The sequence below is a fragment of the Watersipora subatra genome, chromosome 3 (assembly GCF_963576615.1).
Source record: "Watersipora subatra chromosome 3, tzWatSuba1.1, whole genome shotgun sequence".
NCBI lineage: Eukaryota > Metazoa > Bryozoa > Gymnolaemata > Cheilostomatida > Watersiporidae > Watersipora > Watersipora subatra.
Genome location: NC_088710.1, coordinates 72,830,202 through 73,073,050, shown reverse-complemented (window position 1 = coordinate 73,073,050; position 242,849 = coordinate 72,830,202). Strand labels below are relative to the sequence as shown.

The 242,849-nt window shown below is 36.2% G+C and overlaps 9 protein-coding genes across 15 annotated transcripts in view; 5 read left to right on the top strand and 4 right to left on the bottom strand.

Moving 5' to 3' along the window:
* The first annotated feature begins 10,307 nt into the window (after nt 1-10,307).
* On the top strand, nt 10,308-24,849 carry LOC137390156 (uncharacterized). Of its 2 annotated transcripts, none has more exons than XM_068076433.1 (7): nt 10,308-10,447; nt 14,983-15,078; nt 15,446-15,605; nt 17,180-17,693; nt 21,401-21,636; nt 23,853-23,950; nt 24,176-24,849. In XM_068076433.1, the coding sequence occupies exons 2-7, from the start codon at nt 15,030-15,032 to the stop codon at nt 24,520-24,522; spliced, it is 1,404 nt and encodes a 467-aa protein (XP_067932534.1). In that variant the 5' UTR covers nt 10,308-10,447; nt 14,983-15,029; the 3' UTR covers nt 24,523-24,849. The 2 variants fall into 2 exon arrangements, with proteins under 2 accessions (XP_067932534.1, XP_067932535.1); XM_068076434.1 differs by lacking the exon at nt 10,308-10,447 and adding an exon at nt 12,817-13,093.
* A 16-nt stretch (nt 24,850-24,865) lies between these two features.
* On the bottom strand, nt 24,866-72,825 carry LOC137390154 (micronuclear linker histone polyprotein-like). Its single transcript, XM_068076432.1, has 7 exons — nt 72,817-72,825; nt 63,956-64,003; nt 62,932-63,006; nt 62,710-62,776; nt 60,976-61,833; nt 55,180-55,785; nt 24,866-25,008 (listed from the first exon to the last, which is right to left on the bottom strand). Exons 1-7 carry the CDS (start codon nt 72,823-72,825, stop codon nt 24,881-24,883), a joined length of 1,791 nt encoding a protein of 596 aa, XP_067932533.1. The 3' UTR covers nt 24,866-24,880.
* Nucleotides 72,826-77,755: 4,930 nt separating this feature from the next.
* On the top strand, nt 77,756-89,572 carry LOC137392271 (maternal embryonic leucine zipper kinase-like). Of its 2 annotated transcripts, none has more exons than XM_068078939.1 (13): nt 77,756-78,606; nt 78,819-78,935; nt 79,020-79,232; nt 82,367-82,558; nt 82,970-83,137; nt 83,305-83,391; nt 83,606-83,746; nt 83,898-83,994; nt 87,241-87,396; nt 87,724-87,910; nt 88,218-88,383; nt 88,582-88,685; nt 88,974-89,572. In XM_068078939.1, exons 1-13 carry the CDS (start codon nt 78,397-78,399, stop codon nt 89,149-89,151), a joined length of 2,016 nt encoding a protein of 671 aa, XP_067935040.1. In that variant the 5' UTR covers nt 77,756-78,396; the 3' UTR covers nt 89,152-89,572. The 2 variants fall into 2 exon arrangements, with proteins under 2 accessions (XP_067935040.1, XP_067935041.1); XM_068078940.1 differs by having other exon boundaries at nt 77,757-78,606; nt 83,910-83,994.
* On the bottom strand, nt 89,563-147,091 carry LOC137392270 (disco-interacting protein 2 homolog C-like). Of its 2 annotated transcripts, XM_068078937.1 has the most exons (36): nt 146,995-147,091; nt 144,038-144,277; nt 137,094-137,174; nt 135,092-135,238; nt 124,187-124,342; nt 122,969-123,115; nt 117,590-117,798; nt 115,500-115,557; nt 113,890-113,963; nt 113,574-113,792; nt 112,532-112,642; nt 109,904-110,137; nt 108,992-109,094; nt 108,039-108,103; nt 107,582-107,675; nt 106,768-106,887; nt 106,257-106,371; nt 105,762-105,773; nt 102,472-102,611; nt 102,206-102,342; nt 101,995-102,075; nt 98,843-98,970; nt 98,641-98,725; nt 97,484-97,696; nt 97,027-97,074; nt 95,906-96,118; nt 94,693-94,995; nt 94,215-94,376; nt 92,408-92,538; nt 92,109-92,277; nt 91,749-91,919; nt 91,323-91,442; nt 90,966-91,215; nt 90,728-90,851; nt 90,341-90,589; nt 89,563-89,947 (listed from the first exon to the last, which is right to left on the bottom strand). In XM_068078937.1, the coding sequence occupies exons 2-36, from the start codon at nt 144,111-144,113 to the stop codon at nt 89,944-89,946; spliced, it is 4,749 nt and encodes a 1,582-aa protein (XP_067935038.1). In that variant the 5' UTR covers nt 144,114-144,277; nt 146,995-147,091; the 3' UTR covers nt 89,563-89,943. The 2 variants fall into 2 exon arrangements, with proteins under 2 accessions (XP_067935038.1, XP_067935039.1); XM_068078938.1 differs by lacking the exons at nt 89,563-89,947; nt 97,027-97,074; nt 105,762-105,773 and having other exon boundaries at nt 90,337-90,589.
* A 158-nt stretch (nt 147,092-147,249) lies between these two features.
* On the top strand, nt 147,250-154,957 carry LOC137392274 (solute carrier family 41 member 1-like). 2 transcript variants are annotated; one of them, XM_068078945.1, is made up of 11 exons: nt 147,250-147,264; nt 148,187-148,289; nt 148,442-148,583; nt 148,911-148,979; nt 149,192-149,299; nt 149,905-150,121; nt 150,442-150,739; nt 151,245-151,324; nt 151,867-152,001; nt 154,160-154,308; nt 154,545-154,957. In XM_068078945.1, exons 2-11 carry the CDS (start codon nt 148,234-148,236, stop codon nt 154,728-154,730), a joined length of 1,440 nt encoding a protein of 479 aa, XP_067935046.1. In that variant the 5' UTR covers nt 147,250-147,264; nt 148,187-148,233; the 3' UTR covers nt 154,731-154,957. The 2 variants fall into 2 exon arrangements, with proteins under 2 accessions (XP_067935046.1, XP_067935045.1); XM_068078944.1 differs by lacking the exon at nt 147,250-147,264 and having other exon boundaries at nt 147,624-148,289.
* A 6,075-nt stretch (nt 154,958-161,032) lies between these two features.
* On the top strand, nt 161,033-190,870 carry LOC137392272 (tyrosine-protein kinase ZAP-70-like). 2 transcript variants are annotated; one of them, XM_068078942.1, is made up of 15 exons: nt 161,033-161,203; nt 166,905-167,027; nt 169,631-169,860; nt 172,841-173,081; nt 173,291-173,451; nt 178,112-178,247; nt 179,731-179,809; nt 180,063-180,200; nt 185,847-185,906; nt 186,780-187,003; nt 187,365-187,513; nt 187,643-187,832; nt 188,184-188,324; nt 188,608-188,720; nt 190,567-190,870. In XM_068078942.1, the coding sequence occupies exons 3-15, from the start codon at nt 169,682-169,684 to the stop codon at nt 190,625-190,627; spliced, it is 1,872 nt and encodes a 623-aa protein (XP_067935043.1). In that variant the 5' UTR covers nt 161,033-161,203; nt 166,905-167,027; nt 169,631-169,681; the 3' UTR covers nt 190,628-190,870. The 2 variants fall into 2 exon arrangements, with proteins under 2 accessions (XP_067935043.1, XP_067935042.1); XM_068078941.1 differs by having other exon boundaries at nt 185,847-185,972.
* Nucleotides 190,871-191,023: 153 nt separating this feature from the next.
* LOC137392273 (trichoplein keratin filament-binding protein-like) lies at nt 191,024-199,176 on the bottom strand. Its single transcript, XM_068078943.1, has 12 exons — nt 198,972-199,176; nt 198,411-198,519; nt 197,952-198,110; nt 197,547-197,615; nt 197,279-197,452; nt 197,061-197,173; nt 196,778-196,955; nt 196,237-196,298; nt 194,673-194,754; nt 194,345-194,530; nt 194,067-194,210; nt 191,024-191,477 (listed from the first exon to the last, which is right to left on the bottom strand). The coding sequence occupies exons 1-12, from the start codon at nt 199,160-199,162 to the stop codon at nt 191,442-191,444; spliced, it is 1,503 nt and encodes a 500-aa protein (XP_067935044.1). The 5' UTR covers nt 199,163-199,176; the 3' UTR covers nt 191,024-191,441.
* A 12,360-nt stretch (nt 199,177-211,536) lies between these two features.
* LOC137390975 (protein FAM200A-like) lies at nt 211,537-212,555 on the bottom strand. Its single transcript, XM_068077289.1, has 2 exons — nt 212,458-212,555; nt 211,537-211,759 (listed from the first exon to the last, which is right to left on the bottom strand). Exons 1-2 carry the CDS (start codon nt 212,553-212,555, stop codon nt 211,537-211,539), a joined length of 321 nt encoding a protein of 106 aa, XP_067933390.1.
* Nucleotides 212,556-228,871: 16,316 nt separating this feature from the next.
* The window catches only part of LOC137391280 (protein Aster-B-like), a 22,597-nt gene continuing 8,619 nt past the window's right edge, over nt 228,872-242,849 (top strand). Inside the window, exons 1-6 of one of the 2 annotated variants that reach the window (XM_068077702.1) lie at nt 228,872-229,022; nt 230,651-230,743; nt 231,421-231,507; nt 236,358-236,454; nt 240,720-240,813; nt 241,531-241,634. In XM_068077702.1, coding sequence (XP_067933803.1) covers nt 229,012-229,022; nt 230,651-230,743; nt 231,421-231,507; nt 236,358-236,454; nt 240,720-240,813; nt 241,531-241,634 — 486 coding nt within the window. In that variant the 5' untranslated portion in view covers nt 228,872-229,011. Of the gene's footprint in view, nt 229,023-230,130; nt 230,513-230,650; nt 230,744-231,420; nt 231,508-236,357; nt 236,455-240,719; nt 240,814-241,530; nt 241,635-242,849 lie in introns of those variants that run through there. The other variant, XM_068077701.1, reaches the window with a different exon arrangement.

The following is a 242,849-nucleotide window of genomic DNA, read 5'->3' as shown; positions in this document are numbered from 1 at the left end:
CATGTGTCATAAATTATGCTGACCCAATAAATATTTAGCCAATGGCAGACTTGATATTGTGAACTTGTCCGGTGGAGGTTGACCTCAAGAGCTTGCCGTAAGCAGTTGTAACACTCAAATGGTTAATGACACTGACCTTTCTGTCAGAAATACAAGAGACCGATGTCGGCAGCGAGCACCAAGGCTAAAATCTGGGTGTACAGTGATGAAGATGAATATCCCAGAAAGAGGACTCCTGCTAATCTTAGATAGTTACCATGAGTTCTGCTGCATGGACATACTCATTAGTCATACTAATAGTACATCATTGTTATTCATGGCTAACGTTTCCATAGCAATTTATTATTTGAATATTTTTGAGTCTGTAGTTGTCTGTACCTTTGAAAACCAACTTGCAGTGCATGGTTTCTGAAGGTCGTGCGAGTGTCACTATCACGGTTATACCAAATAGCGATTGTTAATAAAGCCTGGCCTCTATAAATATATATGAATAGCGCTGTTCTTCGTAATAGGGGAGTAGGATACGTGGGCCTCTAAAAGTGCTAATAATTTGTTATCTGAATATATTCTGCCGAAAATGTCAAAAAAAACTTCCTATTTCATGTCGCCATGGGTTTAAGCAATTGCTATAATACTATAATGGCATTAAACTCCTGCACAAAAACATTTGATAAAAAGTGAGTTTTAAAAGTGTCTCTCATGTATCCTTTCAAAGAGGATACATGAGCCGGTATGGAGGATACATAGTTCGCTGCCCTAGGATGAGTTTATAGTTTGCTTATCCTCTACTACTTCTTTGACAGCTTTTCTCACCACAATCTCGGGTACCGCTTTTCTGTTTGTTCTCTTTTTGTAAAATTGGGACATGATCATCGGACATAATCAAAAATGGGATAGATGGACCACCTCACAATCTTCCAGGTATATATCTGCATTCATGCAGGATACTTGGACCACCCGGTCCACCTATCCTACCATGGCATGGCCCATGTATCCTCAGTCAAAGCATTCGTAATTTGATAATTTTTGGGATTAAACAGTTTAATTGTTTGTCAAAATGTATTGATTGGTTCATTTAATGTTCAACTTTGATATAAAATTAAAATCCATAACATCTTTTTAATAATTACAAAGACCCAACCAGCATTGACTTACTAAAAATAGTCAAAGTTTGCAAGCATAAGGCACCTCACCTGCAGCTCTTTGTATGAATGTTGAAAAATGTTAAAAGTGGCAACTGTTGCCTCTTTGTTGATTAAATAAAAAGATTATGGCAGTGGAAAACATGCACAGATAACACAGCTCCTACAATAAGGAGTGGCCTATATATCCTCTGTGACCATCTATCCTACACCTCCGCTATGTTTAATTGAATATTTGGATGATGGAATTGCCATACTAGGCTTTATTTGTCAACAACTTGGTCTCTCGAGTTCCAGCGCTTTAAATTAAAAATCATATAGTCTACTCTACAGGATGAAAACATTTGATGGATTTAATGATTCGAGATTTCGCGAACAGTCTAATCTGTGAATTATCAAATTCCATGAATAATTAGTTCATAATTAGAATTAGAATCATAATTAGAATTAGAATCATAATTAGAATTAGAATCATAATTAGAATAATTAAAAACTAGCTGCCTGGCAAAAGTAGTAAACGAAGTTGAATTCCAAGTTTTTTAAAAATCATTGCTGGGGCTTTGAGTTAACCCTATTGTCAATGCATCACAGTTCTTTACAAAATTATTCAAGGTTGTCACAAGTTATTCGGCATGGCGTCGTTATCGCAAAAAAATCTTTTTTACCTTTTTTTACATTAAAATCGATTCTGTCAACCTCTAATACCGAAATTGATGACGATAATGATTCCGATCTGAACATTATGGTATGTATTTGATTTGCAGTGCAGACACGCTTTTCTATAATTAACTGCGTTAGTTCATTCTCTTGTTTAAAAACTGATCGCTTTCATTGAATACTTCAGCTATTGATACTTAGCATGATCGATCGACTCATAGTTGTCAGCTAAATAGAAACCTAAAAACGCGGTGTACGCACGTGAAAGGTTAACTCTATTGCTAGCTGCAATAGAATTAATCCTTAATAGAGAGTGATTGTGTTCATCCGCGAATAAATTAGTCCGCGAATATGCATGAAAAAGGCAATTTTCGCGAAACTTAACTCCACGAATATTTTCATTCTATAGGATATTTGAATACCTATTTATCAAATAAAACCTGGGGTTTCCTTGATTGCTCTTAACAGCATTGTAAAAAATTGATATTCTGGTTGTAGCGTCACAAGGTTATAAAGTTGTGAGTCATTTTGGCCCTTCACCGGTGTTTTCTGTCAAACTTCTTTCGCTGTTCAATGTCTATATATTGTTGTGATTAGCTTTGGTTTGATGGGCTGAATGAGAGTAATGACATAGAGACTTTCAATGGTAGGACAACTGATAAAATTTTGTTCATCTCACACCGTGTCGCTACACTTGGCAATTCTCAAAAAGGGAATTGCTAAGGCAATATGTACATGTATACAGAGATTAGGAGTTATCTATACATATATAAAACTGTTGATCCACGCAGAATTCAGAAGTCTTATATACCTATTTAGTTTGGGTTGTCATTTGCTCCATTGACAGTCATCCTCTATTTTACTGAAATAGATGTCTAACCATAAACTAGGTCAACTCTTTACTTCAGTTGAAGTGTCTGTGTTGTAACCCTTTTTGTGTTTCAATCAAAATATTTTATAAGCTTTTTTAAAGCCCTTATAAATCTATAAATAAGAATATTTATATTCTAAAGCGGTACCTGAAGAGTTAAATTTATAAATATCAAACATCAATAAATCATTACTAGTCATTGCTGGTAAAGACCCGCATTAGAAAAGCTCTGCCTAAGTCATCTATTGCTAAACTAGGTCACATTTGTACTTGAAGTTGTCTCATCATTGTTAGTAGAATGCAAAATATGTGCTTGTATACCCTTCCTATACTTTTACCAGGACATTTAATACGTCCAGAACTGCTCTATGGTTAGTATCATATGTAAATATGAATAGCGAATATAACAGTAGCTCTCCTTGAGGCTATGTTATTCTACCAAGACATCAAGTTAATTATTCTGCATTTCAAGTTTTTTTAGAACAAATTTTGGGTTCTGACTTTTGATATTTCATGATCTCTTTTTTTCTGTGTAGAGTCCTATATTTAAAGTACATCAGCTGTTTGAGAAATGGTACAAAGCCAGGTAAACAACCTTACGGCATGTAAGAGTTTCAAATTGGAACCACAAACACTGACATGGCATGACAGGCTAACCCTATGTTTTTATTAAAGTATAACGTCATACAACAAACTCGTAATAATGGTGATGTGAAAAGGCGTCATTTGATATAGACCAGTTATAAGGTATTCCCAAATCATTGATGTATGTAGTAAACACATGAACTGCGCTAGCTAACAAATATCGGAGAGGGAGAGGGTACAAGCAATGATATACAGCCCAAATACATATGGGGGCTGTATATCATTGGTACAAGATATTAATTTTAACAAAATAGTTCGCTCATGTCAGGTTCAAGTTTAAAGGTGATTTGTAGTTTATGAGAATATTGTAGGCAGGCGAACAGGTCTCTGCTTAACACTAGTGATAATCAAACACAACCGTTTGATCAATTTCTCTGCAGTCAGACATCTTCAGTACATACCCCATTGCCATTAACCATTAACCATTAACCCCAAGCCTTCCCTGATATTCTAATGGTTCCATTATTAAAGTCTGTAAACGTTGAATGAGATGTCGCTTCATTTGATGTATTTCTCTTTCTTATTGCTATAAACAGAACACCAAGGCAATTGGGTAAAAAAGGTGGTGCCTCTGGTAGAATATTTGTGAGTTGCCATTTGGAGTTGTCTTTTGTCAGTTGTTATTTTGGAGTTGTCTTTTGTCAGTTATTATTTTGGAATTGTCTTTTCACTTATTTTTTGCAAATTATACATTCCATCATGTTTCCGACAACAGACAAAAGTGATTTTGTATTGCCATGGCTGCTCTCGCTGCCCTTGTGAAAGACTCACACAGTGTTAGCATCTTTCCAGTCCTGTGGCACCTGGTCATATTTTTAAAGCCAGCATTCAAGGCATATAGTCTCTCATTTATCTGTTTGCCATCACATTGTTAGACTTCATCAGAGCTGTCACACTCTTGAGCAACTATACAATTCGGCAACCATACATTTTGCAGTTTTCCAAACCTTGTTGTTTATTTGATGTAAAGTTAGTTGACAAACAAAATAGCTAATGTCTCCTCTTCTCTCTCCATAATCAACATGTCACTATGTTGATAGTCTATTCTGATGTTCTGGTAATTAGCTCTTATTGTTTGGTTTTATGCTGATCAAGGTGATAACTCTTTTGAACTATTGTCTTTAGTTCTCTATTCATACGTCTGTTACTTCAATTGTCTATCTGTGATTTCTTGAGATGATATCCATATTCAATTGACTTGTTTTCACTGCTATTTCCACTAACCCTCCTACCATAACTTATCCCTAGGACATCTGTCTTAGTCCTTCCATCTGAACATTAACAAAAAAAAGATTGCACCTCACGAGAACTGAACCGATACATTCAGCAGATACACAGATGTAAAGCTAAGAGCACTATCACTAAACCATGCAAAGACCTTGCAATGGCTTCAAATAATTGTGCTTACAATCATTACACGTCATGATCTCTCACGCAATCATGATCTTCAATAATGCTAGTAGTAACTAGTAGTATTAGCTAGTAGTGACCAACAATAAAAGATTGGCATGTGTAATAAGTACGTCCACAATTATTCCATAGTATGGCAAGGTGGCTGCCTGGCTTAGTGGTTAGCACGTCTGTATGCAAAGCTGGTGTTTTCAAGTTCAATTCTAGTGCAAAGTGGTGTTTTGCTCTTAACTTTATCGTTATAACTGAACATATGATAAACAGATCAGCAAACACATTTATATATATTGATAGTGATATCGTAAAACTTCACCAATTTGATCTTGCTTTAGATTGGGGAAGATGATGAAGAACAGCTTTACCTATATACTATTAAAGGTAAAAATAAATCTTAATGGAATTTTACAATCTTGTAAATGTACAAATGTCTCGACTAACTTACGCTAAATCACAATTTAGACTTGGCTCCCTTGGCTTGCTGTTCTCACCATCACATGCTCAAGCACAACTGACAGAGCAGGAGTTCAGGTTAAGTATTAGATGAAGTAATGAAAAATAGAAACATTTTTCTGGTTTCATATGGTTCACTTAGATGGAAGCCGGGGTTCCCGGGTTTAGTACATCTGGTAATGATCAGTAGGTCAGGGGTTTGAATCACACAAAGAGCATGGTGGTGTTAGGAAAGGCATCCAGCCACAATTGCTCCTAGCTAACGAACCATCATCCCAATATGATGGTTAGTACCAAATGATGGAAAAATCCTAGTAGAAGTAAAAATATCAATCAAAATGCATACTCGGGTATCTGCACTCATGTAAATATTGTTCAATATAGAATGTGAATATCCCAAGCGCTGTACCCTTTGTTAATTTTGAAATAGATCAATCTTGCCATAACACGCTTGTCAACAATAGTTGCAACAGGTATGTGGTTTATTAGAGCATGCAAACCACAAGGTACAATGGTTCTTTACCGCACAGCTCTGATCATTGACGTCTAAACATAAAAGCACAGGGTGCTTTTATGTTTAGACGTCTATTTACTCTATTATGTTTCAGCTCTGATCTGATAAGATTTTATATGATGTATTTGCTTTGGGTGGAATGTGATAGTCAAGTGACTCACTGTTACACGTAATTTGTTTTTAAGTATTTGAGTGTACACTACAACATCTTTAAAAGAACCAAAAGCCTGCTTCAGTTCAAGTATTTACTAATTCCTATGACATGTTATGCAGGTTGTGTTGTGTTATGACATGTTATGTAGGTCGTGTTGTGTCATGGCATGTTATACAGGTCGTGTTGCGTTATGACATGTTATGCAGGTCGTGTTGTGTTATGACATGTTATGCAGGCCGTGTTGTGTTATGACATGTTATGCAGGTTGTGTTGTGTTATGACATATGATGCAGGTTGTGTTATGACATGTTAGGTAGGTTATTTTGCGCTAAAGAAGTATTTTATGCAGGTCTCCACATCAGATGAAACTGATTAATGCTGCAAGGGATCCTGGGATGCACAAGTCACAGAGAACACTCAGCTTGTTTAATCAATCCCAGCATCTCTTGAACAATCTAGTTGAAAGGATGCTTTGCATCTGATCTGTCTCACATCCCTTTCTTTTTGTTCACATAAGTTGTAATGAGCTGAGAGTTGTCTTCTCCAACGAGAGTTTTTACTAGCGCCGCTACTACGTAATTTATTTTTCCTTTCAAGTTTAATTCACAAGTTTCAGATTTTAAGGTTCTCATGTATTTTAATTTTGAGCTACAGCTTTAACCTTTTCACTGTAGAAAAAGTAGCCAACCACAAATTGAGTTAGTGACAAGTTTTTGGCCAGACATAGACTCTCTAATATAGCTATCACTGACATTGTGTGTCACCGCTTATGTTACTGAAGGGCTGTATTATACAAGTGAATGTTTGCTGATAAGGATGGTTATTGTTCTTCAACACAATGTAATAGTGATAGTGACAGCATGAATATCTGTAGGAGTTATCATATAAATATTTATGTCAATAATAAATATAGATATCTCTACATGCAAATTAGCACCAATTAAATAGGTCAAACACGTATTTATACTAGAGAAGTTAAATATCGCAAACATCTATGTATATACACTGGGGTAGTTCAAGGTCTGCTTTCCAAATGTCTAGGGAATGTCCTGGCTAACAAATTTAGGTAACAGGCAGTGAATATAAAATGAGCAATTGCCCACGACAAGATTAAACATGAAATTACAAGTTGTCTACTTATTTTTGTCATGAACACTAGTATAAGAAGAGCAGACAATTCTTTCTCTTTACGTGTTTAATTTATTAACTCCCATAAACACATTTCTAAACTAATGTCCTAAAGATCATTTGGTTGGGACACTTGATGGACAGGCCATGAATTTTTCTACTGTCTACACACATACAAAGGAGTCTGATGTTTTTAGAGTAGAGCAGGCTAAAGTGAAAACAGAAGTGAAATTGCAAGCTTCAGTATGATTTATAGCCTCCGAATGCAAGCAAGACTAGACTAGTCCCTACTGCTAAAGGTGTATTTGACAATACTAGGTCTATCTAGAGGACTCTGTGATGCTGCTTACTTCTTATTGGTTTGTTTACATTAGCACGTACACCATGCCAATATGGAGGTTTATAGCCAATATGGAGGTTTATAGCCAATATGGAGGTTTATAGCCAATATGGAGGTTTATAGCCAATATGGAGGTTTATAGCCTAAATGGAGGTTTATAGCCAATATGGAGGTTTATAGCCAATATGGAGGTTTATAGCCAATATGGAGGTTTATAGCCAATATGGAGGTTTATAGCCAATATTGAGGTTTATAGCCAATATGGAGGTTTCGATTAATATCTTAGCTAATTTCAATTTACCAAGTGCGGGACCAGGTTTACTAAAAATAAATTACTGTTTAGTCTTTATTCATTTGACTGATTACTTTAATTTTTAAGCTGAATCACAATCATTGAGTTGTCTACTCGCTCTCAAGAGTGTCTGTGTCAAAGTTCTGCTCACTTCCCTGTATAACTCTTTTAGTTTCTTTCCTTAATCTGGATGTATTGCCATCATTATAGATTTGGTTTCTGTGAACTCATCTGGTTCAAAACCTTGTTTTTGTCTTGCCCTTTTTAATATATTGATTCTCACTCCCTGTTTGCATTAAGTTCGGTCCTCAATGCTTCCATTCTGTGTTCCTTTGCGGAAAGAGATACTCTTCAAAATACCGGCTGCCAGGTACTATCTTTGTACAGTTATTACAGCTGGCAGCACCAGAGAGCACCTGACAGCACTTGACAGCACCTGACAGCACCTGACAGCACCTGACAGCACCTGACAGCACCTGACAGCACCTGACAGTACCTGACAACACCAGACTCATAAACACTTCTGAGAACAGAAGAGATAAATCTATTTAAGATTTTGCAGCTGAGAATAAAAACGAGGCATCCATCTGACAATCAGGTTTTTTTCATAAACAGAGGAAAATCTAGCTGCCAGCTCAGTGACTGTCTCACATTAGCCTTATTAGGCCAGGAATTTACTAGAGTTGTGTGTTCTTACTAACCTACTCAACCAGAGTTGAAAATCGTCTGTCAAAATAATGACATTGTGCTTACATACTGTTAATAGAAAACAATGAAGTTCAAATGTTCAAGAGATGTACATCTATATGTATGTGTTTGCATAGGAAAGCATTGCTGCTGAGGTGTACTGTAACATGCAGGTGTTTGTACAGGTAGCAATGCAGTAGCTTTTTGTAGGTTTACAGAAGATCTAAGAAGTGAGCATATAAATATTGATGGAGTAATTGAATCTCTATGTGATGCTCATCAGCTACGCTGCAGGAAACTAGACACATACGAGTACTAGCTGAAAAGTGAATACCTGCATTTTAGTATTTTAGACTATCTTAACACAATAAGTTCAAATCTCCTTACTATCTGAGTTTACCGTGTTCACCTCTTTCTCATTGTCATGTGTCACTTCATCTCTTTGTTTTATATATATATAAAGATACATAGCCAGTGAGGCAATACATAGCCAGTGAGGCAATACATAGCCAGTGAGGCAATACATAGCCAGTGAGGCAATACATAGCCAGTGAGACAATACATAGCCAGTGAGACAATACATAGCCAGCGAGACAATACATAGCCAGCGAGACAATACATAGCCAGTGAGACAATACATAGCCAGTGAGACAATACATAGCCAGTGAGGCAATACATAACCAGTGAGGCAATACATAACCAGTGAGGCAATACACAACCAGTGAGGCAATACATAGCCAGTGAGGCAATACATAACCAGTGAGGCAATGGAGTGTATTGAAAAAATTGTTGTTCTTTTCTGGTTACAGCAAGCAACTTTCTGTCTGCATGTAACAAACTTAGTCAACTTCCTACCTGCCTGCATGTAACAAACTTGGTCAACTTCCTACCTGCCTGCATGTAACAAACTTAGAAGGGTATAGAAAGAGATAGAATAACTATTTAACTTGTTTAACTGTATATATTGAGTATCTTTGCCCCTCAATGAACCGTTTTCTGTATGTTATAAAATGGTGTTAGATAGAAATTGAATGACTACAAAACCATGAATAGATAACTCCAATGTAGGAATTCTGTTTTTGAAATAAATTTTTGTAAGTACTATAAGTACTTTTTGAAGTTTATAATAAGTCTGCTTGCATCTTAACATTGATTCTGTAAACTTGTCAAAAAGCCTTCAGGAGAACATTCTGGAAGGCGTCTGCTCACCGTTATGCTTATACAGTGATGTGAAGCTTTGTGTAAATAATTTAAATGTGTGTGCAAATGCATGCAGGTGTGTGCTGGTGTATGCAGGTGTGTGCTGGTGCATGCAGGTGTGTGCTGGTGTATGCTGGTGTGTGCTGGTGTATGCAGGTGTGTGCTGGTGTATGCAGGTGTGTGCTGGTGTATGCTGGTGTGTGCTGGTGTATGCATATATGACTGAATATGCTTAGGCATGTACATGTATACATGGTATGTAAATGTATGTATGTGTATGCGAATGTATGTACATGTACATTTTTATAAGCGTAGGTACATACATGTATATCTCTATATGCATAAGCGTGGGCATTTGTGTATGTGTAAATTTGTACATGTATGTTCGGGCGCGCATAGGTTTTTACATGCATGTTCCTATATGCATAGGTAGGTAGACGTATTAATGTGTTTGTGCTAGTATGTAAATACATGTACATGTATATTAAAATATAGCAATGTTACGCGTGCGCATGCACTCGACTGTTCTGGTACACACGTGTACACTGGTGTACCTACAGTATATGTTTACACAAATCTGTGTGACTGCATCTAGTGTCAGCAAGTGTATTGACTTATTCAACATGTTCTAGTTTACATACACAAGTTTGCATGGCTCTGAGCGAGCAAAGATAATCGAAGTAGTGTTATACTTCTTTTGTTAGAGCCAATAAGGTGCACATTCATCAGCACGCAGCCTTTGTCCTCGCACTTGATTGGAATTCGCAATGCAAACAATATTCTTCGTAGCCAGGCTTATCGAGCACAAGTGGAATTACTGCACAGCGAGTGGGACATACCGAAGTACTGAGTTACTGTTACGGGTAACTGATGCCTTCTCGAGTACGTCAAGTTGTCCACCTTTCTCTACACTCTGTTAATAATTGGTCACAGACCTTGTGACTATAGCTAGGCGAGGTGAGCATATTATTGACTCTTTAATTGTATTTTTCATCTGTTTAGTTGTTGTACGGTATGAGCAAAAGGATTTCTTACAAGCTATTGGTTACGATCAGTGATGTCATAAATGACTTTTTGTGATGGAACATTGAATAACGGACAGCGTTTGCGTTTGAAGTGTTTGTTATTCAGTTGAACAACTCAGAAGCAATTCAGGCAACTGTTTAACCTGGTCATGCTCTTTGGTTAACTATTCATAGCATGAGTTACAAAGAGTTTCCCCTGTAACATTAGACTCCTGTTGATATTAATAACAACAACAGAGTTGACTTATGGAGAATCAGATGAAGGTGAATGTGTATATACAGCTAGAGCTGATTCATTGGACTGACCAGAGTATGATAGAAGTTTATACTGTTGACAACAAAGTATATATGTATATATGTATGGCTGTTTATAAGATAGAATAAGTGTGAATAGGGAATGATAGGATCAGTGCAAATAGCAAAAGTACAAATAAATTTGTTAAATCTTAAAAAGATATAAGTAGTTGGTTTTCCTAAAATTATTATGTTCAAAAATAATTTTACGACAAAACAAAATAATTAAGTAAAATTCAAAGCTATAAGAGAACTCCACACTAAGAATTGGAACTGTTTAAATTTTTTTAAATAGGAACTTATCTGAGATTAAATTTTTTACTGAAAATCTGTAAAATCTGAAAATGCCATTCATCAAGTGTTTATGTTGGATATACATTGTATACGGTATATATATATATATATATATATCCGATATATAGCATCTACTGTAAATTGCACTACCGAAAACATCAACTAGTACAAACCTACTGCTGATATGAGGGACACAGGCTATGATGGGTTCTTGTTAGAGACATCAGACCATCCCTAGACATAATACCCCCCTCAGCTATGATGCGTTAGATAAGCTGGCAATTCATGTTTGTAACCATTTGTTAATCACTTTACTTTCTTGACTTTGTGAATTTTATTAGTCTAAATTATTATGGCTCGCTTATTAATTTTGTTGACCATTAACCCGTTCTATAGACAAATGTCTACCCATAGTTTTTAGAAAAAACTGTCCACCAATAGCTTCTGAAGGCCAAGCGAACCTCCTCGCTATACATGGTGACTGGTTATCCAAAATATTATGTGGCTAGTGCCGAGTATCATGTTTATGTGGAGCTTTTCAAGTTTTCTAGCAGCTCACCGCGTTCAGTTATCACTAAAAGTAAATTTGTTAGAAAGAGCTAGAGTGGCGGAGTAGGTTTGCTCAATTGCTAAGTACACGGGATATTGCCTGTTTAACTCATATACCGTCTCGTGTTGATGCCTTTGTAATTGTCCCATGTTTCCCTCGCTAGTCTGATGAACAGAGCTCCTTGAGCTCTAAACAGAAAAAGAAAAACGAACCAGGTAATCAAGAAAGTAGTCATTCGAAACAAAGAGTTTAGAGAACTCTCGTAACAAAGAGTGTTACGTATGAAATAATCCCTGCTTTTTGTTATGGGAAAGGGTGAGGTATTAGAGATTAGAGCCATACAATGGCTAACATCAGGTTGCAGTGGGAGAAGTCTGTTCAACAGCTGCAGCCACATCCAGTGAGGGTGCCCCTCGCTTCAACTTCACCTAAAACGACCTAGTCAGGTACACTAGTGACTAGCTAGGGGTTGGAAAGAAGTAACTACATGCAGCACACGGCCATAGCGGCTTATCAAACTGGTCTTATTCTACAAGCAGAATGTCTAACAAAGCGCATTACTAAATATACAAGAGCTGAGGGCTGAGCCTTCTCACATATCCTTTGTGATTAGCAGATCTGAGCACCTGCTGAAACCAAACGGATAACTGAAATTCTGGGTGGCAAGTTGAAACTAATTTGTCAAGAAATGACTAATTTGAGTCATATAACCTTATCGTAGCAAAGCTGCTCAGTTTGAACAATTGATCAGCAATGCAAATATTTTTACACTTCTAAAGGATTTGTTTTGGCTATGACTAAGGGGGAAGTATTAGACATCTAAAATGATGTCATTATGTGTCAGGCTGAGACAACTATTTATACCTGCTCGCTAAGTGAACACCTGAATCATTGATGCCTAATCACTCAATTGATTATCAAACGTTGCCAGTCACCCGAATAACCTTGCCTGAAATTTCATCTTTACTCTAAAATAAATCTAGACGCCAACAATCAAGCTCTAGGACCGCAGGAGACAATCGGCCTATTGGCTCTGCAGTAATTAGTAATTGTTAGAGGGAGAAGCCCTCTAGGCCCATTCGCTTCGACGAGCTAAGAGGGAGCCAGAGGGGCTTCACCCAGACGCAGTGTATTGTCCTCCTATCCGAGAGAGGCACTTCAAGGCTGCTGTCGAGTAGGAATCTGTTCGTGGGAACGCATTTGCTTGCGACTGTTTAGTTTGATAAGAGGACATACGGAGTAGCACCGGCTCTGCCATCGGATTAGAAACATTTTTATTGCTGATTTAGTGTTTCCTGTCCGAAGTTGCTGTAGATCGATGCGAGCTCAAGATTGATTAGTTTCATCCATGCAGTACTCTCAAAATCGGTATTCTACACAACAAATCAATCTGCATGCTTAGTCTGGCCTTTGGAATCAACAAGGACTAGAGGTCTATGGGTAAGAGAATATGTTTACTGCAACTGATCTTGTCATCACTAACTACCACTGCTATGAATCCATAGATTCATGTCAATCAGATTGTATTAGAGTTCTCACTTCTCGGCGCAGCAGGAAAAACCTTTACATCACTAGTATTTAGAATTTGTCACAGAGCTGCACAAAAATGTTGACAGCATACAGTTGCCATGACAGACATGGAACTATCTTGCTACACACCAAGTTAGCTAGACATGGAACTATCTTGCTACACACCAAGTTAGCTGGACATGGAACTATCTTGCTACACACCAAGTTAGCTAGACATGAATGAATAAATCCTAACAGGCATAGAGCTGTTATAACAGACATGTGGTTCTTGTGAAATTCAGGGATAGTACGACAGCCACTTAACTGAGAAAATAAACAATCGGTTTATTTTCTCAGACAGACATAGAGTTATCATAATATACATAGAGTTATGACAAAGCTTATTACTTTCCACCAAAGAGTTTCAATGAGAAACTCTGCTATTGGAGAACTATCAATTGTGCTATAAATCCCACGAAGACTGTTACACTTTATATTATGGTGCCTAAAGCAATCTATATACATATTTTAGCAATAAAAACAATGTTTCATCAGCCATGGTTCAATGCCATTTTGTAATAGTCTCATGAATGAACTATATAAGCAGTGTTTGAAGGTTCACTGCTGACATTTAATCTATTGAGTCTCCGGCTCTGATAGACAATAAAGGTATAAAACACTTTTAGGTTGGCTATCTAATCTTTTTATTATTTCTAAGTTATCTCTATACATTTATATCATTTTCTGCTGAAAACAAAAGCTATCATCAACTAAGTTTGGCATTTTTCTAAAAATTGACTAAATAAATACTAAATAATCAACAAATTTGAAGTTGTCTGTGGTCATTAAGACATCATTTACTGAAGATGAGCCCTGACTGATATAGACTATGCTACCATAACAAGAACATAGTAAATACATTTTATTTGTCTATAGCTAATCTGGTAAGTGAGCGTGTCCACGTCTGATAGGTGAGCATGCTCATATCTGGCAGGTGAGCATGTCCATATCTGGTATGTGAGCATGTCCACATTTAGTATGTGAACATGTCCACACCTGTTAGGTGAGCATGTCCACATTTAGTATGTGAACATGTTCACATATATGATGGTTACACACACCCAGATGTTATTATCCCCCCCTACTATCCTATTGTGACTACCACAACGAACATGCCATACTAAAACTTGATCACTAAATGACATTTCTGACAAATTATGTGAAAAGCTTCATGATCTTTACATATAGTCCTCTACTACTAGACAAGACAAAGGTCTATTAAAATACTAGAACACCCTTGTAACCTAAGTATAAGGATTCTCAGGTAAACTGTCCATTTATCACATACACTCCTTGTGTCTTATTACAAACTAAATTTAGAGAACAGCATCAACCTTTTTGTGCTATTTCATGAGCATCATAACTCCTGCAGCAGTAGAGAGGATGCTCTTTGATGTGACCCTTATCGGTAGAACTGGTAAACACCAAGGACAGAACAATACATAATGGTGTTTAGTTATGCCTGGCACATGTAAGCACTTGGCTACATTCATTGATTGCGCAATACATCGGCATTCCTGTTTGTATGAAAGGTAACATTCAAAATTTTAAGTTTCGGGTCACAACAATCTATAAGTCTGTGTTACTATTCATGTAAATAGGTGAGACTGTATCATATTCGGAACCCCAGCCTCAAATTGCGAACATCATGGTAATAGCTTAGGCTAAGTAATGAAAGGGTTGATGAAGCGTGAAGACTTGTGATGCAACGCAATGCGGAGGCCAGGCTGGTGACATGCTAGTCATTTTACTCTCTTCAGGTAGCGAGACGTGAGCTGACAACAGGCAACAGGTGCTCAAGAATAATATGAGATCACCACTTCTGCTGACAACACGAACTTCTAAAAAAATTAAAGGTACGTGACCATAAACTGTGAACTATATAAGATTTAAAAAAATGTTTTGCAATAATATAAATGTTCGCACGCTTGCTGCCGATTGAAGCGAAATGATTACTGTTATTAGTGTATTGAGTTACTCAGATGCAGCGAACTATAAATGTGGGTGTGTAATTTGAAATGCTATGGAACTGGGCACTCATCTGTGCACCAAGTCATTTCAAGCGCAGTCAAATGTTATTATACAATAACGACGAGTCGTGTGTTGCTTGACAGAACAAACTGCCTGCGTGGCCAGAGATTAGTTGCGAATGTTTAACTAAAATAACTGTAGGGTGATTTGCTTGCTCACAGCCTGACAGCGCTGACTTGCTTCTGCCTCTAGACAAGTTGAACATGGCAGCAGCTGGGAGTGGCTCTCAAAAGCTAACTTTCTATGAGGACCGATATCTCAAACCTCACAAGAAGTCAGCATCAATGCCAGGCAGGCAAAGTGCACCGCCGACACCGATGTTGCGGAAGACCGAACGACGACAAGCATCAATGTAAGTGTGTAGTAATAGCAGCATGCTGACTCGTGTCTTGGCAGCGCGGAGCCAAGATAGTGTCTCGCATAACGAATAGAGGGGTATGTAAGCATTTAATCAGGGCCAAGTAAAATATTATGGAAAACACTGTATATGTTATGCATAGAAGAAGAGAGCTCAGAGGAAATGTAGAATATTACCAAGTCAAATTTATGCCTGAGATGATTAGAAGACAACAAAGCTTGGATAACAGTTTTATCTAGACAGCTCTAAACAGTGATATATTATATCTGTGACACACACCGATCTTATCTAGGTCTGATGTAGGTAAATTATTTATACTCATTTACAGTCAAGGCTGAAGTCATTCAATTACAGAATCGGTATAATATTATTAGATGTATTACTCAGCAACAACTCTGTCTTAGTAAAGATGACTAAATGCTGCCCGCTGTCTAAATCTGCAGGATTACTTAGTCACCCAGTATTCTACAGTTTCAACAACATTCCACGGATCTGTGCCGCGCCAACACGGGATACAGCAATGATTCATTTGTCTGTAGAATTGTTCATCATGTAAAATCAAAGAAGTTTGGGTGGAATCTAATTAGCAGATTACCAAATGGCACCACAGCCTTAAATATAATACTTGAAATAATAAACAAATATTAGTTCAAACTAATATTATCTACATTTAGCATTGCTGTACATTAGTATTACCATTTCGTATACCGATTTTATCTGTAGATTAAACACTTACGGCATTCATGAAGATTTCAATGAAAAGCACTCCAGTTTTGATAAAGCATCCCTGCAGAAGATAATAAATAGGCTACACAATTGATCAATGCAAATCTAGAATACTGTTTAATTATGTTTCGATTTTTGAAATGACGAATTGAAAATGTTTTTAAACTGGAAATTTTGTAAAGGCTGTCATGGACTATTCCACATTAGCTGATGTCGGATATGTGGAATGTATTGTTGGGTACATCGAAGGCTCATTTGTTGTTAAGCGCCTTTCTGGATTCGCAAGCAAGTTACGTAATGAAATTTCTAATCCCTTGTTCACTGTCACTGTAGGAGCATCGTTTTGAACCAGGTGTTTAATAAAAATAGCATAGCTCAGATCATTGAGAAGTACCTTTGGATCATCATGAACTGTGGCTTCAAGCGCGCTGATATAGAGGTCTAGTAAAAATGTTCTATAGCTAACCTGAGCTATAGAAAGAGAGCCTATAAGAGGGCGAAGTAGAACTTTTGAGCACCTGTAATCCATGAGTCAGCACATCTGGCTGATGTACATAGCTGCTGATAGATATTTATCAAGCAGTAATCGGTGATGACACAAATTGCTTGAACGTATTGAGGCTGAACGTATTGCTTACTTTTCAGATGACGTTTTCCATCAACTTTAACCTATTGTTTTCATTTACATAATAAAAGATAATTAGAAGCCAATTAGAGCTAAATGATCGTTTGACATGTGTCAACAGGTGTTTCCCGAGATAACCTCCAATAAACACATCATGCATTTTACATGGCTTGCACCGCAGTCAACAATAGTAACCACTGTATTTCCTATTTTCTAGGAGCGAGTTTTGTCCTGATAGTTCTTCCAAGTCACCAGTTAATAATCCACTGCTCGACTCGCCTCCATTGTCACGACCTTTAACCCTAGCAGCGAATACCACAGTAGAAGGTCAAGCACGCTCTGGAGACAACAACAATAATAACAATGACTATCAGAAGCTATCAGCAGTCACACGGAGACCGAAACCCGACTCTAATAATATTTATGAGAACCACAGACACATTCGCCCAACAAGGGCGCATAAATCCTCAGACGCCACTGCCGAGCATGTATATGAAACCATACCAGCCAACTTTCCTTTTTTCTATCAAGGAACTTTAGCTGATGAAGATAATTATATAGTGTCGAGGGGGGCTGCTAAGAGCCACGAAACTTCTAAGCAGAGCGCAAACACCCTGAATAACAAGAGCAAGGAAGCAACGACTACCAACCTACGAGCTATGCGAAATATAGGCTGGAGTGTAGATAGCATGAGACTGGTGCCAGAAAATAAACTAAGAAGCCAATCAACGGTACGTATGATTATAGTTCGCAAAACTTTCTTTTTGATAGTTTTGATCCTCTGGCTGCTGGCTAGAAGTGTACCAGATTTCTCCAAATGCAGCTGCATCTAAATACCCTATAGGGTCCTCTAATAGATTGGATTATTACCTGATAGGACTCACCTGGTCATGTCATTCTAACTTATTCATGAAAAACAAATTAATGTAGGTTACCTATGCGCAATGCGATTAATAAAAAACTTTTGGGTATCAAAAACACTTTCACACAACTACATGTACACCATCGACAGCGCCTTAAAAATTCAAAATAATAAAAGCAAATTTTTTTCAAATTTTCATTTAAAAAATAAAACAACCTAAACGGTACATTCTAGTTTTAAGATTACATGATCCTAATAAAGGTACGTTATAACCAAAATCAGAGTAAACTAGTATATGAAAAGACTTCTTTTTATTTACCACCCCTGCTAGGCTTTGGTCTCTCTGCTAGGCTTTGGTCTCTCCGCTAGGCTCTGGTCTCTCCGCTAGGCTCTGGTCTCTCCGCTAGGCTTTGGTCTCCCTGCTAGGCTTTGGTCTCTCTGCTAGGCTCTGGTCTCTCCGCTAGGCTCTGGTCTCTCCGCTAGGCTCTGGTCTCTCCGCTAGGCTCTGGTCTCTCCGCTAGGCTCTAGTCTCTCCGCTAAGCTCTGGTTTCTCCGCTAGGCTCTGGTCTCTCCGCTAGGCTCTGGTTTTTCCGCTAGGCTTTGGTCTCTCTGCTAGGCTCTGGTCTCTCCGCTAGGCTCTGGTCTCTCCGCTAGGCTCTGGTTTCTCCGCTAGGCTCTGGTCTCTCCGCTAAGCTCTGGTTTTTCCGCTAGGCTCTGGTCTCTCTGCTAGGCTCTGGTCTCTCTGCTAGACGCTGGTCTCTTTGCTAGACTTTGGTCTCTTTGCTAGACTCTGGTCTCTCTGCTAGACTCTGGTCTTTCTGTTAGGCTCTGGTCTCTCTGCTAGGCTCTGGTCTCTCTGCTAGACGCTGGTCTCTTTGCTAGACTTTGGTCTCTTTGCTAGACTCTGGTCTCTCTGCTAGACTCTGGTCTTTCTGCTAGGCTCTGGTCTCTCTGCTAGGCTCTGGTCTACAACAAGAAAACATGGAAAGAAGTGAGCAACTCCAAGTGTTCCCATATTGTGGTAAACTCCTTGCAAGCTTGCAATAGATTTACAGGCGCTTGGAAAGTTGTTGAGCCAATAATAGAGATTGTGCTGACAATTGGTTTTTCCACTTAAAAATACTAATTTCCTGCAATTGTTGGCAGTAATTTTAGCGACAATCTAATAATGTAGTTGTAGCAACAGTGCTGTACTGTGGTTGTAGCAACAGTGCTGTACTGTGGTTGTAGTAACAGTACTGTAGTATGATTGTAGCAACGGTGCTGTAGTATGATTGTAGCAACAGTGCTGTAGTGTGGTTGTAGCAACAGTGCTGTACTGCAGTTGTAGCAACAGTGCTGTGCTGCGGTTGTAGCAACAGTACTGTAGTATGATTGTAGCAACGGTGCTGTAGTATGATTGTAGCAACAGTGCTGTAGTGTGGTTGTAGCAACAGTACTGTAGTATGATTGTAGCAACGGTGCTGTACTGTGGTTGTAGCAACAGTGCTGTAGTGTGGTTGTAACAACAGTGCTGTAGTGTGATTGTACCAACAGTGCTGTAGTATGGTTGTAGCGACGGTGCTGTAGTATGGTTGTAGCAGCAGTACTACAGTGTGGTTGTAGCATTGAGCATATGTTATAAAATTGATATCTACAAGGTTTGTAATTGGTTATTTCAAGTTACTAGCTAGTTTCATACCTAATATATTAGTACATCAATAATAGACTTTGGCATAGTTTCTAAGTGGTAGCTGGAGTGGTAGGTAGGACTCCCAATAACGTGATACGCTTAATTAATTCGAATAGAATTTTGTGTGCTTCTGAACTATTAAAATGGTTTCTGTTGTTAAAGATTATTGCTAATAGCTGCCACATAGTACTGTTTAGCTCAGTTATAAGTGTAATGCATCCAGGTCAGATATAAACACACCTACAACACCTTTACAAAAACTTATACCAATAGTGAAGGCATTTTAAAAATAACTTACAATGTGAGCGGGAACAACTTAAATAAACAGTTTACTACAGTCAAAGCCTGAGATAGCAACTTACTACAGTCAAAGCCTGAGATAGCAACTTACTACAGTCAGAACTAGAAACAGCCAATGACAAATAATATTAAAATTTTATATTGAACTAGTTGAATGCCCGAGAATAAACATCTTTGCAAAGAAACTTTTTATTATTTAACATAATTTATAACAACAGTTACCATTCTAACCTTCAAACTTCGTATCATGAGAAAAGTGTTTTGGGCAGGCTAAATAAATTAAGAGAAAAATAAAACAACTATAAGGGTGTTCAAAATTTTTCAAACAACTGTAACTTTCAAACTTCATTTCATGCAGAAAATCTTTTGTGCAGGTCAAATAAATTGAAAAAAAAATAAAACAACTAGAAAAGTGTTGAAATGTAAATGTGAAATAACTAGCAAGTAATGGCTAAATTAAGTCTGTTTTGCTACACTTACAATAGAAGATGATTAGGTAATGATACAGTTAATACAAACCGAGAAAAAAAATCCTGAATATGCTGAATAATTAATTGAATAATAACAATTGCAATAATTGCAATAATAACAATTCATGCATTGAAGTGTGTGTATAAAAAAGGTTACTGTTCCAGCAGAAGCTAGCCATCAAAACTTTGAATAGGACGATACTGGTACCTCCCGTTACTAGTACAAATGTAAAAATGAGATATCGGACGTCTTTGTCTGGTACCTTGTCTGACCGAACGGAGAGAGAATGTAGAGGCTATTCCTACTCGAGATAATACAATTGTCTGCGTGAAAAGTATTAGCCTTTACCGATTTAGCAATCGAACCTTATGGAAAACTGGAAATAGAAGTGTAACGCACATTTGAGATTGAAACGACACATTTAAAACTTACAAGTTAAAAAAATAGGTAATAGTAGCAAAAAATTAGTTTTAAACGATTTCAAAAAATAACAAATGTAAAAGGTAATATCAGTTAATAATCAAATGTGACCATTTGACGTGCACTTTTGCACCGTATGCGTGTACATACGTTATACGGTATATGATTAGAGCGATGGAAAGCTAAGGACTGTATAGCTCAGTGACTAATTATGTGGTTTGAAATTTGCAGTTGCAATCTCCATGAGTTCAAATCTAGTGCACAGCAAGCTTTTTATTCCAAAATTTTAATAATTATTCAACTATTTACTGGACAAGCAGACGACAAACTAAGATTTATATATATAGATACATCTAGACAATGACAGCTGATGGTGTAACTGAGTAACCAATGACAGCTGATGGTGTAACTGAGTAACCAATGACAGCTGATGGTGTATCTGAGTAACCAATGACAGCTGATGGTGTAACTGAGTAACCAATGACAGCTGATGGTGTAACTGAGTAACCAATGACAGCTGATGGTGTAACTGAGTAACCAATGACAGCTGATGGTGTAACTGAGTAACCAATGACAGCTGATGGTGTAACTGAGTAACCAATGACAGCTGATGGTGTAACTGAGTAACCAATGAAAGCTTCTGAAAAATCTAACAAAACAATTAAAGTGTCTAAAGTATGGTATTTGAATAGATTAATCTACTTTATTTTTAGATACTGGCCCCAAAACTTTGGGTCAAGGCCACGCCAACAGGCTTAGCTAACTCAACAAGCTGTGACAATCTTTCTAACAAGAATTTAGAACAGATAAAGCTTTTGGCCATGGCCAACCCGGAGAAGGAGAACCGCTACCCATACACTTGCTTGACCAAGCGTGCAGGAGAAGGAAGGAACTCTGAACACAGACAACACACTTCCCCAAAGGACAAGCGATTGACAGACACCGCAAGGTAGTATTATCATTCATTTCAACTTATACTCCGATCAGTTAGGGTGTATTTAGACTTCTACTGTACCGCATATCGACTCACCTTTAGTATTTACGGAGAAGGCATCTGAATTAGACCTGTATAAATAATGAAAGGTTAACTGACAGCACAAATATTCATTACACTAACAGTAGCAAATAACATTACACTAACAGTAGCAGATAACATTACACTAACAGTAGCAGATAACATTACACTAACAGTAGCAGATAACATTACACTAACAGTAGCAGATAACATTACACTAACAGTAGCAGATAACATTACACTAACAGTAGCAGATAACATTACACTAACAGTAGCAGATAACATTACACTAACAGTAGCAGATAACATTACACTAACAGTAGCAGATAACATTACACTAACAGTAGCAGATAACATTACACTAACAGTAGCAGATAACATTACACTAACAGTAGCAGATAACATTACACTAACAGTAGCAGATAACATTACACTAACAGTAGCAGATAACATTACACTAACAGTAGCAGATAACATTACACTAACAGTAGCAGATAACATTACACTAACAGTAGCAGATAACATTACACTAACAGTAGCAGATAACATTACACTAACAGTAGCAGATAACATTACACTAACAGTAGCAGATAACATTACACTAACAGTAGCAGATAACATTACACTAACAGTAGCAGATAACATTACACTAACAGTAGCAGATAACATTACACTAACAGTAGCAGATAACATTACACTAACAGTAGCAGATAACATTACACTAACAGTAGCAGATAACATTACACTAACAGTAGCAGATAACATTACACTAACAGTAGCAGATAACATTACACTAACAGTAGCAGATAACATTACACTAACAGTAGCAGATAACATTACACTAACAGTAGCAGATAACATTACACTAACAGTAGCAGATAACATTACACTAACAGTAGCAGATAACATTACACTAACAGTAGCAGATAACATTACACTAACAGTAGCAGATAACATTACACTAACAGTAGCAGATAACATTACACTAACAGTAGCAGATAACATTACACTAACAGTAGCAGATAACATTACACTAACAGTAGCAGATAACATTACACTAACAGTAGCAGATAACATTACACTAACAGTAGCAGATAACATTACACTAACAGTAGCAGATAACATTACACTAACAGTAGCAGATAACATTACACTAACAGTAGCAGATAACATTACACTAACAGTAGCAGATAACATTACAGATTGAGGTCTCAATTGTGTTTTTGTATCATTTTGACGATTTACCAAGTTTTTATCAACATTTCAAGTTGTAAAATTGGACAGAAAGATTTGTGGTTTTTGAAAAATATTGATTGGCACCAGCTGCGCTGTCATATAATTATATTAAAATTGCCTGTTTTTTTTAACTAGATTGTCTAAAAACTGTCTATTCAAAATGCTTATTCATGAAAGAAAAGCATGTGCTAATAGGTCTTAAATTAAAGATTTCTGGGAATAGCCAACATTTATGGACGATTATTTAAGTTTTCTAATTTGTGTGCAAAAATAATTCCTTGCTTGTGTACTTCACAAGCTGAAAGCACAAATCGATTGGTGCAGCTCTATAACGCCACTGAAAGTAAATGTGGGACGTATAAATACTGCAGATTTTCTGTATTTGTGGGATCTACTTTGATTTTACGTTGTTTTGGTTACCCAACATGGCAACTTATCTGCCATATTGGGTAACCAAAACATTACTAGATAGGCAAAATGTATTTGAATGGCAGCCAACAGATGCAACTTTGTCTCCTGTTAACCTATTGGCTAATCGTCGTCATTAACATTGTATGTCATATGCATGTGCTTTACTGCAAAAATCACCTCTTTTATGTCAGTTTGGAGCTTGCCTCGTGAACGCTTTTGTCTCCAAAACTGTTTTTTGCTATTCCAATGTTAAAAGCATAGCTGAAAAACGAAATATGATTATATGTTATAATTAGATGTATTTTTAAAATGCTGTCAAACAACCATCAAGACCAAAGTCACCAAACCCAGTTCAATCTCTCCTTTTATCTATACACGGTCCAACATGTTAGTGACATCACACATGACGATTTACCAGCGTGTTTTTAGTAGCAGTTCTTTCTTCACCCGCTAGATGTAGCATATCTCTAAATACACTCCTATAATATCGGCTCATATTGTAGTCACAGAGACAGTAGCAGTTCTTCAAGCAGTGCGACACTCAAGTCTGCTTCCAGTCAAAAGATTCAGCCTAACCACAGACACAGTGCTTCCTATTCAGGTTCGATATAAGTCTGTATTATACAGTACAATGTGTAGGGACAGCCAGAGACGTATAGAATTGTGCCAGTGCTGTAATCAAGTAATATTATAAGAATGTCATAAGAGCTGCGGTACTAGCACTCGATGTACTAGTCGTGCATGCAAAAGTTGGTGCTTTGATAAAGTGTAGGCCAACTGACTCGTGGTCATAATGATTTATAGCGATGTTTGCTGAATATTTCAGGTTACCCTAGCACATATGAGAATATCGCAAACGTCCACAAGAATTTAAAACCTGCTTACTCAGAATATGTTAACATAGAAGAATATCTAAATCAATCTTCAGACCTAAACTATGCTGACCTTGACCTGACGTTACAAAAGCCTAAGCGATTTGTTTCAACTAGTAATAGACATTGCCGCTCCGCTAGCGCTAGTCCAACTAAGCAAACGAACATTCTGGGAGAAAGCAATGACGATTCTGTTGAGTACACATTCATCAACATAGCGGCTACCGAAGCTGCGAGACTCGCCTGCAAAGAGCATCAACAAGACCGGCAACGAAGAACACCGACAACATCTTATACGTGATTATCAACTTGCATGCATTTATATACCAGAAGAGCGATCTACTATGAACAAGCATGCCACATTTTCACTGATGGCACCGGTGCTATACTGATGGTACTGTCACCAGCGGACTACCGCCTCACATCTTTTAGCTTGATTTAGAGCAGCAGGTGACTGAACCCAATACAAATATGGGCATCTGAATTTTTAAAATGTGAATATTTGTTACAAACAATAACGCTAATGCTTCCTGGCTTGTGCACATCATTATAATTTAGTAAAGGTACTTGATACTTTACATGTATTTCATTTTATCTCTAAAAAATAAGTACATATACCAATATAAACAAAAAGTTCTACTGTACAATTCAAACAACTGCTATGCAAACAATAATTTCTCTCGTTCGATTTCCCGCAGTCTCTCTTCTCGCTTTGCGTTCTGTTCCTTAATCTTTTTGATCCGCTCATCCAACTGCTGTTCTTTCTGAGTCTTGTTTCTAAGGTCATCTAGAATAAAAGCATTCATGACATGTTACAGACAGACAATAGCATGATGGGATCATAACAAGCACTCGCTCACTCCCTTGGAAATGGGAATTTTTAGGAGCTGCTGTAGTAATTCTAGTAGACAAGTTTAAGGAAACAGTTCCAGTAAGCTTCAGTACTATTACTGGTGTACCTAGCATGAACGCGGCAGTTAAATTGCTTACTTTAGATAAAGAAAGGGTTGAGTGAAAATGAGTGCTAGTATGCTATATCAGAAGATGGTAAGGGTTAGTTAAAAAATTAAATTGTTAAGGTTTTGGGTTGAGCGACTCCGGTTTTAAAACTTGAGGTGTTACAGAAGCTTTACCTGATCTTACTGCCAGCTATAATTCTGCTAATCCTCTCAACTCATTCCTTTTACTCATATAATCTGACAAATCTCAAATGAGCATGACAGGGAGGTCAAATGAGCATGACAGGGAGGTCAAATGAGCATGACAGGGAGGTCAAATGAGCATGACAGGGAGGTCAAATGAGCATGACAGGGAGGTCAAATGAGCATGACAGGGAGGTCAAATGAGCATGACAGGGAGGTCAAATGAGCATGACAGGGAGGTCAAATGAGCATGACAGGGAGGTCAAATGAGCATGACAGGGAGGTCAAATGAGCATGACAGGGAGGTCAAATGAGCATGACAGGGAGGTCAAATGAGCATGACAGGGAGGTCAAATGAGCATGACAGGGAGGTCAAATGAGCATGACAGGGAGGTCAAATGAGCATGACAGGGAGGTCAAAAAATAGAACAGTTGAAGATTTTCGCTGTAGCATAAATGAGTCTGTTGCCAGCATCTTGATAAAACCAGCTAAAAATATAGTAATCGGTCTGCCATATTTGTCTGCTCACTGTGGTTTACTACTACTAAGAGCTGGGCTACTACATCCATCGGCAGAGGTTATGACACCTCTCTATGGAGAAGTGAATGTAAAAGTGCTATAATTGAAATCATTACCAAAGGCAGGGTAAACACTTGAGCTGCCTGAAGGATTGTATTTAGTCTGCTCTTGTCATTATTAACTCTTTGGCTGGCTAAATCGCTGACTATTGCTGCGAGGCCAATAACTACTTTTCCTGTCACTATCCAACGAGTGTGCAAAAATTACGCAAACCCCATTTTATGAGTTTCGCCACGATGTAGTGAAAATAAGAAAAAACTTGTGATAAATGTTTATAAACGACTTACAAGTCCATTTTAGAAGCTGTCCACACAGTTATCACTCAACTTTACAACTTATACACCCTATTATCACACCAGTCTATTAATATATAATCAAATAAAAACCCTGATTCTTTTTCATGAGTGTTTTACCATAAGTAGTTGAAGTTAAATTCAAGAAGCAATCTTCTTTAATCAATCCTGCAACTTTATCAAACAACTGTTAAGAAATGTAACATGTAGTCATTATTCATAAAAAAGATTTTTGGGGCACATATTCTTTGTAGCAGTCTTTAATAACGCTAGTTTTTTAGGTTTAGCATCAACAGGTAAAACTTCTATGAAAAAAGTCACTCATTTTTATTTGATGAAATATTGATCGAAAGATGTGCTAAAGATGTGTTTACACTTTAAAATGAACTTTAAGGATGTACAGTGTGTCCTCGGGTTACGATGAGTCTCTTACACAATTTTTTGCCATACAGTGTAGAACATGATGATTTTTCTCCTGCTCCATTCGCAAGTATTTTTCGCCACATGATATCAACAAAAATTTCATCTGAAATTCAAATTTGCCCATCGGCGTGCTGAAAACGATGAAATAACAAATATGCTGATATATTAATCACCGAAATCTCTCACACAACGCATGAAAGAGATACGATGCTCAATCTCTCTCAGTTTGGCGTTATTCATTATTAGTTATTGTAAAAACGAAACTGGAATCAGATAGGTGATGAAACTTTAGCCGATGAAAAAGTTTGTTCAGTAAAATAGTTAAAAGTACATACTAAAACTTAGCTTTAAGCATGTGTTTAGTAAGCTAAATTCACTCAAGTTGAATTCAACATTTATGTTACATGTCGGACTCGAAGGTAAGAACTCCCTATGGTATGTACTGCACATAGTACATTGTAACGTTACATTTTATTGCAGATCATAACCACTAAACACAATAAAGTTATTGTATGTAACTATAGTTACTAAGGTAAACATTATTTTATTACTAATTTTTAATGTGTACAGTACATATGTAAAATTTTGATGATTTTTACCAGGGGTGTTTGCATTAGATATTTACTATGGGGTTTTATACCCCTCTTTATGAAATTTCCGCCTTACAATGTCTATACTAAAACGAATTAAAATTGTATGACGAGAGTCCACTGAACATGAACACTTATCGCAGTTTTGTGCTGAACTTCAATGTACTATGGCTACAACCAAAAGTTGGGAAGTTCATGTGATAGCACAATGTTGCTGAATTAGCCAATGATAAAAAAGTCCTTAACCTGGTTATTCTGGTGACCGAAGGTAGCCAAGGGTTCTATTACTAGAGTTATATAATCAACTCTATAAACTACCGTTAAGCCTCTACATATTAATTAATTATTTTTAAGATCTGCCTATTATAACCATTGGATGTTGGTGCAAGTATTCCAAGAAGAATACACTATCATTTCATTTGTTCTACTCTTTAACATTTCAGGTAATTATATATAGTATCAAAAGTGCATTACATGAAACCGTGTAAAAAATAAATGGAACAACTGAATTGATAAAGTAAAAATAAATAAAATGGTTTATTATTTTTACTCTAAGTCCATTTGCATTCGTGGATGGATGTATAGGCTTAGCCAATCATAGGTTCACAGATAAAGTAACTTGACAGAAACATGCTGCCGAGTCTGCTCCATGTTAGACATGCTGCCGAGTCTGCTCCATGTTAGACATGCTGAAGTTTAAAATAAAATTAGCTTCTATGCCTTTTGTTATCAGACTATCAAGTTATATTTTTAATTTTCAACAGAATTTTTACTTACGGAATGTTTGGAGAACCTTTGCCAAATGCATGATGGAAAATTTGTCTGCTGAAGTAATCCTAAGCAAAGATTTTATGTAATTGCCAATTATTAAGTATCAAATATCTGATCTGTGAGTGTGTTACAACTAAACCAGTTACCTCATATGCAAATCACATAAAAATAGCTGTTCAAATCACTTTGTTATTGTGAACTTTATAATGGGATTAGACAGTAATAATTATAAGTTTATTACTGGCCTGAAATAACCTCTTGGCCAAGGAAAATCAGAGAATCACATGAAACGGTTAGAAGCTCATTATGTGAGTTTCCACTAATGTGGTTCATATATGGAGGATGACGCACCTCACACACCTTCCTACACACCTTACTCAGCTCACACACACACACCCGACACAGCTTTCTACACACCCTACACAGCATCCTACACACCTTACACAGCTCTCTACACACCCTACACAACGTCCTACACACCTTACACACACACACACGCACGCACACAACACACACACAACATACACACACAACATACACACACACACAACATACACACACACACACACAACATACACACACCCGACACAGCTTCCTACACACCCGACACAGCTGGCACAGCTTACACACCTTCCTACACGGCTTCCTACACACCTTCCTACACACCTTGCGCACACTCTACACAGCTTCCTACACACCCTACAAAACTTCCTACACACTCTACATAACTTCCTACACACCCTACACAACTTCCTATCAGGGATTACGTGTATGTCACAATTTCCATAACATTTCCATATTATTTCCATTTCCATAACATTTCCATAATTCACTTCCATATTATTTCCATTTCCATAATTCATTTCCATATTATTTCCATTTCCATAACATTTCCATAATTCACTTCCATATTATTTCCATTTCCATAACATTTCCATAATTCATTTCCATTACCATAACATTTCCATAATTCATTTCCATATTATTTCCATTTTCATAACATTTACATACTTCTAAAAAAAAATTTCCATATCCATTTCCATAAAATTATGGAAATATTTATGTTTATGGAAATGGATATGGAAAAGTAAACATTTCTATAACATGTTTAGCGATTCCTGGTATGTATACACTTAGCACTTTAAATATTCTTTAATTTAAATACACCTATATAGACGTATTAGCCAGTATAACTTGCCTCTGTTTATATCTTGGATTACGTGTATGTTACATTTTCCTTTTCTATAATTCATTTCCATTTCCATAACATTTCCATAATTCATTTCCATATTATTTCCATAACATTTCAATAATTCATTTCCATATTATTTCCATTTCCATAATTCAGTTCCATATTATTTCCATTTCCATAACATTTCCATAATTCACTTCCATATTATTTCCATTTCTATAACATTTCCATAATTCATTTCCATTTCCATAATTCATTTCCAAAACATTTCCATAATTCATTTCCATTACCATAACATTTCCATAATTCATTTCCATATTATTTCCATTTCCATAACATTTACATACTTCTAAAAACAATTTCCATATCCATTTCCATAAAATTATGGAAATATTTATGTTTATGGAAATGGATATGGAAAAGTAAACATTTCTATAACATGTTTAGCGATTCCTGGTATGTATACACTTAGCACTTTAAATATTCTTTAATTTAAATACACCTATATAGACGTATTAGCCAGTATAACTTGCCTCTGTTTATATCTTGGATTACGTGTATGTTACATTTTCCTTTTCTATAATTCATTTCCATTTCCATAACATTTCCATAATTCATTTCCATATTATTTCCATAACATTTCAATAATTCATTTCCATATTATTTCCATTTCCATAATTCAGTTCCATATTATTTCCATTTCCATAACATTTCCATAATTCACTTCCATATTATTTCCATTTCTATAACATTTCCATAATTCATTTCCATTTCCATAATTCATTTCCAAAACATTTCCATAATTCATTTCCATTACCATAACATTTCCATAATTCATTTCCATATTATTTCCATTTCCATAACATTTACATACTTCTAAAAAAAAATTTCCATATCCATTTCCATAAAATTATGGAAATATTTATGTTTATGGAAATGGATATGGAAAAGTAAACATTTCTATAACATGTTTAGCGATTCCTGGTATGTATACACTTAGCACTTTAAATATTCTTTAATTTAAATACACCTATATAGACGTATTAGCCAGTATAACTTGCCTCTGTTTATATCTTGGATTACGTGTATGTTACATTTTCCTTTTCTATAATTCATTTCCATTTCCATAACATTTCCATAATTCATTTCCATATTATTTCCATAACATTTCAATAATTCATTTCCATATTATTTCCATTTCCATAATTCAGTTCCATATTATTTCCATTTCCATAACATTTCCATAATTTACTTCCATATTATTTCCATTTCCATAACATTTCCATAATTCACTTCCATATTATTTCCATTTCTATAACATTTCCATAATTCATTTCCATTTCCATAATTCATTTCCAAAACATTTCCATAATTCATTTCCATTTCCTTAACATTTCCATATTTCTAAAATAAAATTTCCATATCCATTTCCATAAAATTATGGAAATATTTATGTTTATGGATATGGAAAAGTAAACATTTACATAATATGTTTAGCGATCCCTGCTTCCTATACACCCGACACAGCTTCCTTTCCATTTTAAAGCTGTAGCTTTTGGGAACATCTCAAACTAATATAACAATAAGAAGGCCTTCAGCATCGATACACAAAATAACAGAGAATATGTAATAAAATATCATACACCATATCATTTGTTTAGAGATGTTAAACCACCATTTGAAGCGTGCAGCAGTATGAAACTAACTGTTGTTGAACTGCAGGTAATTTTTCCTTATTTGTACCCTTACGGTGTTATATAAAGCCCATCTCAGGGTTACGAGGTCAATTACTTTACAATATACAGTATATGACTGTTTACATTTCCGAAGACTGCGGATACCTACATTTATAACGATATCTTGTTTTTTATTAAATTGCTGAATAACTTTTCCTTTAAATATGACACATTTTAGGGGCTATTTTATACAATTGAGACTTTGTCTCTACCAGTAATCTATAGCAGTTCACAGCTACCAAAATTATAAAATAAGTTAATGTTTCATTTGTCAAGTTGAACTATGAAAACTGTGTAACAAAAAGTTGTTCGAAGATTGTAATGAGGAGCTCTTGGATTTATCAATAGATGAGGAAGTGTCTGGTGAGCAGAGTTAGAAAAAATCACGGTTTTTTTGAAAAAAAAATGAATAAACCACGTTTTATTTTGGGTTAAACCGGTTTTTATAATTTGACCAAGGTTTTTGCAATTTGCAATTAACATCACTTAGTATAGCGGCATGATAGAGTATTGAATGTGCATATGTGGAATCATCTGTTAAATATGGTACTGTGGGAGTTGTTATGGGAACGAAGAGAGAAAACATGGATACTTCGGAATGTGTCTTTAATCAAACATGATTGAAGAAATACAGAGCAGAGATCTTATCACATAAAGTGAATATTTCACATACGCTGCTCTATGTATAAGTGGGAATTTTAATCTCAGTGATTAGTCGTGTGGTAGTGAAGAGCAGAGTATAATGCAGATGCATTGCTAGTGTTTGGAGCAGTGGCCGATGATTCAACTTCTATCACCTGAATACTAGCATCACTGTCTGAATTGGTGTTGTCAGCTTGACATTTTACTACGTGAGCTTTAAGCCTATCTGTGTGACTTCGCCTTACGACAGCCCCCTACTACATTTTGCCTTTGACAGTTCGTCGGAAAAACTGCCAAACATGATCCTGTTTGCGAGACACAACTTTTCAAAACACAAAAAACTTGATAAACTGAATTCTAACAATCCAACTACTTTGGCTTGTGCCCAATAAATGAAATATTAGTTTGCAAACCTAAAGCTTTTGCACAAAAGGATTTTATTGTTTTAGTTTCTGGTTATAAGCAATTCTTTCTCACTGGCCAGACTTGAGAAAGTTTTCATTCATTATTAGAGACAATGATGGGATTATTATATTTCACATGGTTTTTATATTTCATCAGTAAAGGGATCATCATATCATTCGATAATTGAAAATGAAATTCACTAATTCATTGTTGTACTAGGATTTCAGGTAGTTTCAACTTCAGCTCTGCCATCACTTTACTACTGTGTGTCCTAAATGAACTTCCACAGCTAATAATTACATAGAATTGCATTTCTACCACACAGGAACAACTAGGACATAAAAAAATTATTTTTTTCACAAAAAATAATGAAAAAACCATAAAACCGGGTTTAAATTGCTCGGTTTAAACCGAGCCAACCCTGCTGGTGAGAGAGTTCATTTGTTAGTAAAAACTACTGCGATAGCGATAGATATTCAATAGGACAATGATATAAGATGTTTTTTATTTTACATTAGCCAATTAAGATAGAGATGTTTTTAGATTTGTGGAAGAACAAATACTATTATACAAGTTGTTTCATCATTCCTTTTGCCATTTGATCTGGTACACATTTCTGTATCTTTATCGCAAATACAGGTCATAAGTGGCATAAGTGCTAACAATATATATCTACAGGGATGTAAGTTTAAAGAAAAATAGATAATTTAGTGGAAGTTTTAAAACAGCAACAAGCTTCGTTGAGTGAAAAAAATAAAATATAATAAATAGAAGACTACAATTTAGCAGACAGCAAAGATATTTAACCCCTACAAATACTTTTGAATTAACCATAACCTATTTTTAACAAGTCCAGCCATTGGATAGATTTGTAAAAATACAACTGTTGTTTTTTGACAACAAATACCAAAGACTACGTATAATGGAAACAATTTGTCTAAACTTAGTTATCTTCTTAGTTGAACATTCATGTGATTACTAAATGTGCTTCTAATGTTTTCTCATTTTCCACTCCAGTTTTTCTTAAAGGGCGACCAAAGATAAACAATAACTAATTATTTATCGACACTCAGCTAGTCTTTATTAATATTTCTGTATAATTCCAACAAACACTGAGCTTTACCAACATCTTCAAATCACACAAAATGACAGAAAATAATAAGACTGAATGATGAGCTGGAAACAAATGCGATCATATAGAATGCTAGTAACGTCGCTCAGTCTCTGCATACCATCTTGCTAGGAACTGTCTGTCTAAAGATGTTACAACGCCAACGTCTATGTATTTGGTGAAACTTACTATAAGACAGACAGCGACATTTTAAACATGAGAAAAATTCATAACCGTTTGACATACTTGCACACGAGCTGTTGCGTAGACTCACGACTAACCTGAGTATTGTTGTAGTCGTGTAAGCTGAACTACATATTATGGACAAAGTATTATTACCTGGTCGTTTTTTGGCTGAAGATTTTGTAGTATTTGGTGTAACAGAGCCAAATATTCGCTACAAATACAAATCTTATCACAAATATTATTATGGGTATGTTGTCATGCCATCCAATCTTCAAACATACATCGCTAAAGAATTTAAGGCCGTTGCCTGAAGCTGTCTATCAACCTAAGCATTAATATATTGCTATAGCTCCACAGTCAGCAAACCTTAATATTATAGTAGACACGCATACAACATATACTTTCTATAGCGTAAAATCCATAAACGTAAAAAAATTACGCAAAGTTGTCACTTAGTAATACATAAAAGTACATAACATAGCGTTAGTCGTGGCAAGTTCTCAAATTCGATTTGAATGGTAGCATATCTCGCCGCACTGTGAGAGAAAAAACGACGTATGTATAGCGTTGTATCTATTATACATACATGTATAACTTTCATGACATTTTAGTTCGTTGTGATAGATCGTCAGATGTGTTGAAAAAACAGAGAATAGGTAGCTGCGTAATTGTTCATAAATACTTAAAGGCGATCGATTGGTGCAGGTATTAAAATGTCGGTCTACCAATCTGAATGTCACGAGTTGGAGTATTGTCGAAAGTATTTTTTATTCTAACCTTGACTCCTGGATACAGATAGATGACGAACAGGTAGACACCGCTCTTTTTATAATAAAAATATATTTTTGTTTTGTTTTATTGTAGACGTATAAAATAACTGGCAATAGTTTTTCTTTGCAGAATAGACTTCCCTGTCTAGAAAAAGTAAACAAACCGTTGTAAATGGATATCAAAGATGTGTGCTTCCCATCAACGTGTTGTAAGATCGCTGCAATCGTAATGTAAAATTCCTACAACGTAAATGTTCCTGGAACGGAGTATTTGCGGGGTAAGAGCGCTTACTGCACTTGAATTATAGTTTCTGACAAACTATTTAAATATAAAGAAAGCCGAATATGAAAAATCTCCCATTTTAATTGCATGTAAGATATGAAAAAACCAAGTTTTCGCTAGACACAATGTGAAGTATTACATACACAACAACTAATGTTTGTAATTGTCAGCATTTTAACATCTAATTAACCCTACATAGCGGGTTTTAACATAGCGTTAACCCTTCAAAGCCTGACAGCCAGTATTCCAGCATTGCGTAGGGTGTCAGAAACCTTGACAGCTGAAATACCGGCATCCATATGGCTCTGTTTACAAATGCTTTTTCTAAGTAACAGCGTGAACAAATCAAATTAATTCTTGCATAGGGCGTTAGACTGGAAACTTTACTCTCATTATCAATTGTTTTCCAATATCTTTATTTACTTCATTATAATAACAGTTTTCCTAGGGCGATGTAACGAAAAAAATTAATAAAACTCATTTGTTGGTATGTCACAGAAGATTGTGAGCGGATGAAGAATTTATATGATAATGAAGTAGAACGACCGAATGGAAGTGAAGGCGATTGCTGTGGAGACCGTAGCAACATACACTCGACTAAATGGAAGTGAAAGCGATTGCTGTGGAGACCGTAGCAACAAACACTCGACTAAAATATTATGTACGCAACGCACAAAAAGTTTACAAATTAAAAACACATGAGCAAAAGCCCAAGTAACTTTCACTATACACATCGCACGCTATTTACCAATATTAACAGACTTACCAGTATTATCGACGTTTATGTTGTTTTTACCTAGAGAAATATTCCTAGACTGATGCAGACGAGAGTCGTTGCAGTGTTTTTTATTCATAATAACGTATGTTATTATATATTCGATTCGTTATATCAATATCAATATGTTATTCAAATATCGATATTACTTGTCGCTGTTCAATATCGCTGTTCGAGTTTATCATCTATTATGACAAATTATTACCATTTTTTGCTATTTACGAGTGACGACTCATTCTGCTGTTGAAATAATATAATTCTCTCGTTAAATCTGCCAATCACTGACAAAGCTTGATAGCTAATTTTTGTGCCAGTTGCTATTAACATTTGTAACCTATATTCCTTTTAATATTAACCATAGTTTTGCATATTACTTGGTCATAAGAATGTCATAAAACGATGAGAGTCATGAAACTATGATGAACGTATGCTCGGTGGATATGATGCTACTGTAAAGATTTTAAAAGTTTTTAAGATTGTATGAATTTTTATGGCTTTAGTGTGAAGAACTGTGAAACACTTATTTTACATTTGGTGACATTTGCAGTGTGTTGCTGGATTTTCTTACCAGTGTTTTACCAATTATCATTGGATTATGAGCATATTTAGATATATCTAATAACAGTTTTACAACTTCCTACCATTGGACAAATTGCCCAGGGATACTGACACGCGTTGACACCGACAGGCAGGGTTCAAAGGGTTAGGAGTAGACCAAGGGAAGCAAATCTATAATTGATGTTGACAGAATTTCAAGCACTAAAATTATTATGGTATGAAGGTGCCGAGGTTCCCATGTCACGCATACTTGACCTCTTAATAACACAAATAACAAGTACATTTATGGGTTACAAAGAGATGGCTTTCGAGATTAGTGATGATTTACGAACCGTCTTAAATTTATGTAAAGAATGGTATTACTGAATATGTATTTTCATATAGCAACACATAAACAAGGAGTGAATCAGTTGTTCATCTATGACATGAAGCTAATCCTGAACATTCATGAATGCTCATTTTTGCTTGAACCGACAATACATTACTACATTGTGTTATTCTGCTAATAGAAGGGTCAGTAAGCATCCAAGCTTTTAAAGCAAATTGTAACTGTATTGATCAATTATTAAAAACCTTGAATAATAACTGTTTATTTTTAAATTGAAGCTGGCTACTAAAATTTGAAAGTAACCACCTCCACCAGAGAGATTCTACCTGTACCAAACGTATGACTGTTTTATAATGTTATGGATCTTGAACTAATAAACAGGACACGAGTTAATGCCATCTGTTGAATAAACCAACATTACTGCACTATAATATATAGACCCGCCCACCTGTTCAGACTCTCAACTCTAGAATATATGAATGAATTATATGCCCAAGTTATACTATACCGTATATTATTACTGTATGTATAACTGGAGCAACTGTTCAATGCTTGCAACCCTGAAAACTATTTCATGTGTACCTGATGATAACCAGCCCCTGCCCCACTCTACCGAAAAAATTAGTTGCTGAAAGTCGCTGTCATTAATATGAGTTGCTGACAATCGCTGTCATTAGTATGAGTTGCTGACAGTCGCTGTCATTAGTATGAGTTGCTGACAGTCGCTGTCATTAGTATGAGTTGCTGACAGTCGCTGCTTTGCTTTGAGTCTTCCACGCATTACTAAGAAGATTTGATCATTGGAAAGTTGCATTGTTGAATATACATGATAATCTTCAAAAGCTTCAACAAGGACGAGTCATATGAACTTCATAGTCAGGACTGCAGGTTGTATGTTTTACCAAGCTAATTCACATCAGTTAGCTACCCTACAGGATGAAAATATTCGTTGGTTATAAAAATTCGCGATTTCGCCAACAGGCAATTCCGCGAATTATTAAATTCCGTGAATAGTTAGTTCTATTTTTAATCACAAGGGAGAATAACTACTGCATCAAATTAAAAACTACCTGCTAGGCTAGTTTCTAATATAAATACTAAACGTAGTTGAGTTCCAAAACATTTTTAAAATAATTGCCTGGGCTTTGAGCTAACACCATTGCCAATGCGCTACATTTCTTTACAAAATTATCACAAGATATGCAGAATGGCGTAATCGCAAAAATAGCCGCTAGGCAGAAGTACTAAAAGTAGCCGAGTTCCAAAACTCCTTTAAAATCATCGCCGGGCTTCGAGTTTTATTGCCATTACATCAAACTTTACAAAATTATTCAAGGTTTTCACAAGTTATTCGGCATGGCTTCGTCATAGCAAGAAAATCTCTCCTAGTCTTTTTACATTGAAATCAACTCCATCAATCTCTAATACCGAAGTTGAAGACGATCATGATTCTGATCTGGACATTATGGTATGTATTTGATTTGCAGTGCAGATACGTTTTTTCCATAATTAACTGCATTAGTTAATTCTTTTGTTTTAAAAACTGATCGCTTCCATTAAATATTTCAGCTATTGTTTTTGTACTTCCTTAACACTTATTAATATTTTTTCTTTTTTGTGTTTACTGCTGATTGAGAATGAAACAACCTACTCCGATTACAAAAACTAGAGACAAGTAGTAATATTCATCAAGGCAGGAATATTAGCAGAGAAGCAACCAGTCAACCTAGACCCCTTCATCGACAACAACTCCTTGATATTGCTGCAGCAAACATGATTAAATTATACATTTTATTTCATGTATAGATATATTATAATTTATTACAAACTTGAGTGTACAAATAAATTATTTCAAATACAAATAAAATTTTACAAACGATGAATGGAGTAAATATAAACAGTTTAGTCTATATGGCGGTTGTCTAAAGCAATAAAATTGAACTGATACTCTTAATAAGTGAATACTAGCGTGTAATGGTGCTCTCTGACCAGTTATTTTGGTAATAGCAGCTCTATATCGCTGCTACGGTCTTGGGTAGATGTTAAAGGCGATTCTCTCGCTACTACATGGCTGGTAAGGAAGTTATCACCAGAACTCTCCTCGCGGCTTACTATTGCAAAGTTCTGCCAGTTGGCCAAAGATTTGTGCTTGTAAAGGCATTTTTGTTCCTTTTTTAAAAACATATATTCTCCTCGTAAGTAGCTGCGGTTACTTCTACCTCAATTTCCAGCCCTCCCTGAATGATTGGTGATTTTCTAAGAATGACATATACCACCCTTGCAATCATTGTTCTTCGGTGTATGATGGAAAATCTCTCTCTCTCTCACTAAAACAAATAATGAAGCAGTAGGGATGAAAAAAATTAGTATTGCGTTTTACCGAAGAACCAAAGTAAAATTCAACTAATTTAGTGAATGGTTTTGAAAAACTCATTACTTACCACAAATTGCTGGTTCATCAAAGGCCTCCAAATCTATGAACATTCGTAAAAACCTCTGAACGCAGCAAAAAATTTATAGCTTAGCACGATCCACCCATAATTGTAAGCTAAATAGAAAACGAAACACGCAATGCGCGCATGCGGAGGGTTAACTCTATTGGTAGACGTAATAGAGTTAACTCTTCATAGAGAGTGACAGTTTTCAGCCGCGAATAAATTAATCGGCGAATATGCATGAAATGGCAATTTTCGCGAAATTTAATTCCGCGAATAAATTCATCCTGTAGGGTATATTATAATGTTGCTTTAATCTGATATTTATTCAAAATCAACGCTTACAAACCTTCCCACTACTTATTGTTACCCACTACTAACTGTTAAATACAATTAGCCTCAGTGAGATGTTGCCATTGTAAGTTCGAAACAACTGGAACAGGTCAATAACTGTGTAACCTGAACTAATCAGTTTATTAGCCTGTGAACCTAGTCTGGTTTCACTACGACTCACAACCAAACACCACGCGCAATGAGGTGTTCAAAGTAATGAAAATTCTATAAAAGATATCTTTGAAGCCTGGAACTGCAGTAATTGAGAGAAACGACCAAATACATTTCGCGCTACAATTTAAACCAATTCCATAAGCTTGTTTAAATTATTTATTTAAACTTTGAAATGATTTTGTCTATCAAAATAAATACAAATAATTTTAATTTTCTCCAAAACAAGAAAATGACTAAGCATTTTTACATTACCTTACACCACTTACTACGAGAGTAGGTAATATACATGTATAAAGTAGACATAATCTCTCACAGATACACTGCTACCGGTAATATGAAGTTGGCTAGGAATGTATCATGTATCGCTATATCTGTACCAACATGTACACAGTCTCATTGGCTCATAGCCAACATGTACACAGTCTCATTGGCTCATAGCCAACATGTACACAGTCTCATTGGCTCATAGCCAACATGTACACAGTCTCATTGGCTCATAGCTTTTGTGTAAAATAATCAAGTGTAGAAATAGCTCGTGAGTTCTATTTGAATAAAAGATGAAAAACCCCTAAAACCCCTTTGAATGAAAGCTGGAAAACCCGATGATACCCTAAGTGGTATCACCGGGGTTTTCCAGCTTATCTGTTGGGGTTGTTCACATGCCCAACTTTTATTTGGCAGCTGAAGCAAAACGTCTCAAACTTTCTGGTTGAGATCTGAGACGCTTGAAAACTGAAGTTGAGCAGCACAGTTCACTTCACACCAATGACTGTATACCTTACTAGCTATAGCGTAAATAAGTATCTAGTAATATCATGTACTAGAGTTTGAACTTAGTGAAAAGATTACGAGTTAAGCCGAGTTACACTATACTCCTATTCAAGTGAGCGGCTAATCGCGCTAGAGGGAAGTCAATGCAAAATAGCCGGATTATGTTTGGACCTTTTCTACTATTTCCAGACAAGTTATGATTGGATAAGTTAGTAGGAGGACTGCGCTATAACTAGGTACTGTACTTCCTTAATGTGTCAACTACAACTGCTTGATCAGAATTGTAAATCATTGTTATTGAATATTATTTATTCAGAGCATACACCTAATCAATATTGCAATGCTACAGAATTTGTGCAAATTCCAATACTAGCTAACATGATTTGTATCCAATACCAGCTAAAATGATTTGTAGGCAATCACCAGGCTAATAAAATTTCTTTTAAATAGTTTTAAAAAGAACAGCCTTCAGATGATGGAAACTGGTGCATATTTAGAAGCTGTTTGTCTATATGGAAAATAGAATGTAACCTTCAGTAATAAACATCACCTTGGAGAAAAGAGATACGCACAAAGATGTAGGGTACATCCAACAGTTTCCTAATACTAGCAGCAGATCAACTATAATACAGTACGTACTATTATACGCTGCATGTCATGGTTGGCACCGAGAGCACAACCGCCTATTTTACACTTTCTTCTGTTCAATCCCAAAATATTTCTCGCTTTATGTAAATATTCTAATCAAACAGTTTTTAAACCACTTTATATATGTTGAAATCAGTAGTAAGAGTAGGACCGCCTCATTTAACAGCTATAACAAGACACAGTTGTAAAGGCTACTAGATATACCAAGGGTGTGATATTCCGCAGGCAACATACCTACAGTAAAACCGCTATTTGAACGCCACCTTTATTTGGTGGCTACTATAGGAGAAAGGGTGAAAAACGCCACCTCTATTTGACGGCTACTATAGGAGAAAGGGTGAAAAACGCCACCTCTATTTGACTGCCATTTTGACATTCTTTGATTTTTATCAACCAATTATAAAAAGTGATCAGTAGACATGTCCACAAAATAGTACCAACAATGACTCGGTTACATCAATTGCCATTATTTTTTCGTGGTTGCTGCTCATATCGAAGTCCGTTTTCTAACTCTAAAGCTTACAGTATTTTCTTTAAAACTTTGAAACCAACGCCATAGAAATAATTAATAACTGTATCATACTAATAGTAGTTCTTTGTTTAATGCGGTCTCGATACTTTAACGTATGTGAAAAATGGTTTACAATTACGACGGAATCTGCACTACTATTTTCAGACTATAACTTGTGCCAAGCGCGCATGCCTCTAAATGTTTTTCATTATTTTTTGTGAAGTTTTTCAAATAGCAACGTGTGAATGTTTTGCTCTGCTAAGAAAACTGTTTAGATGCTGATATCGACTAGTTCAGCAGTGCAGAAGGGTTGAGACCAGTAGGTTAGGTATACCATCAAGTAAGGTAAAGGCTATTACGTATACCAGGGTGTGATATTACCCAGACAACATAATCGTGGTGACCCAATGAATAGCTGGTGCCTTGCATTATTGTTGCTAGGTAACATGACAGCTTAATTCAGAAAAAAACAATAAAATTGAAGCTTACAGATGTATTGCTTTTAAATTATACCAAGTAGTGATACCATACAACATTATACCAAGTAGTGATACCATACAATATTATATCAAGTAGTGATAGCATACAACATTATATCAAGTAGTGATAGCATACAACATTATATCAAGTAGTGATACCATACAACATTATATGAAGTAGTGATACCATACAGCATTATATCAAGTAGTGATACCATACAGCATTATATCAAGTAGTGATACCATACAACATTATATCAAGTAGTGATACCATACAACATTATATCAAGTAGTGATACCATACAACATTATATCAAGTAGTGATACCATACAACATTATATCAAGTAGTGATACCATACAATATTATACCAAGTAGTGATAGCATACAATATTATATCAAGTAGTGATACCATACAACATTATATCAAGTAGTGATACCATACAACATTATATCAAGTAGTGATACCATACAATATTATACCAAGTAGTGATAGCATACAATATTATATCAAGTAGTGATACCATACAATATTATATCAAGTAGTGATACCATACAATATTATATCAAGTAGTGATAGCATACAATATTATATCAAGTAGTGATACTATACAACATTATATGAAGTAGTGATACCATACAATATTATATCAAGTAGTGATAGCATACAATATTATACCAAGTAGTGATAGCATACAATATTATATCAAGTAGTGATAGCATACAACATTATATCAAGTAGTGATACCATACAATATTATATCAAGTAGTGATACCATACAATATTATATCAAGTAGTGATAGCATACAATATTATATCAAGTAGTGATACTATACAACATTATATGAAGTAGTGATACCATACAATATTATATCAAGTAGTGATACCATACAATATTATATCAAGTAGTGATAGCATACAATATTATATCAAGTAGTGATACCATACAACATTATATCAAGTAGTGATACCATACAATATTATACCAAGTAGTGATAGCATACAATATTATATCAAGTAGTGATAGCATACAACATTATATCAAGTAGTGATACTATACAACATTATATCAAGTAGTGATACCATACAACATTATATCAAGTAGTGATAGCATACAATATTATATCAAGTAGTGATACTATACAACATTATATCAAGTAGTGATACCATACAATATTATATCAAGTAGTGATACTATACAACATTATATCAAGTAGTGATACCATACAACATTATATCAAGTAGTGATACCATACAACATTATATCAAGTAGTGATACCATACAATATTATATCAAGTAGTGATACCATACAATATTATATCAAGTAGTGATAGCATACAATATTATATCAAGTAGTGATAGCATACAACATGATATCAAGTAGTGATAGCATACAATATTATATCAAGTAGTGATACCATACAACATTATATCAAGTAGTGATACCATACAACATTATATCAAGTAGTGATGGCATACAATATTATATCAAGTAGTTATACCATACAATATTATATCAAGTAGTGATACCATACAACATTATATCAAGTAGTGATACCATACAACATTATATCAAGTAGTGATACCATACAACATTATATCAAGTAGTGATACCATACAACATTATATCAAGTAGTGATACCATACAATATTATATCAAGTAGTGATAGCATACAATATTATATCAAGTAGTGATACCATACAATATTATATCAAGTAGTGATAGCATACAATATTATATCAAGTAGTGATAGCATACAACATGATATCAAGTAGTTATACCATACATATTATATCGAGTAGTGATACCATACAACATTATATCAAGTAGTGATACTATACAACATTATATCAAGTAGTGATACTATACAACATTATATCAAGTAGTGATACCATACAATATTATATCAAGTAGTGATACCATACAATATTATATCAAGTAGTGATACTATACAACATTATATCAAGTAGTGATACTATACAACATTATATCAAGTAGTGATACTATACAACATTATATCAAGTAGTGATACTATACAACATTATATCAAGTAGTGATACTATACAACATTATATCAAGTAGTGATACCATACAATATTATATCAAGTAGTGATACTATACAACATTATATCAAGTAGTGATACTATACAACATTATATCAAGTAGTGATACTATACAACATGATATCAAGTAGTGATACTATACAACATTATATCAAGTAGTGATACCATACAATATTATATCAAGTAGTGATACCATACAACATTATATCAAGTAGTGATACCATACAACATTATATCAAGTAGTGATACTATACAACATTATATCAAGTAGTGATACTATACAACATTATATCAAGTAGTGATACCATACAACATTATATCAAGTAGTGATACCATACAACATTATATCAAGTAGTGATACCATACAACATTATATCAAGTAGTGATAGCATACAACATTATATCAAGTAGTGATACCATACAATATTATATCAAGTAGTGATACTATACAACATTATATCAAGTAGTGATACTATACAACATTATATCAAGTAGTGATACTATACAACATGATATCAAGTAGTGATACTATACAACATTATATCAAGTAGTGATACCATACAATATTATATCAAGTAGTGATAGCATACAATATTATACCAAGTAGTGATAGCATACAATATTATATCAAGTAGTGATAGCATACAACATTATATCAAGTAGTGATACCATACAGCATTATATCAAGTAGTGATACCATACAGCATTATATCAAGTAGTGATACCATACAACATTATATCAAGTAGTGATACCATACAACATTATATCAAGTAGTGATAGCATACAACATTATATCAAGTAGTGATAGCATACAACATGATATCAAGTAGTGATACCATACAACATTATATCAAGTAGTGATACTATACAACATTATATCAAGTAGTGATACTATACAACATTATATCAAGTAGTGATACTATACAACATTATATCAAGTAGTGATAGCATACAACATTATATCAAGTAGTGATACCATACAACATTATATCAAGTAGTGATACCATACAACATTATATCAAGTAGTGATAGCATACAACATGATATCAAGTAGTGATACCATACAACATTATATCAAGTAGTGATACTATACAACATTATATCAAGTAGTGATACTATACAACATTATATCAAGTAGTGATACTATACAACATTATATCAAGTAGTGATAGCATACAACATTATATCAAGTAGTGATACCATACAATATTATATCAAGTAGTGATACTATACAACATTATATCAAGTAGTGATACTATACAACATTATATCAAGTAGTGATACTATACAACATGATATCAAGTAGTGATACTATACAACATTATATCAAGTAGTGATACCATACAATATTATATCAAGTAGTGATAGCATACAATATTATACCAAGTAGTGATAGCATACAACATGATATCAAGTAGTGATACCATACAACATTATATCAAGTAGTGATACTATACAACATTATATCAAGTAGTGATACTATACAACATTATATCAAGTAGTGATAGCATACAACATTATATCAAGTAGTGATACCATACAATATTATATCAAGTAGTGATACTATACAACATTATATCAAGTAGTGATACTATACAACATTATATCAAGTAGTGATACTATACAACATGATATCAAGTAGTGATACTATACAACATTATATCAAGTAGTGATACTATACAACATTATATCAAGTAGTGATACTATACAACATTATATCAAGTAGTGATACCATACAATATTATATCAAGTAGTGATACCATACAACATTATATCAAGTAGTGATACTATACAACATTATATCAAGTAGTGATACTATACAACATTATATCAAGTAGTGATAGCATACAACATTATATCAAGTAGTGATACCATACAATATTATATCAAGTAGTGATAGCATACAATATTATATCAAGTAGTGATAGCATACAACATTATATCAAGTAGTGATAGCATACAACATTATATCAAGTAGTGATACCATACAATATTATATCAAGTAGTGATACCATACAACATTATATCAAGTAGTGATACCATACAACATTATATCAAGTAGTGATACCATACAACATTATATCAAGTAGTGATACCATACAATATTATATCAAGTAGTGATACCATACAATATTATATCAAGTAGTGATACCATACAACATTATATCAAGTAGTGATACTATACAACATTATATCAAGTAGTGATACCATACAATATTATATCAAGTAGTGATAGCATACAATATTATACCAAGTAGTGATAGCATACAACATGATATCAAGTAGTGATACCATACAACATTATATCAAGTAGTGATACTATACAACATTATATCAAGTAGTGATACCATACAATATTATATCGAGTAGTGATAGCATACAATATTATATCAAGTAGTGATACCATACAATATTATATCAAGTAGTGATACCATACAACATTATATCAAGTAGTGATACCATACAATATTATATCAAGTAGTGATACCATACAATATTATATCAAGTAGTGATACCATACAACATTATATCAAGTAGTGATACTATACAACATTATATCAAGTAGTGATACCATACAATATTATATCAAGTAGTGATAGCATACAATATTATACCAAGTAGTGATAGCATACAACATGATATCAAGTAGTGATACCATACAACATTATATCAAGTAGTGATACCATACAATATTATATCAAGTAGTGATACCATACAATATTATATCAAGTAGTGATAGCATACAATATTATACCAAGTAGTGATAGCATACAACATGATATCAAGTAGTGATAGCATACAACATTATATCAAGTAGTGATACCATACAATATTATATCAAGTAGTGATACCATACAACATTATATCAAGTAGTGATACCATACAACATTATATCAAGTAGTGATAGCATACAACATTATATCAAGTAGTGATACCATACAATATTATATCAAGTAGTGATACCATACAATATTATATCAAGTAGTGATAGCATACAATATTATACCAAGTAGTGATACCATACAATATTATAGCAAGTAGTGATAGCATACAATATTATATCAAGTAGTGATACCATACAACATTATATCAAGTAGTGATACTATACAACATTATATCAAGTAGTGATACTATACAACATTATATCAAGTAGTGATAGCATACAACATTATATCAAGTAGTGATACCATACAATATTATATCAAGTAGTGATACTATACAACATTATATCAAGTAGTGATACCATACAATATTATATCAAGTAGTGATACCATACAACATTATATCAAGTAGTGATACCATACAACATTATATCAAGTAGTGATACCATACAACATTATATCAAGTAGTGATACCATACAATATTATATCAAGTAGTGATACCATACAATATTATATCAAGTAGTGATACCATACAACATTATATCAAGTAGTGATACTATACAACATTATATCAAGTAGTGATACCATACAATATTATATCAAGTAGTGATAGCATACAATATTATACCAAGTAGTGATAGCATACAACATGATATCAAGTAGTGATACCATACAACATTATATCAAGTAGTGATACTATACAACATTATATCAAGTAGTGATACCATACAATATTATATCAAGTAGTGATAGCATACAATATTATACCAAGTAGTGATAGCATACAACATGATATCAAGTAGTGATACCATACAACATTATATCAAGTAGTGATACCATACAATATTATATCAAGTAGTGATACCATACAACATTATATCAAGTAGTGATACCATACAACATTATATCAAGTAGTGATACCATACAGTATTATATCAAGTAGTGATAGCATACAATATTATATCAAGTAGTGATACCATACAACATTATATCAAGTAGTGATACCATACAACATTATATCAAGTAGTGATACCATACAATATTATATCAAGTAGTGATAGCATACAATATTATACCAAGTAGTGATAGCATACAATATTATATCAAGTAGTGATACCATACAACATTATATCAAGTAGTGATACCATACAACATTATATCAAGTAGTGATACCATACAGCATTATACCAAGTAGTGATACCATACAATATTATATCAAGTAGTGATACCATACAACATTATATCAAGTAGTGATACCATACAACATTATATCAAGTAGTGATACCATACAACATTATATCAAGTAGTGATACCATACAACATTATATCAAGTAGTGATACCATACAACATTATATCAAGTAGTGATACCATACAATATTATATCAAGTAGTGATACCATACAACATTATATCAAGTAGTGATACCATACAACATTATATCAAGTAGTGATACTATACAACATTATATCAAGTAGTGATACCATACAATATTATATCAAGTAGTGATAGCATACAATATTATACCAAGTAGTGATACCATACAATATTATATCAAGTAGTGATACCATACAACATTATATCAAGTAGTGATACCATACAACATTATATCAAGTAGTGATACTATACAACATTATATCAAGTAGTGATACCATACAATATTATATCAAGTAGTGATAGCATACAATATTATACCAAGTAGTGATAGCATACAACATGATATCAAGTAGTGATACCATACAACATTATATCAAGTAGTGATACCATACAATATTATATCAAGTAGTGATACCATACAACATTATATCAAGTAGTGATACCATACAGCATTATATCAAGTAGTGATACCATACAATATTATATCAAGTAGTGATAGCATACAACATTATATCAAGTAGTGATACTATACAACATTATATCAAGTAGTGATACCATACAATATTATATCAAGTAGTGATAGCATACAATATTATACCAAGTAGTGATACCATACAATATTATATCAAGTAGTGATACCATACAACATTATATCAAGTAGTGATACCATACAACATGATATCAAGTAGTGATACCATACAACATTATATCAAGTAGTGATACCATACAATATTATATCAAGTAGTGATACCATACAACATTATATCAAGTAGTGATACCATACAGCATTATACCAAGTAGTGATACCATACAATATTATATCAAGTAGTGATACCATACAACATTATATCAAGTAGTGATACCATACAACATGATATCAAGTAGTGATACCATACAACATTATATCAAGTAGTGATACTATACAACATTATATCAAGTAGTGATACCATACAATATTATATCAAGTAGTGATACCATACAATATTATATCAAGTATTGATACCATACAATATTATACCAAGTAGTGATAGCATACAACATGATATCAAGTAGTGATACCATACAACATTATATCAAGTAGTGATACTATACAACATTATATCAAGTAGTGATACCATACAATATTATATCAAGTAGTGATAGCATACAATATTATACCAAGTAGTGATAGCATACAACATGATATCAAGTAGTGATACCATACAACATTATATCAAGTAGTGATACCATACAATATTATATCAAGTAGTGATACCATACAACATTATATCAAGTAGTGATACCATACAGCATTATATCAAGTAGTGATACCATACAATATTATATCAAGTAGTGATAGCATACAACATTATATCAAGTAGTGATAGCATACAACATGATATTAAGTAGTGATAGCATACAACATGATATCAAGTAGTGATACCATACAACATTATATCAAGTAGTGATACCATACAATATTATATCAAGTAGTGATAGCATACAATATTATATCAAGTAGTGATACCATACAACATTATATCAAGTAGTGATACCATACAACATTATATCGAGTAGTGATACCATACAATATTATATCAAGTAGTGATAGCATACAATATTATATCAAGTAGTGATACCATACAACATTATATCAAGTAGTGATACCATACAACATTATATCGAGTAGTGATACCATACAATATTATATCAAGTAGTGATACCATACAACATTATATCAAGTAGTGATACTATACAACATTATATCAAGTAGTGATACCATACAATATTATATCAAGTAGTGATAGCATACAATATTATACCAAGTAGTGATAGCATACAACATGATATCAAGTAGTGATACCATACAACATTATATCAAGTAGTGATACTATACAACATTATATCAAGTATTGATACCATACAATATTATATCAAGTAGTGATAGCATACAACATGATATCAAGTAGTGATACCATACAACATTATATCAAGTAGTGATACCATACAATATTATATCAAGTAGTGATACCATACAACATTATATCAAGTAGTGATACCATACAGCATTATATCAAGTAGTGATACCATACAACATTATATCAAGTAGTGATACCATACAATATTATATCAAGTAGTGATAGCATACAACATGATATCAAGTAGTGATAGCATACAACATGATATCAAGTAGTGATACCATACAACATTATATCAAGTAGTGATACCATACAATATTATATCAAGTAGTGATAGCATACAATATTATATCAAGTAGTGATACCATACAACATTATATCAAGTAGTGATACCATACAACATTATATCGAGTAGTGATACCATACAGCATTATATCAAGTAGTTATACCATACAATATTATATCAAGTAGTGATACCATACAACATTATATCAAGTAGTTATACCATACAGCATTATATCAAGTAGTGATACCATACAGCATTATATCAAGTAGTTATACCATACAATATTATATCAAGTAGTGATAGCATACAATATTATATCAAGTAGTGATACCATACAGCATTATATCAAGTAGTGATACCATACAACATTATATCAAGTAGTGATACCATACAATATTATATCAAGTAGTGATAGCATACAACATGATATCAAGTAGTGATAGCATACAACATGATATCAAGTAGTGATACCATACAACATTATATCAAGTAGTGATACCATACAATATTATATCAAGTAGTGATAGCATACAACATTATATCAAGTAGTGATACCATACAGCATCACACCCAGTACAGTAGACGCTCCTACAATGTAAATAATCCGTTCCAGGAACGTTTACGTAATAGGGATTTACAATATATGAACAGTAAACTGTGTGTAAATTGCCTAACCCGTACCAAGATCATCTCAAACTCAACATTTTGGCCCTTCAAAGTAAACCTAACAGTAATTGTGGTATTATCGCATTGTCTCGCCAAGCTTCTCTCTTATTTCTCATCACTTTCACTTGGTTTAGGGTTCATGATTACGGTAATTTTATGTTAAGGGGAATACACATCTTTAATGTCAATTTAAATCAATTTTTCCACTTTTTTCTAGCCAGCAAGGTTTCTGATGGAAAAAAAAAAACAAATATTGTTATGTACCTGAGATAGAGTAAAACAAAAAATATATTTAATATCGTAAAACGGTCAGCCTCTGTCTGTCTGTTTTTTGAAGCCTAGGTTAAAGGTTACGAAAAAACATCACTTTTTAACGAGATTCCAAACTCATGACATTCAGCTTGGTAGACTGACGCTGTAACAACTGCACCAATTGACCTCCTTTGGGTTTTTCTGAATAATTGTGCAGCTACTTTTTCTCTGCGCTTTATCATAACACCTGACACCTGAGGATCTCTCGCAGCAGACCTGACGATCTCTCACAGCACACTACTCAGCGAGGGTAGTAGTATATATATAATAGAGATACCCCTAATCGCCATTTTCTCTCCCGAACGCCACACAAGAGAAAACAAAGTCTTTAAAGCAAACTATGCTTTCAATAACGCTTGTTATTCAAATTGACTTTGAGAACTTGCACAGACTTGACGCTGTACGGTATATTACTCTTTGCGACGTTTTACGGTATATTACTCATTGCGACGCTTTACGGTATATTACTCTTTGCGACGCTTTACGGTATATTACTCTTTGCGACGCTGTACGGTATATTACTCTTTGCGACGCTTTACGGTATATTACTTTTTGCGACGCTTTACGGTATATTACTCTTTGCGACGCTTTACGGTATATTACTCTTTGCGACGCTTTACCGTATATTACTCATTGCGACGCTTTACGGTATATTACTCTTTGCGACGCTTTACGGTATATTACTCTTTGCGACGCTTTACGGTATAATACTCTTTGCGATGCTTTACGGTATATTACTCTTTGCGACACTTCACGGTATATTACTCTTTGCGATGCTTTATGTTAAATTTCTTACATAATATGAAGCAAAATCTTTACATAAATTATTTAAGTTATGTTGAATTTACGTTATAGGAAGTTGAAGTTATAGGAACAGCTACTGCAAAAATACATCAGAGTATCATAGCAAGTATATATACCATACAGTACCATACCATGTATATATACCAGAAAGTATGATACCAAGTAGCCATATCAGACTATTCTAAGAATGAATGCACTGCACCATAAACTGGCTGTAATGACGCTGTTCCACAACAACCACAAGGATGGGTGTAATCTGATTCCCTCCTATTTTCATGTCTGAATGCTAATCTACGCTTCATTGTTTCTTTTACTTAGTTTATATGATAAATTAGGCAATTTATGCTGAACTTAAAATGAAAGCCCAGCCTAAAAATACAAAAATTTCCCAGCAGCTGTCTGAACATGTTAGCATACATAATATAACAGTAATGCACACATGCAGTGAGCACACCCAATTGGTATAAACTAATTTGACATATGCTTACACAGTAAAAACTTAAGTCATCTTCCCTCATATACTAACTTTCTCTTACTGGGTTGAGATGTCTTCAATAATTTTAAGCCAAAGTTTCAACTCTTTAGTAAAAGGAGAGACAAAATAAATAGCCAGTAACGATAAGAAGTGCCCTCGGTCTAACTACTGATGTACGGGCATCGTTGAAATAAGAAGTTGTAAAGATCACTTATTGTAAATCAGTCTTGATTTCACTTGTCACCAGCGGTCACGGTACAATCAATTGACCAGTAGCAGATTGTCGTGTTTCAAAATGATTACAGTGTTGTCAGTTATTAGTTTTTCCATATGAAATTTTTTTTATTCTGGCACATTAATAGTTTACTGTTAAAAAGAAACGGTATGTATTGAATTATTTTTTTTATCGGCTCTTACTTGATGAATCCTATTGGCTAACATCAAAAATAAGCACAACAAATCACCGTTAAGGCTGAAGCAGACTGCAGGTGAAACAAAAGGCATTGCGAATGTTAGTACTTGCGACAGCCTTGCAAAGAAAGCTCCGCAATTCACACTGAAAGTGTCAGACATGACCAAAATCATTTGCCCTGGTATTTAAAGAAAGAAATTTTGACTATGATGATTGTAATATAATTTGTTTATTTTTAGTATTAACATTTAAGAACTTTATTCATAAAATAACTTTTTATTCAGAATGGCATCACATTATTGTAAAGCCGAGTGAGTTTTTACTATAAGTTGAACAGTACTGTATTGTCCTATTAGGAGACTCCGGAACCATCCGGAGCACTTTTCTTCTTTCAAAATCTCGGAAATTGCGAAATCGATATAGCGTACATCGTGGAAGTCATTACGTGCCACTAAAATTCACAGGCCCGTATTCTCTGAAGCGGCTGGGCAGCTGAGTAGCCCCAACCTTTTAGTGATCGTCGGCGGCTAATTAGTAAAAATTTCAGTCTAAGCTCATTTACTTGGAATTTCCAACAACTAATTGCCTAGCGCTCTAGCGCAACGTTGCGCTCTAGCAACTGGTGATGAAGTGGAGAGGCTCACTAATCTAGTACGTATTGGTTTTGCCTGCCACCAATGCAGTAGGCGAGAGATACTTTTCTGCATTGAAGCGAATCCAAAGATGGATGAGGATCACCATGGGGCAGGCTGTCTAAATAATCATCTAATGTTACACATATATAAAGATGATGAAATAGATACAGAATCAGTTGTAAAATATTTCTGCCATGGGCACATTGACAGAGGAATAGCTTTTTAAAAGACAGGTGTCAAGCTACAACAATCAATCTTCTATGTACACGTGTACATGCATGTTTGTGTTTGCAGGCCAAGCTTGTTGCTCATTGTATTCCTAGGTGGCCATAATGTAAACATAGTAAGTTTTAAGCAGGCCAAGTAATTTATTTGTTGTCTTTCTCTGGTGTATGTAATACATTATTTAAACTTATTTATGTAACTGAAACAGGTGCTCTTAAATTTAAATTTTAAAAGACAAGTGTCAAGCTATAACAATTAATCTTCTATATACACATGTACATGTATGTATATTTAGGAATATAAATGTAAATATACATATATATGGTTACAACTCAAAACCATGTAATTCTGTAGCTAGCTCTCTTTGCAAGACTTGAAATGACTCAACTTCGGAGGACCTGGATATCCACCTTAAAGGTTGACTTGCAACAAAATTCACATTACAGTTATTTGATATGAAAAGATTCACCATGTCTTACTCTGTTGTGTTGTAGGTGCAAAATATGTGGAAATGTGATTGCAAGCTCTTAACATCTAAAAAACGAACAGTTAATCCCAGCCACACGAGACTGCCGTAGTTTGGATTCTCTTTCCAAAACGGCTCAAATGTGACGTAGTTGTGGTAGATGGTTTCTGTTTACACTTTCATGCAACCTTATTCGTCAAAATATTTTCATAAATATACTTCACGCATTCAATAAAACTATGTCTATTGTTCTTATACGTCTGTTTTATCGTCATTGTATTGTTGTCACTTTTAGCACTGATATCTTATAACTTACCGTAAAAATTCGTTTAATGTTTTAGCCTTAGCTTGAAGGAGTACATATCATTGTCTGATAATCATGACGAACCTGTTGGTCACTTGTGATAATCGAAAAGTGCTGCAGAAATTATTTGCGAAGTATTGGGTCACATGATCAGATTACGACTTACCGATTAGACTAAACCGAAACAAAACTGTAAAGTAGCGAGCATCTATATTTGATACGGGGTCTTCGGTAAAACTCTAAGTGTTTGTCATAAACTAGTGCTACGATAAGTTTTATATTGAGAATTTTATTGGCCTTTCAATTCACGTGAGAACATCATGTGACAAGACAATAACCAAATTTCATGACTACGTCAGAGAAATAAAGAGATTCCAATCTACGCCTGCTTTTCGTTTTTGAGCTTTTAAGAGCTTGTAATCACTTTCCCACATATTTTGAACCTACAACACAACAGAGTAAGACATGGTGAATCTTTTGATACCAAATAACTGTAATGTGAATTTTGTCGCAAGTCAACCTTTAAATAATACAAGATACACTTTCAAATGCTCTAATTTTGCTCTTAATTCTCAAAATTTTCTCGGGGGAGGGCCCCCGAACCCCCCTTCTCTGGGAGGGTGCTTCTGCTCCCCTCCCAGCACGACCGAGTCGGTCTTCGGCAACTAATAACTGACAGTCTCCTGACCACTTTTTCTTTGGACAATACAGCCCTGAAGTTGAACCATTTTTTTATGTGTTTCAGATTTTGTGTCACATATTTTTCAGCCAATTGTAGCGAAGAAGAATAGCAAAAATAAATAGTACTAGTTATACTCTCGAATACTGCTCGTGTTTTCGACTAGCATTTGCTGCAACATTGACATCCATGAATTTCTTCGCACATTTGCTCGATAATTCTCCATTATGCTTCAACCTTCACAAGTGTGTCACGTGCCAATCAAGCAATTGGCTACGGACATCACCCAACCGACTCTTCGCCCCCAATGCCTAGTACCCATGCTATGGCAACTTACCCCGCCTACTTAGTCTAGTCTTGTCCTGGTTCACCTCTGGAAGTTGAAGCCGATGAGCATCCTTGAAAGGCAAATGCCTGTCCCCATTGCCCCTTTCACTACCTTTACAAAGAGATTCCTTACTCCGTGACGTCCTGCTATCTCCTCCATTCTCAGGAGAATCTTTCCTATGATATTTCGGTGACGAGGAACTGCGGTGGCGTGATGTATGGGTAGCCCTATCTGGGGAGTCATCTATAGAAGAGCGTGAACTGCCAAGTCGCCAACTCAAAGAGCTCTCTTTCGTACTTCTACCGGAGCAGCTAGAGTCTCTGTTGCGAGCTCTCACTACTGCTGATTTTCCTGATGAGCGCGATGTCCAAATATTGCGTTTGTTTGTTGAGATTTTTCTCAATTCAACAGGAACTTCGGAAACAGGAGATTTTGTAGTCAATGATTTAGTGTTAGTCGAGAGATCCTCGACATCATTAAAGCTTTCGCTTGAATTTTGTGAGTCGCGTCTACACTTTTTAGGATCACTAGCCTCAGCCATTGGTTCTACTGACACACGCCGTTTCTTTACAGGAACAAAGGCTCCAAGTCTATCTTTGAGTCTTTTCTTAGCAACTAAAATCAGGCATATTTAACATGACCATTATGAGAGATGACAAAGTTTGATGGCACAGTGATACTAGCCTAATGAAAAAGTATAATTTTCTGCTGCAATTAATGATCGCTTGAATTTCTTGACATGAGTGAAGAGGGTATAAGGCCAGCCAAGATGTACCTACATATACCTAGGTACCTACATATATACCTACATACGCTTATATATACCCACAAATACTTACATGCGTCTATATCTACCTTCATATGCCTATATATACCCACATGTACTTACATATATCTACATGTGTCTATATAACCCTATATATATCTACACTTGCCTACATATATACCGACATATATCTACACACGCCTATATATTAGAGTTGCCCCGATTTTGGTATCGGTGCCGATATGGGTGTTAAGTATCTGAATTAGTATCGGCCAATCTTTTCTTAAAAAATCTGAAACCTCAGATACCTTTTACAAATCAACTACATGTATTTAGCAGAAAACAGTATTTTAGCCTGCTACACTAATAAAGATCATCAGCTGCAAGTTCCTTACACTTAATGAAAACCGGGCCTGCTACACTATTTATTTCGTGTCTATAGCCTGATCAACATCAACACAGCTGAGGAACATTTTTGCTTTAGTCAGGACGTAATCACAAATTGTGGTATTTCCGCAATTACAGCGATAGGATTTATTGCAGCCAATCACGAACAAGATAACAAAGATGGGAAACAAGAATGCAGTGTAATATTTCTATTTACTAGCATTACGAAAGTAATTTGAGCAGACGATGCATAAAGTTGTCTATCACTTTTTTGATCCTGACGATACAATATATATCGTTTGTATCGTACAAAATACGGTAACCCCAGTGGCTTATCGGTATTTAGCCTGTCCTCCATCATCTGTGGCAAGTGAGTACCTTTTTAGTATGACTGGCTACATTGATAGTGATAGAAGAAAGAGACTTCTTACTGAGAGAATTGAATCACTAACGGTAATTAAAAGAAACATTGATTTGCTCAAAACTTGTACAGGCGCAGCAGTTCATCCAGCAATAGAAGAGAGACTTCGTTATCACAGAGAGAACTGTCCCACAAACAGTAATTACCTTTATTAATTGCAAATTACAAGAAACATGGACTGTTTTGTTACTACATGCATGGTATGTCAGCATGTGAATATATAAATGCATATTTTGTTTTCTTCTCCGTAAATACAAACAAATAATTACATTAATATTTATATTTTCTTTGCATTATATTTATATTTGCATAATTAAATGAACAATTATCTATGCAACACAAAAGATCTGAATCAATATCGGATTATTTTTCAATAAGAATCGGTATATCGATCGATATCTGAGTTGGCAGGTGAATTTAGAATTGGGGCATCTACTATATATACCTACATATATCAACATGAGCCTATATATACATACATATATCTACACGTGCCTATATATACCTACATATATCTAAATGTGCCTGTATATACCTACATGTGCCTACAGATATCTACATGTGCCTACAGATATCTACATATGCCTATATGTACCTATATGTGCCTATATTTACCCTCATGTAGGTACATATATCTACATGTATTTATACCTACTTACTTGTGCCTATATGTACCTACATTTATCTAAATGTGCCTGTATATACCTACATGTGCCTACAGATATCTACATATGCCTATATGTACCTACATGTGCCTATATTTACCCTCACGTAGGTACATATATCTACATGCATCTATACGTACTTACTTGTGCCTATATATACCTACATATACTTACATGTGTCTATATATACCCACATGCGCCTATATATACCCATATATACTTACATGTGTCTATATATAACTACATATACAATTGTACTTACATGTGTCTATATATACCCACATGCACCTATATATACCTACATATACAATTGTACTTACATGTGTCTTGTCTTTATGTACTTACATATAGACTCTCACACCTACCATATTTATAACTCAGCAAACTCAATGCATGACCTACTTCATGACATGAGAGGGCAATCAACTGATGAAATACTTATGATACGGACAGACTTGTGGTTACAGATATCATTTTTAAATTGACCCCACACCTCATCGATATGTATTTTTAGGAGCAACATTCTGACATTTAAAAAATTATGGATTTAACAGGTTCTCCAGCTAAAATGCATTGGAGACGAAAAAGCGGACATTGTATGAAAAGGATTCTTTGCTATAGTACAGAAATCTACCAGGAGAACAATCGCAGATAACAAGATGTCTTTTCGTAATACCATCGATTGGACACTTTTTCCTTTCACCAGGAGACATGCTAAGGACAATGATCACATACAATAAAAAACCGCGTTGTTTGATTCTAACTACACATAGTTTGTTTTTCATGTGTTTGAATTTACTGTGTGTTTGGATCACACATATATGGTAAATGTATGGCCCTCAGATTCCAACCAAAAATCACTAGGGAGTTTTGCAATGATTTGGTATACAACGGTACAAAAGCATGAAATCATAGAAATGTCGAAAATGGTGTGTGCAGGATTCTACAGCACGTTGTTATCATAGTCTGAAATATTCATCATCGTTTAGTGCTAGTAAGCTAACCTAAATGATTACTAGTTGTATAGCAAATGCGTGTGATAAATGCTAGAATGTTGTTACTAAATTAGCCTGCTAGTCTTTCGTTACTAGTCCATAGAGGGATGACTGTTGATCACTCAACCCTGAAAATGGTGTGTGGAGAAAACTCCCAGTTAATGTGGACCACAAAACACGCCCTTCGAATACTTAGTAAGTGAGAGATTCTTCATGCGCACCCAAAATGACATGTACAAATATGTGTGTATCTTATGTATCTTGTATATATGCCCATGGTGTGTATCTACTAACATATGCCTATGGTGTGTACCTACTAACATATGCCTATGGTGTGTATCTACTAACGTATGCCTATGGTGTGTACCTACTAACATATGCCTATGGTGTGTATCTACTAACATATGCCTATGGTGTGTATCTACTAACATATGCCAATGGTGTGTACCTACTAACATATGCCTATGGTGTGTATATGCTAACATATGACTATGGTGTGTATCTACTAACATATGCCTATGGTGTGTATCTACTAACATATGCCAATGGTGTGTACCTACTAACATATGCCTAAGGTGTGTATATGCTAACATATGACTATGGTGTGTATCTACTAACATATGCCTATGGTGTGTACCTACTAACATATGCCAATGGAGTGTAACTACTAACATATGCCTATGGTGTGTACCTACTAACATATGCCTATGGTGTGTATATGCTAACATATTCCTATGGTGTGTATATGCTAACATATGCCTGTGTGAGCTCTCAACTGTTAAAGCCAAACATCAAACTAAAGGTCTTATCTTGCAAACAGAGATGCAGATCTAGGCCAACAACAACTTTAACATGTCAGCAATTCATCCAATCATCACAGGGCAGACATTTTGGTCTTGCAAACAATAACTATTAATAATAGCTTTCATCAGGACAGCAAAGAAATAATTCATCAATTTCGTGTAAATATGTTCCACATATGACAATATTTTGATAAAAGATTTGGGTGTCATAAAACTACAAACACACAACAGTAGCAGGCGTTTCTTCTCAGAATCCAGCACAGCCATATTTTTATTTGTTAGGCTATCATGTTATGAAAAAATCCACCTTCAAATAATTCACAATCCCAGTGTTTCCATGCTTCGAATTAGTTCAGAGTTGCTTCTACTCCAAATTATAGAACTAGTAAAATTCAAATGCATTGGACACCATTTCACTAAACCTCACGCTTCACTAAACTTGTGCAAAGGCATTGCTGTGAGAATACTATTTGACATCATAGAAACGCTCCCTGCTGATGAATCCGAATTAATACTACTTGGCTAAGCTCTCCCGAGTGGAGGTAAAAAATGTCTGCCTAGACTTAACTCTTCTAGCTTTAAACAGTTCTTTACTACAAGTGACTGTCATTTATGTGAATTCTGAAGTAAAACTAAGTAGTAAATCCTGTTAATATCTTGTAATATAGACCACAAAAATAGGGAACACAAAAATAAAATTACAATCAGACATCTTGGCTTAGTTAGCACAACTAGTTGACTCCACATGAATTGAAAAGTGACTGTGCCCAGAGAGCGAGTCTACTTCAACGGGTTTTGTTTGGAAGGATACATCACAAATCTTGGAAAAATCTATATAGGGCAACTCTGAATCGTTGAAACAGTAGGGTACAAATTCATCATCAACAGGCTACTCTGAAATCATTCTATGCATAGAAACACAGTGTACCACTGAGTTTCGATTTACGATTATTTCAACAATTTACTTGTCGAGCAACAGTCCAGTAATCTATAAACATGTGGATATTACGCCATATGCCTATAGTAACAGTAATATGAGCATGACTTGCAGGGGTAGGGTATCAAATAAGCTATACGTATTCTAAGAAACTGAATTAAGTTTTAAATCGATATGCCATTAACAAAACTTTTTATATGTCAAGGTGGCCTGTAAAACCTTTTGGATGCACTGTTGTATAGCATAAAACTGAAGTGAGTTAAATGTTTTCTTTCTGCTGACAATGTTAAGGCCATCAGTGTGTTGGCATAGATAACATCTTAGAAATAAAAAATGGCCTCAAACAACTCATGAAACCAAACAACCCAAACAACTAAACAAATCGCGGGCACTAGAGATACAGCAACGATGTAAAGTCATCACTTTGGATTATTATAAAAGAGAGCATAGATACAATTCCATAAAAAATCTATGACCGGCAGAGAATGACTATACTGCCACTATATATTGACAATGAACGTCGATGCATGATCATTTTATGAATAAAAATATTTTTTATCTGTTTACAAAAAACTATAGGGAAAAGATTACTGAAGGAATGTTTGCACAGCAGCAAAACACTTCTGCAGTCAATTAATTTTTACCAGCAATGACTACTGCTTAGAGAATAATGTCTTATGGAATTAATGGAATTATAATCTTTGAGATAATCCTTTGTTAGTAAATTTTATTATGTCAACTAGTGAAATCCAAAAGCAAGTGCAAAAGCCAAATGACTGGCATACCTTGGTTTTATGGAATTACAAAGCAGCATAAGAATAGAATACATACCGACCATTGTTGAGGGGCCAGCCATAGAAGGGACTTCTCCTTCATACAAGGCTGCTTCTACAGTATCAGGAGAAGTGACTTCCGCTTTTTCACTTTCCTTAGTCGTAATACCGAGCCGCTTTTTAGCGCTCATCTTTGCTTTGTTCTTTTTCAAGCTTATTATCTTTCCTGAAGGACTTACTTTCTTTCCTTTTTTGAATTTCTCCTTTCTGTTTAGCAGAGTCCTTTGTTCCTCCCCTGTGAGAACAGACTTGTTCAGAGATTCTGTGAATGCTCGGCTCTGAACCTCATCCTCATTGAATTCTTTGGTGTCGGCATCTCTCACACGAGCTCCACTCATTCTAGAGTCATCTTCTAAATCATAAGACTTCTTCCTATCGCTACTCACCGAACGAATGGACTGTTTAGAGCGACGATGATCTGGAGAGGAATTGGCTGCACAATCATTTGGAGAAAAACTGTGTTTATGTTTAGGTGGAGAGGAACTAAATTCTTGTTTGTGTTTTGTAGTTCGTACTCTCCTCGGAGACCGTGACTTATGGCGCTTTGGCGGTGATGAATGTCTAACACGCTGTTTCCTATACTGTAATAGCTTTCTGCTTTGAGTTTCTTGTTGCTTCAGTATTTCAGATTGTCCAGAATTAGAGCTCTTTGAATGGATGTCTGTAACATCCTCTTCCATAAGGAAATCCTCATCATCAAACTCAGTGAGATCAGCGAGCAGCTCAGGAATAGCCCTCTCCGCTGACTCATCTGGTAAGGCAGCCGAGTCTTCCCCTTCCTCTATTATATTACCTTGCTCTATCTCCTCGAGTATAGAGAACCCACTGCCGTCATCACTTGTTTGAGAGCTAGAAGCTACCAAACATTCAACACTTTAGCAAGCGTAACATTGAAGGTCACATTCAAGACAGTAATTAAAGCAAAATGTGCGAGCTGTTATGTGTATCGTAAAGGTGATTTAACAGCAACAAATTCTAGCAGTTTGCAAAATTTAACTAGAGACAGACAACTTTATGTTAATACAGAATAATCTTCTGTCGAAACAACTTATACAACTGTTCATCAGGGCACTAGATATACGACAAACACAAATGTTGTTATAGTCGTGTAGCTGACCTTCTATTCAGATAGCTAAAGGAACTTAATCTAATGGTCAATATATCATTAGAGCGATTACACAGCTAGTTTATTATGTCTGAAGATGCTGTAGAAGACATTCAAGATAGCCCAATATTTGTTCACACCAAGATTTTTGCAAGGATATTGCTAATTAATTTAAGCCCATTGCGTATTGCAACCGTTCAAATGTCAGAAATTTGAAACTTTGCTTTTAGCAAACTAGTTTACGTATTACAAAAACTGCCCACTGTTTCAATTTTTCAGTTTCACTCACTCTACAAAAATGGAACAAATCCACAGCCTAAATTTTTTGCTATATATGCTGTTTAAAGTATTGCGAATGTAGCAATAAAAATTCAAGGTCAGCAGCAACTGAAAATACCAAAGGACAAAGTGCAAACAAAGGGAGGCAAATCTAAAATTACTTTCAATTGTAAATTAAAACAAAAAACTATTAGTCTAAAGTTTGCCAAATTTTCATGTCAGACCATACAACACCAGAAAGCCCGACTCATATCATATATCATATGTCACTCAGGCTACCCAAAGGCCTGAGACAAATCTATTTAATCTACATCCTTGAGACAGCATTCTTTCTTAATCATTACTCACCTTCTTTTGGAGAATTGTCCTCTCTCCCAATCTGTCTAGAACTATCAGATATGCTAACTACATCACTCTGCAAACACATAATCAACTTCATGCAGTTCACAACAGTAGCTTGTTGCTATATGAAGTAAAATTATGTTCCTTAAAGGTGTAAGAATCACAGTTTGTGTTTGCGAGTCACAAAAGGTGTGACTGAACTGCTGGAGGCAAATGTGTTACATTCACCTTAGAAAGCAGGGCTGCCTTTCTTAGAGCTGCCAACTCATTCTGGGCACCATTTGACTCGGTTTCAGGCTTTTTCTATAATGAATGCATGAGAAAATTATTCCACATTATATCATGCAGAAAACATAAGAGGATAATAGCACTCTGAGAATTCTGACTAAATAGATAGGCAAACTGGTGTAACAAACATGCTCAATCGTGACAGATCAAACCTTTGTATAATAGTCCATAAAGTTTGTTCCTCTTCGTCTTAAAAGCGTGTAAAGTTATACAAATTCTGTATAATAGTCCACAGAGTTATTACATAGATAGTATAATAGTCCACAGAGTTATTACATAGATAGTATAATAGTCCACAGAGTTATTACATAGATAATATAATAGTCCACAGAGTTATTACATAGATAGTATAATAGTCCACAGAGTTATTACATAGATAGTATAATAGTCTACAGAGTTATTACATAGATAGTATAATAGGCCACAGAGTTATTACATAGATAGTATAATAGTCCACAGAGTTATTACATAGATAGTATAATAGTCCACAGAGTTATATGGATAGTATAATAGTCAAGAGAGTTATTACATAGATAGTATAATAGTCCACAGAGTTATTACATAGATAGTATAATAGTTCACAGAGTTATTACATAGATAGTATAATAGTCCACAGAGTTATTACATAGATAGTATAATAGTTCATAGAGTTATTACATAGATAGTATAATAATCCACAGAGTTATATGGATAGTATAATAGTTCACAGAGTTATTACATAGATAGTATAATAGTCCACAGAGTTATTACATAGATAGTATAATAGTTCATAGAGTTATTACATAGATAGTATAATAATCCACAGAGTTATATGGATAGTATAATAGTTCATAGAGAATAAAATTAATGACACAGATAATGGGAATTCAAGTGTCACTAGTGTTAACCATTTTCAAAGGCCATTTTTAAACGAATAAAAGTTGTCAGAATTCTAGAAGACCTGGGTATTGAATGGGTAACAGACCTTTATGGAGGCGAGAGCTAGTGCTTTGAGAGCTTGAAGATCGGTATCCTAAAATACAGATACACCGGTGAAGCAGTACATTCACACATGCGGTGTAAATTGTTTACTGATATGCGACTAGCACACATAGTCCATAAAGTAACACTATCTAACCATTCCTTTTCATCATTTACTAGTTTTCAACTAAATTTTACTGTTATGACTGTTAGGCAAAGACATAAATTCAACCAGCCAGACCGAGAAAGCCTCACAAACATTTTATCATAAGTCATTCTAGCATAAATACATATAGACCATTGTTATTGTTACGACTCTCTTTTACCAACTTGAGGGTTTAGTACATGCTAATAAAAAACACAGCATATAACATCAAATATGATATGTCTTTGTCAGCCAATGTAAAGTTTGATTTTTTTTATTTGTTATAAAAGTGATATGTTGCGCTGTAGTGACATCAAACACATCAAGGTAATCTATTGTGGCTAAACTTGAGCTGATTCTGAATGCTGATATCAAAATAAGAACGATACAAACAGAGCTATGAACTGTAGCAAGTATTTTATTGCAAAGTGACTAGCGGAGAAATTGCGACCATAACAGTTTTATATTGCAAGCAGCAAAAAACAATAAAATTAGTGCTGACTTCTTTCGCTTACAATAAATCTTGACTCTACTCATGTAAAGCCAACAATGCTTCAGGAGTTCAAAGGTCAGTTAATAAAATATTTGTTAGTCTTGATTAGTCAATAGGAAATTGGATAAATAAGAAAAGCATGAAGCGAGAAAGTGCATGAGATAATGAACAGCCAGAGGTTCTGCTTATAAAGGTTATATATCTTTATAGGTTATATAAAGATATATAGAGTTTCAAGCAGACATTTAAATAGTTATTCCAATGTGCCTAAGAACATTTGAATATCTTCTAATTACTTCAATGTGACTAATTTTAGATTACAGCGACAACTGCTGTCAACTGTAAATAACTTCAATAGTATACAGATAAATTTGAATATAACCTACTTCATCTTCTTTTGGGTACATTAAAATAACCAGCTTGAGTATTTAGACTCACAGCAAAATGTCTTCGTTTAGCCTTAGATTAACTAAAATACGGATCCAGTTCCATCAGATGCTAGATCGAAATGTTTAATGGCTGAGGAGCCTGCACGAGCAAAAGTAATGACAGAACCAACTCTATAAAAGCCCATGTGTCTTTCACACATCTGGATACAGTGGCACCGGAGGAGATAATTTATGAGGTAATGTTTAAGGATAACTAAAGCTTATTAGCTGAATGAGTGAAAGTTAATACATTTGTTGGATGCTCATACACAAGCCCAAAAGGTTTAATACTTTGAGAAAAAGAGTTTGCTTGAGAAATATATTGGGTAGTAAAGCACATGACTGGTGTGCAAGACTGGCAATTGCATAACATAACATGCTTTAGCACAGTCAATAGAATATATCAGTTTTTCCTATGCATCGCAACTGTTCAACTACAGAAGTATATGCTTGGTTTGATCTCAGTAGGTGAAGGGAATATCACTGATCAAACTCTACTGAAACTGACAAAAAATGTTGAAGTAGGTTTTAGTTGCTTTGCAAAAGATTATAAGCAAAATAAAGCTTTAAATGAAAAGCGATTGTTGAGGTACCCTAAAGTTGTAAAGGAGAATGTGGGTAATGGAAAAATGAGGGCAAAGTTGAGCAACTAAAAGATGGTTGCCCAGAGAAACTTGACTACACTACCCTGATAGAAAATGAAGAACATTAAAATTATAAGCAAAGCTAGCCTTGAAAAAACAAAAATTTTCCCAAAGAATACAAGACTAACTGTAGTTGTAAAACAGCGCATTTAAAACATCCACAGCCTAAAACAACACGACAATAAAAGCGAGCTTTATTATTACTATAAAGTTGCCCGTGCTTTTAAGACTTTGTCTGAAAAAGCATTTAGGAAATGGTGCATGCTGAAGGTCTAGGAGCAAATGTGTCCAAAATAATTAGAGATTTTAAAATATCAAAAAACTCCATTGCAAACCAAGTCGAGCAAAACATCTTGAAACACAACTGGCTGAGGAGACACACAGCTGTAGGTGAAAGATCAGATGAGGCGAATACAGATCAGTTATCAATTTTTATTTGAGGAGTAGAGTCAGACTTGTCTGTCAATGAGGAACTGTTGGATGTCACTACAATGCATAGTACCGCAGTGGGACGGGAACTGTTGGATGTCACTACAATGCATAGTATCGCAGTGGGACGGGAACTGTTGGATGTCACTACAATGTATAGTACCGCAGTAGGACGGGAACTGTTGGATGTCACTACAATGTATATTACCGCAATGGGACGGGAATTGTTGGATGTCACTACAATGTATGGTACCGCAATGGGACGGGCCATGTTTGAAATGATAGAAAGTCTGCAAGTAAATTACATAGCCTGAGAAAAGTTGGTGAAGTGTTCAAAAGACTATGCTATGGTAACGCGTAGAGAAAAAGTGAGTTGGTTGAACCAATAGTGCTAGGAGTGGATAACATGGTGACCAAAGTTATTAAAGTAGTGAACTTTATTTAGACATGAGTCCTGAATCACCATTAATTCTAGGTATTTTTCAAGGAGATGGGTTCAGAGCACACGTGTATGTGCACTTTCCTGTTTGTCAGAGCATGTCAGTCTCACCAAGACTTGTGTATGTACTCAGTTGGCAATTAATCTGAGCCAGTTACAAACTAAGTATGATCGAGGCTTCTCTGACTTCAGAGCACAACCTTGACATCTCTACAAATCCTTCCACCACTGATATACTCGCTGCACCATAACATCTTCAGATAGTTTAGTGTCATCCTAACAATCAGGGTTAGCATTTTGGACAGGTAAAACACTTTTGCCCAGAGGAGCGGGAAAATCCAGTAATAAATGGGAAAAGGCGGGAAAAAATGGAGAAAAGTAGTAATAAGTGAGATGAAGTAAAAAATTGGAATTATATTGATAATTAGTTAACTATTTTTAATGATTGCCAACAATTCGGCTCATGCATAGTTTATTGCTACTGGGAATGAGATGTTGTTGGAATATACTTGCCTGGACACAATTTTGAATGAAACTCTGAACGGATTATTAAGCTAGATAGATTGAACCATAGTCTGCGAGTAGTGCCCCTGAGACTGAGACTTTATTAATGAGTGAACATACCTACATTCAGCTCAGCACATGTAGCTGTTTCAAAGACAATGTAATAATTGTCTTGGATCAGTTAGAAATGCTGATATATTTCACTCAATAGGCCAGCTTAATTTGTGAGAAGATGAAATGGGCTGCCGATAGAATTAAAAATCGTTAAGTTTAGCTTAAGATAGAAATACTAGCCTGCTTATCACAATTATAGATCAAAGTAATTTTAGATATAATGAAATTGCCTTTACAAGTAATTTTAGATTTTTTAATTTGAGTGAAATTGTATTTACTACACATACTTACTGTTCCTGAGCACATATAACACTGGCAAAACTTTCTCATTTGTAATTCAACTTTCACCGTGTTAAGCATAGCTGAGTATTGAGAGTCCCATAGCTACATATATGTCAGCTGGCCAGTGGATAAAATTTGGGCACAATTTGAAAAGATCTATAATTAGAGTATATTACTATCTAGATTATATATTAAAATAAATGCATATTATTAAAAATAGTAATAAACATGTTTTATAAATCAACAAATTCTTAATACAGCAATACTTCAACTTACGAGTGCTCCAACGTACGAGAAACTTGAGATACGAGCCAGCTTTTAAGCAAGTTTTAGCACCAACATACGAGCCATGTTTGAGATACGAGCACGTGAGTCAGTTGCCAAGTATGCCGGAGGTGTTTTATGAGAACAGCATCACTCTGTATTTTTTCAACTGCTCAAGTTATACTTTTGTACCGTGTTTTTTGTGCGCGATTTTCAGTGCAGAATTATGTGAATTAAAAGTACTGTGCGTAGACCGAAAGTTTGCCAGTAAAATGAAATGCAAAGAAAATGATACAATTAATATTAAACGGAAAATTATTGAAAAATATGCGAAATGTGTATGCGTGATTGAGCTAGCTCAGCAATATGACAGAAATACATCCACAATTATCAAACAGAAGGATTATATTCAAGGCATTTATTTAGTTCGCAAAAGGACTAACCATAGTTTCTAAACGGCGCAGCGATCTTCACGACTGCTGATGGAGAGAAAAAACAATAAACATTCGGACAAGCTGGCTAGTGGTCGTACATTAACCGTTTGTGACGACACCTGTGTTCGTCCTAATCGCAACATGTTGAAAGGGCGGCAAAGACAAACGTCCTCAGATAGGTTTATCTTAAAACGGCCGGCTAGTCGTGAAAGCGAAACAAAGGAAAATTAGCTAACCAGCGAGAAACTTAACTATGAACGCCGAAGAAATTTTAATTACGTTAAGTTGAAAATGAAAGTTTGCTTTTAGGTTTGCTTCTAAGTTTGTCTTTTAAGACTGATAAAATCCAACTTTATCAAAGTCAACTGTTGTAATGAAGGATAACTCGCTATAACTCCCTAGGATATCTCCCTCTCTGGCAAATGCTAGCGTTAGCTGCTATTGTATGTATTTAGTTTTACATTTTAATTAATCACATCTCCTTGCATTATTTTTTATTTGTTGCTTTTTAAAAGCTTGTGGTAAGTTAGGACAATAACCAACATGTTCTTTCTGTTACAATATCTTGTTTTGCGTGTTTTATTTGCATTTTTTTAGAGTATGGACACTAATCAATATATATTTAATTGTTCTATATAAAAATAAATTGCACCAAAATGCGAGTAAATTGACATACGAGCTCAGTCTCGGAACGCATTAAGCGCGTAAGTCGAAGTATGACTGTACATTTAATTAAGCAAACGATAGCTCGTGTTTCTTTTTTGCAAACTGTAAATATATACATTTTTCCCGCTTTATCCCCACTAAACACCTTTTTCCCACAACGACAAATACCACTGGCATTTACCGCACCAGGAATAATGTGTCAGCCTTTTGTGTATGCAAACAAATTGTTGTAACCAATCATCAGGTAAATGAGAAGCTGAGTGCGGCTTTTTTTAATATTACAATTGTCATACAGGTTTTTAACAGCTAACCATTGTTGATTTTACAGCAAGCTCGGTTGGATAGAATTTTATTATGCTATTTATTGTTTCTTTTTTTCAAATTAAAATGTTATTTTTCTTGATTTACATGGATATTTTGCTATGCATGCGGTATAATTATTTTGATAATACTCGCAACTTGAATAAGTACTAAAACCAAAGTTATTTACCGTTAGGAAGCAGTTACAATCATTTTAAATTACATTAGATCACATTTAGTTACAATTGTAAATCCCTTCCAACCCTTTGAGGACAGCCATTATGATGATGTGGCCCTCAATGAAATTGTGTTTACCAGTCATGACCTAGATGAAACAGATTGAAACCTGATTGCACAATGGCCAGCTGTTCCACAAAAGGGGAAGGTCATTTGAAGTCTAAAAGTATGGTGACCAGACTTTGACAGACTGTTTTTACAAAATGATACAAATTTGAGATGCTCAGACAGTATCTGCAAACTAGAAGGATGCACAAATTGTCACCTTGTTAACAACAAATGACAGTGACTGACAGTGACACGCCATGAATATCAGTCTACAATGCTGACAGTTTTGTTGTATGATGCTAAGACGGTAACTGGACTTTTGGGCGACAGTCAATAGGGCGACAGACACTTAAGCGACACTTTTAGTTCGAAAGACAACTTCAGATGGAAAGGCGACACAGCAGACAAACCGGCGACAATTCCAGACTAAAAGGCGACAAATTGGTTTCCTATTTGGCTGAAGGCTAGGTAATGTACTGATAAACTACAAGATTCTGTCGTCGTGCGCAATGCTTACATATATTTTTGAAACGTAGCCTTGACAGTGTTATTGTTTTATTTTTACATACTTTTTTATAAATCGAAATAGTAACATGTATCTTTAAACGCCATTGGTGGGAATTCTCTGATTATGCTAGCCCAGACATTTAACAAAATATCAAGGCTATTTTTATAAAAATGCATCTAGCTTATTCAATTAAAACACCAAAACTTGTTTTTGTATCAGCATGTTTGTTCAAAATGGTTCGAAAAGTCACGTTCTCAGCTGAATTGTCGACAATCTTGTCTCTGATTGTTGCAACTTTAGAGTTATCTTACCTCAAGAAGAAATACGGTAGTCTTATGGTTTCGATCGTCGAAATTCACAGTAGCCTGGGAGAAGAGTTTGCTCTTTGTGTGAGATGAAAAGACAATTCCCTATTATTGTGATTTCTCATTTACTTGTGGAAAGAATGATTTCCTTATCCCTGTTTCTTTACAATTATGATAATAATCCAATATCATTATAATGCAGACTCAATAGGCTAAATTCCGGTTCACATTGATCTATGTTTGTTGAGATTCTATTTGAGTATGAAGAATGGAGGCTTTTTCTGACATAAGTGTCTAAGATATATCTATATTTTACTAACTTCTGCAGCTTGTCGCAAGAAGACTAAACAGCATCACAGAAAGCTTATGGAAAAATTATCTATTCCAAAGCATAGAAATCAACCGGTCCTGATGCCATGTTACCCTTAGAGTCACTTGAGATATTTGACCGAATCCTCCTTGTCACAGATAACAATGGCACACACAACTTGTAGTTTGAGACAATGAGAAGTGATCAACACCTCAAAGACCTTTGTGATATATACTCAGCTGCAGGTTAATGCTGCCATGTGCCACATCATACACTATATTTTGCATTTTAACACGCACTATGAATCTTTTTTATACACGACTATGTTAACAAAGGACAGACTTAAGAAAAGATTGGAAGATATTACATGGACAGCCAACGGCTTGTACTTTAATGACAACTTTATTAAATAGTGGTGTAGGGAATTTCCTGCTATTATTTTTGTGTCTGATTGGAAATGCAAGTGCATTCGAGTAGGCTACCTGCGAGTCACTGTGTATAATTATACTCCTGTGATTCAAATTATCTTTTTCTGTAAGTTTTAGAATTAGCAAAAAAGTAATACTCAGTTGCCAATTTATAACCGTGAACCTGATCTCGTCATTCTAGATAGGAAAGAGATGGGTTTGTCTACATAGTATCAATCAGAACAAAGTTATTATAAAAAAAATAATGCTGCAAACTATTGATATGCGTATTTTTAAAAGTTATATATGATAAAAATCAGCTTTACTATTTGTATAAATATACCAAAAAGCAAATTTATTAAAATGTATCAAGCTAAACTCATATGTATGTGTTTATTTTCATACTGCAATTAGAACAAGAATATACTTAGAGAGTTACTACTGAGGGTTCTAATACATGAGCCAGAAATAGTTAATGACTCATCAACAGCGGTATGCTAGTGACTCAAGAATGCATCGCTTCAAAGGGGTTAAAAAAGGTGATACATCTATGATGCCATATATGAGGCGGTAAGGAATCTCAGACTTTTGCCACACTGATAAATAACTTGCCAGTTTTCCCAAGCATTCAAAGAAAGAAGTGAAAAAGAAAATAGTGACTGTCTAAATGACTTCTGAGCGTGTCGAGTTGACAAACTCTAGAGTTAAATTTGTGGAAAAGGATGAACAGAAGAATAGTTGGGCGATTGAAGACAGATTAATATCAGCAGTTTTTTTAATAATAACCATCTCAATTAAATGAATATTTGGTACATTCATTAATACAATATGAAATTCCACTGTGTGTAAAAGAATAATGTAATCAGATTAATGAGGATATAAGCAGGTAATAGATGCAAAAGAAATAAGGTGGAGCAATGCGTGAAAAATGTACTAATGCAAGATTTCTGATCTGGGCATCAATAAAGTTGGTGTCTTGTTAGTGTTCACTACTAATTCACAACAACATAACAGGACTTGATATTTTGAATCAATGCTGCCCTCAGAATTGTCGCCTCAAAGTCCAGAATTGTCGTCTGTTTGTCTGCTGTGTCGCCCTTTCGTCTGAAGTGGTCGCCTTGCGAACCCAAAGTGTCACCTAAGTGTCTGTCGCCCTATTGACTGTGGCCTAACCATTCATAATTCGCTAAGACATGAACTGTTCACACAGAGAGGCCCGCTGTTCCATGCTTGTAGGAACTATCTGACATGAAGTTTATGTTGGCTAGTGGTTTAACACAAAAGCGCAGTAGCAAAAAGTTAACTGACTGTTTGTAAAATATGATAAAGCATGCTTGGAATGCTCAAACAATACCTAAAGAATAGAAGGAATGGTCACCTTATTATTGGATTTTTCGTAAATAGAATAATTTGTTATCAACATATATTGCATAAGACGTTAAAGAGTGTGTTTATATTATGGTAGTATACAAAAAAAACTTCGTGCTTCAAAAAAACATTTAACACAATTTTTTCCCTAATGCTAACAAAACAAGGCTAACAAAAACCTTATGCTAACAAAACAAAGCTATTAATGTAAGGGCTTTAAAGCAATATTTACAGTAACACATCTAAATTCAAATTTTTTATTATTGTTAGCATTATGTCAGCGCACTTATTTACTGAGTGTCAATGTTAGAACAGCGTACTAGTTAAAAACAAAAATGTGCTGTTATAGAAGCATGTCCAGAACTCTAGTTTCGCAAATTATTCAGACAGCTAATAATATGAAAATCAAAACTAAACTATTTCTAAATATTTAAAAAACGTATCATCCCTTCCGCGACAGCCAAAACCTCGTACTGCATCTCCTCGTTACGAGTTATAGAAACCATTATTGTTTGGCTAATGTCTGAATAAGTTTCTTACGTCTTCCATCTTGCGTAGCCCCGCGGTTATAACCTTCTATCAGGGTCGTATACGTGTGACCCTGCTTCAATTAATTCATAGACGAGCAACTCCACAAAAACCTTTATGCTCAACTATCGTTAGCTTGACGTCCAACCGATTATAAACGTTTTCATACTTCTATGGTTTTTCGCATGGGCCTCCTGTAACAGTCTAACAAAATTTTTATTGGCTGGGCAGCCATTTCCGCCACTTTTGAAGAGTAAATCGTTTCTGCCCATCTGAATTTGCAAATCAATGCACTTTGATTGTTTGTTGAAGTGCACTATTATTTGTGCATTTTGCTTTCTAAAAATATGATTATGGATTTAACATGCAAATTATGTCTCTCAAGTATGCCATCATTCGCGTAGACTTAAGCAATCATCCTTCATCTACCGCCATGACAAGTAACAAACTGCAATATTAGTAATATACTGAACGCAATAGGTTAGGTAACAGCAGCTGTTTTTGTGATGTGAAATTTTGTAGCTGCCTTGGTTTTGTCTCAGAGGACCTTCTTTATTTTCCGTGCAGATTCTACAACTACTCGTGTGATGTTTAAGATCGAAATATGCTGTTATGAGTGGTATTTCAGGAATTTACTCACTTGAACACTGCACTAACATCAGTGATGAGTAACTACTATGTCTTGCTTTATCCAGACTATGCTTTTATGATTAATGTCTCAAAGCAAGCCGCCTTGTTTGTTATGGTTGTCAAAAATTGAGAGTTCAATTTATATGACTTGACCCAGATTTTAGTGCGTCTAACTATGCTAGTTCTCAGGTGTTGATGTAGTAATAGAAATAGAAATTTTTATTCTCATGAACCAAAATCTAATACATAGAATCTAATTGTAGAAAAATTCTAAAATAAAGCAAAGTTAACCGGAAGTAGTCTAATCTAATCTAAAATTTTCCCACTACACCCTTCTAGAAAGAAGGAAAAGCGTGGGAACTCTTTTATTACAAAAATTCTTTACTAAAAACCTCTCAGGTCTCGAGTTGTTCTCGGCCAAAAAGAATTAAAAAACGCATTTGTCCGGATTGTTGGCACAAACAGACCTGCTTTCTGTCGAGTGTTGTGGTGCTTGATAGAATTTTAAAAATCAGGGACCGTAAAGTTCCTTTCCACTGCTTTTAAATAAAATGCACACCTAATATCTTTTCGCCGTTTAGCTAAACTCTCGATCCCTGTATTTGCTCTTATTTCTGTAAAACTGACTTGCCCCTTTAGTTTAAAAATGAACCTTAAAGCGGTGTTCTGTATTTTCTCAAATCTTTTGATATCTTTTTTCATAAACGGGTCCCATACCGTGCAACCGTACTCTAAAAGTGGCCTCACCAAAGAAAAGTAAGCAATCTGCCGAGTTTTTGTGTCAGCATGCTTTAAAACTCTCCTTAGCATAATGTTCTATTAGCTTTGCTTATTATTTTTACATAGTGAATTTCCCATTTCAGGCTATTTTGCAACTCAATGCCAAGATATGGATGTGAATCAACATTGTCTAAACGTTGGTCACATAAAAAATAACTTGCTTTTGAATTCGACTCTCCAACTGAAAGAACAGCTCATTTAGAAACATTAAAAGTCAATTGCCACTCATTAGAATACTTTTGGAGTACCCTAAGGTCTTGTTGCAATACCGCTTTGTTGACGCGGGAATTAAATAAAATAGTATTGTCAGCAAACAGTCGGCATTCTGACACCATAAGGTCTGGCAAGTCATTAACGTACAATAAAAAAAGAAGGGGTCCCATAACTGACCCTTGGGGCACTCCTGAGTTAATTGGACAAAATGGAGAGTTGGCATCTTCCACGGAAACAAATTGCCTTCGGTTCGATAAAAAATCCTCTATCCAAAAAATAAGATTTTCATTTATACCGTAATAGTTGAGTTTGAGTAAAAGTTTACGATGTAGGAAAAACTAAGTGATATAAAATATATCTTACGCCAACGGCCGTATCTGCTCTTAGGCTCAGTCTTGTAGTCTTCAAGGCTTCAATGTCAAAAGATGAACTACTATAATTTTTCTCTTTTATAGGCACTTGATTAGCATGAGGGTAGACATATAAGTGCTCAGGGCTGTGTCTTTATGTTATTGAGGTTGATCATTGAGGGAGCACTGTCTTTGAATACGTCATCGGAAATTCACCAGATTAATGAGATGGTATATTCAAGGGATTTTGTCAATTTTCGGTGTTAGCTGGCAGGGAAATGCATTTAAACTTCTCTTGGTGGTTTCTCTGATATGTGATTAGCTCATCTTCTGTGGTTGATTCTTCTCGGTTTGGAGTTCCAAGTAGCTTGTTGCTGCTTTCTGATTATTGGACTTTGAATGCCTTCTGAGGTCTTGTTGCTGGTGTGGCTCGCTATCTGTACGTCCCATTGCGCGTATTATATGTATATTTTCTGGTCTTACTCCATTCTTAGTTGGTGTCTTGATATCTCTAAGCAACGGCATAATGCATGTATATCCGGGGGTCTGACTCCATTCCCTGTCGGTATCGAGTTTTAGTGAAATGTCAATATAACAATGCTCCATTTATCATTGATAATTCATTAACTGATGCTACACCCCGTAAATAGTTTTTTGGCAATGATTTAAGTATAAATTACTGTTGGGACTGGTACTCTCTTGTTTTGTAATTGACCCATCTTATTATTTGTTATGTTAAAAATAGTATTGAAAGTCAAGTTGTACGCCTACCATTATTCGTAAATGAATAGTTTTTGAACATTAGACTGTTGCTGGCAAAGGTATATTATTCAATTGTACATCGAATAACAAGGTGGTTTGTGATTGATTAACATGATTTTTGACTGTTACAAAACTTTGGAAATTTTATTTGAAGTCTTGTTCTTTGCCTGTGGAGCAACTGTTCAGCAAGTTTGACACACTTTTCTAAATATTTTGTAGAATTATTATCATGAAACAATGAGATGTAGAAGTCTGTGTTAGGAATAAAAACGAAACATTGGCCAAAACAGTTTTCCGATTCTGTCCTATAAAAAGCTCCCTCTGACACCCAGCTAAGTTTTATTATGCATTGACACCATTAATATTCATTAGGTTGAACTTATCAAGTATTTGTAACTCAATAACCTTTCAGTATATTCAATCCACTTGCAAACTCATAGTAGCCAATGTGTCAACTTCTTTTGGTTGATAAAGGCTAATTAAACATTGTTTTATGTCTTTTGCAAGCTTTCGGTTTTGTTCTGCTTGCATTTCATTTTTTATTCTGTGCAGCAGTTTATTAAATTTTGCTAAAAACAGAGTGTAGCGAGTTTGAATATGTAACATGATAATGGAAGCATCTTGTCTGATGTAATGTTCACTAGTTGTTTCCTCAGCCATGGCAAGCTGTTCATATGTCCAGACAGATATCCTGTGTGTAACATGCATGCAGTATATGGCGTATGCAGTATATGGCATCTGCAGTACGTGATGTATGCAGTGTGTGGCGCATGCAGTATATGGCGAATGTGGTACGTGGCGTGTGCGGTACTTGGCGTATATATTGTATGGCAAGTAGCGAAAGGTGCCTGCTTCTGTGATGGTGTCCGTAAGTGTCCAAATGCATTGCTTGCATGGGAAGTAACTAAAGCTGAATGATTGTCTTAACTTTTTCTTTGCTGATTGGTGTAATGTATTTCATGTAGGATTTGGCTAGTGCATTGCCAACTTTGATGTCTACGAAATACCATCAGACGTCCAACTTCGGTACAATCAGTTTTTCACATCATTCACAGAATGGTTTTCTACTACTTGTTTTATTTTAACTTTGCTAATACATAGATTTACCCTTTGTTGTCCTCAGTTGTTTCACACATTTGTGCTTATACATGCTACATAAAATTATTACTTTATTAAATAATTGAGTTACGCTGTTTGCGCTTTAAAGAATAGAGAAAGCATAATATTATTATGCTTTATTAGTTATCTTGAGGTGTTGACTGATGTTCTAAAAAAAAGAATCAATGAGATTGACCCACCAGAAGCTGAAATATAGCCAGCCAAACACAGGTTTACTTAATAACGAATCAGAGGAAAAAACCTACAAAAATCCCGAGAATTGTGACGTATGAAATCGACTTATTGGACATGTGCCGGAGTTGCGCACCCTTACCGCCATTACCTATACTGATTGTTTTAGGCTACGAGATGTAAAACGCTTCTCGCAGTAGTAACAAATTTAAAAACTAGCTCTGGTTTCTCAGGAAAACCAAGCAAACCTTGTGTGGTAAAGGCAGTTGCCCACAACCCCTTGCCATGATTTTTCAAAACATAAGAGCAGATTTTGACTATTGTGCCTCAAATTTTAACTCGATCTTCACGGATATGCTCCGAAGATCCTCTGTTCAACGAACGGCGTGTGTATAGTCTATATTATACGATATCCGTGATTTGCAGTTTGTTTAGAATAAGAAATGGGAATGTGAATTTTAATTCATTCATCATCTTTCTACTGTGTACCTACTGCAGCATTCAGTTGATTTGCATGATTATCGTCACTATTAACAAACTGTAAGTTCACTACAGCCATAATTTTAAAGAGAATAACTTGACCGTGCTGCTCTTGCTGTAAAAAAAGAAAACGATAACTTTTGATTTGATTCTTCTATTTATCTATTATCTTATCTATGATTATTTTTTATGATTAACGTAATAATCATAATGCATATTATACAAAATAATAATATAAGTGTGTATAGAATAAATGATGTAACTAATATAATTTGTAGAAAATTCCAAATGATAACCGAGATTGATGATTGATTTAATTGATTCCATTTTATTAGCTATAGATAAAAAAAATCTGAACAGCGCTAAAGATGAGTCTGAATAGGGAAGATAAGTGGGAGAACAACAAAACTGAGCTGAACTAGCGAGATAGCGAAATATTGTGAAATAATAGATGCGCGTAATTGTTTCATGCTAAAACTAATCTACACGTCAGAGGGACTGGTTCGGAATTCTCAGAGCAATGATTGTTAGGCCCAATTTGATTGTTCTATACATCCAGGGATTAAACCAATTAAAACGCCGTGATTATTATAAGAGTGCGCATTAGTTGGCTTAATTGACCAATGGCACACAAGTCGATTTCATACGTCATATATTGATGCTAATATGAGGATTACCAAAACACTTATGTCTTTTGGTAGACTTGTGTTTGGCTGGCTATATCTCAGCTTCTGGTTGGTCAATCTCCTTGATTCTTTTTCAGAACATCAGTCAACACCTCAAGATAAATAATGAAGCATAATAATATTATGCTTTCTCTATTCTTTAATGATTTTCATCACTTACCCGCCAACGTCGATAAAACATTTTGCTAAATAATTATTAATATCTGCGTAATCTGAATAAAAAATAATCGAGACGTTGGTAAGGTTGATAAGGTATAGCTAAACTTGCAATGCGACATCATCATTCCTACATATGCTATAAGGTTTAGTCACTTGATTGGGTTATGCTGATATTCAAGATCTAATACACCTAATTCTTGGTTTTAAATATATTTGATATATCACTAAGATTTCCTTCTGTCATGAAGTCTCTATTCTTAGCAATGCCGTCTACTGAACACCACCAGTCCATATCTCTCCAACCTTCATCCAATTCTTATGAGGTGCTACATGGAAAGTATCACCTGCGAGAAACTATTGGAACAGGAGGGTTTGCCAAGGTGAAGCTAGCATATCATTCGGTGACGGGAGAGAAATGCGCTATCAAGATTATGGACAAAAAAGGACTCAAGGCAAACTTTCACACTTTTTCTCGTGATTTCGACTGTGGCAGTACAATGTTACTGTAGTTGTACATTGAGTAGGCGTCTGGAGAAAAACTTATAGTTCTGTACATTCGTAGATGTGCTCTACAAGACAATCATTTGCTTTATAGCAGTTGTTGGTATTAGCATTGCTACATACAGTTATGACTATTAATTTTCTTTCCTTGGCTTGACTTCAGGATGATCTGCCGCGAGTAACCACAGAAATTAATGCTATGAAGGAGTTGTGTCATCAACATATCTGCAAACTATATGAGGTTATAGAGACTGCCGATAAGTTCTTCCTTGTTTTGGAGGTGAGTTTCTCTCAACTCTCTCGTGTGCGAGGGAATTAAGTTGCTCTCTAATTCCGTAAGAGTTGTTTGCACACTCTTTTGTAGTACTGCCCGAATGGTGAGTTGTTTGACTACATTGTCTCCAAAGATCGGCTGTACGAGCCAGAGGCTAGACATTTGTTCAGGCAGATAGTGTCTGCTGTCGCATTCATACATGAGAATGGCTATGCTCATCGCGACCTCAAGCCTGAGAACCTGCTGTTAGATGACGATCAGAACATAAAGCTCATCGACTTTGGTCTCTGCGCAAAACCCAAGGTGCATTTTATGTTGTGCTTTTATTGAAGTATTCCATTCTTTACTCTGTTCTTGTATGCTTACTACATACTTTTCTCTTACTCTTTTTAAATCTAAAGGATACTTGCATCTGCAAGCAGATCTTTTAGGTGTCCTTACAGGGTGGTATGGACATCTCTTTATACACATGTCCTTACAGGGTGTTATGGACATCTCTTTATACACATGTCTTGAGAGGGTGTTATGGACATCTCTTTATACACATGTCCTGACAGGGGGGTATGGACATCCCCTTACACACAGTCCTTACAGGGGGGTATGGACATCCCCTTACACACAGTCCTTACAGGGTGGTATGGACATCTCTTTATACACATGTCCTTACAGGCTGGTATGGACATCTCTTTATACACATTTCCTGACAGGGGGGTATGGACATCCCCTTACACACAGTCCTTACAGGGTGGTATGGACATCTCTTTATACACATGTCCTTACAGGGTGTTATGGACATCTCTTTATACACATGTCCTTACAGGGTGTTATGGACATCTCTTTATACACATGTCTGGAGAGGGTGTTATGGACATCTCTTTATACACATGTCCTTACAGGGTGTTATGGACATCTCTTTATACACATGTCCTTACAGGATGGTATGGACATTTCTTTATACACATGTCCTTACAGGGTGGTATGGACATTTCTTTATACACATGTCCTTACAGGGTGTTATGGACATCTCTTTATACACATGTCCTTACAGGATGGTATGGACATCTCTTTATACACATGTCCTTACAGGATGGTATGGACATTTCTTTATACACATGTCCTTACAGGGTGTTATGGACATCTCTTTATACACATGTCCTTACAGGATGGTATAAACATTTCTTTATACACATGTCCTTACAGGGTGTTATGGACATCTCTTTATACACATGTCCTTACAGGATGGTATGGACATTTCTTTATACACATGTCCTTACAGGGTGGTATGGACATTTCTTTATACACATGTCCTTACAGGGTGTTATGGACATCTCTTTATACACATTTCCTGACAGGGGGGTATGGACATCCCCTTACACACAGTCCTTACAGGGTGGTATGGACATCTCTTTATACACATGTCCTTACAGGCTGGTATGGACATCTCTTTATACACATTTCCTGACAGGGGGGTATGGACATCCCCTTACACACAGTCCTTACAGGGTGGTATGGACATCTCTTTATACACATGTCCTTACAGGGTGTTATGGACATCTCTTTATACACATGTCTTGAGAGGGTGTTATGGACATCTCTTTATACACATGTCTGGAGAGGGTGTTATGGACATCTCTTTATACACATGTCCTTACAGGGTGTTATGGACATCTCTTTATACACATGTCTTGAGAGGGTGTTATGGACATCTCTTTATACACATGTCTGGAGAGGGTGTTATGGACATCTCTTTATACACATGTCCTTACAGGGTGTTATGGACATCTCTTTATACACATGTCTGGAGAGGGTGTTATGGACATCTCTTTATACACATGTCCTTACAGGGTGTTATGGACATCTCTTTATACACATGTCCTTACAGGATGGTATGGACATTTCTTTATACACATGTCCTTACAGGGTGGTATGGACATTTCTTTATACACATGTCCTTACAGGGTGTTATGGACATCTCTTTATACACATGTCCTTACAGGATGGTATGGACATCTCTTTATACACATGTCCTTACAGGATGGTATGGACATTTCTTTATACACATGTCCTTACAGGGTGTTATGGACATCTCTTTATACACATGTCCTTACAGGATGGTATAAACATTTCTTTATACACATGTCCTTACAGGGTGTTATGGACATCTCTTTATACACATGTCCTTACAGGATGGTATGGACATCTCTTTATACACATGTCTTGAGAGGGTGTTATGGACATCTCTTTATACACATGTCCTTACAGGGTGTTATGGACATCTCTTTATACACATTTCCTGACAGGGGGGTATGGACATCCCCTTACACACAGTCCTTACAGGGTGGTATGGACATCTCTTTATACACATGTCCTTACAGGCTGGTATGGACATCTCTTTATACACATTTCCTGACAGGGGGGTATGGACATCCCCTTACACACAGTCCTTACAGGGTGGTATGGACATCTCTTTATACACATGTCCTTACAGGGTGTTATGGACATCTCTTTATACACATGTCCTTACAGGGTGTTATGGACATCTCTTTATACACATGTCTGGAGAGGGTGTTATGGACATCTCTTTATACACATGTCCTTACAGGGTGTTATGGACATCTCTTTATACACATGTCCTTACAGGATGGTATGGACATTTCTTTATACACATGTCCTTACAGGGTGGTATGGACATTTCTTTATACACATGTCCTTACAGGGTGTTATGGACATCTCTTTATACACATGTCCTTACAGGATGGTATGGACATCTCTTTATACACATGTCCTTACAGGATGGTATGGACATTTCTTTATACACATGTCCTTACAGGGTGTTATGGACATCTCTTTATACACATGTCCTTACAGGATGGTATAAACATTTCTTTATACACATGTCCTTACAGGGTGTTATGGACATCTCTTTATACACATGTCCTTACAGGATGGTATGGACATTTCTTTATACACATGTCCTTACAGGGTGGTATGGACATTTCTTTATACACATGTCCTTACAGGGTGTTATGGACATCTCTTTATACACATGTCCTTACAGGGTGTTATAGACATCTCTTTATACACATGTCCTTACAGGATGGTATGGACATTTCTTTATACACATGTCCTTACAGGGTGTTATGGACATCTCTTTATACACATGTCCTTACAGGATGGTATAAACATTTCTTTATACACATGTCCTTACAGGGTGTTATGGACATTTCTTTATACACATGTCCTTACAGGGTGGTATGGACATTTCTTTATACACATGTCCTTACAGGGTGGTATGGACATCTCTTTATACACATGTCCTTACAGGCTGGTATGGACATCTCTTTATACACATTTCCTGACAGGGGGGTATGGACATCCCCTTACACACAGTCCTTACAGGGTGGTATGAATATCTCCCTACACACATGTATTTACAGGGTGGTATGGACATCCCTTTACACACATGTTGTGGGAGTCCTGCTTATGCGGCTCCTGAGCTAATTGCGGGAGAGCGGTACCTTGGGGCAGCCGCTGACATCTGGTCTATGGGTGTCATGCTATACGCCCTTCTTTGTGGTTATCTTCCATTTGACGATGAGAACATTAGCAATGTCTACAAGAAAATACAAGTAGGTATTGAGTACTCTAGTGCTGTCAGTTGGTATGGAGTAATTCAGTGCTGTCAGTAGATATTGAGTACTCCAGTACTGTCAGTGGGTATTGAGTACTCCAGTACTGTCAGTAGGTATTGAGTGGTATAGTGCTGTCAGTAGGTATCGAGTACTCTAGTGCTGTCAGGAGGTATTGACTACTTTAGCGCTGTCAGTAGGTATGGAGTACTCTAGTACTATCAGTAGGTATTGAGTACTCCAGTACTGTCAGTAGTTATTGAGAGGTATAGTGCTGTCAGGAGGTATCGAGTACTCTAGTGCTGTCAGTAAGTATTGAGTACTCTAGTGTTGTCACTTGGCATCTCATGGTACATGTTGAATAATTTGTAGATCTGCTCTATACACTGATCACTACTGAAATTCTTACAGATTGGGAAATATGAGAAACCTTCCACACTTTCCAAAGACAGTCTCAAGGTCTTGAATGAGATGCTACAGGTAATTCCAGGGAAGAGAATATCAACAGGGGAGCTCCTCTCTCACCCCTGGATTGTCAAGGACTATGAGGAACCAGTAACTTGGAAAAGCAATTTTAATGTAAGATCTGGGATCTATGTGTCGAGTTGCTTGTTGTCAGTGTACCCTTTTACTTTCTAGCCACTTTCTTATGTTCATGCTCGCTTATTCAACTTTTATGGTAATATGTGGATAGCCTACCCGCGTGTAATGCTGGCGATACAAAGAACATTGCTAAATATTTTCAGAAATCTAGTCTAGATGAAGATTGTATAACAACAATGGCAATTCACCATGGCTTTAGCAAGCAAGAAATGAGGCGGCAGGTGTCACAGGTTTGTTCAGGAAGTCTAATTAATCCTTAGACCTTTTTTAAGATTAGTTATGATTTTTCATTACCATTGGCCATTACTGCTAGCTAGTATGAATACCTCGTACATATGGCATGTTGCAATGATGAGTTTATCAATTCTGTTATATTATCGACCATAACAAGCCAGATTCACTGATGATAAGGCTGTCTCTGAAAAACATGGATGTTTGTTGTAGTGGGCGTACGATTATAACACGGCAACTTATCTTCTACTGCTCCAGAAAAAACTCAGAGGGAAACCAATCAGACTTGTGGCTTCTAAGTCGAAGATATCGCGGCCTCTCTTTCAGCAACCCCAACCACTCACACCCTACAGGGTACCTCGTGATTAAGTTGTTCTTTCCATGCTATCCCAATCAAGTGTCTTTTGAGAATCAATTTTGAGCAATAACTGTAATAGACATGCGTGTTGATTTGTTGTCTCCAAAAGGTAACAACATCCTGAGTCGTAATAAGTCATCCATGCAGACATATTTTCAGGAGAGAAGTAAGAGTGTGGATGAAGAGATAGAGGCTTTTGCCAATTCTCCTGTCTATGTTACAGTCAAACCAAAGATTGGTAGAGGTAAGTAAACCACCAAGTACTCCGTTATAGTTATTATCAAACAGGTCTAGAGGTGCTTTCCTAGGCCTGTTAGGAGCATAGCCACATGTTGTCAAAGTCACTCAGGAATAGAATTGTGTGAAAGATTTTGCGAACCGGTGTAATGCTTGGGCAGGGAAGAGTCATACATGCATCCATAATGCAAATCTTATAAAATCTGTTGACCAACGTGTGCCCTTACATAGAATCGAGTATGTATTTATATGTGTGTTTATAGATGGAAAATAAGGTTTTAAAATTGATGGTAAATTTGTGTCCGCTAAAATTGACTAACAATTTTGCATAATATGCTAATCATTAAAATAATTCACGAGTTCTGTGTGAGGTTATTACACAGCAAAATGTATAAATTGTTTCACAATCTTCTAATTGAAGTTGCGAAGAGGCGCACTGTTCGCACTACAAAGTCAACAAAAGTGTATTCGGAAGCTTTTACCCGTTTGACTATTAGCACTGTCTGCTTTCGATTGAGTCTATACTGAGAATTAAAGGGTGTAGTTATACTGAGTATATATGTGAGTTTATACTGACAATATAAGGGTGTAGTTGAGTCTATACTGACAATATAAGGTGTAGTTGAGTCTATACTGACAATGTAAGGGTCGAGTTGAGTTTATACTGACAATGTAAGGGTGTAGTAGAGTCTATACTGACAATATAAAGGTTTAGTTGAGTCTATACTGACAATATAAGAGTGTACAGATGGTTCCCTACTTACGAACATTCGAGTTACGAACAACGGTACATGCGAACGCATGTACGTTGTTCGTAACTCGATTAACTTTCGAATTATTTGTTTGAACTTTACATACGTATTGTAAAGAGATTTGCCGGCCTTTTCTTGGCAAGATCTCTACTAATAAATAAAGATAAGAGAGTGCCTGTAGCTTCATTCAGCTTTTAATTAGCGAAGGGAATTCACCAGCCGAGGAGCATACGGCTATCTGCTCTGCTCAACTAAATGGGCGCACTCATTTATATACAATAATATCAACCGTTCCGGCTAACAGCAAACGGTAAGAACACCGGCTAACAAGGTGAATGAATGGGACTGCTAGCGCGTTGGTATGACAACAATCTAAGTGACGATAAGTGATAGTGTTATGACGGTATATCAGATATAACAATAGCATAACGAGTGAGACACCGATATAATAAACGGACAACACATACAAAAAATAAAACAACAACGATAAGTGATAGAATAACGATTAAAACAACAATGTAATTAAAAGGACAAGACATACAATAAATAAGAAATGCAGTGTCATGGCCCGGCGTCCACCAAAGTATTATTTCCATTTTATTAAATATTTTTTCTCAGTATAAACCAATACAGGTTAATTATACAAGCCTTAAACATACTTATATAAACCTTCAATATACTTATATAGGCCTTAAGCGTAAATTATAATACAAAAGATAGCACTGAAGCAACTTACGAACAAATTCACCTTACGAACAATCGTCCGGAACGTAACGCGTTCGTAGGTTGGAAACCGTCTGTAGTTGAGTCTATGCTGACAATATAAGGGTGTAGTTAAGTCTATACTGACAATGTAAGGGTGTAGTTGAGTCTATAATGACAATATAAGGGTGTAGTTGAGTCTATACTGACAATATAAGGGTGTAGTTGAGTCTATACTGACAATATAAGGGTGTAGTTGAGTCTATACTGACAATATAAGGGTGTAGTTGAGTCTATACTGACAATATAAGGGTGTAGTTGAGTCTATACTGACAATATAAGGGTGTAGTTGAGTCTATACTGACTATATAAGGGTGTAGTTGAGTCTATACTGACAATATAAGGGTGTAGTTGAGTTTATACTGACAATATAAGGGTGTAGTTAAGTCTATACTGACAATATAAGGGTGTAGTTGAGTCTATACTGACAATATAAGGGTGTAGTTGAGTTTATACTGACTATATAAGGGTGTAGTTGAGTCTATACTGACAATATAAGGGTGTAGTTTAGTCTATACTGACAATATAAGGGTGTAGTTGAGTCTATACTGACAATATAAGGGTGTAGTTGAGTCTATACTGACAGTATAAGGGTGAAGTTGAGTCTATACTGACAATGTAAGGGTGTAGTTGAGTTTATACTGACAATATAAGGGTGTAGTTGAGTCTATACTGACAATATAAGGGTGTAGTTGAGTCTATACTGACAATATAAGGGTGTAGTTGAATCTATACTGACAATATAAGGGTGTAGTTGAGTCTATACTGACAATATAAGGGCGTAGTTGAGTCTATACCGACAATGTAAGGGTGTAGTTGAGTCTTTACTGACAATATAAGAGTGTAGTTGAGTCTATACTGACAATATAAGGGTGTAGTTGAGTCTATACTGACAATATAAGGGTGTAGTTGAGTCTATACTGACAATATAAGGGTGTAGTTGAGTCTATACTGACAGTATAAGGGTGTAGTTGAGTCTTTACTGACAATATAAGAGTGTAGTTGAGTCTATACTGACAATATAAGGGTGTAGTTGAGTCTATACTGACAATATAAGGGTGTAGTTGAGTCTATACTGACAATATAAGGGTGTAGTTGAATCTATACTGACAATATAAGGGTGTAGTTGAGTCTATACTGACAATATAAGGGCGTAGTTGAGTCTATACCGACAATGTAAGGGTGTAGTTGAGTCTTTACTGACAATATAAGAGTGTAGTTGAGTCTATACTGACAATATAAGGGTGTAGTTGAGTCTATACTGACAATATAAGGGTGTAGTTGAGTTTATACTGACTATATAAGGGTGTAGTTGAGTCTATACTGACAATATAAGGGTGTAGTTTAGTCTATACTGACAATATAAGGGTGTAGTTGAGTCTATACTGACAATATAAGGGTGTAGTTGAGTCTATACTGACAGTATAAGGGTGAAGTTGAGTCTATACTGACAATATAAGGGTGTAGTTGAGTCTATACTGACAATATAAGGGTGTAGTTGAGTCTATACTGACAATATAAGGGTGTAGTTGAGTCTATACTGACTATATAAGGGTGTAGTTGAGTGTACAACTGTCTAAGAATTAATGATCTTAAAGCACTGGACTCTTGGAGGAGTCTAAGTATATAAAAGCTTGTTTATAAAAATCAGTTGATTTTCATTATCTTACTGCATTAATTATTAATGTAATCATGGTCATGCGGGGTTATAATTGACAAAAATGGGCTCCATTTTGCAGCCAGGGCAGAGGAGGATAAAGAAAACTCAGGAGGTTGCAGGCAAAGGGCAAATAAAGAGAACAGCAAACATCGACACAAAATCACAAGCAGTGATCCTCCTGTTACGCCTATGGCTAAGCTCCTCAACAATGCGCGACCTCCTCCAGTCTTTGATGGTTGGTTGTTTGCTTGTCAGTTGATCATCATCTAACATGTATTTCAGATCATCATTTCTGCGTATGAGCTTAAACTATTGATGTATTTATGAGCATGCTTAGACTTATGGCCTGACACATGCTCAGCTTCAATAGTTATTTTATGTCTATTCCGTGTTACCTGCCATTCTATGGGACACGAAATTCATATTTCACCATGGCTATTGTTTATGTATTGTTCCTGAGTGCCAGGGTTAGCTATGATCACCTTGATATGCAAGCTTATTCTATAAGGGATTCAAATGCTGATCCATGTTCATGGATAATTCTTTATTACAATTGTTTCAGATTATGTGGATTCTGCAAAGAACAGTTCGCATGACTACATGCTTATTCCAGAATACTCACAAGACTTCACACCAATAAAATCTCAAAGTGAGTATCAAAATAGCACACTGTCTCCATCAAGGTCGTATGACTCAGCCTTGGACAGCATCAAGACAACTGATTTCCTGGACACACCAGTTAAGGAAAAGTGAGTAATGCATCTCAATATTGACAAGCAAATGAGGTGGCTGGTTCACATCAGTTATCTGTAGTTGTCTATAGAAGAGACCTGATTGTACTGCTATTAGCTGCCTAAGGTCATATTGTTAAGATGTATAGAAGTTGTCTGCTCCAAACAAGAATATTGAATTATGTTAAACTTATAGTAGCTGTTCCAAAAGCATGTTAGCTGTATCGGAGTTATTTCCTCGTGATACCTGAAGGCGGATTAGCCATACTCTTGGATACATCGTAATCACTTATGCTTTATACCAAACTTGGTTGATGGCTTATAGAGCAATGTCTCTGGAAAGCTCACTTCACGAAGCACATCATAACAACTCGGCCATGGCTCAGTTCAGCTCAAAGAAAAAGTCAAAGAAGTTGGGAGGTAGCATAGAAAAAATGTTGAATCTACTCACACCAAGAAAGTCATCAAAAGCTGAACCTAAAAAGATTAAGGTAAAGCTTATCTTTGGTACGCTTGCCTAGAGGGTTGCTCTACCAGCCATGCACTTGTTGCTCTTACTCACAATGCTGCTGAGTGAGTAGAGATGTCCTAGTAAAAGTTGAAATATCCATGTCACATGCTCCCGGCTGACGTTTTCGATTGGGAATATGAGGTACTCAGCTATTCAAAACTTATTGCTGTTTCAACAGGCTCAGCACAATGTCACTCTCACTTCCAAGTTTAATCCTGATGAGGTTCTGACTCAAATTAAGAAATCTATTGAGGCGAAGCATATAAAATATGAACAGTATGGGTAAGTTGTCCCTATGTCATTCAATTCAGTCAATGCACTGCTATGCACAAAAGAATTATTAGGTTGCTCTAAGTGGCAAGGAAAGAGTTCTGTGTTAGTATTTGATAAACAGATCAGTGGGAGGCTTGTCACCATCTCTTAAGTTTTGTTAATTCAGTTTTTCAACTCTAAACCGCGTGATATAGGCTAGCTTAACAATATGGTATTTAGAAACCGAGTAGCCATAAAGCCATATGGGTATGCTCTATTACTGTTCTTATTTGTAATGGAATCATGACTATCCTCTAGGTGGGTATTGCGTGTTGTGATGTCGGATGACTGGGGAAAATTGCATCTTGCCTTTGACCTTGAGATTTGCCAGCACTCGAAGAGCAGTGCAGTGGTTGTACGAAGGAAGAGGGTAAAAGGTGATTCGTGGCATTACAAAAAATATTGTGAAGACATTCTGAGACATTGTGGCCTGTAGTCATTTGGTGGGTGTCAACAGTCCACACAACATTGCCTACAGTTTCACACAAAGCAAGTGATGCACCATGCTGTGATGTTATTCTTATGCATTTGTTTACTATTTCTGAAATTGTATTGTTTTTATAACTGCATCAATATTTACTGAATATTATGGTAATATTTGCTCGGAAACTGCTTTTGTCTGGTTTTTGAGTTTGATACAAGTGATATATTGATAACTTCTGACATATCTTTGCTTCAGTGGCAGCAGATGTGACCAACTCATGCCTCTTTGTTAAAGACTGATCAATGTTTAAACTAGGAGTAGTCGGTCAACTGGTGGTATTTTAGATAAGTATTTCAGGCTATGACTTCATTGATATCTACCTGCATATTTCAGACTTATTTTTCTATAAAACTTAATAAATAATGAGACTCGATCAAGACTTTATTTTCAATAGAATAGATTGAAACATGAGCAAATAGTTATCTTTACAAAAGCATTGCATATATAAACTCATATATGCGTAGAATACGTACGTATATGACTAATTTTACCTATGACACACATTCAGTGCACCAAACACCTAAACTCCTTCATTGAATCCATAACATAAATATACAAAAATAATGATAAGTCAAGTGTCAACGAAGCCATATCGTCAGTTCAAACAAAAAATACCCATTATAAATATTGTGAAAACTTCCTGCACTGCTATGATTACAGCTTTAGTTAAATAAATGTTTGCCATGAATGGCAATAATTCTTCAAAAAAGTAGTTTGTTCATTTGACTGGGAGTTCAGAAGACCTCACCTGTAAGGAGAAGAGAAACACTGTAGGCAACATACATGGATATAATGACATGTATATGCCATGTCAGAGTGGCAACTAGCAAACAAAGTGTAGCTTTGTATTGATAAATACATCTGTAGAACATTATCCATTTACTACTTAGCATGGTGATATCGAAAAAAGCAGAAAGCTTGTCCACATAGCAGTAAAAATCTCAAGTCTGACGGCAAGCTTATGAAAAAAGAAACGGAAGAAATCTTATTTTTAATAAGCCCAACAAGTACATATGTGCAAGAATGTATGTGAAACTTTTTTTAACTGGGGTCGTAGAGCTCTTACAACCAGCACTGTACTGTGCCATCAAGAGATATCAAATCTATAAAATTTGAAGGGAGGTCATTCAGTGTTTCTTACATGTTGTAAGCAACATAGATAGGATCTAGGTGATCTCCTATGAAACCATCTCGCAGGTGCATACGCTGTTTCTCCCCTCTCGAATTTATAGGAATGACTCCTGGGTCGACTATGACGACGACGCCAACAATCAAGTGACTTTCCTCAAGGATTGCGTTGGTGACGAGTGGTATGACATCGAGCGCCTCATTCTCATGGCCATCTAGCTCAACAACCACCACCAGCAAGTTGGTCCAAGTGAACACCGCGCTGCAGAATTATAACAGGTTTTAAAAATGACAAGAAAATTTTTGAAAAGCATGAGAAAAATTAGCTCGGCATTTATATAAGGAATGATAGCAATATTCTATTCCATTTTCTAGTTTGGTACAAAGGGGATAGACATACCACTCAGAAATTTTCCGGTGACTTCTCATGACGGAGTTCTCAATATCTATAGGATGATACCGCACTCCTCTCAAAACAATCGCCTCATCTAATGCACCGACAATGAATATGGCATCATGTCTCTCTGCAACAAGTATGCATGTGTCTTACTTTCAGTCTATTTGCACTGTCAACAGAGAAACAAGAGCCTACTGAGTTATGCTGTCATGAATGTATGTTATTTATTGCTAAGTTATACCTCCATCCGCCTGAGTCTTTTCTGTTCTCATTATGAAACCGAGATATCCAGTGCGGGCATACGACGTTAGTGTGTCTCCGGTTGCTAGATGTGAGTCAAAGTGGTCTAGTGTAGGACATTCATCTCCATAGATAGCGAAATAGCCATTGGCATCATGCGGACACGAAACCCATATTTCACCAAGGCTGGAGTCAGCGCATTGTCCCTTAGTGTCAGGGTTAGCTATGACTACCTTGACACCAGGCAGCAACTGCATAGAAGCATAAGACGTGCCACAAATTTTGATGCTTCAACTTGGCAACAATGGGTTCGACTGCTGGATCTGAGAATCGATATATGATTGGATTTAAATTTTACCTTGCCAGACTCCTTCAAACAGAGGCTGTTAGGACTGCCCTTTTCTAGGATAGAGACTCTGTCATAGCGGAGAGACTTTGTATCAACATATACCTCGGAAGGGTCAGGGCAAGAGGGGCCCTAAGAAAGGTGTCAGTGACATGTTATTACATGTGCAAGTAGGAGATTTTATAGTCAAATGTTATTATTTACTGCACCACTCAGTAACCACACAAAGTGTCAAACAGTGATACAATATTCAGACTTGATGTATATGTAAAATGATTTTACATATACACCAGGTAAAATACAATATATGTACAATACACCAGGTACATATACAATATCTAAAATCACAATATGTAAAATGATTTTACATATTGTGATTTTACTAAAATCACAATATGACCTTGACAATGAGACTCCAAAAACAAATAAAAGGAGCACCTGTAAGCACATGGCCGTGTTGACTCGACAACCAAACGTTGTACTGACAGCACGAGGAGATAAACCAAGAGTAGAAAAGACTTTTGTGAAAGAGGACATGAGTTGTATCCTCGGCCTCTCCTCCGCTACAACTATGCACGTACGGACACTGGACAAGTTCACTCCCCGTTGCTACAAAAGAGTGATGACTAAAGACATTAGTGAGATCTTACGAAAAAGGATGAAGACGCATCTGCTTGCATAATCACTTAAAATAATAGCCAATGCGCTCGGCCATATAATATGGAAAAATTTTTATTTAGCAACCTTGATCTAAAAAGGTCATTTTGCAGAAGCGCTTATGGCAAGAAAGTTTGCTACCTTGAGGGTTGCTGTAGTTGTGCCAAGGCCTCTTGTGCACATCTCCATCACTCCATATGAGCAGAAGGTGTCTCTCACTTTGTATTGACTGACTGCAGTCAGCCAGGCTGTCGGGTCCCTCTCAAGCTCTGAGGGAGCAACCAGAATAGAGTTGTGCCCAGAGTAGACCCTGTGAAAAGCAATTAATGTAGTTATTTATGATGGTGAGATAAATTCACCTGCAGTAGCAGAAGCAAAACTATTAAACAAACATAACTGAAACATAAGTTGATACAGAAAACAATTCATTAAAAACTTACCCAACAAGCGTCCAGAGCACTGCAGCTAGCCCAGAGTACGGGTCAAGGCAAAGGACCACATTACGAGACGGATAAAACTCACACTGCAGTTTGATTGATCGACAGAGAGCAAGTACTGATGCATGTGTCATCTGCAACAGTAGGTTACCAATTAGATGGTACACTTCTAGAGCATTCACAACTAAGTTAGGTTACTAATTAGATGGTACACTTCTACAGCATTCACAACTAAGTTAGGTTACTAATTAGATGGTACACTTCTACAGCATTCACAACTAAGTTAGATTACTAATTAGATGGTACACTTCTACAGCATTCACAACTAAGTTAGGTTACCAATTAGATGGTACACTTCTAGAGCATTCACAACTAAGTTATGTTACTAATTAGATGGTACACTTCTACAGCATTCACAACTAAGTAAGGTTACTAATTAGATGGTACACTTCTAGAGCATTCACAACTAAGTGAGGTTACCAATTAGATGGTATACTTCTAGAGCAGTGGTTCCCAACTGGTGGTCCATGGACCCCTAGGGGTCCACAGGAGGTTTTGAGGGGGTCCACAGGCTGGTGCCAGTATTGGTTTTTCTAGCTAGTTATTTACAGCTATTTCTGTCTTATAGTGGTTGGATCAATGATATAAACCCTAAAAGGATAGGCGATGACTATCATATGGGCGGGCTTTAACGATCGAGCTCTGTTGGGATTGTGCTAGCCTGGGTTTTGGGGCTAATGCAATTCCGGCGGGCTGGTCGCGTTATCTTGTAAGGTTTTTGGGTCCAGACTTTTATCACCTATGTGCATCAATCGCTGGATATTACCTGATTTCCGGTTAGTAGTACAAAACAACAAAACCTGTAACCAGCAAACACGTAATTCTCTCTCTCCCTCTTCAATTTCAGCGATATATTAAGATCCATGAAAAATAAAACATTTCAATTTACAATGCATTGTTATAAACACCATATTATGATGTTCATAAAGGGGTCCGTGACTTTTAGATAAGGAGCTCACGGGGTCCATGGCTGCAAGGTAGTTGGGAACCACTGTTCTAGAGCATTCACAACTAAGTTAGGTTACCAATTAGATGGTACACTTCTAGAGCATTCACAACTAAGTTAGGTTACTAATTAGATGGTACACTTCTAGAGCATTCACAACTAAGTTAAGTTACTAATTAGATGGTACACTTCTAGAGCATTCACAACTAAGTTAGGTTACCAATTAGATGGTACACTTCTACAGCATTCACAACTAAGTGAGGTTACTAATTAGATGGTACACTTCTACAGCATTCACAACTAAGTTAGGTTACCAATTAGATGGTACACTTCTAGAGCATTCACAACTAAGTTAGGTTACTAATTAGATGGTACCCTTCTAGAGCATTCACAACTGAGTTAGGTTACTAATTAGATGGTACACTTCTAGAGCATTCACAACTGAGTTAGGTTACTAATTAGATGGTACACTTCTAGAGCATTCACAACTAAGTTAGGTTACCAATTAGATGGTACACTTCTACAGCATTCACAACTAAGTTAGGTTACTAATTAGATGGTACACTTCTAGCGCATTCACAACTAAGTTAGGTTACTAATTAGATGGTACACTTCTAGAGCATTCACAACTAAGTTAGGTTATTAATTAGATGGTACACTTCTAGAGCATTCACAACTAAGTTTGGGTATTTACTATATTAAACCTAAGACTTTCTGCAGCAGATTGATTAGCACTGGGTGTTCAGTGCCACATGCTACAATGACTCAAACAGATAGACAAATGAGAGAGAGTTTAGGAAATACCTTAATACCGGCAAGCATGCCTGTAGTGGAGACACTGAAGTCAAGGTAGCAAAGCATCTCTGAACTAGGTGGCATGTAGATAGCTAGCGACTTCTTCTTGGAGATATCTGTGGTGTCTAGCAGGACTGGCCATGACTTAGACTCCACTATCGAGTTGGCCTCCTACAAGTATGTATAGTGTCAGGATGGGAGCTTACAGCCCTCTAACTTTAGCTAAAGAATACTAACTCTTGCTGAACAAAGGTCAACGCAGACATTAGTGCATGAGAAGTTAATCTAGTGGGGAGCATGTTGGCTAAAAGCGGCATTAGTTTGAACTTTGTGGTTTGACTGGTTAAGAGATGTCAACATGTAGCTTTCAGTGACCGACTCAGTAAGAGCTCAGATTCTGTAATTGTGTGAAGCTTGAACAATATTATGAGAAATAAAAAGTACACTGTATGTAACAAACATGTTCATCCATATTTCATTAACATACCTTAGACCTCAGGCTTTTTATGATAGAGGAATTGGTCAATATGCAAGTGGAATTGCTCGCCTCTACAATCATCTTAAGAGTAGGCAGTGTAGTCGGGAGATTATGAGGATGTGGTGGTCTTATTATAATAGGTACACAACCGACATAGAGACAGCCGTAGAAAGCAGCGACGAGGTCTATGCTCGGCGGATAGACCAAAGCAACATGGTCTCCTACATTCCGCTTTCCTTTCTCAAGAATAAGAGTTGCAACACGTTCAGCGCGTCTGTGAAGTTGTGAGCAGGTGAGTGTAACAGGTGCCCCCTACAACAGGACAGCAGCACAACATGGGTGTGAAGACAGAGAACCAAATTCATGACTGAGTGGTATGATAGGTGCTCCACCTAATAGCCCAGAATGTATAACATTTTAATTTACCTTCCATGTGGCCAGGTTAGACAGGTTCATATTAAAGGACTTAGCGAGCAAAGTTACAGTTTCAACAATCTCATGACAAAAATATCAGGTGTAAACAATTCCCAAGTTAGGCAAATATAGCCAAGAATTCTTCTGTGCTAAAGTTATTTGTAGCAGCAACTAATAACTAAGCTTACAACAAACTACTAACAGATCATGTTTGCTAGTAATATGTGACAATTCCGATCGCACAAACTTGTCTCAAAAAAATGTTTTAAACAGAAATAGATACGCGAAGCATCTTGTCATTATTTTGTGCTCCCTTGTAAAGAATCCTATTGATCAATGCCATAGATGAGCAGAATATAGCGCAATACAGACTATTGGTATATATATATATGATGCTGATACAAACTCCAATTGTAATTTTCTCAAAACATTTGACTGCAAATATTGCATCCCCAAACCATTGTGTGTGCACATCTAGAATTAGCATTTTTAAAGTGCACGTCTTCTACAAGCAAATGATGAAACAAGTTTTGCGAAGAGATCACTTTAAATGTCCACTTGAACTTGCTTTAGCGGTTGAACGAGACAACTGTTGTATCTCTTCCTGCAAGTGTTGTATCTCTTCCTGCAAGTGTTGTTTCTCTTGTTGCAACTGTTGTTTCTCTTGTTGCAATACTACTACTACTTTGTCCTGACTCAATTTCTTCAACCAGAATATAAACTGCCCCAAAGCAATAAAACTAGACTGAGTGCGTGTGAGCCAATGAGATGCGTGAGCTCAAAGGCAGCTAAAGCAAGACACGCATACCTTGGCAGTGACAACTGTGAATATTTCATGCTCTGGCATGGAGTTAGCCCTCCACCTCAGGACCTCGGACAGAAACTGATGCTTCTTTGCCTGATCCTCCTCGTTATAGCTTGTTAACTCATGGCCTTGAGCATGAGCAAGACGGGCTCCCTGCACTATGCTGCCAACAAACATAGCTGAAGGACCGACGTCGGAAGGAGTGTCCTCTCTTGGCTAAGCGGAAAAACGCAAGAAACCTATTAAATTGGTAATCTATGCAATAAAACATAATAAATCAATATAAACCATAAAACTGAAAAAATGAAAATGTAACCAATAATGCTACAGTCAATGACATTCAAATGACTTGCTTGTACGGCTAGCAGAACACCGAGGCCATAATGAGTTGCACATAGAAGGCACACGATGGCAAAGTGTGATGCTAAACAAATGGTTGTGAGGTCTGAGAGACCAGCCCGAGCCATGTCTGGCATCAGTAAACGCAGAATGTTCTAGCAAAGACGTGTTACGGTAATGCTAGAGCTGACAATACGACGATTGTCATATTAGAAATGGCTTAAAGGCCTGATCGGCAGAGGTTTAGTGCATAGTTAGTAACCAGACTTGTTGTGAGGTAACTCAGCTTCAAATGTAAGGTGCTGCTGGCTGATGCAATCCAAAAAAGTACCCAAGCATGTGAAAGGTTAGATTATATTTGTGATCACAGAAAAACAAACGGACCACGCTAAGCAGAAAGAATCAATGACTGTCATTATCGAGTGTGGGATTAGAGCAATTTGCCAATTGGGCACCATCATGGCATACGATTGGGTTTTACATAACGTAGTAAATTTATAGATACGCTATCTTATAGCTTTTCAGCAGCTGGAAGAATAGGTGACAAGCATAATTTAAACAAGAAGAAAGATGAACTGTGGAGAAAATTGTAGTAGTTCTAGACCACATCTTTGTAGCGCATGAGAAGCTAGAAAGTTTACAAATGAAATAGTGTATCATTGCGCCATGACGATCTATTATTCAAACAAGTTTTTAATCGTCTAAATATTAACAAGCCTGGCCAACCTTGTCATACCCAAACATAGTATATATAAAGATAGCGAATAGCTTGGTGTTTGACTTACAGGCTCTGGTCGGAGTACCGACTTGGAGATATTGTAATCGTCGATCACCTAACAGAGCCAAAAAATAGATGACATGGCTGCAGCCAATCGCTATTATGCACACAACAACAAGGCATGCGGTAGTTCCGTATAGCTAAATTTATTTATATTGGAAAAAGCATTAAAAGTCAATGAAAAGCATCAGAAAATTTTACAATAGTTTTAAACATGGTTGTAAAAGCCTACAGCAGATTGCAGGCATATCATTGTTGTTATATAAATGTACACAAAGAAACCTCTTGCTATGAAATCGGTTGCCATAACAAAAAGGAATGGTGTGAACTGAGGATAACTAGACAGTAGCATGGAGCACAGCCCAAACAAGGTCTCCATTTGAAAGGCACAGATCCCGACCCTAACTAGCAATCAATACGGAAGGAAATCATAAGAACACAGACACATCAATTTCAATACTAACCTGAGGAAGATTTAGTACGCAAGTGTGAGGACACATGAGCACATTGGCTGGGTGTAAATTTCCCTCCTGCAGCTTCTTCATGGTCTCATGTATGTGTATGCCACCAAGGGCACTGCGGGGCAGATAGTTCGGAGGAACCAAAGCAAGGCAATATATGCCTACTTGGTGTATTGTGTCTACTGCCTGCAGGACCTTACTCATCCATTGAAAGCTCTGTCGGTCAAAAGAATTTTATCACAGAAATATTTGAAAATCTAAACAAAACTTTTAAACGAAACTAACTTGTTTTATGCGTTTTAAAATTCCTAATTGCGGCATAAAGCTCACGACCTTAAGAGATATTATAATAATATACAAAGGAAGGTGCTAATTGAGTTGATGTTGAAGCTTTCTATTTAATAGTAACTCACTTTATAACCTCGAGATCTGCGTAAAATAACCCTAAAATAAGTCCCAGTTAGCGAATGCAGTCATACATGCAGTTGTTTTTCTTGGTGATATGTGATAACAACTCCAATCATGTAAAGAATATGAACTTCATTGCAGCTCTTAGATGAGTAATCAAAGAGACCAGAATAGCAAACATAAGTTCATTTTGGCTTGTAGATTTCTTAGGTCTAACAAAATATCACTCGTTTCATGATTTTTAGAGCAATAATTACTTTAAGCTGATTTTTCCTGAAACCCAGAAACCTATCTTGGAACTGTTGCATCTTGTAAAGTTATTTTGTGATATGAAGATAATAATGGATCCAAAATAATGACCACATTGATATGGAGAATGAATAGGCAGTAGCAATGCGTGTTCAAATCAAAACTAATGTGTGTACAAACATTGCAGAGGTTAAGGTTAATTTGGTGAGCAACTGTTTGTATACTCAACGCAATTCGCAAAGCCTTTCCTATGATTCCCAGGAGTGATAATCGCTAAAATTCAATCTCCTTGTAGACCTGCATTGGCACAGGCCAATCACTGTACAGGACTCAATCACTCTACACTCACAACTTCGAATGGCAAAGGGCATTACACCTGTGTATTTATGCCCTCCAAAAGCAGAAAACACAAGTTTGCACGATACAAATTGCATGATCAGGTACAAGGGATGACTTAGTTAACAATAAATTATCCTGTTTTATCGAAATGGAGTTATCCTCACCTCCTCCTCAGAGCTGTCAGGCCTCTGCTCTGCCACTATACATATCCTTTCATCACATAGGACTGGTATAGAGAAGACTGCAATCCTGTAAAGCAGCAAGATACTCACATTATTCCTAGGCATATAGCCAGGGTGACTGTCATCGGCTCGGGTGCAATTTCTCATAAGTACAAATCATCATGGTGGAAGAACTAGAGCTTACCGTCCCCGATAGATAAACCTGTTAGGTTCTACAGCTAATACCGTGGCTATGATATCGTCCGTATTATGTCGTCTGTTGCTGACAGCCATTAGACCCTGCCTACTGCCGCAGATGAAGACTAGACCTCCCTGTAGTATATAGTATGTTGTACTGAGCTCAACTAAGATAGAGACAGACAGAGACAACTAGACATCTAAGCAATTTAAAACAACGCCATTTTGTTTTTGCTACTGAATGATTCCGTGTGTTTGCAAATATGTGGTTAGATGCGGTAGGAAAAATTTTGATACATAGTTCTGCTGACTGCTGCCCTAATGAGGAAGATTGATCGGTATATTATGCTCACTATGCATTTATATATGAGTATATAAATGTATATATATATACAACAAGTAACATTGATTATACCAAGGCGGATTCGTGCTACAATTTATTTTTAGCTTATACAGTCACCAAGCGCTAGAAACAGACTGAATTGTAAAGTGCAATTGTTCTATACGCAAATGTAATCAGTTGATGTTATTCTCCATGACTCAGTGCATAGCTTAACTAATGACTAGACTGATATCTTAATTCCCTTTATTTGTTTGGAGATCACAACTTCGACTCGATGAACTATAATTAATTTTTCATGTATGCATAGGTTGTATCTTTTAGAATACTGTACAATTTCTAATTGAATGCCATCTTTATTTGAACGCCACCTCCATGTGACCGCCACTATAGGAGTAGGGTTGAAGAGTAGAGAGTCATCCTTTAATTGAACGCCACCTCCATTTGGCTGCCACTTTGACATTTTTTGATCTTTACGAACCCATAATACCACGTGATCAGTAAAAAAGTGTCCACAAAATTGTACTAATAATGACTCGGTTACATCAAGAACAATAAATTCTTTTGTTGTTTCAGTTCGTATCGAAGTCCATTTTTCCACTCCAAAGCTTTCTGTTTTTTCATTAAAGCTTTGAAGGCAACACCATAAGAATAATTAATAACTGTATTAGGCTAATAATAGTTCCTTGTTTAATGTGGTCTTGATACTTTGAAGTATATATAAACAACCTTTACATTTTTGATGGTATATGAATGTAGCATTATTTGTAGCTATATTTGTAGCATTTGATAGAGTACTATTATAACTTAGAAATTTGCAAATTTAAAGCATATTAAGTGATAACATCCTTGCGACTATCCTTACTCAGCTTACAACGGCTCGACGCTCTTAACTCCTTTTCTATTCTCTTATCTCCTTTTTGGAGATTGCAACCACAAGTTGCAAACCACGCATTTAACCACTGAGCTATACAGCCCTTAGCTTTCTATCGCTCTTATCATTCACTGTATACGGTAAATAAGCACACGCTAAATATGTACTTTTGATTATTAACTAATATTACCTTTTGCATTTATTTTTTGAAATTGTTTAAAAACTAACTTTTTGCTGTCATTACCTAATTTTTTAATTTGTAATTTTTAAATTTGCCGTTTCAATTTCAAATGTGCCATTACACTTATATTTCTGGTTTTTCGTAAGGTTCGATTGCTAAATCGGTAAAGGCTAATACTTTTAACACGAACAATTGTATTATCTCGAGTAGGAATAGCCTCTACATTCTCTCCGTTCGGTCAGACAAAGTAGCAGACAAAGACAGTTCGATATCTCATTTTTGCGTTTGTACCAATATCGAAAGGTATCAGTATCGTCGTATTTAAAATTTTGATAGGTAGCTTCTGCTAGAACAGTAACCTTTTTTATACACATACTTCTATGCAAGAATTGTTATTATTAATTCAACATACTCCGGATTTTTATTTTGTTTTCTCAGTTCGTATTAATTGTATCATTACCGAATCATCATTTATCGTAATCGTAGCAAAACAGACTTGAATTAGCTATTACTTGCTAATTATTTCACATTTACATTTAAACACTTTTATAATTGTTTTATTTTTTTTAAATTTATTTGACCGGCACAAAACATTTTCCTCATGATATGAAGTTTGAAAGTTAGAATGCTAACTGTTAATATAATAAATTTTCTGTGCAAAGACTTTTATCACTCGCGCAACACCAAACATTCAACTAGTTGTTACATGTAGATATAAAATAAAAATTTGCCTTCAAATTTAGAATGAAATAAAAAATTGAAAGCTCCAACAAATTGCAAAGCAGGGCACAGGCTTTTAATATGACCACAGGTTAATTGCAAGCAATAGATATCTACTGGTAGAGATAATTCTTGGCTTCCAATGCATATTTATTTAGAGATCTACGACAAGTTGGAGGTAAGTTAGCAGATTTCTTGCATCTAAAAGGGATAATGTCACTGCCGGAAGGAGAGAGCAAAATATAGGCAACATTTGCTTCGCCCGTAACACGGTTAAATTCATCTTCCCAAAATTCTGATAAGCTATTTGGAAAATACAACGCCAGACTCTATTTGAATGCCACCTTTATTTGACTGTACCTACAGAGGAAGGGTTAAAAAATTGAGCGCCATGCCATTCAAATACAGGTTTTATGATAATTGGAATATAATTTGTATTTCTATAGTATTTTTCATTCTATGTCGAATTTTAAGTGTTTTTCTTTCAAGTGAAATTCTACTACATGTGTTTGATGAGTTTAGTTTGGGTTTTTTGTTAGGCATGTCGTTTTAAATTCTGTTTCACATAAGCACACATGTTTTTTTAGATTGGGTTGTTTTTTCAGTAACTTGCCTGGTACACTATACTGTTGTCTAAACAATTGTTCGGGTTGCTTGAATAGTGATTTTAGGTTGTGCTTTTTAAAAAATGTAGTTATTTATTTCTATTTTTCAAGAGCTGACTTTGCAGGCAGTTAATCAGTCATTTCTATAAAGGCCTGCTTCATGTTTCTGTTCTTTTATAAGTTCATGTAATATGAATGTATCGATTAAAATACATGACAGAGCTCCATCGAAGCTTTCTATCGGTATGTCAAAGATGGTTATGTTGTTTTTCTTGGTCGAGCGCTAGTTGCCATGTATCAGTAGTAATCTTTTAACTTGAGTTAGTAGATGATATTTGCTCTTGTGTTACGCCAGCCTGTACTAATCTAAAAATTGTATGCCAAAAATATGAGTAAATCTTGTTGACCCTTAAATTATGTTCAAATACAAACTACTTACTGGTCCGAGGAAGCCTATAAGGCCAGTCCTCACATAGTATTGAGGGCCCACCTGACTGCCCTGACTGTCTAACGGCTGTACCTACAGAAATAAAACAAGGTGATTTTTAAATCTAGAAGAAATCGCAGGATAGCCTTGTGACTGTTAATACGGACAAGTACCAAGCCAACAAGAATTGTAAAATATGACAAAAGGTTTGGCTCATACATACTCGAAATGCGTGATTAGAAAAGCCTTTAAGGCCCCAATAATAGCTCCCAGTATAGTTGGCGGAGAGGCAGAGCTCACCAACTTCATCAGTCTTACAAAGTTGAGGATCCCCTTCTATTTTCACAACCACCATGTTGGCTAAAAAGTAACCATAGCAATGCAGCACACCTGTCAGCTTTCTACAAGCTCCATTTGAATTTATAGAATGACCATGAACAGCCTAGTATTAATTATGAAAAAAGTGAATAATAGGCTTGTGAGACTCACCTCCTGGTAATACTTGCCCACAATCTTGCAGTGTTAAGGACATGAGGCTATTCTCATCTTCTACTCGCACTACACCATAGCTAAGACCTTGCATGGAAAGAACACCACGGCCTGTCTGGTTGCCACCCTTCCTTCCAGGCCTATAGGGGAACCCAAAAGAAACTGTTAATAACAATGTCTGCATTAGTAGACATACATGTACAGTTGCATACGACAAGTAAAAGGAGACGCTCAAACATGCCAATCATACAAGGAGTTGAATCAATAGTGTACTAGGAATTGGACCAATAATATACTACGAATTGGACCAATAGAATACTATGAGTTGAACCTATAACATACAAAGAGTTGGACCAATAGTATACTAGGATTTGGATTAATAGTACACAAGGAGTTGAACCATTAGTATGCTAGGAATTTGACTAAGAGCATACAAGGAGTTGAACCAATAGTATACTAGGAATTTGATCAATAGTATGCAAGGAATTGTAGCTCCCATTATAAATACAAGGCTATTAGCTCTAAATATAAATTTAAGGTTGCTTAAAAATGTTCAATCAATACTGATTATCGTAATCTAAAATAGATAACTTTATATATTGACATTATATATCTGGATATAAAAATCTACTGCTTGTTCAAATAACCCGAAACACAGTACAGCCAGCTAAGAATTTACTTGGCAATGACCTAAAATACAGTGCAGCCAGAAAATGTTTTATAATATATTTAAGGAATAAGCAGGTGCCATCCAACCTTTGCTTTAGAGAATCCGCAAAGAATTGCACTATAACATCCCATAATGTCCCCCAAGCCTAACAGCTAATCAGGACAACTAAACAATCTTGTTTTTAAGCATGACGTCATATATGAAAGGAAATAATAAAAAGGATCAAGGTATGATTGCAAGCAAGAACAATTTCAAGTATATATAAATAGACAGTAGTAATGCCAAGCATTGTGTCAAGGGTCTCATCTATCTTCTATCTATATATGAATCTCAAAGTTTGTCATCGTCTATCATCATCTGTCTTTATCTGTTCAGATGTCTGCCTGTCCAGTTAAAGCTATTAAAATCTTGGAATGAAAAGCTCGATTCGTGCTGGATTTGGACTCACGGAGATTGCAACCGCAGGTTTCTAATCACACATTTAACCACTGAGCTACACAGTCCTTAAAAAATCTATTGCTCTTATTATATAACGTATACCATTTTCTAAATTGCACACGCTAAATAACGCATTAATTGATACATTGCACCCACGCGTTACGATGGCCCTGTTATAACATATTTGTCGCCTAACTCTATGAAACACGATGCTTTTTTGTCCTCGCCATACTAGAACAATTTTTTTTACGGTCATACGATATCAACAATAATTTCTCTAGAAATTAAAATTTGGAGGTTGTTGTACCGATTACGACGAAATAACAAAAATGTCGATATGCTATTTTGCAACTCAGTTCTCAGTTCAGCTTTATCCGTTATGGTAAAAACGGATTCGCAAACAAGTGATAAAAATTTAGTTCAATGTTTGAAGTTTACTTAAATACATGCTAAAACTTCCTTCAAGCATGTGTTTAGTAAGCTACATTAATTTAAGTTAAATTCTGCGCTTATGTTACACGTATGTCTCGAAGGTAAGAACTCTGCACGTAGTACGTTGTAATGTTACATTTTATTGCAGATCATAACCACAAAATGCACTACAGTTATTGTAGGTAACTATAGTTACGAAGGTTAACATATTGTTTTGTTACTATTTTTTAATGATGATGACTTTGATGACTTTTACCAGGAAGTGATTGCATTAGATGATTACTATGGGTTTCTATACTGCTCTATATGTCTACACAATATTTTCGCCTTATGGTGCCAACGCTGAAACGAACTAAAATCCTATAATTATATACCAAGTACTTTTTCATTGTAATCGTAGCAAAACAGACTATATTTAGCCATTACTTGCTAATGATTTCACATTTACATTGAAACACCTTTATAGTTTTAATTTTCTTCCTCTAATTTTTTTCAACAAAACACTTCCTTCATGATATGAAAGTTAAAAGTTACAGTTGTTTGAAAACTTTCAGTTGTTTTCTGTTTTCTCCTAATTCATTTGAACTGCACAAAAACACTTTTCTCCTGATATGAAGTTTAAAAAGTTAGAATGGTAAAGGTTGTATATTTTAAACAAAAATAAATTTTATGTCCAAAGACTTTTTTATGACCCGGGTAACAGGAGGCATTCACCTAATCGGAACATACAATGGCAAAGCTAAATGCGAACAGAAAAAGAGATATTTAAGGGTGTTGTTAGTGTGGTTAAGGGTGTATTGATTACAGTACTGGATAAAGCCTGGTGAATAGACCAAAGACTGCAAATTTGGTGCCAAAAGACGTAATAGCTTTGGTTTGCAAATAGTTTAAAATTGTATCATGTTTAGTTAGCAGTAGGAGTAAATGTGATGACATAATGACTAGCTTATGATGTCTAGCATGACCTGTTTATATTCTTTATATTGCATCAATAACCTGCTAAGCGATGCAATGAGATGATGCAATGAAGTGCTGCATGGTGCATTATTTCCGGTAGTTTTTCAGAGCGCTTGCGTATTTTATGTGTGCATAGAATGTCCATCAATTATATGTATGATTACTTTAGAATAGATGAGAAACATATTAGGCTTTCATGGTTGCCATTTATCAGCATTTAAAATAGATTTAAAATATTTAATAAATTTAAAATATTGGTAATTGGCAAGAGAAGGATCCAACTCGAGCATTCTCAATTGATTGGACAATTACCGCTGAACAAGCACATACATGTATTTTTTATTGCGCTAAGTACTGATGACAGATATTGACAAGTATATCAGGAGCGCTGAGCATTCATCCTGTAGAGTTTGCATGTATATCAGCTATGTTCATGTCATCACTTTTTCAACTTATTGTGAGGATAAAATGGAGATATAGGTAAAATAAAATGTAGAAATATGTCGGCTACAGTAGAAATATTTTACTAATACTTTGCAAGGAAAAATGCGAAACACTGCACTGAGCAGGTGGGGTGAGAACACCAGCTGGTTGGTGAGAACCAGCTGGTTGGCTAAAGCTGGTCTGTCATGGTGCAGCTAGTCTCCTGTGTAAAATATGAGTAAAGCATACTGGAGTGAAAGACAGGAGAGGAAGGCAAGAGGAGAAGGCAAAGTGTAAAGTGGACAAAACACGAAAAGAAACAAGTCAGTGACTATAGCTATGGCTGGGACTGTTACTACGTGATACTCACTGGCTTCGAGACCTGCAATAGTATTGCATATGACCACCATATGACCACCACATGACCACCACATGACCACCACATGACCACCACATGACCAGTATATGACCGGCATATGACCAGCAGACCACAAGAGAATGCAGAGTTAAAATCAAACGAATGAAATCAAACACTCAATCACCTTCACTCATGAATGTGCCAGCACGGGATACATCAAAGACATTTGCTAACACCAGAATCATGTAGGCCACTTCAAGATTCTTATTTATAGTACTAATGCTACGACTAAAACAAGTGGCTAGATGCCTTTAATTCAAATGAGCAGGCTTCATCCAGCCACATCTGGATAGAATTCTAGGTACTGCTTTTGAATGGTTAAACGTCGCGCCACTCCTCACGTTACCAAACTAGTAAGCATCAAATCAAAACGCAGGATATTTCAAAAGAACAGAAAGTTTCCTATTATTCAAAACTCCCCAGAGCGGACATTGCGATAAAACATACCTTCGCAAGGAGACTGTAAGGGCTTCGGCACTGCTCGCGCAGGGACAGACCGCCTCCGACTCTAGCCCTTTGCTCTGAAATACCGTGACAAAAGAGTCGCACGTCGTTAGTGACCCTGCAAATACACAAAGATGCCAAGTAGATGAGACAACTGAAGGAATGGTTGTCCAATAGTATGACGTCAAAAGTGAGACCCTGAAGTGCTGAGTTAGGAGAAGTAGGGTTACACAGCTAGGAAGAATGGGTTGCTGCTCATCAGGTTAAATTGGCTGACGCTGCAGCTAAGATCAGACTTTATGACAAGCGATAGGAAAAACGTTGAGTGTTTTATTTAGAACTACAATGTTTAGCAAAATTACAACAAATCTCATAAAGTACGAGAAATAGATCCAAACAAACACATGCAAATATTAGACTGAGTTTCAAAGTTGATACAAAGCTATATTAAGCTGGTCGACTGATTGAATGTCAGCCAGAAGTGTAAATGAACAGAGGTAAAGAATTCACGTACAGGGGTTAGCACCGTCAGCAACTAGCAGGAGCCTTAGAGATTTAAGATCTATATCCTTGTGGTCTTTCTTTGCCAGCATCCCCCAATGCATGTCTCTCGATTTGACTATTCCAACAGCAGCTGCAAGCAACAATCATGTGACAGTCAAAGTAGCAAGATCGGAGCGAATGACCAGACAGTTCAGGCAATCTAAATAATCAATGATTCATTGGAGTTATTTATCCCTGACACTCTTAACATTTCATTGGTATTGTCTATCCCTGATACTATTAACAGTCCATTAGGGTTGTCTTTCCCTGATACTGTTAACAGCTTATTAAGGTTGAACATCTTTGTCACTGTTTACCGTATATTGAAGTTGTCTATCCTTAAACTGTTAACATTCTGTTGCAGTTGTCTATTCCTGATACTGTTAACAGGTCATCGGGTTGACTATTCTTAACATTGTTAATATTCTAATGTAGCTGTTTATCCCTATAGCAGTTAGCAGTTTTTGGGGATTGTCCATCCCTGTCACATTGAACAGCCTAATGCATGAACCTTTCAACCATTTTTCTAGTTTACAAGCCTAGAACATAAACCAATACCATGACAGTAGCAAAGCCAATGTTACTATATTGTGTAAGTTACAGTTAGACATGGTCTCCAGCGCTAAGTTATCCGTGAAACATAAGTAGGCTTCCCTGGCGATCGTAGATTACTTCAACCTTCGTTTAAATTATGACAGTGTGCTTTTAGTAATGCTCATCACGTCCTGTGATTACCTGAACGAGCCATAAATACATTAACTGAAATAGCAGTAGGAAGAGCTTACCATTGTTTCTAGTGGCTAGTTTTAGCCAGGAGGCTGGATCAGTTTTCATGAGAGAATAGGGGACAAATATAACATGCATTCCATTGAACACACTCTACAAGCATAAAGATGAACATAAAGGTGATGGCTTGATGATAGCTTGAAGCAGTAGCAAAATAGGCGGCCATTTCCCCTGTAAGCAATAAAGAAACTCTAGGTAACATACATGTAGTACAATAGAATTGATGAATGTTTCATTGACAAATAATACTAATTTATTCGTGCCATTTGGATTAATAAGATAATTTTAAAAAATATATTATGTATCTTTAAATTATGATAACAATAATAATAATAATATTTCCAGAACATCCACTAGTCAAAATACATGTATATTGATTGGCTATAAAAAATATGAAGATCCAATAAGCGTGTTAAGGAGAGTGGAAGTGAACACACATGGACAATTTACTCTTACCGATAGGATGCCGTGCCAAAGACCCATCTCCCTCCGAAAGTCAAGCACACATACCATGACCTCCCCTAAAAGAAAGAATAGATATGTAGGACTAGGAATAAGCTGCTCACTAAAAAAGCTGTGGACTGACAACTCCGACTAAGAAGCAGTGCACTAAAGTAAGATGTGACCATGGCTAGCAAAGAAATGCGTGTGTGTATGTGTCCATGTATTCAATAGCCATGCGTTGAGCGGATAAGGTCTGTGTGTTTTTGTCATATCCTTGACTAGCGCAACAAGTCAGGAAGGCCTTCATACTGAGGATGGAAATTTTGGTGATTTAAAGGTTAGGCAGATCTCAATATGAAAACTGTTGGGAATGTTCAAAAGAACATCAGTCCAAAGGAAGACAAAGGAGGGCCACAGCATCAAACATATGTTTTCAAAGAGCTGTCCTATCTGCTCCCTTCGTCTCTGATGCTAAAGCGATGCCTATATTCGCTGGGATAGGAATTTAATAGTAGATTGTTAATTGTTAGACATTAATGCAACATCATATAAAGTAATTGTGTTAAGCAAGAAACAATAATATTATATATGCAGTACTTGCTAGCGTCTATCAATGCCATGGGAATAGAGAAAATTACTGATGTGATGAGCAAGGCCAGGGTTAGCCAATGAGTTATCAACTTATATACTGCTGAAACATTCTTAATACTTAGCTATTATACAAATGGAACAAGAGAGATCATAGTTAATAGATTTCAATTGAGAGGAAACGAAGCTACAGTTGGTTACAAATGGTGGTCTAAACAGAATGAACGCTGGATTGAAGGAATATTAAGGCCATCACCACTGACCTACATGTACTGACCAAATAGTGCAAGTAATGAGGAAAAGGAGCTAAAGAGGAGTGCATATGAGGCACGACTGGATGAGAAAGGCTATGGCTAAAGCAACAGAGCCTGGCTTACCTTCTGTGTAACAGCAAGCTTGAGTTAGAGTCCGGCAGTGACTGATCATGGCCAGGTTAGATATGGTGACCCCCATGACACTACCATCCTTCGCTGTCGTGTACTGTAAACATATGGAGTGTCGTGAATAGTTGGAGGGACACTGATTAGACACAGCCTGCATTAGCACCTACACTGCTAACATTCTTGCAGGACGAACATTAGCAAGCCTACTCTTTCTCACCAGCTTTAACACCAAGATGAGCTCATGGGAGCACTGCTACATTCTTAATGTGGAGACACTAAATTAGCTCAAGATGTAGCAGCCAGTGAGTACTTGTCAGCTACTGTCCTACCTCCTGATCTACACTAGTCAGTACTTGTCAGCTCCTGTCCAACCTCCTGATCTACACTGGTGAGTACTTGTCAGCTCCTGTCCAACCTCCTGATCTACACTAGTGAGTACTTGTCAGCTACTGTCCTACCTCCTGATCTACACTAGTGAGTACTTGTCAGCTACTGTCCTACCTCCTGATCTACACTAGTGAGTGCTTGTCAGCTACTGTCCTACCTCCTGATCTACACTAGTGAGTACTTGTCAGCTCCTGTCCAACCTCCTGATCTACACTGGTGAGTACTTGTCAGCTCCTGTCCAACCTCCTGATCTACACTAGTGAGTGCTTGTCAGCTCCTGTCCTACCTCCTGATCTACACTAGTGAGTACTTGTCAGCTCCTGTCCTACCTCCTGATCTACACTAGTGAGCACTTGTCAGCTCCTTTCCTACCTCCTGATCTACACTAGTGAGCACTTGTCAGCTCCTGTCCAACCTCCTGATCTACATTAGTGAGCACTTGTCAGCTACTGACAACCTCCTGATCTACACTAGTGAGTACTTGTCAGCTTCTGATCTACCCATGCTGATATAACAAACCTCAACATAAGCAGGATTGTGGTCAGGAATCTCTGTAGCTGGAGGTTTCCACTCCTTGGGAGGCTTGTGGGAGAAGGACTCCGGACAAAACCACATGAGCTTTGACCAGCCCTTGATATTTCCAACCTCTCCTGATGGTTCACGCGGCAGTGTTCGATGACACATTTCAGATGTCAAAGCCACAGAAACTTTTAGAGATCTTAGTAGGAAACCCATGCCCGCAGTTCCTGCATCCTACCAGCAAAATAAATAGCAAAGGCATAACTTACCATCAACTACACTTTAAAACCTGGCCTTCATACATATCTCAAGACCTCACATAGATCATACATGAGCTTTCTTCTCTTTCTCTAGAATCAATAAATTTAACTGTTTTTATTCAATAATTTAAAGTTTTTACATTTCACTTGTTTCCACATTGATGATGATAATCGCTCGCGCTGTAAATGAAAATTCAACTAGAATGTGTGACCTTGACTGACACTTCAAAAATGAAAGACAAACAAGAATGATACTCCACACTCCAGACACTTATACATGTACAGTTGCAAAAACTGTAGCATTTGTGGACACTGTGAAAAGAAATTCATCCATTTGAACTCGCTATAGAATTTCACACGAGCAACATTTAGGATTGCACTCATTCTCATAAATCCTATGTGTCTCGTCTAAGGCCAGACTCGCGTGTAAAGGCCGAGATGTGTGAGTAACAGGCCTTACAAAAACTGAGCTGAAATTAAAATACTAAAATTAGAGAAGATAAACATTTAGAAGGACAAATTATTTTTCATACGGAGAAGACAAGTACCATTGCGGCGCATACCAAGTGACTGAGGTCAGTCGTGGAGGTAGATCACCATGGCAACTTTCAAACAAAAAAAGGACCAGGGATAGGAGATATCTGGAGAGGAACCACATCATTCAATGGAAAACTTCAAGGAACAGCAGGATTTACAATGGATGTATATATCTGTATAGATGGTACTTGCAACAGCACTGTGTACAGGGGTTATCTGCAACAGCACTGTGCACAGGAGTTATCTGCAGCACTGCTGTGTACAGGAGGTACCTGCAGCAGCATTGTGTACAGGGAATATTTGCAGCAGCAATCTGCAAGTGGTATATTTGTACTTATACTCAGGTCCATGGAGAGTATAAGTCTCTAGGTGAGTTGTTACAGCAAGAGTAAAGATAGCAGATGACAACTACTACACTTGTTTGTATATAAACAGAGACCTTGAGTATCAACATATTACGTTTCTCTGTGGCTCTCAGCACACTTTGAACTGCGAGCTGTTATTAAAGCTTTTGATGACACAGTGAGAAATTAGAGACATTGTGATCATCGAAAGAAATAGTCAGGTAACCTATTCCGAAAACTCTCTTTTTCTCGGATGACAGCCCCAACCTAATGCCAAACTGCAGGCTAGCCTCAGTACTCAGACACAAACGATCAATAAAACAAATAAAATAGTAAACTTCTTACCTTCTACCAATACTACATGATCATACCCAAGCATATTTGTAATTCACCAGGGTTCACTAAGGGCTAGGTAAATATGATAAACTTCCGCATATGTAAATAACTCTTCGAGTTACTTTCTTTCGAGTTACAGAAATCAGTGTGAAGTGACTAATTTATAAGTACGGCAACTTTCTGGATGTAGCGAAAAATGTGTGTCAATATTTGTAATCTAGTATTTTCCCTCTGCCAACTCTGAAGCATTATCCACACAGTATTCTATGATGGTACTTACCCTACTTATATTCTATGATGGTACTTACCCTACTTATATTCTATGATGGTACTTACCCTACTTATATTCGATGATAGTACTTACCCTACTTATATTCTATGATAGTACTTACCCTACTTATATTCTATGATGGCACTTACCCTACTTATATTCTATGATGGTACTTACCCTACTTATATTCTACGATGGTACTTCCCCTACTTATATTCTTTTATGGTACTTACCCTACTTATATTCTAGGATGGTACTTACCCTACTTATATTCTATGATGGTACTTACCCTACTTATATTCTATGATGGTACTTACCCTACTTATATTCTATGATAGTACTTACCCTACTTATATTCTATGATGGTACTTACCCTACTTATATTCTATGATGGTACTTACCCTACTTATATTCTATGATAGTACTTACCCTACTTATATTCTATGATGGTACTTACCCTACTTATATTCTATGATGATAGTACTTACCCTACTTATATTCTATGATAGTACTTGACCTACTTATATTCTATGATGGTACTTACTCTACTTATATTCTATGATGGTACTTACCCTACTTATATTCTATGATGGTACTTACCCTACTTATACTCTATAATGGTACTTACCCTACTTATATTCTATGATGGTACTTACTCTACTTATATTCTATGATGGTACTTACCCTACTTATATTCTATGATGGTACTTACCCTACTTATATTCTATGATGGTACTTACCCTACTTATATTCTATGATGGTACTTACCCTACTTATATTCTATGATGGTACTTACCCTACTTATATTCTATGATAGTACTTACCCTACTTATATTCTATGATGGTACTTACCCTACTTATATTCCATGATGGTACTTACCCGTTTGGAAGTTGGTACTTCTACTGAAACAGGCACAAGGCCGGCAGCGATGCAGCCATAAAAGGCACACATGTAGGATACTGGATCACTGTTTGGGTAGACGAGTGCTATCTATAAAACACCATAAAAAATATCATCATTTTCCATGTATACTCATTCATTTACTCGTGGCTTATATGTAAGAGCTCTCCCAGGCAGAAAGACCTAGAAGGAAGTGGGAAGAGGCATTTGAAAAAGAAAATTCTAATATCAATGTAGAGAATAGAAACTATTTACTATACCGGTACTCTGTACTTTGTACTCTTTCTGACTATCACAATCAAAGTAGTTTGTGCTCTCTCTCTGACTATCACAACTAAAGTAATTTGTACTCTCTCTGACTATCACAGCTAAAGTATTTTGTACACTCTCTCCAACTATCACAACTAAAGTAGCTTGTACTTTCTCTGACTATCACAACTAAAGTAGCTTGTACTTTCTCTGACTATCACAACTAAAGTAGTTTGTACTCTTTTGGACTATCACAGCTAAAGTAGTTTGTACTCTCTCTGACTATCACAACTAAAGTAGTTTGTACTCTTTCTGACTATCACAATCAAAGTAGTTTGTACTCTCTCTGACTATCACAACTAAAGTAGTTTGTACTCTCTCCAACTATCACAACTAAAGTAGCTTGTACTTTCTCTGACTATCACAACTAAAGTAGCTTGTACTCTTTCTGACTATCACAACTAAAGTAGTTTGTACTCTTTTGGACTATCACAGCTAAAGTAGTTTGTACTCTCTCTGACTATCACAACTAAAGTAGCTTGTACTTTCTCTGACTATCACAACTAAAGTAGTTTGTACTCTTTTGGACTATCACAGCTAAAGTAGTTTGTACTCTCTCTGACTATCACAACTAAAGTAGTTAGTATTCTCTCTGACTATCGCAGCTAAAGTAGCTATTGCTCTTTTGGGCTCTTGTTGGACTCACTAAAATGATTGGTTGATATTAACACAAACTAAATATTTAAAAAAATTAGGGGCTTTCAGTACGAACCTTATCACCTGGCCGCAGTAATGGGTCTGTTTTTGTGCCAAGTTTGTTGAGAAGGCAGTAGGCAATCTTCATGACCTTGCTGTGCAGCTTACCATAGCTGAGATTGGTTGTAATTTTACCATGTATGTCGAGCATTGTAACAGCTGATGCTTTAGGAAAGGACGATGTACCATATCGTTGTATCGCAGATATGAGATTGCGTGGCAAACCAGAAGGTATCTACAAAAAAATTCAATAAACGATATAACATGACTTATGCTTGAAGAAGCTAGGCAAGGCAAAACTGCTCTAAGTTATTAAAAAATTCAAAGCTCACCACAGCAGCACCGCCATCTGTTGGCTTCATGACATTTCCTTCTGGTTTTGGAGCATCTGGGTCATTCATGCTGACTGCAATAATACGATGTGAGTCGTCTATTCCATATATGATAACAAAACACTATTGAGTAAATTAAGGCCTATGCTGCTTTTCCATCAGTCCAGTTAGATATTGACATGAGGCAAGGTGAGGGGTATGCCCATGAGTCAAAGCGGGATATTCCCATAAATCAGATAATGCATATGATCAGGAGAAATGCCGAGCTAAATGGCCTAATAAACATTCCCCAGCCCGTGCTGTATAATCAATACAATCTATATATACATGTATGTATATATAATTATATATATAAATCTCAGTGTTCGTCTGTCATTCATCTGTGCAGTTATTGCAATAAAGTTTTAGCAACGAAAAATCAACTTCGTGCTGGATTTGAACTCACGAGATTGAAATTGGGAGTCTACTAATAAGCGAGTAACCACAAGTCTAAGCCGGTTTATCACACCCATCACTCTTACCACACACTGTATATCCTTTTGACACACTAAATGAGTAAATGTGCACTTTTTATTATTAATTAATATGGTGTGCCCTCGAGTTATGATACCCTGTTACACCATTTCGTTCGTCTTATTAAGCGTAACGTGATGATTTTTCGTCATCGCCATACGAGGACGAAAACTTTCTCCTGCCATACGATATCAGCAATTATATCAAAATTAAAATTTGGCAGCCGGTGTTCTGATTACATCGAAATAATGAAGAAGCCGATATGGTATTCGGCAAAATACCTTTCACAACGGCTGAAAGAGATGCTTAGCTCGTTCACTCCCTATCTCAGTTCAGTCTTATGAGTTACAGTGAAAACCAACCAAAAACAGATAGGTAATAAAATTTTAGCTGATGACAAAGTTGAAATTTAGTTTTGTAAATACATACGAAAACTTAGCTTCAGGTACATGTATGTGTTTAGTAAGCTAACTTCATTTAAGTTAAATTCAACGTTCATGCTAAACGTCTATCTCGAAGGTGAGAACTTCCTACGGTATGTACTGCACATAGTACATTGTAATGTTACATTTTATTGCAGATCATAACCACTACATACACTAAAGTTACTGTAGGTAATTATAGTTACTAATGTTAACATATTATGTAACTAATTTTTAATATGTACAGTACGTATATAAAATTTTGATGATTTTACTAGAAGGTTTTTGCATTAGATAATTACTATGGGTTTCTATACGACTCTATTCAACATTTTTGCCTTACGAAGCCAACACTGAAATGAATTAGTCATATAATTGTATACCAAATCATTTTTCATTGTAATCATAGCAAAACAGACTTTATTTAGCCATTAATTGCTAATTATTTCAAATGTACACTTAAACACCTCTACAGTCGTTTACTTGATCTTTCAATTTATTTCAACTGCAAATAACACTTTTCTCATGATACGAAGTTTGAAAGTTAGAACGGTAACTGTTGTTATATGTTTAATACAAATAAATTTTCTGTGCAAAGACTTTTTTATTACCCGAGCAACGCTGGACATTCAACTATTATAAGATAAAAGAGGCTTTAAAGATTGCTTTTCCTACCTTCCAGTTCAGAATTCTCTTCTTTAAAATAATCTGGTAATGGTTTTCGTTTTGGTCTCTACAAAAATAAGGGCATGTGGAAGAGCAAAAGTGACGTTAAATCATTCTCAAATGACTTATGGGAGAGCAACATCTCTATGAGACAGAAATGTTCAAACTTACATCTAAGCATCAGTGAATAGCTTTTTTATACTCAGCGACATTAGCATAAGCTTCAGATTACAACAAACTCCACATCACTGTAAATGATATTATCATAGACAATATTATCATACACAATATATTCTCATAGACATTGCATTACCATAAAAGATTCATTGCCGTAAACATTATATTATTGTAAACCATATATTACAATAAATAATAATTACTATAGACTATACTTTGCAATAGACTACATACTGCATCCAATATATATTTCATACTCTATAATACAAAAGACTTGATATCGAGTATAAATTGCATACATAATGTACCAAAATTTACTTTAATCCTAAATGTTTAGATGGTAGCAGGTGTATAATACAGCGCCTACACTTTGAAACGCTACAATGAATATCATGCAGTAGAATTACTTGTATTAGATTCCCTTCAATTGCTGATCAAACTGTTGGTCACTTAGATGCTCATTGCTGAATAAAAACTCTCTAAAGAAAGAAATGTGAGTGAAGGACTGCAAATGAGTAACTGAAGGTATGTAAGACACTTTATTAACTAGCGTGACTACTAGCGAGTAGAAGACTTGGACTACTGTGACAAGCCGACTGCATTCTAGCCTGTCATAGCGTAATATATACAATCAGCAATTGTTTGTTGATGGAGTATGATACGGATGCCGCTAGCGCTGACACATGCCTTCAACTCAATCTCACAATACTACCGCGTTTCACAGGACTAAGCGTTTCACAGGACTAACGCATGGAGCAACTCTGAGGCGCATACCAAAGGACTAACGAATGGAGCAACTCTGAGGCGCTTACCACAGGACTAACGCATGGAGCAACTCTGAGGCGCATACCACAGGACTAACGAATGGAGCAACTCTGAGGCGCTTACCACAGGATTAACGCATGGAGCAACTCTGAGGCGCTTACCACAGGACTAACGCATGGAGCAACTCTGAGGCGCTTACCACAGGACTACCGCATGGAGCAACTCTGAGGCGCATACCGCAGGACTAACTAGTGGAGCAACTCTGAGGCACATACCACTGAATTGACACATGCAGCCAAACCTCTACTAATGAATGCTTTAACATGTAAGTTTTTTAATCCTATGGTTTATGTAATATTCGACATTCAATGTTTTTCAAAGCATTACATTTTAATAAATAAAAGCGCCAATGAAAATCTAAAACAAATAGATAAAAAATAAAAGTAAGAAAAACTATATAGCAAAGAGCCCAAGCATTGGCAAGCTTAGATATCCGTCTGCATGTGTCTGAGCTAAAATAGCAAACATCTTTCTATAGCCAATCGCTTTACTAATTTAATTTGTTTGCCTACATTCTAGCTTTTTCACATTGTTATACGACATTTTTATAGTTTCATAAAATGCGCTTGTTTTATCACCATGCGTAATTAACAACAGTACATTATTTGTTAAGGAGTCATCCTGTTTCACATACGGAGCAGTTCTCAAAACAAATTAACTCTGTAAGAACAGCTTTGAATGTATCATTGTACCTACACATAGCACTGTACCTACACATAGCATTGTACCTACATATAGCACTGTACCTACACATAGCGTTGTACTTACACATAGCACTGTACCTACACATAGCATTGTACTTACGAATATCACTTTACTTACACATACCAATGTACTTACATACTTTACAATGCTAGCGCCTATTCTAGTACTCATACATATTCTAGTTCTAACACATCCCCAGCATTATCATACTATTGGACTAACTTCCATCAAACTGCTAACACATAAAAGGAGTAATGTATAGCAATAGTGCCAAGCATAAAGCAGCTATAATACTGAGCCTATTCCCAGGAGTTACATCTGTGACATCACCGAAACGTAGCTAAGCGAGTCCCGACCTACACCAGAGTTTTTCTGCAACACGCCAGACATACCTTAAGTGTGTTGAGAAGTTGTTGTATCTTTGTGGATACTTTTCCTTTACAATAAAGTGTGCCTACAGGGTCTGGGTTACTTTGGGGAATTCTAACACTACCGGCATGATTATGTCTGTTTAGTTCTGAGGCTATATGATGTGTGATGTCAGGAGGAGCCAAGCCTTTCTGGTTTGATTCCGGAGGAGGCTGAAGTCTAATAAATGAGCCTAAAAACAAGACAATAATCTGGATGCATATGAGAAGCTTCAGAGGCAACCAGCACTCGTGGTCGACTAGCATATTCTAGGAGAGTCGGGTGAACAGACTCGAGAAGATGACTTAGTAGTGATTCAACATTGTATAAATAGCAGCAGGTACTCATGTGAGCAGCAGGTACTCTCGGAATCGTGTGAGTAGCTCTCATAGGCTCTGTAAACAGTAGGCAAGCATTTCAAACACGAGGTTACACGCTGTTTAGCTGCACTCGAGTCAAAATGCCAAAAACTGTTCAACTATCAACTATGATGACTAGGGATGCCATCAGACAGATGAGTTAAACATACTAAGGCCTTATGGTACAGCCATATACATTCAAGAGTTAAACATACTAAGGCCTTATGATCCAGCCATATACATACCGGAGTTAAACATACTAAGGCCTTATGGTCCGGCCATATACATACAGGAGTTAAACATACTAAGGCCTTATGGTCCAGCCATATACATACAGGAGTTAAACATACTAAGGCCTTATGGTCCAGCCATATACATACAGGAGTTAAACGTACTAAGGCCTTATGGTCCAGCCATATACATACAGGAGTTAAACGTACTAAGGCCTTATGGTCCAGCCATATACATACAGGAGTTAACATACTAAGGCCTTATGGTCCAGCCATATACATACAGGAGTTAAACATACTAAGGCCTTATGGTCCAGCCATATACATACAGGAGTTAAACATACTAAGGCCTTATGGTCCAGCCATATACATGCACAAAGCATCAGCATTCGGAGGCTGTTACTAACACCGAATACTACTCCATCTAAAAATTTGTACCTAAATGTGTATCTAAAAATACCTTGGAGAAAGCAATTAGGGAGTTCTTATTTCCTTCTATAGTCTAGCAGACTAATTACACAATACGAGATTGATGGCTGACGGGACAGGAATGCTGCCAAACCGATGTTCGCTGACAGATAAGACTGATATTACTCTCCTAGTAGCAGCTACCTGCTAGTTACAAAACATCAGCGGACAAAAGGGGCCATCTACCTAGTTGCCTCACCATGGGAACCTTAATCTAGCAGAGGATTCTGGGGAGATGAGTGGAATAATAAAGCTTTCGTAAGGTTTGTGTGAAGGAAAATGCAGTTGTGTATTAACACTCATGGCTTGTGATTAATATACAAAACATATTGGAAGTCTCTATCTTTGTCCTCAAACTAATAATTTCTTCGAGCATCATTATGACTGTTACACCATGTTACACCATGTTACACCATGTTACACCATGTTACACCATGTTACACCATGACTGTCATGTGAATGGAGAGAGAAGTGAGATATTGTCTTAGACAATGTTTGCGCACTGCTTATACGAGACTTCATTATACTTATCAAGCATGATTCTCTTATGCTACACAAGCACAATATTCTACATTCAAATATCAACATAATTTTGTTTTGTAAAAATCATTGAGTAGGTATTTAACTTATGTGTGAGGGTAAGTATTAGTACTATAAGGGTGTGTTTAGATGACTTTGGTTATATAACACTATCAGCATAAAGATCTACTATAACTAGCTTGGATTGAAAAATGACCAAACCCATAGGCAAAGAACAACCAACATCTGACGCTGTATTAACAAATCCTAGAACATCAGTATTACAATCACTCAATGCTTACCATATAGTATATTTATATTATTACGATCACTTTATGTTTACCATATAGTATATCATTATTATGATCACTCTATGCTTACCATATAGTATATCATTATTATGATCACTCTATGCTTACCATACAGTATATCATTATTATGATCACTCTATGCTTACCATACAATATATCATTATTATGATCACTTTATGTTTACCATATAGTATATCATTATTATGATCACTCTATGCTTACCATACAGTATACCATTATTATGATCACTCTATACTTACCATACAGTATATTATTATTATGATCACTCTATGCTTACCATACAGTATATCATTATTATGATCACTCTATACTTACCATACAGTATATCATTATTATGATCACTCTATGCTTACCATACAGTATATCATCATTGTGATCACTTTATGCTTACCATATAGTATATCATTATTATGATCACTCTATGCTTACCATACAGTATATCATTATTATGATCACTCTATACTTACCATACAGTATATCATTATTATGATCACTCTATGCTTACCATACAGTATATCATCATTATGATCACTCTATACTTACCATACAGTATATCATTATTATGATCACTCTATGCTTACCATACAGTATATCATTATTATGATCACTCTATGCTTACCATACAGTATATCATTATTATGATCACTCTATGCTTACCATACAGTATATCATTATTATGATTACTCTATGGTTACCATATAGTACAGTCAAACTCGGATAACTCACCTTCGGATAGCTCGAACACTCGATAAAGTGCTTTAGATAACTCGACCTCAACTTCGTTAACTCGAACAGTTTTTCGCCCAAAGGCTACCGAGACGGTTATTATCGCTTAAGAACATGACTTTATTCCAAGCCATAGAGATAAACCTCAACTTTTAGTAGTTCTTAAGCACCATTATTACCATCATCGGCAAAATCTTTTCGTTAACGACTTTTCTAAAGGTTTGCAAAAATCAAATTTTACCAAACATCTGCTTAGCGATGGCCATTTGAAAGCAAGGCAAAGCGAGATAACTTTCGGATAAACTTGAAGAAAAATCGGCAAAATTGATCTTGGTTAAAACGCCCAAAAGAAAAAGATGTCTTTTCCTCTGAGAATTTCAACAGCGATCAAGTTTTGCCAATTTTAATCTGAAAACGTCCTGACAGTCACATCACCTGAAACAACAAACAGATCTCAAGTGATAGATAAATCTCTATACTTTCTAATAAAAGTTATTTAAACTTTACATTAGAAGCCTTTTAATTTGCAACAAGCCATTTATGCTTTTGATTTATATATATAGTTTGTATATGTACATGTATCTACTGATAAATACATGGACTTGTGACAGTGCTCTGATAACTTGAACGCTCTGATAACTTGAACACTTTCGCTTGGTCCCGTGAAGTTTGAGTTATCCGAGTTTCCCTGTATATCATTATTACAATCACTCTATGCTTACCATATAGTATATCATTATTGTGATAACTCTATACTTGACATATAGTATATCATTATTACAATTACTCTATGCTTACTAGAGCTGGAACGAGACAAGGAATGCAGAGTCGGGCCAGACTCAGAGTCAGCCATGAGGGCCAAGATCGAGTCGGGCCCGGTCAGCGCACGGGCGATTTTTTGTTCAATTAAGGTTAAGAGATAGTTCTATTACAGCCTAATGTTGTGACATCGATAACCTAAGATAAAAGAACCCATTATCACACCAATCATTACATTTTGTGGCTTGGTTCATGTGAAAACTCTGTGAAACTAAGAGGCTGCAAGTCTACCATGATCATCATGATGATACTCTTCATAATACCCATGGTAATATTACCCGTGGGCTGCTTACTGACCATTTTGATTTTTCACTCATAAAAGCAGCTAAAGTCGGTTGTTTACCTTCTTCTTTATCATTCTTCTTTTCTTTGCTGGATTGAACATTCTTAGACGCGCTTTTAAGTTCCTCAGGATGCCATCGTTGTAAATGCCTCATTAGTATTGAGGTGGACCCTTCTTTGTAGCTTAAACCATAACTGTCACGTACAACTTTTAGTGTATTTACTAGGTAAATCAGACATGCTGATTCCGATTTTGTACTCAAAATAAAGATTAGTCCACTAACTTTCAGAGTAATGAAGGCTGTTTTACAGCGTTTTAATATCAGTCTCGAAAACAACACGATCGGCACAACAAGCTCGGCCCATAAATACGTGACGTAATCTAGCTTTTTAGGAACAGAAGTTACGTAGGGATGTTTAGACCGATTTAGAATAATAGAGATGGGTGTTTTAAAATCCATTAATATCTAAATTCAGCCTTAAAATAATCTCAGTCGTTTCTGAAAGGTAGATAAGCTATTTAACATTGCATATTTAAAAAAGCGCGATAACAACGCTAGCTTGTGATAAAACCACGCTTTTTGAGCTCACGTTTCTCGGCGTTCAGCCTATTTAAACATCATGTAACAATATACGAACAATTTTACATAGTTTATATACTTTTCATAAAATACTGAGATTATTTTACAGACTGGATTTAGATAATAATGAGTTTTAAGACACCCATCTCTATTATTCTAAATCGGACTAAACATTCCCAACTTTTATTCTTGAAAAAGCTAGGTTTTGTCACATATTTATGGGCGGAGCTTGTAATGCCGATTGCGTTGTTTTCGAAACGGATAGTGAAACGCTTTAAAAAAGCCTAAATGACTTTGAAGGTTAGTGGACCAATCTTTATTTTGAGTACAAAATCGGAATCAGCGTGGCTGATTTACCTAGAATATACGATAAAAGTTGTTCGTGACAGTTATGGTTTAACTTGCTTTTGCATGTTGTGCAGATAACTTGGTCTTTCCCTTTCGTGACTGGCTTCTTCATGAACTCCCAGATCACCGACACGTTGATTATACTTCTTACCGAAAAACATTGTGAAACCTATAGTCGAAAGACTATTGTCGCAGACGTAAAAATATAGTCTTGACTCACCTTGTTTTATTTCGCCTGGTCCTTCCGCACTAGGAATAAGCGTGACTCTATTTCAATCGCACTTAAAAAGTGATATACAATCGCTCTCATTTAGCCATAAACCTACCCGCGTTTTTGTATAGAAAGACCCGAGGGTCGGGTGGCCAAACCCGAGCACCTCTGACCCGGTGGGTCAAAACCGGGCGAGCTACCCGCGCCAGCTCTAATGCTTACTATATAGTATATCATTATTATGATCACTCTGTGCTTACCATAAAGTGCATGGTGTTGAAGGTTAACTGGCAAGGGCTAACCAAAGTTGTTTTTGAACTGGAACTAAAGCAAGACAGAATTAGACATGGTAGGTAAAGCAACTAAGGAGACACGAGGCAATAAGTAGACATGCATGTTTTGGAGAGAACCTGATGACATTCTTTCAGCCAATCCTTGCGCAGGACTACAGGAAATAGGCTTAAAACTCGTCTTATGTCAAAGCTTACCTGGAGAGCGAAGTTCCCGACGCTGAGAAGCAGGAGGAACCTGAGAAGGGACGGATGGTTTGCTTTGACGTGGCTGGTGCAGCTCGAGAGAGCTCGTGTTCTCCTCATCGAACACGCTGCTGTCATCATCTGACGAGCCAGTGGCTTCTGCAAAGAATAAAATGTCCAGTGATCATATAGAATTGTTGAGACGAGCATAGCATATCATCTTTAACTGTACTACCAGTACACAGTGTGTCCCACATGTATATCCACATACTATGGTGCAGTCAATATTATATATATTATATATATTATATATATTATATATATTGCTGCCCTCAGAACTGGTCCTCGAACTGCTCATACTAACATAAGAGCTTCGAACATCCGCCTCACAAAACAAACCATAAGGAAGTCAGCTAACATCACCTCTAGAATTATCGCCTTCTGATTGATGCCTTCTGAATGTCATTTATCAATATTGCGATTGACAGTAATAAGTGAGTCATTACTAAAAATATAGACAGTCCAATGAAAGTAATTTACTTCAGAAAATACGCTTCAACGCTTAAACTCTCGAGATGTCAGGGTTAGTCTGTGACTCACTTGCGCTGGACGTGTGGACCTATTAGTTGATTCTAGCTACACTCTTGGTGAGCAACAGGGTCCAGGCTTAACTAGCTAGGCTTGATTAACAAGTATTACTTAGTCCAGAATGATTCTTACATGACTATTTGTGTCAACTTTTGGCGCACCGCCAGGAACTAACATTAAAAAGTCAGGCAGAGTTATGAACTAGAACCTTTTGATGCACGAAATATTTTTGAACAAAAACATTTGTTTATATTTTCTCAAGTTGTTGTAGTATGTGAAACACATCAATCATGACATGAGTACCAGACTACTTAAACATAAAGAGTTTAACACCAGCAACTTTCTTCACAAATATCTTATGTATCAGTCATGTATTAGTATAATGTATGGTATAACTCTAGATTTTGAACAATATCAATAAATTTGCCTATATTGAATTTATATTGAATGCTTTTCGTTTCATAAGGAAATGTTTGATAAATGAACCTCTATGTAAACATTTCATATGGCTCAAATGTCAGTTTTTATAATTGCGAACTGGGTAGAGCTGTACAATACAATAACAATCCCATAAGAGTTAGTATCTTTGACATCTACAGCAACAACTTTGCCAAGTGTGCCAGTGAATGGTAGGCCTATTACCTTTTAAAGTGGAGACTGTGGGGTGTGCAGCCTGCCCTGGTGTTTGTTCAAGAGGGGGAGTATGCAGTGCAGACATTCTCTTACTCGGCATGGGCACAGGCAGCTTGCCTTGCTGATGGTGTTTCAGCGCTTGCAGAACAGCTTCAGTCCTCACCTCTGCAAGTGATTGCTGAAGAGTTTCGAAAAGTTGTTCATAATTACATTTAGAAATGAGCTAACTCGGGCGCATAGCAACACAGCCTGTCAGCTACCTAACAGCTGCTCTGTCAGCTACCCAATTCTCAATCAAATGTTTACATTCAATTGCTATTTACTGCTGTCGAGTGTCATTACCCAAGACCTTAGTTCCCGAAGTAAGTACAAAAGATTTATCTCTAGCAAAACCTTTCTATTAGATCTGTTGAACACCTCGTCAGCAAGGAAGGGGCATCAAGCTTGGCTTTTTAGATTTATAAATACAGTCAAACATGGATAACTCGCCCACGGATAGCTCGAACACATGGTTAACTTTTTTGGTCCGTTCCCATGCAATGATAAATTGCTATAGATAACTCGAACTCAACACTGTTAACTCGAACTGTTTTTTTCCCAACGTTACCGAAACGGTTGTTATCGCATCGCTTTAGAAAATCCCTTTATTCCAAGCCATAGAGGTAAACCTCAACTTTTCGTAATTCATAAGCGTCGTTATTACCTCCATCGGCAAAATATTTTTGTCAACAACTTTTCTAAAGGTTTGGTGAAATTTGATTTATTCCAAACATCCGCTTAGCGATCGCCCTTCGGAAGCAAGGTAAAGTGAGGTAATCTTTGTATAAACTTCAAGAAAAATCGGCAAAATTGATCGTGGGTAAAACGCTCAAAAGAAAAATATGTCTCTTCTTTTGAGCATTTCAACAACGATCGGCAAAATTGATCGTGGGTAAAACGCTCAAAAGAAAAAGATGTCTTTTTTTAGCATTTCAACAACGATCGGCAAAATTGATTGTGGGTAAAATGCTCAAAAGAAAAAGATGTCTTATCTTTTGAGCACTTCAACAACGATCAAGTTTTGCCAATGTCAATCTAAAAAACGTCCTGGCAATAACATCACCTCAAACAACAAACCAATCTCAAGTGATAGAAAAATCTCTATACTTTTTGATAAAAACGTTTTAAACTTTACATTAGAAGCATTTAATTTGAAACAAGCCATTTGTGCTTTTGATTTATATTATAGTTTGTATATGTACATGTATTTACTAATAAATAAGTAAATACATGGACTTGTGACAGTGCTCTGGTAACTTGAACGCTCTGATAATTCGAACCCTTTCGCTCGGTCCCGTGAAGTTCGAGTTATCCATGTTTGACTGTATATTAATATATTGACAATAGCTTCATTTCAAACAAATGTTTTTTTCAAATTATGCCATACAAGAATCATAAAGCAAAGAAGAGCAACACCTTTATCTCATATAGCAGCTCCTTAGAATCTACTCTATACCCAGCAATAGAGAGTAGACACTGCTCTACACTGATGATGTCCCTCAGGAGTCACGTGTTAAACATCCTTATAGTGTAAGAATAGCGATGGAGAATGGCTAATGTTAAAGTAATAAATACTTATGCTGGAGGGTGTGTTGCAGCCCTCAAAGTGGTGCATGAACTGACATTGCTAGCAAAATACTTACCCGCGAGCTGTATTCAACGAATTAAATTCTAACAAGAATAATACAATAAATAATCAAGGGCAGCCATCGCTTACCAAGGATAAGAACAAGCAAATTAGAAGGAAACAATACTGAGAACAAGGATTAATGAGCGGGTGCTGCGCCGTGTTTTCATGAATGATTAAGGAAGGGAGTCCTACTACTGTTCCTAACAGTTCAACAACTTATTGCGTCGCGCCAGACATTCATGATCATGCTCATTACTTAGGAACGCGAGGCTATTTATCAAACCTAAAAGCTAGCGACCCGGCATCAAACCTCATTGATTGCAAAACCACCATCATAATACATAGAAAAGGCTCTAAAGACATACGAAACATGTTGACAATAAAAACATGATTTTCATTGGCCTAGAATTCATAATTGAGGACTCGGGCTATGTTCTGAGGCTTCAAGAGTAAGGTATACCGCCTTAATATTAGAAAGTAGCAGTTGAGTGCAGCACCAGTTTATAGAATTAAATAACATTTAATTCATCTATTTAATTAAAGTTATTTAATTAAATTTATAACCTTGAAATACGCACTGAGGCATGCCTAGAAGAGACAATTTAAACATTTAAGAAGGCTTTTGTTAAACATTATATTTCAGGAACGAAGGATGCTTTGAAAATTCTGACAAAGTGGAAACATTACAATTTCAGTTTCATTTAATAGCTACGAGTACTACCCAGTTGGTATTCACAACTGCTTATTATGGTCATTGCTGTAGCCATGCATATAAATTTACCACAATGAAATTTAAGTGAAAAGTAAAAATGTAATAAGGCAAATTTTTCTTAAACTGAAATGTAAATCACATTGGAAAAGGAGTCGCTGAAGAGCCGATAAGCGACCAGACTAGGTTAACATGTACATAAAATGTCCTCGCTAGTTAACAATTTATTATTTTCTCCAATTGTACGGAAACCAGTCTGTAATTACGTCTTTGAAGGAATAATCTCTCAATTTTCATGATTAGAAGATTTCATTTTACGGGTTAGTTAAACTTGATAGACGAGTTGATGACTCACCAGTATGATTTATCTTACATGTACACAGATACAGACATCTCTACTCATCCGTATTTCTATCCCTCAGTTAAGATGCTTGCCATTGGGCTATAATTAGTTGATGCCCATCTGCAGCGTTAGGCATAATGCACATTATAAATGTTGTTATAGCTAGTTAGCATTTTAGAGTTTTTACTGTTAAAATGAAAACCTTTACTGCTTCATCTTGCGCAATCTGTGTCAACAACAAAGGTTGACACATGAAATGAAAAGTAAAATTCATCATATGTCATTCGCTAGGATGTGTATTGCATTTGATTGGATCAGTGACAGCTTTAGCTACCGTAAGTCCTCATGCTCAAGCTGCGCGGCTTGTGCTCAAAACCAGATGACTCACGAAAGAAAAAATAATCCTCCAACAAGCTGCGTATGCCCACAGACCACGGCTAATGACTGAGGTTTTGTCGTCCTTGACCCCTTCAGGAGCGAGAGTGTTGAGAAAGGTTTTGCTATATTCCCGTCCTCTTGAATAAAAAAACGGGCTACATCAGTACATGTGAAAAGAATTTACTTTTACTTCCAAGTTCGAATTAAAATTCCTAAACCCTTGCATCAAGAACTTACTTGCCATGTCACAGCTAGATTTTATTGCACTGTTAGAGGGCTTCACGTTTATGGAAAGATGCCGGTCAAGAATGAAACAGTTTTAATAACCTATGACTATGGTGAGTTAAACATTAGCGATAAATACCTCTTCAGTCTAAAGTATTCCGTAAACATGACCTTGAAAATAAACGAGTAGGTCGCCAAAATCCCGTACATAAAAGTGTATCATGACTGCGATTTTATGGTTACAGCGCGGAGACCGCATTTATCGAGAAGCCGCCCTAAGCTTCACGTAGGTTTTAAAAACTTGGCTTTAGCCGCGGCCTATGACCTTGAACCAGAAGCCGCGCCCAACGACAAGCCACGTGGCTTGAGCATAAGGACTTACGGTACATGTTATCCAACAGCTGTAATTATGCACACTCCAAAACAATAGCTTTTCATGTATATTTTGATTTTAGCAAAAATTAAATTTACGCTGGTTTTTTTGTTGGCTACGCAATAGTCCATATAAGCATATGTAAAAACTGGTTAGATTTCTTTCGTTTAGTGTGGCTGCAAATGGTAAATTATCCATGTTTAGTATTTATAATATCTCACTAAATAGGAGAACAAAAATTAAAGATTTCATCTATAATAAACCATGAGTGTTCCAAGAGTTTGCAATAGCTATACCATATGTCTTATAATGGTGGACTATGATACGTAACAAGATCAGCTCCTTGGCAAAATGTACTCTAAGAAAGTAGTTCTTATTTACCAATATGTAAAGTATATATTATACATCTACAATTCATCTACTATAAGACTGGCGCGTTAATAATATAGCCATTGGCCTCTGCAAGCGGGACGAACGATTATATATTACTTCATGATGAAATTACTCGGGAATAAAATTAAGTTGTCTGTCAAGTAACATATTTATTTAATATTGGAAATCCATGTAACCAGATACACTACACCCAATGTGAAAATATGGCATCTCACAATGTCAAAAGTTATAAACATCCTCTCAGGTGTGTTTAGTCAGGATAGCACTGCCTATAACTGGCACACTAAATGAAAAACTCTCTGATAGACATGCTCAGACTTGCAGCGGTGAGGGTCACCGTGTAGTCCATAAGTTGATGCTATCAATGTTGGCTATTACATCATCGCTAATAGCCAACCGAGGGTGTCAAATTACATTAGACGTTACTGATAAAACAAGCGGCGAGGTTTGACACTGGTTTTGGTGCCATTTGTTGTACAATAATACAATTGAACATTGTAAAAACTTTGTTATCATGTGAAAATTCAACAGGGATCTTGTAATCGTATAATAATGATTTTGTCACCGGCTACCATTTCATGATGGGTGCAATGAGGCAAATGGTGAAAACTATGTCTATTGTATCAGACATCGCTGTATCCCTTGAATATATCAGAGACTGAATATAAATACCTTTTACGCGTTTATTTACTCTGTATTTATTAATATTAACCCTTTCCTGTTGGTTCACTGATTCATAATTTTAGTTGTAGTTAGTTCTATATAAACAACAAACTCAGTTTTGATATACCTGCCATCTTTTACCCCCATATCATACTCTTCTCGAGTGAAGCGCGCAAAGACATGCAGTAATTGAAATTTCTTTAGACAAAGTTCTTAGCAAAACTAATTCTATGAAAAAATTCTATTTGTGCATCAGACAAGCATTAGCAGCCAACAGCGAATGACGTCGTCCTGAGACCCGAACCACTGGTTAGACCATTATCTAAACGGTCTATGAACAGACAATCTGCCAAACAGGAAGTGGTGAAAATGAGAAAAGAAATGAAGCGCATCAAGTCAGCCAGTCATCACAAGCATATGCATTTAAAGTTTTAACTTCAACAGTGATGCGCTTGGCAGCTGTAGAAAAAATCAAAGAATATGAAGCTTCTTGACAGCTAGCAGAGAGTAAATTTAGTGAAAAGATATTGCCATCCGTATTCAGATGTCAGAAGAAAAAGGATAACCACGAGATAGTGTAGGATTAAGGAGTCAGCAGAGTTAGTACGGAATTATAGGGACAGCCCAACAGTAAAGCAAATCCTAGAGAAAACGGGGGGGGGGGGGGGGAGTGTGGTGGTTGTATTTGCATGTCTATGTACTAGCAACTCTCTCCATCAACATATGCCAGGCTACTTAAAGACCATTCCGCTTCTCAAGTTACGGAGGACAGCGTAAACAGATTTTAATGCGTAAACAACAAGAAATCATTAACTCCTGATACACAATATAAAAACACACCGTTATCAACAGCAAGCCCAACTACACTTGAAGGCAAACGTACCTGCAGTAAGTGAGGAAAAGTGAGAGGCGTAAGCAGGTGCTGAATGAGCCGTCTAGCATGACTAATGAGTAATGACTAGTACAGTTGTGGCGAGGCTATGCATGACCTTACACCCTCACCTATGGCGAGTGCAAGCGCTAATGACTAGGGATTCGTGGCATGGCGTGCACAGTTGTATTAACTGCTCACTAGCAACAACGTCAGAGCGCACTATCTATCCTCATCGCAGCGTTCTAGAGACACAACACACTCAGTCCGTAAACAACATGACAATACAGAAACTCTACTCCTTATTAGCTTCTCTTATCACAATATCTAATTATCACCAACAAAGAGTGAAAACTGGGGAGCTAAATGGCGGATTGTTTGTAGAAACAAATAATTTCACAGCACAAAAGCTCATTGTATGGAGTCTGAAAAGTAGCTAAGTGTGAAACTGTAAGAAAGAGCTTCATAGTGATAATATAAAATCACCTCACACTGCAAACTAAGGTTGTACACCGCATATGTACACACGACGAGAAGAAAAAATCACACGTTGGGCAACAGTCACTCATACACTATTAGTTACCAAGTTGGGCTCCACGAGGACTTGCCAATAAGGAGCTCATAGCGGAAGCAAAGGCTGCCACTAGTTTGAAAATAATCACAATATTACTGACTGCACCAGTTGGTTCAAATGGGAGTAAAAAAAAGTGACTTTTTCACCATCTTCCACATTCACATAAATATTGAAACCCTCTATATAAATGCTGTGCGTCATTGATGATGTATATACACAGTGAACCCGCAGGATACGATTACTCTGATATACGATTTTTTCACCTTACGAAGCGGAACATGATGATTTTTTCGCCTCACCATACGAATCTTATTTCACCCTACGAATTCAACAAAATTTTCGTCTACGTTCAAATTTGGTAGTCCGTGTGCTTATTACGTCAAAATAACAAAGACTCCGAAATGCGGTTCACCAAAAACATTTCCACATCGCCCGAAAGAGACACGATGACCGTCTTCTCGCAGTTCAGCATTTCTCATGTGTAAAATGGTAATGTTTTTCCTTTAAAACCAGAAGCACAGTTTGAGTTGCAATCCCTTTAAACAAAAGGTTAGACAACTTTCCTTAAGCTGCTAACAAAAATCTATTTCATTATGAATTTAGCATTATTTCGGTTTTCTTACCAAATTAGGGTGAAAAAGGTTTTAATGAGATTCACTAATAGTATATGCAAAATGAAGCCAGAAACTTAAAAGGTGATAAAATTTCTGTGAAAAAAATTTGAAATTCAGTAAAATAGTTAAAAATGCATACTAAAACTTAGGTTTAAATGTGTGTTTAGTAAGGCTAAACACACATTTAAAGTGAATTCAAAGTTTATGTTATACATCTGACTTGAAGGTAAGAACTCTCAAAGGTACGTACTGCGCATAGCACATTGTAACGTTACATTTTAATGCAGATCATAACCACTAAATGTACTCATGTTACTGTAGGTAACTATAGTTACTAAGGTTAACATACTATTTGTTACTAATTTTTAATATGTACACATTAAAAATTGTATGTGTGCAATTTTTACACATATATTTTCACACATACATTACAGTACACGTACTTGTATAAAATTTTGATGATTTTTACCAGGGATTGTTTGCATTATACTATGGTTTCTATACCCCGCCATACTAGTTTTTCATCATACGATGCCCACCCTGGAACGGATTAAAATCGTATCTCAAGGGTGCACTGCACTTTTACATTCTATCGAAAAATACATGACTACCATTTATACTTTGCAGGAGTTATCTTCTTGACAACAAATGTATGAAAGGAGACAACTCTGAATTAGGCCACACTATTGCACTTGAGCATTCTAAATTAGCTAATAGAGCAACATATTGAGGTTGTAAAGCATTAGAAGGGATAGAAAGGTCGACTCAGATATGAAAATTTATTGCAGACAATTATAGTCAACTTTATATTTTAGCTCCTATAAAGCCGCCTTCAGTGATGAGCTAAAATATTTTAAATACAGCCAACCTGAAGACAGGCTGAATATCTAAAACTTTACTGCGATTGATGAGATAACAAGAACTGGAATAATTTGTAAAAGCATCCCAATTAGTGATATTATTATGGTAGCGATGCTCAAAATTCGGCTGCTGTGATCAAGTGTTGGGACAACATACATGCAGCAGGCTACACACCGCCCATACCTCTCAGATGTACTCCTAAAGACAGTATGTGATGTTTCACAAGAAAATCATATTACCTAGACATCTATATAAGTTCATATAACACTACAAATGTTAATAACAATAATCGGATGTAACAGCAAGTCGCATACCTGACGTTTTAAAACAGTCATTAAGTAAATCTGTAAATTTAGGTTGAAAAAAACTGTTATTAATTTGTCCTTAAAAATGTTTTAGTAGCAGGCAGATACATACTGTGCCTTCTACTGTATGACATAATCAAGTTTCCAAGGTAACAATATTGGCTTTTATCAAAACAATTGTAGGATTATTCAACGATGAATAAACATTTTACTCAAAAACAGTATACATGTATAATAGGGCAAAATCATAGAAAGAGCGGATAACTCTAAAGAGGCAGGTGTAAAATACAACATTCAATTAACTGGTGTGAGAGATCATTTTGGAGGCAAGGGGGACTGTGTCGGGCTATCCTTTTCACAATTTCATGTGGATCACGTTTTACATAACATCTCTACATAACAACATAAACCTCTCCTCGTAACATACCAAGCAACGACTTAAACCGCAACTACCTAAACCCTTTCGAGATCTTAGATATGCACTTGTATACTATTCTATATAAGACATTCAGCATGAATATACATGTATTCATAATCCTGATGCAGAATTGCTCCTGCTAGACATGTACATCGCTGAATTGCAGTAAAATAAATGCAATTACTATTTTTGTCATGCTGATGTGCAACGGCATTGTTTCTGGCTGCTCTTTAAATTGCTAAAAAGAATCAGATGAGAAGTCACTGTTAGAAACTGTCACCATCTACCATGGGAACATCACAAGCACATTCGTTAACACTATTAATAAGCAATCTTGTTTTGCACAAATTGACTCCTCAAAAATGACATGACAGATATAAGTAAAAAGCCAGAAACAGGGTTAAAAGTAACAGTACTGTATTAATGAAATAGTTATAGCAAAATGTAAATAATGGAATGAAGTTGTCCTGAAAATGCAAATATTTATACTTATTTTAAATAATAATAGGGCAAAGCGGAGAAGAAGCAATTGGATTGATATTCTCAGAAGATGCTAGCATTTACCGGTATATTAACATTCGTAATGCCGGCCAAATGACTAGGTAATGGCTTACAGAACCGCGCTTGTGGAGTTCTCACAAGTTTTTGGATAAAAAATCATGCATTTAATTGCAGGTAAGTTTATATATAAAAGAACTAGAAGTCGTTGAATGCCGATATTATTGGTTAAGAGATTTAGGATTTGTTACTGAAAATTGATATGAACAAAACTCAAATGTGTCTGGGAGTCTAACGCAATACATTTGATCTGTATAAAGAGAATGATACTTCTTTGTTTATTTAAACATTTAGATATAAAATTTAGTACTTTTGACGTTGCATGTCATATTTTAATTGTTATACTATCAAATGGTATTTTAAAATTTGAATGGTTTAGGCATTCAGCTGTAAGTTTTGCGAAGAAAAGAAGCATCAGATCCCGACAGCTGAGTTCAGTTGTTAGTAGCAGCGATGTATCACTGCAAAGCTATAGATTGATCTAAAAGCTAACTCTGTTGTCGCCATTCTGTATAATATTTTGCGGGCAATCGTGCATTTGGCAGGAAGCATGACCTGATAAAAGGCAATATTGCAGAAAATGATGCATTATGCATGCAAAGGGTTTCATCTATGCCGCAAATGAAAGACGCTGCCTCTACAACAAGGCCTCAGAGATTAATATATACAATCTTGTATTGATTTGGCTTGTCGTTGTATCCGAGGCAATCCCCAGTGGGTCCTGAGAGGACGCTTCGAGGTTAGTTAATCTATACTAGTTAGTTAGCGCTACTAGCTACAAGGCTGCTAACGCCTGACACACAGGCCAACCGGTAAAAACAAAGACTCTAGCTTTAATGTTAGCGATATTAAAATTTAACTCGGGCGGAGTCAAGGTGAGACGTTAGGGCTCTTTACTCTCTGCTGTAATCATTCAAAATAAATCTCACATGACCAGCATACCTAGTATGATAACACCATAGGATCCTTCGAACTACAGTCAAAACTCGTCATACAAAGTTAATCCGTTCAGATATCTACTTTGTATGTCAAAATTTTCCATACTGAAGCAAATATTCTTATATGAAAACATTGTATTTTGTTTAACTGGTTCCAGGGTCAATAATAGATAAAAAAGATAAAAATAACAATTAAAAACTAAATTAATAAAGTAATAACAATTAAAAACTAAATTAATAAAGTAATAATAATTAAAAATGATTTTATTGTTATTTTCCAAGAGAGACATATGAATGGAGGTGTACGCTCAGATACATGTTTAGTAGCAAATTTATTAACAAAAATGTGCTTATGATAAAAATAATTAGCACCAAAATTGAATTTTTTTATTATAACATTTTATTTTCTATGTATACCACAATTCTCTTTTTAGAAAACTAGCGTTTCAATATATTTCAGAAACCATATGTTGGAAATTACTTTGAAGGTTGAGACAAACATTTACCCAAACTTTACATCTTATGTAGAAAAAATCTAAGTGAAGAGGTGACCGCAGGTCAATTTTGACATACATGCATATGTATTTGACTCCCATGACCAGGCACTCGGTTGAAGGTCTCACCACTCAATACCTGCCTTTGAGCGGTCACTTAGTTGTGATTGTCACAATTCAATATCTCTCAGAACCAACACACTTGGCGACAGGTGTCATAGCAATACTGTCATCCAGCATATAGTACCACTGAGGATTTCGTGTATGCCATCATCAAATGTACCACATGATTAATGGTTTTTGAAAAGTGCTTCCTTGTACAACATTGCAACAAACTGTGACTGACTATTGCCCACCCCAGCCTGAATGACTTTACGCAAATCGAGTATACAAATAAAAAGGAATGAATGAAGCCTTGTCATGCAAACAGGAAGGACCAGTGAAGGTATGCAAAACAGGAAGGACAAGTGAAGGCATGTGAAACGGATACCCCAAGTACCGCCTGACAAACACAATTAAAAAGCACACCTGAGTGAAAGCGTGACTCGTCTCTTGTTAATCTCCTTGCTGCTTTTTTATTTCTCTCGCTACTGTCTGTCTCTGGCTCGGGGACTCGAAAAACAATAGGTCCAGGTTCCTCACGAGGAGCTCTAGTCATGTTGCTAGGCACAACACCTGCATACAAAAATATGAATGATTAGGCAGAATTTTTTAACGATCACAAGTAGGCAATGAGTAGGATAATATTGAATAAGATGATACTGAGTAGGGTGATACTGAATAGGGTGATACTGAGTAGGGTGATACTGAATAGGGTGATACTGAATAGGGGAATACTGAGTAGGGGGATACTGAATAGGGTGATACTGAATAGGGGAATACTGAGTAGGGGGATACTGAATAGGGGGATACTGAGTAGGGTGGTACTGAGTAGGATGGTACTGAATAGGGTGATACTGAATAGGGGGATACTGAGTAGGGTGATACAGAATAGGGTGATACTGAGTAGGATGTTACTAAATAGGGTGATACTGAGTAGGATGGTACTGAGTAGGGTGATACTGAGTAGGGTGGCACTGAGTAGGGTGATACTGAGTAGGGGGATACTGAATAAGGGGATACTGAGTAGGGTGGTACTGAATAGGGTGATACTGAGTAGGGTGGTACTGAATAGGGTAATACTGAATGGGGCTGTATTGAGTGAGATGGTGCAGTATCAATAGATATGGTTAAGTGACCATAGCCAAGTGCCTTCCACTGACTCTCTAGTCACAACTACCTGTAAATGACGTGTAATATAGCTCCAACTCAGAGCAATTCAATTAACGCGTTGAGTGAGTTTTCAGAAGATTGAAGCGATTAATATTGCCGTAAGAATGATGAGTCACTGATATAACCCTGCGCTACTATTACTAAACCGCTCCATGTAAGTATGTATCAGCAATCATAATTGACAATGTGAGATAAAACAGGGCATAGAATCCCAGCAAACGTCAGGTTACAAGCAACCACTGTTTGTAAGATTAGATGCGCGAGCATCCGGATAGGTAAGGCAAGATATGTAACGAGTAAGGCGATGAGTGCAATCCAATGGCTGCCTTAAAATTGGGTACAAGCAAGCTGAGAGTAATGGAGAAGTTGAATGAAAGATTTGAATGCATAAAACAATCAAATGAGACAAGAAAGGAGAGAGCCCAGATGTGAAGAGAAGTCAACATGTATGCAAACAGATGACAGTGAACAACCCAAGAATGTGAACTGATTTTTCATTCCAGCAACGCATCAGACGAACAGAGGCTGATAGACATGCTGGTATTCCGGCAGCTCGCTGACCTGATAGCGCAGAGAAGTATGAGTTTATGCAAATAGCAGGACAGGCACCGAGTACATTTGATACCCTTTCATTACCAGCTGTACGTATGATATTTTGACTGAAGCAGAGCCATTAGCTAGATGAATACAATAATCATGATCACTTAAAAGTAATAATGTGTCTGTTTGGAAAGCATTAGGTGAGCTGCCTAGCTGCAGCTCGGGGACATGGTTACATCTGCAAATAGCAACATACTTTATCTAGCAAATCCAAAATGTAAGTTTGTTATTTATTCCTAGATGAAGATAAAATTTAATAGCACGCAAGAAGACTGTAGATATAGCAGAATTGTGAGTGCCAAAAGTAAGCTTTAGGAAAGCAAAGCAAATCAAGTGTGACCTAAATAGGTAAGCGCATGTAATTGGGGGAACCTGCATAGAGTGGTCATAATCACGTGAGGATTGAGACTCTGGGTGGCCTCAGGGCTACTAGATATACAAATGAGACGGCTAGACTCTGCTAGACTCTGAGCAGCCATGACAAGCTGTGTCAGATTGATGTCATAAATCACCAGGGCTACATAATAGACACAATAGATGTGTATGGGCCAAGGCCTCAGTGTTTGAATAGAAAAGGCGTTATCAGACAGACAGGTACATTTAGAGGATGTGGCTTACTACCTCAAGTAGCAATAACCAGGAGATAGTAAACACATACCTGGAGAAGCAACTCTTGTGGCCCTGTAGGCTGCCAGGATGCGAGCTTTTTTCTTGTCATATCCTTTTTGAGTTATGTCTCCTGCAGCAACAGGCAAACATACCATGGATACCAATGCTTACCAATTTCAGGTGACAGGTACAAACAGATCTATAGACATAGACAGCACAAGAGGAGTGTCTAGTCGCTCATTTCAACTGTATATCAACTCTCAATGACCACTGATATGTAAAGGAGACTGTTTAGTGACGCCCTACACATCAGGTCAGTGGCAGTACACAAAATTTTTAAAAAATTACATAAGGGCCCCATGTGAATGACATGAGTTGTCTATACAATCAGTAATTAAACTATTTGCAGCGTAAATACAAAAGGTTTTGAAATGGTACGCTTTACACCGATTTTTGTACGTAAAAAGCTCAGGTAGAGGTGTCATTTTGATAGTTTTTTGCACAACGCTCAAACACGAACATTCTCAAATTGATTGAGATTATTAACATTTTCAACACACCATAAAAGTAGTTAACCCCGGGTTAGAATGTTAAGACTGAGTTCTGAATAGAAGGAAATAAAGGATTGAATCGGGTTGCTGCCCAGTGTGCTACCACAAACCCTCTCAAACTGCCCAGTGTGCCACCACAAACCCTCTCAAACTGCCCTGTGTGCCACCACAAACCCTCTCAAACTGCCCTGTGTGCTACCACAAACCCTCTCAAACTCACTGTAATTTTTAACATTTTGTCTCAAGTTTAACAATAAAATTCAACCCAAATCCCACCAAGTACCCTACCAAGTTGTGTCGACTACCCTAATAAGTTGTGTAGAGTCCTACCTAAGTACCCTTATAAGTTGTGTAGAGTCAAACCAAAGTACCCTAATAAGTTGTGTAGAGTCCCACCTAAATACCCTAATAAGTTGTGTAGAACCCCATCTAAGTATCCTAATAAGTTGTGTAGAGCCCATCCTAAGTACCTTAATAAGTTGTGTAGAGTCTCACCTAAGTATCCTAGTAAGCTGTGTAGAGCCCCACCTAAGTGTCCTAATAAGTTGTGTTGAGTCCCATCTAAGTGTCCTAATAAGTTGTGTAGAGTCTCACCTAAGTATCCTAGTAAGCTGTGTAGAGCCCCACCTAAGTACCTTAATAAGTTGTGTAGAGCCCCATCTAAGTATCCTAATAAGTTGGGTCGAGTCCCATCTAAGTACCCTAATAAGTTGTGTAGAGCCCAACCTAAGTATCCTAACAAGTTGTGTAGAGCCCAACCTAAGTGTTCTAATAAGTTGTGTTGAGTCCCATCTAAGTATCCTAACAAGTTGTGTAGAGCCCAACCTAAGTGTTCTAATAAGTTGTGTAGAACCCCACCTAAGTATCCTAACAAGTTGTGTAGAGCCCAACCTAAGTATCCTAATAAGTTGGGTCGAGTCCCATCTAAGTACCCTAATAAGTTGTGTAGAGCCCAACCTAAGTGTTCTAATAAGTTGTGTTGAGTCCCATCTAAGTATCCTAATAAGTTGTGTGTAGTCCCATCTAAGTACCCTAATAAGTTGTGTCTGAATCCCACGTAAGTATCCTAATAATAAATAATATTTTTAGCTAAATGAGTAGTTTTGGGCGAGCTACTCAATTTTTTTGTTTCAAATTTATATCAGAAAAATTATTTCACTCACAAGAGCCATTCAGAGTGACTTTTCACTGTTAGGTGTATGGCATTACTAAATACTTGAAACATGCTGTATTTGTAGCTCAAAAAGTAGCCCGTCGAAAAAAGAGATCTGCACATCGATTGTAAAAGCTACCTTATAAATTAAAGAGCGGTGGCGCAAAACCAGGGTTGTTTTCGCAGATAGAGCGGCCAGTAACTGGGGCACCACTTACGAGCGATCTATCTGGTTATCCTTTGATGGAGACATCTGCATAAAAAATGTCCTACACGGAGCGCTCACCGGAACACGACTATTTGGGTTCCTGACCGATTAAGGTAATGACATAAAACTGATCAAACAGCAATGGGAGGAGCTACAGCAAACAAACTGTCTCAGTGACATGGAAACCTTTTATCATAGCATCCAATGAACCAGTCTTGTGTACACTGACTGATCTATCAAAACATTGATAAGATATTCATACAAGATTTAAGACTTGTCATTCACTTCATCATAGTACAAAATGTTCCAAGCTGAATGTTACTGGCATGTATGCTAAATGTCACTGGCATGTACATGTATGCTAAATGTCACTGGCATGTATGCTAAATGTCACTGGCATGTACATGTATGCTAAATGTCACTGGCATGTATGCGAAATGTCACTGGCATGTACATGTATGCTAAATGTCACTGGCATGTATGCTAAATGTCACTGGCATGTACATGTATGCTAAATGTCACTGGCATGTATGTTAAATGTCACTGGCATGTATGTTAAATGTCACTGGCATGTATGCTAAATGTCACTGGCATGTACATGTATGCTAAATGTCACTGGCATGTACATGTATGCTAAATGTAACTGACATGTACATGTATGCTAAATGTCACTGGCATGTATATATTTCGAAAACCAAATCAAGACCAAATCTGGTTTATATTGCACAGTTGTTTTATCAAATGTTGATTAGCATAGAATCAGTGCAAATGCCAAATGCAAACAAATGGGCTTTTATTAAATGTGCTAGCAAGAATTAGCAGTGATATAAGTATTTCACTGCCGCTAGTCAATTTAGGAAAAAGAATGAATGAATTAAAAAAAATTGAAGTTAAAAAGTTGTAATGCTGCAAGAAATTTTAGAAACCTTGTTGGAAATTACTTCATGTGTAAGACAAATAGTTGCTCAAACGTAGCGCCGTATGTCGAAAACTTTGCATGCAGTGATTAGGGAAATTGTAGGATGCATTTAACAACCCACTTCATGATCTACCAGCAATTGCTCTATTGAAAAGGCATGTATGACTAGGTTCAGAGTCTATGCACACTTACAACTCTATGGAATGTCGCAGGCTACTAACAATTAATAGTAAGTAGTGACAGATCCATCAATATTTTAATACTCTATTTTAGCTACATAACTATTTTGTATTATACTAGGAGAATGCCCAGCGTTGCTCGGATAATAAACAAGTCTTTGCGCAAAATACTTATTTTTATTTAACTGATACCACATTTACCATTCTAACTTTTAAACTTCAAATCATGAGAAAAGTGTTTTTGCGCAGTTCAAATAAGTTAAGAGAACAAATAAACAATGAGTACATGGAAGGGCGTGTATAAAAAAGGTTACTGTTGCAGCAGAAGCACATTGTATTCAAAGTTTTGATGGATGATACACTGGTACCTCTCGATACTGGTACAAACGTCAAAATGAGATCGGACTTTCTTTGTCTGATACTTGTCTGACCGAGCGGAGAGAAAATGTAGTGGCAACTCCAACTCCAAATAATACAATTGTCTTTTGAAAAGCATTTAACTTTTACAGATTTACCAAAACCAGAAATATGAGTGCATCGGCTCATCTAAAATTGCACATTCGAAAATTACAAATTAAAAAAACAGGCCATTATAAAAAATTAGCTTTTAACCAAAATTTAAAAAAAAAAGGTGATATTAACAAAAACTGCACATTTTGCGTTTGCAATCGCGAAAAAATTATACAGTATATGGTAAGAGCGATGGGAACGATAAAAATGGCTGTCTTGTGGTTACGCACGCTTGTTAGTAGATTTGTGATTTGAATGTTGTGAGTTCAAATCCAGTACGAAGATGATTTTTCGTTGCTGAAACTTCATCGCTATAATTGGACAGACGAATGACAAACAGACCAACATTGAAATTTATATATACGGATAAAATCACAACAACGCATGTAAATTTAAAAATTAAATTATTGTTATCAAATAAATCAATTAAACTGTTGCTAATGCAATTGATGCCTTCAAAGGATAATTATACAGACATTTTTTACGTAACCTCAAGCTCCAAAAGTCTTTGAATACTGTCACCCACAGCTATATAAGTCTAAGAATACTGTCACCCACAGCTATATAAGTCTATGAATACTGTCACCCACAGCTATATAAGTCTAAGAATACTGTCACACACAGCTTCATAAGTCTATGAATACTGTCACCCACAGCTATATAAGTCTATGAATACTGTCACCCACAGCTATATAAGTCTATGAATACTGTCACCCACAGCTATATAAGTCTATGAATACTGTCACCTACAGCTATAGAAGTCTTGAATATTGTCACCCACAGCTTCATAAGTCTATGAATACTGTCACCCACAGCTACATAGGTCTATGAATACACTCGCAGCTCCCCAGTTCATGTCTAGTGCCAGATCACATTGGCTGTGTAAGTCTGAGTGAAACAGAGAAGCCTTGACATATGATCGCCATAGAATATTAATTTTGCAACCTATGATGCAAATTTTGAGCTACATGTAAGATTTGACTTTACAGTAAAAGTGAATTCCAACACATGGCATTTAAATTTTTTTGCAGCATTGCAGTGTAACAAGTGAAGAGGATACCGTAACAGTGAAAAAGATTTTTAAATGTTTAAAATTAAAAGATGATAAAAAACAAATAAGTTAAACTAGTTCACACTTCCTGTAGTCTGAGTGAAATTGAGCTCGACTGTGTAACTATATTACCCCTCCTACATCCACTCTGTGCATCTCCTGCATCACTATGATTACATTCCAATTCACCTTTCCTCCAGGGTAAAGTCGTAATAAAATAAGTGATTTTAGGTTTTTGGCTGTGTTATGACTTAAATGAAATTTATTGCACTTTGTACTACGAGAAGAAAAATACATGTGCCCGTGCATATATAGCATACACTTAATAAAACTTATAGCACACACAGAACTAAACAAGCACCTTCATGCAAAAGTTAGAATGGTGAATTTTGTACAACACATGTCGATTAAAAGTAAATTTTTGTGCAAAAACCCATGCATTTTTTATTACCGGGAAATGACGGGCTTTCAGCTAGAAAATCATAAATTTAGCTTCATTGCTACTTTATGGCTCTTTAAATGACAGCACAAATTATTACTGAATTAACAGTAGCAGATAACATTACATATTGTGGTTTGAATAATATTTCTGTGTAATTTCAGCCGAATACCAGGTTATACCAACATTTTCAAGTTGTGAAAATAAATAGAAAGATTCACAATTTTTGCAACACATCGACTAAAAACAGCTCTGACGTTATATAATTATATTAAAATCGCCCATTTTTAACTAGCTCAAAAATTATCTGGTCAGAATTCTTATTTATGCAAAGTGATGTGTTACTAGGATATAAACAGACAATTTCTGAGGATAGCTAATTTTTACAGACAATTTTTTGTTTGTGTGAAGGAAAAATTTCTTGCTAGCAAATTCTACAAGACATACAAGCTGATTGGTATAATGGAGACATAAAAATACAGCAGTTTATCGTTTTTTGCAGAATCTACTTTGACCTTGAGTTATAATCATCCAGCCAACACAAGCACCCTTGTCTCGCAATGGCTAATCATCGGCATTGAGATCGTATATTTTTGTCTCCAAAACTGGTTTTCTGTTGTTCTAACACCAAAATCTATATATTTCTCAAAGTTGGTCGTATATGTATTCGTAGGTTTGATTGTCTGGAAATAGATCTTAAAATAAAAATTCCATATTGAAGAAGATTCGATCTCGGATTCTGCTGTCTGCCAGCCCGACCCCCTACCCACTAGACTACAGAGATTGAATTGGTAGCTTGCCAATATAAGTCATTATATTAGAGCAAATGCCCAACGGATTTGCATACGATGCGCGTCAGAGCATATCACGAAAAGCGTCACGAAAAGCTGTTCGCTCACATTATTAAACGTACTGGCTAATAGCGCGCAGGCTAATAGCGAGCAACTCTCACTACGTCTCATTGTTTATAAGACAAAACACTTTTCTCATGATATGTAGTTTGAAAGTTAGAATGGCAAATGTTGTTATATGTTAAATACAAATCAATTTTCTGTTCAAAGACTTTTCTATTATCCGGGCAGCAGGTAGCAACGGGCATTAGCCGGGTAGCACAGCTAGTCATTGCTAAAAAACAAAGTATCATGATTATATTGCTACAAATTGATGTAATTTTAAACCGCTGTCAGCTAACCTACAATAATAAGCTGCGCTGCTCAGATATATAACCATACAATATCCATCGTTTTTTTTTATGTCATCAAGTCGTTTGCACATGTGCTCGTCCACGAAAAAGCCGCCATATTTGTAAAAAAGATCGTTTTTCTTTTATTTGCTAGTACTTTTAGATGTTGTTTTGATACTATAATAAAAAATTGCAAACAAAAACATCGTTTTCAAATTACCATTGCAAAAGCTTCGTGTTTTTAACAATAGAATTGTCTATAAAGATGGCCGACAACGGTCAAATGATGTCACGAAAAAACAAAGGTAAGCAAGTTGCAGAACTCGGAAAAGTTGCAAGATTGATTTGAGAGCACGATTGTACATTGATAAACAACCCGACGTTTCCTCAAAGTTTGACTTTACAAAGATAGAATTTTCGAGATAACAGCATAATCAATAGAAAATTCTGAGAAATGCTCTCATAAAAAAGTAAAAAGACTGCAAAATTGTTAATTTTCATCAGTTTGAAACTTGTTGGATGGGTGCCAAAGTTTAGGAGTGTATAAAGAATTATAAAGTACCTTATATATAAGGTGTAAGACATTCAGAGTGAAACCTTAAACCTAGGTAAAAATCAAACCTTACTATAAATAGTAAGTAATTGAGATAAACTACAATATGAATACAACAGAAGTGCAACAATAAAACAAAAATAGAGCTATTTGCTGCACAAAACGTTGCTCAAATAGCAAGTTATGAGGGAGTGACCAGGATGAGCTGCCCAAACAATGTGCATGCTTGAACTAGGTAAATACTGACCCTCTGATAACTCAAGGTCAAGCTCTGCCAACTTCTGTGTGACATCTCGAGGAAGGTCGGATATCTTTTCAGCCATTACTGAATTATCCCACTCAAATACAAGTAATATATAAGCTAAAACAGGAGCTCATCCCAACCGTGTCAACATCAGGTTAGACACATTTAACTGATGTATTATTGATTCCACTACATCCACTGTCTCAGGTGACTTGTTGCTGATGACAAACGCCAATTAATGTCCTAAAATGAAAAATTAAAATCGTGTAAAAGTATTTTGCTGGCCATACTCGAGCACAGTTCGCAGTCATTAATATTGCCCATAGTAGCTGATAGGCACTTATTTCCGATGTCATGATCCAAAATATCACCTCTTAATAATCTAGAGTTAAATGTGATTCCTTGACATGGTAAAACCCATGGTAGAATAATACGAAGATGAAAATAGAGCTTGTTAAGTCAACCACCTCTGCAATATATTGCAATGACTAAATGATATATACAAGTAGGCCTGCATGTATATATAGATAGATAATTGACCACTTCCCTAGATGCAGTTATATATATAGAGAAGACGCTCCTACAACTCGAATAATTCGTTCCGAGAACATTTACGTTAAACGGACTTGCATGAACCACAAAATATATGTAAATTGCCTAATCTGTTCCAAGATCAGCCTAAACTCAACCCTTTGGCCCTTCAAATAGTAAAAAACTGAACTTAACCTTTTAATGTAATGACTGTAAAGTAACTGTAGTATTATTGGTTTGTATCGATAACTTTTTTCTTGTTTTTTTATCCCTTTCACGCGATTCATTGTTAATGATTATGATAACTTTATATTAAGTTAAAGGGAGCGCACGGCTTTAATGTCAATTCAAATCAATTTTTGTCTCTTTTTTCTAGACAGCGAGCTCAAGCTGCAAAAAAGCTATTGCTTATGCCTAATATAAAGTTTAAAAAAATATTTATTATAGTAAAAGCGGTGTCTGTCTGTCGCCAGAGTTAGAGGTTGAAGATAAAAGATTGCTTTCAACGAGACTCTAACTCTTGACATTTAGGTCAAATCCTAGAGTGTCAGTCTACCGAGTGGTAGACTGACACTCTAAGATTTGCACCAATTGACTCCCTTTAAGTTTTTCTGAATAATTGTGCAGCTACATATTTTCTGCGCTTTATCATCACACCTGACGATTCCACGCTGCACACTAAACTGTCAGAACACTATTAAGTATAATAGAAATACCCCAATACATCATTTTCTCTCCCAAGTGCGGCAAGAGAGAATATGGTAACTTCAAGGCTTTAGAGACTCTCGTTATACAAATCAATTTTGAGAACTTGCACTGACTTGATGCTTTATGGAATTGGAGTGGAACTTACAGAAAAGGAGGTTTACGTTATAGGACCGTCTCCTGTATAGATATATATGTATAACTAAACGGTTTTTATGACTAAAATTTCGTCTAAAATGAGCTACAATGCTGCCTTACGCTTGGCGCTTTTCAGGTTGCAATTTATATCAATATATATACCTATATATATATATATATATATATATATATATATATATATATATATATATATATATGTATATTTAAGGGAAGAGGGTTCTAGACTGGAACAGAAGCCCAGAACGCACAGCACAGTTTCCTTGAAAACTATGGAAAATGGCCTAAATAAAATACTAACTCTATTAAAAACTTCTTTTTGATGCTGATATGGACTAGTTCAGCAATGGAAAAGATTTAAGATTACAGGACAGTGAAGATAAAATTGGAAGCTCAAAAGAAGGTGGAGTGAGTGAAAGCGACAGTGAAACTGAAACTGGTCATGGCAGGGTAGAATCTAATGATAATAAATTAATTTATTCAAATGCTTCTATTTTAGTTTTTGCAATTATTATAAACATTGCTTGTATATGTCGCTTGCATTTGTATATTATTTTTAACATTTGACAGATTATTATTCATTTTAAAAGCATGCAGCATATTGTATTCTTTTTGCTGTAATTGTAAATTTTACTGTTTTGAGATTCACAACTCTTTTTACTCGTGTTATCAATTTACTAACACATTTGAGACCTTAATACACCTTTAATGAATGCTGAAAAAAATTAAAGCGTGAAATAAGTTAATTTCTCGCTAAAGATTGTCTGGACCTAAACAACTGTGCTTTGCGATTCAAAACTTTTGCCGCTTGTGTTGTATGTTAATCCTCTGTTGTCATGAACTTATGTTAGTGGTGTACCTTTACCATTGATTACCACTTCTTTGCTCTACGCTTTTGATCTGCATGAAACTCATTAAATATATGTAGTCATGTTACAAGGATACTTGTTTTTTCTCTGTAATCACAGTTTTTCAACACCTCGGATTTAAGTGGCTGTATTTTATACATACATGTATATGAAGCTACGAATGAACCCTATAATACGTGTACTGCAATTAGACCATACACATATAGCATAGGTATATACATCACATGTAGGCCTATATCAGATCTATATAGATTGATAGAGTCTTAGAAAGGAAGAGGTGTATACAGAATAAGTTTAAAGAAAAACTAATCTGAATATCGCCAGGTATGTGAGCTTCTAAGTATACAAAATATAAACTATTGGATTCTAACGTTAAATGGTTGATCTTATCTGCAGCGATTCTACGAAACTAATTTAACATTTAGGCCCCTATATTGAATGCTCTTCATACATATTGAAGCTTTAAAATGTTACACGTGATACACCCCTTATATCAGCTATGCCTAACACAAAAAAATCAGGCGCGATCAAATACAAGAGCTCTGCTCCCTTACCCACACCTTGATGCATTGATTAATAGTAGTGAATAATTATACGTGTTTATCCATGAGAACTGGTTTAAAAAAAATCCTAACCTACATACTCAGATAACTTATATACCAGTTGGAAATTAGTTTCCAACCATCATTAAAAATTTACTGTAATGTCGGCAGCATAAAATGTCTTTCTCCAGGCAGGGTTTGCGTGCTCACACAACATTTAACGCAAATATCATTTGTGCTCTGCCTTGCTAGTAGACGTACTATCAGAGAACATGAAGAAGCGGTTGCGATAAGTAGCGACTACAGTTTTGATATATTTATTGCGTTTCCGTTTCCTATTAATGAACATGTCAATACACCAAACGATGGAGTTGTTCGGCTTGTCAGTCACAAAAGTGGAATAATATTGTAGTTTAGAAGATAACTAGTTACGTGTGTTTATGTTAAGGTTTTTAAACGCAGCTATCGATTTAATAATTTTTTTTGCAGTTTATGTATCATAAATAAAAACTACTGAATAAATAGTTTCCTTCGACAGGCTTTCATTGAAAAAAACATAATTGTTTTTTGTAATAAAACTGCGTTTGTATTGGCCTGCTTTATTTACATTTTGTAGCTGTTGCTGATATTTCTATAATTATTGCTTTACATAACTTTTGTATACCTAGCATAAATATAGCTCAATTTCTGATTTTCCAATACTTCAGCTATGAAGTTAAATTGAGGCTCAGTTCTTTTTAACAGCCATGTAATCACAGTAAATTGGAAGGTATACATTTTCAAAACTATATATTGTGTAAAACGTGTGCAGATTAGCTGAAAATAGTTACTGGTACATACACAAGGTTTGCAGGTACTGCGACTACCTGTTCAAGATCTACCGAGATTCAGTAAATATTTAGAATAAAATGAGTTACACTGTAAATTTTATTTCCTTTAAAGATCTTTTGCGAAAAATTTAAAACTGAACTTCCTTTGACCCAGTTTGCTGTAGTTCTAGTGACTCTATTATGAATATTATAACATACACTAACATCTAAATTTTATTTATTATTTGATATGATTTACTAATATAATGCTGGCTAGTTGCTCTGAGTTGTTTCAATTATGCAATATTTATAAAACTGTGCCTAGGTTCCAGTATTTGCGAGGATTTTCACCTTAGGGAACTGTGTTTGTCTTTGCATTTGATATTTTAGATCAGTTTTTTAAATTCTTTGGGTTGTGCGATCAGTCTTTGAAGTTGGTGCACAATGTGCCCGATGCTGCTAAAATCACTGGCAGTGTCAAATTACAAAATGCTATATATTTCAAATATATTCTGCATCAAAATGCAAATTGTATTTCAGATAATGGTGTGCCAATTTTGGTTTAAATAAGCTCTCGGAGGCTGGGAATGACTGTGTTGAGAAGAAGATCCAACATGGTTCCAAACATTTTGGATACAAATAGGTACTATGGTAAAATCACATCTGCATGCAACTTTTGGGCCTGCATAATTTGGTGTAATACTTTGCATTACTGAATAGATTCTAGCATATATCATTAATAAGCTGTATTAGGACTGCAAATAAGGAATGAGTTGTTTGGTTACCTTGTTGTAGTCAACCATCTACTTCTGATGATTCAAATGCAGGTGAGACTGACCTTTCAGCGCCTCTCATTCTCAGTTCTGAGCAGCATGATACACACACTGGTATACCAGCCGCTGTTAAGGAGGAGTCATCATTTCGAATTGCTATTCAGGTATCTGCCATGGTATAGTGCACTACACGGTGTCATCCAATCTTAAATAGTCATTTTTTAACCCTGAACTCCAATTAGGCGATTGATTGCCAGTCACTATTAAAACTAGTTTACATGATGTTTTGGTAGAAAAAACAATTTAATGTGGGATTTCCTTTTCTGGATATTAAAAGCCAGCTTGCTTTTCAAGGGTCAGATGCTATAGATTACAAGCAGTTATAATTAATATATTTGCTATGTTTAGTAGTCCTTACAAATGTACTTTTGCTGAATCCTTGAATTTGTCCTAAAATTGAGAATTACAAGGCATTGACCAATGTTTTTCAGGTGTTTTTTCCATTTCTCATTGCTGGATTCGGAACAGTTGGTGCTGGCATGGTTCTGGATATTGTACAGGTTTGTTACTTGTTTCATTGCGTGTGAAATTGTTATCAGTTACTTTCACCTACAGTAGATACAGTTAGTAACTTTTTAATATGCCAACTCTACAAAATTCAGACCATAATTTACTATAAACGAAGCTCACAGATGATGAGAGATAGTTGAAACGCAATTAGCATGCTGTAAATATGCTCTAAATGCCTGGTATCTATTTGTATGTTTTACAGCATTGGCTCGTCTTTAAAGAAGTGACAGAAATATTTATTCTAGTACCTGCATTGCTTGGATTAAAAGGCAACCTTGAGATGACCTTAGCTTCTCGCCTTTCCACTCAGGTTTGCTATTTGTTAGAGCTTTGATCTGGCCTACTTTAATTTTTATGATTGGTGAACTATATAGGCCTACTGTAGACTAGCTGATAGGTGTGTTACCGTGTCTGCGACCAGTTAATGAGTTACATATGCAAATTGAAGCGAGTAAGGAGGATTCCAGCTATAATGACCCTATAATAAAACAATTTTTCATTTCGAAACCTCAGCCGTAGGGTAGAGCTCAACAGGGATTTTAGGGTGTTATGCCCAGTCCTTAGAGTTCTTCACTCCATTTGCGTGTTTAGTATTATACTAGTAGACCTTACTGGTTGTTGAGGGAATGAATGTATGGATGGATAGCCTCAAATCTAAAATGTACATTATCCATATGTTGGAAACGACTAGTGGGTCTTACATACCTTGATGGTTATTGTTAAAACTCGATCAAATCGCAATTTTGTGGAAGAGTGTTGCTGTCATTCAATGTTGAATTGGATGACTACACATAGTCATAAACTAATAATCGTTATTCTATTTTACGCCTCTGGTTGTCTACAATGGTTGTTCATATATTACCGAGCCTTCTCATCAGTTTCTTGAAACTGATCACTTTAGTTGCTGGTGTTAAGGTTCATCTGGGTGTGACGAAGACCAGGAGCGCTACTTTGAGTATGATATATGGAAACTTGGTCCTGGTTCAAGCGCAGGCCCTTGTAGTCGGCTTCCTGGCAGCTGTCTTTGCAATGGTCATGGGCTGGATACCACAGGGAAAATGGAACATTGAGCATGGCTTTATTCTCTGCTCAAGTAGTATGCTCACCGCTTCTTTGGCCAGTCTTGTTCTTGGTAAGTTCTTTCTGGTGTTCAATTTGCAGTTCTAATGTTGTGGAATTCTATCTTGACCGGATATGATGATAAGATGTGAGGGCGTAGCTTGATGACAGGTTATTACAGGTGATATGGTTTATGGTGGCTTTTTAAAATGATTGTACAGCTGTCTCGTATAATGGCATGGTGTGGTGGCATAATTACGTATATCTCAATATTTTGCGATGGTCAACTGGTGTCCTAAAATGATTCACTCATTTTAGTTGCAACAGTAGCTTGAAAATGCTGTTTTACTTCGTATTGTAAGCAGTCTTTATGCTTGCTTATGTTGGTCACAGGACTGGTAATGATAAGTGTGGTATTGCTATCCAAGAAGCTCGGAGTCAATCCTGACAATGTGGCTACACCGGTCGCTGCCAGCCTCGGAGACCTAACGACTCTAGCGCTGTTGGCGGCTATAAGTAAACTCGTCTATATGGTGGTGAGGGCCAAACAGGAATGGCTCCCTCCACTCATCATGTCTCTGCTAATCCTCTTCATACCATTGTTCATCTATCTGGCTTACAAGAATTCATATGTGTCGGAAGTCGTATACACAGGTTGGACACCAATCATCGCAGCAATGGCCATCAGCTGGTATATACTACAAACTCTCACTTCATAGGTCATGGCCATGCAAATAGCTTATCATATACTGGAGGACAAGAATGATGTCAAAGATTTGAGTATTATATTTTATTTAGGGTAGTTGTGCTATGAATATACAGTCACTCAAAGACTTGAGTATTATATTTTATTTAAGGTAGTTGTGGTATGAATATACAGTCACTCAAAGACTTGAGTATTATATTTTATTTAGGGTAGTTGTGGTATGAATATACAGTCACTCAGAGACTTGAGTATTATATTTTATTTAGGGTAGTTGTGGTATGAATATACAGTCACTCAAAGACTTGAGTATTATATTTTATTTAGGGTAGTTGTGGTATGAATATACAGTCACTCAGAGACTTGAGTATTATATTTTATTTAGGGTAGTTGTGGTATGAATATACAGTCACTCAGAAATTTTTGTATAATTAGGATGACTATAACCTCACAGGCACTTACGAGATTCTTAGTTTTGTGAATTGTGTTTCAGTGTAGGAGGGTTGGTCTTGGACATGACTGTTGCCGATGAGAAATATATAGGCATGGCTGTCTTTCAACCAGTTATGAATGGTAAGCAGGTTTTGCAGAGTCCTCTAGTTGTTGTCATTTGTTCGCATCTCATTACCGCTAGGTCTATAATTGTATGAGCTCATATATTTTACTCAGTGTACGGTGATCCTGTTGTGGAATCTTCTAGAACATTATAATATGCAGTTAGGTATTCTTTGTTTCTATCCTTTTTTATTGTGTTACTCACATTTAATCAATAAAAACTGGGTTTTAGCTTGCTGGTGAAAACAAAACCAGACTTGAAACTTGGTCAAAATTGTCTGTTGATGTATTAGAAGTGCGAGAGTTGAGATATGTAGAACTGCATAATCTCTTTTTATTTGCTTTTTGAATACTTTAAAAATATTTTTAGGTGACTAAAAGTTCTAACACAACTAAAGGAATATATTTCCATCATCCTTCTCTCTTCCATTTTGTAAAAACTGCATAGAGGAGGAATCCCTTAAAGTTCAACATAGCCTCTGTTGCAAATATTCTATTTCTTTAGCTTTCTTTTGCCAGTTTTTACATTTATTAAAAGTGCCAGAATGTTGGTAATGTAGGGGTTGGAGGAAATCTAGTTGCAGTACATGCCAGCAGACTCTCAACTGGCCTGCACACTCGTGCCACGCTAGGCACACTGCCACCGGATACTCCATTCATTTGCTTCAACATATTCAAGTCATTCTTTGGAAAGGGTAAGCGTTGTATAGCCTTTACTCGGCTAGTTCAGGTGATTCCAAAAAGCCTACCATCTCCACTCAACACTTTGATTGCACACACAATGTGCCTACAGTATACGAAATTATACTCTAGAAATTTTCTGAATCTATGTTTAGGGTTTTGTGCTTATTTCTTTCTTTTCGCATTTTATACTTGCGCATCTTGCTACAGTTTGTTCAATAGATATACCTTTTATACTTGCACATCTGTATACAGCTACAGTTAGTTTAATAGATATACTTGTTATACTTGCACATCTGTATACGGCTACAGTTAGTTCAATAGATATACCTTTTATACTTGCACATCTGTATACGGCTACAGTTAGTTCAATAGATATACCTTTTATACTTGCACATCTGTATACGGCTACTGTTAGTTCAATAGATATACCTTTTATACTTGCACATCTGTATACGGCTACAGTTAGTTCAATAGATATACCTTTTATACTTGCACATCTCTATACGGCTACAGTTAGTTCAATAGATATACCTTTTATACTTGCACATCTGTATACGGCTACAGTTAGTTCAATAGATATACCTTTTATACTTGCACATCTGTATACGGCTACTGTTAGTTCAATAGATATACCTTTTATACTTGCACATCTCTATACGGCTACAGTTAGTTCCATAGATATACCTTTTATACTTGCACATCTCTATACGGCTACAGTTAGTTCAATAGATATACCTTTTATACTTGCACATCTGTATACGGCTACAGTTAGTTCAATAGATATACCTTTTATACTTGCACATCTCTATACGGCTACAGTTAGTTCAATAGATATACCTTTTATACTTGCACATCTGTATACGGCTACAGTTAGTTCAATAGATATACCTTTTATACTTGCACATCTGTATACGGCTACAGTTAGTTCAATAGATATACCTTCTGGGAACTTCATTTGGTTGTTGTTAGTCATTGGCTATCAGATGATCACATTGTAGGTGACAATTCATGCATTTGGCTTTCTCAAACACTTATTTTAATAAAAGCATGTCATCATTTTAAATGGAGTATAGTTATGATGATTAACATGACTGACCTGATGGGCAGTGTGTAATAGGATTCGAGTATAGTTAGGATGATCAACATGACTGGACCTGATGGGTGGTGTGTAATAGGATTGGAGTATAGTTAGGATGATCAACATGACTGGACCTGATGGGCAGTGTGTAATAGAATTGGAGTATAGTTATGATGATCAACATGACTCGACCTGATGGGCAGTGTGTAATAGGATTGGAGTATAGTTAGGATGATCAACATGACTGGACCTGATGGGCAGTGTGTAATAGGATTGGAGTATAGTTATGATGATCAACATGACTCGACCTGATGGGCAGTGTGTAATAGGATTGGAGTATAGTTAGGATGATCAACATGACTGGACCTGATGGGCAGTGTGTAATAGGATTGGAGTATAGTTATAATGATCAACATGACTGACCTGATGGGCAGTGTGTAATAGAACATACTTCATGACTGACCTGATGGGCAGTGTGTAATAGGACATACTTCATGACTGACCTGATGGGCAGTGTGTAATAGGATATACTTCATGACTGACCTGATGGGCAGTGTGTAATAGAACATACTTCATGACTGACCTGATGGGCAGTGTGTAATAGGACATACTTCATGACTGACCTGATGGGCAGTGTGTAATAGGATATACTTCATGACTGACCTGATGGGCAGTGTGTAATAGGACATACTTCATGACTGACCTGATAGGCAGTGTGTAATAGGACATACTTCATGACTGACCTGATGGGCAGTGTGTAATAGGATATACTTCATGACTGACCTGATGGGCAGTGTGTAATAGGACATACTTCATGACTGACCTGATAGGCAGTGTGTAATAGGACATACTTCGTGACTGACCTGATGGGCAGTGTGTAATAGGATATACTTCATGACTGACCTGATGGGCAGTGTGTAATAGGATATACTTCATGACTGACCTGATGGGCAGTGTGTAATAGGATATACTTCATGACTGACCTGATGGGCAGTGTGTAATAGGACATACTTCATGAATTTGGATACTAGCACAGCATTTAAGTGTTTCTCTTAGCTTCTCCTAACATATAATTTATTTCTTTTCGCTAGATATGGCAGCCCGAACATCAAGAGTCTTACTGGCTATGGTTGTGCCAGGTCAAATAATATTCATATATTCAATAAAGTTTATGGGGGCTGGACATACATCCATAACCTTCAAACTTGTACTTCTTTATAATGCTGCTGCTCTCATTCAGGTAATTGCTTCTTTTACATAATATGTAATTATAATAAATATAATATGTAAATATAATATAATAGATATAATATGTAAATAGTGTGTAAATGCAATAAGACTAATTAGACTACCAAACAGTAGACTCTACTTTTAATATTTGGGTGTTTACCATAACTTGTTCTCTTATCTTATTATCTCTGACATGTCATAGGCTCGTTGTGCGTAACTTAATGATATCATCTTCTGTGTTGACAGGTTATAGTCTTGCTATATATATGCAACTGCATGGTGCATTGGATGTGGAAGAGCGGTGATGATCCAGATAACTTTGCTATTCCTTACCTCACAGCGATAGGAGACCTTCTCGGCACATCTCTCCTAGCTCTATGTTTTTACATTCTCTATATAATTGGTGACAGAGACCAAGACCTTGGTGACTGATTCATCATTTACATTTTGTTTTTGTATTTGCTGTTATTTATAGTTTTACTGGTCTCATGAGTATGCAAGATCGAAGGTTCTTGACTGCATCTTTGCAGCTCTTCATATATAAAATTTTTATCTGTTATGTTTTATATATTAGCAAAGTTGTTTGAATAGGGCTCATATGAGACTCTATAGCGATATATTAAAGAAAGCCAAATAAATGTGTAATTCTTGGAAGTGTGCTCTTCGGTGACTAAATATTAATTCTAATAGAGTCAGTCAGTCGCCTTTTATAGTGATGAGGTGATTCGACTACTGGGATTGCGTGGGAGGTGATGAACATGCACTGCATCGGTATCTCTATGGTTTATGTATGAGGTATGGGTATCTCTAGTGAGGTGGTTTATATATGAGGTATGGGTATCTCTAGTGAGATGGTTTATACATGATGTATGAGTATCTCTAGTGAAGTGGTTTATATATGATGTATGAGTATCTCTAGTGAGGTGGTTTGTATATGAGGTATGGGTATCTCTAGTGAGATGGTTTATATATGATGTATGGGTATCTCTAGTGAGGTGGTTTATATATGATGCATGAGTATCTCTAGTGAGGTGGTTTATACATGATGTATGAGTATCTCTAGTGAAGTGGTTTATATATGATGTATGGGTATCTCTAGTGAGGTGGTTTATATATGATGTATGGGTATCTCTAGTGAGTTGGTTTATGTATGATGTATGAGTATCTCTAGTGAGGTGGTTTATACATGATGCATGGGTATCTCTATTGAGTTGGTTTATGTATGATATATGGGTATCTCTAGTGAGGTAGTTTATACATGATGCATGAGTATCTCTAGTGAGGGGGTTTATACATGATGCATGAGTATCTCTAGTGAGGTGGTTTATGTATGATGTATGAGTATCTCTGGTGAGATGGTTTATGTATGATGTACGAGTATCTCTATTGAGGTGGTTTATATATGATGTATGAGTATCTCTAGTGAGGTGGTTTATACATGATGCGTGGGTATTCTTGATTAGTGTAGTAAAGCAGAGTCAATCGTTTGATAATGAAATGAATCAAATTTTTCATGAGACCTACCAGTTGTTTTCCTTAGTCCAAATGTATGTTTGTTTTACAATTCTTCCATGGATATTTATTGCAGTGATATATTTAATCAGTGCTAGATATGTACTGTTTTTCATGATGTGAGATACGATAGAGTCATATGAACTGTGAAGTGTTGATAAAGCTCTCTCTAAAGGTAATCTCCCTTTAGGAAAGCATTCCCTAAAAGTTTCCTTTCTTGAGGGTTAAGATTGCAAACATTTAAAGAGTTGTTTTTTAATATTAATGCTCGCTCTATAGTCAATTTTTATCACTACATAATTCTGTTGAGTTGCAATATGATTGCTTGTACTCGCAATCTGATAAATCACAAATGTTGCAAGCCTTGAAATGTAGCTGGGCCAATGCAAATGGATACTGTACATATAGTAGGAGTTATCGCAGTACAGAGAGCACAACTCGGAGACTAGTTACAGGTACAAGCTGTGGGTTAATAACCACAATAAGGATTTTAGTAAGGATCTTATTCCAACTTGATCTGGAGCTTTTCTATGAGCAGAGAGTAAATGAAGAGCTGATTGGCTGCTGTTCTATCTGTGAATATGATGTTTGTATCATATTGAGGAGAAAAAACTAGTTCCATGTTTCTATGAATACTTGTGACGAAGGCATCGCAAGGCAACCACTTATGTTTGTTGCAAGGCTGCACTGTTGCAACTCTCACATCTGTGTTCGGGTCAAAATTAACTTTAAACTTCTGAGCTTATTGCGCCCTCTTTTTTATAGCTCTTTGCTATAACTTAGCATTCTAAATTGACACAGAACAAAAACTTTTTTGTTATTTTAAACAGTTTTATGACCAGTTTTCTTCAGAAGCTATGCTAAACATTCATATCACAGAAAGCGTAGTTTAAATCAGCTATGGTAGATTTTCTTTCTCATTCAACTCTGCCTGGCTCTTAGTAAACAACCCACAGTAACATTAGTAATGCTCTGCACTGAGCATACAATGAGACACTAAAATAGGATGCCAGCACAAAGGCTGTTGAGTCAAGGCATGATGTTATGTAGCGGAATTAAGGAATGAAACCATGCTGTAATTGCAAGAGCGCTCATGATTCGATATGAGAAATAAACAAACCCTCATTCATCTTACCTGCCCAGACAAGACTGTGTTTGTTGTTAACTCCTACCATTGATATCTCTGAGTCATGCAAACTACTAACTAAATAATGACTAGTCACTCAGTTGTCACTTTCAATGGCAAGTAACAGGAAATAACGAGTGGCTGGTAGCTTCTTCATCTTCTCATAAAAGTTCAATTGAGAGCGAATGTACTAATTTTAGAAGCTGGGATTTGTCTACCTTGCCACTCTAAGCGTCACTGATGAGTCTTGCTAAAAACAAAATAATTGGCTGGCAACTGAGTATTATTATAATGCTTGCGTTGGTTGAGCTCTCAATAAAGAGGATTATGTCTATGGGACTACACCATACCGGCTGTTTTCAAGCTTCAACTCTCTAGAATCCTGTTGAACAAGTCTTTTAAACATTGCTTCAAGCAGTGCTGCAGTGCACTTGACACTGGCTAGAGCTTGGCAGGATGAACCAGCTGGTTGTCTAGAGAGTCAGTCTATCTACATGTCTATGTGTTATCAATGACTATAAATTACATTTCATGCGTCTTACAAACAATATCACAACAAAATGCATAACATTATGGTGTCGGTTACAACTATGACAGAAATTCATCATTCACATAAAACTATTCATCAAATACTTCTGCAGAAGTTCTCTTTATAACGCTTTGAATCTTCATTCCCTTTCATGTCTGTTTGTGCATCTACTAAAAGTTAACCGTCGGAATGACTGAGACATCGCTTCTGGCAAGCATTCGGTTTGCGGAAAGAAAGGTACACAATGTGTAGCTACATCACTAACAGCAGAAAATACTCTTCAGACAGTGTACATGTATGCTAATTTCCTTGCCTATTCCATTGTTCCAAGGCGTAGTGTAACCTTCTTTTGCTATGAAAAAATGGTCATTATCAAAGCATGGGTAAGCAATAAATTAGTCAGCATTGCAATTCACAAACCTGATTTTTTAGGAAGGTTTTTTAAAAGGCAAGTTTTTACATAACTGTTTCTCATAAAAGTTTTATCAAACACACTAAGAGTTTTCTATATAAAATATGAGATTAACAGCTGTGTCAACTGCAATTGATTCACTAGTTTTTACTTAAGAGGAACCGCTAAGCAGTTTTCTCTTCTTCTCTCACTCAACTACCAGACTTACAAAGTTACATGAACTCTCTTATTTCTCTCCAGACTAATGATGTTTTCATGCTTGAGAAATTTCAGACTTCTAGTTCTGTTGACCATATACTTACCAAAAAATCTCTCTAGATATCTGTATCAGCATTTACAATGCTGCGAGCTGCATATCCTTTGCAAATGGAGCTTCAACCTTCTTTATGGCGGTGTCCTCTCAACATCTGAGGCACAGCGATATTCAAGGTGCTATCAATACATAAGAGGATAAATGAAGTCATTTCTGAACTACTGCTCAACACTGAACATCCAGTCTTACAGATCAGTATGACTGATGTAGACCTAAGACATCAGCGAGTATTGTTTAACAAGCATATGCTCTAGAGTTTAGGTCAATGCATGGATAAAAAGGCAGACTTGGTAGAGTTATAAGCGATCTTGGCAGTGTTTGAATAAGCCGCTGATAGAAGAAAACCTAGTCTTAGTGTTTTTATATGCCCAAATACATACTCAAATGTGGTTTTAAATTTAGCCAACCAAACAGTACACGGCAAAGGGTCAACCACACAAATCAAAATTTTTATTATTTCATGGTAAGAAACTAAGGCTAAACAAAATAACCCAGAAAGGAAATACAAATTAAAGGTACGATTTAGTGTATCCTAAAGCTACTATGTCAGGCATAGTGTGTTGTTCATGTTCAATACGCCAACACATTTTTCGCCAGCTATCTGTCAAGAAAGCTGGCGAATTGTTAAGATTACACTATCACTCAGGCTGTTTGAAGAGTAAACAATAATACTATAATATAGCGTGTCAGCAACCAGGGCCCTGGACATCGACAATGAGCAGCAAGTTCTCCTCATCAACGTATGAAGCATCACACATCTTAGGATGACAATGACCAGCAAGTTCCTCTCATTGACACATGAGGCATCACACATCTTAAAAAGCTCAGGGCCACACTTGTTCTTCCAAAAGACATCCTTCTGCAGTCAGAGCTAATAGTCTGCTAATAGCCCCCCAGTCTCTCGTGTCTCCTTTGTAAACAAGCATAACTCGAGGGTCCATCTTCTCAGGGCTACTTGTATCTTTGAAGAGTTTGTTTTGTTCACCACTCAAAGAATTTTTAGGATAATAACTAGCTAGACTTGTTACATAGAGGCACAAAAGTTGTGTAAATACACACATTCATACGCAAGGTAACAGCTCTTGTTCTACAATTAAAAAACAAAAACTAAATGTTGGGAGAAGCTGTAGAAAAGCTAGCAGTTTTAATGTAGGCACTACCTGCTTTGACAAGAAAGTTACTGTCTTGAAGTAAACAGCTCTATCTTTAGTAAACTTTCACATGGGTTTGTCTATGCATAAAACTATTTAAATTTAGTAGCTTACAGTCTATCTTGAGGGGAAATGTAGTAATTGTTTAGAAATAATGGGAATACCGCTATACAAAGCTCCATGTTAATAATAGAGACACAAAAATACTTTGTTTTTTTTTTATATAATTGCAAAGTTGCTGTGATGGGTGTTTTCAAAGTGGTAACCACCAAGCAAGCAGCATCAGCTCTCTGCAAACATGTCTGCTCCTTATGCCATTTTAGCCTTGTTGTATTATCGCATTTGTCATAAGGCTGGCTGTATCTACCTGTATGCCTTATTCTGCATTTCATAATTGGAAAAAGTTTCACTTCATGTTCATTTTCAAAAATTGCTGATGAGAGCTCAGTGTGAAAAGTAAATTGTTTTACCAGTTACAGCGAATGACTTTTGCAATCCTCTTAGCTGGGCTACCTTACCAGTAGCTTGGCGTTTTATAGAAAATAATGACCACTAGAGGATGTATTGAAGGAATATATATATAATATTGCCTCTGGAATGTTATATTTTACTGAAAAAAGTAAAAATTAAGCAAGTAAAGTGGTAAAAACTATACATAATTTCTTCAGAACTCTCCATGAATTCATACATAGGCCTACATACCAAATGTTCGAAAGTGCCTATTTTTCTCTACGGAATGACAGGCCTCACAAATACACTTGGCACAAAAAAAATCCCGCATAATATGTTTGAACCTTCTTTTATCTCATTTGAACCTAAAAACTGAACTTGCCCTTATTTTACTGGTGTATAACGATGATAGCTAAAACTCTACGAATTCACATGGGTGCTAAAGTGCATACAATCATTTAAGCCTCAGACAAAATTAACTGACAGCGTTAACTAAACCTTGTTGAGAAAATGCATCATTTATTTTAGATGCTATGTCTAGTATACTTGAAAACGCTGTTTATCCTCAAAAAGATTAACTTGCCTTGGAACCAAAAATTCAAGCAACCTATATCCAATAAAAAAACTTTAAGTGCCCATCTAACATTTAAACTCCTGATAATGAACTTTATAAATTGAAAGCCTTATTATTGGTACTAGCATTAAAGACATAGTTTATCACTACTACAAACAGACATTGCTGTTTCATCATAATCATTAAAGGTTTTAGTTCAGCTTAGACAAATTCATTTTTCTGTTTAAGAGCGAAGTTGTTTGCCCAATTTCTATTTTAGAAACGACCAATACAAAGCAAAGGCATCGTCGTGCAATAAAAGGGTTACTGTACACCAGAACTGTTCTGGTTTTTTGTTGTTATTGATTTTAGATCTCCTTTATAAACATCAATCAGTTTCATCATGGCATAATAGCTATAGCTAGTATGATGAGACAATTGATTAGCTATGCCAATTTCTGCGTCGAAAAATTAAGAAAACTACGGAAGCGTTGCGATATTCTACTGAATTTTTAGGAATACAGACAGAGCTATTGAGTGTACACTCAGTGGCTCTAGATACATAAACTACTGGGACGACATTAAGTTGATAGTCCCGTCTAATATAGGACCGCGTCTATTATTGGTGATTTCGGATTGGAGAGGTATTCTTTATAGCGAGTCCCGACTTTACATTTCGTGGAAAAATAACGTTAGCCGTTGAACTTTTTTGGGCTTTAGTTCCTACTTGATTTTTGCTAATATTTCAGTATCAGTTTTTTTCTGGTTGTTCAATGTACGCAGTACCATAAACTGCACAAACTTCCAATTCTACTGGTTTAGCTTTTACGGTTGTAAAAAAGGTGTAAACAGTTAGTAGGTGAGTTTCCAAGTAGCCCGTTTTGGCATCCTGTTTGCATACCTAAGTTGCTTGTTTGTATAAAATGTTAGATTATTCACGACACGATAACCTGATGCATTTGAATATAATTTTAAACTATTTCCAGCTTTCATTTTTTGGCAACACAGCTATTCAAGTCACACATTCAGCATGTTCGTTTTAGGAAGTTACCAATTCCTCCGTCTAAAAGCGGTTAAACCCATCATTGGAATCGTTTGGAACTGTCATGCATTAAATGCAAAAAACTTGTAAAATTAGTTTGATCTAAACAATAACTGTTATCTGGTTGTTGATACTGTGGTGGTTGACATTCAATTAAATAATAGATATACATTACGTTAAGGCAAATTGATGTGATAATAAAATTAATATAAATGACAAATTTGAGGTGCCATGTCTTGTGTTTGATTTGTGCTCATTTGTTTGAAAAGTTTCAAGTTTATTTTACACACTTTATCTAATTCAATTTGTATTGTTAATCAACTAGGCATATTCCGTTTTGGCATTACTCTTCGGTTAAGTGTTTGAGTCTCTTGGTTGGAGTCTTTTAGTGCTTGGTCTTCTACGCATAATTTACAAGAAAGGTGCAGATAGGTGCCTACTATATCATAAATCAATTAACATATATCAATTAGAAACCAATCATATTATATGGTTTTCATTCACTTTTTGAATGTTGTAAAAAAATTCTGCCAATTAGTCAAAACACTTTTGAATAAGATCAGGAGTGTTCATAAATCTGATAGCAGCTATGTAATGAACAATGCTATATGGTTAAGCTGTTGCGTTATTATATTTTTTGCATTTTCATTAGGAGAATTGCAGATGGAGCATGAAATATTGCTGCTATCCAATCAAAATTTGTGGCAACATTCTGTTTTATTAATCAGACAACACAATACAGTAGACGCTCTTACAACATAAATAATCTGTTCTGACAACGTTTACGTTATCAGGTTTTCACGTTATGCAAACAGTAAAGTGCATACAAATTGCCTAATCCGTTCCAAGATTCCGTTCCCAAACTCACACCTTTTTCATTTCAAAAAGGGAGAAAACTAAACCTAACTTTTCAATTTAATGACAGTACAGTAACTGTGGTATTATTGGTTTGTATCGACAACTCTTTTTCTTTTCTCTTATAATCATCACTTGGTCCATGATTATAGTACTTTTTGAGTAAAGTTATGGGGATCGCACATCTGCAATGTTGGTTTAAATCGATTTTTTCACTTATATTAAAACATTGCTTTCAATGAGACTCCATCTCATGATATTTAGCTTGGTTGACCGATACTCTAACACCTACACAACTGATCACCTTTGGGTATTCTTGAACAATTGTACAGCTGCTATGTGCTTTTTGCATACACCCTTATTTACGTCTTTCATAGCACACTAGACACCAGGGTACTAGTATATATATTTCTCAAAGCATGTTTGTCTGCATTCCGTCTATAGCTCCTAAAATCTTGTAATAAAAAATCCGTACCGAAGGAGATTTGATCTCCAACCCTCCCGTTCACCAGTCCGACGCCGTACCAATTAAGCCATAGAGACTGATTTTATATCATGCCGATATATGTTGATATATGGGCACAAATACTAAACGGTTTTGCGTACTACACAGGGTGGTTGCGTTATGCCACTGAGACGAATAGCTCTCATTAGTAAGCGTACTCAAATTTTCCATTGGCAATGTCCTAGGCCAATAGCAAGTGGCAGCCAACTCTCATTACTTCTCATTGTTTATAAGCTGATGTTTATCACCCGGGCAACGCCGGGGTAGTACTAACTAGCACAACTAATATATATATAATTATATATATATATATAATAGTGATACCCCTACAGGTTGTTTTCTCTCCCAAGTACGACAAAAAAGAAAACGATATTTTAAAGGCTAATTATGAGATTTTTGTTATTCAATTCGAATTTGAGCATTCGCACCGACTTCATGCTTTAAGATATACGTAATTTTTTGTGTAATCTGAAGCAAAAACCACATAAATTCTTTACATTAACTGGAATTTATGTAATAGGAGGTTTACGTTATAGGAGCGTCTACTGTAGTCATATTTTAAAGCAGTTTTTATTATTGTAAAAGTTAAAAGGTGGATATCTGATTGAGGCTGACGTTTCTACTTGCTGCAAGTTTAAATGCTGTTGGATCAAGTTTAAGGTTTACTTTCAACAAAATTCACATTACAGTTATTTGGTATCACAAAATTTACCATGTTTTACTCTGTTGTGTTGTAAGTGCAAAATATGTGGAAATGTGATTACAAGCTCCTAAAAACTAAAAACGAACAGTTAATCGCAGCCATCATGAAAACGCCGTAGATTAGATAGAATCCCTTTCCGAAACGGCTCAAATAGGACGTAGCTGAACAAGATGGTTTCTGTTTACACTTTCACGCAACCTCATTCGTCGAAGTATTTTCACAAATATACTTCTCGCATTCATTAAAATCATGTCTATTGTCCTTAGCGTCTATTTCATCATCATTGTAATGCTGTCATTTTGAGCACTAATATCTCAAAACCAACCGTAAAAATTTGTTTCATTTTTTAATCTTAGCTCGAAGGAGGGCATATCATCCTCTGATAAACATGAGGAGCCTGTTGGTCACCTGTGATAAGCGAAAAATACTGCAGAAATTAATCGCGCTGTTTGGCAGAAAGTATGGGTCACATGATCAGATTACGGCTAGACGATTAGATTAAGCCGGAACAAAACTATGATATAGCGAGCATCTATATTTGATGCGAGCTTTTCGGTAAAACCCCGATGTGTTTGTCATAAACTAGTACTACGAGACGTTTTATATTGAGCCTTTTATTGGCCTTTCAATTCATGTGATAACATCATGTGTCAAAACAATAACCAAATCGTTTGAGTACGTCAGAGAAATAAATTGATTCCAACCTACGGCGTTTTCGTGATGGCAGCGATTAACTGTTGGTTTTTGAGCTTTTAAGAGCTTGTAATCACATTTCTACATATTTTGCACCTAAAACACAGCAGAGTAAGACATGGGGAATCTTTTGATACCAAATAACTATGTGAATTTTGTTGCAAGTCAACCTTTAAGACACATGTGTCGGTGAGAATTCACGTGTAATAAATGTAGAAGTATACCCCCATCACACAGAGATTAAGTGAACATGTGTGGTGAGCCTTGTGTGTTGTTCATGCAAATTATCCTCAAGCGTTATATAGTGTCTGCAACACTAATTTCAATGTTCAAGTGTGAAGCGACTTATCATGCATTTTTGTCACATGTGGAGCACCAAAGGTGGGTGCTTAAGAGCACTTATGTTATGAAATGGTCATGTGTAGATGCTTTAGTGGTTACTCATGCCAGACGTGCATTCGGATTGGTTCTTTTACTATGCTTTATATGAAACGAGTGTATTCTAATAATTGGCACACTGGTGAAATTTTGTTCAAAGAGCTCAAAGATATTTTCAATGATCTATTTTTATTAATCAGTTATCATTACAAGTAACATTTTAAAATGGAAAAAGTTTGCTCATTGCTTACATCGTTATTCCATGAGGCGCGCATGCTGCAAAGTATCAACATACTGAAGTTAGGGCTGATGCCATTGGACTCATGTGTCAATCACATCAATGCTTACATCGGTATCAATCATTCACTTGTGTGGCTACTCATTTAGTAGTGTTTATGCTGGTTTCTTTCACCAAGGTGCAAACTTTTAGAAAGTGGATGATTTAAGAGAAAATTGTGAATTCTATTGAAAATAAATTGATTTTCTTTAAGAGTTGATCTAAATTTTGCTGGCATATCATGTGACGTGTCGCGGGTTAATTTTAGTTTACAGACTTTGTACCTTGTTCTAGTCACATCTATCGTCTCTACTGCTCTCTACTTTAGCTGATACGTGGGGAGTGAAAAAATTCAGTTTTGTTTACCTTCACTTATCAGACATTGTCATTATAAGTTGTTATCTCTTATACTTGAAATTGCATAGGGGTGGGTAGAGGAACAAAGAGCACGTGCCTGAGGTTATTTTAGCTTTAGCTGAATTCTGATTGACTTATGAAAACATTTGTAAAACATTGCTTGTCGACGCTCACTAGAAGTGTCATAACATTAAGCTTGAAAGCAGGGTTGGCTCGGTTTAAACCGAGTGGTTTAAACCCGGTCAAACCAGGCTTTTTCAATATTTTTTGTGAAAAACATAATATTTTGAGCTTCTAGTGGTTCATGTGTGGTAGAAATGCAATTATATGTAATTATCAGCTGTAGAAGTTTATTTAGGACGCAGTAGTAAATTGATGGCATAGCTCAAGTTGAAACTACATGAAATCCTAGCACAATGAATTAGTGAATTTCATTTTCAATTGCTCTTTTCAAGTGATCTCTTTAATGATGAAATATAAAAACCATGTGAAATATACTAATCCAATCGTCTCTAATAATGAATGAATACTTTCTCAAGTCTGGCCAGTGAGAAAGGATTACTTATAATTAGAAACTAAAACAATAAAATCTTTTTGGGCAAAAGCTTTAAGTTTGCAAACTAATATTTCATTTATTGGGCACAAACCAAAGTAGTTGGATTGTTAGAATTTAGTTTATGAAGTTTTTTGTGTTTTGAAAAGTTAAAGTTCTACATCAAATTTCCAACATGCCTCGCAAACAAGATCCTGTTTGGCAGTTTATCACTTGAACTGCAAAAGGCAAAGGTTTCAAGGCAAAATGTAATAGGTGTGCTGTCGTAACGCGAGGTCATGCAGATAGGCTTAAAGCTCACATAGCAAAATATCAAGCTGAAAACACCAATTTACATTGACAGTGATGCTAGTATTCAGGTAATAGAAGTTGAGTCATCTGCCACTGCTCCAAACACTAGCAATGCATCTGCATTATGCTCTGCTCTACACTACCACACGACTAATCACTTGGATTAAAATTCCTACTTATACATAGAGCTGTATGTAAAATATTCACTTTATGTGATAAGATTTTTGCTCTGTATTTCATCAATCGTGTTTGATTAAAGACTCATTCCGAAGTTTCCATATGTTTTCTCTCTTTTTTCCCATAACAACTCCCACAGTGCCATCTTTAACAGACAATTCCACATATGTATGTTCAGTACTCGCTCATGCAGCTATAGTAAGTGATGTTAATTAGACTTAAAATTGCAAAAGCCTTGGTAAAAATTATAAATACCATAAAAACCGGTTTAAACCATAAAAACTGGTTTAAACCATAAAAACCAGTTTAAACCGAAAAAACCTGGTTTTTTCATAAAAACCGTGGTTTTTTCCAACCCTGCCTGAAAGAAAATACTATATATAACTGTTACAGCTTCAATTATAACTTTGATTTGTGTATTAGGAAATATTAGTGGTAATGAGCAAAGACAAACCAGTAGCCTACCAATAACTGCTAGATATGCAGGAACTTTCGACAAGATATGCACGAAGATAGTTATGTTGATGCATGCCAGTGAAGGATAGTACGTGCTGCAGCCGTTGCAACAGAATTTTGCTCACATCCATTGTTGGATGCCAGAAATGTTGAAAGCAATTGTAAATTTAAAGGTTGAATTTGCTTGGACTGTTGATACATTATTCGGTGTACTTCTAGTCAGTGGCCAACACTGACTGGAAGCAGTGCTGAACTAATATTGTGTATTTGCAGTCAGTGATAAGCTAAGCAAGACACGTATATGGATCATTCCACTCTTTTAATACTAATCATCCCTGCGTTCCTTCTTGAGCTTCACTAGACTCATGCGATAAGAAACTTGGTCAAAATTACGAGGTGAGTGTAATATCTGCGAGAAATTGGGAAGGGAAGTTTAATATCTGGGAGAACATGGGGAAGGGAAGTGTAATATCTGGGAGGGCTTGGGGAAGTGAGTGTAATATCTGAGAGAACTTGGGGAGATGGGTGTAATATTCTGGAGGACTTGGGAGGAATTGTAATATTTGGGAGAACTTGGGGAGGGAAATGTAATATCTGGGAGATCATATGGAAGGAAGTGTAATATCTGGGAGGCCTTGGGGAGGTGAGTGTGATATCTTGGACGACTTGGGGAGGGACTTGTGATCTCTTGGAGGTCTTGGGGAAGCAGGTGCTAAACATATCTTAGTAAACTTCCTGCACTGACTTAGATTTGCCTGAACTGTTGATGACTCCTTAGTGTTTGCTTGCATATAAGTGAGGGAAGAGTAAATTGGGTTCATTGGGCGAGAAAGGTGAAAGAGTGTGAGTTGTTCATCATGGACTTTCCATTATGAAAACCTTGTTTGTTCTGCCTATGAATATTGTTAGCATTTGAGGTAATGTGACTTCACTGCTCATTGTTTGTAATGCAAAAGTCTTTATTCAGCTATTAAATAAGCGGCAATGGTTTATTTCAAAAGATGCCATAAGTGTTTATCTAAAGTGCTAGTGAGCCGAGCAGACAAGTTTTAGCTCTAATTTTAATTACTAAACAGCGGTGGCACCATCTCCATTGATATATCAAACCATTAATGTGTCCAATCAGAACACAACTACTAATCTATCTTCTACTAGTTATTTCTCTAACCAACTTTAGCCAGTATTAGTCTGAGTAAGTTTTGAACAAATGGCTTATTTACCATCTTAGTCTTGCATAAAACTTACACAAAAATAATTTTTTCATTTTAAAGCTACAGATGTGCTTAGATTAGCAAATTACATGGATTCATAATTACAGCTTTGTTGTGTATGTTTTGATAGGTGCACTTCTTTGGTTTGCGTCTTCATTGTTAGAAATGTGTAGTTATGCCTCTGCATTTGCTAGAATCTTTAATTCAGGCGATTCAAATTTAGAAATTCACTCACTATGCTAACATATTTGTTCCAGACAGATACGCCATGCTGAGAACATATAGAGCTTGAATTTAGCTCTGAGTAATGACCATCTTGCCTCTTAAAGCTGGTATAATGGCTGTCTTCTATCCATAGTGTGTTGTGAAGTTTATGTGATAACTAACTCATACTGTGGTGTGTTGTAAGGTATAATATAACGACTGACTCATACTGTGGTGTGTTGTAAAGTTGATATAACGACTGACTCTTACTGTGGTATGTTGTAAAGTTGATATAACGACTGACTCTTTTGTGGTATGTTGTAAAGTTGATATAATGACTGACTCTTTTGTGGTATGTTGTAAAGTTGATATAATGACTGACTCTTTTGTGGTATGTTGTAAAGTTGATATAACGTCAGACTCATACTGTGGTGTGTTGTAAAGTTGATATAATGACTGACTCTTTTGTGGTATGTTGTAAAGTTGATATAACGACTGACTCATACTGTGGTGTGTTGTAAAGTTGATATAATGACTGACTCTTTTGTGGTATGTTGTAAAGTTGATATAACGACAGACTCATACTGTGGTGTGTTGTAAAGTTGATATAATGACTGACTCTTATTGTGGTGTGTTGTAAAGTTGATATAACGACTGACTCATACTGTGGTCTGTTGTAAAGTTGATATAATGACTGACTCTTTTGTGGTATGTTGTAAAGTTGATATAATGACTGACTCTTTTGTGGTATGTTGTAAAGTTGATATAACAACTGACTCATGGTGTGTTGTAAAGTTGATATAACGACCGACTCATACTGTGGTGTGTTGTAAAGTTGATATAACGACTGACTCATACTGTGGTCTGTTGTAAAGTTGATATAATGACTGACTCTTTTGTGGTATGTTGTAAAGTTGATATAATGACTGACTCTTTTGTGGTATGTTGTAAAGTTGATATAACAACTGACTCATGGTGTGTTGTAAAGTTGATATAACGACCGACTCATACTGTGGTGTGTTGTAAAGTTGATATAACGACTGACTCATACTGTGGTGTGTTGTAAAGTTGATATAACGACTGACTCTTACTGTGGTGTGTTGTAAAGTTGATATAATGACTGACTCTTTTGTGGTATGTTGTAAAGTTGATATAATGACTGACTCTTTTGTGGTATGTTGTAAAGTTGATATAACAACTGACTCATGTTGTGTTGTAAAGTTGATATAACGACTGACTCGTATTGTGGTTTGTTGTAAAGTTGATATAACAACTGACTCATGTTGTGTTGTAAAGTTGATATAACAACTGACTTGTACTGTACTGTGGTGTGTTGTAAAGTTGATATAACAACTGACTGGTATTGTGGTGTGTTGTAGAGTATAATATAATGACTGACTCCTACTGTGGTGTGTTGTAAAGTTGATATAACAACTGCAAATCATACTGTAGTATGTTATAAAGTTGATATAATGACTGGCTCATACTGCTGTGCGTTGTAAAGCTACGTATTATAATGTAGTCATTCATATGTCGTATGGTACAGAGTATACGCCTACTTATGATACCTTATATGGTTTTCAGCGTTTACAGGCTGCGCAACTCATGCCGATTCGCTGCCGGTAACCGTAAGCGATGAGCGGAACTCTGACAGCTAAGCCTGTTGGAGCACAGTCCTACTTCTATGGGAGAATCACTCGGGATGAAAGTGAAAAGATATTAAGGGAGCGCGGCTGTCAGGATGGACTCTTTCTTTTGCGTGAGAGCACAAAAAGAATGGGTGACTATGTGCTGTCCTTGTGCGCCCACAACAAGTATGTTTGTAATTGAAGCTCTGTTAAGGCTGGTGAGGCTGGTGAGGATGGTGAGGAGAGTAATGCATTAAGGGTTTCTTACTCGTGCAATCTAAAATCATTATCCTACTAAAATATCATTTACCAAAAATAAATCAGAAGCCTCCATGTTGGTGAATCTCGCCAGACACCAGACCTATCTGGTGGTCCCTGCCAGACACCAGACGTATCTGGTAGTACTCACCAGATACACTTGATACCACGCTATGTAACCACCATCATGTTTGTCTATCAATATAGTGTTGTATAATTGAATTTAACATTTGCACATAAAACTAAAACCGCCATTGGCTGATATCTAAAACTAAATATCCATAAAAGTAGAAGCAAGAACCACGGAAGCAACTGCCGCTGTGCATACACGGCGGTACATAATTTTAATCGGTTAACTGTATTATGATATCTGCCTGGTATTTACTTTCAAAAACTGAATTCCTTGTCAGTGCTGCAATATCTTATATCTTTGTTTGTATACAATGTTTTTTTGCGGCGTGCAAAGGCGCATGCATGGAGGTATGAAGCCACCATGATTACCATTTGCTAGCCATAATCTTCAACTGAAACAGATATAGTAAGGATTCCCTCTTTGTTATTGTCAGCTCTTTCATAATGATTTATATTTAGCAAGCCTGTGCATTAAATACTGTGCTAAAAACAGCTGGTGTAAACAGATAACTTGTATATTACATTAGATTACAGTCTTTTGCTTAAGTTTGAAAGTTTCACTCAGTTTTTTCATTTGGAGAAACTGGATTGACCCGTTTTTAAATTGATTTTTAGAAGCCAGATTCCATTAGAGTGATCAGACTTGATTATAAAAGTGGAAGGAAGGTTTGGGTCGTTCCGCTGCAAGAATTGTTTCTTTTACAGGAAATGGCAGATGCTTTGGGCTTGTAGTTCATTACATAACAACTAAACCCAATATTGATCATATCAACTTTCTCATGAACAGCTCCTTATGTCTCAGTGCTGCTACATATTTTTCTGACAGAAAGCTATCTTTCCATGATTGATCTCTCTTCTAACTTGATTATCTCAGAGTTGAAGTAAAAAATATGTTGAGACTAACTCATGTCTTCACCGCAATAGGACAGTCGCTACTTTACTCTGATTGTTCACTATGCTTTCAATGCAAACCTCAGTATAGTCAGACCTTCACAGATGCATTTAGTTCGTTTAGATATTTGGTTTGTATGTTAAAACATTCATGTGCTAGGGCTAATATTTTTTTATAAAAATACATTGTATTTCGTTTAATCTTCTCCTCAGCTTCAAAATCTATGATTCGTTGCTAACAAATGCATTATGTAAGAGATGTAAAGAATTTAATCTCATTAATTAAAAGCTACTGTTTAAAACAGAAGTATTTTATTGTTCTTTACCTTGGTGACTGACAAACGCAGTGTATGCTTGGGGATGCAGGAAACTGTGGGTGCGAAAGTGGAGGGGATGATAGGGATACGCAGTGTAGCAACTTACACAAACTTACAAGAAGCGAAGTTTATATAAACTAACTTAACCTATTTAATTTTTTGTGTTTTTTGTCAATTTTCACTTTTTGCTTATCTTTTACTTGCAAAACTGTAATGCTTGGCCAACTTTTAATGTCATATATTGGAAAATACTTCTAGTAGAGTCGAATATTTGCTAGACTTTTACTTGGTATTTTGAAAATTTTTCATGTTAGACAATCATACCTAGTTTCTTCTACCCGATCCCTTTCATGTTAGACAATCATACCTAGTTTCTTCAACCCGATCCCTTTCATGTTAGACAATCATACCTAGTTTCTTCTACCCGATTCCTTTCATGTTAGACAATCATACCTAGTTTCTTCTACCCGATCCCTTTCATGTTAGACAGTCATACCTAGTTTCTTCTACCCGATCCCTTTCATGTTAGACAATCATACCTAGTTTCTTCTACCCGATCCCTTTCATGTTAGACAATCATACCTAGTTTCTTCAACCCGATCCCTTTCATGTTAGACAATCATACCTAGTTTCTTCTACCCGATTCCTTTCATGTTAGACAATCATACCTAGTTTCTTCTACCCGATCCCTTTCATGTTAGACAATCATACCTAGTTTCTTCTACCCGATCCCTTTCATGTTAGACAATCATACCTAGTTTCTTCTACGCGATCCCTTTCATGTTAGACAATCATACCTAGTTTCTTCTACCCGATCCCTTTCATGTTAGACAATCATACCTAGTTTCTTCAACCCGATCCCTTTCATGTTAGACAATCATACCTAGTTTCTTCTACCCGATCCCTTTCATGTTAGACAATCATACCTAGTTTCTTCTACCCGATCCCTTTCATGTTAGACAATCATACCTAGTTTCTTCTACCCGATCCCTTTCATGTTAGACAATCATACCTAGTTTCTTCTGCCCGATCCCTTTCATGTTAGACAATCATACCTAGTTTCTTCTATCCGATCCCTTTCATGTTAGACAATCATACCTAGTTTCTTCTACCCGATCCCTTTCATGTTAGGCACTCATACCTAGTTTCTTCTACCCGATCCCTTTCATGTTAGACAATCAAACCTAGTTTTTTCTACCCGATCCCTTTCATGTTAGACAATCATACCTAGTTTCTTCTACCCGATCCCTTTCATGTTAGACAATCATACCTAGTTTCTTCTACCCGATCCCTTTCATGTTAGACAATCATACCTAGTTTCTTCTACTCGATCCCTTTCATGTTAGACATCATACCTAGTTTCTTCTACCCGATCCCTTTCATGTTAGACAATCATACCTAGTTTCTTCTGCCCGATCCCTTTCATGTTATACAATCATACCTAGTTTCTTCTACCCGATCCCTTTCATGTTAGACAATCATACCTAATTTCTTCTACCCGATCCCTTTCATGTTAGACAATCATACCTAGTTTCTTCTACCCGATCCCTTTCACGTTTTCTTTGTAGTATTCACCACTATAGCATGGAAATGCAAGTTGATGGAAAAGTAATGATAGAAAATGGTAAAAGGTTTCCTGGGCCAGTGGAACTGCTCGAGTACCATCGCACACACAGAGACGGACTGTTGACCTACCCGACTAATCCCTGCAGCCGATCACCCAATGAATCATATGTGGTATTTAGGGGAGTTTCCTCTGCAGAACTTGATGCAATTCTGTTGGATAAGGCGAGGGAACTTGGAATAAAGGTGAGAATAATTAACATCTACTTGAGAAGTATCTCTTGGCTGTGCCGGTTCTTTCTGTCTTTTATACTTCCTACCGTAGAGTGTTTACATATCTCCAAGTGTGTCACTAACTTTTGCATTTTATAATATTGATCTCTGTTGGTATCACTGCTAGTGTGTTTAGTGTTTGCGACTGTGTTTGCACGCTGGCAATCTGTTGGCATCTACAGGGAAATAGGAATGAACTGCTGACTGATGATATGAGACAGAGATTAATAAATGAGGTCAAGGGCACTCTCCATACTTCTCAGCCTTGGTTTCATGGCAACATCACAAGAGAAGATGCTGAACGCGCTTTTGCCAAATGTGGTCATGAAGATGGCAAATATCTGTGAGTAAATTCTACCCTTGCCTTCTCAAAGATTAATCAAACATTTGCCTTTCCCATTCAATAGCTGTCTCAGGGCTGTTGTTTTTTCTACAGCTGTCTAGGTAGTACTAAAAAGGTACTGACGGTACTGAGTGACTTAGTTACTATGGGCAATGATAGGGGACTATGGGTAATACTAGGGGCACTATGGGCAATACTAGGGGATTATGGGTAATGCTAGGGGATATGGGCAATGCTAGGGGACTATGAGTACTACTAAATATACTAGGAGATTATGGATAAAACCGAGGGGCTACGGGTAATGCTAACGGATTATGGGTAATGCTGAGGGACTATGGGTAATGCTGAGGGGATATGGGTAATGCTGAAGGACTATGGGTAATGCTCAGATATGACGGGCAAAGCGAAGAGACTGTAGGCAATAGTTGGGGAACTTTTGACTGAACTGATTAACTGGTGCTTAATAGCTTTCAACACTACTAAGAAAGGAATCCACAGTTTCCTACGGCTATTGTTCAAAGCTGTGGTCTTTTGTGAGCTTACTTTCGTTTGAAAGCTGAAAACTTTTCTTTCATGGCAGTTGGGGGTTTTTTTAAATTTTTGGGCGTGTATTGTTTTTTCTATAACATAGTTTTCTGGTTTAGTAAGATACGTTCAGCCTTTTATTCAAGCGCAGCAAGTGCTTGAATAAGTACAACCAACTGACTAATGATAGTTTAGAATAGATAGAATTAAATGTAGCCAATATGTATTACATGATTACGATGATTACGGAAAGGTCAATTATCATATTAATACGATGTATTCAGGATGTGTACTATGAATGGATAAAGTAAAAAATGAATGAAAGTGTCTGCAGCTGTTTAGATTTAACACCGGTAATCATGCTGACCCTAGAGCTCAAACTCTGGTTGTTGGCTGCTGACAGAGAAACGAGGATGAGGGAAACTAAATCAATATAATGGGAAATAAGATAGTTGTTTGGTTGAAAACAAACGAGAAGAGTCAGTTCTACAAACATGTAGGAGATGGTCTCTTACTAGATTCAGCAAGCGGAACCTCGTAAAGGGAAAGATTCTGATGACCAGATATGAAGAGATTCAATAAATGAAATAAGGACATTATATACGAGCCTAATAGGAAAGGAAGAGAGCATCTCTATGAAGAAGAAAATAGTTTCTCGCATAAAATTTGCTAGGTTGTAGTTTAACGACACAAAGTTGTGACGACTCTCAGCTGATGAACTGAGATATGAGAACTGAAATTTCTTTCATCCTTCTCAAAGTCAGGAGTATTGATGATTGGTTCTACTCAACTGAATGCACAGGCATGACAAGCAAAAATTAGTTCCTCCTTTACAATTATTCATATATCGATCGACTCATGCAAAGGGTGATAGCGTTCTCATATAATTTCCTTATCTGCATTGATCTGAATAGCTTCCTAGTTATTATTTAGATACTGTGGGTTGTGCAGTCTTATGCTCCTTTGCTTTTCAAGAGTGTCAGCAAGCTGAGGCTAATATCACTGATATCACTGATATTACTGTTCTCAGCAGCATTGTAATCTTATTGGTAAGGTGTTTGACTCCAAGATGCTTTGTGGTCAAGCTCAAATGGGGAAATATCATTCATAACTGCATTTCTGTTTATGCAATAATTTGCTTTGGGGGAAACGAGCAGGCATAATGTATTGTCACTTCTTTTTTGTCATTCCTGTATATCTGCACCCAAGGACACCTATGCTTTTTATAGAAGGCTAATGGTTTCGGTAGATTTCGGTGACTCAAGTGGGTTGGTAGAGGGATGCTTGCCTCATGAATATCTTAGTCTCATCAACAAATAGGCAGTTGTGAAAGGATGCCGATTGGTTGGCAATGGTTGCTCTCAAATTGTTGTAAAGAAGTCTGATCCCTGAACCCTAAAGGTGCAAACACATTTGGCGATATTTTGTGCAATACCGTGCTGCATGGCGCTAATCTGCGCTAGAACTCGCTCAGCGAGCTCATGCAGAGCGATAACGCTAGACCAGGGGTAGGGAACCTTTGGCTCTCGAGCCATATGTGGCTCTTTTGATGATTGCATCTGGCTTTTTGATAAATCAGTGGAAAAATAATCCATAATTTGACTGTCAATTTAATTAACGTAATAATACAAATAATGCTGAAATTACAGTAACAATAAACACAATAAAAAATAACGTCCATTTAATAGAAATATATTTTCATTTGCAACTTTTTGATGGGGTGCGCGGAGCAAAGAGTTTCTAGTGCTTTCTGTACTTCGTTCTGTACTCCTACAGAGACCGCACGAGTAATTTTTAGATCAAAAGGTAAACCCTTCGAACCAAAAAATGGCTAAAAGAAAAATTGTTATTCGAACATTGATGTTCAAAATAAGTCCAGTTTTCTTATACTCTAAAATTGCTCAAACATACTATATTTGTTGGTCTTCTTTTTCAATTTTATGTTTTCGAGATTCAAAATATACATATGGCTCTCCTAGAATTAAATTTTGAAACATGTGTGTGTTTTTGGCTTTCTCAGTCAAAAAGGTTTCTGACCCCTGCGCTAGACATTCTCTATCACAACTTTATTGCTAGCAAGATGCATTTTGATTGGTTGGTTTTCCCAGAATGCCGTACAGTAGCAACATTTTGCTATTTTGTTGCGATTGAAACATCATCAGAACGAACACTGAGTAGTTTATAAATTTAATAAAAGCACTCCCAGTCCTATATGACATGATACACAAAAAATAAAAATAAAACAGATGAAAACCAACATTTGGAGTCAATTGTTGCACGGGTTGACCATCATGAGAATGGTAAATATTTAGTATATTGAATATAAAAAACTTTTATGAAGTAAACTATCTATAAAAGTTGTAAAATATTACTGTTAAAAATACAAGAATCGTTTTTTCTTATGTTTTCTTGTTGTGTATAATCTGTATAATAATATGTTGTGTGAAAGTGAGATAGGCCTTATAACGAAAGCGGAAGTCGTTTATGTCATTGCCTAGACGGCGCCATATTGACTTACCTAAATTTATTAACAACTCCGAAGAAACTAATGATATAGAATTTTATTGGCAGTTTGTGAGCTTGCTCACGTTATCGTTTGCTGGTGAGTCACTCAAGTGTTTAGGCACACACCAGCGATTTCTCCGAACTCCTCGTGACAGCCCGCAATAAAATCGCCTAGTGTGTTTGGACCTTAAAACTATCGGTATGCACAGGAATAGTTCATCCTCAATTTCATTGGTCTGCTGTAGTCAAAATAGTGCCAACAGCAATGATAATTAAAGCAGCAGATTGGTCAGCAAACTGACAAATCAACTTAAAAAGGATGAGTTTACAAGACACTTAATAAAATCATGTCTGCTCACAATTGAAAGTTTACAAGACACTTAATAGAATCATGTCTGCTCACAATTGAAAGTTTACAAGACACTTAATAAAATCATGTCTGCTCACAATTGAAAGTTTACAAGACACTTAATAAAATCATGTCTGCTCACAATTGAATGAGCAAGGAAACAAGTTAGTCGTGAATTGCATGTCAACCTTCAACACTAATATTTGATGTTGCAATTGCACATAAACTGTGTATTGACAACAAAGATGTTTAGTAGAATCATATATCCAATATTTTGTTTTTTTTGGTTATGGTTGTGCATTACAGTGTTCATTTTTTTCAGAAAGATTACTTGTTTTGTATTTGTTTTTTATGTACATATAAGAATGATTATTATATATTTTTCTTTCAGAAGATTTTTTTGATGAATATTAATAACAATCAAATTGGATTTTTGTTTCTTTGTGCAGCTCTGCATGATTGTACAGATGCGTAATAATCAGAGCTGTTAGATTAAGCTTTGTATATAAACTCTGTCATGCATATTGAATTGTATACTTGTACATACTGTAATATAGAGCCTAGGTGTAAGTTTATGGATACTTTGCTATTGCCACTACCACTATTGCTCAATTCCTTATTTCGCCGTTATCTTGCTTCACATGTGATGTCACCTTTGTGAAGGTAGTTCCATTGATGCCATTTGATCTAACTCAGACTCCTGACAGCGCTGTCACTTAATCTACTTGAGTGAATGCTCTCTCTCATAAAAATCTAGTTTTTTCTTCTCTTCGGACACATGACCTTCTATTAAGAATGTGCAAGCTTTCTGAATGAAAAGGTAGTGTTAGGGTGACAGAATAAATCTATAAGAATAGTGAGAAATAAATCCCTGTTGATTTTCATCAACAGGGATTTATTTTGGCAATTTATTGCTCTCCCTGTGCACTGTTAGCTAGTTGAAGGATGCTGACTCGTACAAGGCTTTTCAGCTACATACTGTTCCTTTCGAACAGTATGTTCAAACAGTGCAGGAAACGTTTAATAAATTGTTCAAAAACATTAACAGTTGTCCTACAAACTGTTGCTGTGGGCTTTTTTCTATTTGCCTATCTACATGTATATCTCAACCTCATTTGTAGATTAGATCAGTTATTAGTTCCAATACTTATCATACTGCTATCAGACTCTGCTAGCAAAGGGTTAGCTCATATGTCAAGGTTAAAATGCTATGAGTCTTGTCGTAAGTTTGTTACCATGACGTACCTTTGGATTAGCCTTGGTTGCAACATATGTTTGCAGGTTACGTTACCAGAAGGACAAAGGAGAATATAGATTAACGCTAAGCTTTGAAGCGGAGGCAAAGCATTATATTGTTAGCTTTAAGAATAGAATGTATCACATCGAGCAAGGCCCCAATTTTGAGAGTCTCATCGAGGTAGGTACTCTCCGCTGCCATCTTTTATCCATGCGTTTTATTCATATTCCCTTACTATTAATTAATATTTGTCTTCTCCCGCCCGTTTCTGCAATCTACTTTCATTTTTCGGATACTGGAAGAATTTTATCAAGAGCTATCTGTTGTGTGTATAAAGCAATCGTATCGGAAGTTATAGAGGACTCACACATAAGAATACTTTTATTTCAGCTAGTTGATGGATAATTTGTTCTTTACTAAAGGATCTGTCTTTAGGCGAGGCGGACTTCTAAAGCCCTTTTGATGTTTTTTCCTGTGCTCTACACTCATCAGTTCTACCCAATGTTCAATATGAGATTAGTGAACTGTCAGGCTCTAAATGCTTTCTACGGCCAAATGTCAAGAGGAACTCTGCTCAATTTTCATAGATCATTATATTAATGATAGAGCTTGCAGGGTGCAAAATCGATGGCTGTGTTTAGCTGCTAGGAAAGTCTAATTGACTTTTTGTACATACTGGTATTGCGCATACTTGTACTACATGTACAGTCATACCTTGACATACGAGCTTAATGTATTCTGGGACTGAGTTCGCATGTCAATATTCTCGTATCTCAATGCAATATTTCCTAAATAAAATAACTTAATGTTATTTGATCTGCTCTCATACTAAAGAGAACTACTTAAAACAGGATATTAAGATGGACAAACGTTTTTAATTATTATTCACTACCTAGGCCTACAAGTAACAAATATCTATTTAGTGGTCATGCTCTGCAATCAAGATTTTACCTTTGAGGCTGAAGTAGAGGCTAATGGCAGTGTGAGAGAGACTTGACAGCCATGCGTTTGGTACACTACACTTTTGTAATGATATGTAAGCTAACACAGACTTTGAATATAACTTAAATGAATTTGGCTTACTTAATATACATTTAAAGCTAAGTTTCACCTAACATAACGTTAATTTGATTTTGGTCTTGACTTTTTATTATCTGTTTTTGGCTTGGTGCTTTTTGCCTCGCTTTCACTATAAATTTTAGTTGACCTTTTTAAAACTTTTTTCAAACCTATTTGAAGCGGTGCTGTTCTTGAAAACTGTTTCTCGCATACATGGCCATTTAGCAGCCATCGAGAACTGGCTCATATGCTCGTATCTCAAAGGTTTTCGTATCTCAAGGTGGAAACTTGCTCAGTTTTGCTCGTATTTTGATTTTTCTCTGACATTAGCGCACTCGTATGTCGAGACATGACTGTACTCTTGGTACTAGTGTGAAGGGAAGGAGAGCTAGAAATCTTTCTACGAGTAATGACATAAATTTTTTGTATAAAATCATTTTGTGTAATTAATGTTCTATAACCTTTCCATTGAAAGCGTCTCTGGAACCCGTGAACGACCTGTGATGTTGCGGTCAGACGGTATAACGATTGTCTTCCATCCTTGACAACATGGTTGGCTATGAAGTACAAGCCTCGGTGTGTCTAACAGCTTTCTCTTTTGCAGATGGTTGACCACTACCACAACAAGGCTGATGGCCTCCTCTGTCCACTAAAACTGCCTTGTATAAGACCCGGTTACCAGCGTAAGTGTCTTCCTCCCATGCACATCAGTAATACTTTCACCAACCAGTCATATTCCCTTAGGCTTGTCCATCCGTAATACTAGCAGATATCTAGTAAGGAGTCGGAGCTTTGGCTGCATGAATTATGTCACATACTTTTTGTATACCTAATGTCAGTTCAGCTGTTAATGTCATGAATTTCATCAATAGATTTTAACATGCCGGCAGCCATAAATGTCGTTGTCGAGTCATTGTTTCCTTTATGTGTTTTTAGCTCCATTCAGGCAGCTCCAAGGACAGCAGTATAATTCCTCCAATCGTGGCGCATCAGCTACCGTCAGCACAACACGGTCTAATGAGCCACGAGGCAGTAAAGGAAATATTCAACCTCACAAATTCAACAAGGTTAAAGGTAAGCGGTTGAATTTTCTGGTCTGCAAGTAAACATTGTTCATCTCATGTTGATGTCATTCAGGTTGCTGATTATTATGAGTGCCTTTACCTCTGAAGGGAGTCAAATTTCATATCCAAATCTTTACAACAATTCGTGCTGTCAATCTAACATATCAGTATCATAACTTCAGTATCACTTTTGTCTTTCACTTGAACTATTAACCTATCTAAATAAAAAAAAACTTCGAAACATAAAAAGCTGCAGGTTTATGTTTTCTTTAAAGGGAATCGTTGATTGTTTATAGTGAGCTGGGTGAATGCTGATTAATGTTGCAGTTATACATATTCATATTGCTGTTTATAGTGAGCTGAGTGAAAGCTGATCAATGTTACAGTTATACATATTCATATTGCTGTTTATAGTGAGCTGAGTAAATGCTGATCAATGTCACAGTTATACATATTCATATTGCTGTTTATAGTGAGCTGAGTGAATGCTGATCAATGTTGCAGTTATACATATTCATATTGCTGTTTATAGTGAGCTGAGTGAATGCTGATCAATGTTGCAGTTATACATATTCATATTGCTGTTTATAGTGAGCTGAGTGAATGCTGATCAATGTTGCAGTTATGCATATTCATATTGCTGTTTATAGTGAGCTGAGTGAATGCTGATCAATGTTGCAGTTATACATATTCATATTGCTGTTTATAGTGAGCTGAGTGAATGCTGATCAATGTTGCAGTTATACATATTCATATTGCTGTTTATAGTGAGCTGAGTGAATGCTGATCAATGTTGCAGTTATACATATTCATATTGCTGTTTATAGTGAGCTGAGTGAATGCTGATCAATGTTGCAGTTATACATATTCATATTGCTGTTTATAGTGAGCTGAGTGAATGCTGATCAATGTTGCAGTTATACATATTCATATTGCTGTTTATAGTGAGCTGAGTAAATGCTGATCAATGTTGCAGTTATACATATTCATATTGCTGTTTATAGTGAGCTGAGTGAATGCTGATCATTGTCACAGTTATACATATTCATATTGCTGTTTATAGTGAGCTGAGTAAATGCTGATCAATGTTGCAGTTATACATGTTCATATTGCTGTTTATAGTGAGCTGAGTAAATGCTGATCAATGTTGCAGTTATACATATTCATATTGCTGTTTATAGTGAGCTGAGTGAATGCTGATCAATGTTGCAGTTATACATATTCATATTGCTGTTTATAGTGAGCTGAGTGAATGCTGATCAATGTTGCAGTTATACATATTCATATTGCTGTTTATAGTGAGCTGAGTGATTGCTGATCAATGTTACAGTTATACATATTCATATTGCTGTTTATAGTGAGCTGAGTGAATGCTGATCAATGTTGCAGTTATACATATTCATATTGCTGTTTATAGTGAGCTGAGTGATTGCTGATCAATGTTGCAGTTATACATATTCATATTGCTGTTTATAGTGAGCTGAGTGAATGCTGATCAATGTTGCAGTTATACATATTCATATTGCTGTTTATAGTGAGCTGAGTGAATGCTGATCAATGTCACAGTTATACATATTCATATTGCTGTTTATAGTGAGCTGAGTGAATGCTGATCAATGTTGCAGTTATACATATTCATATTGCTGTTTATAGTGAGCTGAGTGAAAGCTGATCAATGTTGCAGTTATACATATTCATATTGCTGTTTATAGTGAGCTGAGTGAAAGCTGATCAATGTTGCAGTTATACATATTCATATTGCTGTTTATAGTGAGCTGAGTGAATGCTGATCAATGTTGCAGTTATACATATTCATATTGCTGTTTATAGTGAGCTGAGTGAATGCTGATCAATGTCGCAGTTATACATATTCATATTGCTGTTTATAGTGAGCTGAGTGAAAGCTGATCAATGTCACAGTTATACATATTCATATTGCTGTTTATAGTGAGCTGAGTGAATGCTGATCAATGTTGCAGTTATACATATTCATATTGCTGTTTATAGTGAGCTGTGTGAATGCCGATCAATGTCGCAGTTATACATATTCATATTGCTGTTTATAGTGAGCTGAGTGAATGCTGATCAATGTTGCAGTTATACATATTCATATTGCTGTTTATAGTGAGCTGAGTGAATGCTCATCAATGTTGCAGTTATACATATTCATATTGCTGTTTATAGTGAGCTGAGTGAATGCTGATCAATGTTGCAGTTATACATATTCATATTGCTGTTTATAGTGAGCTGAGTGAATGCTGATCAATGTTGCAGTTATACATATTCATATTGCTGTTTATAGTGAGCTGAGTGAATGCTGATCAATGTTGCAGTTATACATATTCATATTGCTGTTTATAGTGAGCTGAGTGAATGCCGATCAATGTTGCAGTTATACATATTCATATTGCTGTTTATAGTGAGCTGAGTGAATGCTGATCATTGTCACAGTTATACATATTCATATTGCTGTTTATAGTGAGCTGAGTGAATGCTGATCATTGTCACAGTTATACATATTCATATTGCTGTTTATAGTGAGCTGAGTGAATGCTGATCAATGTCGCAGTTATACATATTCATATTGCTGTTTATAGTGAGCTGAGTAAATGCTGATCAATGTTGCAGTTATACATATTCATAATGCTGTTTATAGTGAGCTGAGTGAATGCTGATCAATGCTGCTGTTATACATATTCATATTGCTGTTTATAGTGAGCTGAGTGAAAGCTGATCAATGTTGCTGTTATACATATTCATATTGCTGTTTATAGTGAGCTAAGTGAATGCCGATCAATGTTGCAGTTATACATATTCATATTGCTGTTTATAGTGAGCTGAGTAAATGCTGATCAATGTCACAGTTATACATATTCATATTGCTGTTTATAGTGAGCTGAGTGAATGCTGATCAATGTTACAGTTATACATATTCAAATTGCTGTTTATAGTGAGCTGAGTGAATGCTGATCAATGTTGCAGTTATACATCTTCATATTGCTGTTTATAGTGAGCTGAGTGAATGCTGATCAATGTCACAGTTATACATATTCATATTGCTGTTTATAGTGAGCTGAGTGAATGCTGATCAATGTTGCAGTTATACATATTCATATTGCTGTTTATAGTGAGCTGAGTGAATGCCGATCAATGTTGCAGTTATACATATTCATATTGCTGTTTATAGTGAGCTGAGTAAATGCTGATCAATGTCACAGTTATACATATTCATATTGCTGTTTATAGTGAGCTGAGTGAATGCTGATCAATGTTACAGTTATACATATTCAAATTGCTGTTTATAGTGAGCTGAGTGAATGCTGATCAATGTTGCAGTTATACATCTTCATATTGCTGTTTATAGTGAGCTGAGTGAATGCTGATCAATGTTGCAGTTATACATATTCATATTGCTGTTTATAGTGAGCTGAGTGAATGCTGATCAATGTTGCAGTTATACATATTCATATTGCTGTTTATAGTGAGCTGAGTGAATGCTAATCAATGTTGCAGTTATACATATTCATATTGCTGTTTATAGTGAGCTGAGTGAAAGCTGATCAATGTTGCAGTTATACATATTCATATTGCTGTTTATAGTGAGCTGAGTGAATGCTGATTAATGTCACAGTTATACATATTCATATTGCTGTTTATAGTGAGCTGAGTGAATGCTGATCAATGTTGCAGTGATACATATTCATATTGCTGTTTATAGTGAGCTGAGTGAATGCTGATCAATGTTGCAGTTATACATCTTCATATTGCTGTTTATAGTGAGCTGAGTGAATGCTGATCAATGTCACAGTTATACATATTCAAATTGCTGTTTATAGTGAGCTGAGTGAATGCTGATCAATGTCACAGTTATACATATTCATATTGCTAGCATAAGGTTATTATTATACTTGTGACTCGTCTAAAGTATAGTTTATCTCGGAAGCCTCGAGCAGGCTATTACAGCTGGTATATGCCTTGCATAAAATTTATTAGCACTGAGGTGAGACGTGCTCAACACTTGGTTAATTAATGATGTTATGTTATTCTCCATGTGATGATAAGGTAAAATTTGTGCCATTGGGTTACGCATAACCGATATTTAGTTGCGTACAACATATTTTGGTGTTTTCAGCATAATGATGACCTTTTGACCTTTAATAAGGATATCCTCAAAGCACGAAAGCAGCGCAGTAATAGGATAACTAACTACAGTCAAACATGGATAACTCGAACTTCACGGGACCGAGCAAAAGTGTTCGAATTATCAGAGCGTTCAAGTTATCAGAGCACTGTCACAAGTCCATGTTTTTACTTATTTATTAGTAGATACATGTACATATACAAACTATAATATAAATCAAAAGCACAAATGACTTGTTTCAAATTAAATGCTTCTAATGTAAAGTTTAAAAAGTTTTTATCAAAAAGTATAGAGATTTTTCTATCACTTGAGATTGGTTTGTTGTTTGAGGTGATGTTATTGCCAGGACGTTTTTTTAGATTGACATTGGCAAAACTTGATCGTTGTTGAAGTGCTCAAAAGAAAAGACATCTTTTTCTTTTGAACGTTTTACCCACGATCAATTTTGCCAATTTTTCTTGAAGTTTATGGAAAGATTACCTTACTTTACCTGGGATTCGTTAAGAGCAACACTCCGAGGCAGTTCAATTAAAAGTTTTACGAGGTTTTACGGTACATTGTATATCACTCACGCTTTTTGAATAAATACTTATTGAATGTACACACGTATTTTGTGTTTAGGTCAAACGATGAATAGATTTTTTAGCTAAGACAACGTATACGTTTAATTACAACATTTTTTAAGACGTTTTAAACATTCAACATTCCGACGTCGATTCAACACGAAATCAACGTCAGAAAACTAGGTATTCATCACGGGCTAGCCGGGTCACGCACTCAAGGATTTTCGCCACGCCATACAAAACAAAAACAACATGCTGTTTTTGTTTTGTATGTGCGTGGCGAAAATCCTTGCGTGTGTGACCCGGCTAGCCCGTGCTATTAATCGTATAGCAGTATAAATCAAATTTCACCAAACCTTTAGAAAAGTCGTTGACAAAAATATTTTGCCGATGGTGGTAATAACGACGCTTATGAATTACGAAAAGATGAGGTTTACCTCTATGGCTTTGAATAAAGTGATTTTCTGAAGCGATAACAACCGTTTCGGTAGCCGTTGGGCAAAAAACAGTTCGAATTAACAGTGTTGAGTTCGAGTTATCTATAGCAATTTATCATTACGTGGGAACGGACTAAAGAAACCGTTCAAATTAACCATGTGTTTGAGCTATCCGTGGGCGAGTTATCCATGTTTGACTGTATTTAAATAATTTTTCATCTGTAACTATGCTTTTCTAAATTAAAATATGTAAGAACACTACTCGCTACCTCAGTGCACTCGCTGTGTGAAAGCACACGCCTATTTTCAGCATGCGAGATTGTGTGTTCTTGTTCCTCTGTTCTTGTGTGCAGTAAAAGTGACTTTTTACCACATTCTACCCCTTTGCTTTACTACTGGGCATGCATGACTAGTTGATGTAGTTTTCTGTAACCTAGCCTTTGACATTGTTGTTATGTCACATGTGAGTGACTTACCCGTACTTGTTCATCGCTGCCGTTTGTTGGTTTGTGTAGAACAGCACAATGGCTTTCTGCCAGCAACTCCTCCGAGGCCAGCAAAATCCTTTGCTTCAGGTAGGCACCGCATGGCTGGTCACCTAGCTGAAGCGGTTTGGGATGAGCCAGAGCTTCCTCGCTCTCGTAAGTTCTTCGTCTGCACCCGTACGCATAGCCAAGGCTTTACATTATCGCGTGGCACAGCCTTTTACCTCTCTCTTTTTTCTAACACCCACTTGTAACCTATGACAGTAGTCAGCTGCTCACTATTAGTGGCTGCTGTCTCTCTAGCAGCACATTTCTAAGCGTGATTGCTGTTGCGTTTGGTGCTTTACCTGTGTATCTAGCTGCTCCGTCTTTTTCATCAACAACTCCCTGGGTTTGCTCTCTCTTATGCTGGTGTCGGTACTCATAGTAGTTTTACCTTTGCTATGTTTCAATTGCTTTAGAAATCCACAACTGATTAAACACAAGTATACCAACAATGTGTTAGCTGTAGCTACATATACACAATTATAGCAGTGCTACGCTACCTGTAGCTACATGTACACAATTATAGCAATGCTACGCTACCTGTAGCTACTTATACACAATTATAGCAATGCTATGCAACTAGTAGTTACATACACACAATTATAGCAACACTATGTTATCAATAGTTACATACACAGATATGTATATAATAACACTGCACTTTATTTATCTCGACATTGTTAAGGTATTTTTATTCATGTCTTTAATATATGTATCAATTAATCTTGACAGATTTGTCTGCTCTTGTCAGCAAACTTTAGTTCAGCAACATTTCATGATCAACAGCTAGCCACTAATCCGATCTTTTAGTTTGGTCATTATTTATGTAGTTTTATATAATTTCAGTTGTTTGATTGGTCCATTTGTCTCAATTAAGTACAAATGACCTGCAAGATTAGCATTTATCATGCTTGACAGGTCAGCCTAGTGTTCCGCTCGAGATTAATGATGAGACACAAAAGATTTACGACTCTGTGCCAACCACAGAGGCCTCATTCAACCTTTCCCTAAAAGACCTTGAACTCAAAGACAAGCTTGGTGCTGGCTGCTTTGGTTCTGTTCTCAAGGGTGTGTATAAACGGGGTGGACAAAACATTCCAGTTGCGGTCAAAACTCTAAAGCTCGATGACGCTGCTGGAAAGGTATGAATTGTGAAAGTTGGTTTCATCTCAGGTATCTTACATTGTGGAAATTTTTCAAAACTAAATCATCGGTTGTTGTGTATGGTCTGTGTATTGTCAGCTGCATGTATTTCATTGTAATAATTGATGAAAAACTGCTGCTTATAATAGGGAAAACCCTTACGTTTAGCACTTCATATTAGGAAGCTAAGAGTCCATTTGTGTCTTTTATTTTGGACTTTGCTCCGGTTTCAGTCGTATGCCAATTTCAACACTTACTATTAAATCCTTTGTCATTGACTCATTGACTCATCGTCTCACCCAGGATATTTTCATGACTCAGAGATATCGCATGCTGATATTAGTATTTGACTGATTGCAGGAGGAAATAATGAAGGAAGCAAGAATAATGGCTGCATTAAAAAACCGAAATGTTGTGAGGTTAATCGGTGTATGTCATGCGGACACTATAATGTTGGTGTTGGAGCTGGCTCCTCTCGGCCCCTTAAACAAGTTCCTCAAGGAGGATCCGTAAGCATATCTATCATGCACGCTGAAAAAAGCGAGATTAACAATACGCATAGAAAAATACAATGGGTGCATTGATTTTGAAGAATATAAATGCACAGCGTTGGTAGGTTGTTCATCGCTGTATTTTAGGAATCTGCCCATGATAAAGATCACAAATCTCATGCATCAAGTCGCTGTGGGAATGCGATACTTGGAATCTCAAAAGTTCGTGCATCGAGATTTAGCCGCGAGAAATGTGCTTCTGGTCAACAACTCGTTTGCCAAAATTAGTGATTTTGGAATGTCAAAAGCACTTGGCATGGATGGTGAATATTATAAGGTAGTGACCTCTTCTTTCAAAACTTTCAGCTGTGGCTCAAAAAGCTGAAGCTTAAATTTTAGGATATTGGTAGTTGGAGGGTCATCGTTAGTGAGAAGGTTATGCGTTTGTAAGTTGTTGGTTAGTGAGAGTTATTAGTTAAAGAGTTGTTAGTGTAGGTTTTGTGGAAGTAGAGCTTGAGTTGGAAGTGGAATGCGTGCAACTTATCACGAAAGACATTTATATTGCAGGTTACGCGTGGAGCTTATTTATTGCCAACTTTATTGTTGACTTACTATTGCAATGATTTTATTGAAGCTTCTCAATTTGTTGAGTAAAGTTTACATTATTGCTAAGCTCTTGGGTTTGTAGGCGTCTGCTGCTGGAAAATGGCCTCTCAAGTGGTACGCCCCCGAATGTATCTATTATTTTAAGTTTGACTCTAAGTCTGATGTTTGGAGTTATGGTGTAACACTTTGGGAAGCAACATCAAGGGGAGGCAAACCTTATCAAGTAAGTGCTAGCGCTTATACTCCATACTTTGCCATGCTGGCCATATAATTACCGCGTGTATTTCTCTTGCAGTTCTCTGCAGCTCATCAGCTCATATTATTAATATCATGTGTGTAATTACAAACCAGAACAATTTGCGTTAGCAAGCAGATTTGTTAGTAGCTTTGTCATGTACAGGCTTGTCATGTATAGGTTTGTCATGTACGGGTTTGTCATGTACAGGTTTGTCATGTGCGGGTTTGTCGCTTCATTCATGTACAGGCTGTCATTACTGATTTGATAGAAACTAAAGGGGGCTGAAATTATAAGAATGATAGATGAAGGAAAAAGACTAGACAAACCACAAGAATGTCCAGCAGATGTCTATAAAGTCATGTTAGACTGCTGGCAATACGAGTAAGTTTTCAAGTTTCACATTAACTCTGGCCAGGAAAGTTGCTGGGAGGTCAAAATCGCAGTTTGCTAAGATTATATCATAATATAAATTCTTTACATTATGTGAAATGTACGTTATAGGTTTACATTATACATGTAGGGTCATCTACTGTATATTAAAACTTATATTTCATTATACATTCTATCCTCACTTTCCAGCGGTAAAGGTTTATCATCAGGGTTGACTAGTTCACGCCACCGCAGTTGCATCAGGCTATGTTTCCACTCACCATGAAATAAATTTTCCCAACGTCAACTTTTGTAATAAATATTCAGCGGTATAAACTGTTTTCCGGTACTTGAAGCTAACTCGAGAAATATGTATCTATTATGGCGCAAATGAAAAATTAAATTAACAGAGTTGTTCATTTTATAGAAAAAAAGATCAGAAAATTTTCATATCTTTTTATCCTTATCGCACAAATTTTATTCCGCTGGTTGCTTGGTTTGTTACGTTGTGTCTCAGCTACGTGAATCAGGCAAGGTATAGGGGAGCGTGTACACTTGCTAGCAGTTCCTGTCATGTGAATATTTGATATGGTTTATTAGCTTTAGTATGCAGTGTGTAGCATCGAATAGAGAAAATCACTATATTGTGTTGAGCAGTGTGAAAAGGACACTTCTCACTTGAAAACAGCTTTTCACCAGATTTCCATTGTTGGTGCTGCAAATGCTGGCTAACTGGCGCTATCCGATTCATTCACAATCAATGTACATTTAGTATTTTTTGTAATTAATGCTTGTAAGCCATCTGTATGCAGTAGACGTTCCTACAACATAAATAATCCATAATTGGAATAGTAAAATACATGTAAATTACTTAATTCATTCAAAGATCTCTCCAGACTCACCCTTTTGACCCTGCAAGAAGGAAAAAACCAGGCTGATCTTTTCAATTTATTGGCTGTGCCGTAACTGCAGTATTATTGGTTTGTATCGACTATTTTTCTCCTTATCACTTTCACTTGGTTTAGGGTACATGTTTAAGTTAAGGGGAGTGCGCACATCCAATGTCAATTTACAACTATTTGTTCATTTTTTTCTATGCAAGGTCTATTCTGCAAAGGAAAAATAATAAAAAAATATTTTACATGTCTGCAATAACGTAAAACAAAAATATATTTTAACTATGATAAGAGCAGTGTCTATATGTCCATCCGTTTATAGCTTTCGACGACACCCCATCTTGTGACATTAAGGTATCGTCATTCTAACACCTGCATCAATCGATGACTTCCAAGTATTTCTTAATAACTGCGGCTACTTATTATCTGTGCTTTATCAACAGACCTGACATTCTCTCACGGCGAACTAGACTGCCGGAGTACTTGTATAAATCGATAGAGATATACATCGTTTTCTCTCAAAAGTGCGGCAAAAGAGAAAGCGATATTTGTAAGACTACAAAATTATCGTTATTCGAATCAAATTTTCACTGACTTACACTTTACACTATTTATAATTTTTTACATAGCACGAAGAAAAAATTTACACAAATTCTTTATGTTATGTAAAATGTACGTTATAGGTTTACATTATACATGTAGGGTCATCTACTGTATATTACAACTTATATTTCATGTTCATAACCAATGTGATCATTTGTATTTGATGCTTGTAAGCACTATGTACACATTAAAACCTATATTTCATGTTCATAACCAATGTGATCATTTGTATTTGATGCTTGTAAGCACTATGTACACATTAAAATTTATATTTCATGTTCATAACCAATGTGATCATTTGTATTTGATGCTTGTAAGCACTATGTACACATTAAAATTTATATTTTGTGGTTTTGCAGAAAAGACGATCGACCAAGTTTTGCACAATTGGTAGAGACTATGAAGAAATTCCGAAGCTAAAGGAGCGCATGAGCTGCACCAATGAATCTATGCGATGGGCAACAACTCCGTAACTAGCTGATGAGACGGCTATTCATTACTCTTACGTAAACTGCTCATCAGATTTGCTTCATATTAAAAATGATTCGTTCTTTTGCATGCAGTCATGCAATGAGCTTCACCCACCAAAGATGGTATATCAGTCTTCCAATAATATTGTATAACCAGTATTTACAACCCTCTCGGGGACTCCATTGCTAATGCTCTTTCTTTCCTGCTAAGCTCGCACTCTATGGCCACACACTAGGGTCATGCTGACTTTACTTATTACTAGTATGTCTACAGTGAGCTGATCATTTTCCTGCATGTTTCCAGCATTTATAGTATTTTAGCCCATCAGCTTATGCAGAAGTGCACTTCAATTGAAAGAAAACTTTTATTTTGTAATAAAATATTGATGAATAAATATGTTATAAAAATGTAAATAAACACCACATGAAACTCAACAAAAACATTTTAGCTTTGCAAGCAAACTGGAGATTGTATGGGTTCTACCCTTTCTAAATGACATCTGCAGTAAAACAGAATTGGAGCTCGGAAAGTGTGGACATTAAAAAGAGATCTTACTTAGAGGTTTTTAGGACTTGACTTTGACATCTGTGAAGTCCTATTGACAAGTTGAGGCTGTGAGTGAAGGAATGTAATGATGTTCGTGAGTTTGGCGAAACACCGTCTCTGACTTGTAGGTATATTTTAGTTGCACATGAGTCATGGCGACAGTCTTAGTGTGGTAACCATCCGTGTTAAGTAAGTAATTAACCAATCAAATATGGAGTTACTGCCATGCAGACTTTCCCCTCCGACTGTGAATCTAAGAAGAATCAGCAGCGAACAAAATAATGCAATCTATTCAAAAGAACATGTTATTATAGCATGGTAATCTCTATAAGCACTACATTCACTATATTCATACACCTACAAGCACTATATTCACACACCTACAAGCACTATATTCACACACATACAAGCACTATATTCACACACATAAAAGCACTATATTCACACACATACAAGCACTATATTCACACACCTACAAGCACTATATTCACACACCTACAAGCACTATATTCACACACCTACAAGTACTATATTCACACACCTACAAGCACTATATTCACACACCTACAAGCACTATATTCACACACCTACAAGCACTATATTCACACACCTACAAGCACTATATTCACACACCTACAAGCACTATATTCACTCACCTACAAGTACTATATTCACACACCTACAAGCACTATATTCACACACCTACAAGCACTATATTCACACACCTACAAGCACTATATTCACACACCTACAAGTACTATATTCACACACCTACAAGCACTATATTCACACACCTACAAGCACTATATTCACACACCTACAAGCACTATATTCACACACATACAAGCACCATATTCACACACATAAAAGCACTATATTCACACACATACAAGCACTATATTCACACACCTACAAGCACTATATTCACTCACCTACAAGTACTATATTCACACACCTACAAGTACTATATTCACACACCTACAAGCACTATATTCACACACCTACAAGCACTATATTCACACACCTACAAGCACTATATTCACACACCTACAAGCACTATATTCACACACCTACAAGCACTATATTCACACACCTACAAGCACTATATTCACACACCTACAAGCACTATATTCACACACCTACAAGCACTATATTCACACACCTACAAGTACTATATTCACACACCTACAAGCACTATATTCACACACCTACAAGCACTATATTCACTCACCTACAAGCACTATATTCACACACATAAAAGCACTATATTCACACACCTACAAGCACTATATTCACTCACCTACAAGTACTATATTCACACACCTACAAGTACTATATTCACACACCTACAAGCACTATATTCACACACCTACAAGCACTATATTCACACACCTACAAGCACTATATTCACACACCTACAAGTACTATATTCACACACCTACAAGTACTATATTCACACACATACAAGCACTATATTCACTCACCTACAAGTACTATATTCACACACCTACAAGCACTATATTCACACACCTACAAGCACTATATTCACTCACCTACAAGCATTATATTCACACACATAAAAGCACTATATTCACACACCTACAAGCACTATATTCACACACCTACAAGTACTATATTCACACACCTACAAGTACTATATTCACACACCTACAAGCACTATATTCACACACCTACAAGCACTATATTCACACACCTACAAGCACTATATTCACACACCTACAAGTACTATATTCACACACATACAAGTACTATATTCACACACATACAAGCACTATATTCACTCACCTACAAGTACTATATTCACACACCTACAAGCACTATATTCACACACCTACAAGCACTATATTCACACACATACAAGCACTATATTCACACACATACAAGCACTATATTCACACACCTACAGGTACTATATTCACACACCTACAAGCACTATATTCGCTCACCTACAAGTACTATATTCACACACCTACAAGTACTATATTCGCTCACCTACAAGCACTATATTCACACACATACAAGCACTATATTCACACACCTACAGGTACTATATTCACACACCTACAAGCACTATATTCGCTCACCTACAAGTACTATATTCACACACATACAAGCACTATATTCACTCACCTACAAGCACTATATTCACACACCTACAAGCACTATATTCACTCACCTACAAGCACTATATTCACACACCTACAAGCACTATATTCACACACCTACAAGCACTATATTCACACACCTACAAGCACTATATTCACTCACCTACAAGCACTATATTCACACACCTACAAGCACTATATTCACTCACCTACAAGTACTATATTCACACACCTACAAGCACTATATTCACACACCTACAAGCACTATATTCACACACATAAAAGCACTATATTCACACACATACAAGCACTATATTCACACACCTACAAGCACTATATTCACACACCAACAAGCACTATTTTCACACACCTACAAGCACTATTCACATGCTTCGGATGTAAGATGTAATTTTTAACTAAGAAACTGTTAATTGTAGCAAAGTGTGAAATACATTTTATGATGAAATATTCACTAAACATTGATTCAACTCTACAGGGATGTAAGCCATAAATGTACAATTAAATGTCTTAATTAGAAAGTTAGTGGGTTGCTAATATGACGATGACAGAGTTATGTTGGAGAAGTAATGAAACAAAACGTTATACCAGCTGCTGGCAGTAACCTTTGCAGCTGCTGAGCATGAAAGTTCTCTTCCTGAAATATTATTCTAAATAAAATTGCAAAGTTGTCATCCCCTAAAATTTTAATGGCAAACCTGTGGCTGGTAACCCTTTAAACGTAAATTATTGGCTTCTTGTCTCAGTAGCTCGTCATAATCTTGTTCTGCTTTCTTTTCAATTTCGAGCTGGGCTATTTCATCAACAACACCTCTTTCCTTCTCAGTCATTCGTGTGGATATCTGGAATATACACAAAGCAAAATGCTGGCTGCACAAAGCAACTGGCCAGTTGTACGGAATGTGTTGACAACAAGTGTGTGTATAGTTAGGAAAACAAACCAAATTCTGTCAAGAAGATAAGAAAATACGTGTACCTGAGCACCAATCTCCTCTCTCTGCTGTTCCTTCTGCCTCTGTGTCTGCTCTCGCTCCCTCTGCGTCATTTCATTAGCCTTCTCCATATCCTTAATGAGTTCCTCTCTCCTTTCTAGGGACTCTTGCTGCTTCTTGCGTAATTCTGCCATCTTTTCTCGAATCTGCTCTTGTCTGCCAGCCAGAACCTGGTATAAAATTAGACCCAGTAGTAAATACTTGTGTAAACTAAATATGCTGCTGATATACAAACGCTTTACAGATGAATAGAAAAGATTATCTCGCAATAAACAAGGTGAAAGTAGAGCAAGTCTGTGGAGTACAACATACATCCTGCATGAGTCTCTGTCTCGCTTCCCTCTCTCTTCTCCACTCGTCTTCTCTCTCACTCCAAATCCGCGATGCTTCTTCTCTAAAAGCATGCTGGCAACTTGAGAAGTAACACAAAGCGAGCACATCGGGATGCAGCAGACAGCGACGGAGGCAAGATAAAGCTCCAGGAAATACCCATTAGCAGAAAAAGCCATGCAGCGCATAGGTAATCTTGTACTCCCAGATGCCTTTGCAGAATGATGATATGATAAAATAACTAGCATGACTCATTGTTGACTAGGCCAGATTTAAATGCAGTAGTGCAAGATGATATGGAATATAACATGTTGGAATATACTGAAGTGTAATATAACATGTTGGAATATACTGAAATGTAATATAATATGTTGGAATATACTGAAGTGTAATATAACATGTTGGAATATACTGAAGTGTAATATATCATGTTGGAATATACTGAAGTGTAATATAACATGTTGGAATATACTGAAGTGTAATATAACATGGTGGAATATACTGAAGTGTAATATAACATGTTGGAATATACTGAAGTGTAATATAACATGTTGGAATATACTGAAGTGTAATATAACATGTTGGAATATACTGAAGTGTAATATATCATGTTGGAATATACTGAAGTGTAATATAACATGTTGGAATATACTGAAGTGTAATATATCATGTTGGAATATACTGAAGTGTAATATAACAAGGTGGAATATACTGAAGTGTAATATAACAAGGTGGAATATACTGAAGTGTAATATAACATGTTGGAATATACTGAAGTGTAATATAACATGTTGGAATATACTGAAGTGCAATATAACATGTTGGAATATACTGAAGTGTAATATAACATGTTGGAATATACTGAAGTGTAATATAACATGTTGGAATATACTGAAGTGTAATATATCATGTTGGAATATACTGAAGTGTAATATAACATGTTGGAATATACTGAAGTGTAATATAACAAGGTGGAAGATACTGAAGTGTAATATAACAAGGTGGAATATACTGAAGTGTAATATAACATGTTGGAATATACTGAAGTGTAATATAACATGTTGGAATATACTGAAGTGTAATATAACATGTTGGAATATACTGAAGTGTAATATAACATGTTGGAATATACTGAAGTGTAATATATCATGTTGGAATATACTGAAGTGTAATATAACATGTTGGAATATACTGAAGTGTAATATAACATGTTGGAATATACTGAAGTGTAATATAATATGGTGGAATATACTGAAGTGTAATATAACAAGGTGGAATATACTGAAGTGTAATATAACATGTTGGAATATACTGAAGTGTAATATAACATGTTGGAATATACTGAAGTGTAATATAACATGTTGGAATATTCTGAAGTGCAATATAACATGGTGGAATATACTGAAGTGTAATATAACATGTTGGAATATACTGAAGTGTAATATAACTAGGTGGAATATACCGAAGTGTAATATAACAAGGTGGAATATACTGAAGTGTAATATAACATGGCAGGATATATCGAAGTCGAATAGGAGACACTCACTGATAGAGCATGTCCAACTCAGCTTCTCTCTCCTTCTCCAGCCTCATTTGATCTTCAATTACCTAGAAGTGAGAGTTTCTCGTTATATCAATGCTCAAATTAGCCTATAGTCCAGCAGTAGTGCCTGCCCTTAATACCGGAGTAAGACAACAGCTGGAGGTTTATACCACCATCATCTACTAAAGAAATGTGAGGTTGCAGATCATGACCTCCTGCATCAAGCAATTTTGCTGTAGTAGGCCGCATGCAATGCACGAAATCATTTACATTATAAACATATAGTAACTAACTAGGATACCCCTCCACATAGTCCAATGTTTGAAATGTTGATAGACTAATCCTTGCCTATAAAAAGGATAGTCATAGCAGGCAATCAAGTTTGCTCAGTAATTGTAGTGGGAGTTTGAGCAGCGCACAGACAGTTGGTAGATACACATATTAAAATACCATCATCGTTCAACTTATATTTTTAGCTGCGTCAGCTTGTTTCTAGGCAAGTATACAGAAATTTATGAATATAGAAAAACTATAAGAGCAGCACCTCTTTCATCCATGCAGCATCAGCTCGGGCTTCCTGTTTCCTAGCTGTACGCAGAGTAATCTCCTCATTCTCTTTCTCCAAAATTGATTCCAAAATTCTTCGGTCTTGTTCAAGTTCCTCCAAAACCTGACGAGACTTCCTTTTCAAAGCAGCCGTATGTTGTCTCAATAGAACGCGTCTGAAAACGATATGTAGACAATAGCTATAGGCATCTTCATAAATTGAGCTTTGAGAAACAATCTAAGCACTTGCCATTAAATTAGTGTAGTTCAAGTCAACAAACCCCAATTCTTTTTTCTTGTGTTCTTCTTCCATGCGCTTTCTGTCTTCTTCTATTCTCTCCAACTCCCACTGGTGCTTCAATAACTCTTCCTGCTGCTTCTTAATTATCTCTGTCTGTAAATCACACACGAAATAACCTGTCATTCACTCACTCATCACACAATCATATGACAAACTCAAATCACGCAAACATCACACAAACTTTATGACAGGCATTACCTCCTGCTCCCTTCTCTTCAGTTCGTTCATCTGTTGCTTGAGAATCTCCTTCAGCTCCCGTTCATTCTCGAGCCGCCTCTGCTCAGCACGCCGCTGTTGAGCCAGCGCCTCAAGTCGCTCCCTTTCCATCGCTGCATCAGCCTCTTCCTTCTCCATTCTTTCCTCTTCGGCTGCCTGTGAATAAGCAATAATTAATCAGCGCTGCATCAAGTTTAGCAGTGCTGAAAAGGGAGATCGATGGTAGAAGAGAAATAAAGATGGGACGCACCAGGAGCCTCTCCTCCTTCTGGTCAGCCCACTGCTCTACGACATGCTCCTTGTGCTGTTCTGATTCCAGCTAAAATAAAGGCATGAAAAACTGATTTTATTATACAAACTAAAATAGAAATAAACACGCGCCTTTATTTATAATTACTTCATCAATTTAGTTTAAATGCTTAATTTATTTTCTACATAACGCTATACCACAATTGTTCTACTACTACTTCAATTATCTGTATTATTTCTGAACGAGTGATAATAGGTTATTGTTCTGTGAAAAAAATGGAATGAGTTGTATTGCTGTGAAATTATCTACTATATAAACGACAGTTTTAATTTACATAGCGGATCTAAGATTGATTTAACTTTTTCACGTAGAGGTTTGATCGTCATATACTTTGGGGACACAAACCTTACGAATGTCCGGACAGTTTTGTCTAAAATGGGCGTATAATCTTTCATCAGCTATTTGTCTCCTCTCTTCCTCTCTGGCTGACTTTAAAGCCTCACTTCTCTCTTTCATCTGACTAATTCTACCATAGTTGTCTAGGCTGTAGCCTTTTAACTCAGCCTGTAATGCGATGGCTTGATTACGTCAGCAATGTTGACACTTTGTATGCCTCATGTTATTTGGCTACAACCTATTGAATTGACCTTAAAAAACCATTTGCATTTGTCCTTGTAAAACTAGCCAGACAGTTGTGAATATATAAAGGCGTGTACGAATGCTACAAGTTACCTAGCTTATGATATATCACATATTTCTATCTCCATCATACATGTAAATATAATTTTTACGACCTAATATTGTTTAATCAACAACTTCAAACAAACAAATGAAGCATACATGTTGTAATAAATGAGAGCAAACCTCATATTGCAAGCTCTCATCGTGATATAAAGAGGCTAGCTTACTTCTTCGTCTAGATAAATTTAATGCTTTTGTATCCTTCGCATAATTCTTCTTATATGCATCCATACTGTAAATAAAAAACTCAAATAATGGCTAATTTTTTCATATTGGCCTAGGTAAAAGCCTTCAAGGTATCCATGAAGGCATACAACAGGCATCCCAAACATAGCAGTGATTTGGTGTCTAATTGGATGAATGCTCCAATTAGACTGAATTTGCTAAATTAAGCCATATGGAAGCTGAACACTGCACATACATGTATACATCTACTTGTATGTATCTACTTGTATGTATCTACTTGTATGTATCTACATACTGGCGCTCAATTGGGAAGATGATCCACCTTGTTTACTATTTCTGCTTTGTTTTTAGAAAACCTAATGGCAAGATGGCTATTAATATAGAAAATACATCACTTTTACGAATACCTACTATTTCAATGGAACGCAGGGTCAGCTACATGCAATATACATCACCATGAATACAACGCACAAATTTACAGTGTGCAAATTAAGTGACCTGCTTTGAAAAGTAGCCTTGGAAGTCCACGCTGCATCCTTTGATGAATGCAACTCGGCTCTATTAAAATACTTGGCAGTGTCTTGCCAACTCTCTCTCAGGTCATCATCTTGCATTCTTCTGCGTACTATAGCTGCTTCATATATATTTTTTCTAGTGGTATACGAGCTTGGCATATGAGGCAGAGCCATTATTCACTTTTCTAAAATCTAAAAAAACTTTTGCTATTCAAGCGATAAGAAGCTTGGATATTTGCCTACTTCAAATACACAATTGGTGATATTTTAGTATCGCGGTTTACCTGCAAGCTACCTCGACAACCTCAGCTTAATAGCTGTTATGAGCAATGCTTCTTCTTTATTACACAAATACACTGAAAAACAGTCAAACAAGAACGGACAGCCTTTCATCTATAACATGTCTGGTCACTAAAGTAAAACTTGGCAGCACTTTGAACAAGGGATCATTCATAAGCAGCATTGGATAATTCCTACTTGCTTTTACAATCATCTTAGTTTAGTTGCTCATTTATAGTACGCAGAGGGAGAGTTTGGTGTTTTAACAAAAAGCTGTTTCCTACAAAATCGGTACTAGAATTCAATTATTTTTTAAAAAGTGGATAGGGAGTCTATGTTCATTTGAAGGTATTCTGTAAAAAACAGAAAAGATAGTTTATTTTTGTTTAGAATAGACCTGAGTCAGCCATGCCAGTCACCAATAATGCACTTTATGAAGATTTCTTTAAACACTCTTTCTCTAAGGGCAAAACAAATCAACACCCAATAAACTAGTATATCCAGACACTCACAAAAAAGTTGATCATTTGTGGTGGCTCTTGAAAAAGGAACTCTGACAGAGTAATTGTTAGTGCTGTGCTTGTCCTACCCAATGATAAATTGCTTTAGATAACGTGACTTTAACATCATTAATTTGAACAGTTTTTTGCCCAACGGCTACCGAGACGGTTGTTATCACTTTATTCCAAGCCATAGAGTTAAACATCAACTCTTAGTACTTCTTAGGCATCGTTATTGACGCAATCGGCAAAATATCTTCGTTAACGACTTTTCCAAAGGTTTGCAAAAATCAAATTTTACCAAACATCCACTTTGCGATGGCCCTTCGAAAGCCAGGTAACTTTCGAATAAACTCAAAAGTAAAACCCGCAAAATTAATCTTGGTTAAAACGCTCATGAGAAAAATATGTCTTTTTTCTGAGCGTTTTAACCGCGATCAAGTTTTGCCAATTTTAACCTGAGAACGTCCTGGCAGTCACACCATCTAAAACAACAAAAAATCTCAAGTGATAGACAATATCTATACTTTCTGATAAAAATTTTAAAACTTCACATGAGAGCCCATTTAACTTGCAACAAGCAATCTATGCTTTTAAGTTATATATAGTTTGTATATGTACATGTATCTACTGATAAATACATGCACTTGTGACAGTGCTCTGATAACTTGAACACTCTGATAACTCGAACACTTTCGCTTGGTCCCGTGAAGTTTGAGTTATCTAAGTTTCACTGTATACATATATATATATATATATATATATATATATATATATATATATATATATATACATATACTGATGAAGAACAAGGTTGCACTACACTAGAAGAGAGTGCTCAATATTAAAATAGAGCATTTATATAAAATGTATTACGAACTGAAAACTTTAAAAACTATATACTACTTAAAGTTTCATGGTTGTTACCATTCATCAAGTAAGAGTTTTCAGTTCCTAATACATTATAATATTTAAATATATATATTTAAATAAGTTAAAATTGTTAAAAGTTAAGAATCCAACTCTATGTAAAGGATGCTTTGACAGAATTTTTAATTTTTTTGAGCTTAAAAGAATTACGATTAGTCTAAAATTAGCAAAACTTGTACAAACTAAGTGTGATGCGTTTTACATAGAATCATAAAATATAATTTGTAGTCTAGTCTACTTGGTTATCTCATTCGCTCCCGTGTGGGTGCATTATAGAAATATCAACTCGTTCATTTTATCTTTTTTTTTAGTTAATTGTTATATTGTGGATGTTAAAATTAAGATCTTTGATCAAAGGAGTAAAAACAAAATGAATAAAGTAAATGTCAATGCTGTTTTTTTCTTTTTTTATTTGTTTTTATTTACAAATATTTATGTTGTTATTATTGTGATGCTATTAATATCATGACAAGACGACTAAATTCTACAAGGCGACAAGAGAACCAACAAATAAATAGTAAATAGAATATTGTCATCAGAGTTTTACTTTGAGACTGTGCTTGCTGACAAGGCATTGGGCTCAGATCCAATCAATGCCAAAATGCAATTAAAGTACCAATATTTGGCCACATCACAAGATATTGCTTTTCTAATTACCCCTCTTCGAGTTCCACTCATTTTGCTATGTAGTACATGGTCCTTTATATCAATGACTATGTTATTACTAAAAGTTCTATTGAGCATATTTCTATCTATTTCTAATCTTCGGTCTTCTAAAGTATGCCAGTTTAAAACTTTCATTTTCAATAAAATTGAGTCTTTCCATTTGATCTTATATGCCCATCGGAAAGATTTTCTATTAGGCCTAATGGTCTCCAATTTTTGAATATGCCTTGCTTGACGAGGAGACCATGCGCATGAAGCATATTCTATTATGAGCCTACAGAATAGTAATGAAGAAAAGGGTTTAGGCTACAAACCAATACATACAAATATATGTCTACAATCAATGATATACAGCCCCCCTTTGGGGGCTGTATATCATTGATACAATACATAATTTCGATGTTGAAAAAAAGCAAAATGATGAGTTGTATAACAGCATAACTGCTGTAGATTGTTTTAAATCTAAAATTTATGTCTAAAATTGTCTACATAGCAACCAAAAACAATGTTAAGAATAATTTAAAGTCCATACAATTTACACGAGCACGTTTTCCGCCCGCATCAGACGATGATCAAGTGTGCGTTCAACTGGTTGTGTAAGTATAAAACAATGATGTCACAAATATTGTTCCAAAGTAAAGTTTTTTTAATGACTTAATAAGTGCTTGATATAGACTCAATTCCACCATTTAAACATCAGCGAAGTTAAAGCATTTTAATTGTAATCAATTGAAATAATTAATTAATACTTTACAAAGTTAGGGTTGGTTGTTCCTGTTTAAATCCACCCGTTTATTACATAAACCCTATAGAATTATATTCAAAAGTAACTCTTTACAAAAGCTAGATATGAAACTAAGCAAAATCTTTAAAACCCTCAATGTTTCGAATAATCAATGCTGCACCAAAAAATTTAAAGTCGCCGGAAATCAACAGGTACTATCTGCAGTTTGTAGCAACGTATAAACAATTCCAGCTCGTCAATAAATTAACCGGGAAAGTTCAGTACGCCACGATCAAACTGGCGTATAGTGTAAACAGGCCCAGTTTGTCCCTAAATTGTAGCGGACAACTTTAAAAAAGACCTGTTAAATCGGAATGTTTTTTAAAGATTTGCTAGTCGAATGTCGCTCCTTAGGAAAACCTATATTAGAACATCTAACCACTTTGAATTCTTTTCAGTGATTGATATTACATCGGGTGTGAAAGTTTTTCTCTGTATCCACGTATGTGTGTATGTCTATCATAGAAGAGTAAAATATGTAAGAAAAGTATGTAAAATAAGACTATTGATTACAATAAAGATTGCTCATATATATAAGAGTAGAAGAAGAGAGCTGTATGTTTAATGTATCGAACTGTAATGTAGAAGTTTAATACCGAACTGGATTGCTATAGCCAGGAACCTTGCTTATATAGTAGAAAAGATCATTCTAGAATATGCCAGAATAATAGAAAACATGACTTGCGGAATTCTTGTCATGCACACAAGTGTATAACAGTATAACATATAAACAAGACTAGTAAATGATGCAATAATGTAAGCATGAGTAATAGTCTAGAATGTTCTGGATTATACTATACTATGACATCCCCCTCTTTTGGATGATAATGAAAGTTAGTCTTGAAACTTCGCTGGTACTTTAGTTACTCGTCCTGCGCGTGTAATCTGCGGCTTGGGCTTAAAGGTTGTACCTCGAGTTGTCGTAATAGGTGCTGAGGGTGTAACCGTAGTCTGGGTGATGTTCTCAGTAGTTGTCTCTGCCGGAGGTGCTGATTGTGATGGTAATAGAGTAGGTTGGGTAATAGTGAGGTTGAGTGGTCTAGAGCTCACTGATGATTCCCTTGTTATCGATGAACGGGGTCTTAGGTGTTCGCAGGTCCTGATGTAAGGTGTACCATTGATTTCCACAGAGTATGTTCTCGGCTTGGAAATGGCATCAGGCTGGTATAGTATTTTACCAGGTTCCCATACTTTCTTCAGGGTATTCCAGACGTAAACGGGCTTATTGGTTTGTAGAGGTTGTTGGTCTGGACCAGATCGTTTGTTGTAGAATTTTGCTTGATGGAATTGTCTTTTCTGGTTGGCATCTTGATGTTCAGTGTTACTAGGATGGTTTGATGAGATGTTGCCTTTTATGTTTGGTAGTAAAGTCCTCGGCTTTCGTCCGAATAACAACTCGTATGAGGATGCCATATGATCGTCTAAGGGTGTAGTCCTGAACGACCATAACGCTAGTTTGATCAATGTTTTGTCGTCTAGGGCTTTCTTCCATAGTGACTTGATGTTTCCGACAAATCGTTCCGCAACACTGTTAGCTTGGTGGTGGTATAGAGAACTGAAGGTCAATTCTATACCACTGGCTTTGTATTTGCTCCGAAATGTTTCACTGGTGTATTGGGTTCCAAAATCTGCTATTATCACTGAAGGTTGTCCAAATTCAGCTAATATGCTGGTGAATTGGTCGCATATGGTTTGAGCTGTAATATTTGTTAGAGTATGTACTACTGGATATCTTGAATAGTAGTCTACGACAATTAGATGTTTCTGACCAATGAGTTCAAAGATATCTGTGCCCAGTTTCTCTCATGGTCTGGTTGGTAGTTCAGGTTGCAGTAGTGGTAGTTTCTGCTGTGCCGGTTGGTGTTTGTTGCACTGTTCGCATGCTTGCACCATTTCACGTATATATTTAGTCATGCCTGGCCAGAATACTGATTCTCTAGCTTTGAGTAGGCATTTCGTTTCACCTTGATGTCTTTGGTGAATCTGTTGGAGTAGATGTTGACGTAGTGATGTTGGAATAACCATTCGATCGTTTTTCAGGATTAGACCGTCTTCGAGCACCAGATTACATCTGAAGTTCCAATAGTCCCATAGTTCTCAGGACAGTGTGCTCTTATTTGCGGCCATCCTTCGTAGACTTGTCTTTTCAGCTTCCTCAGTGTAGTATTGCTTGCTGTTTCAGAGTTGAGTCGTGGGAGATCAATAATTTTTGATGAGTGTGATAGGAAATGTATATTCTTATTGTGTTGTGTAGTTCCACCGGTCTTCTTGAAACACACACGTGATAAAGCATCAGCCACGGGAATTGTCTTCCCTGGTTTGTATTTGACTTCAAGGTAAAACTTCAGGCATCTGATCAGCATATGTTGCAGTCGCGCTAGAGCTTCTGCAATTCCTTTCTTGAATATCTGCTCGAGTGGGGAGTGGTCGATCTCGACAGCTACTTTTTTTCCAAGGAGGTAGTATTCGAATTTCTCAAGCCCATACATGACGGATAGGCATTTGCGCTCAATGTTTGAATATCTGGATTCTGTGTCTGTCAATGACCTGGAAGCCATCGCTACAATCTTCTCTTGACCTGTAGAGTCAATCTGTCGTAGCCATGCTCCAAGTCCAAATTTTCTCGCATCGCATTGTAAAATGTTGTGACGTTTAGATTTGGATCGTAGTAAGAGATCAGTTGTGCTGTACACAGTTCGCGTTTGATTCTCTCCAGAGCTTCCTGATGGTGTGGCTCCCAATTGAAGTGGACATTCTTCTTTACCAAGCTTCGTACTGGTGATGTAAGTTCAGCCAACTTGGTTGAGCTATATACCAACTATACTATGACCAGGCCAACTATACTATGACATCGGGAAAACTTGTAGTAGTATTATTAATTGATGTAAATAAGCATTAATAAGATATACGTTGCATTTATAGTTGCAATGTGAATGTTTAAAGTAAAGTGAAAAGTAAACTGACTAGAGGAAATGAAAAATTGAATAAAATTAAAATAGAATATGCAACAAGTTAATGAGTGCCATATAAATTTGGTCAAACCGATCCTTTGCAAACCTAACCGATCCTTACAAAAACTCGAACTGACCGCGAAAGTTAGTTTTATACACGCTACTTAATGTAATTAGTAATTTGCAGTAGTTGATAAAGGACTAAAAAAACTCTGAGTGATCAATCATGTTACTGCAGCATTTTTAGTAATAGCATATTATGTGTTTTTGTTCGTTCGTGTTAGTACTTCATACTGTTGTATAATCACTCACCACAACTTCACTCTCCAGAAGCAGGAAGAAGAATGCCCTTGACTATACCCTTCTCCATATCTATTTCGCTTTTCCTTAGCTTTCTCAGTAAGCTGACAAAGCTACATAATCCTTCAGACCTGTGTGAGAGGCTTTGCCTTCTAAAGCCTATCTGGCTTTCTTAGCCCAAGTTTCTGTAACATAGTCATACGCACAAGAGACGCCTGCATATACAACATGCCCTTTTTTTTCTTTGAAGTCTGAACATAGGCACTGCAACTATTGGGGTTCAAACATAGGTTTTGCCACCAATCATGTTAGGAGGCAACAAGCTTTAGACTGTGAGTAGGGAGTTTGTAATAAAGCTAGCACATAATATTAACATCCATTTGTTTATAACATGAAGGCTTGCGTCCTTCATGTCAAAGCTATGGCAATATATTTAATACAACTTTGCACCAGGATGGATGCATATGTTAAACCATATCTAGTATAAGTGTTGAGAGTATCAGAGTCAGAAAACAAGTGCAACATTTACATATTGTTAGCCACATAATTGCAATGTCATAAACACAAGTCATGAGCCATGTCAATTTATACATCAATCTATTTGTACACAGCAAAGTCATTGAACTTGGCAGGAGTTGTTTTTGTCTGCTGTGTCTTCAGGTAGGTCTGGCAGGTATGACAGCTGACAGTGTTCCTGGGCTGTTGCAGAGTAACAGGTTCATCGGTTAAGTAATGATTGGAGAGGATATCTACATCACAGGTATCATCAGTGGTTGGGTTAGCATCGAGTTTGGTACATCAGCTGTAGTACACTGGTTATTAGCACCATGTTTTACATCAGCTTCATGGTAGGGTCTGAGATCTTCTTGGTTTCGTTTCACTAATTGATCTGTCTGGTTGATGGCAACTAGGCATGACTGATCAAACAGTCATTCAATGACTTTTCCTTGCTGCCCATTAGTCTTCTTTAATTAAATATCTTTCAGCCAAACAGGGCATCCAATGTTGAGATGTGACAGATTTCTGGCATACTTATTTTAGGAATGTGGGTGGCTAGCTGGGTTTCAGCTGCCTGGCTAGGAGAGTGAAACACACATGTGACACACTGATCAGTTTTTTGCTTTATGTCCTTACACTGCTGAGGCCAATATACTGCAGCTTTAGCCATGCACACAGTAGCAGCTGTCTCTTGATAGCTGCATTGCAGTTTGCCCAATATCATTTGTTTAGCGTTATCAGGTATTCCCAGCTTTTGCCTTCTGTAGATGATTCTATCAAGCAAGGCAAGCTCATCTCTTTATCTCTTGTTTCAATGGCTCTATAACTTCTGTCAGCTTGGTTGGTTAGTCTGACATGATCGACTGAAGTATGCTGAGCATTGGATCACCTCTGGTGTGTTGTTTAATAATTTATGTTGATATGTACAGTCGCATACTGGAAGATCTCTTTAGATTTTCTGCTGTTAGATTTGACAGGAAGCTCCGAAGCTGGTTACCACTAAAAATTTGTTCATCAGTAGTGCCTGTGGCATTTTCTCCATCAACTGGGGCTTTTGAAAGTATATTTGCTGAGACTTGCGCTCAACCTGATTTGTAGATCACCTTCATGGGATATCACTGAATGGCCAAAGGCTGGACTGGAGTCTCTTTGATGCTTTGTTCAGAGGTTTTGCAAGGATTTGTTCTAATGGACTATGATAGTCAGTGTGAATTGTCACATCAGAATTTTCAAATACATACTGGTCAAACTTCTACATTCCATACACTGTAGCTAGCAGCTCAAGTTCAATGAGAGCGTAGTTCTCACTCGCAGATTAATTCCTTAATCTATAACTGCCTAAACAGGCTACACTGGTGTAAGAGGACTGCCCCAAGTCTATTAGTGCATGCGACTGTCTAAATGACAACAGACTCATTGATCCAGAAGTACGTCAAGCTTAAGGCTTCAATGATGAGGCGTTTTATCGGTATAAAGGGCCTGGCTTGGTCTTTTTCGCACGCTAAGTCTAAGTCTTTTAATCTAACCATTTGCCTCCGTGGCTCGCATTCAGTTAGGAATAAATGACCAAATTCTTAACTAGACTCAGCAAGCATCTAACTCCATCATAGTTGATAGGTGTCTTCATGTCTTTAATAGCGTTGATTTTCTTGTATCTGGTTTGACACCATCAGGAGTGATAATGTGACCTATATATGGTATGTCATCAAGGAGGAATTTGCATTTGTTCATGTTCATCTTGAGGTTCACTCTTGCTCTAGTTAGCAATATTTTAATGTTTGAATTGGGATCTTGCATGGCTTCATCTTGGATAGATCATTTCCCATATATGAGTATGTCATCTGCTGCTACGGTCACTCCCTTGAGATTACTAACTGCACCGGATAGCTTTCTTTGGAATTCCTCTGGACTTGAAAATAATCAGTGGCATTCTCAACTATTTGCATTTGACAAATGGCATCTATTATTTATTTAGGTTATTTGAGAGATTGCTTAGTTTGATTTGGCAAAAACCATTTTTGGCATCACAAAGAGAACAATTTAGTGCCATCCAACTTACTGAGTACGTCTTTCAAGATGTGCATTGGATAGTGATTATGATGTAGGGCATGGAGATTGGAGGGGTCCAAACATCCCTCAAGAAGCTGTTTGGTTTGCAGACTGACACATTGTTGCTAATTTAGGTCGTTGGATGGTTAATAATTCTTAGTGTATGAATCAAGTTTCTTCAATTCTGTGACCATCAACAGAAATATTTTGCGAATGAGACACTGGCGAGGTAACACTGTTTTGTCCAGCTCAATAGGGTATTTTTCTGGCAAGCATCCAATGCAAGTGAACATGTCTTTATAACTGCTCAAAATGTCTTCCAAATTGCTGCTACTCACAATATTTACCTAATCTTTATTGAATGAAATCAACCCAAATGCTAGAGGCACATCTAGTAGGCAATCAGTAGGCAGAAATTTGGGTGCCTATGAACCAGGAAGTAGAGGTTCTTTCCTTCCACTTGTATAGTGCAGCCACCAAATGCTCTCATTGTAGAACCATCAAACTGACAAAGTTTAAAATGATTTTTGTCTAGCTTTAAATTGCCGAGATCAATATAATAAGAGAATTTCAGGATATTACAGGATGTGTCATATCTTATTGAAACTTGGTTTGTTTGCAGCTATTACCAGTCTTTATTGTTGTGTTAGCCATCAACTTTCTGTTTTTCTACACAATTTTCAGATTTGGCACTCTTTTCTACACCTATCTTGATGTGTTTCTTAGATTTGCATTGAGCCTTGTAGTGGTTAAAGGTATTGCAGTTATGACATTGTTGTCCATTTGCTGGAAATTTTTGAGGTAGGTGTGACAGATAACAGTTGCCACAAAGACTCTTGTTGACCATTAAATGAGGGGACCTTACCGTTTCTTCATTCTCTGTTGCAACAGCTGCCGTTGACTGCTTTGTGTGCTTCGTCTTAAGACTCACAACCTGAACAGACTCATCTAATAGTAACATTGCCATGTTGTTCTTTGAGTTTTTCAGCAATCCTGCATTTCTTGATTGCTTGTTCCAAACTCAAACCGTGATCACCTCCATTGTCGTCAAGCAATTTTCTTCTGAGTTGATCATCATTGATAACCAGTAGCAATGCCTGAGGCATGAAATCATCATATACTGCATCAAGTTGTCATTCTCTAGCCACCTTGTATCACACAGTGACATATTCATCAATGCATATGTTGCCTTTATGCTGTAGTAGACAGGGGTTGGTGCTACTTGACTAGTTTGCTGGAACCTTGCTGGCATAAGGCATCAAGCTTCGTTAATACATCTGCCTAAACATCCTTAAATTGTCTACCAGTGAATGTCAAATTTTTTTAAATATCTACCCCACTCTTACTCTCATACTCAGATATGGATGGGAGTGTGGGTAGTCCCTGTCTCTCATATCTCTACATTTTCTTATTCATCTGCCACTTTCCATCCTGCTACTTATATTATAGTGGTACTGGTAGAATATTGTTTCCTAGAATACTCAGAACTGTTTTTGTTGCAGTCAATGCTAGTATAGTTTATCATATTGCATAAAAAACACCTAGCTGCAGTACAACCACATAGTTGGTGGTCACGATTACTACAGTTATAACACTTATCATCGCTGTAGGTGATAGTTCACTCTTAAACATTGTGCGCCAATTATCAATCAACACTAAAATTCCAAAAAGACTGGCTAGAGTCTATATTGGCTCCTACATTCATGTATAGGAGACTCATAACCAGAAGTTCTATCCCTAACTCTGAAGTATTCTCCCTTAGACTTTTATCATCACAGTTTTTACGTTGCCTTTGCAAAATTCTATTGACTTGTGCACTTAAATGGGTAATGATCAGTGCTTCTTTTTTTGATTGACTGGAAACAAGTCTCGCTACTTCTAAAACACTAATGCTGCTAATTTTAGCCTCGGTACCTTTTGTTATTGCACTAAATTCTTTTGCAAGTTTTTTGACCATGACAAATATCTGTCAAACTTACGATTCAAACCAATTTGTTGCATATAATTGCTTATGCTACAAACCTTTCTTTTAAGCCATCAACCATTATAACTAAAGAAAATTCTTTCCTAACATCATCGTTTCCACCAAAATTAACATTCTTTCTGAGAGTTTCAACTCATAACAAAGAATCACACTCTAGTTTGCCAAATGTTTGCAAAACTGCAATAATTGTTATAGTGTTTTAATGTATAGCATTTTTCAGCGCCATAAATTCCAATTAAATGGGCTTTAGTGTCTGGATAAGTGGAGCCTACATCTTGCATGTTAAAGCCAACAAAACTTAACGTCTCTACCAGCATTATTGCATATCGTAATGCAAAAAGTTTGATATGAGAACAAAACTTATCCTTCTCATCACCGTCTTTACCCAGTTGGACTCCTACCAATTCAAACAATATTTTGAAACTGATAAGCATTCTTAAAATTACATTTAATATCTTCACTATCTAATCGCTATGAAAAAATCGTTGATGTTAAATGGCATGTTCTTCGCACAAAACACTCACTGAATCACCAGACAGGTGTTAACAGCACCACAGAAATGCTAATAACACCACGATTCGAAACACACATAAAACCATTACCACTAGATATTGCTGCCTGCAAAATTCACTGAAGCACCATGAGTAGCACTACACTAAACGTAATAGCACTACACAAATTTAGATAGCATTTTAGGAGTAACAATAACACAAGTCAGACACATTAACAAGCACACAGAGAAAATCCTGCCGATTGTTCCATGTTATATAGCAGGGGTGCCCAAATACTTTTGGTGGAGAGCCAAACAGGTAACAGAGCCTTATCAGGAGGGCCAGGCATGAATATAGCTGTATATATGTACATGTATGTGTATTTCAAGTAATGCCTAAGTAAACATATATACATGAACATAAACATGAAAGCAACAAAGTGTAACATAATAACATATGTAGGTTTGTTCTCAACAAAATCTAATGTGCAGAAGAAATATCTGCAATGTTAATGGGACACATGGAAGCGAGTTGGCTTTGCAGCTATTGCTGCAATATCTGGTTTATCTTTGGTTACTGCTATGGCTAAGAGCTGTTGAGTGTGTGCCTCTGTCAGTACACTCCGATACCTACTTTTTATAAATGTCTGCTTTGAAAACATCGATTCACACAAGTAGGTTGTACCAAAGAAAGTAAGTACATTGCCATATTGCGTAGCATAAGATACTTCTCCTGCACAGCAGGTTGTGTTCAGAACCCTACAATAGTTTGCCCAGTAAGTTGAGCTTTAGCTAGTATATCTGCTTTTAAATCACACAGCTCTAATTCTGCCACACCTGTCTGAACATGAGGAAAGTTATCAACTTGGACTTTCCAAAGCTGATGTGCCTGAAGTGGACACGCAACCAGCTCAATAATGCTATTGATACTACCAAAGGCAGCAAAGCGGAGCTCCATCTTTGAAGAAACATCAATGAGAAAAGCGTGTGCTGCTGTAAGGTCCACAATATCATCACGACCATTCACAAATTCCCTGATGATTGGAAAGTGGTTCATATCACTGTTTATGTCCTCGTAAAGTCGCAAGAGTTTGTCTTTAAAAGATGTTACTGCCTGTTAGAGTTCTACCACATTACGACCTTTGCCCTGCAACTTCAAATTTAGGTCATTTAGATGAGCCAAAATGTCTGTCAGAAAAGCCATGTCTCTCAGTAAATGCTCCGATCTGAGAATCTCTAAAAATCGTTCTGCTGCATCTCCTCCAATCTCACTAAGAAACTGCTCAATATGCTGTCTTGCAGACCATACTCTTTGCAAAGCTCTCCCCTTACTCAGCCATCTGCACAAGTACATTAAAGTACATTGTATATTAAAATAATTGACGATATTCACAACTTTGCCGTGCTTTTTTACCTCATCATAATGTAATGAAAATAAGTATGTCAAATATAATTTGAAGATAGCAACATGGTACTAACCTGACATTGTTGTGTACTAACAATTCATCATACTGGGAATCAGACTCCTGTAGAAATTTTCTAAGCTGGCGGTGTCGTAGAGATGATTTTGATCCGAGAAAGTTTATTAGTTTCATTATGTCCAGAATAAGACTTCCATATTCATCTTTCAGTAGTGCTCAGAGAATGCTTTCGTGTATGATACGATGAAATGCAATCATCTGAGGATTGTTATCTTTCAGGCGATTAACAAAACCAGAATATACACCCACCATAGCTGAGGCGCTATCTGTTGCTCCAGATATTATCTTATGCATTGACACTTCATGGGAGTCCATGTAAGCCTTGAATGCCTAATACGTATATATTTTCTCCAGTCATACGTTCTGTCAGTGGAATACCTGCTGCAAGGTCTTCACTAAACTTGTTGTTGAGATACTAAACAAACACTCAGCTGAGCAACATCTCATCTACTGAAAATGATTCACACCTGTTCAAATTATATATGACACCTTCAGTCACATGATTGGCAATAGCTTCTATCCGTTGTGTACATGTATTCCTAGATAGCGGTACTGACTGAACAGCTTGCTGAATATCTAGTTTTTCAGGGTAGAGCGCCTTAACGGCTGAAACCATGCATTCTGTGAACAGTTCGCTGTGGCTGTATGGAGCCATTGCCTTGGCAATTTTACAACAAACTTCATACCCAGCCGTAGCTACTCTCTGTTGCAAGCTTGTAGCTCCCTCATCATAGCCATTTGTCCATTAGCCTGCCTTATTAGTCCATCAAGCTGTTCCTGCCTCCTAGCTGAACCTGAAGGAAATCTTCCTTCATAGTCAGGATGGTTTTTAGTGCAATGCCTTTTGACATTTGCTACCTTGTTTACAGCAACTGCTTCATTGCATATCAAACATATAGGTTTCCCTTTTACCTAATGAAAAAAGAATTGTGTAGTCCAGTCTGGATTAAAACGTCGGTTTTCTTTGTCTACTAATCTCTGAGCCATGATTGCGTATGAATTATTTGTCATAGTCATTAGTCATAGTAGAAGTCAGGAAAATGCAAGCTGGGAAATTCTCTCTCAAATAATGCATTGCCAAACAAACTTTAAAATTTTCAAAACATTAAAAAAAATTACAACAGCTGGGGGCCTGATTAAAACAGCTGCAGGGCCTGATCAGGCCCGTAGGCCTCCATTTGGGCACCTGGGTTATATAGTCACTCACAACGGTCTCAGCTAAATGGAAGAAGTATATGATATGCCACTGTACATATGGGTTTTGGGTGTCCAAACCCATCCAGACAGCACACAGCTCCTACAGGTCTACATGATAAAGACGTAGTCTCCCAAGGACAATCTGGCATTCTAAACCCAAGATCATGCAATGCAATCAAGCATGCATCAGATGCACCATATATAATCTTGATATGACTTTAAAATGAATGTAAGGTTTCATGATGCGCGTAGTATCTTTGTTTAAAGATTCTTATACCAGATGTTACAGTTTAAGAATACTTTCGTAGCCAATTATTTATATCACACTGTGATGAGTTTGGAGCAGAAACACTTCTTATATTGTAGCTAGTGAGAATCTTTATCTTTTGTTAATGCGAACTTATTGCAACTGTTTAATAGCTGAGTCTGTCAGTTGACTAGCCTGACCAGTGGACATGAACCTAACTCTGGTAATATTACAAGATTTTTGATATACACAATTTCTACAACAAAGTCGAGTAACCAGCATCCATATATGCCTTGATGGCCATACTACCAACAGCACTATATATCTGTTAAAAAGAAATAAATTGAAAAAATAAAAAAAAGCACTATATATCTGTTAAAAAAGAAAAAGTTTGCATGGCAAGTATTAGCAAATTAATGTTTGGTAGTTTTGGGTTAATTAAGCTGGCCCTAAACCGCCAATTTTTGCTTAGATTTTCCTAAACATAATGGTTTGAGAATGGTGGCTTTTCGCATTCATAAATTCATTCGTTTGGCTCAGTTTTGCTGTTGAACTTTGACCAAATTCAAGTAAACTGCTTGTACGAGGTTTCTTCACGTCATAGCATATGTTTGCACTTTTGTTGTTTCGATTAACTAAAAATACTGCATGGACTATGGAGTCTGCATAATTCAAATTCGAAGGGACCACATAATCAAGGGATCACATAATTTGAATTTACCAGAGTTTGCATTATAAGAACCATACCGTATCTTGTATTTTACATTAGATTAACAACGTACCGTTGGTGGTCTGTTAAGCCCTGTGAGTCAGTGCATCCTATATTTATACATGTAGAATTGAATATTTTATTTCTAACCTAAGTGTTAATGATTTACTCAAGAATAAAAACACTATTCAGGTATCACCAATAAAGTATGTATGTAGTTTATTGATCATAAATGTTTATTTCGATGTACAGTACATGTACAAAAATTTACAGACAGACTTGTTAAGCAGGAAAGTTTGTGAATTGTGTTATCAGAGTTTGTTTCAGAACTTTACACTGTACGCTATTTTCAATGTCAAATATCTGCTAATATTTTCCATCAAGGTTTTTTATAGGAGAGATTTGTATTGGTTGATTGTCAACTTCCATATCATCTGCTTCTGCATCTCTTGATGTTGATGGATCACGAACACTGCCTATTATCTCACCATCACTTGAGTCTTCAACAATGAGTAGGCCTGAATCAACATCGTTCAAGTCTTCAATCGAAAGAATTTTACCTGCGAACAAACCCACACTGCTCAGCATTTTTCCCAATTCAGTATCAGAAGTTGCATTAGGCTAGGAAGTATTTTTGAACGCATGTTTGAAGCAGTTGATTATGCATCGTTGTGGAACTGCTGCCACGCAGCTTTGCAAAACCTCAATGCTTCTAGAATGTTTAGAGCATTTTCTGGCTTTATTCCGTACTGTTCAAGATGATCAATGGTTCACTGCAAAGATTGGTTTCTGTAATGAACTTTGAAATTGTGTATTATGCCTTGGTCAAAAGGCTGCTGTAGGCTGGTGACATTAGGTGGAAAGAACACAAGCTCAATATTGGTGAGACCTGTAATATGAGGGTGAGCTGGGCAATGATCCACGAGAAGAGCAATTTTTTTGCCAGCAAGTTTCATTGTTCTGTCAAGTTTTCTTACCCGTGCTTAAAAAGTCTGGCTCCGTCATCTTGGCTTTTTTGTTAGTGTGGTAAAGTATTGGAAAATTAGCTACACCTATAAAGCAACATGATTTTGCTGGCTTCCCTATTACAACTTGTTCAAGTTTATCTGTTCCACTCATGTTCACAGCTAGGGCAAGTGTAAGCTGATCCTTGCTCTGCTTACCTCTAGAACAGCTCTGCTCCTTGAGCTGCACTGCTTTATCAGAAGTCATTTTAAAGAATAGACTTGTTTCATCTATTATATAGGTCAGAGGGATAATTTTTCTCAAGCAGCTCTTTCAATTTAGTGTTTTTCCAGTTATCAACAACATCTGTGTTAACACTATTGAATTCACCTGAGATTGTCTGAAACACGATGCCATGCTTGACTTTCCATCTCTCTACCCATGATTTTGCAGTTGCTCAATTTTTTAGCTCTTGTGAAAATCTATTAGCCTTTCCGAGCAGAATTGGCCCATTCACAGCCACATTGTTGCTTCTCAATTGCATGGACCAAGTTAGTAATGCTTGGTCAACATCTTCATGCATTGGTTTCTTCATCTGTTTTTGTTTTTGGTTAGCAGAAAAGTCTTGGTTAGCAGAAAGAGTCTTATTTTTATTCTTAATCCATGTTGATACAGTAGATTTAGAAATTTTTTTGCTTTTTGCTATCTCAGTTGGTTTTACTCTTTGAATTTCCTTAAAGGTTGGCTTGCAACAAAATTCACATTACAGTTATTTGGTATCAAAAGATTCACCATGTCTTACTCCGCTGTGTTAACCCTTTCGTGGGAAAATTTTCAGGACTATATCAGACCGGGGCCTGGGCGAATTAATTTTCTGGAAAATCAATATCTTTTAAAAGATTTATACTCTTTTGTATGTTATTGTGTGCATATATCTATGTATAAGCATGCATATGTATACATGTATATGTCCTGATGTATATATACCTATATATTATAAATGAATAAAAATGTATAACATAAAAATATTTATATATGTAGATCTACCAAGATAAATATATATACTGTATATATTTTTATGATACAAGTCTACACTTTAATAAGCACAAATTCTGTATAATATATCCAAAAGCATTCTCCTTTACAAAGGCCTACATCACAGTCTTTGCACCATGTGCTTATTCTTGTCTTTTTGTACCAATCACACAGCATCTACTGGAGTAAATACTCCATGGACCTGTCACTACTACAAACTGATGAATGGTAGGAGATTTATCTCTTTTCATATTGGTAATATTCTTCCAGGCACTCGCATCACCCAACCCACCTCATCATCATTACTGCTACCAGCTTTTTCATCAATATCACTTCCAGATGTAAAATAATTACAATCACAATTTGAACTGATTCATTGTCATCTCTGGCTACTAAATCTAAAAAGTCACAGTCAGCTGTGATTCTCTTAGTAACTCCAGTACTAGTACTTGCTGTATTAGAATAATCATGGAGAGTTCTCTTAGAAGTCATCATGACGATAAACTAAATTAAAACTCTCAAAGCTTTCAGTAAATAACGGCTAAAACAGAACCAAAAAGAAAAAAAATAACTAAAAATTATTTAGAACGGTTTTCTAATTTTTTTTGCAATTTTTATTCATTTATTACCGCTAAAAACGATTGTTTTGTGCAAATAGAAAATTTTTTTTAGAGGCTAACTGAAGCCAATATATCGTAGCGTTCTATCGATAAAAAATGTAAACAAAAAACGGCATTTAGCTAACCAAAAGCCGCAATAAAAGAAATATGTTTCTATGGCGACAAAAATGTCACTCTGCCCATTTGAAGGAGTATCGCGAAGCGTCAAAAATGTTGCTTTGCCCGCGAAAGGGTTAGGGTGCAAAATATGTGGAAAATGTGATTACAAGCTCTTAAAAGCTCAAAAATAAAAAGCCGCCATAGTCTAGTCTACTATATTATCTCATTCGCGCCCGGATGGGTGCATTATAGAGATGTCATTATGTACCAGTATTTTATTTTATTTTTTTTTTTTCTATGAGACAAACAAATAAACGACTTAATTAAATCAATAAGACAATTAATTATGCAAGTTAAACAAGTCAATAAAGACAGAAAATAAGGGGTTTTTGGTCTATTATAAGACGATTGCTTCAAGAGAGCAATCGGATAACGGATGATTACAGAAAATATGCAAAAACAAAAACTATTTGATTAAGTCAACAAGACGAGCAAGGAAACTAGTTAATCTAGTCAAGAAACTCAAGCAAAATATTTATATATATTTGTTTGTTGCTTGCATTAATAACACGATTTAAGTAAAACGATACAAGCAAGCAAGCCAACAAGTCGACAAGGCAGGCATACAGACAGGGACCTCTCAAGGATAAGTGTGATATTAGGTATTACAAGAGGGGCCTGCAACTGTAATTGCTGACAAGGCATTGGACCCAGAAGCACTCATTGTTAAGATGCTATTAAAATACCAATATTTGGCCACATCACATGAGATTGCCTTTCTGATCAATCCCTTTCGTGTTCGACTTGTTGTGTTAAAAAGTACGTGGTTTTTAATATCGATGGCTATATTATCACTAAGAATTCTATTAAGCATACTTATATTTATATCTGACCTACGGTCTTCTAAAGTAGGCCAATTTAAAATGTTCATCTTCAGGGAAATTGGGTCTTTCCATTTAATTTTGTAAGCCCATCTGAAGGATTTTCTATTTATACTCTCTAACTTGCTAATATGCTTTGCTTGATGAGGAGACCATGCGCACGAAGCATATTCTAGTATAGGTCTACATATAGATTTGTACGCCTGTGATCTTGTTTTACTAGATGCTCTGTTTAATGCTCTCATTAACATATATAAGGTAGAGGGAATAGATTGGAATCAGTTTATTTCTCTGACGTAGTCATTACATTTGGTTATTGTTTTGTCACGTGATGTTTTCACGTGAATTGAAAGGCCAATAAAAGGCTCAATATAAAACTTCTCGTAGCACTAGTTTATGACAGACACTTCGGGTTTTACCGAAGACCCCGTATCAAATATAGATGTTCGCTACTTTACAGTTTTGTTTTGGCTTGGTCTAATCGTCTAGTCGTAATCTGATCAAGTGAGCCATACTTTGCGAATAATTTCTGTGGCATTTTTCGATTATCACAGGTGACCAACGGGCTCGTCATGTTTATCAGACAATGATATGTACTCCTTCAAGCTAAGGTTAAAATATTAAACGAATTTTCATGGTAAGTTATAAGATATCAGTGCTGAAAGTGACAGCATTAAAATGACGATAAAATAGACATGTAAGAACAATAGACATGGTTTTATTGAATGCGTGAAGTATATTTGTGAAAATATTTCGACGAATGAGGTTGCGTGAAAGTGTAAACAGAAGCCATCTTGTACAACTACGTCCCGTTTGAGCCGTCTTGGAAAGAGCTTCTAACCTACGGCAGTCTCGTGATGGCGACGACTAACTGATCGTTTTTTAGCCTTTAGGAGCTTGTAATCACATTTCCACATATTTTGCACCTACAACACAGCAGAGTAAGACATGGTGAATATTTTTATACCAAATAATTGTAATGTGAATTTTGTTGCAAGTCAACCTTTAATAATATCTACCTTATACTGGTAAGTTTCCGTTTTGTAGTTTTGTCTCAATCTGAAAACATATTTTAAAAGTGGACAAAACTTTGAATAAAGCTTAGAACTGATGGTTAATTAACCTTTGATTAGTCGCGACTCAAGACTGTATTCAAGACAAATTTTCACTGTTGTGCAAGTTTGAAACAGTCGTAGCGCATTATCTTTTTTCAATGAGTCTATTTTCAATTATTTTTTTCAAGCTCACAGTATAAAGACAGTTTTACCAGTAGCGCACTAAGCCACCCTGACACCCTCACAGGTGTCAGGGTGGCTTAGTGGTATCATCTTTGACTGTCAACCATGGGGTTGGTGGTTCGAGCCCTGCTTAATGCCTACCTGACAAAAAGCTCTCAGCAAGCTTTCAACCCTAAATTGCTGGGTCTTTCGGATCTAGACCTTAATTTGGAGGCCTCGTATACCGCACTGACAATGTTGGCACGTTAAAGATCCACCTCTGTCTTTCGCACATTGGACAACTGAAATGGCTACCTGGCTCTGTCAGACTGGACGTGTTGCAAAAATGTATCCCTTCAGGTTAATCTGACGGTTCCAGAAGAAGGTCTTGATAAGTGTTAGGACCACCCAAGGTAGCTTATAAAAAAACCTAGTCCTGGTGGTGTGTTTCTCTACTAGTGAACACTACCAAGCATTGTCACTACATGACAGAAGCATGCCATTATTTATTTCATTATATTTATTACCAGTAGCGCAACTTGCTCTATCAAGATAGTCTGCTAGCTGCCAATATGGAGGTTGACCTAATAAAGTGACACACCTCTCACAATCACCAAGCACTATATGTCATAGCAGTTGCGCTTTATTCTGTGTTTGCGACTAATACTATAATTTTTCAGCTTTTTTATCTTTACACATTTACCATCTTTTAGTTTGAATTAACCAGTTAATTAAAATTAGTCAGACTTTTTACAATGGCAAGACATATAGAGGGACAGGGACCGACAAATGTTTGAATTAAGCAGAAATTCAAATTATCCAGGTCCGAATTATTCAAACTCCACTGTCTATTGTGAGTTTTTCACACTTTTTTGTGGTTTTCTTTAACAATGCCATAATGTTCCATGCCTCATTAAACGAGCTATCCACAGGTTTTATGTTTTGTTGCAACCTGTTGTTTTCTGGTCAGGTGTTCTAGGCCTCAGGCCCAAGAACACATTGATGGTGTTTAATCAATTACATTGATGGTGTTTAATCAATTACATTGATGGTATTTAATCAATTACATTGATTATGTTTTAATCTACGTACAAAACGATCCCTGCAAAACCTGATAGCTGAATTTCTCAGATATTCGATTGAATAAAGCTGAATCAAACCTTCACTTGCATCTTTTTTGATCGACAATATAGGTTTCGCGATAAGTTTATAAATGCCTAAAAATATTTCAAGAATGTGTGGGCAGAGTTTTTCAGTCAAGGTCAATTATCATGCTAGTTCCACTAAACATTATCAATCGTGTGCAGATGTACTACTGAAACACTCTGCACATCCTGTTAGCAAAAGATCTTTACTCCGGAAATAGATTGTAATTGGTTGAAGCAATTGGCAATGTGTTATGCCCCAATCAAATTGGGCAACACATTTATGGTAAAACCTCTAATTGAACGTCATGACGATCTATTTTTCAACTCTTTCTTTATAGTGGATGTGGCGTTTAAATAGAGGCTGGCGTTGTATTTTTCAAATGGTTCGTCAGAATTTTGGGAAGATAATTTTAGCCCTTTTACAGGCGAAACAAATGTCGCCTATATTTTGCCCTTTCTTTCTGCTGGAAGGATATTAAACCTTTTAAATGCAATAAATCTGCTAACATAACTCCAACATGTCAAAGATCTTTTAATAAATATGCTTTGAGAAACCGAGAAATATCTTTACCAATTAATATCTATTGCTTACAATTAACCTGTGATGATATTATAGCCTGTGTACTGTTTTGCAATTTGTTAGAGCTTTAAGTTTTTTATTTCTAAATTTGAAACCATTTGTTTTTTTATATCTATATTTAATAACGTTGCATAAAAGCTCATTGCATTCATTGATATTCTTGCTACAGTTTGCAGTCAGAACTGGCTTTTTATGTGCAATAGAAGATGATTTATGAGCGTCGATCCATTGTAAGCCGTATTAAGATAATCACAAGGATGCTATTAAATAATATGCTGTAAATTTTCAATTTTCAAGTTATATAATGATAATTGATCAAATGCTACAAATATATATATATATATATTCATGAACAGATGTCGTAAATGAACCATACTTATATTACATGCAGAAACAAAAATTAACGCTTTTAAAACAAAAATATTTGCATTTTTTGCTCGGATAGCTGCGTTATGATTCTTACTTTTGATGAAACGAACATCTTCTGGTTGTCCATACCTTCGACAATGTCTTCTAACCTGAACTCTTCTCTTGCACTGCTGAACTAGTTGATATCAGCGTCCAAAAATTTTTTTGGCAGAGCAATACTTTAACATGCTGCATTTATCACAAGTGCAATGCATAAAGTTTTGCTCGCTAAACACAACCTTTATCTAAAACTAGTCGTTCATCTACCATCGTTAATGTAAACCATTTTATATACATGTACTTTGTAGTATCAAGAATGCACAAAGAATAAACAAAGAACTACATGTACTACAAGCCTGAGACGGTTATTAATTATTTCTATAATTTTGCTTTCAAAGTTTTAACGAAACAAACAACGAAAAGCTTTAGGTTGGACAATGAGAGAATTAATTGTTGATGTAAACAATTCATTCTTAATACGATTTTGTGGACACTCTTCTAGTGATCAATTGATATTATGAGTTCATGTAAATTGTCAGATCAAAGATTGTCAAAGTGGATCAAATAGAGGTGGTGTTCAATTAGAGAGTGGCACTCTATTTTTCAACCCTTCTCTCACCGTGGTGGTCAAATAGGTGTGGTGTTCAAATAGGTGGCGTTTAATTAGAGGTTTTACGGTATCTGTTATGCCTTAAACATGCAATATTGTATGCTTGATTCAGAGGTCCAAGTCTACTTTATGGCTGTACTCAACAGAGTACAGCTACGCTAAGCCAGTAGTCATGTCATACAACTTCATGAACCAGGCAGAAAGCAATGAAGTCCGGCTCTTTTTAATACGCCCAATAGTGACACCATGACAGCAAAAACTTATTTTAAAGTCATCGATGCTTGTTATTGACAAGTTGTACCACTGTACTCATGACCCCAAATAGTAACAGCCGTTCATCCAAAAAACTGTCATCATGATCATAACAGTAACACTCTAACTTTTATGTACTAATCCAATTATCATAGTAACCTTTACCAAACAATTATTTGAATTGTAATTTTTTTCTGCTGATGCAATTGTAACAGTCTTGCTAAAGGCTTACCAAAGTCGTCGACAACCATCCTTTAAAGGACAATGTATCGAACTTGTCCGCTTCAACATTACACATCTTTCGGTTTCAAGTATGTTACAGTTTGTGCTCATAATTGAATCTTTTAAAATATGTTTGGATGTTTATTGGCAGCTGGATAGAGCATTTTTTACTGCATGTAATTATTTGTCAATAAGATCTCGAACAAAATCTGCCGTTATCAGTTTAGGGGTGAAATAATTCTAACATTTTTGCAAACTCACCAAAACTTGATTAGAGTACATAAGTAACATTTCCTTGACCGATTTGTTTTGTGAACATTATCAAACCAGGCTGAGAGAACCTTGTAAGGATGCTTTTGAACTTGATGCTTTACGGAGTGCAGCAGGTGCTCTTTGAGAAAGCTACATGTAGTACAACCTGACTCTGCATTCTCTGAGACACCTTCATATAGTACACCCATTCATTAAACCATAACTGCCACGAACAACTTTTATCATATTTACTAGGTAAATCAGACATGCTGATTCCGATTTTGTAATCAAAATAAAGATTAGGCCACTAACTTTCAGAGTAATGAAGAACTTTTTATAGCGTTTTAATATCGGTCTCGAAAACAACACGATCGGCATAACAAGCTCCGCCCATAAATACTTGACGTAACCTAGCTTTTTAGGAACAGAAGTTACGTAGGGATGTTTAGACCGATTTAGAATAATAGAGATGGGTGTTTTAAAATCCATTAATATCTAAATTCAGCCTTAAAAATAATATGTCTTTTCTGAAAGGTAGATAAGCTATTTAGCATTGCATATTTAAAAAGCGCAATAACAACGCTAGCTCGTGATAAAACCGCGCTTTTTGAGCTCATTTTTCTCGGCGTCCAGCCCATTTAAACGTCATGTAACAAGCTGCGAGCAATTTTAAATAGTTTATATCCGTTTCATAAAAAACTGAAACTATTTTACAGGCTGGATTTAGATAATAATGGGTTTTAAGACACCCATCTCTATTATTCTAAATCGGACTAAACATTCCCAACTTCCGTTTCTGAAAAAGCTAGGTTTCGTCACATATTTATGGGCGGAGCTTGTAATGCCGATTGTGTTGTTTTTGAAACGGATATTGAAACGCTTTAAAAAAGCTTAAATGACTTTGAAGGTTAGTGGACTAATCTTTATTTTGAGTACAAAATCGGAATCAGCGTGTCTGATTTACCTAGAAAATACGATAAAAGTTGTTCGTGACAGTTATGGTTTAAGTTTACTTTTTAATGCCTTCTAAAAAGACTTTTGTAAGAAAGCATGTTTGTTCCAAGCTTACATATATTGGCTCAATTTGTATTCAATAGGTTATCTTATTTTAACTGGCTAAAACTTACAAGTCTAATCTGTCCCTTTATAAAAACATACAAAGGCTGATTTCCAGTTTATGTCATTCAATTATGCATTGTATTTTATGTACATTTATCATCAATAATAAACTTAACTTATCACAAGCCCTAAGTTTATTTTAATGTTTACCAAGTCTTCAAGGTACCATAGCTGAAATGACTCTATTGCATGTCTTTATGCAAAGATGTGGTCTTCATGATGCATCCAGATGCATCTATATGAAAAGTTGTGACTACGAGTTTGGGTGTTATGTGAAAAACTTGACATTCAGGCAAAGTCTCAGACAAAGTTCAGAAAGCAACAGGGTGGACGTATGCATTGGCAAAAACATAGTTGAAGTAAAAGTACGGGCAAGGTCAAAAGAAATATACATGTATATGTGTTTAGACACTGTCATATAATATATGAACATCAGAATGCTCGGAGAAAAGCAACGAGAAGAAAGGGTTTTATTTGGCATGGCGCTTTGGTATAGAGCATTGGGTGTCAGCTAGTACTAATAAAAAATGCAATGTTTTTAGGTATGTGATAGTTTTGTAATTTGTGCAGCTGTATTTTGCTTGTAAGGCTTGATTTTTTTATATGAGAAATCTTTAGGCGGGTTGTAGCACTAAAGAAGGTAGTCAAAAATGTGAGGAAAATTCTCTAAAATCATATAAAACTCTAGAGGAGAATATTTGACTTTTGCTGGCAGGTGTTAAACTGTAATTGCTTATAAACCTTGACGTCGGTCAATCAGAAGGCTTTGCATTATTACTAGAATCTTCTAAGGTAGGGATGGTTGTGGCATAAGAAAAGACAAAGTATTACAATCAATGCAATATTGCAGAGTTAGTCCAGACAAATCGACATAAATGAAAATAGTGATGTATAGTTTAGACAGAATAAACAAAATAATATGCTTTTTATGACAATAAACATCAGTCAGTAGTAATTGATAAATGCATGAATAGGGCATTTCAGGAACATTGCCATATACAGTTGATACACAGGTATTACTGATCTCACTTACATGTTGACTTGCAACAAAATTCACATCACAGTTATTTGGTATCAAAAGGTTCATCATGCCTTGCTCTGCTGTGTTGTAGGTGCAAAATATGTGGAAATGTGATTACAAGCTCTTAAAAGCTCAAAAACAAACTGTTAATCGCAGCCATCATGAAAATGCCTTAGGTTGGAATCCCTCTCCAAAACGGATCAAATGGTACGCAGTTAAACACGATGTGCTTCTGTTTAGACTTTCATGCAACCTCATTCGTCGAAATATTTTCAAAAATATACTTCGCGCATTCAATAAAACCACGTCTATTGACGTGGTTTTATTGACGTCTATCCGCATCTATTTCATCATCATTGTAATGCTGTCACTTTGAGCACTGATATCTCAAAACCTAGCCTAAAAATTAGTTTAATTTTTTAACCTTAGCTCGAAGGAGTGCATATCATCCTCTGATACAAATGAGGATCTTGTTGGTCCTGTGTGATGGTCGAAAAATGTTGCGGAAATTGTTCACATCATTTGGCAGGAAGTATAGGTCACATGATCAGATTACGATTAGATGATTAAACCAAGCTGAAACGAAACTGTTAAGTAGTGAGTATATATTTGATACGGGCTTTCCGGTAGAACCCGAAGTGTTTGTCATAAACTGATGCTACGAGGCGTTTTATATTGAGCTTTTTATTGGCTATTCAATTCACATGATAACATCACGTGTCAAAACAATAACCACGTCGAGTTGAGTACGTCATCAAAATAAAGGGATTCCAACCTACGGCGTTTTTGTGATGGCTGCAATTAACTGTTCGTTTTTGAGCTTTTAAGATTCTTGTAATCAATTTCCACATATTTTGTACCTACCACACAGCAGAGTATGACATAGTGAACCTTTTGTTACAAAATATTTGTAATAGGAATTTTGTTGCAAGTTCACATTTAAAGTGTATCGCATCATCTTATTTTCCTTGTAACTTCTGTTACAAGTTGGGTTATGGAAATAAGGGGTTTATGGACGGTTAGGCGACACTTTCGGTTCGAAAGGCGACAACTTCAGACGGAAAGTCGACACAGCGGATGTAAAGGCCACAATTACGGGCAGCAATAATTCAAAATATCAAGTCCTGTTATGTCGTTGTGAATTAGTAGTGAACACTAACAAGGCACCAACTTTATTGATGCCCAGATAGGAAATCTTGCCTTAGTACATTTTTCACTCGTTGCTGTTATTTCATATATCCACATTAATCTGAATACATTATTCGTTTACACACATTAGAATTTCATATTGTATTCAAGTTTGTATCAAATATTTACTTAATTGAGATGGTTATTATTCAATTAAAGCTGCTGAGATTAATCTGTCGTTAATCGCCCAACTATTCTTCATTTCATTCTTTTCCACAATTTTAAATTTTACCAGTTTGTCAACTCCACATCCTCAGAAGTCTTTTAGACAGTCACTACTTTATTTTTTACTTCCTTCCTTGACTGCTTGTGAAAACTGGCAAGATGCTTATCAGTGTGGCAAGAGTCTGAATTTCCTTACCGCCTAACATATGACATAATGGAAGTACCAACTTTTTAACCTCTTTGAAGCGATGCATTCTTGAGTCACTAGCATATCCTGGTTGATGAATTATTATACTATTGCTGGCTCATGTATCATGTTATTATGTATTTGGACCCTTATTAGTAACTTTCTAACTAATGTATATTCCTGTTCTAATTGCAGTATGAAAATAAATACATCTGAGTTTAGCTTGATACATTTTAATAAATTTGCTTTTCGGTATATTTATACAAACGTGTAAAGCTGATCTTCATCATATATAACTTTCAAACATATGTATATTCAATAGTGATAATTGACAACGACTTGATTCTGATTGATACTATGTAGATGAACACATCTAGCGATGGAACTTCTCTATCTTATCTAGAATGCAGAGATAGGTTCACGGTTATAAATTGGAAACTGAATATTACTTTCTGCTAGTCCTAAAACTTACAGGAAGAGATAATTTGAATTACAGGAGTATAAGTATACACAGTGACTCGCAGGTACTTGAATCGCACTTCCAATCATACACAAAAATAATAACAGGAAATTCCCTACACCACTCTTTAATGAAGCTGTCATTAAATTTCAAGCCGATGGCTGTCCATGTAATATCTTTCATTCTTTTATGAAGTCTGTCCTTTGTTAAAATAGTTGTGTATAAAAAAGATTCATAGTGCGTGTTAAAATGCAAAATATAGTTTAAGATGTGGCACATGGCAGCATTAACCTACAGCTGAGTATATATCACAAAGGTCTTGGAGGTGTTGATCACTCCTCATTGTCTCAAACTAATGAGGAGTGATCAATGAATGACGAATGAGGTTGTGTGTGTCATCGGTATCTGTGACAAGGGTGATTCGGTTGAATATTTCAAATGACTTTAAGGGTAACATGGCATCAGGACTGGCTGATTTCCATGACTTGGAATAGGTCATTTCTCCATAAGCTCTCTGTGATGCTGTTTAGTCTTTTTGCGACAAGCTGCAGAAGTTAGTAAAATATGGATATATGTTATACACCTATGTCAGAAAAAGCCTTCGTTCTTGATACTCAAATAAAATCTCAACAAACAAAGACCAGTGTGAATCGCTACTTAGCTTATTGAGTCTGCATTATAATGTGACATTGGATTATTATCATAACTGTAAAAAAAAACAAAGATAAGGAAATTGTCCTTGCCATAATTAAGAAATCACAAAAATAGGGAATTGTCTTCTCATCTCACGCAAAGAGCAAACATCTCTCGCAGGCTACCGTAAATTTTGATAATCGAAACCATAAAAATATTTCTTCTCAAGGAAAAATAACTCTAAAATTTCAACAATCAGAGACAAGGTTGTCGACAATTCAACCGAGAATGTCACTTCTCGTACCGTTTTGAACAAACATGCTGGTACATAAACAAGTTTTTGTATTTTAATTGAATAAGCTAAATACATTTTTAAAACTAGCCTTAACATTTTGTTAAATGTCTGGGCTAGCGTAATCAGAGAAATTCCACCAATGGTGTTTAAAGATACATGCCATTATTTATATCTATAAGAAAAATCAGTAAAATGAAAACAATACCACTGTCAAAGCTAATCTTTAAAAATAAATGTAAGCACTGCACACGATGACAGAATATCATAGTTTGTCAGTACAGCACTGTACTTAGCCTTCAACCAAACAGCAAACCAATTTGTCACCTTTCAATCTGGAATTGTCGCCGGTGTGTCCACCGTGTCGCCTTTTCGTCTGAAGTTGTCGCCTTGTAAACCAAAAGTGTCGCATAAGTGAATGTTGCCCAAAAGTTCAGTTACCAGTGAAGGCTAGAAAATGACACTGGCTAGCTGCATTAGCTTCTGCTGGTTATTTATCAATGGCAACTGCACTCCTGATAACACTCCTGACAACACTGAACATTTCAAGACTGATTTTACATTACGTCATCTAGGCCCTTTTGTGTCTGTCAACACGTTACAGATCACCCATGATGTGTATCAATAGTAGGATTGATCTGACCTGATTGATCGTTCAACCTTGAACAATACAAAAAATTTCTTGTTTCCCTTTTTGAAGTTGTTGGCTTTTAAAACTATGAAATGTCATTTGTATAATCTCTCCTTAAGTTTGTTTCTCTTAATATTTATTTGTTTTTTCTGTTACCTCGGTTTCACTGGCATTATGAAAAATTCTCAGCCACTATTCCCTTTATTTATATCAAGCCAGGCCAATTCTTTTAGCCATTTTGTGGTAATTTGTGCTAGATTTGTCAATTTTATTGCTGCATTTACCTATGTAGAAGCGTTGCCATTTTTCTATGTACACCACGAGTCCCATTTGTACCTACCAGTATTTCTATACATCAGCCATACAATACATACCAAACTAATTAACTATATGAATCACCTGCTTGTACCAAGTAGCACAAGATGAGACTCACTAATTCTCTCCTCGGTAATTTCTTTTCTATGAACAGGAAAAAACAAACTAGCGGTAAATGTAGCGCCCACGGGTTTTTTGGAAGCACTAATTCTGCACGAATTATATTTTAGGTATACTTACACCAATCAAACATTTGACATTTGTTAGAGTACACTAATTGATGATTAGTTTATGCGAAATATCAATTATATTTTTGTTAGATTCAGTTATCAATTATTGTAGTTGAAAAAATAGTTAATTTGGTTTCATTTCCAATTGCAATGAAAATATTGGTGTGATGAATGTGCTTATTACCACAATGATTCCTTTATTTCACAGCCATCAGCGGCAAGGCTATGGCATCAATTGTACACCACTTTCTTAGCACCATATTGACGTGCATATATAATTGTTAAGTAAAAAAATTGTTGTAGGCAATCTTCTGTAGGAACAAGTTTACCTTCTCAACCATTTAGAGAGTATATGCCCCTACTATTACAGCACCATTCTCGCCCGAAGCCTCAGATGGTCAGCAGGTTTGGATGATAAGCTGAAGTGACTGCATAAGACTGCAAGTTTATGACAAAATTGTAAGAGAGTCTGCAAATCATTTTTATATTATTCAGATTATTAAATGTTGCTTATAATAATATCTATACACTTGACAATTAAAAAATCAAAAAACATCTTTTCAAATTTGTTATTAGCCTTGACAGTAGTCAAAATTTTTAGGCAAGGTTACGCTAAAGCTTGTGTATGTATTTGTGGTAGCTAGTAATGATACCATTAATCAATTTTCAGCTATTTGGCTTCTAGTCCAAAATACGTGCTATAAGTACTACTAAGTGGGTGTAACAGTCATGAAGTAAATCATGACTTATATGTAAAAAAAAATTGTCAAATGTGTGTTCATAGATGAAAAATAGAGCTATCAAAGGAAATCAGTTTTTATATTAACAATTCCGTCTTCAAGCTGTACATTTCTATTCTTCGTAATTAAATTGTATTGCAGTATTCAATCTAGACTTTGAGATAACATTGCCATTGCTGCTGTGTTTCTGTTTGTATGTAAGAACACATTATGCCTATGTGTTCTTACATACAAGCAGAACTAGCGAATAATAAACAGCGATTCTTACATACAAGCAGAACTAGCGAATAATAAACAGCGATTAATTCTTACATACAAGCAGGACTAGCGAATAATAAACAGCGATTCTTACATACAAGCAGGACTAGCGAATAATAAACAGCGATTCTTACATACAAGCAGGACTAGCGAATAATAAACAGCGATTCGAAACCTAAACAACTAATCCATAAACATTTCTCGTAAACATTTGACAGACTGATAATATGATTTTTGTATTTTTTGTCTGTTCAATTTCACATGTCGTTCCTGAATACTAAAAAAAGGCCTTGTTAACCACTAAAACTCTACTACTTTTCGTTTTAGCTCTCCAACTACCAACTTACTGTTAAGTGTTACAGCATTAGCTCAGATTGTTCTTGTCTATTGCATCTTACCTTTGCCTCCTGCCATATAGTTGCACATAAGTTACTAAATGGTTTAAAGAGCAGCTCCTTTTTGTTCCTTATGACAATAATTATTTGTTTTTATTTAAGACTATTTTATGTAAATATTTACATTGTTATTCATAAACACGTGCTATCTTTGGAGACCATAAACATCAACCAAGAGGAAGTCAATTCATTTGGCGTGCTACATGTACATCATCAATACTTATGACAGTGTTTTTCTTAAAGGCTCTGCACTATTATTAGTTTATGTAGGCATGGCACGAGATATACAAAGTATTGCAGTTGGTTGTTGGTAACTCGCAAAAGTCATCTAATCTCATGAAGGATGGAGCGCTGCCTCCTGCTAGCTTTGACTCTTATTAAAATATCACTCAGAACTTTTCCTGGGGCGTTGCCATTTTCCTTGCTCATAAAAGCATAGATGTGATCCAGTATTGTCCAGAACGCATATCACTCAACATTGACAAGCTGCCGCCAGTATGAGTCTTTTTGGCAAATCACGCAAAGCTAAAAAGAGTAAGAGCATGCATGACCTCAGGTAAAGCGCTTACACCTCATCTCAAGTACTCAAGTATAACGCTTCCTGAAACCTTTTGTTGCCGAACACCTATCTGTAGCCATGCAAGCAGCTGTGCTTTCCCATATCGCTCTCTAGCGTCTTCATTCCTCCTTGTAGCTCCAAGCATATCTCAACGTTGAGTCAGAGTCAGCAGTTGATACTAGCCAGCGCTCTTATGACGCTCAAAGGGAAGCCTGGCAGCCCTTCCAAGTAGGTACTTAATGTCAGCATTGTGGAGTTGAGCTCTTATCTCTTGTCAGTATCTTTTCACTTTTCAATTATGAATTAGAGTATTCGTGGATGTCAGTTGTCACCCATGAAATCTTCTATAATTATCCTGTGCATTTCATCAGCCTCTGCCGGTGTACCAGTTTGTTAGTAGAAAAACATAATTTGTTACCAAATCTAAGCAGTAGTATCTTATTAAAGTGAGAATGTATTCAGGTGCATTTGCAAGACTTGATGACTAGATAGGTTGCAGCTCTTGATACATCGCAACCTATCAATCAGGTAAGTATGGCATGAACTTTTAGAACTCAAGTTTATTTCATAGAACTGGATAATGGCCCTATGTAGCTGTTTCTGTGGCATAAGCTGTTAGCCTACAGACATACAGCAGCTGTTTTGCCAAATTTTAAGAAGCCTTCTGACCTTATTAAATTATTACTTCTGGAGAACTACTGGCGATGTAATTTGTACCTGACAAACAAAAACACAGGAAGAAGCCAAGTGTTTATCGGTAAATCGGGTGACATATTGTGTTTGTCTTCATCAGTTTGTTTTGCTGACTAAATGTGTTATCTTATTTACTACTCCAGATTGTTTGTTTAATACACATGTTAGTCTCCTTTCCTACGCATTTCTCATATTTGCCACATACTTGACAGTCCTGGGCTGGTGTCTGAAGAGGGAAACAACATTCCATACAATCACAGCGATAGCAACCTTGTTGGTATGGCAAGCATTTGTAGCAGGTAATCCAACTACAACGCTAAACTTGAAAATTGTTTAACTAAAACGTCCTTAAAAATCTTCCATAATAATGATAGATAGCTTATGTTTATGCATCGAGTGGCAGGGAGCGTTCCAAATCTCATGCTATATTTTAACACTGGTATACATCATTTTAAAGACTTTCAAATTTAATTTCTGTAAGATTTCAGGCAAAAATCGGATATTTTGTTTTAGACTCCTGATCTAGACAATATTAGCTCTTACCAGCCTATCATTTAATAATTATCAGATCGGTCAATACTCTCTATGGACAACACTGCCTTGATAAGGCAGTGCTGATTGATCTGTTTTAAGGTACAGCCACGCGTAACAAATTTTTTGTTCATTCTGACCGAAATCACCAAATGAATGAAAAACCCAGAATTATTCGGTTGAAATTCACAAAATTGTGAGAGTTGTGCATGCACACCAAAATCGTTCACGAAACGCCTTTAATTGGCTAAACAAATTATTAGCGAGCATGATTCTACCAGCTTTTGATATTTACATAGTCCAAGACAACACGACACACACAAAAATACTAACGCGATTTGCAATAGTGAATACGATGTAATTGACTTAATTGCGCTAAGATGGCAACTCTTTTTACAATGGAACTTTTGTTGTTAAAAAGAAATTAATATTATTAAAAAAGAAATGCTGTCGTAGCCATGCTGTCCGAACAATAAAGAACCAACCATAGCGCAATCGAGTCAGTTGCATCGTATTCACTATGGCATATCGCGTTAGTATTTTTCTTGGGTGTCGTGTTTTTGTTTTGGACTATATAAATTGTAAAAGCTACTAGAATCGTGCTCGCTAATAATTTGTTTAGCCAATTCAAGGCCTTTCATCAACGATTTGGTGTGCATGCACAGTTCAGACAATTCTGTGAATTTCAGCTGAATAATTCGTTCATTTCGTGATTTTGGTCAGAATGAACAAGAAATTGGTTACATGTGGCTGCTACGTGTGGCCGTACCTTTACTAAGTTATTCGACCTAATAAGTGGCTTGTTCTCTTCTCTTAATATTTAATTAAAATTGTAGAGAAATGTACAACTCTTGGTTGCACAAACTCAGGCCAACATTGTGTTGCCATGTTTTTATTTAGTAGCCCGTGTCGTAAACTGCAATATTAATAAAGTGCTCTAAGGAAAGTAGAGTTGCCTTCTCTCTCATATTCTAGTATACCGTAAAACCCTAATTGAACTCCGTGGCGCTCTATTTTTCAACCTTTCCTCTATGGTGGCGGTCAATTGGAGGCGGTGTTCAAATAGAGGATGGCGGCCTATTTTTCAAATGGCTCGTCAAAATTTTTGGAAGATAAATTTAACTCTATTACGGGCGAAGCGAATGTCGCCTATATTTTGCCTTCTTTTTACAGTGGGCCGATATTAAGCATTTTAAATGCAATAAATCTGCTAACTTACCTCTAACTTGTCAAAGATCTCACCATAAATGTGCATTGAGAAACCGAGAAATATCTCTACCAGTTGATATCTATTGCTTGCAATTGATCTGCGATGACTTTATAACCTGTGTCCTTCTTAGCAATTTGTTGGAATTTTCAATGTTATTTTATACTAAATTTGTAAGCATATTTTATATTTATATTTAACAATGTTGCATTAAAACTCATTGCACTCAATGATATGTTTACTACAGTTTGCAACAAAAACTAGCCTTTTTATGTGTAATAGAAGTGGAGTAATGAGCATCGATCCATTGTAAGTTGTGTTAAGATAGCTGCAAGGATGCTATTAAATAACATGCTATAAATCTGCATATTTATAAATTATACAGCAATAATCTATCAAATGATATAAATATATATTCATGAATAAGTGACATGAACGAACCATACTTATATTATATGCAGAAACAAAAATTAATGTTTTTAAAACAAAAATATTTTCATCGTTTGCTCGGATGGCTGCGTTCTGATTATTGCTTTTGATGGAATGAACATCTTTTAGTTGTCCAATACCTTCCACAATATCTTCTGGCCTCAGCTCTTTTTCAGCGCTGTTGAACTAGTCGATATTAGCATCCAAACAATTTTTTTGGCAGAGCAAAGCTTTCACGCGCTGCATTTAGCACTAATGCAACGCGTAAAAGTTTACTCGCTAATTGTAATATTTGATCCAAAACTTGCAAACCGATTTTCATATGCTTGTCCTTCGAAGTATTAAGCCTCGGTAAACAAGGAACTACTACTAGCCTAAGACAGTTAGTAGTTATTTCTATGGCGTTGCTTTGAAAATTCATCTACCATGGTAAATTTAAGCTGTTTTTATATATGTAGGCTACTTCAAAGTAGAAAGACCGCGTTAAACAGAGAGCTACTACTAGCCTGAGACCGTTATTGATTATTGCTACAGTGTTGCTTTCAAAGTTTTAACGAAAAAAGTGAAAAGCTTTGGAATTGGACAACGAGAGAATTAATTGTTATTGATATAAAGGATTCATTATTAATATGATTTTGCGGACACTTTAACTGATCAGTTGATATTATTGGCTCGAAAATATCAAATAATGCCAAAGTGGCGGTAAAATGGAGGTGGTGTTCAATTGGGGAGTGGCGGTCCATTTTTCAATCCTTCTCTCAGGGTGGCGGTCAATCGGAGGTGGCGTTCAAAGAGAGGTGGCGTTCAATTAGAGGTTTTACGGTATTTGTCTTTTATATGACTTTCATAAAACTACAGCACTCTGTGCCAGTGCTTGTGGGAAAATAAAATCTTACATGCAGCAATCTTGCATGCGGCTGTCAGCTGTAATCAGTTTTGTAAAAAGTTACAGCTCTCTCGTCATTGGCATTTTAATATGAAATTATCCATCATGGAACTTATTGGCTTTACACCAAATTTATACTGAAACATTTACATTGTATTTCTTATGGTGATAAACGCAACCATTTTTAAACCAAATTAATTTGTTGAACTCCGATGTTGGCTGGTAAGTGAAGTTGCCTATCAGTGTTCTCATCTATAATTCCTCATGCAGCAGGTAGGGTACCTCTCCAGCTAAAACAGACAGGATGATCAGACGTGAAACGCACTATTCATAGCAATCATATTCTGTGCTACTCAGTGGTCAATGTAAAGTTATCTTGTTTTTTCTTGATAAGCGTCTCAAGTTATAAAATTATTGTTGCGGTAACGATGCATTTACAGTATTGTAAATAACAACCCACCTACCATTGGCTATTCTTGCAGTATTGTAAATAACAACCCACCTACCATTGGCTATTCTTGCAGTATTGTAAATAACAACCCACCTACCATTGGCTATTCTTACAGTATTGTAAATAACAACCCACCTACCATTGGCTATTCTTGCAGTATTGTAAATAACAACCCACCTACCATTGGCTATTCTTGCAGTATTGTAAATAACAACCCACCTACCATTGGCTATTCTTGCAGTATTGTAAATAACAACCCACCTACCATTGGCTATTCTTGCAGTATTGTAAATAACAACCCATCTACCATTGGCTATTCTTGCAGTATTGTAAATAACAACCCACCTACCATTGGCTATTCTTGCAGTATTGTAAATAACAACCCACCTACCATTGGCTATTCTTGCAGTATTGTAAATAACAACCCACCTACCATTGGCTATTCTTACAGTATTGTAAATAACAACCCACCTACCATTGGCTATTCTTGCAGTATTGTAAATAACAACCCACCTACCATTGGCTATTCTTGCAGTATTGTAAATAACAACCCACCTACCATTGGCTATTCTTGCAGTATTGTAAATAACAACCCACCTACCATTGGCTATTCTTGCAGTATTGTAAATAACAACCCATCTACCATTGGCTATTCTTGCAGTATTGTAAATAACAACCCACCTACCATTGGCTATTCTTGCAGTATTGTAAATAACAACCCACCTACCATTGGCTATTCTTGCAGTATTGTAAATAACAACCCACCTACCATTGGCTATTCTTGCAGTATTGTAAATAACAACCCACCTACCATTGGCTATTCTTGCAGTATTGTAAATAACAACCCACCTACCATTGGCTATTCTTGCAGTATTGTAAATAACAACCCACCTACCATTGGCTATTCTTGTACATATCATATACTCTATTGTAGTTGACTTTTTGATATTATTTATGAATTATTAATTAATTATTAGTTATAGTCACGTGTACCGACGGGGATAGTCTTGTGCACTGACAGTTATAGTCATGTGTACTGACAGTTATAGTCAGCGTACTGATAGTTATAGTCATGCGTACTGATAGTTATAGTCATGTGTACTGACAGTTATAGTCATGGGCACTGGCAGTTATAGTCATGCGCACTGGAAGTTATAGTCATGCGTATGTACTGACAGTTATAGTCATGTGTACTGGCAGTTATAGTCATGTGCACCATCAGTGTGTGTTCTCCTCTTTCACAGTTGTTAAACCACAAGTTATCACATCCCTTGTTGTGCATGCATAAGTGGTGATAATCAAGTTTTGATATATTTATATTCCTTTGACTAGCCATTGATTATAGCAGTTGCAAGTGTGTAATGCCTCCACCGATTGCGATGTCATTATCTCCCTCTCCTCCAGCTCTTATGTCAATATTGATTTTACACCATGGCCAATACGGAGTCAATAGTCTGCGCGCTTACCTAGTTGTCAGGAGTTTGTGCAAACGGCTTGCCGCTTGAGCTGTTAGAATCTGAGGCTATGGTGCTGGGGACACACTGTCAAAGACTGAGAGACTGGTGTCTAGCGGCACTCAGTTAAGCTGCCTTGATGCTGTCATGTCTGTGCCGACCTTTACATCAGCTCATGTCTCTCGTACCAGGTCTTCTGCGGACTCAGTCGGTACCATCAGGCACTCAGGCCGCACCATCCGTAAGAGCTACAGCTGTGGAGAGACGATGAAGATCAAGGAGCACCAGGTAGGTTGTGGCATTTCACCCACACGGTTTAGCTAAAGGACCAAACAGGTGCTCTGAGTTGCTTGTTTAGTCGCATAGTCAGAGTCACTGACTAGAGAGTGCTCCCTATTATTGAGCGTGCTGGCTATAGAGGTCTAGTGAGAGGGAATTGGATAATGAGCTTACTGTAAAGTTCACTTAAATCTTATGTGGTTCTTGTTGCACTCTCTTTTGCGTAGCCGTTTATAACCAATTAGTGACAATATGAGAGGAGGAGAAAGACCTTCAACTTTGCGCAATTTAATATCAAAGATTCTGGTTAGCAGAGACCATCTGACAGAAGGGCCATACCAGCCACGCTCTCGGTCAGATGGTATGGTAGGTACTGGCTGTCTGCAGGAGATTCTAGTCAGCAATTAAATCCCGACTGTTATGTAAGGAGTAGACCATGAGGTTTTGAACAGGTGCTTCCAAATTGTGTTGAATAGAAGCACGAGGTTGGACTACATGGGAGTAACGACCGGGAGGCGCAGCCTATTGTTACAATAAAAGCATATTGATTAGAACACCTTGCAAATGTAGATGCAGCTCTTCATACTCGTTTGTTTTTATCTCTACCTGTAATGTCAGTCACCTGTCATTACCTGTCACTTACCTGTCAAGCTCTGCTCTGCCGTGGTGTCATATATTTCAAACTTGAATGCTCGGTTTCTCTGGTTCGCTGCTCAGTAATTCTCTATTAGTCCGTCTTGCACATAGCTGTTACGTAATTTATCATCAAACATGATATGGTGGGCAGTTTTAATTAGAAAATCATTTTAAAAGCAGTCAAGCACCAAAGGTGTGTGTAAATGGTACAGGATCACTCATGTGTATGTTAGGTACTTTTGTCTGCTCTGAACACAAATTTAGATTTGAATTACGGCTTTATGAGGCTCCAAGTTGGCTGTGTGACACAAACTTACCGGTAGATAATCATGTCAAATAGCTCTAATAAAACTTGAAATTATCTAACAAACACTTCATTTGCGACTAAAGCTCGTTGTTTGCAGTAGTACTCATGGTGATATGGCAACATAAGGGGTGAGAGACGATTGCGATGCACTTCTATCGTGTCGACTACCATCGTGGCTCCATATCTTTCTAGATTTGCTTCTCAATAATTTTCTACCCGATAATTGCTAGTGAGTTCTTAGCTCACCTGTCACACCTGTCACATGTTCTCATACAGATATTTATGTACGCAGATGATGAGGTATTGTTTGCCTAGCTGCTTAAGATTTGATGAGCAATTTGACATAAATACTTTGGACACTGGAATGCTCTAGTGTTCTAGAAGCTTCTTGCCGTTAGCTTGCCTAGCAATTAGGTTAGCAGTAAGATGGGATCTGGTGCCATGTAGTTTCGACTCCACTCTTCAGATATATTGACCTTCTCATTTTGACTAGCTCTCTTATCTTGTTAGGTTGTGCATTACGTTGTGCATCACATATTTTCTCAAAGTTCTGCTATTCTATGGCACACATCACCTATTAGACTATTATAGTAGATGAATGCCTCGAACTGGTATGTTTCATGCCTGCGTTGGTCTTTCTTCTGACAAAAATGACTTTTTTGAATCTATATGACTGTCTTCCTTAGTTTCTAAATTATGTTGGTGGGCTTGAATAGACAGAATTGAGGCAGATGTATTTAACAGTTGGTGCACAGTTAATCTTGCACAACTTGATCATTAAAAGTGAATATATTAAAATAATACGTACTCGATTAACAATGATATTTTCGTATGCCAGTATTCACGAATGTTACAAGAAACATTCAGCCACTAATCAGAAAAATACTAATAGAAATGTGAGCTAGCCATGTGAAATACAGAGCTATTCTAATAGTAAATTGTAGACACTGCAGTAAATATATCTTAGATTGGTTTTTACCATAACAATGCAGTAGTAAATCTATTTTACTATCTCTTTGGGCAACGGAAAATTCGGTTTTTCAGGTGTGATCACCTAAGAACATGGCGTGCAGTCATTGATTACACCGCCTTATAAACTCACAAGCACCGGTTTGCACCATTTTTCTGTCACGTGAAATGACCCACTCATCCTACACCCATTTGCAAGCTAGCGGATGATGCGCATTTCAGGTCTCTGAGAAAATTTTTCTTTTTGCATGGCCAATCTGGCTCACAGGATTTGTAACAGCGGTAAATGTTTACACGCCATCTTATATAAGAGGCTTGTCTGTTTATACAAATTAGCTTCTGTCAGAAGCTTCTTTCAGAAGCATCGCTAGCTCACCGCTTGCATTACAGCAAGAATACCCGCCAATCCAATATTTATACAATAATTTCATAAGATAGCTATTAGACTTGGTAAGTTTGTGAGAGCTTCTTGTTCAAATGCTCATAGAAAGTAGAAGTATTCCTAGCGCCTTCTTTCTGGAAGAATGAAGCAAATTCCATAATCAGCGCTCGTATCAAATAAATATTTAGATATTAGTCTGTGTAAGCACTTGAACGAATTTAATAAGCTTCAATAAAATATAGCATGGGTTGTCTGCTCCTTAATTAATGGTCCCACGAACAAACGAGCGGTAGCGAAGTATGAGTTTTTATGATAAATGCATGTGCACACAACTTACGAAAATTAATCATCAACAATGAGACGAACCCTTGTCTAGAAATTTCATCAACAAATTTCACCATCGTTTTGTAGAGTCGTTAAAGTATAATAACGATACAAAACACATTTAAGCCTATTTAAATATGTTACCAAGTCTTTGTAAACCGTCGGCATTATCTTAAAACTTACCCATCTAATCGGATTATACCCAAATAGACAGATTAATTTGGACGAAAATCGCCACAAAACGCTTGAAAAGCTTGGTTTAATAAAAGTTAAGACCGGAAATTGAAACGCCGAGCGACAGAGAATAGAACGATGAAGTCGTGCGCATTTCACAAAAAAATAACGTGCACATTTCACCAGTCTATATCATTGTCGAAGGTTTCTGTAATTAACGTAGGAGTACTGAAATCGTTTCATTTTTGCCGATTTCAAAGTAACTGACATTTTAGACTCTTGAGTACTTCGGTATTCTAACTGATGTACAACGCAGTGTTAGTAAAGGAAATGACGATGATATTTTTTTCTAACGATTCTTATGAGATTTTAAGATTATGAGATTATACTTATGAGATTATAAAAACTATGACGTTTTTAAATGTAAACAAAATTGTTTATTGGTTTTATATTATTACTATATTAATAATATTGGTTATTCTAATAATATCAGTGCATTTTACTTCTAATATTGGCCAATATTGCATTTCTCCTATTGCAGGGGGAGAGATATAAACATATAATCTTTTCCTTTCATTATTGCTATTTGTTGTATATAATAACACCCACACCCAGTACATTACAGCTACCATTGCAGTTATCCTATTGCATTGCAGTGCCATTTGACTGCTAATATTGCATTTCTCAACCATCAGTACCCTTTCTTTTTTTCCAATATCTCTTTGGTCGTGGGCTGTATGACAGTGGAATTTCTAGTGGATAGAATAAGAAAGAAATTGTTAATTTTATGCTTCATAATTAGTAATATACATTTGTTTGCGATATATTTCTAGTCAGTCACCAAACTGCTACTCAAATTTCCGACAAGCTGTTTACTAATAGGTCCTATATGCTTGGGATGGGGGGAAAGAAATTCATCCTTGACCCTAGCACACCATATTTAGTATCTGTGTATTCACTGAGAATATCGTGTTAGTGAGGCACGTTGTAACTTATATATACACTTACTTTTTGAAAGCTTGTTCAGAGTAAAACCTTGACATAAGGAAGGGCTGACTCAGATACATTTTTGAATTTATCTGCTCAACATGTAACAGTCTGAATAGGATTTTTCTGCGTGTTGGCTGTTGGTTTAGTGAAACGATTCGTGTCTTATTCGAAGCAAGAAAGATTCAGGATGGGTTCTATACAGCAATGATAAAGTAATATATTTGATCTCCTCCTGATGATATGATATTGTTCCCTCTCAGCAACTATATTTCACTAATGACATCAAATATGTAATATTGATAATAATAAGATTGGTTCCTCTCTTGGGATCTTGTGCTGGCACCAACTAGCTCACTCGCTGACACGCCTCACTCTACGTATAGGATAATTTGCTCATCGCTCACATCCTCTATAATATTTATGATCTAACGATAGTAAATAAGCCTCATGTTTCATTCTGTGCAATCTTCTCCGTCACCTGTATGTTTTCAGAGTGTCCAGCTTGAAGTCCCGCCGAAGAAGAAATATACAAAGCGTTTTGAAAAGATATTCCGATCAGTTGTTGGCGAGGAGACCCTATATAATTGTAAGGCCCATCATCATACATACAACACCGATTTAGCTAATAATTTACAGTTGATGTTTACATCCTTTTCACGCACATGTGCTATTAGGTAGAAAGGGCTTGCCCACGCACACGCATGTAAACAGAACCCCTGACTCGAGTGTAAACATACAGCCCTTTGAGAGATTTCTGATCCTATTGCATACACTGCTGCCTTTCTTCCTAGCCGTAAGCAGCAGATTCTTCGCCAGCAATATTCCATCAATATTATTGTATGCATCGTGTTGAGTATATTCACACGCTAGCTAGAAAGTGCTCCACCAATGAGTAGGCTGCTAATAAAGGAATATCAAGGTGGTAGAGCAGCTCCACGTATTTTAGTTGGACAGATGGCCAACAACTAACACAAATATTTGGAAAATGTGAGAGCTTGTTTAATATCTCCCTCATTATCCGCTTTGAGGTTGCTTTATTCATATTTAGAGATGACTGCAATTGACCAATAATAACCAAGTCTCCAAACTACATGTATAAGATTAATTATATTGTTGGAACCGTGTAAAAATTAGGAGATGCTGTTGAGCCTTTCACCTAAAAAATGACTTTAAACTTGATTAAATTAAGATTAAGGTTCTAAAGTTTAAAGTCATTTTTTAGGTCAAAGGCTCAACAGGATCTCCTAATTTTTACACGCTCTCCTGTTTTTCAACTGCTCTCGAATTTCTCCTTTTTATGCAGGCTATTCCTGCACCCTTTACCAAGACAGCATTGCAACTGGTCATCTATACCTCACCCTTGGCTGGTTTTGTTTCTATTCAAACTTCATGGGACGACAACGACAGGTAGGTGCTTGATAGCTCATTTCAGTTACACGCTAACTTTTATAACTGTGTGCTTATCAAGTTTGTTGTAGCCTAAGATGTAGTATATTCTAGAGAAGGCCCAGCTTTGCTTTAGTGCGTATATCCTAGGGGCGCTAGCAACAGTCTCAGGAGAGATATTGGCCATTGCCGGTTAGGCAAAGATTGGCGGTTTAGGTAGGAGAAAGGTCAAGGACAATACCATCATGCGCTACCAATGGTACTTTTCAGTTGTGGCTATAAAGCCTGACAAGGCCGATGTAGAAAAGTGGATGTCAGCCATAGCTAATTGATTTGTAATTAGAATAATACAAGAAACTCTATAATACTAACTAACTCCGTAAATTATCACGGTGTTCACCCAAAGACTTTGCTGTCAGTTTCTATTCACTGAAGTTGTTAACAGTAAGAGGAAATACAGATTTTTATATAGGCGCAACGAGAAATTATATTTACGATCTGTGTCTGTAGTTGAAATATGAAACAATTCGCTTTTATCATTCAAAATCAGCAGAGTTGTTATTCTAGTAGACTGTAGTTTGTAGTTTACTAAGTGAATTCAGAGTCTTATGTTAACTGATCAAAGAAGGGCACATAGTTTAACAACGGCGTCTTTTGCGTATGTATCTGCAGCCGCAATGATATCTGGTACATGTTTTTCTCATGGATGGGAAACAACTATACACCTCTTTTACTATCTTTATTAAATTGATTTTTCTGTAAAAAGAGTGCTGCAGTATTTCTGCCATTTTATTCTACATTAGATATCAATAGTTTTATAAAGAATTCGGAGTAAATAGTTGCAAATGGCACCATAACTTCACCTTTCTTAATCGCAGTACTGCAGGTTTTGCTGAGCCATGTTCAGGTGAAACAATCTGTCAACACCATGTTGCTAAGCAGTTTTATATATAGAATCACCTAATTTCAGGTGAATTGAAGCATCAGCTTTTTTTAACTAGCTAAAATGTATATGCATATCTGTCCACGACTCAAAAACAACTACGGTCTCTACCAGTCAACTGATGACAGATATAAAGAATTGCACATTATTGTTCAGAGCTGTTGACCAATGAATTGATAGTGTTTTAATCTACGTACAAAATGATCCCTGTAAAACCTGATAGCTGAATTTTTCAGTTATTCGATTGAATAAAGCTGAATCAAACCTTCACTTGCATCTCTCTTGATCAACAA

What these genes read in the sequence shown, in the direction of transcription:
- LOC137390975 (XM_068077289.1), bottom strand. Translation starts at nt 212,555, where the DNA reads ATGGCTCCATACAGCCACAGCGAACTGTTCACAGAATGCATGGTTTCA. An exon ending in GATATTCAGCAAGCTGTTCA is followed by an intron (nt 211,760 to 212,457) that starts GTCAGTACCGCT and finishes GTACTTGTGCAG; the next exon opens with ATGGCTGAGTAAGGGGAGAG.
- LOC137392274 (XM_068078945.1), top strand. Translation starts at nt 148,234, where the DNA reads ATGACTGTGTTGAGAAGAAGATCCAACATGGTTCCAAACATTTTGGAT. An exon ending in AACATTTTGGATACAAATAG is followed by an intron (nt 148,290 to 148,441) that starts GTACTATGGTAA and finishes ACCTTGTTGTAG; the next exon opens with TCAACCATCTACTTCTGATG. An exon ending in CTTTCAACCAGTTATGAATG is followed by an intron (nt 151,325 to 151,866) that starts GTAAGCAGGTTT and finishes TTGGTAATGTAG; the next exon opens with GGGTTGGAGGAAATCTAGTT.
- LOC137390156 (XM_068076433.1), top strand. Translation starts at nt 15,030, where the DNA reads ATGAGATCACCACTTCTGCTGACAACACGAACTTCTAAAAAAATTAAA. An exon ending in AACTAAGAAGCCAATCAACG is followed by an intron (nt 17,694 to 21,400) that starts GTACGTATGATT and finishes CTTTATTTTTAG; the next exon opens with ATACTGGCCCCAAAACTTTG. An exon ending in CGATTGACAGACACCGCAAG is followed by an intron (nt 21,637 to 23,852) that starts GTAGTATTATCA and finishes CTCATATTGTAG; the next exon opens with TCACAGAGACAGTAGCAGTT.
- LOC137392270 (XM_068078937.1), bottom strand. Translation starts at nt 144,113, where the DNA reads ATGGCTGAAAAGATATCCGACCTTCCTCGAGATGTCACACAGAAGTTG. An exon ending in TTTGGCACGGCATCCTATCG is followed by an intron (nt 107,676 to 108,038) that starts GTAAGAGTAAAT and finishes TTATGCTTGTAG; the next exon opens with AGTGTGTTCAATGGAATGCA. An exon ending in GTGCTCTGGACGCTTGTTGG is followed by an intron (nt 92,278 to 92,407) that starts GTAAGTTTTTAA and finishes TGCTTTTCACAG; the next exon opens with GGTCTACTCTGGGCACAACT.
- LOC137392271 (XM_068078939.1), top strand. Translation starts at nt 78,397, where the DNA reads ATGAAGTCTCTATTCTTAGCAATGCCGTCTACTGAACACCACCAGTCC. An exon ending in AACCACTCACACCCTACAGG is followed by an intron (nt 83,747 to 83,897) that starts GTACCTCGTGAT and finishes TCATCCATGCAG; the next exon opens with ACATATTTTCAGGAGAGAAG. An exon ending in ATAAAATATGAACAGTATGG is followed by an intron (nt 88,686 to 88,973) that starts GTAAGTTGTCCC and finishes ACTATCCTCTAG; the next exon opens with GTGGGTATTGCGTGTTGTGA.
- LOC137392273 (XM_068078943.1), bottom strand. Translation starts at nt 199,162, where the DNA reads ATGGCTCTGCCTCATATGCCAAGCTCGTATACCACTAGAAAAAATATA. An exon ending in ATGAGAGCTTGCAATATGAG is followed by an intron (nt 198,111 to 198,410) that starts GTTTGCTCTCAT and finishes ATCGCATTACAG; the next exon opens with GCTGAGTTAAAAGGCTACAG. An exon ending in GAGAGGAGATTGGTGCTCAG is followed by an intron (nt 194,211 to 194,344) that starts GTACACGTATTT and finishes TGTATATTCCAG; the next exon opens with ATATCCACACGAATGACTGA.
- LOC137390154 (XM_068076432.1), bottom strand. An exon ending in TAGCTCTCGCCTCCATAAAG is followed by an intron (nt 63,007 to 63,955) that starts GTCTGTTACCCA and finishes CATTCATTATAG; the next exon opens with AAAAAGCCTGAAACCGAGTC. An exon ending in GGACAATTCTCCAAAAGAAG is followed by an intron (nt 61,834 to 62,709) that starts GTGAGTAATGAT and finishes AATGTTTGGTAG; the next exon opens with CTTCTAGCTCTCAAACAAGT.
- LOC137392272 (XM_068078941.1), top strand. Translation starts at nt 169,682, where the DNA reads ATGAGCGGAACTCTGACAGCTAAGCCTGTTGGAGCACAGTCCTACTTC. An exon ending in TATAAGACCCGGTTACCAGC is followed by an intron (nt 179,810 to 180,062) that starts GTAAGTGTCTTC and finishes ATGTGTTTTTAG; the next exon opens with CTCCATTCAGGCAGCTCCAA. An exon ending in CAAATTCAACAAGGTTAAAG is followed by an intron (nt 180,201 to 185,846) that starts GTAAGCGGTTGA and finishes TGGTTTGTGTAG; the next exon opens with AACAGCACAATGGCTTTCTG.